The 288,358-nt window shown below is 38.4% G+C and overlaps 2 protein-coding genes across 5 annotated transcripts in view; one reads left to right on the forward strand and one right to left on the reverse strand.

Annotated features, from left to right (window-relative positions):
• The window catches only part of LOXHD1 (lipoxygenase homology PLAT domains 1), a 271,094-nt gene extending 226,017 nt beyond the window's left edge, over positions 1-45,077 (forward strand). For both annotated transcript variants that reach the window (XM_051969666.1, XM_051969665.1), the window contains 7 exons: positions 618-735; positions 6,046-6,223; positions 7,800-7,985; positions 30,273-30,443; positions 33,413-33,542; positions 34,642-34,800; positions 43,361-45,077. In XM_051969666.1, the coding sequence (XP_051825626.1) occupies positions 618-735; positions 6,046-6,223; positions 7,800-7,985; positions 30,273-30,443; positions 33,413-33,542; positions 34,642-34,800; positions 43,361-43,841 (1,423 nt within the window). In that variant the 3' untranslated portion in view covers positions 43,842-45,077. The remainder of the gene's footprint in view (positions 1-617; positions 736-6,045; positions 6,224-7,799; positions 7,986-30,272; positions 30,444-33,412; positions 33,543-34,641; positions 34,801-43,360) is intronic.
• Positions 45,078-66,499: 21,422 nt separating this feature from the next.
• On the reverse strand, positions 66,500-227,506 carry ARK2C (arkadia (RNF111) C-terminal like ring finger ubiquitin ligase 2C). 3 transcript variants are annotated; one of them, XM_051969667.1, is made up of 8 exons: positions 227,416-227,506; positions 95,056-95,371; positions 93,721-93,831; positions 80,945-81,074; positions 79,574-79,678; positions 78,373-78,468; positions 71,738-71,844; positions 66,500-71,207 (listed from the first exon to the last, which is right to left on the reverse strand). In XM_051969667.1, exons 1-8 carry the CDS (start codon positions 227,474-227,476, stop codon positions 71,090-71,092), a joined length of 1,044 nt encoding a protein of 347 aa, XP_051825627.1. In that variant the 5' UTR covers positions 227,477-227,506; the 3' UTR covers positions 66,500-71,089. The 3 variants fall into 3 exon arrangements, with proteins under 3 accessions (XP_051825627.1, XP_051825629.1, XP_051825628.1); XM_051969669.1 differs by lacking the exon at positions 227,416-227,506 and adding an exon at positions 151,088-151,279; XM_051969668.1 differs by lacking the exon at positions 93,721-93,831.
• Positions 227,507-288,358: the final 60,852 nt, after the last annotated feature.

Here is a 288,358-nt window from a genome sequence, read left to right on the forward strand (position 1 = left end):
TCCCCCCTCTCCTCCCCCTGCTTCTTTGCTGGATGTGTCTGTGTATATGATGCTGTCTTAATGAGAAAATGGCTAAATGAAAAGTGTGAATAATTGAAGGAAAATAAAGACTAAAAATCTCCAGGACTGTATGACCCTGTGTTTTCTGAGTGGCGGATTCATTTATGGAAACTATCAAGGGGGACAATATCTACCTTAAGCCATATGAAAGGAAACTAGATGGGGGATTAATGAGCAGTACTTGGCTCCACTATACTGAACTGTTCCTTGTGGTTTCTTGCCTCATAGAAAGAAACTGAGTTAGGGTAAAGAAAATACAAATACATGAGAAGTTAGATAATAATACCTCAAAATAATAATGACTTCATTGGTAAAGTTATTCTATCCACAGATAGAGTAAAACATTCCTATAACTATTTCCTAGACAGTCTTTGTGAGATGCTATAACCACAATCCAGCCTAGGAACCTCAGTTTCCTCATCTGTAAAATGGGGATAAGAATATACACATGGCCAGAGTTTTTGTGAGGATCAAATGTGCTAATGTATAAAAATCCCTCTGTAATTAGGAAGTACCCTAGAAATACTGTCTGGTTATTATTACCCCCATTTTCACAGATTTGAGCGAGGACAGAACGACACTTTCATTATGGAGATTGATGATATTGCTCCATTCACAAAGATGCGGATGCGACTGGATGGGCTGGGCAACCGTCCAGAGTGGTTCCTGGAGAAGGTAAGAGATGAGCAGGACTCCACCTCTCCATCTCATCCCTTTCTGCTCCCTCTCCTTGCTCACTCCCTCTCATTGGGCTCCTCAGCAGTAGCATCTCCTCATATAATTCTGTATTGCCCCCACACTGAAACCCTATCCTGACTGACTTGACCCTGCTCTCAAAATTGTATTTTCTCTTCCCATCCCTTGCCAATAGCTGTATTATCTATTATGCTTCTTGGAATATTGCTTTCCACATTGTTCTCACGATAAGGGAAAAAAGAATATATACACATATATATCATCACCAAGAGGTTGTTCACCAAGTGATACAGTTTTTCAGTAACATAAATTGTGAAATAAGCTATCCATCCAGACAAGAAGGAGCTACAGTCTTTATCAGCAAAGGAAATATTCATACCAATAAAGAAAGAATGTGTGTGTGTAAAGATAGCATATTACATTATATTATGTTATGTTGCGTTATATTATAGGACAGCTAGGTGATAATGGATAGAGAACTGGGTTTAGAATCAGAAAGACTAATCTCTCTGAGTTTAAATCTGTCCTCACACACTTCCTAGGTGTGTGACCCTGGGCAGTAACCCCTGTTTGCCTTAGTTCCTCATCTGTAAAATGGACTGAAGAAGAAAATGGGAATCCACTCTAGTATTTCTGCTAAGAAAATGCCAAATGGCTTCACAAGGACTTGGACAAAATTGCAATGACTCAATAACAGCATATTATATTATATTACATTATATTGATATCCATATCAAAAAGTAGGTGGTGTAGTAGATAGATCACCAGTCAGTCCTGGAGTCAGAAATACCTTAGACCTTTACAAGTTGTCTGACACTGGGCAAGGGTTTCACTCAAACCCTATTTGCTTCAATTTCCTCATCTATAAATAGCATTTACCTCCCATTGTTTTTGTGAGAATCAAATGAAACAATATACAAAGTGCTTAGCACAGGCCCAGCACATAGTAGATCCCATATAAATGCTAGATATTATTATTCTATCCTATCATACTGTCTTATGTCATTATATCATAGATCACAACATATCTTCTAACACTATACTATCTCATATAGTATCATGTAATATCATACATACAATATCATACCTGAACTATATGAACTAATATACCATGTCTTTTTGACACCTCATAACATATCATACTTTATAATTTATATTTATATAAATTGTGTATATGTGTACATGTGTACATAAATTATATGTACACAAATACCTTTTCCCCTTGCACTGAGATTCTCTTCTGGTGCCATATTATGACCAAGAAGTGAATCTGGAGTCCAAAAGGATCTCAGTGTGACACAGGTCCTTGTAGGTCCAATCAAATTGAAAAGTTTCATGTATGGACCTGGTAATGGACTCTGTATCATTGGTGATTCAAATACCATCTAACAAAATTTAGGGAAATACACCACAGAGCTGGACATGGGAGAATAGGATTTGTAGCCTTGGCAGTTTTCAAAGATGTTCTGCAAGGTTATAGGATTGAGATAAGCTTTGCTGTAAAGACTGCCCATACCAAAAAGCTGTCAGATTCTTGAAGGATATATATGTGTAGATAGGATACGCGTTTGTGTGTGTGTATGTGTGTGTGTGTAGGATATATGGGTCACCCAGCTAGAATGGGGGAGAGATGCTATTTATCCTGGTCCTTCTGCTGCCCATATTAGTTCTCTATCCTTGGGTTACTGTTAGATAGCTTATGTAAGATGTGCGTGTGTGTGTATGTGTGTGTATTAATCAATCTATCAACAAGTGTTTGATATGATAGGTACTATGCTAGGTTCTAAAAATACAAAGACAATCCTGAAATAGTTGCCACCTAAAGGAGCATAAATACACATGCAATTTATACTAAGATACCAAATTGATTTTCATATATGTGTATATTAAGAAGATATAGATATCGATAATATAATATACAAAGATGAAAATATATTTTTCCATATACACAAAAATAATGTCCCAAAAGTCTTAGCGCAGTTTGGGGATACCTGATATATTTCATATTAAGATGTTAATGCTTTATAAGAATAGATTGCCATTCCTGAACAGTATTTATGTTTTAGGAGGGGTTATTGCTTTGATATAAAAGAGTAGTAAAATTTTGGGGTATATCAGCAGGTAGGTGAGGGAAAATATTTTATTACTATGTCCATTTTCAGACTTAAGGAGACTCCTAAGGTTGCTTTGTGAAATGAGTGTGGGAGAGAATTCAAATAATAGTAGAAGTATCTATAAAGGTAGACTGGAGCCAAGAAGACAAATTTCACTTTTTCCTGGAACTGACCCTCAGGGAGATAGTTTTAACACACTCTATCAAAAATATTATTTGGAAAATGAAAAATCCAGTGAACAAGCTAGTTTTTTCTAATAATCTCTGACATTTGTACACTGCTCACTGTTTTACTAAAGCACTTGCTCAATCATTTTTTTCATTTAATGCTCATAACAGGAAGTATATAGGACAGATGTTAAAATCCTTGTTTTCCTCATCCTCAAGTCAAGAAGCTAAGGTCCAGAGACAAGCAGTGGCTTGCCCAGTGTCTCGCAGCTGGCTAGTGGCAAAGCCAGAATGAACATTTGGATCTTATGAACATCCTGTCCATTGCTCTTCTGTCTCTACTATTCAGTCTCCTTAGTGTCTAATTGTTGGGTTCATTTCCCCTTACTCTTCACTGTCCAGTTGACTTAGTCTTTAAGTAGCCACAGCTTAAACTCTTTTAAGTGAGCCAACAATAAAGTGAGAAATCCAAGCAACATCATTGCTTATCTTTCAGTAGTCTGATTAGAAAAGCATCAGTGTTAGAAGTGGGAGGCTGGCTGATTGATGGGGAACCAGCAGGGCTTGGGGGTGGAGAGTGAGCCACTCAGTGAAGATCCTTTGGATTTGATAGTGTGTTGCCAGGTTCCTTTAGGAGAACCTGGCTTACTTGCTGTCTGATTGTTAACAAAGGGACTTTCTCACTGGCATGACATCCCTAGAGTTGGGGTCCCATGACATCACCCATTCCTCTCTTTGATTCATATTAGGCTGGAAATGAGTCAATGTATTGGCAAATAAGAGGTCTTGGTGATCTCAGAATTCCCCTGAAATGGTAGGAATATGAGATAATGAATATGAGATAAATCTCATAGGGCTAACATGATGAGAAAATTGAAGGAATGGGTAAATGTCATATGTTAGAGACATAGCTGGGCCAATGGAAACTTTGCACATGAAAGTGTATGCATGCATGTGTACACATGTGTGTGTATTTGTAGGGCAGCAAGGTGTGGATTTTTGAAGGTTAAGGAGATGAGGGCAGATCGAATGTGCCCCTGTTGAATCACTGTTAGTCCCAGATGGGTAAATGGATGGCCACTTGTATTAGGATTAGAAAGAGGAGCCCAGGGGCAAGAACAGCCATCACATTAGTTCATAATCCTAAGATTCCATCAACTAATTGCCAACCATGTACTAAGTCTCAAACCCTATGAGAAATACAAATGTTGTTTGAATGGATGAGAAGTCACCATTGTCCGCAGACAGTCTAGAATATGAGTGGTGATTAAAATATATGATGATAAAGTAAAAGGTAAATAACAATATTTCCTTAATCTTTCAAAAGATCTATACTCTAATCTATCATTGCATTATAGATTCAAAATCCAATCCTTCATTTTACAGACGAGGAAACTGAGACTTAGAGGTTAAATATTGCAGAGGCAAAAGATGGCTTGATCCAGCATGTACCAGCTCTATTCAATTCAACAAACATTTACTAAATGTTCAAGGTTTTCTGCTAGGTGCTAGAGATACAAAGACAAAAACTGAACAATTTCAACCCATCAGAAGCTTCCATTCACCTAAAGTTGTAGATAATGATTAATATGGAGAGGCCAGTGTTTGGTTCCTTGAGGCAGTGATATAATGACCAGATACCAACAGGGATGTATTCTCTCCTCATTCCTGCCTTCTCAGGAGACATGCCTCATATCAAGCCTGAACTATAAGTATTATTATTTCTAGTTAAGGTTTATTCTAACACTATCTAGGCTCCTTGAGTTCAGGAAATATATTTTATTCTTTTTTTCAGTCTCCAGAATATTGTGAATATAATAAACAGTAAGTCAATTCTTGTTTAAAGAACAGAATGTTCACTTCGATCATCAGAAATCCCAGGAAAGATTCTATCTTCCATGGCTAAGGCAGGTCTGGCCCTGAGCAAAATTGATAAGTTTGTCATCAGTGTCTCTCCATCATCATTTCTTTCCCCCTAGTCTTCATCTTGATTTCCCCTACAACCAGGATCTCAGGGTTCTCTTATAAATCAGAGTCCCCTCTATGGCTTCCCCCTCCAAAGAATTCTCTGAATCTTTTATAACATACTCTCCTTTGTTCCTTCTCACTGTCTCTTATATCACAGTTTTATTTGTTTCACCAATTATTTCAACAATTATTTGCTCAATAAACATATACTAAGTACCTACTTTGTGCCGGGTAGTATAAACTCCTTGAGAGCAGGGCCTGTGTCTTATCTTTTTGTATCCTTAAAATTTAACACATAGTAGATGTTTAGTAGTTGCTTGTTGAAAGAATGGATGACTTTTGTATCAAAGATTCCCTCCACTAACAGCCTATGATTTGAAGATCTTTCACTTCTCTGGCTTGATTTCCATTTCCCAAATATTAATAGTAAAATATTAATAAGATTAGTTCTCCTTATAAACTCTCAGGTTTTACTTGCCCAATAAATGACTTACACTTTAGTCCACTGAGAAGACTTTGGAGACTTGTGTAATCTCTGTGACTCCCTCATGTTCAAGTGAGACTCAAGGGTGAAGGTTATGGTTATTCCTCCCCATTCCTAAGCTGCTGTATAGGCAATCACTGCTCCAAACCCGTGGCACTTTTCCATTGGTCCTTACTCATTCAGGGATTCATAAAACCATTTAGAGTTGCTTTCCATTTCAATTTGTTTCCCACCTTTCTTTGGGATAGCTGGCAGAGCTTAAAGAGTGCATCCTTGTCTCTTTAGAGAAAATTCACATCCCTGAAGTGTTCATATATACCTTTCCCAATTAGCACCTTAACTATCTTTAATGAGTAAGTAAATGTAGAAACTTTTGACCATGTGACAGGACAGTGAGAGAAGTTTTTATGGTTGAGAGCAGGGATGGAGACCTCAGATTGACTTGGGGCCAGCCCTGCCTCACATCCCTTGGAAGTTTAATTGGTTTTGCTGAAGGAATTTAGGATAATGGCTGGGATTTATGAAGGGCCCATCCCTGGCCATTTCTTTTCCTCAGGTTCTCCTGAAGAACATGGATAATGGAGACCTGACAATGTTCTACTACGATGAGTGGTTATCTGAGAGGAAGGGTGAAAAGAAGACCCTGGTCTGTGAGATGTGTGCAGTGATTGATGAGGAAGAGATGATGGAGTGGACATCCTATACAGTTACGGTCAAGACCAGCAACGTTTTTGGTGAGTGTTGGTCCTCTGGGGGAAAGGCTTCTTTATACTCTGCTAAATCCCTGTCCCCTTGTACTCTTCAAATTGAGAATAATGTCTTAGTTTCCTATTCCTACTCAAATCACCTGGGATGGGGGGAATGACTTTTAAGAAGTTTACTTATTTAGAATCATAGAATTTTTGATCTAGAATGGATCTTATATTCTTTTTGCCCAACCTCTTCCTTTTATAGACTGAGGAACTAAGGTTCAGAGGTATGATATTATTTATCCATGATAGAATAATAGACCTGGGGCTGGGGCCTTATTATGCTGACCCCAAACCTCAGACTCTTTCCATTATACTTAAGGCCCCAAAACCCACAAAATAAATAAATGAATAAAACCCTCGGTCCCCATATCTCATCAACAACAATAATCTAGCTTTCCTATTGTTTTTCATTTTCATTTATCTAATAATTTGTACTATTTAGATATTTTATTAAATATTAAGATGTTATTTAAATATTAGATATTTTAGATATTGGCATCAATTTCTCTTACATCATGGTTGGTCTTTAATAAAATTGTGAATAAAGTAGACTTTGCCTCCTGTAATCATCACCCCACTCATTGCCTCTCTTAAGCTATCTGATACAGTTTAACTACCTCATGGTGCCCCCTCGATGCCTAGGATCCCAACCTAGATCTGCCTTTTCTGGAGGGTGATGGTATTCAAAACCCACCTCATTGTTTTCTCTTCTATCCAAACAAGACACATTAACCTTCCCATTCAAAAGCCCCAGGTCAAAAAATTCAATAAGGACTTAATGTGTTGTACTATCTTCTCAAGATAGTTGTATTTTAATAGTAGTTAATGCCTTAACCCAGAAATTCTAAGGTTGGAATTCTGTGACAGATAAGCAGGAAAGCTATTTGGGAGAGAAAAGCCTTTCTAAACCCCCAAATCCCACTATTACATAGTTTCTAATTGTACCTATTTGTAGGGCTAACCATGTCTGGCAGTGGTCTAACCATGACAAATTTTGGCCATGATCTAGCAAATCTAATCACCGTGGATCAATAATTTAACTACTACCATTAACTAGGGAACAGCTAAACAATCCATTTTAAGGGGAGGCAAAGTGCTACTTTTATTATAGTCAATGGACTGAAGATCTGATAGTGGAATTTTAGACATCAGAAATATTTAGCTAATTTCCTGATAGATGCTTTCTTGATTTTTGGTACTCACATGATGTAGACAGCTGTCAATCTAGGCTGTACATAAAATCCACCATGAGATGAATTGCACGTTGGGCAGTTATTTAAGAATTGATCATAGATTTCCATTGAATCATCCACACTCCTTTCTCTTTTGGAACCGTTAGTAATTGCATGGAGATTGGTTAGGGTCTGAGACCAGGGGGTATAATGAACTAAAGTGATCATTTGGGATTCGCTCATTTGACTTGGACCTTATAAACTTTTAGCCCTGACTAGTTGGGCCACAAGCCAGTTTAGATATAACTCCAGATATAACCCCAATTTTCACATCAGAGACCTAATTTCAAAGTCATTTATGTGGGCTCTTTGCCATGTCTCTTCAGGAGCCGGCACTGATGCCAATGTGTTCATCATCATCTTTGGAGAGAATGGAGACAGTGGAACCCTACCCCTGAAGCGATCCAAAAATTTTAACAAGTTTGAGCGCAATGGGACAGACACATTCACCTTCACAGACATGCTGAGCCTTGGTCATCTTTGCAAGTTGAGGGTCTGGCATGACAACAAAGGTAATTCCTGATCAGACCCAGGGATGTAGGGGAAGCCATCCCAGGATAACTCAGTGCTCTGCTCCACAAGGTGGACATGGGTCCATGGTTAGGCATCTATGGCAGTGACCACCAGCATGGCTATGTTGTGGATTGGCGGTAGAACTGACTAGCTGAATAAAGCCAGGTAAGCTTAAAAGCTGGAGATAAACTGAGAGGCTGTCTAGGTGCCAACTCATACATATCATAACCAGAATTCTTGATGTCCTCTGGGAGTGATTATTCCCCAGGATCAAAAGGAAAGAATTAGAAATATCGAGGGGGTCATAGCAAACCCATTTCTTCAGATTGCGTCTCATAGCAGTCTGAAGTCGCTGAGACACAGCAAATTCCTTCCATGGCTTCCCCTAGGCAAGGTCAATCATAAGGACTCATTTCTGGTCTTCATCATATAACAAGAATAGAACTTTAAAAATCTCACTCCAAAATCATCCACTCACTTCTTTCCTTTGTGGTATTAGGCTAATAATCTAAAGGTCAGGTTCAAATGATTAGAAGTCTTGGTTACTTCCTTTTAGGAAATAGGAAGCAGAGGCACAGTGATAGATCTGCATACTTAAATAATTCAAAAACTCAGTGATTTCATCAGGGTGGGCAGTCTCTCCACTGAAACTGATAGTAACCTCTCCATGTCTCACTCAGTAGATAACTTTTTGTTTTGCTTTGTTTTGTTCTGTGGACAAAAGAATTCAATACCCCTAGGTCTAGAGATGATAAAACTTTCCAAACTTAATTAGGCTGTTTTCCAGGATGACAGATACAGTCTATCAGTGAAACCTTCCCAGTTTATGTATGAAGTGACAGGGCTTACATTCCATTGGTATAATAATCTATGAAAATCCATAATTTCCACAGTGAAGAGACAGAATCAGACTTTCTTGGTGATTTTTCTTACTTCCACTTCTTGTATTTTATAGAACTTCAAACATAGAAAAGACACAAACTTTCTTCCTCATAAATAATGTAAGTCTAGAAAATACAAAGCTCAAGTCTTCAGGCCAAAGTATTAATCAAATGCCTAATATTTTAGGGTTATCCAATGCTGCTTCCTTCCTCCTCACTGTCCTTAGTTGCTTCTTTCTTTGCCTGCCTTGCTACTTGAATACTTTAGTGTCCTGTTCTATACTTACAATTTCTGTGTTTCTGACCTCAGTCCTTTGATCTAAATTTGATTTTTGGACTTGAATTTCTGTGTTCCTAATCTTGGTCTATTGACTTGATCTAGTCTTGCTCCTTGGTGTTTAGATATGACATCTGCTATTTAGTCAACCAACATTTCATTATTTATTTATTATATTATTTATTAAATACCCACTATATATTTATGCCTACTAGTGATATCAAAGGATATGAATGAATTTATAGCCTTTGGGCATAGATCATATCTTTTAATCATTTTCTAAGCACTAGGGACACAAAAACAGAAATGATGCTTGACTACAAGGAGCTTATAATCTACTAGGAGATATACACAGATAAGAAAATACAAATCTTAGGGGCAGCAAGGTGGCACAATGGATAGAGCACTAGTCCTGAAGTCAGAAGGACCTGAGTTCAAATCTGGCCTCAGACACTTAACATTTCCTAGCAGTGTAACCCTGGACAAGTCATTTAATCCCAATTGCCTCAGCCAGAGAAAGAGAGAGAGAGAGAGAGAGAGAGAGAGAGAGAGAGAGAGAGAGAGAGAGAGAGAGAGAGAGAGAGAGAGAGAGAGAGAGAGAGAAAGAGAAATCTTTGCCGTGAAAAACCAAAAGAAAATGGAAAAAGAAGATGATCAAGGCCTTATGGAAGAGGGAACATTTAAACACAACCCTGAAAGAGCTTCTAAGAGGAACAGATGAGGAAAGGCTTCTAGGTGTGGGAGACAGCTTGTGCTCTCAGAAGCACAGAGGAAGGAGATGGGATGTCTTAGGCAGGACAAAGTAGCAACTAGGTCACTATACCTGGAACATTAATCTACAAACCCTGACCCTCATTAACATCACTACAAATCATCAGCATATATAGTATGTATACAGCAATGCATATTTAATAACAACATACTAATTTATCAGAAATGACTCCCAAATAATAAAAGATAATCTTTTGCTATAATCTTAAGCATATAAATCCCACAATAGTTTCTGTAAAGAGGATTACAATGGATTCCCACTCTTAAGCCTGATGGGGCATATATCAACACTCAGTCACATGGATGTCCAACAAGGGAGACCAGGGAGAGAGCAGAATAGAGAGGGAGAGGAGAGAAAAGAGAGGAAAGATTCAGAAGAAGAATGCTATGAGAAGAGGGAAAGAGAGAAGACGAGAAGAAGAAAGAAGAAAGGGTGAAAACAAGAGAGAATTGTGGCAAAGCTAGTTCTCCATTGCTCAGCTTAACTCCAAGTTAGAAAAAATTAACAGATTCAAGATAGCATGCAAAATTTAGAGGGATAAAGAAAGTATTCATTAATGCCTTTAATATGTAAGACAATGTGCTAGGACCTGTGGATATTAAAAAAGAAAAAAAAAGAAAAATAATTTGGTCTTCACAATGAATACATTCTACTTGGGGAAATAGCAACATACTTTGAAGAGGGAAAGACTGACAAATAGAATATTTTGGAAAGTCTTTGTAAAGTTTGTTAGAAGGAAACTCTTTAAAGTTACTGATCATTTTCTAATTGTAAAATCTGATGGTCTTTTCTCAGTGTTCCTACTTGGAGTAACTGCTAATGCCGACTGTTCTCTCCTTTGGGATATATTCTCTTCTGTGGGATCTCATGATATTACTGTCTCCTGTTTTGCCTTCTATCTATCTGACCATTCCTTCTCCATTCCTTTTGCTGGGAATCACACCCCAACCTGTGAATGTTCTTCAAGATTCTACTCTAGGCCTTCTTCTCTTTTCCCTCCATTTTTTCTCTGTGTATATCTTTCTGTCTCTGTCTCTGTCTCTGTCTCTGTCTCTATCTCTTTACCTCTCTTCCTCCCACTCTCTCTGTCACTTTCTCTCATCTTTTTCTTTCTTTCTTTGTCTCTGTTTCTGTTTCTCTGTGTCTATCTCTCTCTTTTTTCTCTCTTTCCCCTTTTTATACCCTGCACTCCTACCAAATTGATCTTTTCTCTGTTCTTCATACACCATACTCTATCTCCCATCCTGTATCTTTGCCCCATCCATGCTACATACCTGAAATGTACTCCATCTCATAAATTCCCTCTCTTCTTTTAGACATCATTTTCTATATGAAATCTTCCCTAATCTTATACCTATGACTACCCTCCCTCACAAAATAACTTGTCTTTAACTGCTTTGGATAATTTTGTATTTTTTCATATTTATTCTATACATACATATATATATATATATATATATATATATATATATATATATATATATATATATACTTTTAGTCTCCCCCATTAGATTATAAGCTTCTTGTGAGTAGGAATTGTTTCAATCTTTCTTTTTATGTGCCTAGCATGATATCTCACATACAATCTGTGCTTAATAAATGTTTATTGATTGCTTGATTGAACTGAGTCTTAAAGGAAGTTAAAGATTCTAAGAGATGGCAAGGAGGAAAAAAACATTCCAAGTAGTGGGGTAGTAATCAGGGGCAAAAGTAGAAATGGGAGATTGAATGTCAAGGACAAGAAATTGGGACACAAAAAATACAAGAAAATGAGTAATGTGAAATAACTCTGAGAAGGTAAATTGCAGCTACTCTGTGAAGGACATTCAATGCCAGACTCAGATGTTTGTATTTTATCTTAGTGATAAGGATCCCTTAAAGATGCTTGAGCAGGGGAGTAACATGACTGGATGTCTCTTTTAGGCATATTCATTTGGAACAGGAAACAGAAAACATATAATGGAACTACTCCAATAAGTCCAGGCAAGAAGCTGAGATCCTGAACTAGAGTACTGGTTGTATGAGGACAAAGATGAAAAATATCAGACATATTTTGAATTTGGGCCTTAAGGAGTCCTGACACTTTCTATAGCTTGTAAATCTGTCTCTGACCTCTGCTCCATGGTTCCATATTTACTGGCCTTGTTTTCCATATATCCTGGACAAATCACGTCACTTCTGTTTGCCTGTTTCCTCTGTAAAATGAGGATAATAAAAGCACCAACCTTCTTAGTGTTGTTGTAAGAATCAAATAAGATAATTGTAAAGTACATGTACATTTATAGCATTTATATGACACATATAGTAAGAACTATATAAATTAGTGTCTCTTAGGAATCGCATCCAATAACAAATTACACTCAAAACTGCCAGTCTTCTCATTCCTGGCATTTATCTTCCTATCTCCCCTATTTGTCTGGGTCTTTGTCAAAAGGCTGGATAAATTATAAGTCTGAGTTTTGTTCAAATTAATCTTGTCCTTCTCTTTCCCTTCTGAGATGAAAATCTCAGAGAAAGGAGTACAGCTTATGACTTAATCATAAAACATATTTTCATTTCTGTTTTTGCATCAGAAAATCATCAAATATGAGATTTGTAAGGAGATTTAGCAGTTCTTGGGTCCAACCTCCTCACTTAACAAAGAAAGACAAAAACCCAGAGAAAGAGAAGTGATTTGCTTTCTATGGTCATCCAGCTAGTTAGTGACTGAGTTACAAATAGAACTTAGTTTTCTTAAATTCCCCAGTTTCTCTCTTATTTTCAATATAAGATGGGGATGATGGGGAAAAAGTTTATGGAGTGCTTTGAGGCTTTCAAAATGTTTTCATTACAATAACTCTGAGGAAGATAGTACAAATATTCTCATGTTTCTTTTATAGACAAGGAAACAAGATCTGAGAAACACCTTATGTGGTAGGTAACCCGTATTATCTGCATTTTATACACAAGAACATTGATGTGTAGGAAAGCTAAGTGGCTTACTTAGGATCATACAATGAGCATAGCTAGAACTAGTTGAAATGTCATTGGAGGCAAATTTAACTGACCCCTCCAAACAGGTAGAGGACATTAGAATAGGGGAGGGAATAGTGATCCAAAGGACATTGTTGCCACAGGTACAGTTGAACTGGAATGGGCTGATCATTCATCCAGAGAGCTTTCTTGCCCATATGAGGTCTGGGACTGATAATGGATAGGTATGCCCCATGTGACAAAATCTTGAAGGGGACCACTAGAGCTAGAGTCATTCAGTCAATGAACATTAAGTGCCTCTATGTGCTGGGTACCATGCTACTGAGGCTACAAAGAAAGGTAAAAGACAATCTCTGCCCTCAAATGGCTCACAATCTAATCTAATCTGTTTCAGGAACGTGGAAGTCTAGGGAGAAATGCTTTCTCCCTTATATGAGGCAAAGATTAATAAAGATGTTAATTACAGCTTTGACAAGAGATGTGAGTTGTGATCTTGGTGCGGATTAAAATCTCCTGATTTCAGAATGAATGATATTTCCCTCATACCATTCTGCCCTTCCAGCCCAGATATATTTGGAGGAAAAGTTTAGACAGAATGGCTTGGGAGAAAGGACCTACCTGAATTTCATCCAAAGCAAGATGTCATTTTATATGCCAAGGACAGATTGAGAGTCAGCAAGGAAAAGGGTTGAGCATCCTCTGGGATTAAAATTGAGTTTGAAGAGAGTAAGACAAAAGACACTAGGTAAAACATGGAGTTGCTGCTGGATACGCAAATAATCTGAATGAAAGTATCTGAGATCGAGATCTTGTTAGTAAGCAAAGCAGAGGATGCTAAGACAAGGTGTGCAAACAGTATCCTAGAGACAGGGAGAGCCTTGTCAAGGAATTAGCAGATAGTGTCCAAGGAGCTAGCTGAGCAAGAGACTCATTCTGGGCTAAAGGCAAAGATTGGTAAACAAATGAGAGTGGAAACAAGCAAATAGGGGTATGGAGCAAATGGGAAACTATTGGCAACACAAATAACATGCCGAAAATTAAATAAGAATACAAGAATGACATTATGTTGCAGGCTAATGATATAATTATTAACACTCAAGAAGATGCATTGCTTTCTGGTTTGCTACAACGTCCTGAGGACAACTGGGCATTTTCAGTTACCTAATGCTGAACCCTGCTATGATCTGTTACCTTTACAAGTCTCCACTTCCATCCAAATACAATTGCTCCCTCTCTCATTAGAATGTAAGTTTCTTGAAAGCAGGGGACTCTATTCTTTCCGTATTATCGGTGCTCAGCAGAGTAATTGGCATAGAAGAAGCATTTAACAAATGCTTTCTCATTCATTCATTCATTTGTTCATTCATTCATTCAACAAGAGATATAAAACATCATATGATTAAGGACCAAATGGGAGGTACAGACAGTAGTTTTTGGACTTCAAGAGAGAAATAGAGACTTGAGTTAATTGCTAAGAATAATTTGTAATTTTTGATAGAGATAGAAGGATACTAAGAGAATCTATTTAGACTACAAATTTTTTGAGGGTAGGACATGCTTTACTTTACCTTCAGTGCCATAGTAAACTCTGAGTAAATTCTTGTTGAGTTGAATTGAATCATCTAATTTAACTCTTTCATTATATAGCTGAGGAAACTAAGATCTAAAAAGAAGTGACTTGCTCAATGTCACATAATTAATTAGCAGCCAAACTAAGATTAGAAGCTAGAACTCTTCCATTTTAAGATCAACTTTTAGTTTATAAACAAGGGAAGATTTTAGCTAGGTTTTATAGGATAAGTAGGACCTCTTTATGACCATAATGCTCATACTTTTTAGTTTCAAGACCCATTACTCTCTTTAAAATTATTGAGGATCCCAAAGAGCTTTTGTGTATATAGATTATAACCAATGATGTTTACTGTTTTAGAAACAAAAACTGATAATTTTTTAAAAGTGTGTATTTAATAAAACAAGATAAAAATATTACATACTTGTTTTTCTTATTCATTTTAATCAGTTCATTACATGTTAATATAATATCATTTTAATGAAAAATAACTATTTTCCAAAACAAAGAAAACTTAGTAAGAAAAGTAGCATTGTCTTAATTTTTTTGCAAATCCCTTTAATTAATTAAACTTAATTAATATCTGGCTTAATAAAGGACAGCTAGATTCTTCTATGTACTTCTGTATTCAATACATTGTGAAATGTTGTTTTGGTTGAAATATATGCAGAAAATCTGTCTTCACACAGATTGGTAGTTGGAAAAGGGAGGAATATTTTAAAGGCAAATACTATCTTAATAATTTTATGAAAATAGATTTGACTTTGAGGACCTCCTAAAAGAATCTCAAGCATACTCTCCAGTCCCCAGCAGTCCTCAAAACATATTTTGAGAATCACTGCTTTTTAGGCAGAGAGAACAGGTAAAAATATTAGTAGAATAAAGACATGACATAAATGACAATTCAGAAAGGAGAATGTTCAAATTGATGAGACTTCATAAAATGACAGATTTGCATAAGACAATCATGAGAGATTAAGTTGGAAAGATCAAAATCAGATTATATCAAGCTCAACTGCCACTTTAAGGAGTATGGATTTTAGCTGTAGATAATAAGGAGCCACTGATAGATTTTTAGCTGTGTAGTAATGTGAAATTCAGAAAGAAGTAGGTTATTCAATAGTGTATTTTGCATGCGTATATATTAAAATTTCATGTCCCTTCTTTTAATGATGAAAGCCAGATAGAAACAATGCACACGATATCACTAGGCTGGACCACTATGCCTAAGGATCCTCAGTCAAAAGCTTTACTCCTTTAATTTTTGTTAGTCTACTTTAATGTCATGGGATTTTCTGTTTGTGGAGGAAATGTGGAGAGCATGGAAATTTCTGACTTACTTTGCCATCTACCCCAAAATCCCCTGTCATTAGAGCATCACCTTCAAGATTTCTTTCCCTTTACTACTTTGCAACTTCAGAAGCAACATCACTGGTCTTTTCTTGGCCATCTTTCCTTTCATTTCTCTTCAAAGCCTAATGGAATATATGACATCTAACTTTTAGTCAAGATAACCCTATTGATCCAGCATATAAGCACAGAATGTATGTTTTTTGTTCCAAGATTGATGATAGATTGAACTGAGCTCATACTCCCTTCTAAGAAGCTCTGTTATGACTAATGACAAACATTTGTAAAGAAGGTCCTTTCTTGTTCCTGCCTCCCATCCTCTCTTTGCCTTTATGCTGTCCTTGGTTTTTCCTTGGATACCCACTAGAGTGCCCCACTGAGACATGCCTTCTTCAAAAAGTTTTCTTCCTTTTCTACCTCTTCTTATTCCATCAAAATCTCAGTCCATCCTTGCAGCTGCACTCAGAGGAAAGCAATATAATTAAATCATTTCACCCTAAGAGTATAAGTGACTAATTATTCTCTGAGGGACATTTGCATCTTAAGAGATTCAGAAATCCAAATGAATCTATGATGATAGAATTTCTGGATAGAGTGATCTAAGTAAATAGAGAATTCCAGACATTGTAGAGGAGATGTTTTAGCTTGGAATCTTCTCAGTACCTCCAAAGGAAGACTATATAGATCTCATTTTACCCAAAGTCAGCTCTGTAGCTTGCAGCCATGGAATGGAAGGATGAATGAAAAAGTATTTATTAAGTGCTTATTATATGCTTAGAGCTAGGGATCAAATAGATCTTTAAATATTTGTTTAAGTGCTTCCAGAAATTCTTGTTGGTTTTGTGGCCAATTCACCATTTTCTTTGAAGACTTGCTTATAGCTGTTTTGACACTGTTGACTTCTGAGTTTGCGTCTTGATCTTCTCTGTCATCATAGTAGCCTTTTGTAGTTAGGTTGATCTTATTGTTTGCTCATTTTCCCCAACTATTTCTTGATTTTTAAATTCATAAAGTTGGGCTCTGTTTCCAGATTGGTGACAAGGATGAAGGAGAGACTGTCTTAAGCTTCAGGATTCTTGTGCTACCGTTTTCAGATCTAGTTCTGGGTCTGTGAATTTTGGGGGCTTCTAAGATGGTGTGATCTGGAGTATGGTCACTCTCTCCTGGTCCATGCCCTGGTCTGTTTCTCCCCTCCAAATTCTTTTGTCCCTAGAATTGCTAACAGATTCCCTGCTCTCCTCTAGCCACAAGTGCTAGTATTCCTTCTCTCTTTGGAACTGAGGCAAGGGTCCCCTACCCTCTTGTAAATGACCACAAGCACTCTTTTCCACATGGAATTATGACCAGAGCAACTGCTGTCCTGTGGTCATAAGCATTAGTTCTCTTTGCCCCCAAACTGCAACCTGTATGGGCAATGCACCAGGATCCTGTACCCCATGAAAAAAAAGGGCTCCCTATGGTATCTTTCTGACCTCCTCCCTGACCTTGTCCCCTTACCATCTCTGGACCGAGAGCTCCCAAAGCTGCTGCTGCCGCTGTCACAACCACTTCCAAGGCCCGCTGCTGCTGCTGCATGGGCTCCAGTCTGGTCCCTATACCCAATCTTCTAAGTTGTCTCAGGCCCAGAAAAATGTTTCCCCCTCACCTTTTGTTGTCTCTGACTCCTCCAAGGTTTGATTTGAGGCATTATTTTAAAGATGCTTGGAAGAGCATATTGGGAGAACTCAGCAGGATGACTGCCTCTCCTTTGCCATCTTGACTCTGCCTAAGGGTACAAATAGAAAAGCAATCAGTCTATATTATCAAGAAGCTCACATTCTAATGAGGAAGACCATAAGCAAGAAAAGTCAGCTGCAAATTAAATAGAAAGGCATTTGGGTGTAGCAACAAAACACAAGCAAAACATCTTCTTTATGTAATTTCCACTGGTAACTTTACATTTGGTTTTCTGAAATCTGGCTTTTAACTTCCTCACCTAACTGAAATTGTTCTCTCCAAAGTTACTAATGATTTCTTAATATCCATACCTACTGTCCTTTTCTCATGAGGTCTTTTCTATCCCTTTGCTGTCTCAGACAGGGTAGAACATCCTCTTCTCAATTTCCTCTTCTCTACATTTTCCTAACACTGTTTTCTCCAACTTCTCCAACCACTTCTCTGTCTCCTTTGTTGCTTCTTTGCTGCTTTCATGCCTGCTAGCCATGGGGTCCCCCAAGGCTCTCTCCTAGACTTTCTTCTCTTCTCCTATAAATTTTCATTTGGTCATCTCATCAACTCCCATGGATTCAGTTATCATCTCTATTCAGCTGACTCTTGGATCTATTTCTCCAGTTCTAAAGTCTTTAAGGACCTTCAGCTTCACATCGCTAAGTGCCTGTTAGATATCTCCAAATGGATATCCTATAGCTATCTTAAACTCAACATGTCCAAAACTGAACTCATTATTTCTCCCCCACCCCCAAAACCACCCTTCTTCCATAACTTCTCTGTTACTATTGAAGGTACCATCATCCTCCCACTCACCCAGGCTTAATAGATATCACTCTCAGCTCCTCACTTTCTTTGATCTCATATCTAAACAGTTATGAAGTCCTATTATTTTTACTTTCATAACATCTCTACCTCATCACCTTCTCCAGGTCACATCTAAAGTTCCTACCTTTCAGTGAGAGGGATTGCTTTCTTACTCTTAGGACCTTCGTTCTGAGATTTTCTCCAATTTAACCAATAAGTAATTTGTTTGATATATTGCATCCTGCTTCTCTCATAAGTCTTTTTGAGCTCCAAAGACTTTTTATTTACTTTTTACCTTTTTTGTATTTTCAGTACTTAGCACAGGCCTGGCATGTAGTAGGCACTTAAATGGTAATTGACTGATTGCTGAACCATTTGACAGAATAGAAAATTTTGATGAGAACTTTCTTCTCTATGTCATCAATAGTTGTGGCTGTAGCCCCTGCAGAAACAGTTGCTAGACTACATCTCCATAGGGACTACTACACAGAGGATGATAGCTAGAAGATCCGCATTAGAAGCTGAACTGGAGTTTGGATGGAAAATTGAGGGCCTCTGGAGCTTCCATGCCCATTTATGACAGTTGGTCAGATACTGGTGTTAGCTGGAGTGAGGAAGCAATGATTGCTCCCCTTAGTGATAGCTTTGGGGCCCAAGCTAAAAGCAGGGCTGGTGATCTGTGAGACCCTGCTGTTCCTAAGGTTTAGCATCTTAATCCATCTCCACTGGGGCCTGAGGGAAGATGGCAGTAAAGTAATGGTGGTGATTTGACTCCATAGTAGCTGCTGCCTCCTGCCTCTTCCTTTCCGTGCTTTGATGCTCCAGCTGGGCTGATTTGCCGGCTTGTAGCTGACATTTATATGATACTTTAAAAATCAACAAAAAATTTGCTTGTATTACATCATTTGACCTTCAAAACAGTCCTATGATATAAATGGATGCATCATTCAGTCATTTTCAGTTATATCTAACTCTTTGTGGGTTTTCTTGGAAAAGATACTGGAGTACTTTGCCATTTCTTCCTCCAGTTCATTTCACAGATAAGGAAGCTGAGGCAGACAGGGTTAAGTGATTTTCCCAAGGTCTCACAATTAGTAAGTATCTGAGGCCCTATTGGACTCATGAAAATGTCTTCCTGATTCCAAGCTTGGTGCTCTATTCACTGTGCTATGTAGTTACCCTTTGTGTTTATTAATTTTATATCACCCTTTCTAATAAAAATAGTCTCCTCTTCAGAATGATGGTTTTGTTTCAGGATTCAGCCCTTATCTCTACAAAGAGAAGGCAGCATTTTTTCTCACTGTGATAACAAGATAAGATAAACCACTTGCTTAACTAGAGAGAAACTTTGTAATGAGATTTCCACACCTGGGTAAGGCTCCTTCACTTGGGGTCAAGGGCTCACAGGCTGTAGAACAGTAAAGGAACTTTAGTGGTTATTGGTGATTTGCACAGTGCTATCATCATCATCTGAGGTCTGCAGCTCTTTTACCAGGAAAGGCATAAATTATGTTATTCTGTGAGTTATTGCTGAGTTTTGGCTCTCTAAGCAATGGGGCAGTAAGCAATGGCCCATGAGCTCAGTGGTTAGAACATGGTGATTAGTAAGCCAGAGTGGGTTGGATATTGTAGAAAGTGAAATGACTTGGTGGGAAAAGACCAAAGGTTGAGTTCCTATTTTACTACATATTTACTAGAGGATGCAGGGCAAGTCAAATGAGTTCTAGTCTGCCCTCAGGCATTTATTAGCTTACATGACCTAGTCACTTAACCCTGTCCACCCCAGTTTCCTCATCCATAAAATGAGCTGGAGAAAGAAATGGCAAACCCCTCCAGTATCTTTGCCAAGAAAATCCTAAATGGGGTTACAAAGAATCAGACATGACTGAAAAAGGATTGAACAACCAAAAAAATGCAAATATAGACAAAGAAGTTAAATATAAAGTAGTATGGGAAGGAGTTGAGGGGTGGAGATCAGAAGGAGTTTTTGATTATCAATTAAAGGAAGAGAGGGATTCCCTGATGCTGAAGTCAGAAGGGAGGGCATTCTAGTCATGGAGCACAGCCAGGGCAAAGGCCTGGAGAAAGGAGATTAAACAGCAAGAAGGTTAAGTTGTCTGGATCACAGACTACAAGAGGGAGAGAGTAAGTCAAGGCCATACAATGCAGGGCTTTAAAAACTAAAGAGAGAAAATGTGTCCTAGAATCCTACAAGCAACAGAAAGCCACTGGGGTTAAGGAAACAGATGAGTCCAAAGGCCAAATCTGCCTTAGACTGGAAACATAGTAAGTATTCAATAAATACTTGTTGATTAAAATGAGTGATCAGTCAGTCTTCTCCAAAATAATGAAAGCTCCTCGAGGTCAAGAAGTTTATTGCTTTGTCTTTGTAATCCCATCTTTCAATTGTCTATCGGGCACAGGTTTTTCTTAGCATCCCCTCTTCCTGGGACCTGAGTCTCAGAAGTCAGCTAATGCAACTCTTTTTTGTCTTGCAAATATTGAAACTGAGGCTTGGGGAGGTTCAATTATACAACCCACATTACAAAAGTATTAAGTTCCAGAAGGAGATTTGAACACAAGTCTTCTCATTCCAGAAGCTATATTCTTCCCATCAAACTCCATTGCACTCCAGTTCTCTGTTCTAAGAATGTTATTTTTTCATTCCTTTTTGGAATACCTCCAGTTTTTACATCTCTTGTACCATTTCAGTAAGAAATTTCAAAGGTTACTCCCTAATTATTAAGTTTTAGCATTATTTTGGAAAATATGGAGCTAAGTACCTTTTTTGTCCTCTGTTCCTGATATATATGTACATATATATGTATACATGTGTATATTATATTACACGGTATGTGTCTATTATATTACCCTGTAGCATATATGTTGTATACATATTAAAAATATGCAGTATGTATGTGAAATATTACTGGAACATAAATACATGTGTGTACGTATAGATGTATACATGCATAGATGTATGTATATGGATTTTGCAAGAAAGTTTATGAATGGCATGGTCCAAAACCAATGCTATGGCTGTTGATCATGGTCTCCAGATATCCTTTTGCCAAAGGGACCCCACAGCATCATCAGCTTTCTCTGACAATCTGTAGGATCTGCTTCTGAGAAAATCAAAGAGCAAAGAGGGATTAGTTATCAGATCAAGTCAACAGAAGTTTATTAAGCATGGGCTCTGACTGGACACTATGCTAAGCACAAAAAACTCTCTGTTCTCAAGGAGCTTACTTTCAAATGAGAAAAGATATCACATAAAAGGGACCTGAAAAGGGAGGGAGGAAGGTACCCACTCAAGAATATGGTATCAAAGTCCAGAGAATAAAAGATGGTTTTTCTGAGTTCTTCAAAATGGAGGTTTGGGGAGAAGGGCAACACACATTTACTATCTCTTCCAAATGACAAACCCTCAGATACTTGAACAGACCTGATAGTTCCCCATACATACACACCCCATCTTTTCTTTTTTTAATTTGTTTTTTGATTTTTAAAACAAAATAAGAATTTCCATAACTGTAGAGAAAAAACTGAAATTGCAAATCTATCATATGCAACTTGCTATTCCTTTAAAATATACAATAAAGTTATCATGTAAATTTTTTTTCCTTTTTTTTCTCCTCCATCCTAAAGTTGACTACCATTAAACACAAAAATGAAAGCAGTCATATTTACTTTAACAGCTGAAACTAGTCAGTATATCTTTTTGTATCACATAGACTAGTGACTTCACCATCCTTATGAACTCAGATTATCAGTACCTCCCCTCAGATAAGGTGGTCATAGGGGAACACAGGATTTTAGATTGTAATCAGAGTTTATTGGGACTGTGACCTCTTCCAGTAACACTTTATTTCCTTTAAAACCATCTAAGACATTATAAGCCATGGGTCACATTGACTTATACTGGACTTCAGTTCATCTTCAGATCATCTTTGAACAAACTGCTTGTCAGCTCTGAATTTCTCATCATATACTTGTGAAGATGCTTGAAAAAACCCCACAACTAAATTACAAATATGTATATTAAATAAATTAAATAAATATATAGGTTTACAAGTTAAAATTTTATTTTATTTTGAGCTTTTTGAGAACTTGTATCTTGATTTTTTCATAAAATATAGTAATAATATCTTTTAGCTCTGTGCCTTATTTAAATCTGATTAGCAAACCTTCATTGCATACATCTAAGTCATTGTTAAGAGTGTTAAACGCCGAGCCAAGGACAGACCACCAACCTGAGATTTGCCATTAACAGACATCAGACCATTGATGGATATTCCTGAGTTCAAACAACTCTGAAACCAAATTACTGTATCATCCTCTGGACCTTATCACTCCATCTCGTCAGTAAAAACTGACATATTTTCATATGTCAAAGGTAGAACAAAAGACTGGATGAAAAACTTTGCTATGTCATATCATTTCCCTGATCTGCTATTCTAGGAACTGCCCAAAAGCAAAATGAGGCTGGTCTGGCATGGCTTTTCATGACACAGCCATACTAACTCTTAGTAATCACTGATTCCTTTTCTAAATGCTCGGATACCACCCCTATAATAATACATTCCAGAAATTTGCCAGATATCAATGTCAACCTCATGGGCCTATAATTTGTAGGCTCCACCCTCTTCCCTTTCTTGAAAATTAGACCTTTGCCCATCTCTAGTCCTGTACCACCTCTCTCATTCTTCACAATTTTTCAAAGATGATTGAGAGTGGTTCTACAATCATTATATGTATACGTATATGTACGTATATAATATATGCATATTGTATGCATATAATATGCACATGTATGTATATATTATATTGTGTGCCATATATCATATTATAATAGATCACATATTGCTATAAATTATATATTCTATGTTATAATATATATTATATAGCATCTATAATATATAATAAGTTACATTGCTATGTATATCCTCTATATTTTCATAATATATATCATATAGCACCTATAACAATATATAACATGTTATATAATATGATATATTGCATATTATAGTATGCATTATATATTATCTATATTGTATATATGTATATGTATATATTATCTATATGTATATATGTATACATATTATCTATATTCCAATATGTCACATATCTATATATAACATATATCTATATAACATATCATAATGTATATCATATTATAATGTATTAGATATAAATATATCAAATATATAGCTATATATATATGATATATAATATATACACACACCTCACCAAAAGCACCTAGATTTTTCTTTTGTTTTTTAAATACCTCCTCATTCATCTTGGTTTTCAACTCCTTGTTCACCAATTTTGGTATATTTTCCATAATCTGAATACCATTCTCTTGGTGGAAGAAATAGAAACAAAGTAAGATTTCAATAGTTCTGACTTCTCTTCATCATCCATTATCCTGATGCCATTCATCCTGAGCAGCTGCCCTATTCTTTCTTTGATCTTTCTCTTTCTATCAACATAGCAAAAACCAAAACCAAAACCAAAACCCAAAAAAGCCCTTTTTGTTGTCCTTTGCATTCATCACCAGCCCCAGCTTATTTTGAGTTTTAGTTCTGTAGATTTTTTTATAGGGCCATGCAATGCTTTTATATTTGTTATCCTTTTATATAGAAAGATATATATATTTACACACACATAATCTGTGCTTATATACACAGAAATAAATGTGTGTGTATGTGTATATATATATATATGTCCTTCTTATGTTCCTATTAGTTTATTATTTACCTCTTGGGGTTACACCATGCCTCCATATATATGAAGTCACGCCCCTTGGGGAGGCTAGCCACCACTGTGAAGACTTTTACTCTACAAAAATCCATTGATAGCACTTATTGGATGATGTCTCTTTGCACAAAACCTGGTACCAGGCACAGTGTGTGGTTAAAAAAAAAACAGATAATAAGCAAATAGAAATCACAATTTCTGTACTCAGAGACTCTCACAGCCAATGTATGGGAGGTAATACCAGTATGGTACATTTGGAAGGCTGCAATCTAAGAAAATAAATCCAACTAGAAAGACAGTCAGTGATCAAGGGCTCCTAAAAGAAAGAGGGGTTTTTTATTTTGTTTTGTTTTTTAAGGATGAAAGGTTTATTTTCTGTTTGCCTGGAAGCAAAGCTGATGAAATTTAAGCACAAAAATAAATATAATTTAAATCAATAAACATTCCACTCAAATTAAAAAAAAAAAACAATAAAAAGTATACATAAATTAAAATCCATCTGGCACTTTTAAAGAGAAAAATCTATAGAAAATGAAGAGAGAAGTTTCGAACTCAATTTGGAAAAAGGTGGGAGATTTGGATTTGTCTGACATAGGATCTAAACGGAAAAGGAAAAGGAAGAACTTTATGCCAAGTGCTAGAGTAATCTCCATCCATGCAGATCTAGGAAGCTAGACCAGAAATGTTTGATTTGTATGACCTCTTTACAGGAATAGAAAGTGGAACTTCCTAGTCACTTAGCTGACACCATATGGAACCTTGGAGGGCCCACTTGGGACTGATTAATAGCATGGTACAATCAATTCTCTTTTTATAGGAATTGAAAAGGAGATGAGCTTTCCCTTCTTGAAGAAGTAATATTGATCAATATTTCTCAGAGTATTTTTATTTTAATTGGCATCTTTTAAAAACCATAGAAAAACTTTAAGGGGTAGTTTAAGAATGAGACAAATTCAGGGGGGGATTCCAAAGAAATATTTTTGAAAATAAGGGCTTTTCTGATTAAAACAAAAAACCTCATAGGCAATTCTTTACTTGGTCTGTTTTCTGCTGGCTCTGTTCTTGAATATGAACTACTATCTTGTTTACTCAATGTCCCTGAAACCCCCCAAAATCCAAATTTTGTTGACGAATCTCTTTTTCTTTTTTGCCTGAGGCAATTGGAGTTAAGTGAGTTGCCCAGAGTCACACAGCTAGGAAGTGCTAAGTATCTGAGGTTAGATTTGAACTCAGGTCCTCCTAACTTCAGGGCTGGTGTTATATCCACTGTACCACTGGCTGCTCTGTTGAAGAATTTTTTTCTCGAGGTATCCTTGATTATCTCTTACTGTCCAAAATTGAGACTTACAGGACCTAAAGTTCAGTCCCTGCTCTGCTGCTGACTTCCCTGAGCATGATTACTCCTCACTTTAGGTTTATAATTTCTCTATCCATGAAACAGACTCATTTAAATTATACTATGCATCAGATTCCCAGGAAATCAAAGAAGAGACCATCATAAGATTGACCTCACTTGGAGGCAAAATGGACATCATCCTACCTGGAAAGATTTGGAGATACTTGGGAAGTGAAATGTCAAAAATGCTGACAAGGGTTAACACGTTAGGCTCTTTGTGTCTCTCCTCTGTGAGATCCCTGAGTGCCTATCTAGGTCTTCCTTAAAGGCCCTAAACCTTTGGATCCATAGAAACTTCAAAAGTGTCTTAGTGGGGTCAACTTAAAATCCTGGGGTAAAAGGCAAGAAAGGCAAATACAGAAAAAGGGTTGCAGTTCCTGAAGGGGGAACTGGAAGACACAAATGAATGTTTTAGCCCTTTTCATTCTTTGCTCTGAATGATTACAAACCCCCCAGCAATGTTCCTCATTGCATATTCTCTCCTGTGTTAGTGTGAGCTCGAGAACTGGATGTGTTTCATCCTTTGTGTCACTAGTGTCTACCGCAGTCCCTGGCACAGGGTAGGTGCTGGTTGATTGACACCAAGAGTCAGCCCTGTTCCTTGGTGTTTGCTGTATAGTGTTTAATCTTGTCAGTGAAATCATCCCTCCCTGTTTAGGACAGTGGAGGTGGGAAATATCTAAAAGTGTCCTGCCTTTTCGGGTAAGAGAATCTTTTCTCAAAAATAAGAAAATCAAGTAAAAGCCACCCAGAAAGACCTCATTAAGGAACCTCAAGCTCAGCTGACCCTGGGGAGTTGGGTGCTACAATTTCAGTTCTTTTCCAAAAGGTAGATTTTTTTTGTTTGAAAAGTGAGCAAATTTACTGTCAACTCAGTGTCAAAATAACTTTGCCCAAAGTACTCTTCCTTCCTTCTTCCAAACTCTCTGTCTCTGCCTCTGTGTCTGTCTGGCTTTGTTTCTCTAGCTGAGAGTGTGTGTATGTCTTCCTCCCTCCCTATCTGTGTCTATGTCTTTCTGTCTCTCTCTTTCACTCTCTCTGTCTTCCCCTCCCCCCTCATCTTTCCTCCTCCCCGCCATCTCTCTCTCCCCTCCCCTCTTCTTTCCTACCTCCCTTCCCCTCACCCTTAGTGGTATGATTCCTGGAAACTTCCTTAAGTTTGTCTTCTCTCTTGCCTTTATACCTCCTCTTTGAAATTTAAATTTTCTATTTAAGCTTTTTGGGGATGCAAGTGTATGATTTATGTTCATCCCCCAACATCTGTTTAGAGGAGGGATACGTCACTTTTTTTGCCCTGAATCCCTTTGGTCTTGTGAAACCATGGACCCCTTCTCACAATCATGTTTTTAAATGTATAAAATAAAGTACATAGGATTGCAAAAGAAAAAGCAATTGTAATTGTTAAGGACTAGGCCTAGGTGAAGAGGCAGGTCAGTTTTCCAAGAGTCTCCACATCTGTGAATCATAAACTTGAAGGAGTTGCAAAGCAGCCTTCTCTGATGTTCCTTGTGGATTGGGAATGAAATAAATTGGAGTCAAGAGGGAAGAGGAGAGAAATTAGACAATGCAACTGCCTCTCCATCTCCTTGTATCATCATCATCCTCTCACATGAGGAGATCCATTCCACATGTCTGAGTTAGACCTCTAGCAGCCACTGGCAGGGGGCTTCCATATCACAACATATGGTGCCCGAATAGGGACACGAAAACATAAGAAAAAGCAGTGCTTGAGAGCTGTTCGTGAGCAGGATCCTCCTACAGTTCCTTCAGTAATCCACAGGATACTGGCAGGTGGCTCCTGCATCACAACATGTAATGAAATAGTTATCAAAATATTTTTTAAGTTCATATACCCTAGGTAAGTACCCTTGTTCTAGAGTATAAACTTCAGGAGGACAGAAATTAATACCTTGTCTATTAGTCTCTAGAATCTAGCAGTCAGAGACACATACTTAATAGAGATTTGTCAGAATGAATGGACTAGGATTGTCTTCATCCTTCTAGGAAAGTCCATCAATCAGCCCATTTTCAGATTAAGCAAAGCAACGATATAAAGAACCCAACTAACAATATTCTCAAATTCAAAAACACAAAATTAAAAAACAAGTTAATAAAATTATTTGTAAATTTAGTAAAAATTCAGAAAAATGAACAATTTTTTTTGGTCTCCATCCCTTTTTTACTCAATATAAATGTGTTTTGTTTAGCCTAAACTTTCAATCAAATTATCTTCTTAAGCAGGACCTCTCTTGTCCCACAAGCTTTCTCTGTAAGAGAACTAACATTTCTTTCTTGCTACCTGACTCCCAAGTCCATGAATCTCTGGGAAGGTTTCACAGGTAGCAGAATCTAGGTCTGCTGATTCCAAATCCACACTCTTTTCATTAAATCGTGCTACTGGTCATTAATTCTTTAAGTTCCTGTTTTCTCCTATGTCCCTGCCTATGAATACATTATGTTCTATATTCCAAATGATTTCTCCTCATATCTTCACCTGTTGAAAGCTTTTTCTTTCTTCAAGGTAGCACTTGAGTAACCTCTTCCATGGAGTCTTCTATGATTTCTATCTTACCCAGTGACCCTTTCTGCCTTGAATTTGACATAAGAATCTTGTTCTGACCTCTCCTTGGCATTTGTGTTATAACTTGTATATTATTATAACACAGTATTACATTATAATTTCTTCCATTTCTGTCCTATTCATCATGGTATGGAAGTTACTTTGGGTTCAGTCTTTTTTTTTTTAATAACTTATTGACAGAACCCATACCAGAGTAATTTTTTACATTATCCCTTGTACTCACTTCTGCTCCGATTTTTCCTCTTCCTCCCTCCACCCCCTCCCCCAGATGACAAGCAGTCCTATATATGTTGAATAGGTTACAGTATATCCTAGATACAATATATGTGTGCAGAACCGAACAGTTCTCTCGTTGCACAGGGAGAATTGGATTCAGAAGATATAAATAACCCAGGAAGAAAAACAAAAATGCAAACGGTTTACATTCATTTCCCAGTGTTCTTTCTTTGGGTGTAGCTACTTCTCTTTCCTTGGTCAATTGAAACTGAATTAGCTCTCTTTATCGAAGAGATCCACTTCCATCAGAATACATCCTCAAATAGTATCGTTGTTGAAATATATAATGATCTCCTGGTCCTGCTCATTTCGCTCAGCATCAGTTCATGTAAGTCTCACCAGTCCTCTCTGTATTCATCCTGCTCGTCATTTCTAACAGAATAATATTCCATAACGTTCATATACCACAATTTACTTAACCATTCTCCAATTGATGGGCATCCGTTCATTTTCCAGTTTCTGGCCACTACAAACAGGGCTGCCACAAACATTTTTTCACTTTCAGGTCCCTTTCCCTTCGTTAGTATCTCTTTGGGGTATAAGCCCAGTAGTGACACTGCTGGGTCAAAGGGCAGGTACAGTTTGATAACTTTTTGAGCATAGTTCCAAATTGCTCTCCAGAATGGCTGGGGATTCAGTCTTGAAAGGAAAGCCATCACAGTACATGTCTTACCAAGCTAGAATGGCTTTGAGTAGAGACCTAGTGATGGACTGTGTGGTCCTCCAAGGTTTGGAAAAAAGACATCATTGGAAGGTTGGCTGCAGGCTGATGAACTCTTTGGCCATGACTCTCAAAGACCATCTTCAAAATTCAAAGAGTCTGTAGGATCTGTATTGGCAGAGGGAGTATTCACACCAGTGACATCACCCATCCTTGGTCTTTGCCCTTTTTTTTCCCTTTTCAACAAAAGTATTCCGGTGTTTCACTACTGAATAATAAACTCCTTGAAGGTAGAGACTTCACATCATTTATTATTTTCTACCTTCCAATGCCTGGAACATTATAGTGCACCTAGTAGGTACTTTAAAATTTTTTGTTAAATAAACGAATGAGGGAGTGAATAGCACCAATCCTGGAGTCAGGAGGATCTGAGTTCAAATCTGGCCTCAGACACAACACTTCCTAGCTTTGTGACTCTGGGCAAGTCATTAACCCCAACTGCCTCAGCAAAAAAAAAAAAAAAAAAAAAAAAAAAAAAATGAAGAAATGAAAGTAAAGAAGAGGTATATATAATATGTAAAAAAAGGTAAAGCAATTACTTTCATCTTCCAAGGTTTTCAGGAACTGAGAAACAACTAGACAGACCAACTCCTATTGCAGTTCAATGAAATGTTCCTCATATACTGTGCAATGCAAATTACAACACTATTGACAGCCACACACCCAGGGGTCTGCCTGCAACCTTAGAGCTGTGAAAAATTGGTCTGTTTTCCCAACCATGCTCGACAAATAGCAGCTGTATTTCAGATTCTCCACAATGACTTGCAAAGTTCAACAATGCCGCCTTTATGGCTCTTCCTGAGGGGCCAGCCACTGCAGGCTCTCTGTGCTATCTGGTAGCTTCAGCTAGTTTACTCCAACAGACAAAGGTTACAACAGCTGCCTCTGGTCACAGTCTCTTTACCAAGATCAACGTAGGCCTTAGATCTCAGCTCAACTTGCTTTAGGCCAGACAGATGTCCTACTTTTGATGATTCTTAGAGATTCTCTCCCCAAAGGGAGCCAGGAACACTTAGAGCTGGAAGGAGTTTTAAAGTTCATTCAGTCTTCCTCCCCCGACACCCATTCTATAGATGAACAACTTGAGATTAAGAGAGAGAAATGAGCTTGCCCGAAGTCACACAGCTAGATGGACCTCTGTGGAAGAGAGGAGGGTGTACAAGGGGAAGAGGAGGAGGGTAAGTTTGACTCCCTGTCTCATCCTTGTCCCTACAGGCTTATTTTCTGGCTGGCATCTGAACTACGTAGATGTGAGGGATAACTCCCGGGATGAGACATTTCGCTTCCCATGTGAACGCTGGCTATCAAAAAGCGAGGACGACAGACAGACAGTCCGAGACTTGCGCTGTGCCAACAATGAGATCTTGGAGGAGATGGAGGAAACCAGTAAGTCTAGAAGCTGAAGAAGCTTTAAAAAGATCTGGAAAGTAGGGAGGGTTCTCTGCTTTCCAGTATACTTCCATGTCTCAGAGCTTCCAGTCGTTCTTCCTGGCCCCCCAAACACACCTAGCACCCTAAGCAATTGGTGCTATTACACTGTCCCCTTGATACCTAAAAACTCCAAATATCACACCTTTTCTCTACTGTCATTAGAACTAACTTATCCTTTCTCTGAAATTCCAGCTGATTCATTATTTAAATTAGCCCCTAAAAAAGGTAACTTCTCAGGTAATATGGTTGCATTATCATAGGAGCCAACAATGCCTTAACTCAAAGGCATTAATTCATAATAGAAGATTCAGAGAGATTGGGAGATTGACAAGGAAAAAAAGATTTCTGCAGGTGCCTCTGAAATCATATTAATGTCGAAACCATGTTAATGTGGGCCCTGAGTTAACATTTGAGAGAGATGCTAAGAGACTTTGACAAAGTCAGGAGGAATGTCACAAATGGTAGAAATTTTAGGAGGTCTTTATAGACCAGTAGTATTCTTCCAGTCCCACCCTGCTCTACCTAGAGCCCTATCCAGGTACTCTCTCCCTATCCTGTCTAGAGCAGGAAACAACAGTGCTCAAGTCTGTTATGTAGACTTTGGAGGTGTCAGGTAAAGAGGCTTAAAGCTCTTTGGCTTAAGAGTAGGAAAAGAAAACATTGTTAAGACTTCCATTCTCATATTCTTTAGCTTACCTTGGTACCCCTTAGGATGGGTGGGTACATTGAGATTTACAAGTCCGAAGGCAGAGATCATATTTTTAAGACAGAAAAATCACTCGAGTCACACCAACAAAATCCCATTGATTGCTCATGGTCATGAATCATGGAAATTAAACAAATGGCAAGAAAACATCATATATCAGACTAGTCGTCTCTCCAGGGAGTGAGCTGGGTTGTGTGTCATGAGACTACCTCTGCTTTGTTTTCATGTCAGAGAGCTTAGTGGCAGGCTGCTGCTTCATAGCCTAGAATAATAGAACTGAAAGGAATCTTAGAGATCATCTTATTCAATCCCTTCACTAAGGAATGAGTGATGAGGAAACTAAGGCATTGAAAGGGGGGAAAAAAAACCTTACTTTAGGTCACATAGCTAATGGTCCCAATCAACCACTTCCCTTGCCAAGAAGAAAAAAAATTTTTTTTAGAAATTTTCTTCTTCCTTGGGCAGTATAACATAAGGGAAAGAGTTTGGGATTTGAGTCAGGAGGCCTACATTCCAGGCCTGGAACTCACTAGTTATATAACACGAGTCAGTTTACTCTCTAGATCAGCTTCTTCATCTATAAAATGGGGATAAAAATCCAATCTCACAAAATTATTGTGAGAATCAAAAGTAATATTATTTGTAGCTATGCACTTAAATGTAGTTAAATAGTTTAAAACTGCACTCACTCCTTAATGAATATTGACAGAAAAATTTTAAATAAAATACTAGCAAGGAGATTATAGCAATTGATCACAAAGGTCATATACTTTGACCAGGTGGGATTTATACCAGGAATTCAGGGCAGGTTAATATTAAGAAAAAAATTGGTATACTTGACCATATCAACAATAACAACAGAAATCATATATGATCATCTCAATAGATGTAGAAAAAGCTTTTTGACAAAATACCATGCTCATTCCTATTTAAAAAAAACACTAGAAAACCTAGAAATAAATGAGATTTCCCTTAAATTAATAAGCTGTATCTATCTAAAACTATCAGCAAGTATTGTTGGTGTTGGGGACTGATCATCTTTCCAATAAGGTCAGGGGTAAAACAAGGATACCCATTATCACCACTGTTATTCAATATTATACTATAAATCTTAGCTATAGAAATAACAAAAATAAATTGACAAAATTAGAATAGGCACTAAGGAAACAAAACTATCTCTCAGAGAGAAGGAGGGAATGAGAAAGGAAGGAAGGAAGGGAAAGAAGATAAAGAAAGAGAAAGGAATGAAGGAGGGAAGGAGGGAAGGGAAGGAGGAAAAGAGGAAAGGAGGGAAAGAGGGAAGGGAAGGAGGGAAGGAATAAAGACAGAAAGGAAGAAAAAGAAAAAATGAAGAAAGAAAGAAAAGAGAGGAAGGAAGGAGGGAAGGAGGGAGGGAGAGAGGAAGGAAAGAAGAAAGGAAAGGAAGGAGGGAAGAGAGAGAGAGAGGAAGGAAAGGAATGAAAACAGAAAGGAAGGAAGGAAGGAAGGAAGGAAAAAAATGAAGAAAGAAAAGAGAGGAAGGAAGGAGGGAAGGAGGGAGGGAGGAAGGAAAGAAGAAAGGAAAGGAAGGAGGGAAGAGAGAGAAAGGAAGGAAAGGAATGAAAACAGGAAGGAAGGAAGGAAGGAAGGAAGGAAGGAAGGAAGGAAGGAAGGAAGGAAGGAAGGAAGGAAGGAAGGAAGGAAGGAAGGAAAATAATTTTTTAAAAAAGATGATTCAGAACCCTTTTTGCATATTTCTGTAGGAACCTTCCATGGTCCACCTTCCTACCCACCCCTTTTGTACCCACCCCTGCTTACCCAATTACTTTTCACATGGCTTCTGTCAGTGAGGCTCTGAAAGCCAGGCCCCTAGAAACAGCTTTCCCACTCCCCCATGCCCCACCCTCCAGTGCTTCCTCCCACCTCCTCCGGGCAGTCCTCCATACTGCAGTTGATTTCAGATTGCCTCACTGCTTACATGGTGAAGAAATCATTACAATAAACAGAACGGGAATATTGCTTAATTAGCTCCTGAATCTTTGGGGAAAACCGGTTCCTTCCATCATGGGTTCTATTTATAGCCTTTCAGCCCAGTAATTAACCTCAGCTCCCCCCACCCCCATGTCCCCGCTCCTCGGAGGTGAAGAGGGGGCCGGGGAGACGCGGGCTGTTCTGCCAGATCCCCACTTATAGGCAGCTGCCTCCTCTCTTAATGTGCGGCTTTTGTCCTCTATTGCAGCTTATGAGATCGTCATAGAAACCGGCGATTCAGATACCAGGGAGAATGCCTGGATAGTTCTGGAAGGAAGAAAGGACCGATCCAAAGAATTCCTCATAGAAAACAGCCCTAGGCACAGAGTGTTTAGAAAGTAGGGGGGGGCGCTGCGGGAGTTGGGGGAAGTCTGGAAGGGGAGATGGAAAAGGGAGAGAAGAAGGGGGTGGATAAGAGAGGGGGACGAGGGGTGGGGGAAGGAGCTTCCAACATCTGCTTCTGGGACGTAGATTAGCAGAGTGTTTACTGATCTGCACACTAGGCACTTTGGGAGATAAAAGAGCATAAAAAGGCGTGATTTCTCCCCTCCGGGAGGTAAGGTAAGAAGTAAGGTGGGGTAGGAGAGTGTTAGATTTAGAACTTTAGAAAGAGTTCTAAATCCTGAGCTTAAATCCTGCCTCTCAACACTCACCAGCTACCTCACTACTCAGAGCCTCAACATCTTCATCTATAAAATGGGTATGAGAATATTTGGATTAATTAAATCACAGGGCTCTGGAGAGACTCAGGATGAAACAGTACAAGTAAAATGCTTTGCAGTCTTGAAAGCACTAATATCAGCATCCGTTAATATTATTTTTATTTCATAAAGATTTATTCAAAAAAGATTCTTTAATTGTATCTCCTGGCATGGTCCCTTATGCCTGAGGAATCATACCATCTTTAAGTCTAGGTTCTCCCTTGTTCAACTCCAATCCTCAAGTTATATTTTTGATCTTTCCAATCTTCAGTCTTCCTATTCTCCAGTAAGGATAGACTCCTTTCCAAACCTGTGGTCCATATGCCTACCCATTTCCATAACTTGACTTACCTTGGCTCTTCCTGATCCCTCCCTGACATCCAAGTCTTACCAAGAATAGCCAAGGATATAGTCCCACCTTCCTTTTAAAGGTTTCCCTGAGCAGCCCCTTACCATTCTTTCATCCGACAGCACTGTGTAGTTATTGCCTTGTTTCCTGTGTATTAGCTTTGCCTGCCCAACTAAAATGTAACCCAAATGAATACAGAGATTGTGTTTTACTCTTTGCATCCCCAAGTGCCCAGTTTTAGTGCTTCACATATGATAGATGCTCTGTAAATATTCTTTAAATGAATGGATTAATAAAATAGGCAAGAAAATGGATGGATGGATGGATGGATAAATGAATGAACTAGGTGTGGAAAGATTCATTGAAAATATCCTTTGTTTCTTACAGAGGCACCACTGACAAATTTGAATTTGACAGCATCTATGTGGGTGACATAGCAGCCCTCTGTTTGTGGCATATGCCCAGAGAAGGACAGAGGATGCCTCCCAGGGAGATACTCTGGCATGTAAAGACCATCACCATCACAGAGCTGGAGTTCAACAATGTGTATGTAACTCCCTGGAACCCAGGAAGGGTTTAAGTGGGACTTCCCTCTGGATATGTGTAGACTACTGAAGTGGCTTGAAATCTTCTGCCTCATTTGGCTGTGGGCAAAGCAGGGTTGGTCTCATGGGCACAACCTTGAGTAGTTGGATGGAGGAAGAATCAGATCATCTGGGGAGCATTCAGTGAGGGCACTGAGGAATAAGGAAGGCACTGAAGGGAAATTTCAAGGAAATATTCCAAAAGTCATCACAGAGTCAGACAATATCAGACTTGGAAAGAGGTTATTTTGTCCAACCTTCTATCTAGTTGTAGAAATCTGATAGAATGTCAAGTCCTGCTTGAGCATGTCCAATTAACAGGATGCTCTCAGCCTCCAGAGGCAATCTGTACCATTTTACTGACTGTTGTGGTTGTTAGAAATTCTTCCTTTTAACTGGATCATCCTGTCTGTGTAATTTCCACCCTTTCTTCCTGGTTTACCCTCTGGAATTATTAGAAAAAAGCTCGTCCCTTTTGCCACATGAAACAGCCCTTCAGATAGTTGAAGAGAGTTTTATGTCCACACCTTCAGTTTTCTCTTGTCCGTCCTAAACATCTTTCAAATATTCTCCTCATTAAAGAGTTTCTGGTCCCATTATTATCCTTGTCACTCTCCTCTTGATTCATATTCCATCTAGTTATTTTTCTTACTGAAATGTAGTATCCAGAAGTGTTATCCTAATTCAAATATGGACTAAGTAGCATTCTCATTCTATACCTTTGCTAATATAACTTTCTGGTTAGATGATAAACTCCTTGAGAGCAGAGAACCGAGCTAACTAGCACTTAGCATGATGCTTAGCACCAAATGGGTACTTCATAAATGTTTATTGATTGAATCACTGAGTAATTTACATGGAAAGAGTGAGTTTCCTTTCTCTGGAGTTCCTGATGTCAATAAAATCACAGATCTAGTACCCATCCTAATTTTCTATTCTACATAAATGGATTTAAGCAGTTTTAGTTGCATGTTTGTTGTTAGTTTTAGCCCATTATTCTAAGTTGTTGAGATCTTTAAACCTTGAGTTCTGGTTGTCAGCATATTAGTTATCCCTCCTAACAATGTGTCATTCCATTAAGTCAACAGGAATGCCATTTATGCTTTCATCCAAATTGATGATAAAAACAAAAGTAGGACAGCACCCTTTTACAAGCCACTGGAATCCTTTCTACAGATTGACATTCATCCACTAATAATACACAGTTCACTCTTTAAGTGGTTCAAACCAACTCTGACTGCCCCTAACCCTACTCTCACATAACTCACACCTCTCAATCTCATCCACAAAGCTATCATGTGAGACTGTTACATGCCTCACTGAAATCAAGAACACTGGATTTAGAATCAGGAGAGCCCTGGTTTCAAATCTTGCATCGGACATTTACAAAACCCTGTGATACTGGACAACTCATTAATCATTCTGAGCTTTGGCTTCCTCATCTATAAAATGGAAGAAATAGTCCCTACCTCACAGGAATGATGTGAAGATTAAATAAGAGAATAGCTGTAAAATGATTTCAAAAACTTGAATCTAAATAAATGTCAGCTTCCATTATTTTTACATTCTATAATAATATTTTCTATCAATTTAATTCAATTCAATTCAGTTAACACTGTTGCTACTACATAAAATCCACTGTCTTAGGCACAATATAGGATTTCAATTAAAAAGTCAAGGGAACTTATTTAGCAGTGGGAGTTTTTTCTTTTTTGGGAACTAAGCTGCCTCCTGATTATTTTTCGATTTAATAATCTTTCTAAAATTTTACACAGAATCAAATTGAAGTTCACTGGTCCAGTTTCCCAAAATTGACTTTCCTCACCTTTTTAAAAGTTGATTTGGCACTTAAACCATTCCCATTCCCCTAAAATATCCCTCCTGTTTTTGACAGTTCCTCAAAACTCATCCAGACTACTCCTGTGATTGTACCTGCAAATTCTTCCTGTATTCTGGGACATAATTCATCTAAATTAGTTAACCTCATTGAGATTTGAACTCATTTATGAGGTACTCTCTTAATAGATCTTTATCTATCTTAATAATGATGATGTTAGACATTTATAGTGCTTTAAAGTTTACAAAGTCCTTTGCAGAAGCAATATAATTTAGTGGATTACAGAAGTCCAATCCATTTGGGTTCAAGACCCTGCCAGAGGATACTGCCTATGTGACCTTAAGCCAGTCATTTAACCTCTTCACACCCAGATAATCTTTTAATGACTGTTTGTTGTAAATCTACATTGGTAAAGGACATTTTTCTCACTGAGGAGCTCTCTTTAACCAATGTAAGTCACAAGTCTGGACTCCCCTCCCCACCAAAAAAAGCACCTTAAATCCACTGCCTTAGAAAAACATTTCTTATATGGCAAGAACTATACTAATTCAAACAAAAAGAAAGATAGTCTCTTGTTCTCAAAGAACTTATATTCTAATAGAAAAAATAGTCCATAAAAGGGAGTTAGAAGCTAAGACAGGGAGGCACTCATTAATTAAGGTGGGGGAAAAATTCAAGGGCTGAGCCCAATAAGAAGCAAGTAGGGCTGGCATGGGTAATGCCTCCAATGGAGAGTCCAGGTACAAACTCAAGCTGCCAAAAAACATTATCTCATTTGAGCCTCACAACAATCCTATGAAATATTGTTAAATCCATTTTACAGATGAAGAAACTGAGGGTCAGAAAATTTAACTCATGGCCATACAACAAATAAATATTAAGGGAGGGTCTGAACCCCAAACTTCCAAATTCAAAGTCTAAAACTCTTACCACAACTGTGCATTGCTTTTCAAATAAAGAATTAACACCACCTCATTCTTATACCTTGAGCTTCAATTCATGGGAATGACAGATTTAGATATTTAAGGGACCTGAAAAATCATCTAGTCTGACTCCATTATTTTAGAGGGGAGAAACCTTGGGTTGAGAGTGGTTGTGACCTATTCAAACCCACACAGTTAGTTCTTTCTACCATCTTATATCATATTGCCTCCCAACTTCCTCTTTACCAAAACAATAGTTCTAGTGTTTTCTACTTTAGTCAGACTTCATTTGGAGGATTAAGTCCAGGTCTGAGAGTCTCCTTTTAAGAACAATATTATATTGATACACTGTAAGGTATCCAGACAAAGATAACCAGGCTAGTGAGAGGTCTGGAATATAAGGGATAGTTGTACTGCTGTTTAAGAACCGTATTTTACTTTGGTAAGAACAACTGCTCACTTCTATGTTCAAAAGATAAGTACTACACTATGTCAGGCCAGAACCTGCCTAAAACATTTGGCATAATGGCCTTGTGGTCCAAGAAGACCTCCACTCCCATCTCCCAAAGCCAGGATATCTCACAGGGATGTATGATATACATTGACCAAGAACAATGAGCTCTGAGAGTCAAATCCTAGGGGTGAGATGGGGAAGGAAGTCCCATCAAGCCCAAATCCATAGCTCTATTGATCTATGAGGAGAAGAACTAGAAAAAGCAGGACATCAAAAGGAAGATTATTCCCTGGTTATTCCTTTTTTTTAAAAAAATAGCTTTTTATTTTCAAAATCTATGCAAAGATAGTTTTCAACATTCACCCTTGCAAAATCTTATGTTCCAAATTTTTCTCCCTCCCTTCACTCTACCCTCTTCCCCTTAACAGCAAGTAATCCAATATAGATTAAATATCTGGTTATTCCTAATTCATGGCTTTGGAAGCAAATATTTTAACTTTGCCAGAAGGGATAAGATAATAGAGGTACCTCCCCATCTGTGTATAGATCAGAAGAATCAACTTTTAATTTCCATGAAGTTAGAGCCATGAGTTAGTATATAGTGGATAGACATTTCAATTACAGAAGAAAGACTCTGGAGATATCCTCTCCTACTCCAAATTTCATGGGTGGGGGGACTGGATAGTCCAGGTTTGGAAACTTGAATTTGCCTGTCTTGATTAGAGGAACAAAAGTCTACTCAATAAAAACCATCAAGCTTACCTGAGAGTCAGAGCAGGTACCAATCCAGGTGTTAAAAAGAGCCTAATATCTGAAAGTGAAGTGAATCAATTGCAATCCAGATTCTAACATCATTGCTCCTAACCCTACCTTCTGGACCAAAGATGAGTCTTCTACATAGTTGCTCTATAGATAGATGGATAGATGGATGAAAGGATATGTACATAGAAAAAATGTTTATATACATAGATGGATAGAGAAAAGAAAGAGAGAAAAAAGAAAGTGTATTACACATTTATTAGGCACTGGTAGTTAAAGGAACTGAAGAAGAGAAGACTTAGTGGGTAAGTAACATGTGGACAGCTAAATGGAGTAGTTAATAAAGTGTTGGGATATAGATTCAAGAATATCTGAATTCAAGTCATTCTTCAGTAACATATTGGCTGTGTGGCTTAACCTCTAAACCTCAGTTTCTTTCTCTGCAAAAAAAGGATAATAATAGTTGATGTGAATTTAACATCAAGTGCTTTGCCAGACCATATAAATGCTGGCTGTTATTGTTATTAGCTATCATGGAAGGGAGGGATCAGTGAGGATCTATTAAGACATCAAAGAGATTGAATTCTGTTTTCAGACTTGTTACCTTAAAACAGAGGAGATACAGCACCAAGGCAAATGTAAGCAATAGAAAGGCTCTTTTGCAGCTGCTTTGACACCTGAAACTAAGAGCTCCTAGTCTGGGTGGCTAGGAAAGGATTTAAAAACTCAGAAAGGAAAATGGGGAAGTAACATTTATGCCACGAGTTGGATTTTCCATTGTCCTAGAGATTCACTCTAGAGTACATTTCATAGCTCTGTTGGAGAGTCAAGGAATCCTAGAATATTAGCGCTAAAAGGAACACTACAGACTGGGGAAGGGAAGGTAGTGGTAGAGTGAAAGGTTACATTGTTTACTTTGCTATAAACATTTTAGAACTTATAAGTTCTTTTCCTTTTTCTCCATTTTTCTTTGGAAACAGACCAAATAGTGGTATTGCTGGGTCAAAAGGTATATAGGTGGTTTAATAATTTGGGGGGCATAATTCCATATTGCTCTCCAAAATGTTTAGATTAGTTCACAATTCTACCAATAGTGAATTAGTGACCCTCCCTTTCAACATTTGTCCCTTTTCCTTTCTACCATCCTAGCCAATCTGTGCATGCACCTGTATGGCTAACTTTCTGTGACCCCCATCCCAAGAATATTGCATTAGGTATTCCTACCCTGATACAAGTCTGGAAGTCAGGAATCCTGGGTCCTAGTCTCATCTCTGCCATTGAATGTCACCAACCTTAAGAAATTCGCTTCTGCTTCCCAGTTCTGTTTCTTTTTCAGTAAAATGAAGGTGTTGGATTTTGAAGATCTCTCCTAGCTCTAATATTCTGTGATTTTCATGTTCTGTTCTGGGGTGGGGGGGGGGGGGGAAGGAAGAGAACAAGAGTACTTGCCATGGCTGGGAGGGTGAGAGGAGAGGATCATTTGGAAGTCATTTACATGATTAGAAATGAAATGCATCATTGAGAGCCCCACAGCATTCAAACTTCACTAGATGGTTGCCATTTCTAATTCCAGACGTGCTGTTGGCAGGTTCCATGTGAATTACTATGGGCCACGGCAGTAACTGAAGGCATGCATCTCTTAGCATCTGCTCCAAATATTTGCGGCAGCTTACTGCTGGGAATGGAGGAGGAGGGCTCCCTGCTTGGGCACGCCCCCTTTTCTCCTGCTTACCCAGCCAAATCTGGCATGGTTTTGTCTCTTCTCACTGCTCTTTCTGCTCAGACCTCTACTCCCTATAGAGCAGGCTTGACCTCACTCACTACCCAGGAATGATCTCATTTCCGCACTTGCCTAAAGCTCTTAGAACCAAATGCTGGCCAATCAGCAGAGTCTGAGGTTGACCTTGAAAGGTCATCTCATCCATCCCCCCAATTTTAGGCAAGACCCAATGTAAGCTATTCCAAAAAGACAATAACCTCTCATATTCATAAGAACTTCCAAAAGGGAGATTTCACCAGTTAGGTTTTTTTTATTAGAAAAGATTTTTACATGTTATGATTATGAGATATTTACATAGCATTAAAGGCTTTATAGTTTGCCATTATGCAATGTATTTATATAGGGATAGGGATTAGATTTGTGATTTCATTGATCCAGGAACCTCCTGGAAGAGGAAACTCTCTCTAGCAATACAGATCTGCACTTTCTTTGAAGCTTAAAGTCTTAAAGTTCTCTAAAACAGAGAGGCTGTGATTTGCACACTGACAATAAGTGTCAGGCAAAGGGTGTGCATCCAGACCTCCCTGATTCTGAGGCTGATTATCTGCTCTGCCATCCTTTGCATACCAAACAAACTCATGATTTTTGTCTCCAGATCAACAAACCAAAGCAAAAACTTCCACACATTTTAAGTGACCTAGTTCATACTTGTTTAAAGATGCAGTTTGCAGGAGATCTGGGTTTCAAACCTTCCTCTGCCACTGACTATTTTGCGACCCTGAACAAATCACTTTACTTCATCTGTATACTTCTCCTTTCTGTCTCTTCTATGACCTGTTTCCAATAGACTTTTCCTGGTTCTCTTGGGTGCACTTTCCATTACTCTGCTAGACTCCTCATCATCACTGAATGAGGTAACCCGAGTTCTAGGCACGTGTTGGTAGCTCACTAAAGCCCATCTTAAATTTTCAGCATGAACATTTACATCTAAGAAATCAGCAACTCTAAAATTCAAGACTTAATTTATTGTTCTGTTGGTTGTCTCGACTTAAGAAAGTTATAATAATGAAGATTAAACTTAAAAGTGTGGGTGCTCACATCTCCTTTCCCCCACCCCCATTATCCTGGTTGTTAAATATTTATCAGCACACTCCTGTATTCTTCTATTAACATTACTTACCACCACTGCTTAGCACTCCATATGGCTGAGTGCAAAGAAGCTTATCACCTGAAGGTTGGGATCCAGTACATGAATAGTTTTTTGTTTTGTTTTATTTTGTTTTTGCCAAAACAGATCATGAAAACAACTTCCCTAAGACTTAAGAGACAATGTTCTATCTTAGTGAAGGAATCACACTTATAGATGAAATCACAGGGTTTTTGAGATATTGGAAAACATTTTCCATTATCTCACTTAAGAGAGTATGTACTAGAAAACAGTCTCTGATTACTAGAGAATTGTAAAATATCAGAGCTGTAAAGAATCTTAGCAGTCATCTAGACATACACAGGATCATGAAGAAGTTTCAGAGATCAATGAGACATGGGGAGATAGATCTAGAAATGGAAGAGACCTTGGAAATCATCCAGACCAGGGATTCTAATCCTTTTAAAATGTCATAAAATCTTTCTCTCATTCTGGTGAAACCACTATCAGAATCAGATAAATGCATAAAGTAAAATATACAAGATTACAACAGAAATCAACTATTATGAAAATATGTATTTTTTTCCTTTTCAAATTCCCATGCTTTCTCAAATCTGTCCATTGATCTATTCAGATACATAAATTCCAGATTAATAATCTCTGATCTAGAGAAAATCATAAATTGAGAAACAGAAGAAATCTTAGGATCTTCAAATACAGAGGCTTATAACTCTAATAGAGTTGGAACTATCTAGTCCACTATCTTCATTTTGCAGAGGAGAGAACTAAGGATCAGATATAAAGTGATTTGTCCAGGGTCATTAAATAATCAGTGGCAAAGTACGGGCTGAACCTAGATCACCTGACTGCTAGACCCATGTACTTTCTACTACACCACACTGTCCATTCTGTCTGCCCTTAGTCTTCTCTTTTTGTTAGTGGTGTTCTGCTTTTTCAGTAGCCCCACATCTTTATACCTCTTATTTTAATAGCATCTACTCACATGAGGTCTGCAAGGACCTCGTATCCTCTAGGCTATGAAATATCGCTGTACAATCTCCTTCATTCAGAAATTCATATCTTCCTGTAAGTTAAAAGCAGTGATTCTCACAGACTTTTATTATAACTTTTAAAAGCTATTGGACTACAACAACTAGATGATGTGGTAGATAGAGCACCTGCCCTGGAGTCAGGAGTTCTTAAGTTCAAATTTGGCCTCAGACACTTCACACTTACTAACTGTGTGACCCTGGGCAAGTCACTTAACCCCAATTGCCTCAGCAAAAAAATAAATAAATAAAATCCTTTGGATCCCACATTTATATCTAGACTTCTGCCTGGTTGGTAGTACTAGTCACTCAATTCACAGTCACCTATGGGAAGAAAGAGGTGTTTTTTTCTATTGCCAGTAAATAAGGGTAATATACCAATCAGAGTCAGAAGGATCATCAGCTTCACAGGGGTGATAATCTTTAAAATTATCTAGTCTAATTTTCCAATTTCTCCAAAAGACAAAACTAAAACTTAAAGGCTACCCATAGAATTGGAGGTAAATCTTATTTTGAACATGAATGCTGGGATTTTAAATTTTGGGGTTCATCCCACTATACCCATGAAAGGTCTTGGATAATTTCCCTCGAGTTTTCAATCTCTTTCCTTTCTTTTCCACCTCGTTTCTCCAGGTATTTTTTTAATTGTGACTACAAAATTCCCCTAAAGAAAAAGAAAAAATACTTCAAGGTGTTTGAGGTCACAAAGGTAACTGAGAGCTTCGCCAGCAAGATCCAGAGCTTGGTGCCAGTCAAGTATGAAATCATAATCACAACAGGTTATGAACCCGGAGCCGGCACAGATGCCAATGTCATGATCACCATCTTTGGGGCCAATGGTGACACAGGGAAACGGGAGCTCACTAGGCGTTTGCGCAACCTCTTTGAGAGGGGCCGGACTGATCGCTTCTTTTTAGAGACTCTGGACTTGGGGGAGCTGCGCAAGGTGAGGCTGGAGCACGATGGCAAAGGTCCCAGCTCGGGCTGGCTGGTGGAGAGGGTGGAGGTCACCAACACTAGCAATGGAGTAGCTACAATCTTTGCCTGTGGGAAATGGCTAGACCCAAAGAAGGGCGATGGGCTGACATGGAGAGATCTCTTCCCTTCAGTCTGAGGAGTAGTGAAGATGCCCTTCTATTTGCCATGGGAGGCATCCAGAACTCACCAGGTCATTCCAAAACCTCTCTTTTCTGTATCAATGGTGCCATTTGGCATGGTGTTCCATGAACACAAAGACAACAAAATAAGCCCTGAGTTGTCTTCTAGGATTCAGTCCTGACTTGCAGTGCAAACTAGGACAACTTGTTTGCCTATTTAACAAAAACAATTGTTTTTGTCACTCAACAAGCATTTATTTAGCACTCATTCTGCCTCCAGATACTATACTAAGCTTCTGTGGATACAAAGAAAGGTTAAAAAAAATGGTGCTTTTCCTCATGAAACTCATTCTAATAAGGGAGATGTACCTAATAAAGTACGTACCAGTTATATCAGAATAGATAGAAGGTTGTTATATGGGCTATGGCTTTAGCAGGGAAAGGCATTGGGTCACATGGTTGAATGGTTTCTATTTTTCAATGTTACATTTTATACAGAGGATTTTTTAGCCAAGGGATAGATGAAGGAAGGGAGAGGAAGACATGTTGTCCAGTTTATTTTATTCACTTGGCCTTAAAAATGTCAATCCCTAGTAAAGTTAAAAGCAAAACACCCTCACGTCATTAGGAGACAAAGGAAACCTGAGTTTAAATCCAAGTTCTACTACTGACTGGCTTCATGATCTTGAATAAGTATTCTCTGGGTCTTATTTTCTCATAGATAAAATATAGTTGGGCAAGATAATCCATCTCTAAGGTCCCTAGTGGATCTAAAAGCCCTCACCTAGGCCCTCTTCTCTTAATCTTACCTGGGTTTAATTATCATTTCTTTGTAGATGACTCCCAGTTCTATCTATCCTTCCTAATCCTATGATCCTTTGGTAGATAGTGGTATGGTGGAAGGCTCATCTGCCCATCTTCTGCCCTCCAATGCTCCACGTTCCCAACACCCTAGTTTATTCCCCTTTTCTAAGACAGAGGTCATGTGTTGGGAGGGTTAGGCTAGGACATGCCATAGGGTATGAATGGGGATTGGGGCTTTACCCGAAGGAGGCACGAAGAGCTAAGGGAAAGTTGAGGTGGTCAAATTTTAAGCCATAATTAATTAACACTTTAAAAAGGAAAGTTGGAACCTGAAACATTAAATGTGACCAGCCCTCACAATGAGCCATACTCTTGGCAAGTATTGAGGATGCTAAGAAACTGTCTTTTTTTTTTCTGTTCCAATAAATCCAGTGTCAAGCAGAGGAAAATGGTTGTGGAGAGTGTTGTGTTTTTTTTTTGTTGTTGTTGTTGTTGTTATTGTTGTTCAGTGATTTACAATCCAATGGAAAAGAGATTATACTGTTAACCACTTCATTCAGCAAACATTTAAAGCATTCTCCCTCTGCATCCAGCTCTATGGAGTAGCAGCAAGGCACAGAATGGGATTAGGGATGGGATGGGATGCAAAGCTCAGACCCTGAGTGACTCACCCATCTCCTGATGATCACCCTTGGCTAATTTGCAGAGTGAATGTACAGGGCAAGAAGCTGTCCAGCAAGCAGCCCCAAGGCCCCATCGTGCCCAGAAACTGTTTCCAAAAAAAAATCTGGAAGGCTTGGTCTCTGCCTTCAAGGAGTTTATGAATTAAGCAGGGAAGACAGGGCCCACAGGCATGAGCTAATTTTGAGAATTGCCACAAAGCAAGAAGGTATAAGGAAGTGAGAAGAGCATAAGATTCAAATCCTGAGAAGTTCCAATCTCAGCTCTGCCATTTAAGTCTTGGGACTCCATTTCTTAACTTGTAAAAAAAGGCTGGACTAGATTAGCTTTCAAGCCTATGATCCTATATCAACTTGGAAAGTTGACTCTGAAGTTAAAAGGACTGAATTCAAATCCCCTCTCTTACTAGCACTTGCTGCCTCTGTAATCTTATATAAGTCCTTTCAAATCTGAGCCTTTTCTTTCATTGGTAAAACAAAGGGGTTGGTCTAGATCAGTGGTGTCAAACTCAAAAGTAGCAACTAATGTGTACATAAAGATTCTTGTGGGCCACCTATTGATTAAGTTTTTAAATGTTAATTACCTATGTTTTGTTGTATTTTTGTTAAATATTCTCAATTACATTTTTTATCTGTTTCCGGTCATGTTTGGGAATGCTGGGTTCTAAATTCTACTGAGCATACAGTTATCCCTGACACATTGTGACTTTCCCCATCTCTGTTTCAATGTATCATAAGTTAGCATCAAGTTAGCATACAAAATTAAATGGAAATTTTGTAGAAGGCAAGCATAACATGCAAAGGCCAGCAGCTAACTCAGAAGTTACAACACAGAAAAAGTTTAGAAACTCAGAAATGCTTAAAATATATTTATGGTATTGTATAATATCAAGGAAAAAAGAAAAAGAAATCCATGAAGCCAGAAGACTTCTTCTCTAATACAATGGAAGAACCAAACATTTTGTGTGGATTTTCTAGGATTTGGGGGTGCCTGACCCGTTATTCCCACCTCCACCTCAGTGATGTGAAAGGAATAGCTGCAGTACAAACAGAATGGATCAAGTAGAAAGTGGTAACACACAAAGGGCTGATCCCCAAGGAAGACAGGCTAACCAGGGAAGGTTTTCTAAAGGAATGCAGTTTAGAAGAGCAAGGGTTTATAGGAGATAATGGATAGATAAACTGGATTGAGAGTTATAGAATAAAGGAATGTTGGGATCTTAAAGGCAAAGAGTGATGGTTTTCAAGTACCTAAGTTTGAATCTGAGCTCTAATATATGATGAGACAAGTCACTTAACTTCTCAAAGGCTCAGTTACCTTATCTATAAAATCAGGTTATAAATATGTGTACTACTATTTACTCTCTCAGGGCTATTACAAAGAAATATCAAAATTTCAAAATACAATATAAATGAGTTATTGATAATTAATTCATGATGATCAAAAATAGAAAGTGACCTACAACATACACAACTATTACCTTCTCAAATAAATAAAAAAATTTTTAAATTTTTTTTAATCAAACTAAAGTTCTTATCTGGGGAGAGGAGAAATGATTTAAAATTAATTAATGTATTATTTGGAACTTCATTAATCTAATAATAAATCATTTGGGGAAGAATCAAAGGATTGCCTTGCTGCAGGGAGGGCCCAGTTGAAGTTTGAGGAAATAAATGTAGAGTCTACCAGTCAGTACAGTTACATTACTTTGTCTAGTTCATATGAGTAGAAGCAGATGAGCATAAGATAGAAGTGTTCCAGTATTAGGGTTAGCAAGACATGAGCTTTGATGGGAAAAATGGCTGAGAAATTTGAAAACAGCTCAGGTTTTAAGCCCAGATTCCCCTTCCACCACAAGCAAATCATTCTAAAAGAATTGTCAAATAATTCTGCCTGTGTAGATAAATGGTATGTGACTGTGCATGTATCTGAAGAAGATGTCCCCAGGGGATTGAAAGCTGAGCCAGAGTCAGTGATCTTTGAAAGACTGGCAATAGGAGAAGTGTCACAAGACAGGAGAATGGCAAATGTTCCAATTTTGAAGAAAAAAACAAAAAAGGAAAAGAAAGTAAAGTCCGCAAACTGTAGGTCAGTGAGCTTGACTTTGATTCCTTGCAAAATTCAAGAATATACTATTTAAAGGACCATTGGTGAACATCCCAAAATAAGATATAGAACGGATACAGCTTCATCAAAAAGCAGGTCATGCCAGACTAATCTCTTTGGACAAGATTAATAAACTACAGTTATAACTAGAAATTTTTGCACCCAGGGCAAGTAGGACAAAACACGCCCTTAGAAGCTGCTATGAAATCTCCTCAAATTAACTTTTTAAAACAAATTCAGTTGCTGAGGTGGGGGAAGAAACATTGGTACACTGCCAAAGCTGCCATGGAATAGGAAGGAGACAGTGAAGCAGGTCCAGGGAGCTTACCTGGGAGGAGTTGGGATGTAGTTGCCAGGGAAGAAGGGAGAAGCAAGCACTTTATAGGGAAGGGATAAGACCAATGAATACAAATTAAAAAGAGGAAGATTTTTTTGGCTCCATATAAGAAAAATGTTCCTAACAATGAGAGCTCTTTAGAAATGGAATGGCTGCCTCAGGAGTAGTGGGCTGCCTTCATTGGAGGCTTTCCAGCAAAAACTGGATGTCTATTTGTTGGGTGTGTTGTCGAGAGGATTCTTGTCCAGGGACCAGTCAGACCAGATGGCCTCTCAGGCCCTTTCCAACTCAAAGAATCTGACATCATGTTCCCAAGCCATTGGGTGGCTCACAAATCTATAAACTGATGGACTGAGAAACTGGAATTGAAATTTAAAATGAAAAATGGACTAAATTGAGTAGCTGAAAAATGGTTCCTCCTTATCCCAATGCCAAACTCCTGATTAACCATAAGAAAATATTTCAGGCATTAATTATGGGAAGGTAAATGTCTCTTAACAGGTAACCTCCTGTCTTTGCCAGAGACTATGGATCCTCTATACCTATTTGCAGCCCTAGTCATTAGGCAATAAATTAACAAGCATTTATTAGGTGGCTACTACATGCCAGGCATTGTCCTGGTTCTGGGAACTAGAATTGTGGCTAGTCCTGCCAAAACTGATATATCTTGATGTCTAGGACAACTGATGGGTGGGTGGAATAGAAGGGGAATGCTTTGGGCTTCTTAATTCCTTACATAAATTATTGAACTCAGGCTTCTTATCATCATCTAAAAAACTGTAAAAATAATGCCTATGGTGTTTGTCTCACAGAATCATTGGGTGAGGGTCAAATAAAAAGTTACATGTAAGCTAATGAAACTCAGTGAACAAGAAGCCTGAAATGCTTGATGGAGAAGTGCCTTCCTTCCGACTGGAAATATATGGTTTGATCTGAAAATGACCCTGGTGCTCTGGAAAACCATGAGCTGTCCGGTTTTCTCAGGGTGCTCCATGCTGTTGTCAAGACAACTAAAAGATTAAACAAGACCAGGCCTGGACAAAATGGTGAAGGAGGAAAAGTCTGTCTTTAGGACATTCTGCCCACCATGTGGTGGTTTTTCTCTGTCCTGCAGGTTTCTTGGCCCTTAGAGAGCCTCTTCTCCCCCTCAGGCCTACTCCTATGCGTTTTGTGTCCCTCCCTACTATGGGGCCTGCTCTTAACTCCTGGTCACAAAGATTGGATAGTTTATCTCTTCCTAAGATGCTAATCACAGCCAAAGGCTTATCTTTTCTAGGGTATTTCCATTTTAATAGGCACAATGGGTGAAGTTCAAAACAGAATTTCAGGAGAAAGGCATAATCTGCAAAGGAAGAGATTTGGAGTGTGGGAAGCTTCTGGAGTCCCTCAAATCATTGATTAATGGATTCTACCTGAATCTGGATTTGGGTCCCATTTCCAAATCACTTAAACTCTCTGGGCCTCAGTTTCCTTATCTGTAAAATGAAAGGAGTTGGGATAGCTAATCTCTACAATTCCCATCACCTCTAAATCAACACTTTTGAACAGGACTTAAGAAACTTAGGTTCATAAGTCTTTCCTGGTTGTATGACTGTGGCAAAGTCAATTAAGTGATGAGGTCAGAAGTTATACTGCAAAGAATTGATGATTGAGAGAAGATGACATGGAGGTACAAGTATAACCAAACTAGGAGTTTGGCTGAGAAAGGGGAAAAAGACATAAGATGGTAGTCTGAGGGGCATGTAGAGTCCAGTGGAGGTTTTTTTAAGTCTGGGGGACACATGAGTATAGTTGTGGATGGCAGAGTTTGAACCAGTAGATAGCAATAAATTAAAGATTAAAGGATTGAGGTGGAAGACAGCAAGTTGCTAGAGAAATGGGAAGAGATGGGATCAAGAACACATGTAAAGAGGATGAACTGGGCAAGAAACAGGCTAACTTTCAGAGAGACCAGAGAGAAAAAAGAGAGAGCTTGGGAATCTTCCTGTTATAACAAAGTTTTGAAAAGGGGATAAAATAAAATCCTTGAATAGTCTTAATTTTTTTTTAATCAAACTAAAGTTCTTATCTGGGGAGAGGAGAAATGATTTAAAATTAATTAATGTATTATTTGGAACTTCATTAATCTAATAATAAATCATTTGGGGAAGAATCAAAGGATTGCCTTGCTGCAGGGAAGGCCCAGTTGAAGTTTGAGGAAATAAATGTAGAGTCTACCAGTCAGTATAGTTACATTACTTTGTCTAGTTCATATGAGTAGAAGCAGATGAGCATAAGATAGAAGTGTTCCAGTATTAGGGTTAGCAAGACATGAGCTTTGATGGGAAAAATGGCTGAGAAATTTGAAAATAGCTCAGGTTTTAAGCCCAGATTCCCCTTCCACCACAAGCAAATCATTCTAAAAGAATTGTCAAATAATTCTGCCTGTGTAGATAAATGGTATGTGACTGTGCATGTATCTGAAGAAGATGTCCCCAGGGGATTGAAAGCTGAGCCAGAGTCAGTGATCTTTGAAAGACTGGCAATAGGAGAAGTGTCACAAGACAGGAGAATGGCAAATGTTCCAATTTTGAAGAAAAAAACAAAAAAGGAAAAGAAAGTAAAGTCCGCAAACTGTAGGTCAGTGAGCTTGACTTTGATTCCTTGCAAAATTCAAGAATATACTATTTAAAGGACCATTGGTGAACATCCCAAAATAAGATATAGAACGGATACAGCTTCATCAAAAAACAGGTCATGCCAGACTAATCTCTTTGGACAAGATTAATAAACTACAGTTATAACTAGAAATTTTTGCACCCAGGGCAAGTAGGACAAAACACGCCCTTAGAAGCTGCTATGAAATCTCCTCAAATTAACTTTTTAAAACAAATTCAGTTGCTGAGGTGGGGGAAGAAACATTGGTACATTGCCAAAGCTGCCATGGAATAGGAAGGAGAAGGTGAAGCAGGTCCAGGGAGCTTACCTGGGAGGAGTTGGGATGTAGTTGCCAGGGAAGAAGGAAGAAGCAAGCACTTTATAGGGAAGGGATAAGACCAATGAATACAAATTAAAAAGAGGAAGATTTTTTTGGCTCCATATAAGAAAAATGTTCCTAACAATGAGAGCTCTTTAGAAATGGAATGGCTGCCTCAGGAGTAGTGGGCTGCCTTCATTGGAGGCTTTCCAGCAAAAACTGGATGTCTATTTGTTGGGTGTGTTGTCGAGAGGATTCTTGTCCAGGGACCAGTCAGACCAGATGGCCTCTCAGGCCCTTTCCAACTCAAAGAATCTGACATCATGTTCCCAAGACATTGGGTGGCTCACAAATCTATAAACTGATGGACTGAGAAATTGGAATTGAAATTTAAAATGAAAAATGGACTAAATTGAGTAGCTGAAAAATGGTTCCTCCTTATCCCAATGCCAAACTCCTGATTAACCATAAGAAAATATTTCAGGCATTAATTATGGGAAGGTAAAGGTCTCTTAACAGGTAACCTCCTGTCCTTGCCAGAGACTATGGATCCTCTATCTATACCTATTTGCAGCCCTAGTCATTAGGCAATAAATTAACAAGCATTTATTAGGTGGCTACTACATGCCAGGCATTGTCCTGGTTCTGGGAACTAGAATTGTGGCTAGTCCTGCCATAACTGATATATCTTGATGTCTAGGACAACTGATGGGTAGGTGGAATAGAAGGGGAATGCTTTGGGCTTCTTAATTCCTTACATAAATTATTGAACTCAGGCTTCTTATCATCATCTAAAAAACTGTAAAAATAATGCCTATGGTGTTTGTCTCACAGAATCATTGGGTGAGGGTCAAATAAAAAGTTACATGTAAGCTAATGAAACTCAGTGAACAAGAAGCCTGAAATGCCTGATGGAGAAGTGCCTTCCTTCCGACTGGAAATATATGGTTTGATCTGAAAATGACCCTGGTGCTCTGGAAAACCATGAGCTGTCCGGTTTTCTCAGGGTGCTCCATGCTGTTGTCAAGACAACTAAAAGATTAAACAAGACCAGGCCTGGACAAAATGGTGAAGGAGGAAAAGTCTGTCTTTAGGACATTCTGCCCACCATGTGGTGTTTTTTTCTCTGTCCTGCAGATTTCTTGGCCCTTAGAGAGCCTCTTCTCCCCCTCAGGCCTACTCCTATGCGCTTTGTGTCCCTCCCTACTATGGGGCCTGCTCTTAACTCCTGGTCACAAAGATTGGATAGTTTATCTCTTCCTAAGATGCTAATCACAGCCAAAGGCTTATCTTTTCTAGGGTATTTCCATTTTAATAGGCACAATGGGTAAGTTCAAAACAGAATTTCAGGAGAAAGGCATAATCTTCAAAGGAAGAGATTTGGAGTGTGGGAAGCTTCTGGAGTCCCTCAAATCATTGATTAATGGATTCTACCTGAATCTGGATTTGGGTCCCATTTCCAAATCACTTAAACTCTCTGGGCCTCAGTTTCCTTATCTGTAAAATGAAAGGAGTTGGGATAGCTAATCTCTACAATTCCCATCACCTCTAAATCAACACTTTTGAACAGGACTTAAGAAACTTAGGTTCATAAGTCTTTCCCGGTTGTATGACTGTGGCAAAGTCACTTTGCCTCTCTGAGAGTTGGTTTTTTCCTCTGTTGAACAAACATACTAATAATACTATGTCACCTACATCACAAGGTTTTTCTGAAGAAATTGCTTTGTAAACTGAAAAACATTCTAAAAGCATGATTTATTTTTTATTGGATCCGTACAATGGCCTGAAATAACACCTACCATGGTTTTAAAATGTTGTGAAGGTCCTTCCATGTTTTATAGCACCCTACTTGCCATCTTCTATGAGGCAGAAATGTCAATTATATCTCTGGGTATGGGACAAGATACAGGGAGATGCAATGTACTGCTTATAATTGTGTCCCTGCTTGTATCCTCACTCCCCACCTGCAAAGAGCTCCCAAATAAGGAAGAACTTTCAAAAAATTAAAACTGCCTTGCCATGGAATGGAACTATCTCCTGAGGTAGTGAGCTCCCCATCATCGGAGCTGTTGAAGCAGAGGCTGAATGATATCTGTTGGGGAAATTGTAATAATAATATCTATATAATGCTTATTATGAGCCAGGCACTGCACTAAGTTCTTTACAATTATTATTCTATGGGAAGATTCTGGGAAGATGATGAAGTAAGTCAGTAAATTTCAAAATCCCCAGATTTCCCCCACAATCAGAACAAATTTGTGTCTCAGGGCTAACATAGACTGGTGAAAAATCCTGAAGACTTGGGCAGAACAGGGGTCTTCCTGATACAACCCAAGAAAACCCAAAGAAAGACCCCAATTAAGGATTAACCAGTGTGAAGTACAAGCACCACTTGACTAGCTCTGCAGAAATAATCAAGTAGGAACCCTGGGACTAACTGGGTTTGGTTGGAATTTCAACAGGAACCACAGAAATTTTCACCCCCCTGTATTGGATTGAGTGTAGTCAGGGTCTGACTCCAGGAAGACTGAGGGAATCTTGTCTAATTAGCAACTCCAGGCCCAGCTGTGCTGTGGAGACACAGCCCTAGGTGAGAAGGAAACAGCACCCAGTGAATGCAGAAGCAGTGGGGCAAGGACACCTCGGGCTGTGGGCATCGTCCCAAGGGTGGAGCTCGTGGTTTAGGGTTCTAGGTCAGAGGGGAGAACTGAAATGAAGCTAGAGGCAACTTCCCACTAGCACAATTGGAGGTGCTTACACTAATATATTTTTTTTAATGAATTGGCAAAGAAGAAAAAAAAAACATAGAAACTTACTATGGAAACAGAGAAGACTGGGGTTCACCTTCAGAGGAGGACACTGAAGTAAGAAAAACAAACAAAAAAAAAAGCTTCTTCTACCCCAAAAAGGGACATTAAGTGACTCCTTCCCCAGAAAGAATTTATTTATTGTTTGTGGGGTTTTTTTTTCCCCTGAGGCAATTGGGGTTAAGTGACTTGCACAGGGTCACATAGCTAAGAAGTGTTAAATGTCTGAGGTCACATTTGAACTCAGGTCCTCCTGACTTCAAAGCTGGTGCTCTATCCACTGTACCACCTAGCTGTCCCTCTAGAGAAAATTTATAGAAAAAGTCAAAAAAGAATTTAAGCATCAAATGAGAGACATTGAAGAAAAATTAAAAAACAAACAAACAACAACAAAACCCAGTAAACAAGAAAGATAATATTTTTAAAAATTAACCAACTAGAAAAGAAAATAGTCTTAAAGTTAAAAATAACTCTTTGAAAATTAGAATTAGGGAAGGGGAAGCCAGTGAAATTATAAGAGACCAAAAAATAACAAAACAATATAAAAAATGAAAAAATAGAACAGAATGTGGAACATATAATCAATAGAACAACAGATCTGGAGAACAGATCAAGAAGAGAAAATATAAGAATAATTGGACTATTGGAAAGTTGTAAGCAAAATTAGAACCTTGACACAATAATGCAAGAAACAATCCAAGGAAATTGTCCTGGAGTGATAGAACATGAAAAGAAAGTAGAAATAGAAAAAATCCACTGATCACCACTTCAGATAGATCCTTTGTGGAAAACACATAGGAATATTATTGCCAAATTTCAAAACCTCTGCATCAAAGACAAAATTTTGCAAGAAACAAGAAAAAAAAAACAAATCAAATATGCTGGAACTACAGTTATAATTGTACAGGATGTATCAGTAGCCACAATAAAAGACTTCAGATCCTGGAGTCATATCTACCGACAATCAAAACTAGGCCTAAGGAAAAAAAAATCATATCCAGCAAAATTATCCATAATATTGAATGAAAAACAAATAGACATTCAATGAACTTGTAGAGTTTCAGGACTTTATTTCAACCAAACCCGAACTTAATAGAAAATTTAACATATAAGAGCCAATATCAAAGATGAATTTCTCATGCCCCTAATTGGATCCCATCTTCCCCAACCCTCATATAGAAGTTTACCTGATTTCCTACCTTACCAAGATGATCAAGGACATTCACAGAGTCATAGAATTGAAAAGGATCTCCAAGGCCATCTCATTCAGGCCATACATGGCAAGAATCCCCAAGATCACATACCTGATCATGTCACCATCTGACATCCGTGGGAACACTTCAAAGGAAAGGAAGCCATCAGCTTTCAAGACAGCCCATTCCATTTTGGGACATCTCTAATTGTTAGGAATTCTGTTTTTCCAGCTATAAAACCTAAATTGATTTCTTTGCAACTTCCTCTTAGTTCCTAGTTCTGACCCTGGAGCCAAAGAAAACAAATTCAATCTGTCTCTCTCTCCTCTCCCCGTTCCCCCCTCCCCCCTTTCAATACTACCTCTTCTACTGAGAACTCTTAAAATATTTGAATACAATAAAATGTCCTCCCTGAATTTTCTCTTTTCCAAGGCTAACCATGATCTTTCCATCGTTATGGACTTTTATATTATGACCCCCAAGGCTCTTGATATTATGGGCCTTTCTCTGGACTCTGCAGCTTAACAGTGTCTTTTTTAAATCATGGTGCCAGACCTGAGCATGAACCTCTACTAACATAAGTGCAGATTAGGTAGTAACCATCACCTCCTTTTTGCGCTTCAGCAACTCACTTCCTTAATAGTTCAAAAACCTCTCCATCCTCATCTCCTTTCCTCTCAGAGTAAGAGGTGAAACTTTTTGTTAAAGTTAGCCCCTTCACCTGGGTTCTAGATCCTAATCTGTCTTGTTTTCTCTAAGATTTTGCTTCATTAATAACCATTGATCACTCATTCATTTTGAGTCTCTCCTTCACTCTACTACTGGGCCTTTCTCATTTGCCATAGGTATATTCCTCTCTCCTCCCCCCCTTCTCTCTCCCTTTCTTCCTTTTTCCCTCTCCTCCTCTCTCTCCCTATCCCCTCTCTACTTCTCTCCTCTTTAAATAAATCAATAAACAAATGAAAGAGTGACTTTTTTTTTAACAATGCTACCCTCTTGAGCCATGGGTCCATTTTTTAACTCCCTATCACTACCAATGTTCTGGAAATAGTAATCTATGCTTCCTATTTTCTCCCCACCAAGTGAATAACTGAATGACTGACTTAATTATTTAAGGAAAGTGCTGCCATTACCACTAGTCCAATGGTAATACTGCTTTTTCCAAGATGACCTGATTATCACCCACTCTAGTAATATTTTTCCAGGCTCATCCTCCACGATGTCTCTGCAGCTAGAAAGAAAGCCCTTTCTTCTTTATACACCTCTCTCTTGGCTTCTGTACCATTGAATTCTCATGGGTTTCCTCCTATAACTAATTTCTCCTTCACTCTGTCTCTGGCTCTTTATCATTCACCAAGAATCTGTCTGCAATTCTCTTTTTTCATCTATATTTTTTCATTTGACAATCTCATTAGCTCCAGTGCCTTTAGTCAAACCTTCTATTCCGATAATTTCTACATCTACTTCTTCTATGAATTCCATTCCTACAAGTCTAATTATTCTCTTACCTTGATGTCCTTCTTGGACATCAAACAATGCACCAAACAGAATTTATCTTCTCTCCCCAAACTTGTGCTTACTTCAAGTTTTTCTTTCTCATTCACCCAGGTTCATAACCTCAGAGTCATCCTTGACTCTTCCTTCTTCCTTATCTACTTCCAGGTCCCACTTCACAAATATTTCTTGCTATTCTCAATTCATCTCCTTGGCAAAGGGCTAGAGGTTGATATGGTGATTCAACATGCTAAGCCCACACATAAGGAAGAGAAAAAGCATGGCTATTCATAAAGTTCCTAGTCTGCTTCATTTCTTCCTTTCTGAATTTCTTTATTAAAAAAAAGTTTCCTTCTTGATAGCATCTTTCCTTTCTCTCAAGTTACAAAACCACCCCCTGTTTTGGACTCTGAAAAAACATTTTACTCAACTTCATACTTCTGGGAACTTGGCCTGAGACAGAGAAAAAAGAGAGAAAGAGAAGATAAAAATAGAAAGAAAATAGAGGAGAGAGAGAAAGAGAGAGAGAGAGAGAGAAAGAGAGAGAGAGAGAGAGAGAGAGAGAGAGAGAGAGAGAGAGAGAGAGAGAGAGAGAGAAAGAGACACACAGAGAAACAGAGACAGAGAGAGAAAGAGAAAAAAAAGAAAGACACAGAGAGAGAAACAGAGACAGAAAGAGAAAGAGAGAGGGGAGGGAAACTGAGGCAGGTGAGTTTGCCCAGTCCTCCCTCACTTAAATCCAACTCACCTGCTTATCATGGCATCACCTCCCTAATGTCATGGTCCTCTTTCAGAAAAAAAGGACAAACAGCAATGACTTCTGGGAAGTACTGAATACAACCCTGTCTGTTTCCAGGAGTCCTCAAACTTTTAAAATAGGAGGCCAGTTCACTGTCTCTCAGACTGTTGGAAGGCAGGACTATAGTAAAAACAAAAACTTTGTTTTGTGGGCCTTTAAATAAAGAAACTTCATAGCCCTGGGTGAGGGGGATAAACGTCCTCAGCTGCTGCATCTGGCCCACGGGCTGTAGTTTGAGGATCCCTGATTTAAACTATCCTTCCTCAATTCTCTAATAGTTTCTCCTCCACCACCCTCTCAGCTAAGAACCTTCTTGCATTTTAATTAAAAAATGGAGGTCATTCACTTCTTCTCTCTTCTCCTTATCTCACATTACCTGGATGCCTTCTGCCACTATCTCTTCAAACCCATTTCAGTATGTCTCATTTCACCTCCAGCAGATTGCCCCTGCTATCATCCCCATTCTCTCATTTATCTTCAGCCTTTTCTACTTTTCTACTGCTTGTAAACATGGCCATGTTGCTCTCATTCTCAAAAAACAAATATCTACTTGATCCAGACATTTCTGCTCTCTCACCATACCACTTTCCTTTTTGTAGCTAAACTCCTTGAGAAGACCATCTTTACAATAGAGTCTATCACTTCCTCTCTTTTCACTCTCTTCTTATCTCTCCACAGTCTTAACTATCAACCTCATCATTCAACCCAAACTGTTCTCTCCAAAGTTATCAGTGACAGATTAGTTGCCAAATCTCAATCCTCATTCTCTTTGATCTCTCTGCAGTCCCTGATTCTGCTGATCACCCTCTTCTTATTGCTCTCTTCTCTCTAGATTTTGGGGCATTACTCTTTTTTGTTTCTCCACTATTTATCTGACTTCTTTTTCAGTCTTTTTGCTAGTTCTTCATACAGTTCATGACTAATTACCATGGAGAGAAGTATGGAGAAATTCAGAGGAGCAAGGTTCTTAGAGGAGCTCTTCACCCTCCAATTCAAGGGAGGGTCCCAAGAATTAATACTATGATAAACTTGGCTCTTCTCAAAAATGGAGTAATTTAGGACAATTTTTATATTATGACCCCCAAGGCTCTTGATATTATGGGCCTTTCTCTGGACTCTGCAGCTTAACAGTGTCTTTTTTAAATCATGGTGCCAGACCTGAGCATGAACCTCTACTAACATAAGTGCTTTTTCTTTCTTATGGGTTTTTTTTAAACTTTTGTTTTGATGGTGTCTCATACAACCTGACAAATATGGAAATATTTTTTAAAATTGTATATGTCAAACCTATATCAGATTGCTTGCTGTCTTGGGGAAGGGGGAGATAAGAAAAAGAGGTAGAAAAAAATTTGGAACACAAAATCTTACAAAGATGAATATTGGAAACTATCTTTTCAAGTGTTTGGAAAAAATAAAATACTCAAGAAAAAAAAATGAGGAAAAAAAAAATCTTGGTATTCAAAGTCTCTCATAACCTTGTCCTCTCATTCCTCACCAGTCTTCTTATTCCCCACACTCACACCCCATCCTATACTTCTTGATTCATGACACTGGCTTCCTTGCTATCCCTTAAACAAGATGCTCCCTCTTGCACTTCTGGGCATTTTCCCATGCTGACCTCTCATGAAGGCAATACTCTCCCTCCGTCTCGTTTTTCTAACTTTCTTCAAGACCCAGCTAAAATTTTGCCTTTTTACAGAAAGCTTTTCCTATTCTCTTTGAATACTTGCGATTTCCCTCTGTTGATTATTTTCAGTTTAATCCTGTATATGACTTATTTTATACATAATTATTTTCATGCTTTCTCTCCCATCAGATTATGAGTTCCTTAAGGTAAAAAACTGTCTTTTACCATTTTTGTATGCCCAGCACCTAGCTCAGTGTCTGGCACATAATAAGCACTTAATGTTTATTGATTGACTTACTGATTCCAGGAAGGAGACTCCAAATCCCACCCCATTGTAATTCTTCTCTTTTTAAGGGAAATTTGTCCCTGTATTTCACTCATGCTGCTGACAATCTATTTGGTATTTTGGTATCATGGAGATGAATTGACCTTATGCTAGTGAAGATTAGTTTTCATAGAATCATGGAATATCAGAACTGGAGGGACTTTAAGCATCATCTTATTCAACCTCCTACCCAGGAAAGGAATACATTTTACCAGTCATCCAACCTCTCCTTAAACATCTCAAGTGATGAGGTACTTATTGCCTCAAAAGGCTCAGGGAACGAAGTAATTCACCCAATGTCACACAGTTAATTAGTAGTGGAGTCAAGAACAGAATCCATATTAGATAGATGACAGATTGATAGGTGAATATCTAGAGGCACTAAAAATAGCTATAAATATTAAGAAGTTTTTCTTTCTTTCTTCTTGAGGCCAAATCTACTTTCCTAGGATTTCCACTCTTTTTGCCCTCTGAAGTCAAGCAGAATAAGTCTAATCCTTCCTTCACCACTGAAACGCACTGAACTGGATGCCCTGAGTTCTGACATAGAACTTTCTGTCAACATAGCCTCAGCTACATCATTTCACTGCTCAAAGATTCCTTATTTGTAAAATGGGAGAATAATATTTGTATTATTTACTTTACGGAATTTGGGCGAGGAAAGTACTTTGTAAACCTAAAAGAATACTGTCTGTATGTATTACTTATTTGAAGAATAACCATAACTCCCTAGATCTTTTTTCTCCTGATTAAACAACACATTATTCCCAAGATTACTTCTCATGGCATATGGAGGGAGAGAACAGAGATGAGAAAATAAACATTTACAAAACACTTACTATGTCCTAAAAATAGCACTTTACAAGTATTATCTCATTTAATACTTACAATAATCTTGAGACAGTGCAGTTCTGCTCCTTATTTTACAGTTGATAAAACTGGGGCACCAGAGAGTTAGGTGTTTGGCTCAGGGTCACACAGTGTCTGAGGTCAGATTTGAACTTGGTTTTGTTTTTGAAGATGCTATCTACTGTACCTCCTAGCTGCCATATTGCTCCAGTTTTATTTTATCCTCTGGAGTATTTACAATTCAATTGGGACTATAACTACACTAATGCACTTGAAAAACCTTAAATAAGGTAATAACTTAAATAAGGTAAAGTGTCCAAACTCAGTAAAAATTATCTATGCTAAAGACTTACTTTTTTTGGTGCCTTATAATGCAAAATTCCTACATATATAACCTGCTGATCTCACTCTATAGTCTAATTCAATGTGGGGGTGGGGGGGGAGAGCGGGGAAGCGGGGTAAAGATGATGGCCAATAGTCTGACTTAGGGAAAAGTGTGTATTCAAGAATGTTTTTAGAGAAAATGTTATGTTTCCTTGGAATGTACAGGCCAACAAAGCATTTCTAAGTAAAGTTCCTTAGTATGCTGCCTTAATAAATAAATGAGATTTGTTTGTAATTTGCAACAGATACTACTAACCTGCAAACTATTCATCATACTAAAGTCCCCCAAAAAGCCACTGGTTCTCTTAGCTCAAATATAAGCCCTACCAATCATGTTAACAGCATTAACTTACCAAATAAATCCTAGAAATTTGTAAGATCAAGTTCAGTCCAGCCCTTGTAGAAATCTTGCAAATTCTTAAAGAGTAGGGTATGATTTTTCTCAGGAAATTAATGGAAAGGGGAGCTGTATGTATCACAGAGAATTTGGAGCATAAAAAAGGAACTAAAGACAGAGAAAAAGGCCAAAGGAAGGGAAGAACGGACCAGAATAAATATATCTTAAGAGAGAGCTCCAAATGGTTCTTAGGAATTACATAGGGCTCTAGAGATTCTTTAAGCTATGTTCTTCATTTTACTAATGAGGAAACTGGGACCCTGGAAGTTAAGTGACTCATCTATTGTTACATAAAATCAAGAACAGAATCCAGTTTAGATAGATAATTGACAGGTAGATATCTAGAGAGAACATGGTGCAGTGGACAGAGTTTTAGACTTGGAAATCAAGAAAAGATGTAGATATGAATCCAATCTCTAACACTTGGCCCTGATATATTATGAGCGAATCACTGCTCTATCTGAATCTCAGTTTCCTTATCTGCAAACTGGGAATAACAACACCCATAGGAGCTACATACAGTTTTAGAAGAATCACCTATGATCCTGTCTATAAAGTTAACTTTAAAGTGCTATGTAACTGTCAGGGTTTTTTATTAGATTAATGAGCAGAGTGAGACAGATATAGATAATAAAAGCAGATAAATACTATAGAGAGCTAAATTAAATCTAAAGACAAGACATTAGCAAATCTCATTTAAACAGGAAAGAGCTACTAGAAAATTCAGTCATTTGGGCCTCATTGGTGAGTCTATTGTGAGGGGTAACCATCTCTTAGCTAAAGTCATACTCTGTGACTTCCTAAGAACTGATTTCTGTGAAAACATTGCTTAAAGTTGCTGGAGAATATAAAATTGACTTCTTCTTATGAAGTTCACATATGTTCTAGCTTCCTGACATGGACAGGAAGGAATATTGCTATCATCTAAAGCTCTGATCACAGCTTTTACAGTGGCAGGAAGGCCTTCAACTGTTCCTCATAGGAATAATAATTATTATTAGGAATAATAATAACTTTTGAAAATAATTACTTTCATTGTGTCAAATAAGAAAAGATTGATTTTTTTTAACAAAATCGCACCTTCAGAACAATTTTTCAAATCTAATAATACTAAATTAGATATGATGAGAATGTTATGTCAGATGTTTCACAATTTTCATTTCCCCTTTATAGAAACTGAGAGAAATTTTCAGTTCATTACATTTTCATTTTGATAATTACAATTTTGTTTTAAATTTCTTTAAATTTGTAAGTTCTCTTACGGTTTTGCTGGATTTACAGAACTATTTTAATTGGGTAATAATTGCATTTTTTTCCTCTTTTTTGGGATTCAGTACTCAAATTAGATTGTGAATGTTCATTTAACCATCAGACTTAATTATTTATATTGTGCCTTTCTTGTCTCTTTAAATCTTTAAATTTGGGGCATTTAAATTTAAATTAAAAATCTTCAAATCTTTAAATTTGGGGAAGGAAAGAGGGTAAGAAGGAAGGAAGGAAGGAGGAAAGGAAGGAAGCAAACAAGTAAATATTCATTAAGTACCTACTTTAACTCTGCCTCAATTTCCTGGAGTTGGAGAAGGAAATGGCGAACCATTCCAGTACCTTTGCCAAGAAATCCTAAATTGGGTCACAGAGGCAGACACAATTGAAAATGACTGAACAATAATTTATCATAAGTTAGATTTAGCCCCAGAAAGAACCTTCAAGGTCAATCCAACTCTCATTTTACAGATGAGGAACCTATAGCTCAGAGAGCTCTGATGACTGTAAATAACCAGGTTCTCTGATCCAGATCCTTTGATCTATGTTGCCTAACATGTTAGTTGAAGTTTTTAGGCAAATAGAAAAAGATAATCATAAATAGACAAATAGACAATATAGAGGGTGGGAAGAAAGAGGCAGGAGCCATTCCTGCAATTTCAAATTTATTGATGATTCCCTGTTGTGGAAAATTCTTTCTCTGATGCAACTGTTCTGTAACTTACTCATCTTAGAGAGTTTTCCAGGAGCACCTGAGACTTAACTTCCTCATAATAATACAGCTAACATTGGTATAGAACATGATTTCTTGCCTTCCTGTCTCAGAGGCCAGCTCACCATCTACTCTGCCTTGCCATCTTTTAGAAGATATATATGATAGAAATAAATGAGTAAGTGATATATAGCCAAAAATAATCAATCATTATTGTTCAATTATTTCAGTTGTGACCCCATTTGGGATTTTCTTGGCAGAGACACTGGAATGGTGTACCATTTCTTTCTCCAGCTCATTTTACGGATGAAAGAACTGAGGCATCTAGGATTAAGTGACAACTAAGAAGTGTCTGAAGCCAAATTTGAACTCAGGTCTTTCTGACTCCAGTCCAGTGTTCTATCAACTGCATCACCCAGTAGCCAATCATCAATAGATATAAATGGTAGCCTAAAATAGATATAGGTAATTAATACTGATGGTGTAGACTTCCATAGAAAGTAAATATTGAAAAAGAGAGAAAGAAGAGGAGGAAGAGGAAGAAGAAAAGGAGGGGAAGGAGAGAGGGAAAGAGAGAGAGAAAGAAAAAGAGAGAGAGAAAAAGTGTGTGAGGAAAGAAGGGAGGACATATGTGATAAAAGAGACCAAAAAGGCAGGAGACAGAAAGAAAACCTGATTGACTTGATGAACCAAATGCAACTCCCAAGAAAAGGGAGGAGACAAATTGGATTCTTTCTGAGTATTTGACTTCGGTAAGCATGCTTAGGAATAAACACCCAAGACAAGTGGAATGTAGTTAGCAATGCAGTTCGTTTTTATTAGTTATAAATAAAGTACAAAAAATCCACCAAAAGTGAATCTAAGCATTTACACAATTCCTAATGTCTCCGTCTCTTGATGCACTATTGCTTTAATATTCATAATAAATATTCTTCTAGCTTTCTGCTATAAAATAGTCTATGTAGCAAAATGTCACACAGCACAACAGAACAGAACAGCAGTAGGGTTACCAAAAAAACCAATCAAAACCAATGATAATCCTTTCACTCGCCTGGGCCCCCCATGAGGCTAGTTACAGCCTTAGAAATAAATGGTTTCCAAGGCTAGAAATTGAAACCAGAAGGGGAAATGGGAACAAATAAAGATGGCTGTAACTGGAGTGTGGGGGAACAATGAAAACCAGAGCAGGCAAGGGTGAGTGGTGTTGGCTTGGGTTCCAGGTATCAACTTCAAAAGAAGTACAAGAGGTATCTCACTTTAATACCTTCTGCTAAGAAAACAGAGCTTGAAATAAGATGAATCCATCTGGGACCTATCAAAGGAGTTTTGGCTGACAGAATTTGTTATAATGTCTGCCAGTTTACCTAGAAGAGACCCCCAGAGGCTGGACCCCAGGTATGGCACAATAGTGATGGTATTTCAAAGGGAAAGGTGGAGCTAGAGTCATGGGAGATATAAGAAGCTGGTGAGGGTGGAGGCAGAGGGAGGCATAGCACATAGGCTCCATCACCCCTCACTAGCTGGTTGAAAGGCCCCTTGGCTTGGCTGCTCCATGGACTATAGGTAGTAAGGTGATGTTATCAACCCCACACATCCCAATCCCTATCATCCTCCTTCCACGATGACCTTGAGTTGGAGTTGTTAGTTATTGGAAAGAGGCATAGATGGGGAAAAGGAAGAAGGGGAGAGAAAAGAAAGGAGAAAATGATGAGGAAAAACTGGAGAGGAAGGAAGGAAATAGGAAAAGGGTAAGGGGAGTCAAATATAAGAAGGTCTCAAAGATGTCACCCTGAATTCTTGCCAAGGTCCCTGAAGGATCTAAATCAGGACTGAAAATAGATGCTTCTTTTCAGGATTATTAACAACTCCCCATATGTCCTATCAATTGAGGGGCACCGGGGGCAGGTCAATGTGCTAGTTTATATCAAAGATCTGACCCAGATTCCTTCCTCTACAACCAATGGCTTTACCATCAATAGCTCACCCAAAGTCATATAATTCACCTTCCCATCTACCCCAACACTAACTACAACCCTTCCCCATGACTTCTCTGTCCTTCCTCCACAACGGAGGGAGGGACAAGAAGCCTGCCCAGCCAAGTCACCAGGAAAAGGGAGATTTAGGGTAACACAATGCCATATTTCAACTTATAATTTGCCAACAAATGATGCTGAATTTATAGGGTCACAGGATCATAGACTCTAGAGCTAGGGTGCCCCCCTCACCCAGCTCATCAATTCCCCTAACTTTCTAGAAATAAAGCTTCAAGCTGGAAGGAGGCCCAATCATCCAAGATTTCAAGAGCTTCCATGATCAGGACAAAAACATCAAGCTACAACATTCGGGGTCCAATATTTCAACCCCAGTATTCTATGGCATGCACTTTAGCCCAACCTGCCAACATCTTCCAAATCCACTGAAAACATACAAGCCAGCATGCAAGAGGCAAGTCCACTAAACAGGTGGAATCCCACCCACCCAACCCCCCACCCACCCTGCCCAGCCCCAAGCATTGTGGACAGCAGTGTTTCCCAAACTCATTGGCCACATAAATGTTGGCATAACCTCTGGAAAAAAGAGGGTTCAAAGACAATTTAGAGCCACCATATTAAACCAATTAACTCTACTTTTATGCTGAAAATTGCTTTATGTAATTTTAATGCATAAATAATTTAACATTTTTAGAGGTAAAACATTTCTTTAAAACTTTCTCACAGATTTTGAATTTTTTAACCCCATTCAAAGAACCACACAGGGTCCTGTAAAACATAGTTTGGGAAACTCTGGTCTACAGGGTCAAAGAGACGGACACTATTGAAGCAATTATCAGCACAAAGAAATAGCCTAACCTTCTATTATAGCAATGGAGGGGTTGGAGGCCCCAGAGACCTATATTGAAAGCCTACACTGAGCAAATTCACTGGAAAAATGATTGGCCAATGATATTCTCTTTACCAGGCCCAAAGCAGCCCAACACAAGCAAACTAGGTACAAAATGGTAGGTGCCCCATTAGCTCCAACAGCTCTGTAAGTTGGGATCTCCAAGAAGGAGTCCAAGAAGAGGAGGACACAGCCTTATAAACATAGAACGTTAGAACTGGAAGAGACCTCAGAAATCATCTAGTTCGACTCTCTTTACAATGGAGAGATCATATGACTTGCCCAAAGTCCCACTGCGAGTGAGTGCCAAGAGTAGCTAGACTCCAGGTCCCCCAACTTGTTCCACGATACTACACTGCTTGGGTACCCTTACAATCGGTACCCCCCATCTTTTGTCCTTCACACTGGTGGCAAACTCATGCGGCCATAAAATTTCCACCCCACACTGCCCAATCCTGAAAAGGAATTCTCTCTTCTATTGAATTTCCCAAGAAAGAAGAAACTTCTGTTGGAAGCTAGAGATTGCTGAAGGGACAGGACGCCTAGAGTCGGGGCCTGTATTTCCCAAAGCACCCTCTTTTTTCTTTTTCCCAAGCATGGCCTCCTCTATGATTTGCCTCCCAAACCCTCCCTAACAGGATCCTTTGGGGTTGCTTTTGGGGTGGAGGAAGCTGGAGGTGGGGGAGAACAGAGGTCCATATTCAAAGGGACCCGGAGGGAAGCGAGTGAAAGGATTACCTCAGTTTGATGCTGAGTGCAAATCATATTTATATATGTGCTAAATACGGTTACTCTATTGCAGTTTTCCACTAAATCACAGCATACAGAATCAAAGGTTTGCATTTTGTATGGAATGTATCCAAAGAGGCCAGCACCACAGTAAGACAGTTTGCAATCACACACCCTGATTTGGGACGAGATAAAGTTCAGCGAAATTTTGTGGGTTTTTGTTTTTTTTTTTGTGGTCAAAGTCGGTTTTCATCGTACCAATGCATGCAAAGCATTCCACTCCCAGAAACGATGCCAAAATGAGGTAATAGGAGTAATAAAAAAAATTAGTATCCTTTCTAAATAAATAAATTATAATTAAAAATGCAAAACAACTATAAAAATAATTAAATAAGAACCCACAATATCTACAAGTTAGTCATAAATTATGATTGTTAAATATAAGGCATTTAAACTCACAAAACCCTGTAAACTAGCAACGTGCCATGTGTTTTTTTTATTTGTTTTTTGTTGTTTGTTTTTTTCATTTTTGTTTTTGTTTTTGTTTTTTTTTTTCTATCAGCTGAAATCGCTCTAGCATTCGCTCTATGCGAGGACAGGAGATGGAACGCGGGCAAGGGGGGACCTGACAGACGTTGCTACGGCGCCGCGGGGGGGACAGGGGAAGGTTTCCCCACCAAAGGGTGGAGAGGGAGCGAGTGGGATTTCTTCAGGAAAGAGTCTGGTGGTGTTTTCATCACCACTGGAAAAAAACTGTGCTTGTTCATTAGGCATAAAGAGTTAGTAACACCTGCATGGAATTGGGGTGCTGGGAGCGGAGGAGCTGATGCCCTGCCTTGGGGGGCAGCAGGACTGGGCGCTGGGCTCTGGAGAGGACGAAGAGAGGGTCCTGGCGAAGGGGAGGTGTACTGTGGACCCTGGGCCCTTCGGCCTCGTCTGCCCTGCCCTGCTGGGCTCGTTGGCATTGGATTGACCAGAGTCCCAGAGGGGCCTGCTGCTGTGGCTGCGGCTGCTGTTGGAAAGGGGCCCCAGTTTCATTCCCAGGGCAGCTTCCAGCCACAGAAGGCACTCATGCTTCTCAGTCGAGGGTCTGAGGCCCTTGAGTTGAGCAGAAGGACTGAAGATGGTCTCCTCTCCTTAAGATGTTGGCGTTGGAGCAGTCTCTGTGCCTGTTTCCCCCTGACCTCCAACTCCCCTCAAAAGTCCCTGGGGAGGGGAGGGAAAGGAAACATGGGCCCCTCTCCACTCTTCCTTCTCAAATGACCACTGGTGAACAACTCCAAAGACCTCCCAAGTTAGGGGTGGAGAGTCTTGAGCCCAAATCGACTCTCACCATTCTCCCCATATCATGGAAGGGACCCAGGGTGCTAGGGTGGGGGGACAGGTGTGAAGGAGAGCAGGCCCCTCACCTGCCTCATCTGGCCCCCCAGACAGTACCTGGGGTCTCTTGGGGAGAAGTCTGGTAATTACAGCTCAACTGGGATTCCACGAGTGGCAGATGATAAATTCTTCCAAGACAAGGGATGCCCTCTGGGTAGTCCCCACCTTGGTACCTAGAGCAGAGCTTTCTGCACCTAGGAATATATAAATGGGACTGGAGAAAATGTGGGGAGGAAGGAAGAAAGGGAAAGGATGAGAGGAAAGGCAGAAAATATTATGTTCCACTCTGAAATTTTTTTTAGCCTCTTAAGCAGATGTTCCTGCCCACCCCCCCAAAAAAGTCATCTTCAACAGCTTCCTGGTATGAAGCACCTTACTAGCTTGGAAAAAACATGCCCTGGCCTTGGGGAAATCACAGAAAGTAAGAGCTGGACCAGACCTTAAAGATCAATTAATCCAACCCCCTCATTTTGCAGATGAGGAAACTGAGGCACAGAGCAAGGAAGTAGTTACCCAAGGTCATCCAGTCAGTGTTATAACTCAAGACTTAAAGCCAGATATTTTAGCTCATGAACTAGTGTTCTTTCCATTCTAAACCCACTGCCTCCCTTTAACCTTCCTGATTCACTCAGGAGGATGGAGCAAGGAACCAAAACAAGGAGAGAACTCTCCACTTAAAGTTAGGGAAAGGAAACTCTCATTCTGATGGCCCCTTTGGTATGAGTCCCTGCAATGGGACTGGTTTGTCCTTCCTTAAGGTCCTTGCTTCTGACAAGGCAGCTGCTTATCTTGTGATGGAAGTCTTACCTCATCACTGAAAGTACTGATAGCCTCCTGGCAGTTTTATGAATTTTGTTTTGTTGTTAAATACTGGCTTCAGTGTAGTTTTGCAGTGCGGCATTTCCTTTAACACTATCTTGTATTGTAATATTGTAATATTCCTAATGTGTGTATTGCCTTCTTCCCTAGACCATAAGATCCTTAGGGGCAGGACCTGTTTTTTGTCTTCTTCTTATATCCCCCCTTAGCGCTTAGCACAACAGTGGACTCACAGTGAGCACTAATAATAGCTTGCATTTATATAGCATTTTAAGGTTTGCGAAGCATTTTACATACATTATCTCACTTTAAAAAAAACAAACAAACAAACTCCACAGAATCATGGACTTTTTAGAGGGACTTTTAGGTTATCCAGTCCAATCTCTCATCCAATGCAAAAATCTCCTCTAGGAAAATCTCCAGCAGATAGTAATCTGTTTGGACACTTCCAATGATGGGAAGTCAATGCCTCTTGAAACAAGCCCCTTCTGTGGTGGAATAATCAGAGAACTGTTACAAAGTTCTTGGATGGAACCGAAATCTCTCCCTATAACTTCTACCCATTAGTCTTAGTCTTCTGCTCTAAAGGGACAGAAAACAATCCTACTCCCTCCTCCACCCAATGGTCCTTCAATGTATTTAAACACTGAGACCAGGTTCTCCCCATGTCCTCTCTTGGTTATTGAGGGGCAGGGGGAGAAAGGGGGTGGAAGAGAGGTAGTAATTGGGTGGGAGGAAAGGAAATAGGAAAGGCCAAAGGAAGGTAGTAGAATTCCATGTGAGCTGTAATCACTCCCCCACACTCCTTTTGGTATGTCCTAATTCCTGGTGTTTCTCACCCATGAAAAAGAAAGCATGAACCAACTAATAATGATAATAATATTAATGCTAATAAGAGTAATAGTAATAAAAGCAGTTTGGTGCAAGATGGAACTTCATGGGCTCCCACCTATCTCCCCCTCTTTCTTTTTCTCTGCTCCCTCTGGGCTTCAGAAAAGCTGTGGCTTTGTGCAGGGTGGGGATGAGGGGGGAGAATCATTTGATGGAATTGTTTGGAACTTCCAAGATTTTCCCCACCCTAAGAAAAGACCCAGGAGAGAGCAGAAATGCTATTAATCCTCACAACATCCTGTGGAGGTAGAGGGAGTGGGGGCTGGGATAAAGATTAGTTTCTCCCCCACTTTACAGATGGGGAAACTGAGGCACAGAAAAGGGACGCAACCTGCTCAGAGCAGGTCAAGGGAGGAGGCAGGGGCTGGGGGCCTCTTACCCCCAGTTTCCCAGTGAAGACTCTCTCTGGGGCAGAGCCCAGTCTCTGTCTCTCCAGGTGGGACCGGAGGAAGTTCAAGTACCATCTCGTGGCCTGTGATGCTCCACCCTGGCTGGCACCATAGAGAACAGGCTGCATGCAAGCTTTGGCCTTCTCCCAGCCTCCTGGGGCATGTGAGCCTCCTCGTTTCTCGAGTGCCAGCCAGAGCTCTCAGAGGAGCAGCTGAGAACACTTTGGCCAAGACCAGCTACTAATTATCTATGCTATTTAGTTTATTTTATGTTTTACTTACTTTTATTTATTTATTTATTTTTGCATAGGGAGGCAGCGGTTAAATTGCCTCTTTGCCATGAGGCAAGGAGCAGCAGAGGGGAGAACACAGAGCAATAGCAGTTGGGCTCTGGGGAATGCAGCAAGCTATGATAGCTGAAGGCCAGCCTCTCTCTAGCCTATGGGGAAACGGGGGAGGGAGCCCTGAAGCCAAGCCTTGGCCTCTCTGAGGGCCACCAGGAGCTCGGGATCTTTCCCTCAGACGGGATCTCCCTCTCTCCTCCCTTCCCGCACCAGCCGCCCACCTAGAACCCCAGCACAACTGGTGGGAGGCTCAGGTAGGGATCCTGAGGGATCCTGTCTGTTCCCATTGGATCCTTTCCTGTCCCCATCTCTTTCCCAGATGCCCCTCCTCCTTCCACCGCTCCGTACACTGTAAACATGATCAAAGCAAAAATAAAAAACAAAGCAACAACACCAACACAAAGAACGAGAAGCCCCTCCCACCCACCCCCAGACCTGGGTGAAGAAATCATCCTTTTCACTGTAAACAGGATTTGGCTTTTTTTTTTTTTTTCTTAACCTTTGTACCTTTTTTTTTTCCTTCTCTCCTAAAGATGGGAAGATTCGGGCTGTCGTTGGTCAGTTTTGTCAGGCACCAAAACAAGGGACTTGATGAGAAATATTTGGTGCAAATTCGGTAATAGCAACATGTCCACCACAAGATGACTAGAGCACCACACACAACATTTTTTTCTTAAGCTAACATGCTCCGGTTGCCATCCACAGAAATAGCTAGAGACCCCTACATGGTTTCTACGTAGTCGAGAGGTATATATACAATCCTTCGAAGGACAGGATTGAGGGGCCAGACTATCCAACTAGTACCTTCGAGATCACTTCTAAATCCTCAGCAGCGTGGGCCCCCCCTTCCCGCCCCCCTGGCTGGGCAATGGCCCCTCCCCCCCACGCATGGCACGTGGGGCGGTGACCATTCGGGCTGGGTGGGACCTCCTTCCTATCCCTTTGACGCTGATACCACCGATTCCTCTTTCCGCAAAATGTGCTTGCAGGCTTTTCCTTTAAATCAAATGGCTCAGAAGGCAAAGTTTGGCTGCAAGGGCTATGGCCGTCGGGGGACCTGGTGAAGGAAAGTGGGGCATCTGCCAGGCGGACTGTCACCTCAGCTGTCGGCACCCAGTTGTGTTTCAATGTCCACTCGGCAGATGGGGCATTTCTTGCTCATGGCGAGCCACTGGTCGACACATAGTTGGTGGAAGAGATGCATACAGGGTAAACGCCTGGAAGAGACGGGCATGAGTTAGCTTTGGGTCTTAACCAGAGGATGGGGGCACACGGGGCTAGCCTGGAGCCAAGAGCAAGATGTTCTATTGTAAGAAACCCTCTTGCGAACAAACGGAAGTTCATCCAAAGACAGTGGACATTTCTCCGTGGAAGCTAAGGAGGCTCATTGTGGGTAACCTCTTTCAATTTTATCCTCTTCCCAGAGCTTAGAACAGTACCTTGCACATAAAAAGTTACTCAACAATTGCTTATTGAATTGAACAAAAGGCAGAAAGATCCTTCAGTCCTGAAATCCATCTCCTCCAGGATGGCTCTTCCAAGACCCACTGAATGAGAGAGGAAGTCCTTGTGCCAAGTTCACCAAATATCAAATAGCTCTCCTACCTTATAACTCCCTGTCAGTGGACGGCATGTCTCTCCCCACCCTCCCCCCCACATACACACAAGGAGAAGATTTCTCCTACTGACATGGACCAACCAGCATCCCTAAAGTGGAGAACAGGGACCAAAGTGATTCCCATCATACCTCACATCTTCTCCATCTTCAAGCATAGACAGACAAATCGTGCATTTTTCATCCGTGTCTGATTCTTCCCCATCTTCCTTCTTGCCTTTGCCTTCTTGGGGTCTTCGCTGTTAGAAGAAGATAGACAAGACTTAATCACCCACTCATTGGCTCTTGCATTTTTAAATGAATCCTTTTCCTTCCCACCTTGTACTCCCAGAAGATTCCTACTCCATTCCCCTGGTTTCATATAGCCTTACTTTTCCTCCATCAGTGCTACAGGAAGGGCTAGAAGAGTCTCCTCTAGTGAACCAGAAACCCCCTTTAAGCCCTTCCTCAAAATGTGCTTCTTTCTCCCAAAGTCTTCACTAGACCAATCACTGGCCTGGAAGAAATCGAAGCCAAATTCCCTCTGTGCTGTCCTGTTCTCTGCCCCACTTTTCTTTCAGCTAAATTACATGATTCCAAACTAGCAGTTATTAGCACAGTGTCTGGTACATAGTAGGTCTTCACTGATTAAACAAAACAGGAAACCCTTATTGCTACCCAGAGAAGACACAAATCAGACTAGGTGAGTGAGAGAAGAGGATAACTTCATTTATTGTGGTCCCTGAGCAGTTTTGGGGGGACAGAGATTAGGAAATTAGGAGATTTGGTGAATCATTTCTAGAGTTGTAGTTTAGACACCATTATAAACCTTTTTCAGTTCACCTTTTTTTTCTTCCATTTTCACTGTCATAGACTCTCACTACTTCATAAATGAATTACCCCAACAACTTCTACACTTGTTAATCAATTAATAAGTAATCCTTGTTTGTCAATCATGGATGTGGATCTCAAATTGAGACTTGGGAAAGACTTTAATTTAGAAAGGAACCCACTGCATCAGGGGCCATTGCCAGTAGTCTTGACTTATCTTGTCACTGAACTCTGGAAGAATGAAGGATGAATAACACAGGATCCTAGGCCTGGAGCTAGAAGGGACCTTAGAGATCATCTAATCCAAATTTATAAGAAAATCAGAGCCCGGCAAGCAGTTGTGTAATTTATCCAAAATCCCAGGGGTGATAATAAGCACTAGAGTCAGGATTTGAACCCAGGGCTTCTGACTTCAGAGCCAGGGCTCTATCACTGCCTCATTTTAATCTTTCCTCCCAAATTTCACCATGTCTATTTCCTAGTCAAGAGCTTTCTTATTTTCTGACTACTTAATGCTTTATTCATTCATAAGATCATAGGAATCTCAGATGTGGGAAAGACCTCAGAAATCACTTATTCATTTATTCAACATTTATTCAGCACTTTTACATCAATAATTTGCCTCAACTAACTGATTTTTTTCTCCATTAGGTTGTAAGCTCTTTGTGAAAACCTGTCTTTTGCTTCTTTTTGTATCCCCAGCACTTAGCATAGTGCCTGGAATATAACAGGTGCTTGATAAATGTTTATTCAATGAATTAATCAATTTTTCTTTGATAATAATCCAACATATATTTTTGGCTTCAGCTAGGCTGATTTCTTCACCATTTCCCAAACATAATATATTCACTCCTATTTTTGACCCTTGATTATGCTGCTCTCCCAATTTATATAACCCTGTTTCTCCATCTGTGCCCCAAACTTCCCTGTTATTTCTAAATTCTGTCCATCCTTCAAAGCCCACTTAAAGACAACCTTGATTTTTGTGAACATTCCACACTTGATTGATATTCCCTTCTCTGAATTCCTTGGGCACATATAGTCCACAGCCCACTGTCTGGCACTTGATTATATGTTGCTCTATATAATTCTCTCATTTTTTTCACTTGTGTTAACCTTGCTTTCCTGCTATCAGGGGCTGACAGCAGGGATTATCATAACCTTCCAGGATCTGGAACTGAAAGGGACATTCTAGTCTAATCTTTTATTACATAGATGAGGGAACTGAGATTAAGATATGTTAAGTGACTTGACTAAGAGCACAAGAAGCATTTAGAATTTGTGAGTTTGTCCCCAGGTCCTCTGACTCCGAAGCAGACATTTTTTTTCTTTCTACTTTTCTATGGGTCATCTCCATTTTGAATGTAAGCATTTTGTGAGCAGGCCCTACCTAATCTTTCCTTTTCTATTCCTTGTCTTTAGCACAGTCTTTGACATGTAATAAGGGCTTAATGAATGTTTTTCATTCCATTTTCCCTATTTCTCATTATATTTTTCCTATCTCCAGTCATCCTAAGCACAAAATTGAATATTAAATATATTTTGTTGGATATTTATTATTTGCAAATTAGCAATCTTTGAAAGGGTTAAATCTGAGATCTTAGAACATTTTAGGATGTCTTATTTATTTTAGGATCCCCCATTGTGCAGAGTACTGGGTTGAAACATGCATCAATCTTAAACAAATATTTAATGATTGAATGAATGATAGTACACTTCTATGGCACTTTGAGATCTAGAAATTCCCCCCCCAAAACAAGCCTTAAACTCAAGTTTCACAACATCATAGATTTGATCAGAAAGAAACCTAAGAATCTTTTTAGTCTAAATCTCTCATTTATTAGATGAGGATTAAATATTAAGAGGTTAAATGTCTGAAATGAATCATATTGAAGTTCCAGAAGGTTTGGCCATATTGGAGAGGGGAGGGGAGGAGAGAGAAAGGGGGAGAAGAGGGGAAAGAAGAAGGGGAGAGGGTGGAGGGGAGAGCTGCAATGGAGTAAGCTGATTGTGTGTTTGCACTAAGTTCAGCATTAATATATTGAATTCCAAAGAACAGGAGCTACCAGATTGCCTAAGAAAGGACAAATAAACTTAGGTGGAAATAAAGGACAAAATTTCCATGCTAATCAGTAAAGGGATTGGGCCCTAGAGCAGCATCTGCACTTTCAGAACGAGCAAGATGGAAAGATCCAGTATCAAAAACAACAAAAAATAAACAAACCCAGAAGATAGCTAGGTAGATGGGGAAATAAATAGATGAAAAGTGAGAGATAAATGGATGATAGAAAGGTAGAATAGGTGATAGGTAGATAGAGAGGGAGGTAAATAGGTAAGTAGAAGGGAGAGATAGGTGATTGATAGATGACAGGTAGATAAGTAGGAAGGTAGACAGATGGATGGGTGGATGGATGGATCTTTATATAAGACTTACTATAAAAGTCTAATATACAGGACAAAGAAGATTCTATTTCCACTGTACTTGGTACTGGTCAAACTATGCCTAGAATGTTGTATTCAGTTTGGGGAGTCATATTTTAGGAAGAATATTGACACATTTCCAGAGAAGATCAGGGTGGATTGTGACTAGAGACCATAACATATGAGAATTGATTAAAGGAGTTGGGGCCATTTTAGGTTAGAGAAAATAGAGAAAATCCCAGATAAAGGAGGGATTGTACTTATTTTTCTTGATTTTAGAGGACAGAACTAAGAACAAATAGTAGAAGTTTCAGAAAAGCAGATTTCTGGTCTACAAAAGGGAAAACTTTCTAAAACTTTCCAAAAGCAGAATTGGTTGTCTCAAAATGTAGTGAGCTCCCCTCACTGGAAGTCATTAAGTGTAGACTGATTAGCCATTTCCTGGGGATACTGCAGAGAAGATTCTTTCTTCAGACCCAAGCTTGTCTTAATCACCTCAGAGTCCCCCTCTGACTCCAAGATTCTATAAATTGAGTTGTCCTTTCCCCACCTCCACACGGATGCTGCTCAGGGTAGAAAACATTCCAATTTTCTGTCTTATTTGGAGACATTGAGGCTTTGACAGGAAGCTGCTAATTGCCAATCAAGGGCAATTAAGCAAGCTAGACTCATCTCTGGGAAGACCGCCATAATAAAGTCTCCCTCAAGAACCCCCCCCTCCTCCCAACCCTCTGTCCCCCCGAACTGAACACTCAGCAAGGTGAATAGAAGTGGCCAATAGGCAGTTTATCCCAGCATTTCTTCAGAAAAAGTAGCCATAAGAACTACCAATAAGGATGAGGAGAAGTTGAGGCAAAAGGAAATGCTGACCTGTGTTAGGAGATTGAAGGACAGAAGAATGTGACACAAAAGAAGAAAAGGATGCCTGAACCTCAGCAATAGGTGCTTACTGAAAATGGGGGATATATGGAGTTATCCTCTAAAGCATATAGAAGAAGTAAGGGGGGATGCATGTGCATATGTGAGAGAGACAGAGACACACACACAGACATATACACACACAGAGATACATAGAGAGAGATACACAGACACATAAAGAGAGAGAGATACACAGACACATAAAGAGAGACACACACACAGACACACAGAGAGACACATACACAGACACACATACACACACACACAGAGACAGGGACACTCACACAGACACAGAGAGTCAGGCAGAGGCAGAGAGACAGGCACACTGGAGATGGCGGGGAGAGAAGTGGATGGGGAGGGAGGAGGGAGGAAGAAAGAGAGTTTAAAACTGAACAGAAATTAGTAAGAAAATTGCTTATGTATCTCTAGAAGGTAAGATATAGTTAAGCAGGATATCTTAATTTAGGGTTCACAGATGAGAAGATGAAAGGGGAGGGAATTCAGAAAAAAAAAGCAAGAGAAGAGAATGGAGAGAGAGGGAGAAAGAGAAGAAGAGGAAAGGATAGGTAATGAGAGGATTTAGTAAGGATCAGAAGTAATGATAGTTGGTGATTCCCTGTGGAAAAGCATTTGTGGAGGTTATCTTCTAAATAAAAAGGTCTGTTGACTTCCCAGGCCATGGATATAGGACTTGAGGGGGAGCCTCTCAAAACCTGATGGCTACTACCCTACTTCTGATGATTCTTGTTGGAACAAATGATATTGGCAGAAGAAATCTATGGATTATGAAGTTTGGACCAGAGAAGAAGAGCTTAGAGATATAAATATTGTTTTGGTTTTTAATCATTGTTTCTAGTTGTAAAAAGGAGTTTCGGGGGGGGGGGGAAGATATGTAGGAAGAACCAATTTCATGTTAAGATGTCTGACAATAGGGTTTGGTTTCTAAACCATGGTATAAAATGCTGGCAGGTTAGAATGCTATCCAGGGATAGAGTATACCTAACAAGGGCTTGCAAAAATATATTTTCCTGTCATCTTAAACATCAACCAAAATAACTTTAAACTGAATAGAAAGGAGTAAAAAAAATTGCTTATGTATCTCTGCAAAGTTAGATACAGTAAGCAGGGCCTCTTAACTCAGAGTTTACAGATTCCTAAAGGCTGCACAAAATGGATTTTGGAGGTTCCATGAAATTGGATAGAAAAAAAATGTATCTTTATTTCTATATAAGTTGTTTCTTGTATAATCTTGTGCCTTTTATCTTTTGTAGTTAAAAACCCTCTTCTGAGAAGAGGTCTATTGGCTTCACCAAATTGTGAAAAGGATCCAGGGCACAAAAAAGGTTAAGAGAAATTGAAGAGTGTAGCAGCTATGATGTAAGAAGAAAATAGTTACAGAGATGCTGAATAATTCAGAAAGCCCAAAACGTACAATAGGATCCAAAAGTAAAAACTCATGTTCTTAAGATGTCTATACATAAATGCACAAAGCATGGGCATTAAACAAGGAGAACTAGACTTCCTAATGCAAGGAGGCATAGTATCCAAAAAATGGGATACAATACCTCTGCCCCAGTCATCTACAGTACTCAACTGTTGGTACATTTGGCAGAGGATATTAATAATTGGAGACTATCTTACTGTAAAGAATTAGTTGAAGAAATTGGAGACATAATTTTATCAAGTTGTTTCAACTGGGTCCAACTCCTCATGACCCCCATTTGGGGTTTTCTTGGCAAACATACTAGAATGATTTGCTATATCCTTCTCCAGTTCATTTTACAGATTTCACTGAAGCAAAGAAGTCAATGTGGCTTTCTGAGCTTTAATCTCTCCAAATTAAACTAAGAATGAGAAATGTGAAGTATTGTTATACACATTTGTACACTCACACATATCCATCTTCATATGGACACACACATACATTTATATATTCTTACTTCCCAAGTCAAATTCTACCATCTTAGATGTTTGTGCCTTCCCCTCAAAAGTATAATTAGTGCACTTGAGTGTATCTTATATACACATTTATTTTCATGTCAAAGGTAGGCTGTAAGCTCCTTGAGGGCAGGGACTGTTTGCTTTTCTTTTGTTTCCTCAGCATTTAGCATGGGGCCTTAAATAGGCACTTCATAAATATTTGTTAGTTGATTTATTGTTTATTATGGTTATTATTTGATGTAATACTGAAGTCAAAAATTTTGTCACCAAACAGCCAATCTTCAGATAATGAGTTTCTTGCTTCTGATCCTCAGACAATAGACATAATCTGTAATCAGACCCACACCTGAAGGCTTTTCAGCTTATTGAATTTTGCCAAGATCTGAGCTTTTCTGTCATAGCCATCAAGAACCCAGAAATATCCAGGCAAATACACCTTTGCCCTCATGTTTCTACAAAAGTCACCACCCTCTCTATCATCTCCATCAGACATTGAATAAGGGCAATAAAGGGACCCTATGCTCCTAGCTGATGAGTATGGTCCCAGACTTTTGTTGTCTCTATTACGTCTTTCTAAAACGTGAGCTGTGTTTATGTATTACCACAGCCACTGCCATGGTAAACAGTCTTAAGAACCATTCTGCTCAGTTGATATAGAGCGGAAAAAAATCACTCACCTTCTTGTACTTGTGGGGGAAGGTGAACCTCTCAATGGTGTTCTGTACAGCTCCTCGGCTCACACTGCCCAGTCTGTCCTCCAACTGAAGTAGCTCCTACAACAGAAACACACACACACACACACACACACACACACACACACACACACTCAGTGAGCTGCTTAGTGGGACTATAATAAATATGCAGAAGAGACAAAATAAGGGACTTTTCTGAATTGGATAAAATGCAATAAAAAGGTTCTCTTTCCTATATATCCCCCTCCCTGCTTTTTATCCTCAATTAATCAATACAATTTTATTATGAATCTGCTACATGTTAAGTCCTATGCTAGATGCCAAAGATACAGATACAGAAAAAGAAAACAAATCCTACTCAGAAGAAACATTCAAATAGAGGTGGTAACATGTACATATAATAAGCATGTACAGAAAGAAAATAAATACAAAGTAGCTTTAAGAAGAGAAGGAATTCCTAGTTGGAAAAATCCAAAAGGTTTGTTGTAAAAAATGGCAGCTGATGCCTCAGCTGCATCTTAAGGGAAAGGAGGGACTCTGTGAAGCAGAAGTAAAGAGGAGGAAAGAGAAAGCCATGGAGGACAGCCAGTTCATAAGGCACAAAGATAAGAGATGGAGTGTTATGCTTGACAGACAGAGAGAAGGTCAGTTTGGCCAGGATTGTACAAGATGGAAAACAGTGTCTAGAGAGGCTGGAAAGGAAGATTAGGGTCAATTGGGGTATATATATTTTTCAAAAGCAAAACAGGAATATGTTTAAAATATATTTATTATAAAATGGATAGATTTTATATACAAAATGGATAATTTTATAAAAATATATAAATGTTACAATAAATATAAAATAATAGATTTTATATATTTTATTCTAAAATACATAGATTTTATATATAATATATTGTGAAGCATATGTTATATAATATATTAAAATTAAAATATAAAGGCAAAATAGAGAATTTATATAGTATATGTAATTATATATAATATTATATTATATTTATGTAGTACATAATATAACATACTATTATATATAACATGAAATACATACATTTAAAGGCAAAATAGAGCATAATAATTTGATTTTTGAGGTGATAGTAAGCCTCCATAGCCTTTAGATCCAGCAAGCTTCCAGGCTCTAGCCTGGTCTCAGAGTTCCTAGGTGGATCACCAGCTGCAGAGAACGTACCTCGTAGCTTTCCCTCACTGCCGATGTATGTCTGTTTGGATTCAGTCCCTGAAGAGCAAGGAAGTGAAGCTGGGGATAAGGGTAATTTCTGATTTCATGGACGACCTGTGACAGGCAGAGAAAACGCCAAGAATACAAAAAAGAAATTTATAATGGACCTAATTTCTGTAGCTTCTCCCTCCCTATAGCCCCTGGCTCATCACTCCCATCCATTACTAGCTTTATGTGACTCCTCTTTCAAGAATCTATAGTACTTACTTCCTAACAGGTCAAACCCCAGACTCTTCTGCCAAACCTCCAAAGCCCTCCAAAACCTTGCCTCAATCTTCTTAGCCTTATGTCTCCATTCATAACATAATGTAGTTGGATCATCTCATTGTCCCACTACTCCCCAATGAGCAGAATCTTCTTCTCTTCGTCTGGTATTCAAAAATCCTACTCTTCCTTGCCCCCAAACTTAAGCTTCACCTGGTTCATGATTCTTCCCCTACATACTCCATCATATACTGCTACCCACCTCCAAACTACAAGAATCCTTAATGTCTACATCATAGAATCCAGATTTTGATTCTATACTATCTTATTTAGTCCTCCAGATGTTTTATGTGTGCATATCTTGTCCCCTCAACAGATTACAGACTCCTTGGAATTGCTAGAGATCTCTCTTCTCTTTTTCCTATGTAATAGCAATAACTCACATTTACATACTCTTTAAGGCTTACTAAGATTTAACACAACATAGAAAGCACAACAAAATGTTGTCCTTATAACATCTCAGAGGGATGCAATCATCTACTGGGGTTCATATTGATGGTATCAGAGCCAGTCTTTGAATTCAGGTCATCACACACCAAGACTAGTGTTCCTTCCACAACATTACACTCCCCTTTCCCCACTCACCAAGGGCCAGCCCCAGAGACATGAATAAGTGAATTCCTTTCCAAATACTGCCAAAGTATTCACATGCTCACCCTATTTATCTATCTATCTAATTGGGGAAGTTACCAAAATCCCATTTTAGAGATGGTGAAAACAGACCTAGAAAGATCTTGGGAAAATCATATAGTAAATTAGCCTAGAAAATCAGTACTAGAATTCAGTTTGCCTGTTTGTCTCTCTAACTAGAGCCCTTTCCAACAGACCATAGTACAACATCTGCTCTTCCTCCTGCTACTTCCTCTTCCAAACTATCTTGTTTTGTCCAATGTTGCCTCCTTGTTAGATTGGTTCCCTTTCCTGACTGGAGCTAGGGAGGTGGGGAAGCACCTCTAGGAGGTGCTCTTAGAGGGTCAAGTGGTTGACTTGGGATTTTGATGAGCTCCTGGAAGGCACCACAGGAAAGCATTTTCCCAGCAGAGCCCTTTCACTTACCATCTGCGTGGAGGAAGAGTTTCTGGGAAAGTGGTGCATTCGAGGCGTCGCTAGGTAATGCTGATAGTGCTGAGGGATGGGCCGAACCTGGAACTGAGCGTGGCTCAAACCAGCATCCACACTGAGATCCCTGCAGGGGTAGCAACAGGGAATGATGACACATCCAAAATGAACAGCTTCACTTTCTGGGACTCAGAGACACATCCCTGTGGAAGCATCCACACACCCGATTCCCACAGTCCTTGCAAACCCACAAAATTGTTTCACTCTATTTACTGAGTTACACTCTAACTTGATGCCCTAAAGGGGACAATCAATCAACAAGCATTTATTAAGCACCTAGTGTGTGTCATGTGCTGTGCTAGGTGCTGGAGATATGGATACAAAGAATGAAACAATCTCTACATGTGTACATTCTAATTGGGAAAGCAACAAATATACACACATATATACATACATATAGCATAATTATAAAGTTAAAAAATACAAAATATGTCAAGTAATTAAACACAAAGTAGTTTGAGAGAGAAGGGACTTGAAACTTGTAAAGTTTCAAGAAGATGGTGCTTCGGTTATATAACATAGGAAGGAAGTGACTCTTAAGTAGAGATAAGAAGAAAGTCACAATGGTCAATGACTATAGTAATCTAATGTTTGATAAACCCAAAGATCCCAGCTTGGGTTTATCAAATATTAGATTACTATAGTCATTGACAATAATAATCCCAGCTTCTGGGATAAGAACCCACTATTTGACAAAAATTATTGAGATAAGAGAAAGCATTTTAGGCATGGAAAACCACCAACATAAAGGTCCAGAGGTGGACATGGTATTGTATGTGAAGAACAGAGAGAAAGCCAGTTAGATTAAATCACAGAATATGGGAGGGGTTATAATGCTCCAAAAGGCTTGAAAGATAGGTTGGGGCAAGGTGGTGTAGGGCATTAAAAGCTAAAAAGAGATGGAGAACATTCTTCCAACAAGTGTTGTTTTATTTTTTGCTTAGGGACAGGAGGCTAAATGGGATAAAGACTGACTTCTACAGGTATTAGGGGAGATCTAAGATTTATCTTTCTTTTTCCTATATAATGCTATCATTATAATAACTCATCTTTTTATAACTCTTTAAGGCTTACAAAACAAATATTATTACTCTCATTTTAAAGATGAGGGAACAGAGTCTGAGAAAAATGAAATCACCTGTTTGGATCCACACAGATAATATCAGTCAGATATTACCTTGAATCTGAATACTACTTTGTATTCAGATTATCAGATTCTAAGATCAATGCTCTTTCCACATTCCCCTTTGCCCACTCATCAAGAACCAGACTAGTTTCTAGCCCCAGAAACATGAATGAATTAATTCCTTCCATTCTTAAAGAGTGCTTACAAATGCTTCCAAAACACCCACATCTTCACCCTATCTTCCCTGGGCAAGAGGGCAGATACAATTATTCTCACTTTAAAGATGGAGAAAACAGATCTAGAGAAGGTTAACAATAAGTTAACCAGGGAATCAGGGCTAGAACTTTTCCTTGCCTTTGTCTCAAACTGGTGCTCTTTCCAATAGACCACAGCACATCATGTGCTCTCCTTTATGTATTGGACTGGTATACCTCCTTTGAAGTTAGACACATGCTTTGGTCTCTTGCTGATGGTTGTTACATGCCTTTCTAGAAGTCTATAGGAGAGGGAACACTAGAAAAGGTTTCCAAAGCTTATCAATGGAGCCTTACTCTTATAGGGTTTAGAGGAGAAAGGCTCCCCTGGGCCTCAATCAACCAATCATTGAAAGACAATGTCATTCCCACTCAGATGGGTTTGCCATGTCACTCAGTGTCAAGAAAAGACCAGTGCAAACCCAATGCCATTGGAGATACCCTAAGTCCAGCAAATCAAGAGGTTTCCTGCTGATGCATAAGTGCCTGGTCCCCTCTTCCACCTTTACTTCTATCTTTATAACTCATATTGATTTGACAATCACAATAGCAGCCTTAGTGATCATCTATTAGAAATCTTCTTAACTTATGGTTCATAAACTCCATATGTGGATCACAAAACCGAATGTGAGGATCATGAAATTATGATTTATTATCAATAAATGATTTGTACACCTATTTTATATACCTATTTATGTAGGAGCTCATAATTTCTCAGGCAAAAAGGGGTCATGAGTGGATAAAGTTTAAGAAGCCCTGATCTAGGGGCAGCTAGGTGGCACAGTGGATAGAGCACCAGCCCTAAAGTCCTTCTGACTTGAGTTCAGACATTTAACACTTCCTGGCTGTGTGACCCTGGGCAAGTCACTTAACCCCAATTGTCCTAACCAAAAAAAAAAAAAAAAAAAGACAAAGAAGAAGAAGCCCTGATCTAGTCCAATCTCTTCATTCTGCAGAAGCAAAAACAGGGCTGAGAAGTAAGTAGCTCAGGGTCCTGTATCTCACACATGATGCAGCCAGGTTTCTTGGCTCACAATACAGTCTACATTTCATTGCATTCAGCTACCTTCCAGCATAGGTGACTCTTTGTAACAATGATGAGAAATGAGCTATGTCTGCAGTTGAATGGTATATTTGGAATGAGATACCTACAGCCTCCTCCTGCTTGGTCTTTTTTGTTAAGCAAAGCTACTCCTTCTAGACATGGTTGATTGGAGCTTATCTGTTGCTATTACACTGTAATTAGACCTCCAAAATGTGGTGACATTGACACCTCTTTTTACAGAAGCCAAAAGAATACTATAGAGAAGAAGAAAGTCCAGTGGCTGGCTCAGCATCAGAACTGGCCCTTAGTCTCCACAGTCACTCTTCTCTCCGTTGACTTCTAGTTGGTCCCATTTCAGTTCTGATGATCTTATCAATCATGATCTCATATTAATCAATGATTTAACTATTCTTCCAGTCCTACCTCCACTACAGGGCTTATTTTGAAGAGAAATAGAGAAATTGTCTGACAAAGACACTGAGATAAGTCTTCCCTTCTATTCTCATGCCTTTCTTGGCCCTTTCCCAGACTCCAGTCCTGGAAGATGTGTCTGCCCAAGACCCAGGGACATTTATCCAGCACAGTAAAATAAAACAAAACCCAGGGTCAAAACTTAGTTCTGCTTCCAGCATGATTTCAGAGAAGTCACTTAACCTCTCTGGGCCTCAGTTTCCTGAGGTAAAAACATGGAACTGATGATTCTATTAGCCTATAGGTTCATAAGAAAATCTTTTCTTTCTAACTGGCATAGTAATATCATCATAAAATGAACCCCAGGAAGATTAGCTGGCTTACTTGGAGTATACATAGCTAGTAAATATCTAATGTAGAATTTGAATCCAAGTATTCCTTTGTTCTTTCAAATACTACTCTCAGAAAGATAATTCTGGTATCTTTTCATTGTTGTCAGAAAATTCAAGGATAGAAGAAACCTTAGAAATAATCTAGTCTAATTTCCCCATGTGTCAGATGAGGAAACTGAACCCCACATAGTAAATGAGAAGGCTGGGATTTGAACTCAAGTTTTCTAACTCCATATTCACTATTCTTTCTAGTATACCACAGTGCTTTCCTCCTTATTGTGAATGAAAATGTAGTCTCCTCCTTCCCCTCCCCCTAGCTCCAGTCCCAATACTATGTACACCCCATCCTATCCCATCCTGTCCTCTCCACTGAGAGACACATCCAATACTCTCAACTCATTAGGAAATAAAGAAGGTTTACTTTTTAAGTCTAATCTCTAATAAGGATGGAAAGCAATATCCCCTGGCAAATCTACCATGAAGTATTGGAAGTGAGGAGGGGTCAGTGGTGAGAGTTTTCTTATCCCCACTCCCACTGAAATCACACAGAACATGATACCTACAAGATCCAACAAAGACCCAAAGCATCTGCTTCTTGCAATACACCCTAGGTCCCACATCCTAACCCCAGCCTTACAAAAACAAAGCATCAAAGCTGGGATTAGGAATTGGAGGCATACCACAACTAATCAGTCAGACATTCAACGCATATATGTTAAGGACCTACTCTGCACCAGGTTTTGAGCAAGGTAATAAAGATGCCAAAATTGAAGCAGAATAAGCTCTATTCTCAAGGGGTTTCTGGTTTTTTTGGGGGGTTGCTTTTTTTAAATAATTTCCTTGAACTACATGTTAAAACAATTTTTAACATTTGATTTTTAAGTATTAAGTTCAAAATTCTATCTCTCCCGCCTTCTCTCCCCTGTCTCTAAGACAGTAAAGCAATCCAATATGGATTCATACATAATATGCAGTCATGTAAAACATTTCCATATTAGCCATTTTCTACAAGAAAACTTGAACAAAAAAAAAAGAAATAAAGGAAGGGAGGCAGGCAAAGAAGGGAGAGAGAGAAACAGAGAAGGGAGAGGGAGACAGACAGACACATAGAGAGAAAAAGAGACAGACACAGAGATACACACACAGAGACAGACAGATACACACACAGAGAGACAGACAGATAGAGAGAGAGAGAGAGAGAGAGAGAGAGAGAGAGAGAGGAGAGAGAGAGAGAGAAACAGATAGAGGAGACAGAGAAAGATAAAGAGAGAGACAGACAGACACAGAGAGAGACAGACAGACACAGAGAGAGACAGACAGACACAGAGAGAGATAGACACAGAGAGAGACAGAAAGGCAGACACAGAGAGAGATAGACAGACACAGAGAGAGACAGACAGATACAGAGAGAGACAGAGAGCAATTCTAATGAAGAAAATCAGCATGAAGGCATGTCCTGACTTGAGATGGAAAAAGGATCCCACTTAAGAGGGGACAGAAAGAGCCTAAGACAATGATGGGAGGCCTGTGCTTAGTCGGCAAAAAATGCAGAGAAGGAAGACAGCTAAGAGATGGTCACTTCCTCCTTAAAATAAATATTCCTGCTAACCAGGTACTCATTTATTTTGTGTCTTTGTTCCTAAAGCATTCCAAGAGCCTCTCCAACTCTATAAATTCAGCATTCCCCACCTCTGACCCAGACAATGTGGTGGAGCGCAATAAGCAGTGGATAGAGTACTGAGCTTAGAATCAAGAAGACTCATCTTCTTGAGTTCAAATCTGATGTGTGACTTTGGGCAAATCACTTATAACCCTGTTTGCCATAGTTTCTCATCTGTAAAAATGGGCTATAAAAGGAACCTTCAAAATGGGAGTCCCGAAGAGTTGGACATGACTGAATAACCAGCACCTCCTATCCAAATTATAGAATCACAGATCATAAATTTAGATCTTGAAAATAATTTAGAGATTATTTCATCTGAATCTTCTCATTTCACAGATGAGGAAACTGAGGTCCACATAAAAACAACTTATTCAAAGTTTAACCAGGTAGTAAAGGGCAGAACTGGGATTTGAAGTCAGGTCCTCTCACTCAAAATGCTCTTTCCCCTGTACCATGCTGCTTCTATCCCTGTCAAATCCCTAATTACCTTAACCTTGTTATAATTTCTGTATAAATTTCTGTAAACATATACTTAGACACACACACACACACACACACACACACACACACACACACACACAAATGGTTTCTCTGGTTTTTTCAACTCTTAAGTCCCATGACCTAAATATAAAGTTCTACAGAGCAGGGAACATAGTATCATAGGATTATAAATTTAGAGACATTACAGATCTTAGTCCCATTATAATGAGGAAACTGAGACCCAAAAAAGTTAAGTAAGTTATTTCAGAGTCACACAGTGTTACATCAAGGAATTCAAACTCAGATGTCCCTGACTTAGATCCCCATATTCTAACCACTATGCCACATATAGTAAGACATAAATCACTGCCCAAAAGAACTTTTCCTGAAGACAGGCTCTGATGAGGAAGAATATGAGGGCCCTAGATGCCTGAAGCTTCTCATGCTGCACAAATTTTTTTCCCCCAGGAGCCAGCCCCATTTATTAGAGCTTACTTTGTCATTATTCTTATCACTACAGAAGAACATGGTTATAATGCAGCTCATTACTGCAAGAATTCGATTGCACTCCATCAGATCTTGTCATTTAAATATCACAATCAGTTAGCCTATAATTAGGTGCTAGGACTGGTCCCTGACACTTAGAACAGGCACTGTTCACTTGCTAACACCTATAATGATCTTGGAATGCCTCCCTTGGGTCAGTCCCATGGTGCCCCCAGCCCATGATTCTGTCTCCAAGAGATTGGCTGTGGGAGTGTAACTCCCCTCCCCAGTGTCACCTTCAGAGGTATGGCTGTGCCCCCAAAGGTGCTGGATTCTTAATTACGCATTCATTCCAAAATTCAGCTCAATCCTTAAAATTCTTTTACAAACATTTGAAATGGATGTTTAAAGATCACTTAAGTCAATCCCTTCGATTTCCATACAGAGAAACTGAGTCCCACTGGTAAAATAACTTGCCTTTGATCACACAGATTGTTTAAAAAAACAAAGCAAAATTGGGTCTCTCTACCAGGGCCCCTGACTCTATTATTCTTTGATGATTAATTTGGGGAAAGGATGAGAATAATGTTAGGTTTCTATGATTATAAATTTAAAGGACAAAGCAATCTCAGAAGCTTAGTCCCACCTCCTCTTTTTGGAGAAGACCCTGGGACATGTATCAGGGACAGGATTTGATCTTAGATCCTCAGATTGCAAAATTAGTTCACTTTTCCCTAGATCAGCCTACTTCTCAATCTCATTGAACCTAGATATTAACCAAGGTGTTAAGTATTCGTTTGGGAAAAGAAGAGAAATCCAAGGGGAAACTTCTGTTTTGTGTGTTTTTTTTACTAGCATTAACTCCTAAACCATGAGGCCCCCAAATTTACCGAGGGGTCCTTGAGAACGCCTAGAACTAATGTAAGCTTTCCCCAAATAAAGAAGAAAAACTAGACACACTCAGACTCAAACTCAGAGGCTGTGGCTCCAACCACTAGGGGCTGGCAACAGGTAAGATCCGGAGCTCTCCACTTGGTCTCTGAAGACCACACACTTCAGATGTCTACTGAGAAATAATCCAAACCTCCTGATACATCTTTCTCCTTCCTCCTGCCTCCTTCTATCCCAGGGCTCCTTGTGGAATGGGGAGATGGCCCCTCCAGCAGCATCTCCTTCTCTAATCCAATTAGCAGCTTCAAGGTCTCCTGGCAGAAGAAATCTCTCAGAAGGAAGAAGAGGGCCTTGCAACATCGTTAGCTTTATCATAATTACAAAACCCCCTCATCACCACTGTGCTAGACTTGCTGGAGCAGAGATAATTACTCAGGAGGAGGGATAGCTGTTTTCTTCTGAAAACTTCTGAGGCTGACTGAAAATCCGGGCCAGCCTTGGCAAAAGAAGCAAAACAGTAGGGAGCAAACACAGGAAAGGAAATGCAGAACAGGGAGGTCTTCCTCAAGATCTGTGCTGAGAAGCACTGGTCAGATCTCTGGGGCTACATGCAGATAAGATTATTCATGGCCCTATTTGAGGTTTTCTTGGCAGAGATACTGAACTGCTTTGCCATTTCCTTCTCTAGCTCATTTTATAGATGAGGAAACTGAGGTAGTTAATTGACTTGCTTAGGGTTACACAGGAAATGTCTGAGGCTAGATTGAAATCGGGATGATAAAACCAAGCCCAGCACTCTAAGCTACTAGCTGCCACAACATTCAATACAACTTTATATTTGGGTCATTTGACTTAAAAATTGGAAAAACTATAGAAATCTGTACTATAGGACCCTCATTTTACAAAAGAAAAAGCCAAGACCCAGAGAGATTAAGTAAATTTTCTAGAGTCACACAAGTGACATGTACTAAGTGGAAGAATATGGATTCAAATCCAGATCTTCCATGCCTTTAGCGAAAAAACATCCTGGGAACAGGAAAAACACTGACCTACAGTTTAACAGCATTATTTCAGAGTTATGTCTCAGGGGGAAAGGATTTTATCTGTAATAAAACCTCATTAATTCAGACAATTACTAACTAGGAAAATGTTAGGATGATGTTGACCTTTTCTTTATCTACTTAAAAAAAAAAAAAAGACCAGCTTGGTTAATAAATATGGGAATAAGATAGTAAGAAGCATGTCTAACCTAGTTTAAAAGAAAATCAACTGTTTTCAACATTCCATTTTCTTTTTGGTCCAGACCTGTGATTTTAACTGTATGGGGAGCCACTATGGAGTAATCTCCCCTACTAATGCAGTTCCTCAGTTTGGGGCAATTTAGATATCAGTTGAGTTGCCTGGGCAACTCAGGTTCATATTCCCAATCCAACTGTCAGAAGCAAAACTTAAAAGCATATCTTCAGAGTCCAAAACAGCTTTTTTTTTCCTACTATGGCACAATCTTCTGTAAATGTAAATATTACACTTAGATATAGATAATTAGAATTTTACATATAAATCACTTCTCTATTGTTAAATGATATCCCCAAAGGACCCTTTCCTTGACAACATCTAGTTAAGCCAGTTCAAATAAGTAACCCAACTGTTGTCTTGGTTAAATATTTAATTCAGACTTGTCTCCAAGTTAAACTGACCTCCCTTACAAACTAAAGCAAATTAATGAAGTGTGATTATATTTCCAAAAGCATGAAATGATAGGACTCCTGTACAAACTAGGCTATTGGAAATTTCAACACTATTATCTCACACAGAATAAAATAACAAAACCTGGCTTTCGAGGTCTCAGTCTCTTTTTCCAGTCTGATTTCACACCAGCTACCTAGATGAATTCTTTACTCTAACCAGATTAGTCTTATCTCCAGAAAATGCCTCATGCATTCTTATCTCCAAATCTCTGCCTTCACTTAGAATGTGAGTTTATTTAAATCCCATTTATTCTCTGAGGTCCACTTTGAGTTTTAATTCTTCCATTGTATATTCCCTGACCTTCCCAGGTCCCTCCTTTCTTGAAGACCCTATAACTAACAACAACAGTAAGTCACATTCATAAAGCACTTGAAAGCTTCATGCATGCCTCCCAACAATCTGTTTAACAGTCAAAGCCCTTAAAGGTTTGCATAGTGCTCCACATACATTATACCATATGGACTTTACAACATCCCTCTGAGTTAGGTGTACAAATATCATTATTCCCATTTCACAAATAAGGAAACTGAGGCGAAGGAGGTTTGAGTAACTTATTCAGTCTTCCACAGTAATAAATGCAATTCAACAAACACTAATTGAGTACCCACCATGTGCCAGGCACTATACTAGACATTATTCAGTTTCAGAGGCAAGATCAGAACTCAGACTTTCTTGATTTAATAAAACTATGAATCATCAAGTTCTATCAAGGGATTGTATGCCAGGAAAAGAGGCTAAAAGTGACCCACTCCCTTCCTTCAAGGAACTTATATTCTTTTGAAGAAAACAATATTAATATATATAAACAAATATGTGCAGAACAATTAAAAGGGCTCTCTTTCTATCTATAAATTATTACTTTTAAACTGTATTATTAACATTTTATCCTTCACTTAAATCTAGACAATCAGAGTTAGGGGGAGGGACACCAAAATCCTTTGTAGACTTTGCCAATTTCTGAGATAAACATTCACACTGAAAATTTAACAATAGGTGCTTCAAGTCAGAACTATCACACGTCTGTATATAAATATAAACTACATACAAAGTAAAGAATTAGGGAGAGAGAGAGGCAAACAGCAAGAAGGATCAGAGAAGTCTTCTTGTAGGAGGTGGCACCTGAATTGAATATTAAAGAAAGTTAAGTATTCCAAGAGGCAAGGATGAGAAGGTAGCAGATTCCAGACTTGAAGCTCAGCCTATGCAAAAGCATAGGGTCAGACAATTGTCATGGATAAGGAAAGACAACTGAAATAATTTGACTTAAAATATAGAACACATTATTGTTCAGTTTTTTTTTTTTGTTTTGTTTTGTTTTGTTTTGTTTTTTTTACAATCTAGTAAGGAGAGAACCCTGACTGGAAAAACAATTAGGAAGTGATTGCCTTAGTCCAAGCAAGAGATGCTGAGGTCCTAAACTAGGATAGTATTAGTGGCCCTCTAAGTTGAGAAAAAGAGATGGATACAAAAGATACTACAGCAGGAGAAAGGACAAGACTTGAGAACTGATTTGGACATTGAAAGTAAGGAAGCGTGAAAGATTGAGGAAGACTCGATTTCAAACCGAGGGCAACTGAAAGGGTGATATTGTTTTCTACCAAATCAGAAAAGTTAGAAAGAGGGGCAGATTCAGAGTGAAAGATAGAGTACTGTTTTAGATAATATTAAATCTGAGATCTATGAAACATAAATTTGGAAATGTTCAAAAGGCCATTGGTGATGCAAGGCTCTAGGACTCAATATACAGATCAGGAACTACTTGCCTGGAGATGATAACTGAACCCTTGGGGGCTCAAGAAATCATTGTTACCAAGTCATAGAGAGAGAAAAGGAGTCTCTGGATTGAATCTTAAAGTCCAGCCAGTTAGGAGATGGAAACAGATGGTTAAGACCGAGAAGACACTGGACAAATATGAAAGGAAAGGAGAAAACATTGAAGATAAGTGATCAACAGGACAAAATACTTCAGAGAAGTCAAGAAGGATGAAGACAAACAAGACTAGAAGACAACAATTAAGAAATCACTGAGACTCCAAAATAAAATGGAAAAAAGAAAAAAATGAAGCTGAACACCATGTAATTATAATGACCACGTTTGGCTCTAGAGAAGAGATGAGAAAATGTTCCTCTTTTCTTTCAAGAATTTGGCAGCTAGGGGCTAGGAAAACAGAATACATTGTCAGATTCTGCTGTGTGATTTTGCCAAACTTTTTTTCTTTCTGTTTATTCTTTGTTATAAAGATGCATCATTGAGTAAGTGAAAAGAGAGGAGTATATTAGAACATGAAGGTTATATAGAAACAAAAGACATCAACAAATTCTTTTTTAAAGAAAGCTCATTAGTAATTATGGAGCAAGTAGTTTAGTGTCATTATTTGTGAATGAATGAATGAAATAGTATTTATTAAGCACTTACTATGTACCAGGCTCTGTGTTAAGTGATGGGATTACAAATGCAGAAATATAGATAGTGTCTGAGGTCAAGGAGTTTACATTCTAATAAGGGAAAACAATACATATAAGAGGGTGTTGGCGAGGAAGGAGCAGCTTGGCAGGAGAAATCACTGAGATGGTGAATGTATCACAGGAGGCAAGATTAGCATGTCTTTTCTAGGAGAAGTAGTACTGATTTGATTATTGTTACAAAAGGTAACTGGATTGGAAGAGTGAGAAATAAATAAGAGGAGAGGAAGTGGAGGTTGGGAGGATAAGTATTTTTTATTTGGGATTTGTTTGTGAAAGAAGAGTTAGAAGATCAATTTAAGACTTTTTGAGAATGGGTGAGATTTAATTTTATATGCCCACAGAGAAGAGGGCAGTAGATGAGCAGAGATTAAAAATTAGAGCAAGAGAGAGGAGATAACTGGAAGCAATCTGCCAGAAGAGAACAGAGAATGGGGAAAGGATGGATCAAAACTACAAGTAGGACTAGGCTTGGAGGAGATGAAGTGAAGATAATCTTGGGTTAAGATTTGGCAAGATAGGAGCAGTGATAGGGAGAAGAAGCAAGAAATTAGAAAATAGCAGCATACAGCTGAATGGACTGATAGATCAAATGTTGGGGAGGAAAAAAAGTAAAATCTGATGTAATGGGCTTGTAGAACCTTGAAGTATGGAACTGGAGGTCACAGTGTGCACAAAGGATAGATTTGGGAGGAGTATAGCTTAGGGAATGATAGAATAACAAGAGATTATGGTAAAATAAAGGGATTTCAGAATGCTTAATTCTGGAAGAATCTGAGTGGAGCTGACAGCAAGAACTTTGGTTTGAATTCTACTCCTCATGGGTGATGGAAAGGTCCAGGATGTAATCATTTTTGTGCATGGCTATGGAGTAGTCAGAAGGCAAATGTTAAGAGAGTTGAGAGGACTTGTAATATGAAAGATCAGGATGTTTGAGGGACTATCATGAATGTTGACACATAAAAGTGTACCTTTTCTTTTATTTTGTTGGTTTTGGGGAGGAGTTTGGAAATTTATTTGTCCTTTGTACAAAGGACAAAAGTTGGTCTGGAAAGGAAGACTGAACAAAGTATTAAACTCCTTGAGAAAGGAAGAAGAACCAACTTGGTGGCCCAAGACCTGGATAGGGTGTCATATACCCGAGTAAAATAAGACTTGAAGGAAAACTACAAGTCCAGGCCTCCCATTATTCCATAAGAATTATTGTCACCATTTTTACTAATAATGATAATTCCTATTTCCATAGAGTTTTCAAAGTGTCTTCTTTCACAACAACAGATTCAGAAAGTGGCTTGTATAGATTAGAGCTAGAAATTCAAACCAAAGTTCCACTCTGGGCAATAACCACACAGCACTTTGTATTGTGGTCCTTTTTGTTCTTTATGTATTTCCTGCTCCCTTTGCCACAAGACTATAAACTCTGTAGGAGCTAACCAGGTCCAGCTCACCTTTGCTAGCACAGACCCAGACGTTAAATGGACAGCAAACAGTCGAATCAATAAGCAATTATTGTCTTGCTCTCTAACCTTTGGGGAATTAGACAGGGGGCAGAAGGGACTCTTGGGGTGGGTATATAAGATGAGGAAGTAGGCCTTATTTCTTACTCAAATGAAAGGGAAGAGGATGGAATCAGTATAGGCAAGAAATGTTTCCCACCTCCCCGACTCACTCGCATAGTCCCAGCTGCCCATACCCCATCTGTGCTCCCCGGACAGTGAGGGGAGGTAGACACAGGATTGCCCAGGAGACTCACCAGTCGGTGCCCTCAGCCAAATACCTGGGCTGAGGCGTCTGTAGTTGATGGCTGAAGTCAAAGCCTGGATGCAGCCGGTGAGGGTGAACGGACACACGTTCCTGAGTCCGCCTGTGGCATAGACGCACTTGATTTAGGGCAAAGCTGCACATGCCGGGACCCACCCCTGCTATTCTCTCCAGGAATCAACATCAGGGCTCCTGGTGCGGAACTGGGTCCCTGTCCATCCCTTTCCAAGACCTCATCTCTTCCAAAACGCCTTACGAAGCCTTGTTCCAAGAACCTCAAGTGTCCCTAGCTGATCCTAGCCCATTACTTAGACATTTCTCATAGATGTCATCTAGTGTCCCTTCTGCTTTTCCAATTTAGAATCACGGATTTGGAGCTCACCAGACACCCTCAGTATGCTGTTTGGTTAGGTTAAACTGGCAGTTTTTCCCAATTTATTTTTTAATCTGTTACTAGGAAAGGTTCTCTGGATAGGGGGATAGGAAGGGATATATTCATTCAGAAATGAATGTGATATGAAAACCAAAGGCACCGAATTAAAAAAACAAAAAAAATTACAGCAAGGAGGGACTTTGGAGGGTATCTCATCTAATCCCCTCATTTTATAGATGCCTGGCACATAGTAGGTGTTTAATAAATGCTTGTTGGATGATAACAGATAAGGATTTGAAGCCCAGAGGGTGACTTGTCCAAGTTCACACAGGTTGCAGGATTGACAGCTGAACACAGATTCCTTGATTTCAAATGCAGCTTTCTTTTCACAGCACCCTGCAGTCTCTGGTTACCTCGCCTCCTGTTCTTCCCCAACAGCAGCCCTCCAATCCAGTCAGGTCCATTTCCCTCTTACTCTCTTGCTAGCATGCTATATTTATGTTATGTTTTCCCACCAGTTCAAATGCTACTTATCCTTCAAAATACCAGTTTCTCCAGGACATTTTCTCTGTCCCCCTCTGCACTCTCTCTCCCTCTCCCTCCTCCCCTTCTGCGTCTTCCCTCTCTCACTCTCCCTCCTCTCTCCCCCTCTGCATCTTCCCCCTCTCCCTCTCTCTTTTTCTCTCTCTCCCATGAATCAGAACCTTCTTTATTTGGCAGACCTTGCTATTAGGAAGTCATTTCATTTATCGAGGCAAAATCTCCTTCTATAAACAACAGTGAGTGCCCTGACAATTCTTGTAGACTGATGACCAGCAAGTCTAAGGCCCAACTTCCCATCCACTCCTAAAGAATGACCAGCCTCTCAGGTGACGATGGCTTCGACACTCAGACAGGGAAGAGTCTCCCCATTCCCCAGAATCCCTCAGCCTGACCCTCATCCTAGTCACTCACCTGGGGTGTGAGACCAGCCTGCGATGTTGGGCCTCAAGGAGCTGCTGCTGGAGGAGGTATTGCTGGTGCAGGGCCTGAGGTAGGAAGGAGGGACCTGTGACGTCCTGGAACGGGAGGGTGGGCAGCGGGGTCAGGGGCTGGTGGAGGGTGCCGCTGTGCTGGTGGGCCGGGGCCATGTGGGGACTGAGGCCCGGCTGGGACTGCACAGGATGCGCAATGGGGAAGTCCGTAGTGAGCTGCTGTGGCTGGGGGGGACCCAAGTGGAAGTGGCGGCAGGAGGTAGCGTGAGGATGCTGAGACCTTTGAAAAGGGGCACCTGGGAAAACAAGAACAAGAAAGACTAAGTTAGAACCAGTAGAGAGCACCTGGTCAACAGCTTTAACATGATCAGAGTTAGAAACTATCTTGTAAAAGTATTAGAATCAACTGTTGCATGATTCTGTCTTAAGGAATAGACAACCAATCACAATTTGTATTTCATTTTTCTTGTCCAGTTATTTTTCAGTAACATCCAAGACTTTGTGACCCCATCCAGAGCTTTCTTGGCAAAAATACTGGAATGGTTTTTCATTTCCTTCTCCAACTCGCTTTGCCCAGGCGTCACCCAGCTAGTAAGTGTCTGAGGCTGGATCTGAATGCAAGTCCTTCTGGCTCCAAGCCCAGAGCTTTATCCCCTGTGCCAACTAGCTGCCCTTTATATTTCATTATTGGCAAGCAAATAAAATGATTTCAAAGATCCTTGAACATAGTTTCTTCCCCTTTGAATATGCTAACTCTTTCCAATGCAATTTAGTTGACCTTATTCATTTAATGAGTAAGTTCTTCCTTCTAAAATATAAAGCTCTTCAGCCTAATCCCTTTTAGATGGATATAGACAGATATAGACATAGAATTTTAAGCCTTATGTACCATTACAATATGTGAAGCTCTATGCTAAGTCCAAACAAAAAAAAGTCTTTGTCCCCAAAGAGCTTACATTCTAATGGGAGAAGTCCATACAAGTTCACTACAAGTTGTGGTAGAAGAGGTGGTGAGTTTAGGAGGCAGCATGGTTTGGATGGAAAGGGTGACCAATAAGTGACATGGAGATCTGGTTCCAAGCAAAATAGAGCAAAAAATCACCTATCAAAGCCCAAAATCCTAAGAGGAAACTGGAAGTGGGAAGGAAGGATCAAAGAAGGAGAGAAAGATCAAAGACAAAGAGTTTGAAGGAAGAAAGTAAACACTTCAGCTCTTAACTGTTGTCCATAAATTATTAGCAGTTCCCTACTGCTTATAGCACAATACCCAAACTCTTAAGACCAGCATTAAAGACCTCTGTAATCTACTTCTAATCTACCTTCCCAACCTTCTCCTCCCCTACATATACTGCCCATTTGGCCAAGATACATAGTCATTGTGTACTGAAAATGTCCTTGTTCATCTCTTCCTCTTCACCATATATCTTCCTCTATATTCGGATCTTGCTTTTCCTTCAAGGACAATCACATCTTACCTCTTCTATAAATCTTTCTCTGCCCATATAATGCCCTCTTCTTTTTCTGGCCAACAGAACTCATTATCTAGACAAAGAGCCATAATCGAGAAGAAGACCAAGACTTTGCCCCAAATATGGAGGATCCTGACAACACTTTTACTTCCAGATGTATAAACAAATAGGCTTAGCACCTAGTTAACAAGAACACATAGTGAGCATGCGCGTGCTCGCTCTCGCGCGCGCGCGCGCTCTCTCTCTCTCTCTCTCTCTCTCTCTCTCTCTCTCTCTCTCTCTCTCTCCATAGCAGCCACTCTCCAGGTGAGCTCCATCCTAGCTCAGTCTTGGACAAGAGATGGGAAAGCTTTTGTCTGCTAAGAGCAATTTGGATATTTATAACATTATTCACAAACCATACAAAATTATCAACTTATAGAAGTCAAACAGTGGGAGGTTGTGGTACCCAGTGTTGAGCTCATCATTGCCTGCTGTTGCCTTAGCCAATGATTCTGAAGCCCTTATTACAGCCCGAATACTGAGTGTTCCCTTCCCCTGCCTTAGACAGAAGGGCTCTTCCCAATACAGTCTTCATGATGGCCATAAGGCTATGTATCCCACACCACCCCTCTCCAAAGGACAATGTACCAAAGTCTCTTTCATCATAGAACATTGTTACAGGGATGTGATGATAAATGTTTAACAAGTGACTGGGGAAAAAGTATTCAAAACACACTTAATTTTCACCACCATTATTGATATTGTCTCCATCACTTTCCTAAATCTAATCAACAAAACAAGAAACCAAGCCCTGATTTGTGTCATTTCTGATTTCCTAGATGTAAAAACTCATATGACAATTTAACAATAGGCTGTTTCCTAGTAGGAGCTGGCTGAAGCATACCATTGCTTGTGTCTATAGGTCCCAGATCTTTCCTTTTTTTTCCTAATTACAACTTGGTCTCATCTGGCAATGAATTATGTATTTCATGTCTTACTAGTAACTGAGTCTTCTCTACCTGATTAAACTTGCAAGTTTTCTCACCCTCCTTTTTTTGTCCCATTCAAAGCTAGTTACATCTTCATAAATTTTCCAGCTCTTAGGGCTGGAGGCAGGAATATGCTAGAGTCAGTTCATTCCAGCTCTCTGGATGGTTAAATTTTTCACTATGAGCATTTAACAACAGCAGATGCTACAAATCAGGCTTGTTTTATTGTTTTGTTGATCATTTGGATTTTAAAAAAGCAATAAAGAAAATGTTAATTCAAATTAAACTTAGAAGTGTACCTTTTTTTTATTTTGTTGGTTTTAGGGAGGAGTTTGGAAATTTATTTGTCAAATATTTACCTTCATGTCCCTGGCCAGAGGAAATCTTTAGTTTATTTAGTTTGTTTAGTCCAAACTTTTCATGTTACAAGTGAGCAAACAGAAGTTCAGATATTGTGATTTGCCTGCAAAGACTAGAGAATGGCACCACTAAGATCCAAATGCAGGTATTCTGACATCAAATCCAGTGAATTTACTACTATTTTTTGATTAACAATTGGGTCAGTTAGCAAACTCATCTATTCCTTCATGATGGATCAATTGATGGATTGATTGATTGATCTTAAAGACAAAAGGATCCTACCTGGGTGTTTTGGTTTTTCAACTCAAAATCACAAACTTATCAGAGAACCATCTGTCTTCTTCAGCATCAGTAGGACTTTTCCTATTTGGAAGAAGTAACCCTTATTCTTCTGAAATCCTCCTGCCTGGATAGGGGCAAAACCTTCAATGACTGAGCTTTAGGGTTTCTATCAGAGGCCATCATTGCTTATTAGTAATAATGAAATCTGCCCAGGCAGATGTCTGCTCCACTCTTCTAAAGTTCGCAGCATTCAAATCAATGTATTTGGAATTAAAGCTGACAGGATGGACAGTGAGAGACAGGAAGAGGGAAAGCTTTGATTTTGACTGCCAATATTTTGGGTACTTTCCAACTGCAAAGCACTTTCCCCTACATCTTAGTTCTCTTCTGCCATCACCATTTGAGGAAGGAGGAATCAGGGTGGGCAACCCTTCTCATGAGAGAATAATAAGGTCCTGGAAAGAACCTTAAAGGTCATCAAACCCACGCCATTCATTTTGCTGATGAGGAAATGCAGTCCTTGTGGCCCCTTCCCTAAACACACACACACACACACACACACACACACACACACACACACACACACACGAAAGGTAGGGAGATGAGGGTATTTGTGACAGTGACAGCTTTCTTGGATTCCCTCCCACTTGCAGCTTTCAGATATCTCCTCTATCCTCTGCTGGACCTCCTCCCATCAGATTCAGGCCTTTAGCTTCAGTTCCATTCCTCTGGAGCTATATTCTATATAGAGATTAACCAGTGTTTATTGAAGTGTTACCTAAGAACAGCTTAAAGTGGTACCTCTTTGCAATGCTATTTGGGCACTTCAGAATCCTAAGAGAGAGAAAGGGAGAGGAGGAGAGAGGAGGATAGAGAAGGGGAGGGAAGAAAAGAAAAGAGAAGGAGGGATAGGAGAAGAGAGAAAGAGAGAGGGAGGGATAGGAGAAGAGAGAGAGAGGGAGGGAGGGATAGGAGAAAAGAGAGGGAGGGAGGGAAGGAGGGAAGGAAAGACATTTTTGTTTTGAGAATAAAAGTGAGCAGATTAGCCTAAAAGTTATCCAAAGGGCCTGCACTAGAATAGGAAGAAAGGGGACAGATGTAAAAATTCTTTATGACCCAAAGGAATGAACCTCTAAAAACAGGCTTGTAGGAGTTGGGTATGATACAAATAGTGCTTTGCGAAAAGCACCCCCCCCTTATTAAAAAGTCTGTCTTAATGGCCTAGAGCATTACCTGAAATTACATTTCAAATTCAAAACAGTCTCCTAATTAATCTGTCCACTTTTGTTGTCTCTATCTCTCTTTTCTCCTCCTCTCTTCTTCCCTCCCTCCCTCTCTCTCTTTTTCCCCTCCCCTTCTCTCCCTTTGTTAGGGTTCTGAAGGGCCCACTTTGGCAAGATCTCTAAGGCATTATCTCTAGAATACTACTGCTAAAGTACCCATATACATACTCTGGATGGTGTAATGAATTAATATGCTATAGTGGATCAAGACCTTTCTGAGGGGTCGACACACAAATAAATTCATTTTGATGGCAAAGATGACGAGACAGGGGAGCAGTCTGGGGTGGGGAAGATAGGGATACCCTAGGGATCTAGGGTAAAAAAAAAAGCCATCAAAAGCAGAACGGAAGTGAAAGATAATTACATCATATTTCTTAGACTCTTAAATAGGGAGCAAATATCAAAGCCATCAATGAACCATGAAGACTGAGCATACATAAACTGAGTTTAATGTTTCAATCAAATAAAACTGATAGTCAATCTGATGCCAATTTATAGATCTTCACATAGTGACCTCACATTGCACCATAGTGACCTCTGGTAAGTAGATCAAATTAATGCATGAAATATGTACTATTTTCATAAGTCAAATGAAGCATTTTGTGATCAGCTAGGAGAACTGCAGCAACTGTTTCAATCCCCTGAGGTTATGAAACTGAGGAGTTTTCAGAAAGGTTTTTAAAGGGCTAAGCCCCTTCCTTTATGTCTCATTCCCCCATTCCCCCAACATCAGTGATAATATTTGTGATTCTTCTGCTGCTTCTCTGGCTTCAACTTCTCTTTCTCTTTTATTGTCTGTGAATGTTGGACCAAGTGACCACTATGGCCCTTTCTGGACCTAAAACAACCTTCTTAATCTGTTCCTTCAAATGGAATATCTCCAGTATCCTGTTCTTGACTCCATTCTTCCTCTGAACTCTCTTCCTTAGCAATCTCAATTACCTCTGTCTCCCCATTGTTCAGATACATTTCAAATTTCTATATTCAGACCCATATTTCCAATCTTTGCTGGACAAGGTCCAACTTCAACAGACTCAAAGCTTAGTATTCCCCCCCACCCTTAAAATGAGTTCTACCTCTTGGTTCTTTATTTGGGTCAATGGCACCAGCATTCATTCAGTCATCCAGGCCCAATATCTCAATGTTATCTCCTCTCTCATATTTTCCATTTAATAATTTCTCAGGATTTACCCAGATTCTACCTCAATCAAAATTTCTCCCCTCTTTTCTCTTCACATCTTCACCCTAAGATGGGCCCTCATTACAAGGTTTGTCAGAACAACCTCATAACAAATCTCTTCCCACTCTCTCTCAGCCCTCTATACTCCATCCTTCACATCCTGGCTCCAGATTAATTGTAGATTAATTTTCCTGTGGCATAGATCTAATAATACCACTCTGTCTTGTTCTCTGCCCACTCCTTACCACCTATTTGCTAGCACTCTGCTAGGCACTGGGGAAACAGACTAAAGAAACAACAACTAAATAAATGAACAAAAAGGTAGATAAATAAGTAAATGGATAAATAAATGAGTAAGTAAATAAATAAATAAGGGGGGGGAGGGGTCCCTGCTCTCCCCATCAAGATTTTTCCATTTTAATCAGACTGACCTCACACTGAGAGTCTATCTTGTATACACTGCAACCACTTTGAATTATTTACTCTCTCCTATCTGTGTAAGGCCTTCTCTTCTTTCTATCTAAACCAGTAGGGTTTTTAAAGCCTATTACAGCTATTAGTATCCCCATTTTATAGATGAGGAAACTAAGGCAGAGAGTAGTTAAATGACTTGTCCAGGGTCACAGAGCTAGTAAACATCAGAGGCAGTATTTCAACTCAGGTCTTACTGACTCCAACCTAGCCTTCCAACCACTGTGCTATTTACATTACTGATTTGTAGCTTTGCAAAGGGCCTTGCCTCTTTTTCTTCCAAAGGCTAAATCTAACTGTCACTTACATACTGTCTAATCTACCTCATTTCCCTATTAAGACAAGGCTGGTAAGGAATCACAGGATATTAGAATTAGAAAGAATTTTAGAGATCATCTATTCAATCTTTTTTGCTGTATAAATAGGAAAACTAAGTAGCCTAAGAGACCTCAGAGGCCTTCCAGTCCAATCATTTCATATCACTGATGGGGAAATTCAGGCCCAGGAAAGAAAAATCATTTGCCCAAGATCCCATAAGTAATAAGCATCAGAAGCATGATCTGATATCAGAAGCATTCCTCCCACTATACCCTCCACAATCCTAATTCAGCCTCTTTGTTTTGTATATGAGGAAACAAAGCCATTGAGAATCACTTGGTTAACTAGTGACAAAGCCTGAACTAAAGCCAGAATCTTCTATCTGGAGGAGGGAGAAAGAAAAGCAAAAGGAGAAAGATGAGGAGGAAGACAAGGAAGACAAGGAGGAAGAAGAAAAGGAAGAGAAAAAATGAGGAGGAAGAGGAGAAAGAAGAGGAAGAAAATGAAGAGGAGGAAAAGAAAGAAGAAAAGAAAGAAGAGGAAGAGGAGAAAAAAGAAAAGGAGAGGGGAAAAGGTGAGGAGAAAGAAGAAAGAAGGAAAAGTAAAAAGAGAAAGGAGAAAAGAGGAAGAGAAAGGGGAGGATGAAAAAGAGGAAGAAGAGGATGAAAAAAGAGGAAGCGGAGGATGAAAAAGAGGAAGAAGAAGATAAAAAAGGAAGAGAAAGATGAAAAAGAGGAAGAAGATAAAAAGCAGAAGAGGAGGAAGAAAAAGAAGAAGAGAAGAAAGGGGAAAAGAGGGGAGGAATTAAGGAGGAGAAGAAAGGAGAGAAGGAGGAAAAAGAAGAGGAAGAAGAGGAAAAAGAAAATGAGAAGGAAAAGAAAATAGAGATTTTTAAGATTCATGATTTCACTGGTCTTTACAAAATCCCTGAGAGTTATTGACTGATAACCCAATGCCATATCTTTAAAGTGGATGCAAAAGGTAGGGATGGAAGCAATACTACAAAGAGGTAGACATTTGTATTCAGAGACACCCCCCCCCCACTTCCCTCAGTTCATGATGTAAGATGGGATCTCAGAAAAGAGATTTAGGGTGGATATAAAAATCTTAATTTGAGTAATGAGAATGGTGGAGATACAGATTATTTACAAATTAGGCAATCAGAAATCCTTACGAAATTTTGTGCAACTTTGAAGACAACTCTTACAGGTTTCTTTACACAACTGGGAAAAAACAGTAGTTTACTTTCCCCACATCTCCACTCACCTGACTTTTACTATAATTTCCCAAAGTCCAGTTAGTCAAATTTGTCTGACTTCCCCAACCTCCTCCCTTTTCTATATCTATTTTTTACCACACTTCATAGGACCTTTCCCAACCTTTTTAATTCTAGAGTCTTCCCTGTGCCAACTATTTCATATTTAACCTGTAAATAATTTGCTTTGTATATACTATTTATATGTTATCTCCCATATTAGTTTATAAGCTCCTGGAGGGCAGACACTGCTTTTTGCCTACTGATTAGCACAGTGCCTGGCACAAAGTACTATTAACACTATTAATAATGTAGCATTAATCTTAATACCATTAATAAATGTTTATTGATTAATTGATCTCTATTCAATTTCATCTTGTTAGATTCATTATTTCTCTTAATGAATCATGGATCAGTGTTGTAATAGGTCAGAACTTTTTGAGTCCTGACTCCTCTTAGTCACCCTCCTATGTTAGTTTATGCCTCCAGGTTTAATTTCATTTGGGACTTGATGAATATGCTCTCCATGCCTTTATCTAAATCACTGATATAAAGAAGTAAAGTAATGCAGAGAGTTAAGACAGTCCCCTATAGACTGAGCACTCATCAAATCGACACAGAACCTCCGGCACCCCTTCTGCCATCATAGAAAAATCTTTCACAAGTGCTGCCCTTAGAGGTGGGTCCAGGTGCATAGCATGTGATTTGGGAAGCATTGGGTTAGATTTCCCCCATTAATGCCTGGAAGGCTGTAATTCTTTGGATTAAGCTCTCAATTTCCTGCACATCTTTTCTGATATAGATGTCTTTGGGAGAAAGAAATATATTAAGTCTTTAAAATCTTAATCTGAGTGAGTTTTCTTGCCTGGCTAGACAGAGAGGGAAGCTCAGAAAATAATGCATATGGGGCAGGGAGGATGGAAGAGAAAAAAAAGGGAGCAGAAAGAGTATATTTGCTGCCAAAGGCACATTTCATAGACTTCACGATCTTGCCAATGGAAGGAGGATGGGGTTATTTACCAAATCTGAGTCTCCTGGAAGTAACAGCCAGGGGGCAGAATTTCAGGTTGTATTCCTAAACAGATGGGGGAAGCCACAAGTGGAAAATCTCAAAGCAGACCCAAAAGGAGATGCTAAAAATGGGACCCTGTGTCCCATACAAATGTGATATCGTTGGCACAGCTGGCCTATTCAAACATTGTGGCAGGCACAGCTGGCAGCTGCAGGCAACAGATGGGGAAAGGGAAAGAAGAGTAAAGGGGTGACCTAGATTCTTCTTGTATGTCCAGATACAAAGTTCGTCTGGTCATTTAACAAGTATGAGATACAGCCCGAGTGTGAGTATGGTGGGAAGGGCATAGTGTTTAGAATCAAAAATCCTGAGTTCAAATCCCAGCTCTACCATTTACTACCCATGTAACCTTGAATGAATGGATTGGCTTTACTTTCTCCAGATCTCAGTTTCAACATCTGTAAAATGAGACAATCAGACATGTTCTCTAAAACCCTTTCCAACTTTAAATCTATTCTAGAGAAAGAAACCAGGTGCTGTAGGATTTAAAATGGCTCAAGTTCTAATCCTAGCTATCCCTCCTGTTTTCTGTCATTTACACATTTCATGTACATACTATTCATGTATTGTTATCCAAATCACAGCTGGAAGTGTCAAACAGAAAAAGACAGAACTTGGGAAGGAGAGACCTCAAGAGAACCCTCCCAAAGTAGAAATTCATCTATTAGTCTCTTCCCTTTGAATATAGCAATTTGTCATTAAATCAGCCACAAGTCCATGTTTCTCCATTTTATTTACAAGAATGTCCTGGAAAACTTTGCCAAATAACTCAATGAATCCCAAGCAAACTATGTACACAGCATATTCTGATCTACCTATCTAATAACACTTTTAAAATAGAATGTGAGGCTAGTCAGACATGACTTTTTAATATATCAAATTTGGCTCCCAATGATCACCTCTTCTAAGTGTTGACAAATCATTCCATAAATATTCCACTTCAGAATTTTACTAGGAAGCTTATAGAATTCACTTGCCTTTTTTCTTTTTGAAAATTAGGACCATTTCCTAATCTATAGTATCTATTCCCTTCTACATGATCATTTACAGATGATTGAAAATAATCAGTAATTATATGAACAACAATAGTGAGCAGCATGGCACATCTCTGGAATCAGGTCACTTCACTTTTCTAGACCTCAGTTTCCACAATTGTGAAATGAGGGAATTGGATTCAGTGATCTCTGCCCTAAAATTGTGATTTAATCATCTTGAGTTGTTTGTTGTGGTGGTAGTGGTTTTCTAGCACCCTCAAATTAATTCATCTGAATCTAGTGATTTTACTTCACTAAGGGTAGTGAGGTGCTCTATGCTCTATTCATAATAGCTCATTTACAGTTTCAGTCTTTGTTTTGTTCTTTTTACTCTGATAGAGAAAACAGTTGCAAAATGTCTTTTCTCTCTTGTCTATTAATAGAGAACCATAATTTAAGTCTACCTTGAATAATCAAGCAATTTTTTGCATCAACTGATCCTGTGCTCCACCTTCTTAACATTATTCTACTGTTAGATGATAGGATTTAGATCTGGAAGGAACCTCAGGGACCATCTAATTCATTTTTCCACACTTCAAGTTCCCAGTCTATCCCTTCTTTTCTCTCCTTAGTGCTCTCTCACACATGTTTTTTAAAAAGCCCTTTTTTAATTATTAGCATTTTTTCACTTCTCAGTCTCTTCTGAGTTTTAGCCTTCCTAATGGTATTTTAAGGATTTGCATTATTGCTTTTGCACTATCCTTTTGGTATACATTTCCATTTCTATCTTTTTCTGTCTATACTACAAAAATTGAATTCCTTGGGGATCTCTTATGCAGGTGTATCAACTGAAGAAGAAATATCAAGTTATTGCCTATCATTAAAAAAGAAAAGGAAACGGGAATGGGGTTGTCCATCTTAATCATTGCTTACAGGATTCTTAGAAAATCCTCCCCAAACCACTGATCCTTCCCCCAAAAGATGGTCATTTGCCAAAGAGCCAGTGTGGCTTCAGAAAGGACTGAGGAATGGTCAATATGGTCTCTGCTGGATGACAATTCCAGGAGAAATACCAGGAAAAGAACAGAGCTTTGTACATTTGTCAAACTGACCAAGACCTTTGATCAGTTTTAAGAGCTTATGAAAAATCATGGCAGCATTTGGTTGCCAGAGGAATATCTTGGAATAGTATGCTATTTTATGATGGCATGATCATATTGGATATTGGAGAATGCTATCACTCTTCCAGTCACCAATGGAGTGAAACAAGGATGTGTGCTTGCTCCTGTGCTGTTTAGCATGTTTTCTCTGATGTTGTCAACATCTTCATCAAGAATGGAAACTACATCAAGGTCAGCTATCACTCTGATGGTAAACTATTTAACTTGAAAAGGCTAAAAGCCAAGAACAAAGTGGAGGGAAGGCTGGTATGTGACTTTTTGTTTGTAGATAATTGTGCATTCAATGCAGCCTCTGAGGCTGAGATGCAAGAGAGTATGGATTGATTGATTGATTCTCTGCCACTTGTGCTGTTTTTGTCCTGGCAATCAATACCAAGAAAACACAGGTTCTCCACTAGCCAGCACCACACTATCCATATGTGAAGTCACTGGTTAAATGGAGAAATTTTAAATGCCACTTCTTTTGTCAGTAGACTTTCCAGGAATGTACACATTGATAATGAGATCGATGTACCCATTGCTAGAGCTAGTTCAGTTTTGGGGAGGCTCTGAAGGAAAGTGTGGGAGAGACGTATAAGACCAACTATCAAACTGAAGATCTACAGAGCCACGGTGCTGAATTCATTGCTGCATGCCTGTGGAGTCTGGACAATCTTTCAGAAGCATATCAAAAAACTGAATCATTTCCATTTGAATCACGTTAGGAAGATTTAGAAGATCATGACATGATAAGGTTCCAGACACTGAGGTCCTCTCTTGAGCTGAAATGCTAACCATTCAAACTCTGCTGCAGAGAGCACAACTCTGGTGGGCTGGCCACGTAGTCTGAATGCCAAATGAACACTTACCTAAAAGATTATTTTATAGAGAACTTGCACAAGGCAAACATTTATACATGTAGGTCAGAAAAAGCATTGTAATATATATATATAATATAAATTTTTATATATAATATGTACTATATTGTGTTATATGTTATATATAGTACAATATATAACATATATAATAGTACTGTCTTTATATATAATATATATTCTTATGATCTCTCTAAAGAACTTTAGTATTCATTGTGAGACAAGGGAAATGCTGGCACAGGACCACCCAGTAAGGTGTGCCCACATCAAAGCAGATGCTATACTCCATGAGCAAAGTAGAATTACAATAGTACAAAGGAAGCATAAACTGTGCAAATCCAGAGACATCTCCATCCCAAATGTTCTAATGAACTACTTGTGTTCAAGCCTCCCAACTCATAATGGACTGATCAGCCACAGATGAACACAACATATCCTAACCTTAGTATGTGACATCATTGATCCTCTTCAAAAACAAAAGATGAAGAAACAACATGCTGGTACATCAGTCTTTTTAGATGTTATTCCCCCTTTCTTCTCCATTCTCCCCAGAATCATTTAAGATGATAGCAAGAATTTTGCTCTTGAGATTTCTCATATCTCCTGAACCGTCATTCATTTTAGAATCATAAGCTATAGGATTTTTTACATGAGTTATTTGAAACCTGATCCTTTCAAGTCCAGGATACATTCATTGAACTATGTCTAATATGCTCTCTATCACAAACTCTAAGATGACAGGGTCAATGTCCCCAAAGATTCATATCATTTCTACTTCAAACTTAGTTGTTCTCAATCAGGTCCAGAGAAGAGGATGCTCTTATAATTTCCTCCACTTTCTGAGAGATGCAATTATCAGCAAGGCAAGTACAGAATTTGTCAGATGCTCCACTTCTAATGAAAAGTACACCCTTCAGCCAATGTCTGAATAATTAAAGTTTCCCAAGACAGGTATAGCTTTCACCCATTTTCACTTTTACTATCTATATCAGGAATTTGTCATCTATTTCTTTCAACTAATCAGATGTAGTAAAAAAAAAAAAAATAACCAACCAATATCCAACTAATCAGCTGTAGTAAAAATAACCAACCAATATCACTTCTAATTTCCCCTTTTTTATCTTCCTTTGAATGCTCTCCATCCTCAAATTTGTGGGTTTTTAATATTTTCAAGATTATATTTATCCCCAAGTTTAAAATCTCACATTTATTTTATTACTTCAAAATTTAACATCTTATTTTATATTTTGTTTTCTGATTGCATGGGATGCATTACTCTAGTCTCTCCAGTAACACTCTAAGTTCCTGTGGGGCAGGGACCACATTTCTCCCTTTTTTGTTTTCCCAAAGTACCTAGTACAGGCTAAACATGTAATAGATTCTTAATGTCTCTTTATTCTTTCAAAAAGTGTTCATTAATTTACTACCCAAAGCAAGGACTAATTGTCAAGGTCCTCCTGTCCCAACTAGATATACAACCATCCCAAATCCTCATCTGCTTTCACCTTGCATGGAGAGACCTCAGCATCTTGCTTTGGAAAAGGGGCAGCATCTTTTCCTAGAGTTAGAGTCTGGAAGATTCTTATTAGCTGTATGCTCCTAAATAGCTCAATAAATCCTTTTGAATGTCAATATCCTCATCTATGAAATTAGGATAGAAATAGCACTAATCTTAAAAATCAGACTATAATATAAATAAAAGTCTTTGCCTACTAACATAATTTATTCTTTATTTCTTATGTTTAAGGTAAGGTCATCAGCAGGACTGAGCTTAGGTATAGACAAAGAAGTCAATTACACAGGGCACACCATGAAATATTGTTCAATATTGCTTTTTATAAATGCACACAACTTTAATGCCAGAAAATTATGCTTTCCATGTTATAAAAGCATCTATGTTTGAGATGCCAAGTATGAGGTTATAGTGAAAGTTCAAAGCCTCTGGAAGGGGTGCCATTTTCAAACTTTACCAGGGGTCAGCCAAAGCCTAAGATGGCTCTTCTCATCTCTATGAGGAATGTATCATTATAATCCACAGATAAGACAAAATCTTTAATGGGGTTTACTGCCCACCTTCAAACTTTTTTTCTAGATGTGCTGATAATCAGCTAATTCTTGACTTTGTATCCTCACAGTAGCTGAATATATTAGGTGCTTACCAAAAATTTGTTGAAGGATTTATTAAATAGCTTTTTCATTTTTGTCACTTTAATAATAATGATAATTACTTGACATTTAGATAGCATTTTAATGTTTATAAAGTATTTTCTATTATTTCATGTAAGTCTCAACAACCCTGTAAAAGCAAGAATTATAAGTATCATTCTCCCCATTTTAAAGTTGGATAAAGTAAAAATCATCAAGTTTAAATGACTAGTTCAGGGTGACAAAATTAAGTAAATGTCAGAGACCAGATCTGAACTCTGATCTTCCTGACACCAGCTGAAGTAATATGCCCCATTTGAACTCTGGTCCTCTCACCCAAGAGCCATTAGTTGTTCTCCCATGCCTTCTCCTTGACCATGTCAAAATAATATGTAGGAGAAAAATTTATACATTAAAAACCCTGTAATAACAAACAACTTTAAAAGCTATAAGAACTACAATCAATAAAATGATTATACATGACCATAGCACCAAAGGTGACACATGCTATCCATGACGGAGAGATGATGGATTTAGAGTACAAAATGAGGCATTGTTTTGTTCATGGTCACTGAGAGAATTAACAATGTATATGTTAGAAGAAATTTCTTTTTTTTTCCTTTTTGTTAGATTTCTATTTTCTTTTTTGTGGGATAGGGTCCTACAAATAAAGGATGTTCCAAGTACTTTCAGATCAGATCATTGTCTTTTTTAATTCTACTGAATTCTTTTACTTTATTAAGTAGGATAATCTGTAAATATTTATAATGTAAAAAAAATTGTAAAAATAAATAAATAAATAAAATTAATAAGCATAGTCAAAATGCCAGCCACAGAAAGCAGAAAGGAGCCTAGCCCTAGCTATCCAACATCTACAATAGTTGGAACTCCTATAAATTACATTATAAATCAAAATTCCTGAATTTTGCCCATTCAGATTTAGCCTTCAGAAACATTAAAAAGCAACAAATTTGAATGCTGCTCTTTCCAATCTTCTTTATTTCTCTCCTACCTTCCCCTTCTCCTCCAGTTGTTCAGAAAACAATTTAATTCACACAATATATCTTGAATGCCTATTTTGGCATTGCCCTGGGCTCCTGATTGGTGAAAGTTCTCCACATCTAGCCCAATTCAGATCTATGTCAGCTCTCCAGTCATCATTAGGCCACAAGTATCTTTCATACAAATATATATCCCTCTTCTCCTTCCCATCTCTAGCTCTGAGAACAGCAATAAAGTTAATATCACTACTCCTGAAGTAAGCATGTCTATCAATGATCCCGTGACTGTAGTCATTATCCCTATGATTTTCAGAATTCATAAATTCATTCTACCTATGTGATCTTATATTCTCTGGGCTTTATTTTTTCCATTCTTTAAATAAAGGAAACTGGTTAGATGAACACTAAAGGTTAATTCCAACTCTACATCTATGCTTATGGTTATCAGTTTTCTCTTTTGTTCAATGAGAACAAGAAGAGTTTTCTGGGATAGTGGGCGAGATACAACTTAAACATAAGTAAATACCTAGTAGATATAATAAATATATGAGAGGTATAAACAAAGTGTTGGTTCTGTACCTAGGAATTAGAGAACATTTGCAATAGAGGAACCAAAGGAAGGCTTTATGGAAGGGATAACATCTGAGCTGGGCCTTGTAAAATAGGTAGGATTTTAGAAAGAAGAATTTGGAAATTGGGATGGGAAGGAGAAGGCATTCTGGACTTAAGAGGAAAAATCAGAGCAAAGATAAGAGAAAAGTGAGAAGAACTGTTACTCCAGTCTGACTGAAGTATAAGATGCAGAGAGGTAAGTCGTATGAGGGAACCAAAACTCAATTTCAAGAAAGGAGCTGATAAACGCGTCTTCATTGGAATATCGATGACTAATAAAATCAAGTATGATGTACTCTATCAGAGATATGGGAGTTTAACAAGAATTGTGTTCTTCAAATCAGTTCCAATAGAGCAGTAATGAATTGAACCAGCTACCCTCAGCGAAAGAACTCTGGGAGATGACGATGAACCACTACATAGAATTCCCAATTCCTCTACATTTTTTATTTTCTCACAGGCTAATTGTATACTATTTCAAAGTCTGATTCTTTTTGTATAGCAAAATAACTGTATGGACATGTATACATATATTGTATTTAACTTATACTTTAACATATTTAACATGTATTGGTCAACCTGCCATCTGGGGAAGGGGTGGGAGGAAGGAGGGGAAAAGTTAGAACAAAAGGTTTTGCAATTGTCAATGCTGAAAAATTACCCATGCATATATCTTGTAAATAAAAAGCTATAATAAAAGTAAATTTAAAAAAGAATCGTGTTCTTTAGTTAACTGAAAAGGAGTTTGTGTAGATACTCAGCAGAAGTGGAGAATATTTAGAAAGAGATGGAGAAGGCACACTGGCATATTCCTAGCGCCTCTGAAAAAAAAATTTTTAGAGCTTCATCTACTTTCCATTTTTCTCTCCCTTTTTTCACCTTTTATACATCTATTCCAACACTGTCTGGAGCCTCTTCCCTTTCATATTCAATACTCTGGCAGTGGTGTTTTCCAAGCGGTAATTATTCAGCCCACAACCCATGAATAAGAAAGAAACCACACTAAGATTTCTTTGGGCCCCAGCAGGGTTTCTCGATTAGATTAGGACCCCAGGTCTCACACAGGTTTTCCTGCTGCCTTCCTGAGGCTGGGATATAAGCTGATGATTTCCATTTAAAATGCTGTGGTAGCATAAAAGGGAAATGTTTAGTAGGGGAAATTGGCCCCCAACCAAATAAACTATCCCTCATTCTCATATATCAGACTTTCCACCCTCTATACTTTCCCTACTTTACTAAGCTAGGGTAGGAGCCACTGAGTATCATAAGAAATTTGCTTGATAGGTTCTGAGCGAACTGTCTCCCCTTTCTACCAATGATGGGAGAAAAAAAAAAGAGAGAGGAAATAGCCCATGTAATAGAATCAAAACTGCAAGGACTCTTAGAGGTGATCAGATCAAATCCCTCTCTTTACAGATAAGGAAAAAGAGGCACAGAGAGACTCGATCAGCATGACATAGCTAGTTAGAAGTGCAGGTGAGATTTGAGTCAAGGTCTCAACTACCTGTCCAATGGTATATCCATTATGCCATGCTGCCTATCAACCCATTTCCCTCTAATTCAGCCCTAAGTTTCCTGCAGATTGACCTGGCTTTGTCAGATAGAACTGCCCATCTCTTTTTCTGGTTTACCTGGCCAACAAATCAAATTGATTAGCCTTTGTACACAGCCCAGTGAAGGACACAAGAGAAAAATACTTAGTCCTTTTCTTCCAGGTCTAATGGGGAGGTGGAAGAAATACAGAATATATCCACATGAATCATTGATATCATACATGCTGTAACACAGATCTATGGCCAGTGGATAGAGCACCAAGCCTATCTCAGATACTTACTAGCTGTGTGATCTTAGGCAAGTTACTTAACCCTATTTGTCTCAGTTTTCTCATCTGTAACATGGGTTGGAAATGGAAATAGCAAAACTTCAGTATCTTTGCCAAGAAATCCCCAAATAAATCATGAAGGATCAGTCAAGTAAAATGACTCAACAATAACATCCTGAAATGCAGGTCACAACCCATCTGGGTCTTTGGCTGTATAAGATTCTTTTGCTTTCCATTCAAGTCCTCAGATAAATCCTCTATTGGTGTTCTACCTAATTTTTCTATACCTCCTGACATTGTGGGGATACCAGTGGAGCTAAGCTGTTCATTCATTATTCCTATCTCATACTACACAACCAGCCCCCCCCCCTTTATTTCATTTATAGTTGCTTTCTTGTACAGTTCTTAGGAGATTATCATCCTTTTCTTATTCCTCATGTCTCTATTCTCTATTACCCTCTAATCCACAGACATCAAATATGCTGCCACAATACTCCCAAATGCCAGATAAAATGTAATTGAGAAATATTTAACAACATAAATAATAATACAATGTACATAATGTACATTTGTGACTTGTTCAGATTCACATAAACAAGGGAAATGTTTAACAATGGCTTCTCCGAAAAGGCACAACATCTTAATATTTAATGAATTAACATTTTTCCCCATCACTTCTTTTTGCTAGACAACCAACAAAATAATAAACCAAGCCCTGTTTTGTAGCATTTGTTGATTTCTAAGGTGTAAATGTTCACATTTAAAATTTAACAATCTGCTCCATCCAGCTCCAGCACTCTACTGAAAGCTACTAACTATCCGAAGTGAGATTTGAATCCAAGTCTTCAACATATCTGCTACCTATCTCACAGGTTTCTTGTGGAATAGTTGTCTTCTGTGGCTTCTTCTAGCTCTAGTAAGTTATAAATGAGATCAAATATGTGAAAGCATTTTGGAAACTGTAAACAATCATAAAGACCATAGGAGGAGAAGATCTAGCAGAAAGAGCAGATTTAGAGGCAAAAAGCCTGGGATTGAACCCCAGACTCTGCACCTTGTTAATTCAGTGACCTTGCAACAGCAACAATAACACTGGGCAAGTCACTCAACCTTTGTACATTTGTTTCCCTATCTTAAAATGGACTACTGTGAGGTCTAAATGACATAATATCACATAAAGCAAGCCTTAAAACATTATTCAAGTGTCCATTATTATCATTAGTATTACCTTTTGGACCATTTTTCTTTTCTGAGTCAAATTTTCCTCAACAATGAAATGAAAGAATTGGACTAGACGATGTTCTACTTCTATATCCTATGGTCCTATAAGTAAGGTATTATTTTTATCATCATCAGTATTGCTGTTATTATTTCCTCTCCCAGAATACTTGTTAGTCCAAAGGAATGACCTTTTAATGATGTAATTACAGAAATCTCATTACAGGTCAGTGACCAATACATTTTGAAGTGGGAATGCCTTCCCAATGCCCTCCAAATCCTACCACCTCTTCCTATACTAATAAAGGTTGCCCAGGTGGCAATGGATTGAAATAAAGATTTTTTTTTACACTCTTTAGCTTCTTGGTCCCCTTGGAAAGATTCCAGAGCATGTTCCCTTCCACTTTAAACAGAAGCACATCAGGGCAGGGCTCCAGCTTGGCATTGTTTGGGCTGAAAGATTTTTAAAAAGTATTTGCCTGGCTGCATTCAAGAGCTGGTGCCTTCTGACAATAAACCTAACTTAAACCAAATGCTGGAGGATTTTATTCCTTGTCCCAATGACTCACACTTGGCCTCTACAAGATTGATAAAGGAGATTACATAAGGAAGCATTTTTGAGCTCTTTGGTTAGGAGGGAGTGTGTGGGGGTAAGGGTGTATAGGAAATAACTATTCTAAATGGCAAGGAACCATAGGATTTAGAGCTAGAAATGACTAGGAAACAGACCCAGAGAAAAGTGATTCCCTGAGGTTACTCAGGTTAAGTGTGGAGGCTGAACCCAACAAAGCTGTAAATGGGAATTTTTTGTAACTGGGGCAAAGCATCATAAACAGGAAAATGACACAAAATATGTTGTCAGCCCCCTCTACACAGCCCCAGCTGTTCTCACCTCCCCCCTCCCCAATTACCTTATATTTATTTTACATATATTTTATACAGTTACATGAGAATATGTTGTCTACCCAAAAGGATGTAAGGTTTTGTTTGCGGTTTTTTTTTTGAGAGCAAGGACATATCATTTTTGTCTTTTTATCCCCTATTCCTAGCTCAGCACCTGGCACATAGAAGGTACTTCATAAACATTTGGTGATTAGTTAATTGTAAGTGAGGGTCTGGAGAAAGACTTCAGAATATTTATGGAGAAAGGGGAGAAAGAGAAGCAGGGTGAGAAGGAAAGAGGGCTGAGGAGAACTTTATTCCTACAAACTAAATGACTACAAACACTGCTAAGAGCTAGCATTCATGAAGCATTTTTAATAATGTAGCTAACATTTTTATAGAGAAGGTTTGTGATGTTCTTTACAAGTACTATTAGTTCTGGTTACCCTGACCAAGTAAAGGATTTAGAAGCTAGGCCATCTAATACTAAATCTAGGTGACAGAATTGAACTACTTGGCATTTTAGGCATGATCTTAGTTTATATTGAGTTTATCAACCCATCTCTTTACCTTCATTTTGCGAGCTCTAAAAGTACAGAAAATTTGGAATAATAACAACAGTAACAATAATAACAACAACAATAACAACATAGCTAACATTTATAAGGCCATTTTAATCATTTATTTATGCTGGTTATTAGCAATATTATAATAACCCATTTTATAATGCTATAATTATTATAGTTAAAAAAATTTAATAATCACATGTTATTATAGTTAAAATATTGTTATAACAGTCAGGAATAATACTCATAAGATTGTATTTCTAATTTATCAATACTAATTAACAATAGCATAGCAATAAATTGGTTTGTGTTATAATTATTAGTTGTAATTAATGACATAATAAATTCTATAATAATTTAATAATTATGATTTATAATAATACATAGCCAAACTATACAATATTATACATAATATGTATATGACTACAATATCATATTTATAATTTATTAATAATAATTGTTCATAATATAATCAATTGGATCATATAATATATAATATAATAATAATATATTACATAGCTAATCATAATATAGCTAGCATTCATAAGATTCTATTTGTAATATATTACTATTAATTGTTAATAATGCTATTATAATAATTATATATTTTTAATTATGATTAAGATTATATAGTGAAGCATAATAACAATGTATCTTGCACTTACACAACACTTTAAGATTTTGTAAAGCTCTTCACGAATATTATCTCATTTTATCCTGGGGTATAGAGGTAGCAAGGCTGAAGAATTCTTAATTAAATTAAAGGTTCATTCATACAGATATTAGGTCCAAGCTCCAGTCTCTTAATTCCCAGCCCAGAATGTGTAATACAAACAGCAGTCACCCCTTAATTCATCAGGAGTTTATTCTCAGGATGTTCCCAACAAAGAATTCCATCTTCTAAAAACCTTGACCCAAGAAGTCAGTGTGGAGAAATAAGCAGATCCTTAGACTTGGAGTCATTGAACTTGAGTTTGAATTCCAACTCAGCCACTTCCTGCCTATGTGACCTTAGCCAAGTTATTTGATTTTTTTAGGGTTTGGGTTTTCTCATCTGTAAAATGGGTAGGGGAGGAAGAGAAGGAGTAGACTAGAAAGCCTCTGAGGTCCCTTCCAACACCAAGTCTATGATCCTAAGCAACTGATGGCATACGAGCTAAAAAATAAAAAATAAAATAAAAGATTTAGTGCTGGGAGTTCATTTGCCACTGGGGGAAAACTAGTTAGCTGTGGGAAACTGCTGCCTCTAATGAAGCTGCTGCCTAAGACATCCCTGGCAGGAGCACACATAATGGGGCTCCACACAGTGACATTTGACAGGAATGCTTTTCTCTGCTGCAGCCCAGGGATTTGAAAATGTGCTGACTTGGCCATGTCTTAAGAGTTTGACAGGCAGCCATAAGCTGCTACCAGTTGTCTAAGGCAAGGGGTGAAATATGGTCCTGGGGCTCCCTTGGGAACCTCTGAAGTCCTCCAGAGACTAGGTCAGGGCTGATGAGAGGCTGTGTCTAGCTGCCTGGCTGGAACTGCAACAAACTTAAAGCTTTGGTAGAAGAGAATGGAGGAGAGTAGAGAAGGAGAAGAAGGGAGAGAGGGAACAGGGGAAGAAGGGAGAGGAGAGCAGAGGAAGAAGGGAGAGGGGAACAAGAGGGGGGAGCAAGAGGGGGAAGGAAGGAAAGGGAAGAAAGGAGGGGGAAGGAGGGAGGGGGAAGGAGGGAGGGGGAAGGAGGGAGGGGGAAGGAGGGAGGGGGAAGGAGGGAGGGGGAAGGAGGGAAGAGAGTAGATCCCCATTTTGAAAGGTGTTAGAAAAACGGGGTGGGGGTAATTGATTATGAGAGGCCAATGCTGAGCTTCTACTCACAAACCTCAGATCTGAGCCCATTTCTCCCGCTCTGTTTAGAGTGAGATGGCACTTGGGGAGAGAGGGCGTTTAAAAATAGCACCAACTGACTTTAATATATCTCTGCTCCCTACGCTGGCTGCAAGTCAGATCCGATTACTGCGACAAGAAGCTCTTAGCTCTGGGAGCCTGACACTGGCAAGCCAGCCCTTAGGGACCCAGCTCCGTGTTCTGCACCTTCCTTCTTTTAACATTCCATCAGGAACATAGGAGCAAAAAAAGTACTAAGCACATCTGGGTGAGGGAGAAGCCACGGGGTGTCAGGTCTTGACATTAGTGCCCTGGAAAAAGATACTCATCTGTCCCTCAGTTGCTGCCTGCCAAGGGGTATACTAAATGAATCTGGCATTCCGGGAACCCAGGGCTAGCCTCGCATAGGATGACTGACGCAGAGCTGGGTAAAAAAAAAAAAAAAAAAAAAAAAAAAAAAACCTTCAGAGGTCATCTAGTCCAACCTCTTGTTTTACTGAGGGAGAGACCAACACCTAGAAGAGGTTTGTTGACTTGCCCCCAAATCACCTAAGTAGTAAAGCTGGAATTCAATATTAGTTTGTCTAATTCTAAATCCAGCACACTTCACTTTGTGTCTTTTTAGGGAATATGCTTAGTTACACTATCTAGTTCAGATACTGAGTTGCTGAGTAAGGGAAACAGACAATGGTCCGCCTTTGGGGTGGGAGCAAGCAGAAAGCCCCTTTTTCACACACCACACACACACACACACACACACACACACACACACACACACACCAAATTAAGCACCCTTCATCTATACCATTCTAGAGTTAGTATAAGTAGCAGAAATGAAAGAGAAGTAAAATTTCCCATAATGCTCTCTATTTGCCATTTTGAAATAAGTTTGTCTGGGAGCCCAGCAAGATGCCTTCAGAAAAAGACTTGCTACTACAATGAGAAAAAATGAGAACTACCTCCACAAAGACAATGCTGTAGCTGACCCATTCCATAGGTTTAGAGTTGCTCTGTCCCCTACCTATTGGATCTGGACACATGGGGAGATTAATTTGGGAGCAAAGGTGGTCTCATGAGAAATTTGCTGAGAAGAGTATGTGGTTTTAGTATGTAGAAATGCCTGACTTAAAAAAAAAAAAAAGAACATTCAATCTGTTTGGTGTGTTTAGCTTAATCCAAGAGGGCATGTGATTTTTCTATAAACAAATTTGTTTGTTCAATTGCCCTAACTTTCATCATTATTTTATATAGTTTTTGAGTTACTTTGTTATAAAGTCTACTTCATTTGACCAAGGATATATTTTTGCAATACTCATTCTATTTTTTATCTGTTTTCGTCCTTTATATATTATAAAAGGAATCTTATGATAGCAGCTTTTAAAATATATATGCATAAAAAGTGACTACATAATTAAGCATCCTGGATTTACTTTACTATTCTATTTAAATTAAATTCCTTTTATTCATTATTCTATAGTTCATAAGTGTAGAACTCTTAGGGACCTTAAAGGCCATCTCTTCCAATCCTCCATTTTTAATGGGTAGGGAGGCAAATGACTTTTCTAAAATCACACAGGTAGAAAGCAGCACAGCTGAAGAATATCAAACAAATCATGTGTCATCTCTGATTTAATCTGTAAAAGAACATCCTAGGCTCAAATCTGATGTTTGAATACCTGCTGACCCAAAACAACCAATATAGGAGGTAACAAGAGGCCTCCAAATATATGGGACCATGCTATCAATATATTCTTCGATTATAAAGGATGATCATTTATTTGGTCATCCAGCTTTCTTAAACCTTTTATTGATTATCAACCATTCATTCATTCCAAACATTCATTGAATATGAACTATATTCAAAGTGCTACTTTGCACTAGGTACTGTAAAGGAATACAAATAGTCAAAGATAATATGCTTGGATTTTCTTAAGTATGTTTGCACTTCACAGCAGAAGCCTGTAATCTGTCAACACTTTGCCACAATAACACCTGTAATAAAGGTATGAGTCTTACTTAAGCTAACAAATCACTATCCTTCGTGGTAGAAGTACAAAATTGTAGCTTCCTCCTTGTCCTTCCCTGCCAAAAGGGCTCTGTCTCTAACCACAACACACACAGCTGGTTGCTTCCCTCTCTTGCCTCTCACAGGATACGCTGACTATAGGAAGCCAGATGTGTGTACACAGAGTTGGAACAACAGTGACTGGCATGTAGCATAGCCCCGGAGAGACAGCCAACACCTGGAACCCCTACTGTGTCAATTCTATTCCATAACAGATACCTTATGGGAACAGCAAAGGTGGATTCAGGGATAAGGCATGATTGATCATAGAGTAGGAAAAAGAGTTATGTTGGCAGGCATGGCTAAAATAACTAGAAATACAATGAATGGAACAGAGCAAGTAATCCATGTCACAAAATCTTAAGAAGTAAAGGGACTTGACAGGGGTTACTTTAACCTTCTTCTTGATCTTGAATGTGGCAACATTCATAAACAAATTAATAAATGAAAGAAACCGAGAAGCCATTTCATCTAATCCCTGCATTTTACAAATGAGGAAACTGAGTCCTAGAAAAGTGAAGAAGTAAGCCCATGGCCAAACAGCAGCTTATTTGAGATTTAGCCTAAATCTAGCACTTTTTTCTACCTTTCCTAGAAGTCACAAATAAAGTTCTTCTCCTTCCATATGACTGTCTGACTATCCTACCATTTTCCTCTGACCTCCTGTAGTAAACCATCCAGTGTCTGTGTATTTGGCCATTAATCAGGTACAGGCTTGTGGTGTGCTGGCATTTTTTTTTATTTATGGTTTGTTAACTTCTCATATTTATCTTGTTCATCCAACTAGATTGTAAGGTCCTTAAGGGCAGAGACTATACTTTTCACAGTGCCTAGCACCTTACCTATTGCCAGCACTAAGAAAATGATTGTCTTTTTATCCTCTCTGCTTGGAATAAAGAAGTTCAGGCTATGATTAGAATCAGCTATATTACTGACATCACAATCACTCATGGACCTGTCAGGAACTGCCTGCCTCAGGATCACACAATCTCAGAATCTCAAGGGACCTTAAAGACAAGTCTAAACCTATCTGAATAGAAACACCTTCTACAAAACATCCAACAAATGGCTGCCGGGTCTGTATTTTGAAGCAGTCCATTCTTTTTCATTAATTCTAATTATTATACATTGTGGGTGGGGAAAGTCTCTGCTACACTTATATTGAACCTAAACATTCCTCTCTACAATCTATATCCATTATGCAGCATTGGGCCTGCAGAAAATCTAATTCAAATGTGATCTCAAGCACTTATGGTGGTCCTAAGCAAGTCACTAATTTGCCTCAGTTTCCTCATTTGTAAGGAATAATAATAAAACCTATTTCACAAAGTTGTTGTGAGTATCCCACAAGATAATAATTGTAAAGCATTTAGCACTATTTCTGGGAAATAGTGCTATATAAATGTTGATATCATTATTGTTGTTATTACTGCTACTTACTTCTATTCTTCCTTCTGGTGCCAAGCAGAATAAATCTAAGCATTCTTCTATATGACAATTTTTCATATTTTTTGCAAGCAAAGCATTCCCAGTTCCTTCAATCAACCTTCCTATGATATGATTTTCCTTCCCCTTACCATCCTGATCCTCCTCCACTGATCCAGATGAATGTCTGGTTGAAGATTATACTCAAAATGAATGGTGAGTTCCAAAAGAAGGACCGAAAATATTGGCTCCCAATATAATTTTGTCTCTAACCAGACTTAACCAGGAAAGAGCAAATATAAAAATAAAAATAAAAAATCTTCTGCAGCTAAGTGAGTAAGTAAACAGGACAGAAAGTAAACCCACAAAAATAATCAACATTTCTATGTCTTACTAACAAAACCAGTAGAAGGATATAGAAAAACAAATATCATTCAAAATAAATACAAAACACAAAAAGGAACTGCAAGTGACCTTACCAAGACACTCAGGCCTTTTATTTGAATGCAATTCCAAAAGACTTTGTAGAAAAGGCAAAAAAATTATAGAACTTTTTATTGTTCATGATTGGGTGATGTAATCAAGTAAAATTGAGGATATTATCTAAACTAATTTAAGGATTTTGTGCTAAACCTATCAAATTGCCAAGTGGTTACTTATGGAATCAAACAAAACGATTATAAAATTTATATGGAAGAATAAAAAGTAAAGATTCTGAAGGTAAGAAATGGGGGAGAAAAGAAAATAAATAAAGATGACCATGCAAGTTATGTTATTCATCAGTAAATATCAACCCTATTTAGTATTGATTAAACAAAATACAAGTTAATCAATTGTATAGGTATGGTAAGGAAGATCAGGAAAAAAATAAAATATCATCATCACCTAAATTTTGAAAAATCCAAGAATTTGACCAAACTACTGAGTCAAGGACTAGCTATCTATATATATATAATATTGGAGAGCAACTTAGCAAAAATTATGTTTAGACTAGCATCTTATACTAGATCACATCAAGCTTCAAATGAAATAAGTAACCTAAAAATAAAGGTCACATCATTTTTAAAAATTACAGGAAAATGAAAGAAGGCATATTTTACAATTATAAATTCTTAAATAAACCAGGGATAGAAGTGACCACAGAAGAGGAAACAACAAATTTTGATTACATAAAATTTAACTCTATTATATAAAAATATTGATGCAGACAGAAGATGAAACAGAAGCTATCAAGTAGGGAGGGAGAACATTTATATCAAATATCTCTGATAAAAGTATGATGGTCCTAACATAAATAGAAAACTGATACAAACATATAAGAATAAAAGTTATTCCTCAAAACACAAGAGGTCAAAAGATATGAGCATGTAATTTCTGGAAAAAGAAATGCAAACTGTTCATAACCATAGAAAAGAATGCTCCAAATTACTAATAATAGTGAATCACTAATGAGATATGTATTTTTATATATGATCTATCTATTGTTCATTTTGCTAACCTGTAGTTCTTTGTTAAAAAGGAAAATTCTATTGGAAGAAAAATTTCCATATAGATATATAAATATAAGTAGATTAGATGCATATGTCTAATATAGACATACATGTGTCTATATTACATATATATAGATATATTTAATTAAGGGGGCAAAATTTTCCCTAACAACTGTCACTAAAATGAATTGTATCTATATTTACTTCTTGTGTTTTTCAGATAAGAAAATATTCCCATTTATCACAATGCCTTTTCATGGATAAATGATCCAGGGACAAAGATTAGAAATTTCAGGGCTGAAAATGCCTCTGTCATTTAGATGATGTCCAAAGGCCATATAAGTAAAATAGATAAATATGTTCTACTACAAGAATAAATATATCTGTTATCTTCCAACATTTTGTTATAATTTTGTGGTGATTATAATAATCCGTTACTATTTTATAGTTATCTTTCATACCCATTATTTTCTTACAACATTGGAGTGCAACATAAAAATAGTGAAAGTAAAGGATTACTGACCAAAACAGTACTAAAATTTATGCCTCCTGATTCTCAGGTCTAGGTTTCACTGCAGCCCACTATGTAAAACCAACTTTCTAATATAGGGATTTTTTTTTTACCATTTTACTCTGATTGCTGATAAAAACCAAACCTGGCAATGTTTTCAAAACTATAATCAGGAGATCTAAATTTGGAAAGGATCAATTCATCCATTTTATAGATGAAAAAAATGAGGTTCCTCCTACCTCTAAGAGTGATTCAATCAAGAACTCACAGATAGTAAGTAATGGAGTTGGGTTTCAAATACATATCCAATGATTCCAATCCAGCAGTTTTATTTGTTTTCAGAGCATCTGGCATGGCCAGGAAACTTTCTGTTATGTGATAATCAACTTTAAATCTGTAGATGATGCAAAATCTAGATAGATGGTTAATATGTAGAATGTATAAATCATGATTTAATAGGATCCTGAAGAACTAGAAAAACTTTTATGAAACTTAAAAGAAATCACGGTAGGTTACAAAAGTCACTTGTGGGATTGGTTTGACAACAATTGGCATGAAAGAGATTTTTTTATACTTCTCAATGGGAGCCAATACTAGATACCATAAGAAAAGCTTAGATTTCAGAACAAGGCTGATAGTCATTTTACAGCATTCAGGAGTGTCATGCTTGGGTGTGGGGCTCTCCTTTTAGCACTGACAAACAAGTACACATGCAGAGAACATCTGGGATTGTGAGGAGTCTAGAAATCCCAAGGAACTATGGATAGTCAAAGATGAAAGAATTCTCAAGGGCAAATGGGGGTTTACTCCCAATAGCTGAAATGTTGCCATATGATCAAGGGAATGAATACAATAGTTATTGTCCTTCTTTCTTGAAGAGAACCAAAATGATATCACATCACTATGTCAACATCAAGGGACAGTGAATCTGACTGTAGCTAATTAGACCAATGCAAACTCAAAAGTTTCTACCACAAGTTGGGCACAAATGTGAACATTTGGAGTGGAGATGTCTCTAAATTTGTACTGGTTAGAATTTACAATGAGGTCAATTTTAATTTAATTTAAGAAGTTTTCTAAGAGTTAAAAATACTTAACTTAGGTTGTCTTAAAAAGTACTGAGTTCCACTTCAAAAGAAATGTTTAAGTAGCAGGCTGGATGAACATCTACAGGGATGTGGTAGAAAGAGTTGCCTCACTTCCTAATAACAAGTGGGTTGGAAGTTAGACTAGATGACCCCCAAGTCTTCATTTTAAGATTATATGACTCCCTAATCAGGTGCTTCACATAGAAAACATGATGCATTCTTTTTGTTATTATTTATTCACTTAGAAGACATTTCTAAAGGGAATCTGAATGCCATTTGGGAGATACCTTGGAATTATAGAAGAAACACATCTAGAAATCAAGAGGCAAAAGATTCTATTTTTATCTTTTTATCCAACTAATATATATTGTATTCCTACAATGCACAAAAACTACAGTGTTTTATTCCCAGTTCTATAATTAACTCATTGAGTGATCTTGAGTAAGTCCCTTTCCTTAACTTGCTCTCTGTTTTCTCACCACTGCAATAAGGGGATTAGACTAGATGCTCTCTTAAGTTCTCCAGTTCTAATGAGTTGAGAACAGTTTTAAAATACAAGGATCCTTCATTAAAATTTGAATGACACTAGGAAAAGGTTTGAGAAATTCTACTTAAGGGAAAATTCCCTTTGACTGACACAGGTGATGGAAGTATTAAAAAATATATATTTGAAATGTGATAAGTGATTGTCTCTGACTGGCTGAAACCTGAGCTAAATATTCATGTGATTTTGCTTCGGTTTGCAATGAAGATTTCTATGGTAATCAGAGGGTCTCACTTGGATATGGTAGCTTCCCTTATGTCTCATATCTTTTGCACAATTGAGATCTTTTTCCCCAAGCTTAGTCCAGGCTATTATAGTTCTTCCCTTTAGGCATATTTTATCCCTGTAAAATGTGACCTCCTTGAGAAGAGACTTTCATTTTTGTGCCTACAATGGTTGCCAAATGGTGGGCATTTAATAAATGCTTATTTGTTGTTTGACTACCTAAAATCAGAGGACAAGCTTCTGAGGTGGTCCTAGTGGTCAACATCATCACCCTCTCTGCCTAGAAATCTAAAGCCAAATGGGAGAAGAAAAGAGTCTGAGAATGTGGCTTAGGGGGAAGAAGAGGAGAGACTCTTTGGGAATGGAAGGAAGAAATGTAAAGAAGTAGAAATAATAAGATGTAGATCATGTATTCAAATGGTTTGTATGGAACGGGAAGAAAGATCATTTGGTGGCTTGAGGGAAGAGTAGGGTCAAGGAAAGATCATTTAGGATGGAGGAAAAGGAGAAATTTGGTATGATAAAAACAGAAAGAACACTAGCCTTGACATGAGCAAAACTTAATTTTAAATCACTGCTACAATACTATAGGAGGAATTGTAACCTTCTTAGACAAGTCAAGTTACCTCTCTCAGTTTCCTCATCTGTAAAATGTGGATAAGAATACTACCTCTAGCTATTTCACAAAGTGATTGGGTGGAAAGCGTTCTGAAAATTACAAAAGCGGTGGTATGTTATAGATATTTAACAAGTGGCTCTCCAAAATATGCTCTATGCATATTTTTAATTATTAATATTAACATCTTCTCCATCACTTACTTAAATCTAGAAATCAACAAAATAATAAATCAAGCCCATATTTGTAGCATTTGCCTATTTCTCACACTGAAAATTCAATAATTGTATCTTGCAAGTTGGTTTGAACTGGTTCCAGCATATCCCTGCAGAAGGTCTATATTTGTAAGTTGTTAGGTAGAAGCAAAGAAGTTCATGGAGAGCAAATGAAGACTTTGGAGATGGGAAAAGGGAAGATAAATATGACAAGATCTATCACTATTTACTACCTGCACATATTCAAAAGTCATTATAGTACAGTGGAAAGAAGGCTGTACCTTGTGTCAGGGGCCCTGGGTTTAAAACTCTACTCTGCTAATTACTACCAAGATGATCTGGTGTCATCCTTAAGAAGCTCTGTCATCCAAGTCTTGACTGCCTCATTGATAACAAAATAAAGGAGTTAGACATGATAACCTCTAAGTTCTGGTTCTAAATATATATCTATTATAGCTTTCTTTGTGAAGTTTACACCTGGAGATCCAGTAGCAGTCTATAGGATCAGACACTCAATATTCTCTCATTTAACTGAAATGTAGTGAGATCTTGCTTGTCTTGTCTGAGGTATAAGTATAGGTGTTACTGCATATAAACTTTTAAACTAGAGACCTGTAGAAGGTAAGAACTTACAGATTCTTAGAACTGGAAGGGGTGTAGAACCCATGATTTGTCCTAATAGAAACCCAAATACAGCCACCTGTTAAGGGTAAGACTGCCTACTCCCATGAGTGAAATTTCTCCCCCCATCCCCTCACATTTGATAATGGAATTTATGTCCAGAGGCTGGAATTATTGAGGCAGAGATGTTGGGAAACAGATGTTGAGGGGTAGCTATTGGAAGCTGTTATTTGTTGAGGCAGATTTTGAGTAACATGGAATTGTCATTCATGAAGAAGTCAACTGTACAAAGTTCACATTCTCAGATATAAGATCGATCTTATTTGTGAATCCATGATCCCCAAGTAGAATGTCAGCTACATATAAGATCTTCACAGTCATAGATATAAGGTCACTAATAGAGTGAGTCTTGAGGGTCAACCCAAAGTCATTCCTGGTTCTCAACAACCTCTCCTGGCAACTCCCCAACTTGGCAACATCCTTTCCTCCCTCCTGACTTTTTACTATGAGAATCCCTAAAGGTTTAGAAAAAGGCTGAGCCCAGAAGACCTTGTTAAAATGTATATATCCTGCCTAGGCAGCCTTCTGACAACCCTCTTCCATTACCAGAGTAGCCCTGTGAGTGTGTCAGAAGAGCTAATTGATATCCTGAGGAGATGGAGGGTAGGGGTAGGGACAGGGACTGTGCAGGGAATTTCTTTGTGTGTGCAGTGTGAGGGCTCTGAGCCAAGAACATATCTGAGATGATAAAATGCCAGGTGTCTTGTAGAAGCAGGTGGAGTAGGGAAGAATGCCAAAGAGAAAGCTCGCCTGCTTCAGGGCTGCTGAGAGGGCACTTGTCCTGCCCTGGGTTGGCTGGAGAAGGAAAGGCAAGGGAAGAAAAGCATAAGCAAGATTTTTCCCAACCTACTATTACCCAAATGGGGAAATAAAACTTGACTTCCTCCTGAGGCAAAGTATGTGTCCCTGAAAGGGAACTAAATAAGGGTGAAGGAAAGAGCTTTAGACTTTCTACCAATAGTGCTTTTGACCTTGGAAGTCACTTTCCTCTCTGAGATGCATTTTCTTCAACTGTCAAATGAAGGAGTTGCATTAGGAAATCTCTAAGATGCCTTCCAACCTAGCAGTACTATGGAAAGAGCACTGTTTTTTGATTCAAAGAACTTGGATTCAAATATTGCCTCTGTTTCTTACTACTACGTAATATTGGACAAGTCACATAACCTCTCAGTCCCTCAGTTTACTCATCTGTAATAAAAGCAGACTGGCCAATATGTCTCTCTAGCCTTATGATTCTATTATTTTTTTGGAGTTTCTTAGATTTGTTCCAACTGCAAGTAGAAAAGGAATCCCTTCTCCTAATATGTAAAACCCACTCTGACTTGCCAAAATCCAGGTAAATTTGGAAGGTTGTTCAAGCTTTCCCCCAATTCTTCCATTCAGAGCCCCTAGCCCTATGCTCCATACTTATCCCCATCCGTAGTCAGAGCTCTCCTCTTTCCCAAATTCCCCATTTCATTTCTACTAATGTGCCCGTATTCTGATGTCAGCAACAACCCAGCTTTCCTCTATAAAACATATCTGCCCATCCTGGGACTTGTTTTCCAGATAGTAGATTAACCAGATACAGTAATTTCTGCTAATGGAACCATTGGAAGACTGACTATATTGTATTATAGTGAGAATTTCCTCTACTTATCAATATATTTACATTCTTAGACAGTTGTCCCAGACCCTAACAGTGAAGACATATGGTCCACTCAGCTAGAATGTATCAAAAGCAGAAATGGAATCCAGTTCCTCCCTTATCCAAGTACCCATAGGATTCCCTCTACCAATAACTTGCAGCCTCCCCAGAGCATTTAACACAATGCACAGGAGCAAAAGGTCTTCATGAAGCTGGCAAGTCATTGAGACAGGGCACTTTCATGCACACATCTCATTTCTGTGTTCACACTACTCCATTCACTATACTCACACATCCATCCACAAAGAATCCCCTGGAATACACCTCAGTGGTTATGCTCCTTGAGTTCAGGAACAGAAGAAAAGACAGATGCTTGAGACAAAAGAAAACCTGAGCTCCGCCTCAAGCTCAGAGATCAATCTCTTCTGAAGCATTGCCCAGGACACAGACCCAGGAGATTCAGAGATTTTTGGATTTTCCAGGTACCAGTGACAGAGGTCTTTGGTGTCTGGCCGTTGTGGAGAACTGTGGGGCAGCTGGACCTCTAGGGGCCAAACTCTATGTCTGTTCCAATTAAACAATCAGCTTCTATTGTAGCCCAGGCAGCCTGATTTCATTAGCTGACCTGTTGTGGATATTGCAGATTCAGAAAAGCCTTTGATTGCTGAAGGGAGAAAATGTCAGGGAGTGAGGGATCAGCTTTGAGAGTAGCTGAGGGGCAGGACTACCAACTCCCCTTCTCCATCCCCCACTTTCACAGGGAGACAATTTTCCAAGCCCAGGCCCTGTATCTATGCTCATCGCAATTTCTGATGCTTTGAAGCTTTTCCACTCTGCTGAGCCATAATGTCTTTATGCCTTATGGCCAGTAAAATATCCCTTCCTCCATGAAGTCTTTCAGGACAGCTCCAGCCCTCTGTGACCTTCCCCTATCCTTGACCTCCCACAACTTTAATAATTTTTGCCACATATTATAGCATTTAATCATACATTGATTCACGATCTCATTACTGCTTCTTGTGTTAATCTTAGTCTTTGAAGACAAGGATACGTCCTTTATACTTCAGCACCTAGAACAGGACGGGGCCACATAACCCATACACAGATGAGTGCTCCATTCATTTTCCTAGGACCTGACCATGTTGCATTTAGTAAATGCTTCTTTAACTGACTAACCTTGACTTTTCTACACTTACAATGAAAATCATCCCCTGCCCCTACATTAATCCCCCTAGCTTCCAATATCTAAACTACACAATTCTTGCTTACCCTAGCTCCTTGTTGCATTAGGTTAGAACTTTCTCACATCATATTTCCTGAGAAATCGTTGTCTCTCATTTCTGCTGAACTGGGAAGAACTCACTTAGTTTTCCATTGGAAAGGGTCATATTTCGAGAAAGAACCTTCTTGCCCCAGATGGAAGCCAACAGGAGAACAGGGGAGAAGGGTTTCTCCGTGGTCTTTGAGGGCCATTCCCAGCTCCCAGAGCCCATGGGAAGCTAGACTTATTGACTCTTGGCCAAAGTCAGCTTCCTGTTTCTAAGAATCCAGGGTTTTAAAAGACGTCTTGGCCTTCCAGCTGCTCTTACACAAACAGCATTGTGGTGAAGCCAAAACATGTGGCTCAGATTTCCCTTCCAGAGCCCTTGGGCTCTCAAAGGAAGAGGAAAGTAGGCAGACTGCCCAAGATGCCCGCTGGATTTGACTGAACAGAAGCAGTAGGAAAATTATGACATTGGACAAGAAGGAAGAACATAGCGACAATACAATGGAAAGAGCTCTGGTGGGAGCATCCAATGATCCAGGTTCAAATGCCAACTCTGATACTCACTGCCCATGTGACCGTAGGGAAGTCCATTAACATGTTTAATTTTCAGTTTAATAAAAATGAGGAGGATGGATTTGATGACCTCCAGTCTCTTCCAGATCTAGAGCAATCATGCTCTGGATTAGTTTGCAAATCAGCAGTCCAATCTCACAATAGTCAGTCAACAATAGTCAAACATTTATTAAATACCTCCTGTAAACCAGGCACTATGCTAAGTTCTGGGGATATAAAAAAGGTACAATGTAGTCCCTGTTCTCAAGGAGCCCTAGATCCAGAGCAGTTTGGACTCTGCTGTCCTTTCCCCTGGAATAATGGAGGCAATCCTTTATAGCAAGGTTCTTAACCTTTCTTAACCTGGTCATGAAACCCCTTGGCAGTCTGCTAAATCCTATGGACCCCATTTCAAAATAAGGAATTGCTCAATTTCAGCTAGAGGTTAGTAAAAACAAAAATGTAATTTTTTTTCCATCTAAGTTCATGAACCTTGATCTCTAAGTTCCAAAAAAAGAGAGATTGGTTGGAGAAGCTTCACAAAAAAAGAGAGGCCTTGAACTTGACCTGGAAGAAATCAGTAGACAGAAATATCTTGTGCTTTGCCCACACAATTACACTTTTCCAAACACATTTAAATAAATATGCACATTTTAGAAAATACAGTGATGTCTTCACACTTATCCTTACTCTGAAAGTGTAAATGAGGGTTCAGCTTCAAGTCTAGCAGTCAGGAGGTTTGGGTTGCAGCCTATGCTCTAACACTGACTTGGAAGATTCCCCAAATAAAGGCAGTTAGCCATTGATGATTGCCTTGATTAGCCATCCATAAAATAGACCCTGCAGCCATGAACTTAAGAAACTCGTGTGATTTTCTCAATATTTCCAGGTCCATGGAAATAATCATAACAAAAACTGACACTGATGTGATTATCTCAGGTTTGAAATCTTCCATAATCCTTTATGATAGGTCTGTAGATGTGGTGAAACCCCATTTTACAGATGAAGAACCTGAATTCAGAGATGTTAAGTGGCTTGCCTGTGTTTACACAAATAGTGTCAAAGGCAGGATTCATCCCCAGGATTTCCTGAGACCACATACACTAATCCCAGGCTGCCCTTCTTCACTTACAAGCCTAAGTCCTATTGTATCAAGTCAACATGTACAAGTGGCTAAGAGTCATTGACCCAAGAAGCCCAAATCTCTTAGCCACCGATTGCTGCTTTTCCCCCTCCTTTTGCCACAGCCGCAGTCTGGCAGTCCAGGTTCTCTTTCACTGAAGTCATCAGCTATAATAATAGTAATTCACACTTATGCAGCATTTTATAGTTTAAAAGCACTTTATTTACAATACTTCATTAAGATTTGAAAGATAATTATGTAGAGTGATTTTGAAGTAAAAATGCTTACTATGATTATCATCATTATCTGAGCTCATAACAATCTCTTGAGGTAGGCAGAGCAAATATTATGATTCCCATCTCACAGATAAGAAGACTGAGTCTCAGAGGAGTAAGCTGACTTCATCAAGGAGATAGCAGGATGCGATGGGAGAAGAGCAGGATTGGAGTTAGAGGATATTGGTTTGAATCTTCAGTCCCAGAAACTAAGTGGCACAATGAAGGGAGCAGTGAGACTAGAGTCAGACAAACTCAAATTTGGCTTCAAACACTTCCTAGACTATGATTCTGGGAAGGTCACAATCTCTGTGTCTATTTCCTCAACTGTAAAATGGGGATAATGACAGCATTGATCTCACAGGGCACAGTACTTAAAACAGTGCCAAGTATATAGTAGAAACATATATAAATGCTTATTTCCTTCCTCTTTATCCCCCCTCTCCACTTGCTATGACCTTGACAAATCACTTAACCTCTTATTTTCTCATCTATAAGATGAGGGAATTGTAATAAGTGGCCTTGGATAGAACCCTTCTAAATCTATAATCGTATGATGAAAACTATAGCTAATGAGTGGTAAAACCAGAATTTAAATGTAGGTCTTTGGATTCTCCATCCAAACTGTTTTTCTATAACATTATTCCAACTTCATTTCCCACAAGAGCCCTAAACATGCCATCTACTATGTAGCTAGTCCAGTTAACTGTTAACCATTCTCCAATGCCTCACTTTCTCTTCTGGGCTTGTGTTGCTGTCCATCTCTCCTTAGATACACGCTTGGAATACACACCTTTCTCCCAGTCTTTATTCCTCTCTGAACCCACAGCCTCCAGTTCCTTCAAAGCCTAGCTCAAGGATATTTTCTGAAGAAAATCCTCCTTTGGATAACATCACCCAACAGTGACTCATTTGTAAAGTCATTATCAGAGTGTCTTGAGAATTAGAGGATGTATATAGGTATAGCTATTGATTAGAGAATTTTCTCTAGAGAATCTCTCTAATTGTTTGTGATATATGATTCTTATAAACTTAACAGGATTATAAGCACCTGGAGGGGAAGAAGCAAATGATATTCAAATTCAGTAAATGTTGGTTGAACTCAAGGAATTGGATAGAGAGAGGGAGGCTGCATTCTTCCCTGCAGCACCTGACCTGAAGGTAAAGCTTCCATCCCTTCTCTGCCTGCTTGTGTGGATTTTGAAGGGTTAAGTGGAAAAGCAATCTAAACCTAACACCCATCTGACCTATTATCTTTATTGTCAACCTGGAGAGAGTAACCTGAACCATTGCTTGCTGACTTGAGTTATAACAAATATGCCATCTGGCCTTTGGTTAATGAGCTTGTTTGGGGTTGTTGTTTTTTTAAGGAGATGAGTGTTTACATGAATTGAGATGCCGGATGGAAATGGAGATAAATGCGAAAGGGAATAGAAGTCAGAAAGGAAGGAGGATGGTAGCATATCTACTCTCAACCAGCCCTAATCCCAGTATTGTGCTGATCCAATTAATAAATCAACAAGCTTTAATTAGGTATCTACTATATACCAGGCATTTTGCTAGGCTCTTGCCCTCAAGGAGTTTGTATTCTACCAATGGAGACATATGTATACATATAAATTATTACAAAATAAATTCTACTTAATTGTGAAGACATCAGCAGCTAGAGAGAGCTACTGAACAATATTGAACATTTCATGAAAAAAGTCTTTGCTGTCTCTAAATCAGGATTTGAGTCCCTTTGCAAGTGAATCCCAGCAGATTTTCATATCCACAGAGAGCCAAGAAGTGATTGTGGCTATTACAGAGAGTTTCATAAAGTGCTGAGTCAATAGAACTAGGTCCTAAGGTTCTCCCTCCACCACCAACTAGGTTTGTGATCTTGGATAAGTAATTTCACATCTTTATACCTCATTTACCCCATTTGTATAATGAAGAAATGGAACTCCAAGGCCTCTTTCCAGTTCTAAGATACAATGTTCCTATGGAGAGCAATTCATTGTCTCCAGAGATCCTTTAATCATTTTACCTCTGGAGGCTGCAACAATGAGGAGGGGCTTTCTCATGTTAATCTAAAATCCATCTCCCTGTAATTTTCTTTTCCACTGATTCTATTTTTCTCTTCCTGGGAAAAATCACAATTTAAAAATTCTAATCAATCTGTGAAGTCAGTGAGGTAGGTATTCCTACCAATAATTCCTACCCATGAAGTGAAATCCAACTAGGTCTGCTCATTCTGTGTGACTCTTGTCATAATTCTCCCAGAAGTTTGCCACATAAGGATGTGGGAGTCCATCCAACATCCTGGGGTCTCTACTCATTTTCTCTTGACATGAAGAAGATATTCTGTTCACTGATTGTCTCCCACATTCCCCATGTAACCAGCTCATAGTCTCAGTTTATTAATTTCTTTAGGGACAGCCTGACACCTGGACAAAACACTGAAGTGGAGTGAAGAAGAACTGAATTTAAATCTAGTCCCCAACATCCACTAGTTGTGTGACCTGGAGTAAGTCCTTCAGATTCTTGAAGCCTCAATTTACTCATCTGCAAAATGGGGTAATAGCATCAATCTTACAAGATTTTTTTCCTCTCTCATGGTCTTTTCCCTTTTGCTCTGATTTTTCTCTCCCAACATGATTCATAAAGCATGTGTGTTAAAAAATAAATTAAAAATTCATTAATTAAAAAATAAAAATTTAAAAACCTACTAAATGATTAAGTTCCTCCCAAGCTTTTTCTTTTTCAGGCTAAGAACCTTTCATACAACCTTTCTGTCTGGAAGAACTCTCCTAGCTTCTTCAGTCTTTTCTGTACCCTCTCATTTATCAGCTGCCCTTTTAATCATTCTGGTTTCTGTCAATTAACCTTTTCCCAAGGTGGGCAGGCTTATAGGCTCCATCTATAGGTGAATTAATGATTCAGGGGAAAGACCCATGCAAGTGGGCATCTACTTGCCTCCTCCACATAACACAGCTCAGATTAGAGCTTTCCACTTCTGATCTATGTGCCTCTTTCCCTTTCTGTACCCTGTATTCCCCTTGCATATGACCTTTTACACTAAGGCACTTAGTGCTCTCCAGAAGAATCTTCCAATGAGCCACTTCCTACTGTCCTAATCAAATCCTGTACCTAGGAAAGACTTTGATATCTGCCAGTTATACTTGATTCGAAATGTCAATGACTTCATTGCCCTCACTTGGGGAGACTTGCATTTCTAGCCTGATGGTAACATGGAAAGTTGTGTCTCTTGATAAAAGAATCTTGGGCTGATCAGCCTGCAGTATTATTTTAGATGTTTTTGCTTTGTTTGAGAGAAAGTGGGGGATGTAGAGGAAGGCTTCCTATTTCCCAGGTCTCCATGTACAGAGCATGGAACTGACTCCTTTCTATGTTGGAGATACTGTGGAGTACAAATACAAAATCCTCCCCTGTCAGGTGGCAGATGCTTGATATTCTCTACATGAGAGCTTTATTCTTTTAGTTTAAGATACTGAATCCTTTTTAAATGCATATACTCCTAGGAGAGATGCTAATTTAAAGTTATCCATCACATGAATGAAGGCTCTGGGATTCTTGTTGAGGCAGGGGAGAAAGGGCCTGAGGACTCTCCTTGTGGTGATAAAGGAAGCAGGTCCAGCTGGGTAAAGGGAAGGACCTTGGAGGTGGGGCAAGGGAAGCAAAGGAGGATTCAAAGTCAGATTTGGCAGATTTCACAATCTTGCCATGGGCCAACCCCAGAGTTGTAACTAGCAATTTCTGGTAACTAGCAATTTTTGCTCCTAAGAGAATTAGCATTAAAACGGGAGGGGGAAGGGAGGTAAAGGGTAATGGGATCTTAGACACCACTAGAGTATTACTCAAGCTATGTTTAGAAGAGCTTGCCTGGGGATAGGAGAAGAAACAAAACCAACTCCCAACTAACTGTTCTTATTACCTAGGTATTAAAACTCAAGTAGTTTCCACAAGATTATAATACCCTTCAATAACAGCTACATCAAGTCCAGGCTTGATTGCAGTCATCCTATTCTAGCTATGGTTCTGACCAGTCCAGCTAGTAACCAGATTATAGAATCAGAACACAAAATTGGACAAAGCCTTAGAAACTCCTTAAGAAACTGAGGTGAAGGGAAATGGTTTACCTGGGGTCACACAGCTGATGAGTGAAACAGTCAGGACCAAAATTTAAGCGTTATTTTCTTCATAAAACAAGTTATTCTGGATAGGAAAATGAAATAATCAACTTTTTTTCTCTTCTTGTCCAGAATTTATCCCAATTTACAGATTAGGAAATGGAGGCTTGTGGGTGAGAAGGAGTAAATTATTTATCCAAATTTATATAGGTATAAAGTATAACAGAGGTGGTATTTGAAGTTGTGGCCTCTAACCCAATGTTTTGTTTTGTTCTTTTTTTTTTCCCCTTCAACTGAGAGAGAAGCCAGTTTTTTTTTTATTTACAAGGCTGAGCAAATGTCTCTTATTCACTTCTTTACCATCAGTGAATTAGGGGGAATGTTTGCCTCTGATCTCAGGCGGCAGATTTCTAGGGAGCAATCCATGAGATCTCCTCTGGGAATCTTTCCTAAGGTCTGAAGTTTTCTGACAAATTCTAGCTCCCACACAATATGGCAGAAGTCTGGCCCTAGTTAGTAGAAAAGGGAACTCATCATGAACAGGTCGGAGGCAATGGGCTCTGGGTGGGTTAGGCTCAGTGCTCAGAGAGCCTTGGAAAATCTTGGCCAGGGGCGATTCTGCGGCTTGGCCAGGAGCCCTATATCCTGTCAGTTTCTGGAGCCATTGAACTGGGTGGGTCTGTTCTGGATGAAGGCCAGGCTTTCTCCAGAGAGTTCTTATTAAGAAGCAGCCGAAGACTCAAGCCAGCCCTTCTAAAAAAATTGTGGTCAGCTAAGCTTGTGTTCTGTAGCTGCAACGAGACTGGTCTTTATCTTCCACAGCCTCCCACCACCCATTCATTAAGGGAACCCTCCTACTCCCAATTGTATTCTTCTCTCCATACACCCCTCTCCTAATCAAACTCTCAGACAAAACTCTGAAGCCTAGATATAAATAATTGATTAAGGCTTAATCAAAGGGTTACTCTAGAGATATTTGCATTTTCACGAGGATTTAATAAATCTTCATCTAAAGGAATTTATTTCCAATAGGAAGATTTTAGGCAGCTACAAGCTAGCTGGGAAGGTTAGAGATTCATAATACTAGAAAGTCGAGTATCTCAGATGCCACCTAGTCTGTGGTTCTCAAAGTATGGTCAGAGAATCCTGGGGTCTCTGAAACCCTTTCAGAAGGACTACAAATTCAGAATTGGACAAATTAACAATAATTAGAAGTATTTCTAATCTGGTAAATATCTATAAATATAACCCACAAAAAAAAAAAAAAACTCTTTGGACAAATCCTCAGTTTTTAGTAGTATAAAAGGATACTGAGAGCAAAAATTTGAGAACCACTGATCTAGTCTACATACCTCCCATTACAGATTAGGAAACTGAGGCTGGTGGGTGAGAAGGGATAAATTATTTATCCAAGTTCATATAGGGACAAAGTGTAAAAGAGGTGGTATTTGAAGCCCTGGCCTCTAACCCAATGGTTTTTCCCAAGCTTGATATTTTTTGCTTTCTTGAAGTAATAGTACAAGACCCACTGGAGACCCCTCCCACCGAACAACTCCAAGGAATGATTATTATGGGTCTTTGACTTCTATCAATATATAACTATCTGAAAGTACATAGGATACAGGGGGTGGGAAGGGAGATCAGAAAACTGAGCTCCTTCTTGGGTTGAACCTTGGGTCAGAATAAGAGAGCAGCAACTAGCTGTTTTCTGGTCCTCTGATGGAGGGGGCTAATGCTAACATATGTGCTCCTGAGACCCCTGGGGAGAAGGGAAAACATTTGACTTTCCAGGTGTCTACTCACAGAAAGGTCATGTTTATGTAGCCTGCTGGCTTAAGGGAACAGGGCAAAAGGGATTTGGGGGTCAGAAAATAAAATGTCCCTGACTTCGACTGCTTCTGGCTATCTGCCAGCAGCCTTGCTCAAGACTTCTTACATCAAGGACTGCCTCCCACTGACCCTGAAACAGCAATTGTGAATGTCAGAGCAGCCGCCAGGAGAAACATCGTCTTTGTGTGTATTTACTAGAATTCAGAACAGAATATCCTTTGTTGCTGCTGCTTTTAAAGATAGTCAAGCCTCACTGTAAGGAAATCTAATAGATGAAAATCAGCACTTAGAAAAATAGATAAACAGTGGCCAATGTTGAACTTGGAACTGAAAAATTTGAGTTCAAATCCCAACTCTGTGCCCTATGAGCTCTCATATTGCGAATTCTCTTTCGATTTTATTTTCCTTCTCTTTAAAATTGGGAGAATGAGAAATCAATAAGAATTCATCAAGGGCAGGAAAAGAAAAGCAAAATAGTGCCCGGATTCAATGAGCTGACATTCAAGTTCTATAAGGATGTATTAAGTGATACTATATGCTATGCACTGTACTAAGCACTGGGGATATAAAAAGAAGAGGCACAAAGCTTCTGCCCTCAAGGAGCTTACAATCTGATAGAGGAGAAAGCATACCAATAGCTACAAACCAAACTATGTACAAGATAACTAGGATATAATTAAAAGATGGAATGCCCTGGAATAATGAAAGAAGGCTTCAAATCTATGACTTAAGAATTATTCACTTTAAAAAAAAATCATCATTGAATTCCTCTAGTTGATAATCTCCAATTTACCCTGTAAATATCTTGTACATCCACTGTTGTTTACATATTGTCTTCTCTCTTAAATTACAGTTTCCTTTGGATCAGGGAATTTTTTCCCCTTTTTCTTTTTCTTTTTCTTTTTTTTTCTTTTGCTGTTTCCCTATTACTTAACATTGACATGACTCATAGTAGATGCTTAGTTCTTGATTGACTAATTTTAGTTAACTTCAAATTGTTTTGGTATGATTGGTTAGTTTGAGAGTTTGATCTGCATCTATGTTTTCATTTGGTACAAGGCATTCTCTCTCCTGATACAGATCAACAATTGTTCTGAAAGCTCTAGTCTCAGAAACTAGAATACTGAGAGCTACAGTGACTCAGTGCCACTGCCAACCAGGTAACAAAGGCAGCACTTGAACACAGTTCTTCCAGAGTCTTATCACTTCCTTAAATGACTATTCCACCCTGCCCCTCTAGTTTCAAGCACATAGGAAAATAAGAGGATCATGGATTGATTTACAGATGATTTAGAGTTTGGTCCCTAGTCCAACCAACTCCCTAATTTTACAGATAAGAAAAATGATATACAGACAAGTGATGATGAAGTGACCTTGTTTGCCCAAGGTCACACAAGTAATAAGTCTTAAAGGCAGGATCCAAATCTGGGTCCTTGGATTCTAAACTTTCCCACTGCATCAGGATTATTTGATTTTCTGAAATATGACTTAGACACAACCTTTTCGCTAAATTGCTTCTGAATCTCACAAATAGGAAAAAAGATTGCAGAATCTGGCTACCCCCGTTCAGGGATATGAAGAGGTCCTAAGACCCTGGGCTTAGAGAATCATAGCTCTATAACTCAAGGGACCTCAGAGGCATTCTACTACAACCTTTTAATATTACTGATGAGGAAACTGAGGCTCAGAAAGTCAAAGATCCACTTTGAAGAAATCAGGACAGAGAGAAGCAAATCCTAGACCTATGAACCTGTTTGTCTGTAATTTTCCAAGAACTTGTAAGATTTGTCATTGTTCTGCTTTTTTATCTTTTTGCTTACAGAAACTTTTGGATGAAACTCAAGATAAAATATATATATATATATATATATTTTCTAGACTAGGTTTATTCTTCTTGCTTAAAGAGCCACAAGCAAGTTCAGATGTAATCCAAGAGATATTTATTCGATAAAATATTCTGTGAGGTGTCTTTGCAGGAAAAAAAAAGAATCTCATATGATTATTTCTAATCTCAAGTAGTTTATGATCAATGGAAAACCAATATATGCATTAGAAACATGTAACTAACCATATAGGGATCACTATATGGCTAGATTTGGAGTAAGAAGATCTGGATTCAAATCCTGACTCTGCTTCTAACCAAGTAGCAGCATCGCTCAGGACCTCAGTTTCTCCATCTGTGATGAGAGGGATTAGAGCAGATGATGTCTAAATTTCCTTATAGTTTTAAATCTTATGATAGCATGACATATAAAGTCAGGTATACTTCAATTCCAAATCATAAGTCATTTATAGGCTGCTGTGTGACTGCTAGGACAGGTTCATGTTAAAAATCAAGAGAAACGAAAATTTGTCTTTGGTCCTCAACCTTCCCCTTTTCTATACTATCAAAAACTCCTTTGGGACAGAGACTATGTCCTATTTAAACTTTATATCTTCTCACAGGGTCTAGTAAACAGGTTCATTATTGTACTTAAGTCATTTCAGTCATGCCCAACATTTCACGACCCCATTTGTGGTTTTCTTGGCAAAAATACTGGAATGGTTTGCCATTTCCTTATCCAGTTTATTTTACAAACGAGGAAACTAAGAATAATAAGGTTAAGGAATTTATCCAGAGTAGCATAGTTGTTAAGTATCTGAGGCTGGATTTGAACTCAGGAAGATGAGTTTTCTTGACTTCAGGTCAGGTGTTCTTATCCACTATACCACCTACTTGCCCTAGTACATAGGCAGTGCCATATAAATGAATGGGGATTGGGAAAGATGATTGTTAAATGAGTTTAATCCTCCCGGTTACATGTTTGCTAAATTGAAGTAATTTCCCTTTCCTCTTAACCACAGGAAGTGCTATATCCTCCATACTTCCCCAGGTACCCAGTATCCTTTGCCTTCAATTTCCCTCGTTTCCATCATGTCGAGCTGTACTGCTAGGCTCATTCAGACTGAAATGTAGATGATTGACAACTCTCATGCTGCCCCCAGGCATGCATTGGAGCCAGTTTAAACCAGCCACATCATGGTTAAATTTTCAGTATGAGCATTTACACTTCAAAAAGCAGTAAAGGCAACACATAAATCAAGGCTTAATTTCTTGTTTAGTTGATTGTCTAAACTTAAGAAAAAAGATGAAGAAAATATTAGTAATACAGATTAAACTTAAATGTATCATGGCCAATTAAAAACAAACACCAGAGATCCAGTTATTAAACATTTACTAGCATTCTCCCTCTAGTATGTTTGTCTTTTAGCAGGAGATGGTACCTTAATACCAAAAAGTAAATGTGAAATTTCAGTCATTATCAAGCTATTTAGGGAAATCTTTTGTGGTATAAAAGCATCCCCTTCCCAGACTCCTGAAATCATAAAATATTGAGTTATGTTGTTCTGAAGCTGACAGAGATTTTAGAGATCTTCTTTAGTACAACCCAACCCACTCCCATTTTGCAGATAAGGCAATAGAGGCTCTAAATGGGGAAGTGATTTCCCCAAAGTGTAGCTGCATATGTATTCTCTCTGCAAAAGTGTTCCTCTGTTGCTTTCTGCATGCATATTTTTCTGACTAAACTATGAGATCCTCTAGAGAATAGACCATATCTCCTATTTTATACCCTCCTCACAATCCTATGCTTCATCTAATGCTTTTTAATTCGGTTTGGTGCAATATTTCAATTCAACAAATAAATAAATACTATATTTTGTGTTATAAAGAAAATTGTGGTCATTAGGTGCTCAGTCAGTGGCTTTGACATCTTCTTCTCACCTCTTGGTGGTGTGTTGAAAAAAGCTCCCACCATCTCCACCTACTGAAATTCTAAACAACTTTCAAGTCTCAGTTAAAATATAAGATCTTTGAAACTTTCTAATGATCTTCTCAGGAAGAAATGATTTTTTTTCTTTCTGAGAACTCATTTCAATTCAGCAAACATTTATGAATTGCCAACTGTATACTAGACCCTATAGGGCTATTCAAAGTTTAAATAAAATACAGTCTTTGCCTTCATGGGATTAATTAAAAATCTAGTAATAAGACCAGTAGATAGCTAGATGGTACAGTGGGAAAAGATCCTGGCCTGGAGTCAGGAAGAGATTTTTGTGAGTTCAAAGGTGGCCTTAGGCATTACTAGCTGTGTAACCTTGGGTAAATTTGCCTCAGTTTCCTCATCTACAAAATTAATTGAAAAAGGAAATAATAACCCTCTTTGGTATTTCTGCAAAGAAAAATCTAAATAGGAGTCAAGAAGAATCAGACAGGACTGAATAACAGCAAATATGTTAAGACACCAAAGTCAATAATTAAAATGTATCCCAAGTTTATTCGTGGATCTCTCAGAATATTTTTTTCTCCTTTGATACATTAAAGCAGATATTATTCTATCGTACTGTTGTTTGTGCTTCTATTTGACCTTGCTTGCTAGAATGTAGCTCTTAAAGAGAATGAAATATATCTTATTTTTCTCAGTATATCTTACCACCACCAATATACTATTCCTTCTTCTCTACAGAGCTCACCTAGCACAGTGCTTTTATCTAATAGGTGTTTACAGGTATATTTAGAGTTATCAAATCCCTCTTTTACATGGCGTTCCTTCAAATACTTGACAACTGCCATTCTCTCCTTCCTGAATCTACTCTTCCCAGGTTGGATATCTCCAGGTCCTTTATATGCCATGATTTCAAGTCTCTCTGCCACCTAGACATGTAGGATGGATATTGTGCCCCCCTCCAAAAAAAAAAAAAAAAACTAAACACAATACTCAGACCACTGGCTAGATGTGGCCAGTGTAGGCACAGTAGCATGGGATTGTTATTTGTCTCATTCAGGACAGATACCTCCTTAATACAATCAAAAATCACATTAGGCTTTTCTTTTGGTTGAGTGGGGAGAATTGCTGTGTCACAATAAAATTACTAAAATATGAATTTTTCAGATGAATAGTTATCCAACTAAGTTTCCTTTATTCTATCTCTGAGCAATTGATTTTTGGAACCCAAATGTATGACTTTACATTTATTCCTATTTAATTTCATCTTTTACAAATTGGCTTCTTGTGTATGTTCTGATTTTTGACTTCTCAGAATTTGCAGATGAGTTGAAGAGATGGAGGAACATTTCAGGAAATAAAGGATATAGTACAAAATACAATGGGACAATGCCAAAATGGAGCAGCACTATGACTAGTCAGGAAGGAGAAAGGTTAGTGTGGGTTTATGGATTGATTAGGAAGATTTCATGGAGGAGATAGAATGTTCAATGGAAGGGTTCCCTTGAAGGATAGCTAACATTTAGACTGGTGAAGAGGAAAAAGGAAAGGATGCTGAGATGAAGAAATAACATGAAGAATAGAAAAGGGGCAGAAAAGAGCATGACAACTCCAGGGAGCATAGAAAAGAGGAAACTTGCTTCAGTAGAAGATTCATCCTGGGGAAAAAACAGGAAATGTTTAGATACCTGTGATGAAGAGATAGATAATCAAAGTCTAAAGTCCCTTTTGGTCTTTCAAGTATTTCAAAAGTCATCAAATCATAGAATTTTGGATCTGAAAGGAAACTCTATGATCATCTGCCCAATCTCCTGGTTAATAAAGGAAGAAACTGAAGTCTACATATGAGTCCTCCAAAACCATCCACTATGAGTCAGTGCTAGAAACAAACTGGAATCTATATCTCCCAAAGAAAAAAGAGGAGACTGACCCTTTAAAAAAAAACACTTATCCACAAGACCACTAAAGGAATTATAGCATATTTGGGATATTACTCTTAGGTATCCTACAAATTCAGGTGATTCCAGGGAAGTCACTTTTCTGCTCTAAACTTCAGTTCCTTCATAAATAAAATGAAAAGTAAGACCAGATAATCTTTAAGATCATTAATAATTCTAAAAGTTTATGCAGTTATGAACCTAGAGATGCTAATCTAATTCATCAAAAATCAGAAACCCATGAAGATTTGAATTCTAGCTCCATAGAAAATAGAGACAAATATGCCAAAGCTACAATGACATACTCCCAGGCTACTAGTGGATATGAAGTAAATGACCCATCTCCAGTTTTTTTTTTTTTTTATTAATATACTGTCCTCCTAGCCAATCAAAAAAAAAAAGCCGATTGGTTCTGGCTGCCTTGTTGCCTTGGCAACACTGAGACTTGAGTGAAGGAGGAATGGAGACCAAGGGAGGGGGAAGGGGAAGAACCTTGGCAATAGAACTTAGTATTCTTTGACTTTAAATTGTCCACCTCACAGCTAGTTCTATCCTTAAATGGAATAGGCATTGACTTACTCTCACTCACACACACACACACACACACACACACACACACACATACAATGTGACATGAGGGGCCAAAAAGGTTCACCAGTTTTCCCACTAATACCTCCCTTTTAAAAAAAAACCTCCTCCACTGTTCCCATTACAATGCTTTAAATTCCTAATGGTAACCAACCCCTTGGATCATTTTTTGAGCATCCATAGTGTATAGAAAACTGTGCTAGAGGACAAGGAAGATAATAGGATTCACTAAATATTCATTGTTAGGATATTTTGTTTCTTGACAACCCTTATTAAGAGGCAAATGTGACTTAGTAATTGCTGGTACTCAGTATCTGTTATCAAAAACGCAGAGAACAGGGCTCTGAGGGGAATGTTTGGGACCCGAGAATGGGTGTGTTCTAATGGGAAATGGTTCTATAGGAAGGGGTAGAGCCCCAAGTGCCATATTCCAGTGGAGAGGCCTAGGTGGTCAAGAAACCACCAGGAAAATATTGTATATCTTGGAATGAAGCAGAGAAGTCCCCAAGACAAACTTAGAGGATCTTCAATTTTACAAAGGCCCGATTCAACTCAATCAAATCTCTTTATCTTTCCCGCCCCCATTTTCTCATCTGCCAAAAGAACAAGGGAAAACTCTACTTAGTTCAGGTCTCAAGAAGTAGAAGATGAAATCTGGGAAATGGTGCTTGATTCATCAGCCTTAAACTATTAGGCTTTCAACAAATGACTTCAGCTCAATGGGCCTCAGTTTCCCTATTTGTAAAACAGAGGATTAGACTAGATAGTCTCCAGGGTTCTGACTTATCCTGAAATCCCAAACTGTGTGACCTTCCCCTCTCTGGGTCACAGTACCTTCATCTGTAAAATGAGGGAGTTAGGTTAATTGATTTCTAAGTTGCCATTCAGTTCTAATATCCTATGGTTCTCGTTTATCTTTTTCTGAGGCTTTGAATGTTGGCAGGGGGTGTTAATTTTGGAGGGTACTGAGGTGGGAAGAATATATGGTCATCTGTATCCATGACAAGCACTTGAAAATCAAACATAAAACCCCATCTGAAACACCCAAGGCAGCCAGAGAAACAGTTTAATGATACATCATCTCCATTGCCCAGAGCTGCCAGAAATAGTGAGCTTTTTTTTTTTTGTATGAGATGAACTATAATTTACCCCAGCCATTTCCTGATTCCTGTCCTTCTCTCCCAGAATTCTCACTTCAGAAAACACATTGGTTGCAAGAATAGCTCAAGTTCTTGACCCATTACTAAAAGAGGGGATTCACAAGCAGGTAGCCCAGGTAGATGACCTTAAAGGTATTTTCTAATGCTGAGGTTTAATGAATCTGGAAGATATCATTCCTTAAGAATGGAGCCCCTGAATCATCCTCAGGGTTCCCTGACTCCTAGAATTCTATCTCTGATAAGACGCCAGGGGAATAATTGTGGGAGGGCAAGGCCAAGGTTGACCTTCCAGTATCACTTATTTCCCTGGGCAGTATGGTATAACATTAAGAACACTGCACTAGGAGGCAGGAGACTCGTCCTTGTTCTGCTGAGATTTGACTTTAAGGAAGCTACTTTCTCTCTTTAAGGCCACATTTTCCTCACTTATAATGAGGAAAATATTTTGTGCTGTCAAAGTGTTAAAGCACTACACAACTGTTAGTCATGAATTATTCTGTATACTATGAAACTAGCTCATGGTAGATTAGAAGCAGAGAGTTAAAGGGAAGGGCAGCTAGAGGCTCTGTTAACTTGTGGTATAACCCAAACTCAAACTGAAGTCTCCCCAGTCCAAATCGAGGATTCTTTTCACTGGGATCCAGGATCTCCAGGATCACTTTTTCAAAAGGCTGTTTTGGGGAATGCCACCAGTCTTAGATGAGCACTTAGAAGTACTTGTGAATTGAAAAAATCAATAAACTCTGAATGAGTTGAGAGCTTCTTCCCAATAAATAAATCTACATGAATTTTGGAACATGAACTTCCTGACATCTTTTTTCTTCAACTCAGGGCCTTTAAAAACAACAACTTATTTCTAACTTCCAAACCATTTGCTGGATGGTTGGGTTTGCCAGTGATTTCCAAATAAGTGGTATATAATTTTTACACTGATTACCTTCTCTCAGAATTCCCTAAATGTACTCCTATCAGAGAAAAGAAAGTTTTCTATGAATTGTCCTAACACTAACTTTCATTTGTCACAAGCACTATATGGGTGAATTGACTACATTCCTGTTTCCCCTTTCAAGGATTATAGAAAAAAGAAGGGATCATAAAGATAAACTAATGTAACTTCATTTCTTTTGTTTTTGGGAAAATTTCTCCTAAAATTTTAAAGTAGGATCACAGACTATAAGATGCAGAAGAGACCTTGAAAATTAACTGTCCTTCTCCCTGTCTTCGTTGTATAATGAATAAAATGAGATCTGAAAAATTAAGTGACTTGACCAATTTCAAAAATCAAATAAAGTTGGAAACAAAACTCAGTTTTCTTGCCTCTTAGCCATCAATTTTTGCCTCACTTTCTGCTTCCCTGAGTATGTGAAATACTTCCCAAAGACTTAACCTGCCCTTTTTTCTTGCTTTTCTCCCTTCAATTCCTCTCTTATGACCTGGTCTTTTCTAATATTCCCCAGTACCATTCCCTTACTTGTTCTTAAGAAAAATTCTGATTTAAAATATAGGACAATATAGTTGATGGATTATGAGATGGACTTAGGGAACCTGAATTCCAATCCAGACTTTGTTTTTTATCTCTTGGGAGAACTTAATAAGTCACTTTATTCCTCTGGGCCTTAGATTCCACATTCATAAAATGTTAAGTCAGGGTAAGTGATCTGTAAGGTTATTTCCAACTCAATGTGTTTTACAAGATTTTTACTTATCTGTACATAGCTCCTGCCCTAGGAGAACATTTCGTTTAAACCAGAGTTGAGAAGTTATTTGGTAGAAATGAACCTTCTTTGAAATTATACCCACCAGTAGAATACAGCTTCACCCACACGGAAGGCTTCACCAATAATCCCACTTTAAGGGACTGCAGGTGCAAAGACTATAATAAGACAAACATAGTGACTGGCACATAAGTAACATTTATCAACAAGCATTTGCTTGTTGATTGATCCCTCATGTCTAAGGGCAAAAAAAAATTTACTGCTGCAGCCTCTCCCTCCCTCCCACAAGCCAGTCTGTTTCCCTGGCAGTGGTGATTTGCTGTCACTTTGAGAAATGTCCACATAGTAGGCATTTAGTAAACATTTATTTGGACTTCACAGTTTTAGAGGAAGCCCTAACTCTCTTTTAAGAGGTGGTCAGTTCTATTAAAAGGGCTCTAGCTGTAGGCTTTCAGTGAAAAATTCCTGAGTTTTAACTTTTCCAGGAATGCTCTCTCTGAGTTCTGGAATCCGGGCTTGCTAGAATGAAGCTGTCTTGGGGGATGTCACCAACCTTCGTCATGCCCTGGAACAATAGCCAGCCAAGAGCTTCAGAATGGGCCCTAATTTGAGTTGAGGTAGGGATGGGGAAGGCAGCAAAAGGAAAGAAGGAAGAGCATAGAAGGCCAATGAGATAGTAAAACATCGGAGTGAGAGGACTCTGGGAAAGAAACAGAGACTGATTACTTTCAGGTTTCTAAATGGAGGCTGTTGATGGGGCCAGGAATGGGGGAGCTTAGCTATATATCTCAGAGAATCTCATAAGTGCCGTAATCAAAGAGCAAAGAATCATTTATATAAGTAATTAGCAGGTTCATAATGTGAAAGCAAATGCTGCTGAAGTGGCATTTAAGAAGAATAGTGGCCCTAACTAGGAAGCAAGGTACACGTCGCCCATCTTTATGGCAAGCAGGAACAGCTGAAGTTTACAAAGCACTACACATACATTATCTGAAGGGATCCTCCCAGTGAGCAGCCAGCACAGCTAGCACTGTCTATAGTGATCAGGGAAGGAAACAAAGCTCAGACAAAACCCACCACTGATCTGGGAGAGACTTCAGGGATCTTGATATCCATCCAGAGATCTTCCCATGAGGCAATAGGTTATAATAGAAAGAGCCCTGGCAGTTTGGTTATTTTACAGATGACAAAGGGAGGGGTGGAGGGAAATTGCCTTATCCAAGGGCACCAAGGTAAGAAGGAATATATTGGAGTGGGGTGTTCTACCTCATACTCTTCCCTTGTACTTTGGTTACCTTTTGGGGGAAAAAAAATCACAGACTCAGAGCTTGAAGACAAACTAGACACCATCTAGTCTTTCATTTTACAGAAAAGGAAATACAGTGATTTCATGGGAGAACCAAAGTATCTTGATATCCATCCAGAGATCTTCCCACGAGGTAATAGGTTATAATAGAAAGAGCCCTGGATTTGACATCTGAAGTATTGAGTATTACTCTTGATTCAAACACTTATTACCCATATGGCTTTGAATTCATTTTTTTAAATAGCCTTAAATCAGATTGTTTTTCTGATAATATATCTCCCCAAATAAAACTGTGTCCTATAAATTTGATTCAAATTTGACATTTTTTGAGCACCACTATGTCTAAACGTATTTGTTCTAGACACTGGGAAGTTTTAAGTATCTATTTTTTAAATAATATTTTATTTTCCCCCCAATTACATGTAAAAACAATTTTTACAGATTTTTTTAAAGTCTTGAAATCTAGATTCTATTCTTCCTTCTGCTATCTGACATAGGTTATACATATGTAATCATACAAAATATCTCCATATGAGTCATCTTTTTTTTCCTAAGGCAAGTGGGATTAAGGGGGGGGGGGGTCATACAGCTAAGAAGTGTAATGTGTCTGAGGTCATAGTTGAACTCAGGTCCTTCTGACTTCAGGGCTGGTGCTCTATCCACTGCACCACCTACCTGCCCCTTATCTATTTTTTAAAAGCATTATTTGCTATGAACACATTTATACTAAATTGCTTCAGTCTCCTCACCTGTAAAATAAGATGGGATAAATTCTAAGGTTTTTATGCATCTAACATTCTTTTTTTTAAATGATAGCTTTTTATTTTCAAAATACATGCAAAGATAGTTTTCAATATTCACCCTTGCAAAATTTTGTGTTCCAAATTTTTCTCCCCCCCTTCCCCTAGACACCAAGTTATTCAATATAAGTTAAATGTGTAATTCTTCTAAATATTTCCACCTTTATCACTGCATGTTGAAATTCTCATATAACAAGCTTGATGAGGAATTATTATACATTAAGTTTGAAAGAGGAAGCTTGGGGCTCTTTTAGTACATGTTCTTTGTTTTCTGATGAGGAAAGGAAGTCCCAGAAAAGCGAAATATCTAGCCCAAGGTCATATTGACAATAAGTGGTGAGACCAAGAATTGAACTTAGTTTTCTTCGCTGAAAATCTGGCACTTTCCCTACCACACCATGTGGGTAAATTCTCCTTTACAAAGAGTTTGCTTTATTGCTAATGGAAAATGAGGCATTTTAGTGCAGGACAGATACTACCACAGAAAGCAAACACTGCTCCCATATGTTGACTTGACAATAGCAAAATGTTTGGAAATGGAGCTCCCAAGTTGTGAGTTTGCATTCCCCTCCCCCATCCCCCTTTAAGCCATCAGATTTTTGAGAATTAGAAAGCATCTGAATGAAGCAAGGGAAATATCCTAAAAGGAGACCTATCTTATTACAGCCCTGGAAATTCTCACTTAGCTCCAATTATATGGGAGAAAGAAACATAAATAAAGGGTAAATGGGAGGAATCTTCTGGCCTGGAATTTTACACTTACTAAGATTACTGAATTTCTTCAAAAAATAACTGGGGGAAAAGGGAGAGAAGATAGAATTGATATAGAAGTATTGTCAGGTTGTGTGGTCTAGGGGGGATAAACACAAGGCTAGGAGACAAGAGATCTTGCTTCTAATTCTGGTCCTGCTATTAATTAGCTGTGTGATTTTAGGCAAATTACTTGGCTCTCTGGGCTTTAGTTTCTTCTGCTTTTTAATATAGATAAAATGACTACTTTGTTCATCTTACAAGAGGATCGAGAGGATGTAGGTATCTAAAAGTTGAAGTACTTTGGAAATGTCATAATAGCTACCCAAAAGTAAAATATTTTTTGAATAGGGTTGAGGGACTAGTTGCAGAAATAAAATGTCAAGGACTAAACTGGATTTGTGACTGGATTATGGCTCTAAATCAAGGATTCTTAACATGAGAATCATGGCCCCCAAAGGTTAAATCCTTGGGGTCTGTCAACTTGTACACAAAAAATAGTCTTAATTTTCATTACTTTCTCACTGAAATTTAACATTCCTTTCAATTACTTTTGTCATTTGTTCAGAGGTGTTAAGATTTACTGCTCTAAAAAGTCAGAGTGAGGAAAATTACACATTTAATATGTATGATGTATCGAGGTGTAAACATACAAGGCTTTATTTTAGCATTAAAATATCTAAATTCCTTTACCTGGTGTTCCAAAGTCTTGTAACTCACTTTCCCATGATTTTCTGAAGTCCATTGATTGATACTCATGTTTGTTGCTTTAGTGAGACTGGCTTTCTACCTAGAGCTTTCTATCCTCTACCTTCCCTACTACCACCACCGCTCCTCTTGCCTATAATGCCATTTTTTCATCAAAATCCTACTCATCCTTCAAGGTCACACTGTGGGAGATAGCAGGGGACTACATGAGAAAAATGTATACTTTCTACATAGTCATACTTAATTATATCTGTTTGGCAATAGCTCCTAAAAGCAGAAACTGTTTACATTTCTGTTTTCATATCTATAATGCCTGGGCACATAGTAGGCACTTATGAAATGCTTAGTGTTTGGTTGATTGAATTTTGGACAGGGATCCAAGACGCTTGGGTTCCAAGTCTCATCTCTGCTATTTTCTTGCCCTGTTATATCAGTTAAGCCACTCCAAATCTTTGACTTCCAAGAAATTAATCTGAGTGAAGCAAAGTAGATTATCTGTAAAGTTTTCCCTATTGTAGCAACCTAAGAATTCTCTGGAATTCAGCCTAAATTTCACCTTCTCCATGAAGTCTTCCCTTAACTACTTAACTTCCCTAGCTACCAGTATTTTTTATCAGACACAGACTTATTTCATGAATTATTATTACAGTATGTGTAACATACTTTCCTTTGAGTCTGGAAATTTGAGCCTAGGATATCACACCACCATGATACTTAACATAATGTACTGAGCCCACAGTAGGTGTTCCCAGTGAGGGAACACCTTCTTCCTATGAAAGTCGGCACCTTCTTAGTACAGTCTTAGTAAGTCACTTAGTACTGAGGGAAGTTATATGAATTGCCCAGAATCACTCAGTCAGAATGTGTCAGAGGTAGGAGGTCTAATCCAAGTCTTCCTACTCTGAAACCTAGGTCCCTGTTCACACTGTACTGCCTCTCAATAAACACTACTCAATAAATACTAAATTTTAAAAATGAAAACAAAAGAGAAAATGAGAAGGAAAAGTATGTTCTTTCTCAGGCAGCAGTCTCTTCCATAAAGCTGCCCTGTGATAGATGTTCTCAGAAGGCTGACGAGAATGGAAAATATTTCATGGGCTTTCAGAAGACAGACTGACTCCATATGAAAGTAAACCAAGCCCCCAAACTTGGAAGGAGAATTCTCCATCTGGGAGTGTATAATGCTCTGGCTTTTATAGCAGGATTATGGCCTGGAAAATGCCTTCACCCACACTGATGCTTTCTAGAGCTCTTCAAATCACAGCTGCTGCCCAGGGCAGGGGGTTGACGCCCCTACAGGGTATAATTTCAGGGACTCTGGGAATATCTCTCTACCCCTCCCCAAAATATCATCTCTTCACAGCTGGCTGATTCCTGAAATTCCATAGCTGGACTTTACAGTGTTAATTAAATCAAGTCTGGGTCAGTTGAAGAAAATGAAAATGCAGAAAGGAAAACCACTTTAAGCCAAAAGTCCACAGTCTGCAGCTATGTATTCAAAGTGGCATTCAATCCCTTTTTCATGAGCATTTCTTCCCTATTTCCATCTGTACTCTCTCCCTACCCCAGCCTCTTTTAGAGTTATTCCCCATTACATTATCAAAAGTGATAGGATTCTATGCAAAAATCACAATCATAGATTCATACAACTAGAAAGAGTCCTTGAAGATCTTCCAATTCAAAGCTTCTACTTTACTAGTGAGGAAACAGATCTAGAATTTGTGATTAGTTTGTGTACTACACACACACACACCTATCTCATCCCTCAAATCATATCCCTCCCTTTCTGTATGAACTTTGGCTAATAATTCTTCAGTGTTTGGGGACCTACCTTTCCAGCTTTATCCCGTTCTATTCTCTCTTTGCAGAAGACAGTAACTCACATATCTGTTGAAGTCCTTTCCAAATTCCCACAAATTGTGGGTAATACTGGTTCTGCTTCCTAAAGAAAACCTACACAAATTCTCAGATCTCCTTTCTTCCACTCTCAGTTGGACAAGATTTTCCCTTCCCAGAATCTTTTTAGTTTGTACCTCACCTATCTCAGTCTGATTTGCAATTTTGTTATTGGTGTCTCCCTTACTAAACACTCTTGAAATCAATAATCACATCCCATTTCCCTTTACCCTCAGCACCTGAGTCACTAAGTCAATTTTAGCAAATGCTTGTCAAATTATCGATACCTGCTGTAAGCTGTTATCAGCTACTGATACATCAGTGTGAATGAGTTTCAGTTGTCTCTCTGAGAGTTGGTTTTGATTGGGAGGAAAAAGAAAAGGATTCTCATTCCCCAGTGAAAACAGCAGAGTGTAGGGAATCATCAAGAAAGAGAGAGAGAGAGAAGTGCTGGGGAAAGAGAGGCTGAGGTACCTGAGGACAAACACTGCCAACTTCACAGTTTCCAACCCTGCTTCTGTTGCCTTGACAAAACTGCTCCAAAAAAGGAACAAAGTATAGCCAAGACCTCAAATGGCTTTATGCATGGATCTATGAAATCACAGGCGAAACTCTTCAAGGAAGACCGAAAAAGGACCCCAGGCATTTCCTGATGCCCTTGTAAAATTACACTGAAGATTTTTCACTATAGTATTGAAAAATTGGGGATGGGGGTGGGCAACTAGATAGCACAGTGGATAGAAGACAGATCCTGGAGTCCAGATAGACCCAAGTTCAAATACATCTTCGGACACTTAACACTTTCCAGCCTGAGCAAGTCACTAAACCTCAATTACCTTGCCAAAAAATAAATAAATAAATAAGAAATTGGAACTGCTTGATCCTGGATGGCTCTAGAAGCCTCAAGGACACCTAGAACCCTTTTTGTTCACTTGAGCAACTAGAAAAGATCTAGAACTCACAGAATCATCAGATTCAAAGCTGGAAAGGGCATGAGAGGTAAATAGTCCAATCCTTTGATCTAATAGCAGGAGGAATCCTAAACCCAGAATGGGTAAGTGTCACACCCAAGGTCACATAGCCAGAGTGTCATCCTTATAATGTTGAGACCCTTCCATTAAGAGCTCATTTACAACCTTTTCATTTCATAGAGAACTTTTTTTTTTCTTTGTCACACTGTTTGGTTAAAAAGTTCTCAAGTCTCAGACTTCTCACAGCTCTGGAGATTTAGCTTATCGCTTATTAGCAAAAAAGAAAAATCACTCCCAAAGAGGAAGATAAAAATAAATAAATAACTTTGAGATAGGTTGGCCCCAAATGCAGGGGAGAAGGGTGAGGGAAGAATGGAAAGAGGGGACAATGAAAGGGAGACAACATGGCGCTCAACACTCATGCTGGAGCAGAGCCTGAGAAAATTCATGCTCTAGGGGAAAAAATTCTCAAAGGGCTTCACTTTTTGTTTTTGTTTTTCTTGCTATGCATTTTAAATTGTAGGGTTTTTCCGCTCTACCACTGCCAACACCCTATCTCTATCCCCAACAATAACAAAGAAGTGGTTGTAACCAAGAATATGCAGCCCATGGCAAAACTGATGTAATGCCATAAGCCCTGGATTTGAAATGAAACGGCATCAGTTCAAATCCTCCCTTGGCCTCCTAGCTTTGTAGCTTAAGACAAATCACTATCATTCTCTGAACCTCAGTTTCCTTCTCTATAAAATGTGGAGTTAGGCTAGGCAACTTTTAGAACCCGAGATCCTAAATAGTGATGACTCTTCTTCAGCATCTTGTGTCTTCTGGACTCCTCTTCCATCCCCTGGTCAAATTCTGCTCTAGGGAATGAATCTGTATTTATGCTTCAGCTGAGCTCCCCTGAAGTGAGGGGTGAGGTGAGGTTTACTTCAGATATCTTGCATCTGCTGCCTGAAGTGGTCTGCCATTCAACATTTAAAGGAATCTCGGGCATCAGTGAGCCAGTGGCTGATGCATAGGAGATGGATAGGAAGTTTTCTTCAAAGACTGAGGAATATAAAGGGTTGGTTGGTAAAGCAACAGTTCAGGTGCCCTGTAGTTTAGGCTATGTTGGTCTCAATTGGAAGGAAAAGAAACTGAAGAAAGTTCCAGGATGGGAAGCTGGAAGCACAGCATAGGGGAAGTTAATAGTATTTTCAAGACCTTTAAGGTTATACCAAATACTTTCTTTATGGACATTATCTGTTTCAAATAAACCTTCCAAAATGGCCAGGAGAAGCCCTTTGCCCTAGGGTTAAGTATTTATGGAACTCTGGGATTCTCAAAATGCAGAAGACAATGGGAAATGTACATGGAGAAGAAAAGACAAGTCAGAGGGACCCTTCTTTGCTACATCCTCTGTCTTTTTAGGAAGTATGGAAGGAAACAGGCATTTAAAAATATTATATAACATTGATATAATACCTACTCTGTGCCAGGCACTGTGCTAAGCACTTTATAATCATTTGATTTCATTTGGTCTTGATTTTCATTTGATCTTCATAGCAAACCTGGAAGCTAAGTGCCATTCTTATGCCTATCTTACAGCTAGGGAAAATGGAGCAGATAGAGGTAATGACTTTCCCAGAGTCATATAGCTAGTAAGTTTTTGAGGCTGGATTTGAACTTTGATTTTCCTGACTCCAGGCCTAGTTCTCTGCCCAATATACCACTTAAATGCATATATTTCCAGTATAGAAAAGCCTAATTTTCTGAAATTTTCCTTGGGGGACTCTACAAACTTTTTATTCCCTTGATTTTCAAAGTTCAATTTTCAGAGGACCATTTTGTATTTTTTCCGTAGCCGAGGCATTTTGCCTCTGGGAGATCAACCTAAGAAGAGCTATAAGAGTAGGATCATAGGATTGGAAATGGAAAGGATCTGAGAAATTATTTCATGATAAATCTGCCATTTTGCAAAGGAGAAAAAGATTGAGATAGGCGAAGTGAGTTGTACAGGGCAGAGAGGAGGCAAGGAATAAGGTAACACACTGGAGCAGGAAGAATGGAAGAGCAGCTAATGATAATTAATCACATTTACATAGTGCAGTGGGGTTTACAAATCACATTTCTTGGCTCTTTGCAACAAGGAGGTGATTCAAGGGAATTTCAATTGACTTGGAATGGAAAGTGCCATCTGCTTCCAGAGAATATGAATTGTGGAGACTGAATGTGGATCAAAGCATAGTATTTTCACTTTTTTTGTTGTTGTTTTGTTTGCTTGGGTTTTTTTTTTCCTTTCTTGAGTTTTTAGTTTTCCCTTTTGATCTGATTTTTCTTGTGCAGCATGACAAATATAGAAATAGTTTAGAAGAATAACACACTAGTTTAACCCATATCAAATTGCTTGCTGCCTTGCCGGGGGAGGGGGAGAAAAATTTGGAACACAAGGTTTTGCAAAGGTGAATATTGAAAATTCTGCATATATTTGGAAAAATACCATTAAAATGTGAAAAAATAACAAACAACAATAAAAACCATTTTTAAAAAAATCACCTCACAGCAACTCTATAAAGATTGCAAATGTTATTGTCCCTTTTTCAAAGATGAGGAAACAGAGGGAGAGGGATAAACAACAAATGCTCATGGTCACACAGTTAAAGGTCAGAACTGGGAGTACTGACCACAAACCCAGAACCATTAAATCTTGGCCTTAATGACTGGCCTAACCAAAAAAGATTCATTTCCCAGGAAGATATAGAAAGCGAGAGCGGGGAATAGTGGCCGTAGAGTTAAAATCAGAAAGACATCCTTCCTCAGACACATAATATTTGTGTAGCCTGACCTTAAAACCTCACTTTTCTCATGCATAAAATGGGGGTAATAGCATCTACCTCATAGGGTTGTTATGAGGATCATAATACTATTTGCCAAACCTTAAAGAGTGATATAAATTCCAGTTATTAAAAAGTCAGAGAGGAAACTAGGTTAATAGATCCATATTATAATTATCATTCCACCATTAGTTTGCTATCTGATCATGGATAAGTTAATTTTTTCCCTCCCCTCTCTCCATAGATACATACATACATAGACACACACACACACACACATATATGTATATATATGTCTATATATGTATACATTTTGTTGTTAGTCCATTTTCTCACTCTCTTTCCCCCCTACCCCAAGGCAGTTGGGGTTAAGTGACTTGCCCAGGGTCACACAGCTAGGAAATGTTGTGTCTGAGGTCAGATTTGAACTCAGGTCCTCCTGACTTCAGGGTTGATGCTCTATCCTAGCTGCCCCTGTCCTTCATTTTCAAATAAGACCATGTGATGCCATAACATTGCAAATAAAATGGACTTAAGTGAGGAAGGGCTGTGCAAAGTCCCCTGCCTCATTTTCCCCTCCAGAGCTACTCGGGTCCAGAATGACTGCAGATGGGCCTGGATGCAATGGGAGACCTTGGTCTTTTTAAGTTAACATCTTCAACAGATCTCAGTTTCACTCAGGCCATATCCTTTCAATGATTAAAGCTAGATAGCAATTGAGACGAAGAATTTCTTCTTTCACTTAGTCCAAATATATATATAAATAATAAGTAAATATGGGAAGGAAAATAAGTGTTCTTGTATGATTATTTGTATATTTGTAATGTGTGTGTAAATATATACACATATGTCGATAACTATTTCAATACAGTTCATTTTCTTTGTAGTTTAATGTATTTTATTGCATATATTTTAAAACAAAGTCCATAGGCTTCACCTTACTGCCAAAAAGAGAATTTCTGATTTAAATTAATTACCTCATTTTTACAGATGTGGAAACTGAGTCCCCAAGAGGTCACATGAATTGCCACATGAGGACAATAATTATTGCTCTACCTCTCTCACAGATGGATGAAATGGCAAAGCAATTTGGAAGAGCTGAAGGTTAGAAGTGCGGTTGGTAAAGAAATAGTCTAGGCCCAGACTAACCAGAGGGCTGTTCATTCAGAGAGCCCTCTGAGTCACAACAGAAGGCCACACAGAGTTGACCCAGCATGGTATACTGGGCAGAAGCCCTAGGGATTTCATGTTGCACACAGCCATTCTTCAGGAGAAGGCCCTGGGGCTGAAACAATTCAAGCCTGCCATGGGTTGGCAAGCTGAAATACAGGGCAGTCTTTCTGGCCTTCAGGGAGGGTTGGAGAGGTCACCATTTCTCTTCAGGAGGAAGCCCGACACTCAAAAGATCGGGCAGATCAAAGATCACAACTCTTCATGTTTGAAATGCTCTTAACCTCTGAAAACACAGGCGGAACATACATCCACATATGCACTCGCCAGTTGGTCTCCTAGCAGGGATTTTGGAATAACAAAAACAGCCAAGCTCTAGGGAGGTAATTGCTCATATCTTTCCCTGCCACAGTTTCCCAGTTCCATTAGGGGTGTCAAAGTCGGTGTCACTTTGAAGCTTGGAGCTGACAGAGCTCATGGTGAGCACCTCACCTCTGTCTTGGGAAGCAGACATGGCAGCTGCCGAGAGAAACCCTGGAATTTCCTACCCAGCGCAGGAGCGGCCCTATAACCCAGAGGCTGAGGGAATAGAATATCTTACCAGGGAAATCTGAAGGACCCTGGAAAATGGACCTTTAGTGCTTCACATGCTTGCCTCGGTGTATAGTAAGTGTTCTTAAACCAATTCTTACTTCTACTATTTTGATAACTATTTCAAAGCAATTGGTTCTCTATCCAATGATTTTTTTTATTATTATTTAATAAGTTGATGTAACTTCTTTGCCAATATTTTATTCAATATTTAATGTCAATATTCATTATAGGTTTTGGTCTATAGCAGCCTTTTTGCATTCATCTTTTCTTTCTTTCTTTTTTTTATTGCTAATCATAAACATTTACACATAGAAAGCAAAATAAACATATGCATAGAAGTGTGCCCATAAACCTAGGTCATGAGCACATGCTTATAGGAATTCATCATATCTTATTCTTTAAAAAGAGTTGTTTTGAGAAGGGTCCCTACGCTTCACCTGTTACCAAAAAAAATGTTAAGAACTTCTGTCTTTGAAAGTTTTCTCCTCTGTGGAAATCCCTTTGAGAATACAAATAGTTCTGAAAGAGGTCTGGCCTTCTTATCAGCTGACACCTAAAGTGGAATACAGCTATCCCAGGCCCTGGGGGAATGAGATACAAAAATTGGCCCTGAGGGAGGTGAGGGACCAGGTCAGGAGATTGCCAAAATGGAAATAAAGAATTTACTATTTGGGGAAGGCAATTGGGCTGTAGTGGGCCAGCTGGAGACACCTGCTAGTTTTTTTTTTTTTTTTTTTTTTTTTTTTAAGACTAAAGAAGGAAACCCAGCAAAGGAATGAGGGAGCAGTGAGGGAAAGAAGGCACCCTTTGGCCAGAGTTTTCTGTTTAGCTCTTTCCCTTGAAGCATTCTGTTCCCAGTGAGTGGTCCCAATTTCAGTGGAATGATGACAACAATCTGGTCCCTCAAAGTCAGATTGGCTTATTCAGTACGGACCAAGATATGTTGCTGAAGGACTAACCAAGTTCAATAGGTATACACTGAGAAGCCCTAAAACACATAAATTGTGTAATGCTGAGTAAGTCACTTAATGTCTTAACCACTTAAGCTTATCTACCTCAGTTTCCTCGTCCTTATTTCTAAACTCAAAGATTCTTTTTTTTAAAATTTTAATTTTATTTTATTTAATAATAACTTTGTATTGACAGAACCCATGCCAGGGTAATTTTTTACAACATTACCCCTTATACTTGCTTATTAAACTCAAAGATTCTAATTCAGATTTTCTGAATTTCAGTCTAAGGTCCATTCACCTTCACCACCCCACTACAAATTGCTTTTCTGAGTTATCCAAGGCCCATATTTATATCCAGGAGTTAGTCAAAGAATGTTTGTTTTAGATCATTTCAAAGAAAGAAAGAAATGAGATATCCTAAAAGTGTTTGCTAAGTGATGGTCTTCTCTCATACTCTCTCCAGATTAAGTATAATAGTTTTCTCAAGATTTGACTGAGAGAAAATGGTAAAGCTGGACAAAGTGGACAAAGCTACCCTATCCTGAGACCAGGAGAGGGAGCTCTATCCTCAGATTGATTTTTTCCCCCCAGGATCATAACCTGGCCTCTGAGAACTGGACTAAATAAATCCCTTTTTTTGTCTCTTCTTCCAAGACTGAAACTTATAGGATTATAGATCTAGAACCATAAGAAACTTCAGAAACCATCAAGTCCACACTATTTCTATTTTACACAAGAAAGGAAGACCCAGAGTTCTTAAGAGACTTAACTTGAACAGATATTAAGCATCAAAGGAAGGATTTAAATTCAGCTTCTACAACTCCAGTCAGTGGTTCCTAATCTCTTCGCAGAGTGCACCATCATCCAACAGTGCAGCCCATTCATGGTCTTTACAGGACTCCATTCCTCCTCCACTTCGCCCATCTTGGACACAGCTACAATATTGGAATCTCAGGAATAGATGAGACCATAATTTAGAGGATATCTGGTCCAACTTCCACCTGGGACTGGGATATTCCCGATAACAACTCTGCCAGGTTGTTGAGAAGTCAACTAGAGACATAATTTCAGAAGGAATAAAACATAGGGTGGAGGACAAGGCAACTCAACCTGAAATGGGATTATTTTCTTTTTTATCACATTCAAGTAGTTTCCTCACCTTAGAAAGTCATAATATATCAGGCTTCTCTGGGTATCTATAAAGAAGTGGACTCTTTACCCCACCCCAATCCATTCCAAGTAGTATCAAAGGGAGAGGAGAAATTAATCTTTGATTTAACATTCAGCCTCAACTCTAGTCTCTACTTCACTTCCCATCCCTTCAAACCCTTAGTTTTAATCTCCCTTCTTCCCTTTGTCTTCTCACTTGTCTCAGCCCTCGGCCTCCTTTTCCTAGATTCCAGACTTTCTATTGCTAAGCGTCCCCAATGTGGGTAGTTTCAGCAAACTGGCAGATCAAGTCTAATGGGGAGGTGGGAAATCATGGTGATTGCAGCTAGGCAAAAAGTGATTTGTTATGAAAGGAGTAATTATTCTGTATATATTGCATATATAAAGTACCTAGTACAATATCTGCCACATTATAGTAGGTACTTAATATTACATGAACTGAGGAACCTCCATGATTTTGAAAGCACCTCTAGGTACAATTTTTACACAGAATCCTTACCCAATCCAACAAACACATGCATCCACAACTACAAAACTATGAAGTCTTGGAAGTTTGATTTTAGAGACCTCCAAGTTCTGCTAAAAAAAAAAAAAAAAAAAGTCTTGCTGCTCTGCCATCACCACCAGCATCAATGTTTCCTTTCCTCGTCTTCCTTCTAGCTCCTCTCTCTGTTTATTCCCACTAACAATGGAGAACAATTTGTGTTATTCTGGATTCTGAACCCAGGAGAGGAGTTCTCTCTTCAAAGGCTTCTTGTACTTCATAAATGATGGTAAGACAACCTGACCCCATAAGGCAGAACTCAATCCATTAGTACTAGAAACTTCACAATGGGGAGAGCGAAATCAGACTACATTTTGAACCTTAGAATCATCAGATTGTTAAAGAGATTGTTGGGAAAACAGTACCTATCCCAAAGAAATGAATGTCTGATGGGTAAATTTCAGGCTTCATTGGGAGAGGTAGCAAGGATTGGGTGGGCCTGTGGGCTCAGGACACTGCTCGATTTCTTACTTCATTTTCTAGATGCAGATGGACCAGCCGTTAAGGAACAGAGGATATTAGCAATAAAAGAAATGGCAGCAGCAGTGCTGACAATTATTGGCCCAGATATCAGGAAAACCCCAGATATATAATGAAAGCAGTGTTGATGAGTATGGAGGACATCTCCTTGGAAAATGAAACCTACCTATCAAAATTAAAAATGGAACAAATTCCAGGATATAAGTTCTATCCACATGCACTTGATTTCTGGTCTCTTATAAGGAGACCCACTTTATATGTAGAAAAAATAGGCAGTTATCTAAATGGTGAAACAAACATCAACCACCTGCTCCAAAATATGTCATTTTTATCATCTATCACAGTGCTCAAAATGCTTTCCTTTAAATATTAAAAGATTTTTCAGTCATCTACTATCTCCTAATTTACTATACATAGACGTAGAAGGGAGTGATATCTAAGCTCCTCTCAAATGAAACTTTAACCTGCTATTATTTGAGAACCGAGAGCAAGAATTTGATTTAACCACAATTATTAAGTGCTTAGTGCATGTTAAGGTATCTTTCTAGACTTTCAGGATACAAAAAAACAACAACTAGATTTTGTATTCTCTCAAAGAACTTACTTTCTTTTAGGGAATACTGAGAGGAGACTCTCTTGGTTCTAGTGAGTAGAGTAGAGGGGAAAGGAGACAGAATATTGCCAAAAATAACAGTATAAAATTTGGCCACTTCCCAACTTTGCCAGAGAATAACCCTTTGTAAAATTTCATCCTTATCAAGTGAAAAGAGTAGTTACCTGACATAAAGGAGTCCTAGATTCTAGGCCTGGCCCTCAATTTTCCCATCTGAAACATGGGTATCTTAATAACTTCTCTATCTACTATTCAAGAATCCTCTGAAGAAACAATTTCGTTAATTGTTATATAAATTGCCAGCTTTTTACTTTGATTCAGTAAACATTTATAAAAAGTTTTTATGTGCAAAATTCTGTTACGATGATTAAACTCAACATGAGACCTAAGTCAGATCATCTGAGGAACATTTATAGTTGACCCTGAAAGGACAACAAATAGACAAAAAATGAAATAGATTTGCCAGCATTTCTATAATGATCTATTTTCATTGCTGATGACAGTAGAAACATCTCATTTGTACTCTGAAACTTCAATTCCTTATATACTATAAAAGTAAGTGGAAATGGGACTCCAGAAGATTGTTATAATAGATGCTGGACCAGTTCAAGAATACCCAGAAGAAATTCATACTAGAAATGGCACAATTTTGAAAGCTTTGAAATATCAATTCTTAAGATATATGAAAAAGGGAATGATACCAAATGGTTGGAGGAGGGGGAAAATGACAGACATTAAAGGATTAAGAAGATATCTGCAACAATAAACCCATATATCTTCTGTTTCATCTCTATAGAATGTTTATAAGAATGACTGAAAATATTCTATATGTGTGGAAGGAAAGGATATGAATTCTATCTTCATCCCTCTTCTCCACTCAGTTGTTATGGTCACAGGATTTAGTCACAAAGGTTTTAATGTGGTAGCAAGGTGTTAATCTATAAAAAATTTCAGCTACACCCATGAGCCTTTATAATATGTAAACACCCTTCTGGATAGATTTAAAGGGAGCAGACTCATTGGATGAGTAAAAATTGAGCATGCCTTTGCAATGGTTTAAATAACTGGGTCCCAAATGAGTAAGTATGGGCTTGAAAGAGATCCCTGCATGAGGGGAGGAAGGATGTCTTTCTCTTCTCTTCCTTATTACATATTTTGCTTTGAAGCAGGACTATTTGATCTGTAAGAGACACATCCATGAAGGAACAATGGCATTCATTCCAGAAAGACACAATTGCTGACAAACAGTCCCTTAAGGGACAAATTAGCTTCCATGTACAAGACCTCTTGCAGCAGAAAAGAGAAATAACTATGGACTTCAAAATAGCTATTTCTGGCAATCAAGAATTTATCAAGGGAGGAGCTAAGTAACCCACCCATCAGAGAAGCTATGCACAAAAGAAAGCTTTGTAAGGACTCTTTGAGAAGAGAAAGGATTTCTAACTCCTAAAGTACCAAAGTTGTGAGTTGCCTATACATATGTTCCCTAAGTTTGTTTTCACTATTGATACTGTATTTGTGGGAAAGTATGCCCCAGATTGCAGTTACTATTTTTCCCTCAATAGCATTTTATTTTTCCAAATACATGTTCCAAACACATTTTCAACCCTCATTTTTGTAAGATTTTGTGTTCCCAAATTTTTCTGCCTCCTTTCCTTACCTCTTCCTTCCCCCAATACAGTAAACAATTTGATATAGATTATACGTGTATAATGTTTTTAAACATATTTCCATATTTGTCATGTTGTGCAAGAAAAGTCAGACTAAAAGAGAAAAAAAATGAGAAAGAAAAAGCAAACAAACAAAACCCCTCCCTCCAAAAAAGATGAAAATACTATGTTTCAGTCCACAATCTTTATAATTCTCTTTTTGGAGAGAATATTTTCCATCCCAAGTCTATTGAAATTGTCTTGGATCAACATTGTTGAGAAGAGGTAAGTTTATCATAGTTGTTCATTACATAATCTTGCTCCTATGGTGTATAATGTTTTCTAGTGCTGTTCACTTCACTCAGTATTTATTCATGTCCATCAGTTCAGACCTCTCTGAAATCAGTCTGCTCATCATTTCTTATAGCAGAATAATATTCTATTACATTCATATGCTATAACTTATTCAATCATTCTCCGAGTATCTACTCAATTTCCAATTCCTCACCACCACCAAAAGGGCTGCTACAAACATTTTTGCACATGTGAGTCCTTTACCCTCCTTTCTGATTTCTTTGAGATACAGACCTAAAAGTGATACTGTAGCTATGAAAAATCATGTCATTTTCACAAAAGTCTTTGCTAAGAGCTAAGCCTACTGACCGACTATTAATGGGAAACCAACCAGTAGAGGCTTATGAGCTATAGGTTTAGAAACAAAGCTCTACAGGCTTATCCTTAGTACCTGAGGTAGCAGCTTCTCTGTGGAGAACCAACCTACTAATTAGAGTGCAAGTCTAGGTTACTCCAAGGGAAGTGTTAAATATGTATCAAGAGTGCAAGTGAAAGTTTTCCATTTTGGAAAATATGAGAAAGGAACAAGCAAATGTTCACAAAGGATTTTCTACAGAAGACCCAAATACTGAAATATGTAAAGAATACAAAGTTCCAATGTTTATTTGACTCAATAGGGCAAAAGACAATCCTGAAGATTCCTCTGCAACAAAGTGACTCTCATTATGTGCAAAGATCAAGGAAAATTCTTTGACGTGTTTCCACTTGGATAGCTTTGTTCAATTGTCCTCTGATTATCAATATTCATCAAGATACAAAAGAGGGAGTTGTATCCATGCCAAAGGTATTTGCTGTTGTCTTAGAGAATGTCCTGCACAGAATCCAAATGAAATCCAAAGGGATTCCCCCTTGATGGTGAAGTCCTCCAGATATTTCTATTGTCAAATAATTCATTTTTGAGAGTGCCGATGGAAGCAACCCCCAGAGTCCCACGGTACCTTCTTTTTGAAATCTGTGACTACCCAGAAGGGCACTCCCTTACAATCCACACAGAAAAAAACAAAATGAACAAAGAACACCTCTTATCCAGAAATCTTAGATCAATCCATCATGAACAGGAACAAGAAACTAGACCCAGAACTGAATAGCAGAATGTAAGCAGGATGCATTGAATCTGGAAAATTGTGCAGAGCTTTCAACCATAGCAAGCTGCTCCCTGATTTAAATAAACAAACAACCACCCAAACACACACACACACACACACACACACACACACACACACACACACACACACTTTCTTAAATACCAGCATTCTCCAGGTGATATTGTATGGCTATGAATCATAGAACACCATGTTCTCAGAAGAATCAAAATTGTGGGCAGAACCAAAGGGCAAATGAAGAGGCCAATGGTGGGTGTAAGTAGGCTCCAGCATATTATCAGCAAAAAAAAAGAAAGAAAGAAAAAAAGAAAAAGGTATGAGATGTCATTCAGGAAAGATACAATAAGGAAACATGGTGTGCTGGTCCTATAATGACAGTGAAGGGTTCGATGGACAGACAGAGATCTGTACTGGTACTCAAGAAGATGGTCCTTTGAGCAAATTTTCTATTCATTTAGATTCAAGAAGCATTTCTTGTGTCCAATACTGAGTCAGCTAGGTGGAATAGTGGAGAGTGTGCTGGACTTGGGGGAGTTCTAATCCCATCTCAGATGTTTCCTAGTTGTAAACTGGGCCAGATTACTTAAACTCAGCCTTAGTTTCCCAATGAATAAAATAGACATGATAATATCACAACACTCAGTATTGTAAAGTCCTAGTGAGAATATTTATAAAGTGCTTTGCCAATCTTATATAAATGGTAGCTATTATTATTATTATTACTACGTGATAGGTCCTGGAGTTCAAAGAGTAAAAAATTTAAAATTATCCCAGACTTCAAAGAACTTGTTTCCTCTATGATGAGTTATTGAAAGCAAGGATAAGCATTACACAGCAGCTATCATTATTATTACTACATGGTAGGCCCTGGAACTAAAAGAGTAAAAAATTTTAAAAGTCATCCCAGACTTCAAAGAGCTTATTTCCTCTATGATGGGGTATTGAAAGCAAGAATAAGCATTACACAGGAGGGGAAGGAATAAATTGTATTGTGGATGGAGAGAATAAGTATACAAGAGATGAGATGATGGATGCTTTGGAGTTTGCAGATGATGATGATGCTGTAGGGAAAAGGACCCAACTCCTTGCCCTCTCCTGTGCCTCTGGTAAATTCTTTTGTTTTCCACACTGTTTCCTCCTCTGTCCAAAGAGAGGGTTGAAATATATGGTCTTCGATGCTCCAACATTCTCTAATTCTATGTTAGCAGGGTTTTCCTGAACTGAATAGGCTATAACACAAGTTACTGCCTCTCAGTGTTTCGTAATCATAGATAAGGGGGGGAATGGGGGGAATTGAGCTTCCATCCTGGTGAATGCAGCAATTAGCATGCCTTCCTCTCACATCCCTCCCCCCACTTCCCAGATTCTGGGAGAGGCTGATTCCAGCTGCCCTTCAGTTCCCCCTTCCTAATTAGTAACAGGTGAACCTTAGGCTGGGTTCCGGGGTTTGCCTCAGATAAGCATATGGTTAGTTTCAGCTGCTTATTCAAATGAGCAATACCTCTGAAAGGGGCCGGGGAGGGGGGTTAGGGAAGGAAAGAGAGGACTGGGAGAAAGGGGCTGAAAAAGGAGGTTAGAAATGCAGCCAGGACTGACTGAGTTCAAAGCTGCATTGCCGGATCCCTAAACCCTTCAGAGCGGCTTTGCAGTGTCTGGTGAAGTAACACTGTAAAGAGTCGAAATAGGCAAAATTCACGGCTTGTGGATCGACGCGCCCTCCCCAACCCCTAACACGCGCAGATTACAGTCTTGGAGCAGCGCTGCCGGAAGTCCTCACGGAGAGTCAAGGCCAGAAAACGAAGGTTCTGGTCCAGGCTGTACCGTTAACCAGTTTTGTTGGGAACTTCACTGGGCGAGTCCCGGCAGCTCTGTTTGCTTGCCGATAAAATGAGGGGGCTGAACTATAGAGCATCTCTACAATCTCCTCCAGCAAGCGAGAGTCTATGATAATGGAGAGGGGAACGGCTGCTGGTCTGGAGAGTCAGCCTGGCTGATGGATAATGTTGAGCTTCACTAGCATTCCTTTTCATACCTAATTATTCAGGTCACAGCTGTAGCAGATGACACAATTCACAGGGTTGAGGGGAACAAATGCAAGCCCTTGGCTCCATGGCCATTGTCTGCTATTCACTTACCAGGTGGCCGGTAATTGTCTCAGTGTTAGTGGAGGCCAGATCTGAATTGTAGCTAGATCTTAAAAGTCTAAAAACTAACCCCTTTTAAAACAGATAATTGCCTACACCTACAATGCCTAACTAGGGATACTTGATGTATCCCCTTAGTCAGATCCCTTGGGATGGAGGGGCAGGGCTGGGAAAGGCCACAAGAGAAACCCTTTCTTGTTTGAGGCTTTTTTCTCCATTGACCAAAGCCAAAAGAATCCCGCTCAAGGGGTCATACTCATCCTCACTGCCTATCCCAGTGCCTTTTCTGAGAACCAGTGTGAGACAAACTTCTTACATTCACTGTAACTTATTTATTTGTTATAGAATCTAGACATTTAATGGTGATTTAATCTGGAGATTTAAAAGCTTCCCAAAAGGTAGCAAATCCCACCCTTGCCAGCCCAATTATCCCCATATTCATTGGTCTAACAATTTCCATCGTAACTGTCACTCCTTTGAATTTGTGAACTGTTAACATGAAGCTATGATACCTCAAAGGGTCTATCTATGACTAGTCAACAATCAGTTTGTTGTTCTAATTTCTAAGTAGTGAGGAAGTAGCCAAGAAGACAATTTTTAGGGGTGACATTTCAATATGACCTAGGCCTTGAAAAATTGGTACGATTCCATTGGAGTATGAGGGAGGTTGGGGAAAACAGATATTTCATGCCAGGGGAAGAGCACAATGAGTTTATACTTGTATATGTGTGGGGCAATGAGGAGCCTGGTCTACTAGAGTAAGTGGTACATATCATGGAGTAATTGCATGATAAGGGGGAGGACACATTGTTGAGAAATCTTAAACCTGAACAAAATGGTAAAATGTCAGAACTAGAAGAGTTCTGGAGATCAGACTTGATTCCTTAAGTAGGCAACATGAGTGACAGTGACTCAAATATCCCAGCAAAGCCGTGAGGGAATAGGAGTAAGGACAGATCTATTTGGATGAGGTTAAAGAAAAGGTCTGGCTCTTGGCAAGCTGCCTAGAGAGGTCAGGCCTGAGTGAGGACCTGCAGTATGGAGCCAGGAGCAGTAAAGAGGCCACAAAAAGGCCCAGGAAACTTAGGGCAGGGAAGGGGTTGTAAGGCTTGAGCCAAAGGAGAATGGAGGGAGAGGCACAGAGGAACCTAGGGACAGCTAAAGGCCAAATTAGTTGGCTTCCCATTTGTACAAACTGGGTAATTACATGAATTTGAAATGATTCTTGTCTTTCTGTCCAAGATCTTGGCTGCTACCTCCAAAATCCCTTTCTTTAAAGTAGCCATGTAGATAAGCATCAGCTCAGACAATAAGCAAAATTAGCTGGACTTTAAAAAGAAATCATGCTGTAATCATGGACAAATTTCATCCAAGCTGAGGCATCAAGTCCCAGAGCTCTGTCTCTTTAAAGATCCTTATTTACATAATAATGTATGCAGGTACTAGGAGAGAAAAAGAGCTCAGATAAGAGTCTTTACCCTAATGGAATATACAATCTAGTAGGACAATAAGGCAAAAACATAATTTGGAAAGTACTTTCACATATGTGAACTGACTTGTTCCGCAACACAACACTATTGACTGAGTAAAGCAAATAGTATCGTCCCCATTTGACACACAGAGAAACTGAGGCTCAGCGATGCAAAATGACTTGCCAAAACAACAAATTAGTTGGCAGAACCAGAACTAGATCCCTATTAGCTTAACTCTTTATAGGTGATGCTTTTGACTATTACTAGGCATTCACTATTGATATTTTTTGCTAAATGGTCATTATTTGGGGGGAAGTAGGGTATGCATTTTGGCACAAGCCGGTCCTATCTTCTTTCATTAAAAACAGTAGGAGTTCTTTATTCTATTTTTTTTTTTTTTTTTTTTTGCATCTAATCCACCCCATTCTGACTAGCACATCAGCTAGGGCTGGGCATGAGTGGGTATTCAATGTTGCTTCTGGCCAACCTCCATGAACAGTCAGCAGCAGCTTCTCTTTGATGAACTAACTTTTCTAATAAGCACAGAAAAAGATGTTGCAAGACTTTTTTTTTTTCAACCTGGGTACCTTATTATGGCATAAAGCATGATTTCCGCTGCCCAGCCACTGGTGAGAAAAAAAGTGAGTGCTGATGAAAAGAATGTGGGTGATGGGTGGTGAGTCAGCCTACAGCTGCTCAAGTTGCCAGAAAAGAGGGACACAGCAATTTCGATGGAGTTGCCAATAGCAACTTTGTGCTCAATCCTTGTGACCCTCGTGGGCAGCCATTTGGGGGATAGATGGAATAGGTTAGTATAGTTACCTACACAGGGCAGAGACACTGAAGCACTCTCCAATCAAAAATATCCCCCTCCATCTGCCCCACATTCCACCATTAGAAATCCATCCCTTCCAAGTTAAGGCATTGCTATTATCTGGTTCACTGTTAAAGATACCAGTATTTCAGGGGAGGGGTTATGTTAAACTATTAACAATTCAGTGTAAGTGAGGAGGTTATTAAAGATAACTTCAAAGGTTGGGACCCAGGACCAGTAAATACTGATATAACGGAAGGGAAGAAGATTGTTCCAATTCTTGGGGTGCTCCCCAAGAAAAGCAGATGTGGGTAGACTACCACAGCAGACTATCCTGAACAGTCACAAATTGGAATGAGAGAATGTCTAAGTACTTCAGTGTAAGATTGGAGGGCTGGTAGAAGGGAGTTGGAAGCACTGAAAGGAAAGAAAGGAAAATGAGAGGGGAAAGAAGGAAGGGCTCTAATTTTGCCTGAAATAGCAGAACCATTGGATTTTAGATCTAGAAGGACTTTAAAGATCATCTCCTCCACCTTCTCATTTTTACAGATAAAGAAAATGAGTCCCGGAGATCACACAGCTCATCAGTGGCAAAATCAAGATTTCAACCCAGATTTTCTCACTCCCACTTCAGAGTTCACCTTTTCATCCCATTGCCGGTTTCTCAAGGTTCCCTACAGCTGTCCTTGTTTGTGAATGTGGGTGTGAGTAAAATAGAAAGGTTTAGGTAAAAGAGACTGGAGAGATGAGTTTATTTTTTCCAGAGTGACTGGGGAAAAGAATGGTTCTGCCTCATTCTCTATTTCTCTGTGTCTCTGAATGGTATTCAAAGAGGTTATGACTCACTGGGATTAGGAGGATTGCTAGGTGAGCCCTGAAGAGGGAATATAACAACAGGGCAGTGGTATCAGAAACTGAATATAACAATAGCCCACCTTTATTTAAGAGCTTTAAGATTTACAAAGCTCTTTCTTCACAACAATCTGTGAGGAAATTAATTCAAGTACCATTATCCCCATTTCCTAGATGATCAAACTGAGGCTTAAAGATGAAATGAATCTATACTCATACAGTCAAATCAGCACCCAAGATGGGTTCAATCCCAGATGTCTTGAGTTCTAGTTCAAGATTCTTTCCATTGTGCTTCAGAGATCAGTCATACTGGAGAGCCACATTTTGGAAGGCCACCAGATTCTATAGGCTTCCATAGGTGCTGCTTTCTACAAATTCATGCTATGCCCTCAGCTGTCATAATTTCTATTATGTCATGTTGTAGAAACAGAGAGACTTACTAAGATTTCTAGTTGTGACACATAGGGATTCAAAATTTAATGCTTCTCCTCTCTTGGAATCTCTAGTCTGCTTACTCTCTGAACAAAAGAATAAAAGTCAGCGAACCTAGTTTCTCTCTAGTCCATCAATAATCCCACAAAGACATCTGTGTCTCAGTTTTCTGATCTGTAAAAAAAGATTTAATATCAGGGCACTTTAGACGTTTGTGAGAGACTAGAGATTGAAAGGATGGCTAAATTAGGTTTGGTACCATGCTTCAGTCTATCCATGACTTCATCAATATGAATTGTCCCTGCAGATGTACAGATCAAATCCACCTGCACTTGAGGGCTAGATTTAGTAAGGTGTGTTTGGGACCTGCAATCACTATTTTATCAGGCCAGTTCCAACATAATCTCCTACACGTGTACACAAGCACAGGAACTAATCCACAAGCATTTATTTGACTCCTATTATATTCTAGACATCATAAAAAGTGTTGATGATACCAAGACAAAAATGAAAACAGTCTTCATGGCCTTCACAAGGCTTATGTACTATAGTACTACATTCACATTCTTCTTTTGAATTCAATTTCATAAGAATTTATGAAATTTCTAGAATGTGCGAGGTACCCTCTTAAGCTATAGAAATTCAAAGACAAAATAAAATAGTCCTTGCCTCAAAAAGGTTATTTCTACATGTATATATATACAACATATATACATATACAAGGTTATTTGAAGAAGAAGCATGGACCATTCTCTTCCATCTTTTCCCTTCCTTCTTGGTATTTATTAAATAGGTCTATTGGATTCCCAGTATACCTTTATATTCTTCTGACATACAAATGACAATTGTTTCTAATCCATGGGAAAAAAAGAGCAGCAATATATACAATGGTTATAGGAAATAACCTGTTTACTGTGAAACTTCATTAGGTCAATAACTCAATTAATGCTGTGCTTGGTTCTGAGAGTTGGGAGATCTGTGTTTGAATCTTGACTCTTCTAATAACTAGATATTAAAGCCTTCTTAGCTTCCTCACTTGTGAAATGAGAATGAAAATATGTGTACTTATCTATCTCACAGAGCTATTTAGGAGAATTAAATGATACAATGGATATGAAGGTGGTTGAAATTTCTTTACAATCAGAATCTCAGAATTGGAAAGGACCTAAAATTGACCATCTAGTCCAAGCCACACTTAAACAGGAATCAAGAACCCAGAGAAATTGTTTTCCAACTTCTGCTTATGGACCTCTACTCACTACCTTGCAAGACAATTCATGCTACTTTTTGACAGAAAATTTGTCCTAACATGGAATCAAAATCTGCCAAGAGCTGCCATTTCTTATGTCATCTTTTTTTCCTCCAGTCTTCACACTCCCAGTTTCTTAAGTCCATCTTCATTCCACATGGTTCTACATTTGTTCACCATCCTAATTACCCTCCTAGAGTTCTACTCTTCTCAAATGACCAATGACCTCCACAAAATAGAGAGCCTTGAACTAAAGTTAGAATCACACAGTGGTGGAGCTGGAAGGAGGCTTACAGATTCTTTCCAATTCACTAGTCCAATGCTCTCCTTTTATGAAAGAGGAAAATGGAATCTCAGAAGGAGACTTAAGGACAACACCAGCATCAATTGTCTGAGTGGGACAGAATGCAAAGTGAATATCACTCCCCTTGCTCTGAACACCATACTTCTGATAATGGTTCTTAAGATGATAGTAGTTTCTTTGGTGAGGAGGTAGCTGGGTGGTGAAATGGATAGAGTGCTGGGCCAGGAGCCAGGGGCACCTGAGTTCAAATCTGGCTTCATACAGTTAATAACTGTTATGCAAGTTACTTAACCTCTGTTTATCTTGATTTACTAAAGTAGGAAATGACCAACCACTCCGTCGCCTTTGCCAAGAAAACTTCAGGGACAATATGATTGCCAACATCACAGAGAGTCAAACACAACTATACAATAGCTTTTTTGATTGCCATATTATCCTTCTGGTTTTAATTGAACTTTAAGTACACTTAAACCCTTAAGTTTTCATGTGAAATGAATGAATGATAAGTTATTTACTAAGACTTGTTATGTTTCTGGCACTGTGAAATGTTATCTAGAATTACTTTTTAGATGTGTCTCCTACAGTTCTGCAATTTTTTCAACCCAAATGTAGGACTTTACATTTATGCCTCTTAAATTTCATTTTATTAGCTCTAGCCTTTGTAGATAATAATAATTACATATAGTACTTTAAAATTTGCAAAACATTTTTATTCATTGTCATTTGAACCTCACAACAACCTTGTGAAGAAGTTTCTAAGGTATTATTTTCCCCATTTTACAGATGATGATAGAGAGGTTAATGTGACCTACCTGTAGGCTTAGTAAGTTTCAGAAGCAGCATTTGAATCTGGGTCTCCTGATTTCAACTACAGCATTCTATCCATGATCTCCATCTCAAAGTTTAGATCTTAATTCTGTTCTTTATTTTATTTCTCAAAAGCATCCAAATTTATCCCATCTGCAAAGCCATCCATACATTCATCCAAATCAAGGAAAAAATTTTGAAGGAATAGGATCACACAAAGTTCCTCCACTCTAAACTTCCCTCCCAATTGACCTCAATCTATTAATAAGCACTCAAAATTTGACTACTAAAAATTCAACCAATCTGAAGACATCTAACCATACTGTCATCCAGTTTACATCTCTTCTTATTACAAAATAATACAATTGTAAGGAATGAATTGCTGAAAGCCACATCTACTCTTTCCATTTTATTCCCTTGATCTAACAGACTAGGAAATCTATTTTTAAAAAGAAAGTGAAGTTCTCCATAAAGTTGTATGAATCTCAATTCATTGTTCCACTTTACCAGGTCTTTGTGGTCGTTGTTAATGCTACTATTTGCCAGAATTTGGACATTAACTGGAACTTCTACATGATGCAGCCAAAAGTGCCAAAGTTCATTAGGATTACTAAGAATTATTTTATCATATCCATGAATTATGTTTAAAACTCTTCATATAAAAGGAGGTGAATTCTTTTCCAAGTTACTTGTTATCAGTGCTGCTGTGATTTCTCTACTATGGGCACTAGTCTAACAAGCAGGCAATTTGCCTATTTGTTGGAAGCTAAACTCTCTGAGGGTGCTGTTGTATGTCTAGAGTTGGAGATGGAGAGGAATTAAATTATTCCATGAGGCCCTCTCAAAGTCAGTTCTGTGGAACTCTTGGGATCAGTCAGGAAGATAAGGAAAAAGTTCCTTTTGGTTTTTTCCCCATTCTCCATTTCAAGGCTAAAACAAACCTTTGGGATTTGAGATCTGTTTGTTCTTGATAGACACAGGCATGAGCACACACACACACACACACACACACACACACACACACACACACAAAACATTCTGTTTCAGAGAGAGATTAAGGGCTACATGGGAAAAGGAGGGAGAGAATGAGAGGACCTAGAAAAAGGAAAAAGCAAGAGGTTCTTGGGGAATTTCATTTTTCTTAACTCCTCAGGAAGTTTCTTGGACATCAAACAGCCCTTATATAACAGCACTACCCTGACTTAAGTGTAAACCAATAGGAAACATATGGATTTTGTCTTTCTCAAAATGCATAGGGGCTTAAAAATTATGGGTATAACATCATGGCCAGTGGGAGGGTAGCCTCCCCTTCCCTTTCTTTTTTTTCTTGGACCCAGAACAGAAAGCCCAGCCCAGTCTTTACTCTCTCTCCACAGCTCTGGAGAAAGAGAGTGAAATGGCTCACCTCCCACTATGAGCCTTGAAGCCCCTGAGGCCTTGGGTCTGCCCCTTACTGCCCCTTTCAGAGGCCCTGACCAGGTGGCCAGTTGCCATGGTGACAAAGGCTTCTAAAGGATTTATGGCCTCCCCTCAATCTCTGCCCTCACACTGGAAAACAAGCTAAAATTTGGGTGAGCTTGAGGACTTAAGGGGGCATGGAACATTCTCCTCCTTCCTTCCTTTCTGATTCAGTTCAAGCAAGGAGTGGTCCCAGGAGATAATAACATAATAAGACAGTAACCTTACCCCTTGTAAAGAACTTTTGACTTTTCAAAGCACTCTCACATCCATTATCTCATTTGATCTTCACATTGTCCCTGGTGAGGTAGACAAAGCCTGAGTAATCATCCACATTTCAGAAATGATGGAACTGATGAGCAGAGAGTTTCAGTGAGTTGCATGAGGTCACACAGCAAATGAATGGCAGAGCCACGACTAAAAACACAAACCTCAATTCTAAACCATAGATTCTTTCCTATAAGCTGCTTGCTTAGCTCCAGATTACCTTCCTCAGGACAAACCCCTAGAGCACCAGACTGGATTTGGAACTGCCCTAGAATAGGAAGTGTTTTCTGGAAAGGACAGAGAACTTCCTCCAGAAAGTCTTCCTTGATGAACTAAATCATCTTTCTGCCAGTCTGCTCAGTTCACCCCATCCTGATGCACCTTTCCCCATCAATGTACAATTGTTATAATCACGAGTAACTTCACTCGTGCTTAGGAGTCCTTGGGACACTACAAGCTTTTTAAAGTTCTGGGATGTCTTTTTCCCCTGGATTTATTCTTTCAAATGGTTTATAAAATCCTTGGTTCATCTTAGTTTCAATCTCTTGGCCCTCAGATCCATAAGAACAGAAAGGAAGGGAGAAAATAATTAATATTACAACCCAGAATCATAAAATTTTGGAATTAAAAAAATTTTTTTAACTTAAAAAAATATATTTTTAAAATTCCAAAAAAATTGGAAGGGATCCAGAAAGAAGCCATCTTGACCAATCCTTCTACAATTCTCTCTACACCATTCTTGCCTCTTTACAATACAAGAGTATCTGGAGTCAAGTCCAAATAGCCCTGACCTCGTGACCAATATTATAGCAACCTTTAGACTTCTTTTCTTAAGACTAGATGTTTCCAATACCTTTCCCCAATGCCCTTATGATGTGACTTCAAGTTCCTTTGCTTACTGTTCTGATCAGTCTCATCTAGAGACAAAGCTTTGTCTTCACCAAACTGTGGTGCCCTGATCTGAACAGAGTACACCAGGACAGTACAATGGGACAATCACCTCCCTCCTTGATAGACACCATGCTTCAATTAATGCAACTGAAGACACCATTACTTTGATAACTCTCTTAATGCCGGGGTCAATAGAATTTAGGGCAGGAGATATTTATGGTTTTGTCTTTTTATTTTGGTGTCTGGAACCCAGTGAATGTTTAATAAATTCTTACTGAGACAGAAGCATTGATCAAAGGAGTACCTGATGAATTAGATAAGATCATAGGACAATGTTTGGTCACAAGTAGGGTTCTCTTCCCATGGATTGTGGGGATACCATTAGTAACTTGTAGAACAAAATCTCTAAACTGATTGCTTTCTAATGATGGGAGGGGGACAGGACTCAGGAAGATAAGACTTGAAGAAGAATTGCCTCTCTGCATGGTCTATGAAAGCTAACAGACCAGCTTGTCCACTTTGGGAAAGAATGTCCAGTGCATGGTAAAACTGGCTTAGTTTGAGAGAAGGGGAAGTCTGTGTCATCATAATCTTTCCCTCTACCAGAACCAGAAATGTCTGCTTTGAAGCAAAGGCACAAAGGACCTGAGAGGAGACTTTTCCAACCAAAACACTGTGATTATTTACAGTAGAAGCATATAGCAAATGCAGGCAATGTTCAAGAATGCTAAACTCCTATGTAGAAGGGATGGTATTTTAATTCTTTTAGCAGCATGATGGTGAAAAACTAGCCTTCTAGTTAGAGAAAGAAAATTTCCTGGGAAATAACTTTGGGGATTGCCTGCTTAATAACCCAAAATTCAAGAATTTGGAAATCAGATTAGTTATAAAGGGAAAATAAATTTCCTGATGAGATCTATCACAGCCTTGAGGATTACCAAATAGAAGAGATCTTGAATTCAAGAGTTTGATAATGAGATGGGGGAATGGGGAGGCATTCTCTTGATCTAGTTCATTCCTTGGATAAAAAAGTGAATCACCCACATAGTTCTTAAGCAGCATCCTACTGGAGAAAAAAGGAAGAGAATGATTCAGGTGGTGCAGATCCCATTCTAAGCAAATTGCCTGCTCAGCAGTTCCAAAGTGTGTTTGCCTTTTGGGAAAATCCAAATAACTAATATATCACTATGAATCTGGGAGAGATAGCAGAAGATCCTGGCAGTTAGTTGGTATTGTGGATATAGAGTGCTGGACCTTAAATCAGAAAGCCCTGAACCCAGATACTTAACTAGTGTGACCCAGGCTACCATTTGCCCTATCTATGAAATGGGAAGAATAAGAATAATATTTACCTCTCAAAATTGTTGTGAGGGTCAAATGAGATAATATTTGAAAAGTACTTAGAATAGTGCTTGACATATAGTAGATATAAAATAATGCTTATTTTCTTCTCTTTTTCTTTCCCCTGTAAATTAATCAATTAATAAACATGTATTAAATATTTATTATGTACCAGGCTGTGCTAAGCACTATCAGAGAGCTATGGATCCACCAGAATGTCAAAGGATTGCCCTAATGGTGATGCCCTCCAAGTTTAATTCCTTTCCAAGGGGAGCTGATAGAAGTGCTTCATGTGTTTCTGTGTCTCATTTATCTTCCAAATTTTCTGGGGGATTCAAGAAAATGTTGTTCTCTCTAAGGTACCACTCAGATTGACTAAAATGACAGGAAAAGGTAATGATAAATGTTGGAGGGGATGTGGAAAAACTGGGCCACTAATACATTGTTGGTGGAGTTGTAAAATTGTTCAAACATTCTGAAGAGCAATTTGGAACTATGCCCAAAAGGCTATCAAACTCTGCATACCCTTTGATCCAGCAGTATGTCTACTGGACATGTATCACAAAGAGATCATACAATAGAGGAAAGGACCCTCGTAAAAAAAATTAAATAAAAATTTTATTTTTATTTTATAATTTATATATAAATTTTGTAATTTATAATTTATTTTATAAATTTAAAAAAACAAAAATAGCAGTCCTTTTGGTAGTGTCAAGAAACTGGAAATGAATGCTCATCATATACCATGCTATGGATTGGAAATTGTTCTGTAAGAAATGATGAATGGGCTGATTTCAGAAAAGCCCGGAAAGACCTATATGAATTAATGCTAAGTGAAGTGAGAAGAACCAAGAGAATATTGTGCACAGAAACAACAAAATTATGTGATGACCAACTATGATGATCTTGGCTCTTCTCACCCGTGAGATGATTCAAAGCAATTACAATAGACTTGGGAGGGAAAGTGCCATCTCCATCCAGAGAGAACTATGAAGCCTGAATATGGATAGTATTTTAACTTTTGTATTGTGATTGTTGTTTGCTTGCTTCCCCCCCCTCATGCTTTTTCCCATTTGATCTGATTTTTCTCATGTAGAATGATGAATATAGAAATATGTTTAGAAGAATTGCACATGTTTAACCTATATCAGATTGCTACTGTCTTGAGAATGGAAGGAGAGAGAGAGAGAAAAAAAAATTTGAAACACATGGTTTTGCAAAAGTGAATTTTGAAAACTATCTTTACATGTATTTGGAAAAATAAAGTACTATAAAATATAACAATAAAAAAGAAAGATTGTCCTACTTATCTACATGGTTTCTCTGAGAGCCTATTCCCGGTTCCCAAAAACCCAAACACGAGTCAAATGTTAGCTTAAATTAGAAATTTTCCTGAAGTAACTAACTCTAGGTGGAAGCAATGAGTCAGAGAGAACATGACCCTCTTGGGGTCAGCAACTAGGGTTGGTCCATGTGTGTCTAGGGTTGGGAGGGAGGGGATGGCGGTGTGTGGCAAGGGAGAGAGCAGCTGTGTGTTGGTTACAAAGGAATGAATACATTTCATGCTGCATTTGAAGTTCACTAAAACCCTTAGTTAATTTCATATTAAATAATGTTAGCTTCACTACATATACAGTTGATGTTTTAAATTCAAACAAAAGATTATATTTTTCCCAATTAAATTTTATCTTATGGATAACTAAGTGCTGGGCCTGAAATCAGGAAGACCTGACTTCAAATGTGACCTCAGATGCTTACTAGCTGTGAGATCCTGGGCAACTCACTTAATTACGTTTGCCTCAGTTTCCTCATTTGTAAAATGAGTTAGAGAAGAAAATGGCAAATCACTACAGTATCTCTGCCAAGAAAATGTCAAATAGAGTCACAAAGAGTTAGACAAGCCTGAAAATGACTGAATAATAAACCTGGAACTCTTTTTTCTTTCTTCTCTCATTTTGGGGAATTTTTCTAAACTGTTTATGCTATTCTACTTTAGTCTAGTTTAAAAAACACAACTAAATTCTTGTATGGAAAGCCTGGAGCTAATCATTCAGAACACCAGCACTCATCATCAAATCTACATTCCCTGTCCAACTTCCAGAGCTTTTAGCAATCTGCTCCACCCAGCCTCTCCTAACTCATCCCCACATGGAAACATGGTTTTGTTGCTGAAAGGGATCTGAGAAAGTTTTGTGTTTCAATTCCTTCATTCTAAGAAAAGGAAACTGAGACCCAGCAAAGACAGATTATACATACAATCATACAATGGGTTAGTGACCCAAGAGAACCTAAGTCTTTTGACCCCCTCAGTCCAATAAACAATCAAAAAAGCCCAATACTCTTTCCCCTATAGCATATCACTTACTTTCTTATCTTTTATCTTTCTTCTGTAAATTAGCCCACCCTCCCACCTCCCCACCCTACCCCCCCACACACAGTTCCAGTTAATTGAAGGTTCTTCTTCACTGGGCCCAAGCTCATGGAGGTCATTGCAAGCCTATAACTGTTAATAACAATAGTAGTGGTAAAATAATTTTCCATCTAGCACCATTCAGCCAATTGGCCTCCCTGAGAACTGGGTCAGCATTATTACTTTACTCCTCCTTTCTGACAGATGAGGAAACAGAAACACAGAGGTTAAGTATCTTGGACAACCAAGCAGAGGGATGCTGGGAGGGGGGAGCTTAGAGGCCTTCAGGAGGCCACTTATTTCATCAAATTGCATACCACAGCAAGCTCCTCCAGCCAATGGGCCAGCAGCCTTTCTCTGCAGAGGTTCTTCCAGGAGAGCCTGGGGAGAAAGCTCCCGCTGCAAGGGAGAGGGCTGGGCTGCCTCAGCTCTCTCTCCCAGCTCCAGTTTCCCAACTGAGCTCTCAGCCAAGGTGCCTTCTCAAACTCTGCTCTCTCCGAGATGGGATTTCAGTGTTAATTTGCTAGGAGAGGAGGGGGAGCGTGTCTAAAGGCCAGAGTCTTCTGGGGATTTTAGCCATTGGATCAAAATGTATACCTAACCAGAGATTGAGCCCCATTTGGGATGGCGTCTCCAGAGAACAGGGGAAAGAAGGCCGTACTCTCCCTCTCTCTAAAATACACATGAGCTCGTGATGGTGAATGGAGAGTTGTTGGACCAAAGCCCAAACAAGGCAAAGTAACTCCTGATCAAGGAACAGGAAAGTTGGGGGAGAGCTGCCAAAGAACCCCATTATACTAGGTCACAGAGTTGTATCCAATACAGGAAGCCTTTAATGGACCATTATTTTAGTTTCGAGGACTAGGGTTGAAATGTTCCTAATTTTGCCACCTTGGACAAGTCAATCACTCTGAGCCTTAGGCTCTCATCTGTAAAAATGAAAGGAATGGATTTACTGTCCTCTAAGGTCTCGTCCAGCTTTAAATCTATAATCCTCAACACCAGCACCATAAGGGAGCTCTGCTGGATTTCAGATGCTGAGTCTAAACTTGGAGCTGGGCATTCTAGCCTGCCCAGGATCCAGCCTCACTTCACCTCCTGCTCCTCCCCAGTGCATCTTCTGCTCTAGCCAGGCTCATCTTTCCACTATGCCCCTGATATTCCATGCTCACTCCCACTTCTGAGCCTTTGTTCATGAGGGTCCTCCTCCTTGACATGCCTTCCTCCCAATCTCCCAATTCACCTTTCAAGCTTTCAAGGCACCAGTTCAAGACCCACCACCTTTGATGCCCAAACTCCTATGACATTTAGAGGCTGTATCACCCTGTGTGAATCCCAGAAGGGTTTTTGAAAAACTCAAAGCATCTTGACGAAGCAAGATGATTTCCAATATAACATAGCAGATGGACATGAGAAGACCACCAGACACTATGTGATACAGACCATTAATGATTAGATTTTTATGTTGTTCTCTAAATATTTCCTGTGTGTCTGTGCCTTCTCTAACCTCCTAGGAGACAGAATTTAAACTTCTCTTATTTTCTATAGTTCCTTCCAGCACACATTAGGCACTCAGTGAATACTCCCTGTACAAAACTGAAATTAAACTATCTAAAACAACTCCAGAATGATCAGTTGGCTCCAATAAATGCAATCTAACTAGCATTTATTTAGTAGCTACTAGGAAATCAGGTATAAAATGAGAGCTCTGTTTAGGCCCCCAAGGCATGGGTCAAGTCCAGTCTATAAAAATGGACCCAGAAATTACATTTCTAGCTAAAGCTTCCTGAGAAAAGTTGGAGGGTGGGTAGGAGAGAGGATGTGAAAAGCTAATGGAATTCCCTATGACTGCCACAAAGTATTAGGGAAATAACATCAATCTAGGAGTCAGAAGACCTAAATTCTAGCCTTCACTAAAATACTAAATCAACTGCATAACTTTGGACAAGTCATTTATATGCCTGATACCTCAGTTTTTCCCTCTCTAAAATGGTAGTAATAATTCTTGTCCTGTTTCTGTCTCAGGGAGGATGAAAGATAAAGAGGATAAAAGGGTAAGAAATAGAAGCATTTTACACACCATCATTATGATGCTGCCTTTGCAGTTGGAATTGCCTTATAAATGAGACTACCTTGCTGTGAAGTAATCCAATAACTAACCTTCTGGAATTGGGGTCATGTCCTAGTTCTGACATTTGCTAAGCTGTGTGGCCTTAGGCAAATCATTTAACTGTTCTGATACTAACCTATAAAATATTGTGGATAGCAGTTGTCATGCTACTCATGAAGAAGAAAGTGTTTTATGAACCACCCATCACATGCTATACAAATGTAAATAGCTACTGTTGCAACCAAATGCCACCATGTAATGAAAGGAACTTAAGTACATCCTCCAGAAATTGTTGCCATTTCCCTCTCTTCATAGAAAAATTCAAAGAGGTTGTTAGGATGATGGGTACTCAGCCCTTGTCCCCAGAATTTCCTCTCCCCAGAAGACAAAAAGGGGGGAGATGATGGGTCAGAGTCCAGGGTCTATTCAAAATTGCATATCTAGCTGATGCATGTGGAGCAATAAAAACTACATATTTAACTAAAGAATGTAGAGCAATTAAAACCTCTTATCTGTGGCTCCTTATTTGTCTTCTATAAAACCCTCATCCTTACTTATTTGTCTTTCTGTAAAACCTCTTGTCTCCTTCCCTAAATTGTGATCTTCCCTATCTTTTTTTAATAATTCCCAACCTTGTAGGCTGTTAGACTGCTAGCTAAGCCCCCAAATTTCAGTAGATAAGACTCTCCCCAAACAATTTCTAATTTTCCAGACTCCTTTAGAGACTAGCTCATCAACTATGGCATAAATAAATTCTTATGACTTAAAGAGAATCTCTTTGAATTCTTTCAAGCTATGAACAAGCTATTCTCTTCTATGCCAATGATTCAATGGAAAGACCACTAGTACCTGGGAAACAGGAAAACTGAGTTCTCTACTGGGCTCTAAAATTTCGTAACTCCATGATCTTGGGATATATAAATAACCTCTCTCAGCCTCAGTTTCCTCATTGATAAAATGCCAAAAAATACTTGCTCCACTTATACCTCCCAAGCTTTTGTGAAAAAAGCATTTCACAAACCTTAAAATGTTACATTCACTGTTAGATGTCTGGGTTAATAAGAATAATAGCTTTCCTTTTCCATGGTATAGTTAAATCATTTCCCAACCAATAGAGGTTATTAAGGTATTTGCCTAGTCAAAGTTCTGATCAGAATAGATTCTCCAGGTTCTACTTGAAATCATAGATTGTGGAAATTGCAAGAAACACCAAACCCACCCAATCTCTTAAAAGGCAAGTCTGGAACACCAGTCCTGGCCAAGGGATTCTGGGCTGGGTCAGCAGAGGAAAAATTGAATACCGGAAAACACTTGGAAAACTTCAAGTACTCTAAGGAGTCAAGATGATGTCCTGTGTCCTATAGCAACGTGTTTGTCTCTGTTCATTTTTTTTCCCTTGGTTTGGCTTTCTAAATCCCAGTGCATAGTTTTGGTAATGAGTCATCTCTTTTCTTAGAAATTTCTATACATATACATGTGTGTTTCTCTATGTGTTTGTTCTGTGTGCATGTGTATGGATATGTATATATATATAGATTATATAAATGTGTTATATATACATTGTATATGTATATAGCAAGATATATACACACACCAGTTTTGCTACTGATTTCTTTCTCTTTTCTTGGAAATTTTATATGTGTATGCACATATACACATATACATATATACACACATTAATGTGATTATATATATATATGAAAATTACATTTATATACCAGTATGTATGTATATATATTATATGTGTGTATATTCTAATTTTGCTAGTGATTTATTTCTCTTTTCTCGAAAATGTATATATATGGAGAGAAAGGGAGATGGAGAGAAAGAGAGAGCAACTTTCTAAAGCTCGGTTGCTGTTGATTTATTTTGCTTTTCTTGGAAATGAAAAGAGAAATAAATCAACAGTAAAACTATGCACCGAGCTTTAGAAAGCCTACACACACACACACACACACACACACACACACACACACACACTCCAAGAAAAGAAAAATAAACCAACAGAAAAATTGATGTGTGTGTATACACACACATACACATACATGCATGTATGTAAACATACATATGTATGTATGTCTTTCTTCTTGCTGTAAATCCCAGAGAATCCATGGAAAGGAGAGATGATAATAGAAGAATCCCGCCAATTTTATTAAGCTCGGTTTTTCTAGGAAACATAGAAAACCTTTCACTTGAGATATTCCTATCTAGAATTTCATAGACTTTTAACACTGGGTAGGTTTTGTAGTTATCTCTTTATATTTTTTCATTCCATATACATACACACACATATTGTGTGTGTGTGTGTGTGTGTGTGTGTGTGTGTGGATATGTGTGTATATGGATATGTATTTTTCTTCTTGAGAATAGGGATTGTTTCTTTCTTTGTGTCCCTGTTGTATTACCTAGGCTTATATTACAAATACTTAATAAAAAAAAATGTTTGTTGATTGAATGGCTGATTGTTTATTTCCCTGCCTGTTGAACAATACCATCCCATTCCATCCCATCCCAGAAGAAAAGAAGCCTTCTCTCCTTTTCCTAACACTTTTAGAGAAAGGGATCCTCCATCTCTAACAATCACTACATGCAATATTTGAATTACTTTCCCTCCCATAATTACTGAGAAATTTGCCCTTTCCTCTAACTTGAAACTAGCTTACTTCACAGAGAACCATTTCTTTTTGTTCTGTCCTTCAGATGAGGAAAAACAACTAGTGTCCTTTTATCAACTGTTTCAAGATTTTTGCTCAAATACCTTTCAGCTCTGATTTCTTCAGGCTGAAAACTGAGTTTCTCTAATTCTAATACATATTTTTAATGTGGATCAGATTTAATAAAGTTTTGATTCAATGCCTTAGCTTCCTTCTTCTGTATCTTTCCATTCTTGGCACCTGCAACTTTCAGGTGCTCAGTACATTTTTTATCTCATCCTCTCTCCTTTTCTCACATGAAAGGTTCTTATAACAATCATTTACACTGTAGTATGAATGTTATGATAATTCCCCCTTTCAAGGGAATTTATCTTCTGAGCTTGTTTTCTCATTGAGGAATTAAAGATTTTGTCCCCTTAGGGGACAAAGGGGTTTCTCTCAGATCATCTGTCTAGTGGAGAAGGTATTTTGGGTATGAGCAGCAATTTTCTTCTGTATAGCTAGCCCTGTTCCCAACTCTCCAGTCATTTCTATAGAGTTCCACTAATCTCTATTCAAATTCTCTTAAACCCATCACAATTTAACATGCCTAGTAAATAGAATGTCATTTAGTCTATAGCTTTTAATAATAATAACTAAGTTTGACAGATAGCTTTAGAAAAGGATCTACAAAGTCAGAAAAAATAATAACCAAATTCATTTGGAGGAACAGAAGGTCAAGAATCTCAGTAGAAATAATGAAGGAAAAAGTGGGAAGGAAGGGAGTCTAGCTGTTTCAGCTATCACACTGTATTCTAAAACATTAAAAATAATTTGGTGCTGATTTAAAAACAGAGAGATCAATCAGTGGAACAAATTACATACACAAAATCCAGAAGCAAATGAACTTAACAGTTTACTATTAAATAAACCCAAAGACCTCAGATACTGGTAAGGATTCACTATTCAATAAAAAACAGGAAAGCAGACTGGCATAAATTAAACTTTCACCAATATACCAAGCTATTTGAACATGGTTTCAACTGGATGCATAACAGATTTAAAAGGTCACACGATAAATAAATTAAAGGAAAATATTCTATAGGAACTGAAAATCCCAAAAGGATAGTCTCTCTATTTTATAACCTTCTAACTTCCTAGTCATTTATTCCAGAATTTATTGACTCATGTCTACCTTGTGATCCACTAGACCCTAAACTTTTTTCTACTCTATTTGTCTATAGCTAGATCTTTCTTAACCGGTGTTTTGGATGTTTGCATTTCTCTCCAGGGAGATTACCATATACTTTATTTTCTAAAAAACCAAGCACATATAATCGTCATATTAATAGCTTTTGTATAATTTGTATAATACTTTATTGTTTAGAAAATATTTTAACAACCTTGTAAGGTAGGTAATGCAAATATTTTTATACTTATTTTACAGATCAACATACTGAAGCTCAGAAAGGTGATTTGCCCAAGGTCTCTCAGATAATCAAAGATAGACCTGGGATTAGATGCAGGACTCTTGATTTCTAGTTCAAGGTTTTTCCTACCACTTCTCCTTCTTTTCAAGTAGACTAAGGGAGTGTCCCCTTTGTCTTTGGCATGGCTATGTCTCATAAAACCTAGGGACCTCTTCTTGAATCAATTTTTTTTAATTGATCAATTTTGGCCAATTGATCCATTAAATCAATTTTTAAATAATTAAAGGAACTGCTAAAATTCAGTTAGAATTGGAAGAGGGAGAGATGAATTTTTTCCCATCCAATTTCCCTTTAAATCTACCCCATGGACTCCAAATTAAGAACTTCTGAACTAGACCAATAAAGGCAATCCTGTATAGGATTGTAGGCAAAATAGATAGTTACTTACCTGCCATGATTTTAGAGACCAAGATCTCCTAAACATAAGTATCTGAAGCTCAAATTCTCATTATAAACTCCTTTCATTCTTCAAGGACCTTGTGGAGAAGAAGCCATTCTTACTTTTATCACAATGAAATATTTTATTTATTTTATTTGCTTATTTATATTTAAAATAAAATAAAAATATTTTATAAGCAAAGTCCTTGTTCTCTGAGATAGGTAACATATCAATGCTACCATTTATAAGGATTTGTCATCTTATAGCCTACTACCATCCATGGAGCAGAGATGGGAAAAGGAAGAAAAGAATGTTATAAAAAAATGACATCTGTCCCAATAAACAGACAGGATACTGAATGGAGGACTCTGGATATCATGAAAACATTGCCTAATTGGAGGTTGGGACGACAGCCCAAAGAGGGTGGTGACAATCTCAAAGACAAGCTTTGCCTAATTTAAAGTTTCACTAAGGGCTCTTCCTTTATGATATGCTGAGAGACTTCCTTCTCTAACATTACCTAAGTCTCTGAAAACCTATCATTTACACACTAATATGAATCTAAGTTAAAAAGCTCCTTTGCCTAGGACTAATCCTGGTAAATCTCCATTTATTGTGCTTTATTCTTCTAGAATGATAATCACTCTCAAACTCCTAAGCCTGGCATTCAATGTTTCCTTATTTATCTACTGCTATTCCCTAACTGTTGCAATAAGGCCAGTCTCTTCATCTCCTCTCCATCCTTTACTCACTCCATCCTTTATATCCATCATTTCACTCACCTGGAATACCTTCCCCCTTCCTGTCCATCAATCCAAATCTTCCTTCAAATTCCAGCTCATATTCTACCTCTTCCAGGAAGCCTTCCATGATCACTCCAGATACAATGATGTCATTCCTCTAAACTCCTATAAATGGTAGTGATTGTCTATTCAAGAACTTAGTTTAGACTATTTTATATCTCTTCTATAATATAACTTCTTTATAAGTTTTTATAGCTTAGCTTTATCTAAATCTATTGGAAGTTCATTGAGGACAAGAGCCTGTTACATTTTTTCTGGACCTCCCACAGAACCAGCAACTGAAACTTGTTATATTTACCAAATGAATGAACATCTGAATGAATGGGTGCATAAGATGTAACAGCCCAATTGTTAGGTAGTTCCAGGATCACATTTTTTCTTGTTTCAATGAGAATGTTGTTGGAAAAGATTCAAAAAGTTGGCTAAAGACAGGATAAACTGCATAGCTATCACTCCCTAAATCTCCCAGGTCTGCTACTCTGTCACTGGAGATTAGAGCAGTCTGACAGGTCTTGTCATTTACTCCGTCATGTTGGTTGTTAACCACAATTCTGTACTTTTTAAAGTGTCTGCAAATTTCTCGTGCAAGATTTATTTTTGCACTTTTTTAAATCTAATTTTTAGGGGACTCTCAAAGCTGAATATTGGTTCTGTTACATATAAGTCCAATCTTTGCCTCTTTTCAAAAGAGGTGAGCTGCATGGTTTAATGGACATAGCATTGAGTCGATAATGAGAGGTATAGGTATTTAAATCCCAATTATTTCACATACTACTTGTATGATTCTGAATAAGTCATTTTTCTTCTGGATGCCTTCATTTCCTCCCCTGTAAAATGAGTGGTTGGATTCCATGACTTCTAAGATTTCTTCAGGCACTAAATCTGTGCTTTCATGAACTATAAGTCAGAAGATGTCTCTTATAAGCAAAGATAATTTATATTTTATTACAATGAAATATTTTATTTATTTTTATTTGCTTATTTATATTTAAAATAAAATAAAAATATTTTATAAGTAAATTCCTCTAAAAGCTTAGAACAGTGGAAAGAGTTCTGGCCTGAAGTAAAGAAGACCTCTTCACATTTATTGGTTGTATGACCTTTTGCCAGTCAACTAACTTTTATATGACTCAGTTTCCTCAACTATGAAATGAGTTCTGTCACTTGCTACCTGAGTGGTCTTGGGCCAGTCACCTTACTACTTTCCATGACCTATTTCTTCATCAATAATAGCATCTATCTCCCAAGGTTGTTGTGAGATAACATTTATAAACTCCCTGGCACAGAACAGGTACTTAACTAATGCTTTCTCCCTTCAATCATCCAAATAGGTCTATCTAATGTGAATGATCTTTCCTCTGAAGTGCTTGCATGCATTTGATGTCATGCTATTTGAACTTATAATTTTGTAAATGTGAACTACAATGAGGATTTACTATGTGAGCTCAGCACAAGATGATAAGAAAAGTTAGAAACACAATCCTTACCTCACTCCCCTACCCACCCCTTGCCAGGGAATTTACAGAATTGACACACAGAAAAGAAGAGGAAAATATAAATCCATTATTTATGTAAGTGGCCATGTAAGCCATGTAAGTGGTAATGTTGCAACAATTCAGATGATGTATAGAACCATGGGCTATTTTGGAAGCTATTCTCTCCAAATGGAATATCCTTTCACCGACCATCCTTTCCATATTCCAGCTGAATACCTTCTATTCATAATCTAGCCAGGACCAATTCAAATACCTCAAGCTTCCCCTAGTCCCCTCCCCTCAAGTAGAATGTAGCCTATGAGGGTAAGGATTGTTTTATTGATGTCTTTGTACTCTAAGTACCCAGTACAACTCAAACACTAGAAATAAATAGGCACTCAATAGTCACCAAATTGAGCAGAACTCTTATAGTTCTTTATTTATGTCTCTCTTACTCTACTTTTTCATTCTATCCTGTATTGTAATTATTGATTTATTCTTCTCACCTTACTTATTAAAGCAGGAGTTCCACCTTATTTATCTTTGAAATAGAAATTTGGATCTGGAGCAATATAATAGACCTAGAGTAAAGGATGAATGGATGGATGGATAGATGGATGGATGGATGGATGAACTAGTTCCATCATTTACAAATCCTAACACTTTAGAATTCCTGTGATCTCCTGGGGAAAAGCTGTCTTAGGAATGAGGAACAGACATGGAAAGTAGGGTTAAGTATGGTGGCAGCCATCTCCAGTGTAGTGAATAGTGAAGGTCCAGTGAGGATCACTTGTTTATATTACTTTTTACAAACTTGATCATTTTTAGCACCACAAATTTGTGTTCTTCATGATACTTATTTTGTGAGAAGTCATGACCCATTAGAAGCAAAGTAGTACAATAAAAATAATTGTGGCATTTGGAGCCAAACTATCAGAGTACCAGAATTTGGACCCCAGGTTCTGCCACTTGTCACCTGAGTGATCTTGGACCAGTCATCTTACATTCCTTGACCTATTTCTTCATCTAAAAATACTACATTTAGATCAGATAACTTGCAAGTTTCCTTTGAGCTCTAAATCTATCCATTAGCTAGATGATAGGGGAATTATTTCATGGTAACATGGACAAATTTTCAAAATTGTTGAGGGATCACAAATGACTTATCCTTGTTTGATGACAAGACCTGTTTTCTTTAAACTGTCTAGTTATATGGTTTGGGGCAAGTCATTTAAACCCCTTTTGTACCTCCATTTCCCCAGTTGTCAAATCAGAATAATAATGTCTTTGGCAGATGAACTAAAGATTAATTAGTGGTTTGGTTTGTTTTAAATTGCTAAAGTTCCTGGAAATCCTTAGAGGGCATAAATGAATTATTATCACCATTGTTGCTATTTTTCTTCATTTTAGAACTAGGGAAACATGGGCCCTGAACAGATAATAGAATCACAGCTTATGAGAACAAGAAAGGCCCTGAAGATATCATCTATTCCAATTTATTAATTTTATAGATGAGAAACTGAGGCCTGAAAATTAGAAGTAATATGTTCCTACAGCTAGTTAGTGGCTAAGCCAGCACTGGAATGAAGCAACTCAGCTCAGTACAATGCTCTTTCCTTACTAAAAAAAATCTTCTCAACCTTAAATAAGTGGTTATGATACATAGTCATATTTTATCATTATTATTAATAGTAACAATTAAAAGTAAGCATAGTAGAGAGGGCTAATTAAGAATTAGATCTGATTTCTAGGGCTAAATCTATCACTAAATAGCTGTATAATCTGATCAAGCTATCATTCCCTTTTCAGACCTCAGTTTCTTTTGTAAATTGAGGGAACTAGACCAGAGGCTCTACACATTCAATATTAGTATTGCATTTGGAGTTTCTCAGCTGCTCTGAAATTCTCCTTGCAAACAGCCCCCCATTGTGGAAATCATTCATTAAAGGTGACAGATGACTCCTGGAGCCTTCCTTGTGAGGTATCCGAAAGCAAGAGGCGGTGGGTTTATAGTTAACTCTTGTCTCTAGTTCAGTTTGTTCATTTGTTTGGTGAAGTTTCATTAGGAGGTCTGTTCCTTCTTTCCTCCAATGTGAACCTCAGCCTTGGGATTTCACAGTATCTTTCATGGCTATTTTGTATAATGGAACTAGCAGCAGTGGCCTTCCATGGCATTACTCTGAGATTCATCATAAGACATTTTCAGCCACCCCTTAGTAATTGTGTAATTATTAAGATGCTTATTTTAGTAACTTTGAGTTTTAAGAGGTGTTAAGACTGTGTTCTACTCCTCCATAGCAATAACTTTGTGTTTATTGAATACCTCCCTTCTCAAAATTTGAAAATCTGGATTATACCACGGTGTAAAGGAAAGAGCCCCAAATTTGAACTCAGAGGTTTGAATTCATCCCACCTCTGCTATTTATCATCAATGTAATGTTGCTAAGTCAGTTTCAGTGTGGAAGGATCTAAATGGCCTCTAAGGCTTCTTCCAGCTCTACAGTTATTATCCTAAGAAAACTCCATTTTAACCACCACCACCAAGGAGCTCTGCATCCAGCCTGTGGCTGAAGCCTTTCTATGGCTGAGGTAAAAATCTACCTCACTGCCATGTGGCCCACTGATTGTTTGCCGAAGGCAGGTCCTGGAGTATATGCCATGTGATTCCCCATAGCTTCATTCAGAAACTCACTAGGCCTCCCTGGATAAGTTGGAAGAGAAGAGTAGCTTTTCTCAGCATAATTCTCCCCATCCTTCGAATATTTTCACCAGATCCTCAAGTTATTATTCTGTATCTCTCCCTCTTTTTCAGCCAAAGTCCTAGAAAAATCTATCTATAATCATTTCCTCTACCTTTTCTCTTCCTGTTCCCTTCTCACTCCTTTGTTAATCTAATTTCTGACCTCATCATCAACTAAAACTACTCCATCCAAAGTCATGTATCTCTTAATTGCCACATTTAAGGATTTTCCTTTTTAGTCCTCATCTTTTTTGATTTCTCTGTAGAGTGTGACTCTGTCAACTTTTCCTCCTATCCTGGTTCTCCTCCTGCCCATCTGGCCACTATTTCTGCCTCCTTTCTGCGGTTTGATCATCCATAAGACCTTCCCTTAAAGTGATTTTGACCTGGCTGCTCCTCTCTCTTATTTGGTGAACTCTTCAGATCTAGCAAGTTTAATTGTCACCTCTAATCTGATGATTCTCAGATTTCCACATTTAGCCCCAACTCTCTCCTGAGTTCCAGTCCCACGTCATCCAATGAGATGTTTCAAATTTAATATCCTGAAGACTGGATCTTCAAATTGGAGCTGTCTAAATCAGAACTCATCTTTTGCCGAAACCACTTCCTTAATTCTGTGGATGGCATCACTTTATATTCCCAGGTTCACAAAATAAATATTATCCTTGATTTTTCCTTCTCCATCTCCCCACATATCTACTATGTTGCCAAATCTTACTGTTTCTATATCCAAAACATTTCTTATGTCTGCTCCTTTTCCACTAATTGTACAGCTACTGCCTTAGATCAAAGTCTCATCATGTAGAGACCATTGCAACAATCTCTTGATTGGTCTCTCTGCCTCAGATTTCTCCCCGCTCTGATCCATTCTCCACACAGCTGCCAAAGTGATTTTTCTCAAACACAGTACTGACTATATCCCCCACTCAATAAACTCTAGTGGCTCCATATTGATTCTAAGATGAAATGTATACTGTTCTGTTAAGACTTTTAAAACCCTTTGCAATCTAGCCCCTTCCTGCCTTTCTATCCTCATTGTATATTATACCCCTTCTATTCTACAGTTCAAACAAACCAGTCTCCTTGCTGTGCCCCACACATGATATCCCATCTCTATATCTTTGTCCAGGAATGCACTTCCTCTTCACCTTTGCCTCCAGGATTCCCTCTCCTTCTTCAAGACTCAAACATAATTTTCTACATGAAGTCCTTTCCCCAAATGCTAGTGCCCTCTATCCCTAAATTTTTTTATTTTGTTTTTATCCGAAGTATGTGTATCTGTATGCATGTATATATGAGTGTGTGTGTATTTTTATATATATACACACACAACTTCACTGATAAGATGTAAAACTCCTTAAAGGCAGAGATTTTTGTTTCTGTCTTTAAATAATCAGTAACTAGCTCATAGTGGCTACCTAATGCATCTACCTTGTTATTAGTATATTCTTATAATAAGTTGAAATCTGCCTTTCTATCACTTTCATCCATTGTTCTTGGTTCCATTTTCTGGTTTCCAGCAGAACAAATCTAATTTCTCTTTCACAAGACAACCCTTCAAACATTTGAACATGGCTATCATAACAGATCACATTTATAAAGCACTTTAATGCTTATGAAGCACTTGACATGCATTATTTCAATTTATCCTTACAATAAATTGATGAGGTAGTTGCTATAATTATTCTCATTTGACAGATGAGGAAACTGAGGTTCTTTAGTTAAGGATGGTAAATGACATAGAGGGTCACACATCTAGTAAGTGTCAAAGGTGTATTTTAAACTTGTGTATTTCAAGTCCAATACTCAACTCCAGAGGCTATCTAGCATTGGATCATAAACCAGAGGCCAAAAACAACTTTAGAAGCCCTGTAGTCTAACTCCCTCCTTTTTGTAGTTGATGAAAAAATTCCTGGTGGGGTCAAATCACTTGCCCAGAGTCACACAGGAAATTCAAAATTGAGCTTTTTAAGTTCAAATTTAACAGTTTCCATTATTACATAATATTATAGCGAAATATATTGAGATAGGACTCAGTGTTTGTATGTGTTTATCAAAGGGGGAGGAAATGGTGTGGAAGCATAGGTATTCTCTACTGCCTTAAGGAAGGAAAGAGCAGGGACTTGTATCTGGATCTTCTCTATATATTCGCATGTAGGAGTCATTAACAATGCCTCCTCAGATTCTCTAACTCAGAAAGGATCTTTCCAACTTCTTTTAGGACTTTGTACCCTTGTTATTGGTCTATTCTACATTTTAGTTGATTAATATCACATGTTTACATGTTAAATGATGAGCTACCTGTTAGACTGTGAGTTTCATGAGGGTAGAGAATGTTATTTTAATGATCCTGGCATCTCCTTGAATATCTAGCACAATTATACACATATAGGGAATTTAATAAATGGTTGATAAATAAATGAACAAAACTCATAAGTTAGGCATTGCCTATACAGAAAATAGTTTCATGATTCAAAATAGTCTTGTCCAAGGTGGATGAGTTCTCAACAATAAAAATATTATAGTCACTTTATTTAATGCTTCAAAGCATTTTCACGTTTATTATCCTAATTGAGTCTTAGAGCATATTCCCACTGAACTAATAAGTTTGTAAGAGTTTAAATGACTTGCCTAGTATTACACAGTTAGCCAGGTGGCCTGACTCTCTGACTAGAGCTCTTTTCATCATAATATTATACATCACCAGTCCATGAAGGACTAGTATTGAGGGTATCCGTATAAAGGCCAAAGAGAAGGAAGTTGTTTTTCCCTACCCTTCTGTTAACATTAATGATATGAATATGGACTTTTTCATTACATCATGTTCTACTAGAAATGGAGGAGGCATTGAAGTTGAGATAAGGAAGTAGAAAGATTGCAGTCAATAATATTAGAACAAATCAAAGAGAGAACTAATTTATTGAATAGTAAGCATATCTCTGTGTACTCTCGGAAAAGTCACTTCCCTGTTCTGGATTTCAGTTCTTAATCTACAAAATATGCTAGTTTGAATAGACTTTATATAAGACTTTAAGGTTTACTAAGGACAAATAATATGTAAGAATGTGTTTTTCAGATATCTTACAAACTTAATCTAAAGGAATTTGAAGTAAAAAAGATGGAGGGAGGTGAAAACTAACAACCTAGATATTGTGAAAAGTAGTAAAAAGATGAATAAATAGCAGCTGAGATGCTCCAAAATTTAAAGGACATATAATCCAAAGAAAGAACTAGTAGCAAAAGCCATAGATTTCATATACAAATGCCCAAAGTTAAGGCAATAAACAAGAAGTAGAGGCTCTGTCAGAAGAATGCAAATATGACTTCATAGACATCACTGAGATTTAATGGGATAAAATCCATAAATGGACTTTGTCTCTGAATGGATATAACTTAGTTAAAAGAAAAATAACAGGTAAAAGAGAGAATAGAAAGCATTGTCTATTAGGCGGGTATATTCATATGACAAAATCCATGAATCATAGTAGGTAGTCATGATAGAAAGATTTGGTTAAGGGGCAACAGATAAGAAAATATAAGTGATTTTGTTAATGGAGTATCCTACAGACCACCAGGACAGAAAGAAAAAACAAATAATGAATGTAGGAAACAGAGCTGAAATCTGCCCAGAAGCACTAATAATAGGGGACTTCAAATTTCAGAAAGTTGCTGCACCTCTTACTCCCTTTTCTCTCTCTCTCTTTTTCTCTCTTTCTCTCTCTCTCGATCACTAGAGATTATTTCAAGATTCAAAAGGCTGAAGAATCAACAAGGGAAAAATTCTATTCTGAACCTGATTTTTACTAACAAGAAAGAACTAATCACTTGACTGAAAATGATTGAAATTGAAGGAAAGTGACTATTACATTCTGGAGTTTGTAATAGAAAAAAGGAAATTTGAGCATAGTCTGACATACACCCTAGATTAAAGAAAACTAATTTCAAAGGGTTCAGAGGAAAGATAGATAGGATCTGATAGGCCAAAATGCTTCAGGAAAAGTTAATCCAGGAGGGATGGGAGATAATGAAGATTGAAATTCTAAAGACTTAAAAGTAAATCATTTTAATGAAAAGAAAAGCTAGAGATTATAAATGAAAATATGGAATTATGGAAGAAAAATATGGATCTACAGAGAACTTGCTAACAAATTTAGATTTCAAGGAAAAAAATTTCAAGGAAGCAAGATCACATAACAGTAAATGAATATAAGAACATGAAACAATTGAGTTGAGGCTGGTGAGGAAGATAAGAATAATACAACGGTGGCTGAAGTTCTCCTTGTTTTTAGCTATGATACAAGAAAAAGGAAGATTGAAGAATGACCTTTGCTTAGAATAGATAGGATGATGACAGTAGAAAGAGGGCAGATGTGCTCAATTATTTTTCTTTTCTCCGAAAGGGAGAGTGACCCTTAAACTGGAAACAACAGAACAAAAATGACTAACAGGGAGCTGATGGCCAAGATAAGTAAGGAAATAAGAAGAGAGCAAATAGTTGCCCTCGATGAATTTAAGTCATTGGGCCCAGCTGAACTACATCCTTAGATCCTGAAAGAAATAGCTGATGGGATTGCTGAGCCACTGGCAGTGACATTTGAAAGATTATGAAAATGGAAGAGGTGTTATAAGAGGGGAGAAGGGCAAATGCTATCGCAGTTAAAAGGGAATCAAACAGAATATGCAAACAGTAGACCAGTGAATTTGACTTAAATTCCTGAGAAAAATAATAGAATAGATTAAAGATTTCACTGGCAAATATCCAAAAAGGGAAATGGTCATTACAAAGAATCACCAACATGGCTTTGTCAAAAACAGGTCATACCAGACTAACTTCATTTCCTTCCTAGATAGGATTACAATATCAATAGAGGCTGGGGGGTACTGTGTAAATAGTTTATCTAGATTGTATCAAAGTTTTTATAAAACACATCATACTATTCTTGTGGAGAAGATAAGTGGCACAGTGGATATAATACTGGGACTGGGGTTAGGAAGACTTAAGTTCACTTATCAGCTTTCATTCACTTTCCAGCTGTGTGAAACTAGATAAATCACCTAATCTATGTCTGCCTCATTTTCCTCAATTGTAAAATGGAAATAATAGCATCTATCTCCAAAAGTTGCTGTGAGGACCAAATTAGATAACATTTATAACGCACTTAACATGGATATGACACATAGGAACCACTTTAATGTTAGCTATTATTATTATTATTCAGTGGATTAGACAATACTATAACCAGCTGGATTCCTAAATGCTTGGCTGCTCTGAAAGAAAAGTTGTTAATTGGCTCAATGTCACCATGATATGAGGTCTTCAGTGGAATACCCAGTGCTAGGCCCTATACTGTTTCACATTTTTATCAATGACTTGGAAAAGGCATAGATGGTAAGCTCATCAGATTTGCAGATGGCACACAGCTGTGAAGGAAAGCAGACATAGAGTCCAAGAGCTGGCTAGAACATTGGGCTGCATCTGATTAAATGAAATTCAATAGGAATAAATGCTCGATGTTGCATTTTGGTATAAAAAATTTCAGAAGAATAAAATGAAGGGAGACATGGATAACAGCAGTTGTTCTGAAAAACATGTGGTGGTTTTAGTGGACTGTAGGATTAACAGGAGCCAGTAGAGTGATGCAAGAACCAAAAAAATCTTATATGAACTTAGACTATAATAAAAGGACACTAGTTTCCAGGAATAGGAAGATGGTAATCCCATTGTACCCTACACTGGAAGATTTTATCTGGGGAATTTGGTTCTTGGGAATATGGGCTAAATAGGACACTGATGAAGTATCCAGAGAAGGCCAGTGTTGCACTGATAGGTCATTGCATTGGACAGGTCAAAGAACAGTCTTCATCCACATTTTTGCTCACTCATCTGTTTGGTTTTTTTGATTGATTTCATCCATTTTAGGAGTTTGCTGAATAGAAACCTCCTCCACCACTAGAAACAGGCATCTGTAGAATCAAAGAATTGTCTGGAAGTACTGAAACAAGTGACTCAGTATTATCTAGTATGTGGTTGAAGCAAGACCTGAACCCAGTTCTCTGGGCTTTGTATTTCCCACAGCATGATGTCTCTTTCACTTGAGTTCCTTAAAAAAACTTATTTAACTCTTACCACTGTGGAACTCCTGAATCTAAAAGCCAACAGTTCCAGACAGATCTGAGATGAGGGATTAGGAAAGCCAATACTCCTACTGACTCTATAGAACACCTGCCTCTCTTTATCCAGGCTAGGATTTAATGGATTAGCTTTGAAATGTGCTGTGTGCTTCATGAGTGTTATGGTCTCATTGCTAGATTTGTTCACAAATAAGGCAGATGGCATCATTCCTTGTCCCCCTACCTCTCCCTCTCTTTGTTTTCTCTCATTCTCTGACTAGAATGTTTCCCATCCCAAGCTAGATCCTAACATCCTTCAAGGATGTCAAGTTTCATTTCTTCCATGAAATCTTCTCATATCATTCCAACTCTATGGTTTCTCCTTATCTCACAAAACTTATTATAGCATTTCCTATACACAATTAAGTAGTATTATTTACATTTTCAATATCAGACAGATCATTAGTTTTCTAAGAACTAAAACTGTGTCTTATACAAGTTTGTCATTGTTGCAGGAAGAGCATTCAGGGGTGGTTCAGTAAAAGTTGGTGGGGGACACTTGAAACGAACACTCACAGAAGCCTGGGACAAACTGAATCTTTAATAATCTATGCTGCTTGGCTTAAGGAATTGTAAGCCACAAGGAATTCCCACTCTTCTTGTTTGATCCTTAATTTCAAGTTCTTCCATAGAAGAGGATCATCTTAGCAGAGCTGCTCATAGGTAAAGAGTGGACTAGTTTGGGGAAGCTTCCATCCTAGAACCCCTTGCCAAAACTGCCACATATGTAAGAAACAGTAAACCCAGAACAGGAGAAAGAAGGAAAAGGGGGAGGAAAAAAAAGCTAAGAGTGCAGAAGAATAGGGTTCTAGTCCTAAACTGCTTGTGTTGAGTGACCTTGAACAAATCCCTTTTCTGGGACTTAATTTTCTCATCTGTGAAGTAAAAACAGATTCCTATTTCACCCCAAGGGATTCTTATGGATGAGCACATGAGACAATGTGTTAAAAACTACTTCTAAAAATAGAAGGGGATAGTCAAATGAAAAATGGGAATTGTGACCCCAACCCCACTCCACCTTCTCCTTACTCACAGGGAAGTGAATAGTCATAGATAGCTCTCTCCTGAGCACATTGGTCATTGAAGATAATACCAGAAACAAGGAGTGGTATGGTTGAGAAAATATCCTGGCTCACTGCAGAATATCTGAGATACTAGCTATGATACCACTGAAGAGCAGGTATCCCTAAGTGATAGATTCGCACTGAACTATCCCCATCTCCTATAGGTACTAATCCATTGTGACCTACACTTGCTTTACCTTGCAGAATGATTGACTGAAGTGAGTGAGTGAAAAGTACAAAGAGAACAATGGAACCATTGGATCCACATATAACAATTAAACTTAGTTGGCACCCTATGCTTACCACTCAACCTGATCAGCCACAGATTGTTCCTTCTGCATTATTAATAGTAAGAAAGATTTATTTGGTACCTCCAAAGTATAGAACCCTTTTGTCTTTTCATGTGAGCATAAGAAAAATTCTGACCTCAAAAAAAGTAAACTCTTAGGGTAGAGTTAGGGGATGGCTTCCCAAAGAGTAAATAACCATTTTAGATAATAGATGATAACTGCAATATGAGAAGTATAGATGCTAAAAGTGACATGTTATAAGCTGCTTGAGTACAGGGCCTATATATTATTCATCTCTGTGTCCTCTAGAGCCCACCTTCTCAAACTGTGGTCGTGATTCCAGATGGAGTCTTATAACTGAATTGGGGGGTCACAAAATTATGATTTATTATCAGTAAATTTTGATTTGTATACTTATTTTATATACTTATATAAATTAATATTTATAGGATAAATGGATGAACAAACCAATGAATGAATGAATACATATTTAAAAGTGGTTGTTTTCACTAGGAACTTGGACAGCACTCCTCACATCTCAGCCTCTGAGAATTCCTAATTCCTTTCTAAACTCAGAAACAGAACCATTTTCTTTCTACCTGAGATCTTGCCCAATACTCAATTGCTAGTGTTCTTTATTTACATTTTAGATAATATATGTACATGTAATATACAAAATAATACACATATAGTACAATATATGTCTATATTACATATATGTCATATATTATATATCATAAATATATTTTATATTTTCTCTCCTGCAGATTTTTCTTTTTGATCCTGTGAATTCAGGTATGGAATTCTCTACAGAAATGCATTTTTTTTTTGGTAATTTATAATCTTAGATAATAGTACTGAAAATTGAAGTGACTTGTCCAGGGTCATGGAGTCAGTATGAGACAAAGATAAGAGCTGAAATCCAGCTTCCTACCCCTTATGCTTCTTACCTTTTCCATCATGGGCACTTAATAAATATTTGTTGGATGACTGATTGATTAATACTACACACGACCTGGGGTTTGAAAGATATATTGAACTTTCATGGACAGAGAGGAGAAAGAAGGACGTTGCGCAAGTGTAGAACACCACCAATAAAGGTCTTGAGATAGGAATAAACATGACAGTACTTAGGTGAGAAAGAATAGAGCAATCTGGCTAGAGTATAGATTTCCAACAGAGTAGAAGATAAGGTTTAAGGGGAAGAGATCAGACAAACTGAAAATGTGGACTTTGTCCCTCAGAGTTGGGGAACTAGGTTTGGTAATTGGAACCTATTCTGATCAAAGGACTGTTTTTAAGGAAATTTAGTTGTGATAATTAGCATTAGGGAACTGGAAAATGAGAGCCTGGAGGCAGGAGATCAGTTAGGAACCTATTAGGAGTGTTAAAGGTAAATTCTACCTCACCCTGATCAGTGAGAATTCACCAGAATGCTTTACTGCAGGTTATAAAATATTTGGGAAATGGAGAAAATGTCAGAATGGAAAACATATACCTTCCCTAAACCTCTAGGGACAGGATAAGATAAGAAGGTGCATTCTCTTGGGATTTTTTTTAAACAAAAGGCCAGAAATGAACAGAGGAATGACTAATCTGAAAATTAACTACTGGGGAATAATATAATGGGAAGCATATAAAGCTAGAAACACTAGGGATAACTATGACCCTACACAAGAGGGCTGTGCTGTTATTCAAACAGGAGTAATGCAAAAGATCTCCCAATTTTTTATTTCTCTTGAGATTTAATGAACTCCATAGGAAAACCACCTATAAAAAAACCTAGCAAGATTCTGTGAAAAGAACACTAGATCTTATATCAAAAGACCCAAGTTCAAATTTAGGGCTGCCAATATCTATTCATAAATCACCTTCCTTCTCCAGGCTTGTTTCATCTGTAAAATGAGGAGGCTGGACTAGAACATCCTGAGGTTTCTTCCAGCTCTAGTTCTACCTATGGTCCTATGAAAAAGTGAGGAGAGGAGAGGGTGGACAAGTGTACCAGGAATGGCAAGGATGGAAGGAAATGGAACAAAACATTATTCCAAAGGAAAATTTGACAGGATGTAGTAATTGATGGGCTATGGAGTATGAGAGAGACTGAAGTTTTGAATATAAGTGGAGCAGAATGTCATAACTTTAGAGTATACCAGAGACAAAGAGGTTTGGGAGATCAGGGTACTGGCAGGGAATGGGAGGAGAGGGAATTGAAGAAAGCCTTGTGTGGATCTGAAGTTAAGAGACTTGGATTCAAATCCTAACTCATATGAATATGAGGAAATAATTCACTTGAACCTCAGTGATAAAATGATAAAATGAATTGTATCGATAGAATTGATTGATTCAGGTTTATTTCTTAAACTGGTGTCTATGAATGTGTTTTGGAAACATAGTTTGATAACCATATTTCAATATCATTGGTTTCTTTTATAATGTTTTGTATTTTAATAGATACATTTAATAAAAACATGATTCTGAGAAGGAAGCTAGACTGTCAGAAGGATCCAGGACACAATAAAGAGTAGATGGGGACAAATCACTATCTATGAGAGCTGTGTTCTCTCAGGAAGGGTTGTTGCTCAACTGGTTTTGTTTTTAATGTTTATTGTTCAGACTTTCATTTCCTAGGCATAAGCAATTCCACAGATGAAACTTCTACTGAGGTAGGTTGATACATTCTTCAGTTCACAATCTCCTGGAACATCAAGCAAGGATTTGAGGTCCCACAATCAGCAAGTGTCAGCAGTGGGAACTTGAACCTGGGATCTTCCTAACCTGAAGCTGACTTTTAGTTATCCTAAATCCTAAATTCCTAAAACCTGTTGAATATGTTCTTTTTCCCCAAGTCTTCTCACACATATCATTTATTTGATCATCATAACTACTCTGGGAGTTAGTGAGGAAAAGTTTTGTTATTTCTATTTTATAAAGAGAAACTGAGATTAAAGACCAATCCAAGGTCTTAGGGTTCTTGGGGACAGAACTTGGGAATAGATCTCATATTGATTGTTGTTAATAATTCAAAGATGCCCCAATTACCATATATTTTCTTTTATTGTTATCTCCTGCTTTCCAATTGCAAGGGCAGTGTTTTATATCAACAGTTCTAGCTAAGAATCTATTTGTTGCTTGTATGATTGTCAACTGATTTTTTTCTCCAGGGCTTGCTTTTCACTTAATGAGTTTCTCAGTTTTGGGAAGGCCCTGAATATGAGAAGTTGGCATTATGCAAAACCCAGAGTTGAAGTCAGGATCTCTCACTCCTGAAATTTTGGGGTCTTTGAGTGTCTTCGTATTGCCAGGATCTCCTCTGGCAAGGCACTGGAGGAGGTATAGTTGCCCTTCAGAATAATGCTTATCTCAGAGACATTCTCCAAATGCATCCATGTATCTCTTTAGGGTAAGAATCAAAGAATCTTGTAAGGGAGCAGATGGGCTGTTTAGTCTGACCTATACCTAAGTAAGAATCCCCTCCACACTGTGTCTAACAAATAGTCATCTTTGGATAACTCCAAATGTTTGGAATTTTTTCTTTTACAAAACAGAAATCTGATTTTCATATCTTCCACCCCATTGTTCCTGGTTTTGTCTTCTAGGGCCCAGCAAAATATGTCTAAACTCTCTTCCATAGACATGTCTTCATATACTTAAATAGAGCTATCATATTATCATTAAGTTTTTTTTTCCTAGGCCAAATATTCCCAATTCCTTCCACCAAGCCTCATGAGTTTAAGGCTCTTCACTCTAGGGTCTGAATTTTCTATCTGCCCTTTTCAAGATAATGCTCGGTGTACCCATGTCCTTCCTAAAATCTACTCCCCAAGAGATAACATTCTGGTTTAACAGAGTTTGTAGGTGATGTGGAATGCCTTTTTGGGTCCTATTTTTACCCAGAATAATGAAAGGAAAATAGTTCCTTGTTCTGGTGATAGAAGATTTGGTGATCACCTTGTCCAAATCCTTCATGCTTCTATAGATCATGGGTAGTCAATCTATGACCCAAAGATCAAATTTGGTTTCATGAAACAAGTATGGTATTTCCATATGAACTGGATTGGAATGGAAAATTACATTATTTTTTAGATTAATATTGGGATTAGAATATAATGTCCCTTGAAAGACTAGAAATATTATAGTATAGAAACACATGAGGATGTTTTAATTAAACAGCGATGAAGGAAAGACCTAACTATGCTGTACTATGGCCCTTCCTTGATGACAATCACATTTCTCTTCTTATCCTTAATCATGTTGGTTCCCTTTATTATAGACTTGGATTAGAGTAACCTAAGAAGGGCTGAAACTCAAACTCTCACTCCATCACTGAGTGTGATACCACATACAATTCTAATTTGATCTAGATTTGGAAAGAATCTATTCTATACTATCTGTTTTTCCCTTCCTGTTCTCTTTCCCTTTCTGTTCTATTCTATTCTGCATTGTTTTATTCTTTCCTTTCCTAATCCTATTCCATTCTATTCCCTTCTATTATGTGCTCTATTTTTCTGTTCTATTCTATTCTGTACTTTATTGTTCTGTTCTGCATTGGTCTGTTCTGTACTTTTATTCTATTTTGAATTGTTATATTCTGTACTCTATTTTTCTGTTCTGTTCTGTTCTGTTCTATTCTGTTATTCTGTTCTATTCTGTTCTGTTGTTCTGTTCTATTTTTCTATTCTTGTTTAGTACTTTTTTGTCCACTCTATTCTATTGTTCTGATCTGTTCTATTCTGTCATTCCATTCAGTACTCCTGTTCTGTATTACTCTGTTCTGCACTCTATTATTCTGTTCTGTTCTATGCTATTATTCTGTTCTGTTCTACTCTATTCTATCTTTTGTTTCTGCTCTATTCTGTTGTTCTGTTCTATTCTATACTCGTTCTGTTCTATCTTGTTATTCTGTTCTATCCTGTTCTCTTCTCTTCTGGTCTATTTTGTTTTATTCTGTTCTATTCTTTCCCTTTCTATTCTATCCCATTCCATCCTGTCTTGTACTGTTCTATTCTTTCCCTTTCTAATACCATTTTGTTCTGTTCTTTTTCTTCTTATTTCCTTTCCTTTTCTATTCTATTCCATTATATTCTATTTTAGATTTATGATCTTATAATTAACTCTAGTCTACAAAGTCATGAAAGATGAGGATAAGGTAACTACACATTTATTTATAAATATCTACAAGGCTGAGCTCTGTTTTGCCCCTAAAAAAGTTAGAGATAAGGGTAATGAAAGCAAGTAAACAAAAAAAGTCTTTCCTGATCCCAGCAAGGAAAATGTTTTTTCCCTGCTTAGGTATCCTTAAAACTTTGTTTCAGTGATGAATATTCCCCTTTATTGCCTAAGTTATATTAAACTTACCTTTTTAAATGTTTTGTTTTGCTGCTGCCACCACCCAAAGAGAACAGAAGGTAAGCTCCTTGAAGTCAGGAATTGTGTCATTTTTGTCCTTTTTTTAAAAGTTGTCTGCTTGCACAGTGCTTTATATGAGGTAGGTACTAAATATGTGTGTGTTAAATTTAGTAGCATGGAATCCAAATCCAACAGGTATCAGACCAAGCGCAGGGCATCCCTTATCTGTTTGAGACAAGTTTTCATAACCTTGGAGGTTACTTCAGATAGGCTTAGAAAACAGAGACTTTGTTGGCCGGACTAATAGGGCAAGCTAAGGTTCAAATCAATGCCAGCTCATATTCCAGGGCCCACAGTGATCTCTCCATTCTCTTACTATCTATATCAGTCACAGGATCACCCATGTAGAATAGAAAGGCCTTCAGTGATCAACTAATCCAACCATTTCATTTTGCATCTATAAAGATGCAGAGAAACTGAAGCCTGAAGAGGTGAATGATATCTATTTATATTAATAAATACTATATTTATCATATAATAAATAAGTAGCAGATCCAAGATTTGAACCCAGATCCTCTGACTCCATTTTCCACTGCATCACAGCTTGAGACTTTTTCCTTTGTGCTAACTATATTTCTTCCCAAGGAAACTTTGTGTTCCTTGCCGGTAGGGGTCATGTCTCATACTTTTATTATAATCCCACAATACCTATTAGAGTGGTCTGATTACAGTATTAGGCCCTCAACAGATATGTCTTGATTGATTTATTGCTCTTTTAAAAATTAAAACATTAAAGAAAAGTTAACTTTACCATCCCTTGGGTACTTCCTTTCATGATTCAGAAAAAGCAGAAAAGATCAGCAGAGGTATTTCTTTGACATCTGTGGGTGGAGAGTCCCTTTTCATGGTTCTTATTATAAGCTTGAAGTGCCAGTGAGTAGAAGGACATGGACCCAGGGAATAAAGTGCTTATAGCTGCTAACTTATGGGGAACTCTCCAAATGTCTGGGGGGAAATGCAAAAAGAAAGAAAGAAAGAAAGAAAGAAAGAAAGAAAGAAAGAAAGAAAGAAAGAAAGAAAGAAAGAAAGAAAGAAAGAAAGAAAGAAAGAAAGAAAGAAAGAAAAGAGACAAGATTGCACTATAGGCATATGGTCTATTGTATTTATCTTTGTCAGGGCCCATTCAGTAAGTGGACAGCTGTCTACTGGGTGTGTTTTGAGGAGTTTCAGGTCTTAACCCCAAATAATATCCCCTACCAGCCTGTCACATGACCTTCTGAAATCCCATCATTTGAGATTCTTTCCACTCAGTCTTGAAGGCTTTCCCATTTTCCAGAGTCATCTATGAAACTACATTACCCTTAGGAGGGGTAACAGCTTAAGCTGTTATCATCCATTAGCAGCTCTGTGGGGGAAAAAGGAAACAGGATATGTTCCTGGGGAGTTGATGCTGTTGAAAGAGGCTGATCTGAAAGTCAAAAGATCCAAGTTTTTATCCCCTCTCTGTCACTAGATAATAATCAAATTATTTCACTGTTCCTCATCTTCCTCTTCTGAAAAATGGGGAGGGCTTAGAAAGGTGATCTATAAAACTTCATTCTACCCTTAATGCTATAGTTCTACAGATAGGACAATGAAAGGAAAGAGAAGGACTCCAAAGGGGAGGTGGGAATAGCAACAAATTGCTGACTTAACATTGTACAATGGAGCAGCCCTATACATCCTGCTTGGAGATTTTATAATATGGAATGGGATGAAGTACTTCACATAGTATAGGAAATACTCTCCTCATACTACTTTTTAAAAATCTCAATTAAATGAATCTTTGCTCCCCAAACTACACTGGTGGCTTTCCCCCACTAAACAAAATGCTCCACTATATAACTGAGCATTGTCTTCTCTGAGTTAATGGTCCACAAAGAAAATCCTCATGGGTCACCGTACAGGGCACATACACTCAACAGGGCCTTCCATGAGAAAATGTTGACCTATTTCCTGGGTGTGTGTTTTGGGTCTTCAAAGGCCAAAGAATTTGAATTGGAAATAACCAAATGCCATGTAACCAGGTCAGGTGGGAGAATTCCCTGGTCTTATTGGAGATGACCTTTCCCTAAAGTCCTCTGATAATTCTTTATGGAATAGAAGTGATTTGGAGTTCTCGGATGGTGTGTTAGCAAATCATCAAGTCAGTCAGAGCCTAGCTACCAACCTGGAAAAACTGAAGTTATGTTTGTTTGCCTGGGAGGCAGCCTAACTAGATTTGGAGAGGCTAATTATAAGATTGGTCTCAAGACCATGACTTTTTTGCCCTCTTTATTCAGTGATGTAGAATAACAAAACTGAAGATCTTGGAAATATTGAACTGTGCTTTTAACTTTTTGGAATACTTTTTCCTTTCATCTCTCATTTCATTTTTCATTTAGCCTAAGAGGCAGTGGATTCAGGGCCGGTACTGACACTTTGCATAACAGTCCAGAGAAAGGAGGCCCAAGCATCTTCCATCCCATCATAAAAGTTGAAAGGAATCTCAGAAACCAGCAATCTAACCATCTAATTTTTTTGCAGATAAGGGGAAAAAATAGAAAGGTTCAGTGGCTTGAACTTAATCACATAGTGAATAAATATCTGGGGTGGGATTTGAATCAAGGTTACTTTGACTCTTAAATCCAGTGCCCTATCCACTTCATCATATTAGCTACTCTGTTAGGCTGTTCTTTACCAAAAGTAGAAGCTTTTCTTTTCCCTAGGTTCAGTGTTAGAGGAATTCATTCCTTACCTCCATTCCTATGTGACTTTGGAAAAAAATCACAATCCTCTCAGGTCTTACTTTCCTCATCTTTAAATCAAACTATATGATCCCTACAACCTCTAACATAGTATGATAACTGTATTTCCAAATGTTTCCTCTTCAGTAAATTTAGAATTGGTCCTGTGCAGTATTATGGAACAAGGTCTGGGCAGGGATCCAGGTTACTTGGATGTTTAATAGTGCTGTAACCATGTATAAGTCATTTGAATTCTCTGTGCCTCAATTTCTTCAACTTGAAAATGGAGATAGTACTTTATGGGCTGCCTCACCACGTTCTTATAAAGGAACAGCTGTATAAGTTGATCTATTATTGCCCTACTATTTGCCATGAAAGGCAGCCTGACACAGAGGGAGGAAACTGGCCTCAAAGGAAAAAAAAATCTGGTTTTGAGCCATACTTCTGACACATCCTGGCTGTATGATCCTGAATAAGTCACTAACTTTAGACAACTCTCTAAGTCTTCAATCTGCAGAGTGGGTGGGTATCTTCATTGTAATAATAATGTTCCTCACCAGGAGTTTCCTAAAGCATTGAAATCATAGAGCTTTTCCCTTCTTCCCCAGTTCCCAATTAAAATTCATCAAATGCTTATGCTCACCCTAATCAGTAAATAGAACCCTCTGGAGATCTATTGAAAACTTAAGGTCTTATTTTATTTACTTGTTTTCTTCCAGAGATAGCAAAGCACCTCGCCCCTGCTATCCAAGCCTGTTAAATAGTTCTTAACATTATCCAACCTTCTGGCTTCCTTCTCATTTCAAAGCTAGGCATATACAGGCTGGTGCAAAGAGTATATGGTAATAAAATGGCAGCATTGAAAACCACTTTCTGGTCTAACTCATTTTACAGATGAGAAAACTGCAAAGAGAGGCAGGAATTTGCTCTCAGTTGCCTAGAAAGTTAAACCAGAACTCAGCTCTTTGTTTTCCTTGTCTACTATTCTTTTCATTCTACTCCATTTCTCATCTGTCACTAGTAACCTAAGAAGAAAGAAACTAGTACAAGCTAATGGATGGTATTTCCAATTTATATTACAATCCCAGTTAATTCATGGTTTCATTTATCTTGGGCTTGGTCCCTGTTGTTCAGACTCTGGGCTGTGAGCCCATGCTAATGCAACTGACTCTTTAACCCCTCCAAGGATGCATTCAGGAAAAGCCCAAGTTATCATTCTCATTTTGCAGATGGAGATTAACTAAGGCTTCTGTCCAGAAGGTGTTGGTAACCAAGTTAGTTCCCATTTTTTCTTCCAGAAATATTCATTAATCAAGAAGGCCAAGAGCAAAATCCTGGCAGAGATCTTGGCCAGAACAATTCTCTAGCTTCTGCTTCCCAAGTCAGCAGTGTCACTGAGTGGAAAGGGGATTTGAACAAGTTGCCCAAGCTGCCTGATGATAATCTGAAAGGCTAGACTTTTCCCTAAGAATATGAAATAGGCAATCCCTTATAAAGTATTATTTGAGGAATGCCAGGAACTTCACACCCACCCCCCAAATCTCTCTCCAACAGACAATCACAGAGTCTGAAATGCTACCACTAAAGATCTGTGGCTTTGAGTTCCTCTCTTTGAGAGTCTTGTGTTTGGCACAAGAGCATGAGTGCTAGCTTATAGATTCAGAACATCAAGGTTCCAGTCTACCTGTAACATTTACTTCTGTGACTTCTGAGCAAGTCACCTGGAAAATGAATCTTAACTAGAAGTTGGATTAGTTGACCACTGAGATCCCTTCCAGCCCTAGATTTCTGATTCCACCTAAGCTTGAGATCTTGGAGTCTTGGGGTCATAAACCTAGAACTAGGAGGGACCCTGTATGTCAGAGGTCATATTGCCCTTAAGCAATCTTATAAAGACTATAGAATCCTTATCAGAAAACTCTGTGAAATTCATAATTGAAGAAAATGCTAAATTTCAGATAGAGGTTCCTGTACAATTTACAAATCCCCTGAACTCTATTGGTGGATCCCAGTTTAAGAACTTCTCTTGTTGACTATCTGGTCCAGCTTTCTCATTTTACTGCCATATAAGTAGTTCACGATAGGAATGGGATTTGAATCCAGGTTCATTGACTCCAAAACCAGTGTTCTCTCCATTGTAATAAGCTGCTTTGCCCAACTTTTCCTCCTCCCTCACACCCTACATTTAATTAATTCCTAAGTCTTTTTGAATCCCCCTCCTCTAAATCCTCTCCATTCATTCCTTTCTGCCCACTCACCATATCACCTTTGTTCAGAGTTTATATGAGAAAGACATTTAGTCAAATCCTATATAAACATGAGTTGATGAAGGTGAGGGGAAGGTATGGGAATGAATGAGAGATTTAGAGTTGGGTGTTTAGCTGTAATATAGTCTCATTCCCAACCCAAATCAAGGGACACAGTGGAAAAATTACTGGATTTGGAGGCAGATGATGTTGTTGTTCATTCTTCATTCTTGAAGAGGACCAGTAACATGGGTTCAAATCAGATCTCTGTCACTTTTTACCTGTGTGAGCTTTAGTAAATCACCTAAACTCTCAGGGCTTCAGTTTTCTCATCTATAGAATGTCATTGAAAATCTCTTCCAGTTCAAAAATCTCTGATTTTATGTCCAAAATGGGGATAAGAGTTCCCATTATGTACTCCTCCATCTCAGATATGTGGGGTCACTCCACTGACTTGAGACTGTGGCTAGCAGGCAGAGCTTTGTCTCACGGACATCTAGGCAAAGGTGAGTGGTTCTCACCCAGAGAGAAAGTATCTTTTCACCTGGGGGGAGAAAGGAGGAGGGGAGTTTAAGGTTATCCACCTCCACAGACAACCAAATATGGAATACTAGAGAACAGGTCCCATTGTTTACAAATTAAAATCAAGCTCTTCTGTCCTCCCAGGTAATGGGCTGATGCAGTGACAGAAGAGCTTATAAACAGCTATCTCCAAATTAATCTAGATGTCAGGAAATAATAGTGGCAGTAAATAAGGCCGAATATGCTCGACTGACTTGCTTGTTAGGAAGCTCTACATCACCCGTGCAGTAATAATAATATCTTAATGTTTATTTAATGCCTCTCTGCCTTCTCTGATGCACTTAGTGAGCACTGCCTAAGGATTATCTCACCCAGGCTGCGAGTTTAGTCTGGGGCAGGAGGCAATGCCAGAGAGGTAAAGAAGCCAATTTGCCCTTTCTGGCCGGCTTCTTCACCCTCTTGCTGAAGTTCTCAGGACCTTTGCTCATAGTGTTTCCGACCCCTACCCTCTTCTCCCAGTCTCATAATCATCTCATGTCTCTCCTGCCCAGCCCTGCCCAGCCCAGCCCAGCCCAGCCCAGCCCTAACAAAGTATAGAAACTTAATATGTTAGTACCTTTAAATTATCTTGTATTAGCTTAATGTGTATATGTATGTATGTATGAAAGACTAGATTTTTCCCTAAGAATATGAAATAGATAATCCCTTATAAAGCATTATTTGAGGAATGCCAGGAACTTCACATACATGTGGGTATGTGTGTATCTCTAAACATATAAAATAAACATATCTATAAACATATCTATATAAACATATATAGATAGTGAAAGAAAGAAAGAGAAGAAAAAAAAGTAAAAAGAGAGAGGGGAGAGGAGAGGAGAAGGAGGAGGAGGAGGAGGAGGAGGAGGAGGAGAAAGAGAGAGAGAGAGAGAGAGAGAGAGAGAGAGAGAGAGAGAGAGAGAGAGAGAGAGAGAGATTACAAAAAGGTTAGAAAATTAGCTTCAAATTGAAAAAGAAGTAGCTTCAAGTAAGCCTCTTATCTAGATACACACGCACATCCATATCTATTGTCTAATGATCCTGGTCAAGTCCCCTCACATCTCAGTGTTCTATGCTAATAATCTCTAAAACTAAGTTACAGAGAAGGTACTGACCTGCAATAGTAGCCAGACTTTTGTCATTTGGAAGTTTCCTAACCTCAAGGTCTTTATATTTTGTATAGACTTATTTGGGTACATGCTGTTTCCCAGTGCCTACCAGTGGGCCCTTAATAAGTGAATGTTGATTGTTGAATTGGGATGTTTCTCAATCTCAACACAATTCCTATGCATTCTATGAAATCTCCCATTTTTTTTCCCATTGGTTTGGTACAGTGTCTTTCTAATACACTCACTAGATTACAAAGCAGGTATCCTCACTAACTAAAGCCACATAGTTGCCTTTACCCATCCCACACAGGGTCCTCTGTGGCATTGGATTACTAGAATCAGTGGAATGGATTTCATCTGAGTGACTTGAGCTGATGAGCTAAATGGGCTAAATTTCTATGGTCTATGGCAGTTATTCGAAAGAGGAAGAGTGGTAGAAGGAAGGAGCCCTGTTCCTGGCTTCAGAAGGACCTTTATTCAAATCCTGCTTCTGATATTTCAGAGTTGTATGACCCCTTACCATCTCTGACACTCAACTTCTTCCTCTGTAAAAATAAATAAAAATAGTAGCATGTATCTTGTATACTTGTTAAGAGTTTCAAAATAAATTATATATGTAAAGAATTTTTTAAAAAAGAAAATTATCCTGGTTCATGTTGAGGACCTCACCCTCTAGGTGAACACCTGAATTTCTTCAGCCCTTTTACAATAAATATGTGTGATGGGGAGAGTGGGTGACAAGTATAATCTGGACCCTAGACCTATCCCAAAATTCAGATTAAGTCCTACTTCCTCTATGAAGAATTACCTGTATTATCTACCCTCATTCAACCCACACTTATAGCCACTACCATTGATCATACATCTGCTATTTTCCTCTTGTTTCTCATGTTAGTTTCTCAACAATACGATTCGACAAGCATTTATTAAGTTCCTATTATATGCCTACCACTATTCTAGGCACAGAGAACACAAAGGAAAAAAAGAGTAGAAAAAAAAAAGCAGTTCCTCCCTCAGAACTTTCATCCCACAGGGGAAAACATGTACAAAATGAATAAATACAAAATACATACAATGAATACAAAGTAGCTTTTCTTTCCATCCAACCTAAAAAAAGTCTTTAGAAGAGAAACTATGTTACAGAAGCAATGGATGATAAATATGGAACTGGAAGAGACCTTTGAAATTTAGCTTCTCATTTTTGTTTTGTTTTTTTTAAATGAGTAAAACTGAGGCTCAAAGACAGTAAATGCCTGCTTAGGATCATTCAGATAGCAGAATATCCTGTCCTCTTCAGAGATATATCACCCATTCTATTTCTGGTATTCCATTTCTGAATTGTTCTACTTGTTTAAAATGTTGTATTTATAGTGAGTTCTGTCTTCTCTAGTAGACCATGCCTTTGGGATGCTTATCCATTGAACCAAGGAGAAAAAAAAAACTTTCTATCTTCTTCCTGGAACACGTTTGGGACATCCAATCACAACATGACCCAGCTATGACCAAGGAGAAAGGGCCATTCAGGAACTGGATGAGAGTGAGAAAGAATCCTACTTCAGATCTAATCAACATTTACTCTTACTTCCCTCCTTTCTTCCTCCCTTCCCTCTTTCCTGTCTTCCCTCCTTCCTTCCTTCCCTATTTCTTTCCTTTCCCTTCTTCCCTACTTCCTTCCTCCTCTCCTCCCTTACCTCCTTTTTTTACTTCCTTCCTTCTTTTCTTCCTTCTTTCTTCTTTTCTTTCTTTTTTATGATTACCTGTGATGATTCGGGAGTGAGAGACAGAACTATCATGCTAGGAAAGGCAACTGACCAAGGTATGTAGGGCCATAGAATCATAGCTTCATTACTCAAAGAGACCTTAGAGGGCCTTAAATCCAGTTTCTTCCTTTGATAGAAGAGAAAACTGAGCTCCAGAAAAGTTGACTAATTTGCCTAAAGTCACACAGTTAGTAAATATCTAAGGGGGAATTTGAATTCAGGTCTTTTGATTCCAAGTCCATCACTCTACCCACTGAATCACACTGCCTCATATCTGAGGTTCTAAGAGTCTAGTAATGATAGGATTTCTAATTCCTTCTATTCAAGGTTTTAGGGGTTCTGAGGGTTTTCACAGGTAATATCTCTACCACCAGAAGAAAAGAAAGGTAGGAAAGGACCATTATTTGCCTACATTTCACAGATGGATAAACTGAAAGACCCCAACTACTAAGAGCTAAATTTGGATTCTTGATTTCCTGCTATGTTTGCTCGATGGTCTTACTCAGCTCCAGGGATTGGCTATAGAAGTCTCAGATAAAATGTGAATCAAACTGTGGCTTGGGGGGGTGGGGAGGAGCGGGAAGCACTGACCTAAAAGTCAGGCAAACTGCATTTTGGTTCTTGCCACTAACATGTTACGTGTTCTTGGCCAAGTAATTTTCTCTCTCTAAACCACTTTGGACAAGTAATTTTTCCTCTCTGAGCTTTAGTTTCCTCATCTATAAAACAAATATAAATATAAGGGTTGGTCTATCTAGTTTCTGAAGTCTAATAAATGTTTCAAATGACACCCTTTCATCTCTCTCTTTAACCTTACCATCCTTCAAGGCTCAGTTTGTGCCCCAACTTTTCCATGGACTTTTCCCTGATTCTTCTAGGTTTCACATTGACATCTCTTTTCTTGAAACTGCCATAATACATATCGTGAGCTTCAGTCATTTTGGCATGCCCTTGTAAGTAGTAGCAGAAAGAGTCCTGAACCCAAAGTCAAGGGATCTGGGTCCTAGTCCTGGTTTTACCAATAACTTGCTGAATGACCTCAGACAAATCATTTCATCTTTCAGTGTCTTAATTTCTTCATCTGTAAAATGAGAGAATTAAAGTGGATGATTTTAGAAATCCCTCCTAATTCTACCTAAGATTCTGTTTTATATTAGTTATCTCCCTAATTAGATAGGGATGCTGCTTTGCCTGTAGTTGACATGGGATTTGAACCCTGGTCTCCCTTTCAGGCCAGATCTTTATCCATCACACTGTGATATCTCTCACACAGAAGTTTGTGGTTGTCAAGGTATTTCCTTAACAAAAAATCATGTGAGGTAGGTAATATCCCCATTTTATAGGTGAGGAAAATGAGGATGACAGAGCAAACCTTTACTCATGGTAATTCATCTAGAAAATAGAGGGGCTTGGAATTGAACCCTGATACTTCTGCTTGTTTACAGACACACATAAACATACACACATACTCCTATACATATATATGGCATATATGCACATACATATTCATATATGTATATATGAAAATATCAGAACAGGAAGACTTCGGGGAGCAGTCATTTATTAGGTAAGTTTTTCTACTTAAAGTTATTGAAGACTCCAAAAGTTCATAGTTTTCTTTTTCTTCCTTTTCTTTCTCCCTTTCCTTCTCCCCCTCCTTTAATTACTTGCTTCCTCCTCCTCTTCTCTCCTCTGACAATCTCCATCTCTCTTTCTTTCTCTGTAGTTACAACCAGACTTTAAAATGACAGATAGATGCATCATGGACATCACTGCCCCACCTTTCCCCCCATTCCTTTCTCCGAACCAATCAGCAATGGCAGTACAGCCTCTTTTAAGTTAGGTTAGAGAAGTCAGAGAAAGAAAGTGAAAATGCAAAGTACTCTGCATCCAGGGCCCAAATGTGCTCTGGGCAACTGTCCCAGTTGCTTCTCTGTTGTTAGATTACTGAATACCCACTGTGCACAGGGATGGGTCTCTCCTCCTAGTAGAAAGGAATCTCATCTCCCAAGGCTATCAGGGGATTAAAACCTGAATGAAGCTGAGAAATGGGATTTCTGGAACACTTCAGGGTGAAGATGCACTTTTGTCCTGAAGCATCCTGGTGATACAGAGCATAGCAAGCCATCCTCCAGAAACACCAAATAAGTGCCTTGGTGTCTCAAACTTGTCTCTTATTCATTTCCCCAACATATAACATGTTCCTTAGGAAAAGTCAGTCTCCTGATCCACCTCCTTCCCTGGGTCTCTGTGCAGTCCCCTCATCCTTTCCCATTCTTTTTGTCCATCCCAAACTTATCTTTCCTCCAAGGTCCAACTCATGTGCCACCTGCTCTGTGCAGCCTTTCCTTGCCACTCTTTCTCTGATATTCAACAGCCTTTCTAGGCACTCATTACAGATCTTTTACAATCCAGGACAAACAGCATTGTTCTCTAGAATGCTTCACACGTGCACATCCCCAGTTTGCCTGTGAGCTTCTTCAAAACAGGAACTGTGCCTTCTTTGTTGCTTGCCTCCTCCACATCACCCAGCATGGGGCTGGGCACACAGTTGGCACCTAATACCTGTCATCTGGCTGAGCAGAATCTTGGGAGATTATCTACTCCAACTCATACAATAACTCATATTTATAAAGGCACTTAAAGGATAGAGTGGTAGATTTAGACTCAGAAAGAACTGGGTTCAAAGCCTACCGCAGATAACTACTAACTATGTGATCCTGGGCAAGTCACTTTACCTCAGCTTCAATATCCTCATCAGAAAATTAGAGTAATAAATAGTTCCTAATGTGCAAATTTGTTAAGGTACCATTTAAATGTTATCTATTACTTAAAGTTTACAAGGCATTTTCCTCCCAATAGAATCATAGATTTTTGAGCTAGAATGGATTTTTAAGATAGTTTGATCCAAACCCCGAATTTTGCAACTGAGGAAACTAAGGTCTTGAATGCTTAGATGACTGATCCAGAGTCATCCAAGCAATAAATAGTGGAGTCAGATTGTGAACTCAGATCTTCAAATTCCAAAACTGACACTTTCCATTGCAGTCAAACGAGAAAGTTATTCCCCAGACACTTTGAGCAGTGGTCTTTTCTGGAGACCACAATAATCTCCTTGAATTCTTGTTTGGAGAAGGGAAAAATAATCTCTTGCATGTACATTGGAACCTAATTATACATCTTTCATTATATGGTGGAAATTGGAAGCAGCAGTAACAGCAGCTCACATTTCCCATAGCTTATAATTAAACATTTACACATTATCACCCCTTTTCACAAAAGAGGCAAAACTGAGGCCCAGAGTAATGATGTGGCTTGCCCTCCTCAGTCACACAAGTGTCAGGGCTCAAACTTACTGAGACTTTTATCAATTCTAACCCAGTGTTTTTTCCCCTCCAGCATAGGAGGGATAGAGGAGAAGCTCTTGCAGCTTTTCTCTAGAAGGAGGCAGGGGGGAAAAAAAAGGCTTTTCTCCAAGTTCTTTCTTTTCTTCTTCTTCCATGCTTCACCTTCTCCAACATTCTGATTTCTCTAACTCTCAACAAGAGAACCCTCCCAAGGAAGAGAGAAACTCTGTGTGTTATTATGGAAGTGCTATGACAGCACCTCTTTCCCCCTTTAAAAATATTTATGCCTCTCAACTTTCAGCAGTCTAGGAACTGAAATTCCCACCATATGAATCTTTTATTTAAGGTAAAGTATAGTATTTTGAGGAGACCTCTGTAACTATGATTAACACCCATATCAGAATCACCTAATCATAGTGTTCAGAAATCATCTCAGAGATGATCTTCATGTCCAACTAATATCTGAATGGGAAATCTCTTTATAGCAGTCCAAACAAGTGGTCATCTCCCCAGGAAGTTCACTAGTTCTGAAGGTAGTCCATTCCATTTTAGGAGAATTCTTATTATCAGGAAGTTTTTTCTGTTTCATTGACAAAACACTACTTTCTATAGTTGTCACCCATTGCTCTTGATGCACTCCCTGAGGATAAATAGAACAAGTCGGGTCCCTTTTCTACATACCAGCCCTTTAAATATTTGAAGACTATCATAGTCTCTTGGGAGGAGAGGTGCTAAATCTATTCTTTTCCAGGTTTAATAATTCCAATTCCCTTAACCAATACTCTTTTATGAATAAAAAGCAACTCTTAGAGCAGTGGTTCTTGACTAAGGGTCCTTAAAGCAAGAGTTTTAATTCCTTAGAGAGCCATGGATAGATTTCAAGAGGGTCCATGACCCTAGATTTGAAAAAAAATGACATCATAATCTGTAGCTGAAATTTAGTATTTCCCTCAGTTAGTTAAAAACACTATTTCAAGAAAGGGACCCATAGGTTTCACTGGACTGCCAAAGGGATCCATGACAGAAAAAAAAAGGATAAGAAATCCTACCTTAAAGAGATGTGACATAAAAAATTAGGCAGGCTTCCATAAGAGTCATAGTGAGATTGAGAGACCTAGGCAGGTAGAAGCAGCAAAACAGTACCAAGGCAGGTTATTAAAAATGGGAAGAGGGCAAGGATTGTGAGGTAGAAGAAAATTTTCTATATCCTTAAGACTTACCTAAAGTTGACTCACATCTAACAGCCTTTTGCTCCAACTGTGATCCTTGATAATGTTGGGATGAGAGACATGGTCAAATAGGGGAAGGAGAGAAGAAAGCTTTAAAAAATATGTTTCCTTCTCCTTTCCCCTTCACTAGGAACTGAGAAAGAACTATGGGCATTGGGGTTTTCTGTCCTTTCCTCAAACAGGTGTTAACTGAATTTTCACCTCCTCTGAATTCCTAAAAGCTTCACTGAATACTCAACCATTCAGTTCTATACTCCTTTCTCCCAAACCCTTAGCAGACATGTGCCAAGGCTGCAGTTACCCATATCCTTACTCCACCTCTCTATCCCAGACTCCACCAGGCCAATTCATCAAGGAAACCATCACAATGCCTACTCCCTCACGTGCATGAGGTGGGTGACGTTTCTGTCATTGTTCCTAAAGCTGGGTAGGGAACGGCTGGATCTGAAAGAGCGATTCCCCATTTCTGCCCTGCTGCTCCCCACCCCACCCCCATTCATTCCCTCACTAGGTTCTGTTTTGTAACAGCTCAGCTCAGTGAGACAGTTCAATAAAAATGAATTTATAAAGAGTCAATGCCAGAGGGAACCTTATTTGCTTAAAGGCTACAGTGAGCAAGGCTTTGGGGTGTGTTAGTAAAAATAACCCTAGGCTCAGAGTTAGGATGTTGAAAGTTTAGTCATGGCTGGGATACTTACAGCCTCTAAGGTGGGTCACTTGAGCTTTCTAGACCTCAGTTCCCTTACCTGCCAAGTGGGTCACTAATGTTGTCTTCTTCACAGAAAGAAATGAAATCACGGAAGAAAAGTACATTGAATAAATGAGAGGAAATTCTAGAATATTAGAGCTCGAAAGGACCTGGGAGATCTTCTAGTTCTATTCCCTCATGTTAGATAAGATCAAGTTAGATTGATTTAGAGATAAGTGAATGGCTTAGAATCACACAGCCAATAAATGGCACATTTGGTACTAGAACCTTGAATCAAAGGTTTCTGATGCCCAGTTTAGGGCTCTTTTTATTATTCCCTATCATCATTGTTATTAAAATGATAATAATGCTTTATATTTGCTTTCCAAAATGTTTCTGCAAATATGATTTCACTTAATCTTAGAATGTGGTAAGTACATTTTTAAAAATAGCTCCCTTTAGCTATTTTTGATGAAAATGATTCAAATCACTTTCAGACTTTCAAAGCACTTTACTCATAGCAGTTCTATGAATTAAGAAGTGCAACCCATTTTACAAATGAAGAAACCAAGGTCCAGAGGCCCCCATCACAGACAACAGTGCTCCTGATTTTGGAGCCATATCTCATTTTCTCCCAACCCTAACCATTTCCCTCTATTTACTCCACTAATAGCACAGTGCCCAATAGAATACCACGGACAGGGATGAACCTAGTTAGGAATGATATTTCTTCTATGCTCTCTCACTCTGTCTTTCTCTCTCTCTCTCTGTCTCTCTCTCCTCTCTCTTTCTCTCTCTCTCTCTCTGTTTCTCTCTCTCTGTCTCTGTCTCCCCTCTCCCTTCTTTCCCTCTCTCTGTCTCTCTCTGTGTGTCTCTGCCTCTCTTTCCCTCTCTCTGTCTCTGTCTCTCTCCTTCCCTCTCTCCCTCCCTCAGCTCCCTGCTATTTCTCCTACAAACATGCACAGAAGTGTGCAAATGCATGTGCTCACAAATAGATAGCCAACATCAACTGTGGCAATGGAGCAGTTAAATTAGGACTGGGTAAACTTGTGACCCATGGCATTTCAATTCCATCAAAAGACATTAACATCAAGGCTTTCTAGTTAAGACTTGGTAACAAGAAACCCATATGTTTATGGCCATGATTGAGAGACCAGAGCCTGAAGAAAAGGGCCTCAGGCTTAGTTCTGTTAAGAATCAAAGCAGATCTATTCAAGGTTTGGGCAGCTCTAAAAAAGAAAAATGGGGGAAAGGGGGCACATACTTCTTTCAAGCTAGTGCCTAGGGGTTGTCAAGGCACTGAAGGAGTCCACAGATGGAACTCTGGACTAGCAATCACCATCAAGGCTGAATTTGGTTTATTCTCTCCCCACTCTCCCCTCACCATCCCCCACCTCTAACTTGCTTGCTGTGTGACTTCTGGCAAACCAGTCACCTTTTCTGTTTTCAGTTTCCTCCTCCATCAAGTGTGGAATTGAAATGTATTCATAGTGGTCAGGTATTTTGAATTTAAGCAATCATAACTACTCTCCAATAAATTCTTTTTCTCATTGGAAGAACATTCCTGAGGCAGTGAACTAAAAATAATAATAATAGTAGTAGTAAGTAGTAAGCCTTCTTTGCAAAGTTTTCCTTAGGGAACCAGAATTCCAACTTGGACCACTGGCTTTGGATCTAAGATAATTAAGATTTTCCAGAGAGAAAATAAGCAATCCCTCCAGTTAGATTTGCATTTTAAAGAACTAGAGAGAAAAGGGCAATGCTTTATTCTGAGATAGATTAGCTATAAAAATAGCTAACATAGCATTTGAAAAGCCCTTTCTTCACAATGACACTTTGAAATAGATATTACAGCTATTATTATACCCATTTTACTGATGAGAAAACTGAGACTCAAAGAGCCTGAGTGGCTGACGCATGGTCATAGGGTTAATAAGTAGTAGAATCACCAAATCTTCTGACTCCAGGTCTGAAAGGACTCTTTCCTCTGATACCACAACTATCTGAGATCATATCCAGCTTTAAAAAACAATCAATGGTCTCCTGAATAGTTCACTAATGAGTGAATTCCACGCACCAGGGTACAGCAATTTCCCAGTGGGAGAGGACTTTCTTTCAACTCGGGTCACCAAAGAGGCTGTTCTTTGTTTAAAATGTAAAAATTTACTCACCTGTTTTTCCACACAAAGGTAAGACTGAATAATGCCTCTGAAGCCCATTTCTCCTTCCTCTTCTCTCTGATTCATCTCCCATTTCTACTTTGTCCTTTTTCAGTCTCCCACTTCAACTCTGGCACTCTCCCCTCTAGTCTAAATCAAGAATCTTCCTCTTCTAACTGTTCTAGCCATTTCCTTACTCTTCTTTTGATCAAGTCTCCCATCTGAAATCAAACTCTCCTGGCCTCTTTCCTTTTCTGTTTCTTCACTTTGCTTTCCTTAGTCCTTTACCCATTTCCTCCTTTCCTTTCATTCACTAGAATTTGCCTATACTAACACTCCTTTAAAAATAGTATGAGATAATTATTTTAAAATGCTTATTAGTACAGTGCCTTGCAAAGACTAAGAACTATAGAAATGTTATCAATTTATTATTGATTATTATTACTAACTGGACTAAGTATCTTCTGTAGGGTGAATAAGATAATTTATAATAGAAATCATATAAAATGTTCCTTATTTTCCTGGTACCCTTTTCTAAGTTATTTACTAACCCTGTGTCTCAATTTTCATATTTACTGGTAAAAATGAGGATACCAGCACCTCTACCTCCTATTATCGCCCCCACATTTACAGGGGTATGTCCTAGATGTCCTGGATTACAGCATCACAGGTTTAGAGCAAGAAGGTCATCTTGTGTAACTATCTGACTTTGCAAATGAGGAAAATGAGGTTCAGAAAAATTAAATTATTTATTCAAGGTCATATGTATAGTAAGTTACAGAATTGGGATTTGAACTCATGTCCCATTACTGTGAACCTCAATATCATGTCTGTGAAAATGCTTTGAAAAGTTAAAAGCATGATCATTATTTTAAGTGTATTTCTTACCATCTATGTTTCAAAACATCAAAGTTAATCTTTTTTCATTTTTTTTTAGGGACCAGCCATAGCTTCCCATATTTCTGCATGGATATTCTACTTATATCTCAACCTCCATTTGTCTAAAACTGAAGGTATCTTCCCTCCACAAAGCCAATTTCTCCATACAACTGTCTCATCTCTGTTGATAGAACTTCCACCTCCAGACTCAAAATTTATCATCTTTGACTTTTCTCTCTCCTTCAGTCTCTGATTGATTCATCAGTTGCCAAGTCCCATATATTCCTTTCTTACCATGTTTCTGTCACCTGTCCCCGTCTTAATACTCCCAATGCCACCACTATAATTCATAAGATTTAGATTTAGATAAATTTAGAGTTGAACATACCCCATAAAATCATAGAGTTAGAGTTGAATTACCTTAAAGGACATGGAAACCTACTCTCTCATGGAAACGGAAGCACAGAGAGGTTAAAGAACTTGACCAGGATCATACAGTGCTCCAACATGCACTGTGAACTCCCATCTTCCTGACTCAGACCAATCTATCTACTGCTCCATACAGACTTATCATTTCAAGCTTGGCTTACTAGAGTCTCTTCCATTCCATATTAGTGCTTTTCCTCTGAGAACATCTCCAGGTTATTTTGTATATGTTATATTTGGGCACAATGGTTCACATCTTGTTTCTTCCATTAGATTGTAAAATCCTTGAGAATAAGGGACTATTCTTGCCTTTCTTTGCAACCTCAGCATTTAGCATAGTAACTGGCATATAGAGCTTTAAAAAGTCTCATTAACCTGATTTCACCCACTTGATCAAAGACCTCCAGTGTCACCCCACTTTTTATAGATTAAATATCAAATCCCTTTGACTGATATTAAAGGATTTACATTGCTTACCTGTCTTTCTAACTTTTTCTTCAGCCACCTTAGTCTTGGAAAACAATCCTACCTTTGTTCATTTTGTTCTTCTGCTTGGAATATTCTCCCTTGTATTCTCCTCAGATCCAAATCCTCTCCATCTACTACCTTTCACTGCTCACTCCTGCTCATATGTGACCTTTGTCTCCTCTTATCTTTCAAAGAATATCAGAACTATAAGGGAGCCCAAAAGTCAGATCTCCACCTCATACCATGTGTAAATGAAATACATACGTATACGTGTATGTGTGTGCATGTATACATATATATATACACAATATATATAGATATGTCTTGCTTCTTTCCAAGATTATAGAATAGAGGACTGAGATGGAGTCTCAGATTTTTTAATATGTCTCCACTGTTTAACACTGGCTATATACAGATCATAGGATAATAAATTTAATGTTGAAAATGAATTAAGGACCTCAGAAGTCATCTAATCTAACTATTTACAGATTAGGAAACTGATACCTAAAGAAATTAAGTCAGCTATCTAAAGATCACCTAGACAGTGAGGTCTGGAATTCAAATCCTGGGCCTCTAGCACTCTTTCCACTAAAACAGGTGCTCACCAAATAATGCTTCATCGGCTGGGTGGATGGATAGATAGAAAGATGCACAGATAGTTGTGGATGATTGGATGGTTGAATGGATGGATGGTTGGATGGATGGACGGATGAATAGAAAGATGGAGGTAGATCCAGGCATTGCAATTGGCTTAACTTCATTTTTTTTCTTTAAAAAAGAAAAGTCCTTGGGTTGTGAATATTGACATTTTGTGAATCTGACATTTTGAGTCTTGCAAATGTACCATTTCTCCATTTGTTTGGAGGCATAGAGATTAATCTTTTGATGAACCTCACCTGAAAAGCCCTTTACCCATACTAAGAAGATACTAAAATCCTAATTTTATTCATTAATACCCCCACTAAGTAAATGAAATGAGGTCTTCAAAGACTTTCATGGCCCTGGAGAAACTGAGACTTACATCAAATTATATTTGTCTTGTGGTCAGCTTGAGAAAGTAGGGCCAATTCCCTTCAAGGATTATTAGCATTCCCTTCACTTGAAATTTTATGCTCCAGGAAACAGACCAGGCCAATATATCTGGAGAACAGAATAGTCCTCTCTGAATTGTCTTCTCCCCTTTGACTTAGTAAACCACAGGTTTCCAAATGTGACACTCCAGAATGATTATTTCAAGGTCAGGGGACAGAGTAGAGGGAGGAGAAGGGGGAGGGGGCACTGCAGATAAGAGAAAATATTGCCAGTGTTTGTAAGCTGCATATAAGGTATAAAGCCAGTCAATTTTTTTTCATCTTGCATGTTAATAATATTTGCCAGTTTATGGAAAACTGTTATTTAAGGAAACTCATTAATTAAGTCAAGTTGGCTTCATCCCACACTAGTTTAGGGAGAGAAAGTCCCTCTCTCAGAACCTGGAGCTGTCATAGTAACTTACCAGTCTTCCTTTTTTTTTTTTTTTCAAAGCCTGCAGTATGAAGAATCAACTTAATAGATGACTTTTCCAAAACCCCAGGGTCAAACTTATTAAACCAGAGATGTGTTAGATGGATTAGAAAGTGAAAATGAACTATGAAAGCTTTTTGGTTGCCAAAGTGGTGGAATAAGGAAGGGGAATGTGCTCTCCTTGATATGAATGTGCCTCTAACAAGCCAGGTCAAAGTATAGTATGCATATGATAAATTGCTCAGTGTGAGTTCCCATTAATCCAATAGGTTTTTTTGGTATTATTAGATTACTAAATGAACCCCCAAATGAATTAACCGAACAATTTTGACATGCTTTATCACTAATTTACAAAAACAAAATTTGGGGTTGGTTAACCTTGCTAGAATGAAGCTGCTCTCTAAGAATGACACAGCCCTGGGGTACCTGATATTAACAGGACTAGGACCTGTCTAGGAAGGTTTTTTTGTGTTTGGTATTTATTTTATTTTTTATGGTTTGGGGACATTTATTGGTATTGTTGGGGTTGGGTTGGGGGAAAGGGTTGATTTGGTTTGGTTTGGTCGGACCACAAACACAATTGAAAGTTGCCTCATGTAAAAAGAAAACAAAACCAAAAAATAAAAACAAAAACAATAACAAAAACAAACAAAATCAGTCACGTCATCAAATGATCAGCCCCGTAGGCATGCATGTTTCCTCTCATGCAAACTACAGCACAAGCCTCTCTCTGTTACATGTATGTGTGTATGTGTGTCACAGCAAGTCAGCTAAGCTTCCCAATCTGGAATGGGGTAGGCTAGCGAGAGAACAAAGGGCCAGAGCAGAGATTACACCAAGAGGGAGAGAGAAAGTGTTGTGTGTGATCACATAGGAGGGACATGATGGCCAGATACATGGAAAAGGAATATGGAAGAGGAAAACTCAGGATACGGCTTGGAGGAAGCGAGGAGGCACTGCCTTGCAAAATGATACGGCTCTCCAAAATGATGACCATTTGAAAGAACCATGAATTTCTTTAATCAACTGATGTCACTGGTGTCTAACATGCCTCATTTAACAAGGCTTGTTCGGGGTTAGGAATTGAATAGGTGTAATTGATAAATGCTTGAATTTGGTTTCCACCTTAGAAGAGAGAGGGGGGGAAAAAGCATTTCACTACTTTCCTTCCAAATGCCTATACAATACATGTGCATTTTTTAAAGGGGGATCTCTTTTTGGAGGAGAAGAGACCTGATTTCCTCCCCTCTCTCCTCCCCCAGAAAAATCCACTTAATATAATGACAGAGGTCAGAAGTCATTTTTCTTAACCAGGTTGCAAGTGCCACAGTTTAACCAATTTTCATTGTGGTATGGAATGGTTTTGGCCACTGGGGATCTGGGAAATAGGCTGCAGCAGCACCTCTGGCACATCCCTGTCAAACAAAGACAGCCCAGAAAAGCCGTGCTCTTATTCCCACCATCCCTGGTCCTGCTGTTTAACTTGATGAATCAAAACAGGGCTGTTTTGAAGAGCTTCCTGACCAGGAATTCTAAGGCAATGTTTCAATCTCAGAGTTCAACTATTTTTAATATTCATCTATCCACACACACACACACACACACATATATATGTATATGTGACTGTGGTGAATTTCTGTTTCACAGAAAGTGGTGCTAACCTCGGGTATATTAGAGCATCTCACCTCTCCTCTTCCAGTTTAGACTAGGACAAAAAATCTCTATTTTGGGTACCATTGTAAATTCGGAGGAGGAAGTAAAGTTTTAAACAAATATTCGGTCTCTCAGTACTGTATTCCTTTTCTTACACTTGATGTTGGCTCCTAGATTACCGGTATCCTAATCCTGAACCCCACTTGACTCGGGAATTAAGAGGCAAGGAGGAGTAATGATTAGGTACTCCCCAGCAGCTAAGGATAAGGTGTGTACCCAAGTGAGCCATTCGTGGTAGGAGAGGGCTGGAACCCAGTGGATGTGGACCACCCCCAACCCCCTTTGTGGGATGCAGGATTTTTATCCTTGTGCCCCAAACTGCTAATGGAAAGAGATATGGGGTATGAGATTAAAGTCACCATATCTATTACAACCAAAAAAAAAAAAAAAAAAAAAAGGCATTCACTCAAACCTTACAATGGGGGAGGGGTGGAAGTAGGTGAGGGTGGGGATAGAAAAGCAAGGGAAAAAAATCTAAACAGCAGGATACGACAATAAATGGGGAAACAGCAAGAGAAAAAGCACACTAGGTTAATATAGGAAAACTAGTTTCTTTATTGAGAGATTCGTATATTAGTATTAGTGGATTCTGTGTGTAACAATGTTGTCATGCACACAATACAAAAAAAAGGCCGGGCCCACCATGCTTCGGAAGGGCAACAGAACAAAAGCAGCGTACAATGAGCAGATGGTCCAGGCTACACGACCACATTACATTTCAGCAGGGTAACGTCTCTAACCGAGCGATTTACATTGTCAACTGGGGAATGTAAAAAAATACAGATCATGCTTTAGTTTTAGTACAAGAAAAGGTGAAAAAGATACACAACCAAAAGGATATTTGATACAGAAAAAATTACCCCACAAAATAAGAACAGGAAGTAATTCAGCACAGCAGAACACGCTATCCCTGTTGAATGGAAACCCATTTTGCCGGGAACTCTTTTCCCCTTTACCTTCCATGAAATGCCAAATTTGCCAGATTGGAAGGTTCTCTGGGTTTGTGATTTCAGAGGGACCCCGAATTAGGGGCTCCATTCTGTGGTAACTGTTTTTGTCTCAGGGGTTTTTAAAGACAGTTCATCCGGCATGCAGTTGGCTTTTGGGAACAGATGGTAGCCAACAGTTAAAGGGGCAGCACTGAGGGCCAGGGCTGCATGACATGTAATGTCCAAAGATGCACTAGTTCTCAATATTTAAGGAACTGTGGCAATCACTCCCCTTGAGCCAGGAACCTCTGTCTACCAAATTTCTAGAGGCTCTGGAATGGTAACAAATGACATTAAATTGAAGAATTTAATTTTTTTTTTTTTTGGCCTCTGACCAAATGTAATTTGTTCAGTTATGCCTGGGTGCTGCAAGGCAAGCCGATGTTTACCCAGATAACTGGAAAAATAAGATACCGCAGCCTCCAAACCTAAAGCAAAATGAATCCACTTAACAGGAATTTACAGTGCAATGTACTTAGCTAAACAAGATGAAGATACAAAAATGGTTGTTATTTCTCTACAGCTATTCTGAAATGGCCTGTTTCCTACACTACTACAATGAAACTAAAGAGAACAGGTTTAAGCTAACAGTCTCTCTAATAGTTTTACAAGAAGATTGTGGTTTAGGACTTCGTTGGTTTAAGCATTAGTATCCTCTATCGGAAGGTCATGAGTTCCTAGCATATCATGCTAAATTTTGCCCACACTTTCACACACCCCTTTGCTGCTTACAGCTCCTCTGGGGGGAGGTGTGTACACCAGGAAAGTAGAACTTTGAGTGGCTTGTAAATGTTTTTTGGGGGGATTGGGGAAGGGAGAGGACCAAAAAAGAGGGAAGTAAAAAATATATTTTTAAGAGCAGCTAAAGCAATTTGAATTTCAAGCCATGAAATTGTATCTTGTCTTCTGAAATGATATTTAGAAATCTGGTGGTATTAATGAGTATGATAATGATTTAATCAGGATAATTATAATTATACTTTTAGGCTCAACATCCTTCTTAATCATGTTTGAATTTCTGCCTAGTGTACAGTCCCACACCCCTAAAAGAGGAAATGGCAAGTAATAGGGAGATAATCGCTTAAACAAAGGTGGGGGGGATTAACATTTCAGAAAAATCTCCTTCTCTACCCCCCCAACCCTACCCCGCCCTTTTTTTTTTCTCCTTCTAATTGACAGGCAGGCCTGAGATAGGGGATACTGCAGCTTAAATAGCAATGCCTTCCTCAGATGGAAACAGGAAATGGTTAAGAGGGGTGTCACAATACAGCTAAATGCGGAGGCAGAAGGGTCACAGCGCACACAGCAGCAAGTTGACCATTCACTGTGCTACACAATGAAGAAAAAAAAAGATTTGATAAATGCAGAATGTCATCATTCTATCATCACACAAGAAACTGCGGTTCAAACAGGCCTACGGTCCAACCTAGTCGTTCTGGGCACACCAGGAGTTGAGGGGTGGGGGTGGGGGACAAGGGGCAGGGGATGAGGGTGAGGGTGAGTGGACTGGCGGCTGGGCTGGCTATGTCAGGGCTGGGTCTCCATTTTAACGCTCACTTAAGCCTCTAGGGCAGCCAATCTTCAAGGGGGAACCCACTGCACTAGCGTATGGCCACCCCCACCTGGAATGCTGACTGAGAGAAGAGCGAGTCTGCATGGGTAGACATCATTCTGTTTTAGTGTGATATTATCCAGTGGGGATTTCAGGCAAATGTGGAGTGGAGAAGGGAGAAGAAACATTTCCAAGAGGAGAAATGTGTATCCAAAGGCAGAATACCCAAAAGAAAAAAAAAGAAAAAAGAATCTAAATGAATACTGGGTGGTGGTTTGGGATTTTTTTGATCTGTTTTGGGTTTTTTTTTTTTTTTTTTTTTTTTTGGTTTGTTTGTTTTTGCTTTTGATTGAAAGAAAATGGAAGAAATGGGGTGGGGGGAAGAAAGGGGAAAAAAAATCAAGCCTATTGTTATAGCAGAATGTGAGGAAAAGGGAATGTGAGGGAAATCCGTGCAAACACATCCCATAGCACATATTTAAAAAACAAAACCCCCACCGCCAGCCTGCTGCTTTGTAACTGTCTCCCGGTGGCAAATGTATGGCGTTGGGGAGGACTCCTGGCCAGAGAGGTGATCTCCAGCCTGAACCTCACACACAGTTGCAATCCCCAAAGGACCAAATATACAGATCAAGTCTGGCACAGGGAAAAACAGAAATACATGTCTAGCTCTCTCCAAGTCAAACGGACACACACACGAGCGCGCGCGCACGCACACACACACGCACACGCACACGCACACATACACACACATACTGCAACCACACCACACCACGCCAAGAATCTTTAACCCGTCTTCACAGCAAAAGCGGTTTCAGACAATTGCGGGGGGGAGGGGATAGCACAACACAGAGGCAATAAACAAACAACAACAACAACAAAAAAAAAAGGTTAAAAAGGAGAAGGGGGAGGGGGAGGAGAAAGAAAGAAAGAAAGAGAAAGAAAGAGATCATGCTACTGCCCACAAGAGGTTGGGGGGTGGGGTAGGGGAGTGCAAGGAGAGAGAGCCACAGATCCCAGTTAAACAGCGATCAGCCACTAGTATTAATGACAAAAAAATACAAATTAAACAGGGCACACACCTCAAAATAAAATTTTGTGAAGCCCACACTGCTACATAAAAATCAAACACTCCATACAGACACACACGTACACACACAATCAGATCTCTCTCCCTCTTTTAGAGCATCTAGGCATCTGGGAAGGGGGGGGCGATTTGGGGGAACCAAGTCCGCCGCAAAGGATTAAAAAAATAGGGGGGAGGAAGGAGGGAAAGAAGGGGGAGGGAAAGATCCGTGTCAGCCAAACCCCAACTTCCTTACAATAGATCTCAGGGGAGCAGGTTCCCCACACTCAGGGGGTCCCCAAAAAAAGAAAGGGCTAGACATAGCTTTCTTGCAAAAGCCCTCCCTCCCCACCAGCTGCAGCACCCAGGTCTCTCCCCCAATACCCCGTTTCCCATGCCCACGGCGATCCGAGCTCCAAAGCAGACCCCGAAATGAAAAAGCGATACCTCTGTTTCGCACAGAGCCAAATACTGGAAGAACGAGATAGCCTACGTGGACTAGGACCATCCTGGAAGCTGGGGCGGCGGCGGCGGCGGCTGCTCTCGCGGCTGCTGCGCGGGGTCCCTTTGTTGCGCTGCTCCCGGGCGCTGGTGGAGGCGGAGGCGGAGGAGGAGGAGGCGGAGGAGGTGGTAGAGGAGGAGGTGGGGATGGAGGGGATGGAGGGGATGGAGGGGATGGAGGGGATGGAGGGGATGGAGGGGATGGTGGCGGAGGCAGCAGCGGGGCGGAGGCTGCGGAGGCTGAGGCGGCGGCAGCGCTGGCTGGCGAAGAGACAGATGGCCCATGGAAATGTTCCCTTCCAATCCCCCTCTATACATTCAAATGCGGGGCTGGGGCCGCAGCTGCCCGGCACACAAAGGCGAGGGCAGCCAATGGGAGCCGAGCGCGGCGCAGGCTCCGCCGGGGACCCGCCGCCGGCTCCACCGGTGACAGGGATGGAGCGGGAGGGGAGGGGATGAGGAGGGAGGGAGAGAGAGAATAGGGGAGAGGTGGAGAGGCCCGAAGGGGTGGCCAATCAGGGCGGCCAGAGAGAAGCGGGGAGGGGGCAGCCCCACGGGGCGGGAGAGGAGCGCCTCGGGTCGTAGCTAACGGGCAGTGGGCGGAGTGCACACTCAAATCGCACACAAACGTGCCCTCGGGGTGCACATATACACGTACACACAACGGGTTCAGGCACATGGAGTACAATACACATATGGCCATGCTGTGAATACAGAATACAAGCATGAGTGGCCCCTGAGCACACAGGTGCATATACACCCTTGCACATGGAGTGTGAATGAATGTAGTGGGAATACATACATTCTTGAATATGTAAAGCATATCGTTTCCACGGACACATACACAGAGGATGCTTGACATCCCGTATGCATAAGAGTAAAGGGATGGGGACCACTGTATTCATTGGGCAGCAGCTCCCAGAAAATTTACCCCGGTATGCAGGGCAGACACCCAGTCTTCCCCCTTACCACCATCACCGCCACACTGGCATGTGGGACAGGCAAAAAGTACACCTACATACAAGTAACAGCAAGCAGTAATTCCCGAGACCCACATAGGGCACACAGCACCGACTATAAGAACAGGTGCAGATCTCCCAGGGCAAACAAGTATACTCACATACAACATATTTCCCATCATGCACACCCTGGTGTTTACAGGATCAGAGAATCCTATTCTCCTTGGAGACCATCTAGTCCTTCTCCTACAGATGAAGAAAGGGAGGCCTACAAAGGAGAAGTGACTTCTGCAGAGTCACAAAGCCAGTGGGTGTCAAAAGCAGAATTAGAACCCATGTGCTTGGATAGCCCTGGATAGCCCTCTGTCCACCTTACTGTGCCTCCTAAGGACAGGGACACATATATCTCATTCAGCTACATAGAACATACACCCATACCCAGAACACAGGGCATATCCCTTCCCACAGCACCCTCAAAGCGATATATACACAGGCTTTCTATGGATAGGCAGAAAGAGAGCACATAGGGTGTATTCACCCTGATTCCAGGTGAAGCTACGAAATCAATGTGCCCAGATATGTGTGCACATGTTTATGACAGATTCAAGAGTGTGAAATTTAACACTGTATTTCAGAGGACACAGATACAGACCACACATGAACAAAGAGATATGTCAAACCTTAGTACAGGTGTGCACATGCACATGTTCACACACATGAATGTGAAGCTTCCACAGAAATAACAAGCCAAACTTGCACATTACAGTAGGTACACCATCAGCAGCGTGAGTCACATGACACCAATAGACAACACATGTATCTATCTACTATACCTACAATGGACACTGAATGGAAGAGCCCCTACATTTACTTAATGGAAAACTCTGAAAGACACAATTGTGACTAATGCCAGAAAATCAACAGGATGCTGATGATCTTCATACATTCCCACCGATATGGAAAATTCTGTTTTCAATCACTTATTTAACTGATGGCTGCTATCCTCATTACAGGATGCTAACTCACTGGCATCATGAATCCTGGCGATAACTTAAGATTCAGATAATGTTAGTGCTGTAAGGACTGTTACAAACCAGTAACAGGACAAACTGCTGGTCCAAGGTCATATAGCTACTTAGCTTTTTTCCCTTTTTTTCCTTTTTTGATCTCAAGGCTAATTACTGATGGTCTTTCCCTCCCCCCCTTTTTTTCCCTCTTCTCAGCCTCTCTTGTTTTTAATTATCTATTGAACTCTGATTGGAAGATGAATGGAGAATCAAAGAACATTATGAAAGGAAGATGTGGAAAATACTTTGTTCTCTTGACATTATTTACAAAGTAAGGTTCATACATAACATTTGAAGTCATTTAGGAGGATAGATGAGATCCTACTCAGGTGTAAGCTACAAGATCCATTGACCTGTCTGCAGCCTTTTCAATGTTCATGGCATTCATGAGTTAATCTCATTCTGGAGTTGGAAGATACCACAGAAGTCATCACATCCAAAGCATAAGTCTGCTACATTATTTCTAACAATTGGTCATCCAACCTTTCCTTGAAAGCTTTCAGAATTAGGATATTCATTACTTCTCAAGCTAGCCCTGCACATTTTTTTTTATATTTTCCAGTTATTGAAAGAGTTTTTCCTTATACTGAACTAAAATCTGCTGTTTTATATTTTTGCCTCCTTCTCCCAACTCCATAACTTTTTCCTTCCAATAAATCTAGTTCTAATCTCTAGAGTTAAGCAATCTATTCCTTCAATTTATGACAATCCTTCAAATATGCAAGACAGTTATTAAATCCCTAGTTCCAAATCTTCAATTTGCCAAATTAAGCATTGTCAGTTACTTCAGCTCATTCTCAGATGATATAGTTTTGGGTCCACTCCATCTTATCACCCTTCTTTGAGTTCTTTGGAATTTGTCCATTTTCTTCTCAACTCAGTTCCCTAAACCCAAAACTATTTTACATATGGTCTTCTTCAGCCAGAGAACAGCAGAACAATCAATTGTACATTTTGAATACTTTTATTAAAACCTAGGATTGCATTAGAAGTTTAGGGACACACATTGCACAACTGATTCAAAGTACCTTGCAATTCATTAAATCCCCTAGATCTTTCTCATACCTGCTATATAGCCAGAGTTCCCCTATCTGGTCCTAGTACTATTTATTTTTTAAACTAAATATGGAAATTTACATTTATCCCTGTCAAATAGCTTGTTAGATTTGATTTATAATTCTAGCTTAGGCAGGTGCCAACACCACACCTTGAACAGATTCTGTGGAGGTCTATGAGACACATAGTCTAGTCTTTATAATTTAATGGAGGAAAGAAGAGAAATCACTGCCAACATTTATTGGAATTGTAATCTTGTCACATGTCACAGTTCCTGCCATTCAAATGGAACAAATAGAATAAGATCTCTCTGTTTCTGTCTCTGTCTCTTTTTTTCTCTGTCTCTGTCTCTGTCTCTCTCTCTCTCTTTCTCTCTCTCTCTCTGACACACACACACACACACACACACACACACACTTAAAAAATAGATACAAGCACTCTCTATATTACAGACTCGATATCCTTCTATCTATGTACCATCCTGAAGTACTAAGTGATCTACAATAGCAGACCTTGGGAAAACCAATGGATAACTCCAGTTTTCATGTTAGTCAATTATGTTAGCCCTCTTCTAGATTGTCTACCAAAGGACCCCCAGCCAATTTAACCTTCATCATATCTTATTCATTTGTCCAGACTTCAGGAGGTCCAGTGAGAGATCTGGTGATAAAAATCAGATCTCATTTTCAGTCTAGGGCACATTGTCCTGCATCAACCATATTGCCTCCTCAAAACATGCCATTTCTCTAGTGCTAGGATACTATTTTTTGTCTTTCTCTATCATTCAATGAAGCATCTAAAAATACATTGAAGCAAATTCCTTGGAATTGATGGATTTGCCATTACAATATTTTTCTTTTCAAAATCAATATGCAATGAATGTTGGTGGACTTAATATTCATTGTCTCTGTGATCTTGAACAGGTCACTTCCCTTTGGAAAACTTGAGTGTCCTCATCTGTGAAATGAGGGAATTAGACTAAATGATCTCCAGGGTCCCTTCCAGTTCTAATTTTCTCTATCTATAAAGTGGAGAGAGAGTAGAATGTCCACCCTACCCCTTTTCACAATCCTATCTCTAGAAGGAAAGAAAAATGGTCAGTTTAGCTCCAGTGCCTATCAGAATCACAGACCTGAGCTTTAAGTACCTTCTTTATTTAGGATCCAGCTGAAACCCCATTCCCAGATAGCTCAGCTTGTGGTTGCAGCAGATCTAGATTCCAGGACATTTAGTCAAGGAAGAATCTGCTTCATAGACTCTTCTCTAAAATCATATTTTTGGTATGTCTTCTCCCCCCTCCCCAAATACTTTTGTGATTCAGTAGGAAAACAAAAATCACAAAAATCTTAAAAGGGGGGAAAAACAAGATGACAGAATTGTTCACTTTTCAACAAGTTGTCTTGGCATCAGTTAGACACAGCCTTGAAAATCCATACAGCAACATCTGTCCTTCAATCAAAGCATCATCCAGTGTTTATCAAGCACCACAGTACTGTGTTAACGGAAAGGAAGACAGAAGAAAGACAAAGATGATCTCTGCCCTCGGGGAGCTTACTGTCTAGTAGGAAGAAAGACCATAAATACTGATATGAAATGAGTAAACAGTACATTGTAGTTTATAATCAAAGTCAGATAACAAATCACAGAGATTACGGTCAAAGAGATCAGAGAAGGGAGGGAGATCAGGGAAGGCTTCAGGAAGGAGGTGAGACAAGCTTACTGCTGTAAGATGAGCAGAATTTGAAGAAATGTGGGAATGGGTGTGGGGAGAGATAGAGGATATAATCTCTCAAAAATGTCAAGCGGGATATGATAAAGTACAAAGCTTTCCCATGCCATACTCATGTCTTCACATTGATCTATATCAATGGTATCAAGTTCTATTAGAAATGAAAGCTACCAAATTGTATATATGGCAACTAGGTGGTACAATGGATAGAGCTAGACCTCAGTTCAAATTCAGCCTCAAACACTTACTAGCTGTGTGATCCAAGGCAAGTCACTTAACCTCTATTTGCCTCTGAGGTTTCTTCATCTGTGAAATGAGCTAGAGAAGGAAACGGCAAAGCACTTCAATATCTTTGCCAAGAAAGTCTAAATGGGGTTTTGAAGAGTTAGATATCACTGATAACAACAAGAACTTGTGCATATGAACTACATATGGACTTAGAAGATCACATATGTATATATGTGTGTATTTATACACATATGTAAAAATATATCTGTATTGTTCAAGCCACATGCAACCCCACAGGCCATGTTTGATACCTCTGGATTCAATCATCAAGCAAACATCACTTTCTGCATGAAGCTTTTCCCCTTCCCCTATCTTCCAGGGCATCCCATTCCAAGACTATCTTGTATTCATTTCACATGTGTAAACAGGTTGTTTTTCCCCAACTCTATAGAAGGTAAACTCCTTGAAGTCAGGGAGAAGGACTATTTTACTTTTGTTTTTGTAACTCCAGAATCTAAAACAGTGCCTCAAAATAAAAGCATTTATTAAGTACTTGTTGGATCTAATTGTTTAGCCAATTAAAAATCCACTTAAGTATTCTATCATACAGCCCATATATCTCTATCTTTCCCACAAGAATATTTTGAGCAACTTTATCTGAAATGCAGATATACTACATTTACAGGATTTCCTTGATCCAGCAGCCTATTAACCAATCAACATAGTTCCAATGTGGCTGAGCTTTAAACATCAACTGTGTGGATGTGACAGGTGTGCTAATAGAGGATAAGATCTCAAAAGAAATGTGAAGGGGGCTCAAAGGAGAACCCTGAAATTGGTTACATTTAGCATGAATACGCTTGCAGCAGTCAGAGAGGAAAGAGAAAGATCAAGAGAGTGACTTCACTAAAGAAACCAAAAGGAAATACGGTGGAATGGTGAAAGGAAATCTAGAATTATGAGTAGTAATAATAGAATAATGACTAGTAATAAGAGATCGTTGAGTTTGGCAATTCTCAAACCATCCATAACCTTTGAGAGAATAAGTTGGAAGTGAAGGGAGAAAGGAACAAACATTTATTAAGCACCTACATGTCCTAGGGATTATTCTAAACAATTTACAACCCTGGGAGCTCAATGCTGTTATCTCCATTTTATAGTGGAGAAAACTGAAGCAGATATAGGTTAAGTGACTCATCTAGAGTCATATAGCTAGAAAGTATCAGAGGTCAAATTTGAACACAGGTCTCCCTGACTCCAGATCCAGTGTACCATCTAGTGGTAGAATGGTAGGCATAAAAGATGGAATGAAGTTGGTGAGAAACTGGAGGTGATAAATGAAGATTATTCTTTTAATAAGTCTGGCACTGAAGAGATGGGCCAACTCCAACAACTATACCCTCTTTCTGTCCATCCTTTCCTCTCTCTGCTTCCTAGATACAACTTTGTCTCTGTTTGTCTCTGTCTCTCTCTCTCTCTCTCTCTCTCTCTCTCTCTCTCTCTCTCTCTCTCTCTTTCTCTCTCTCTCTCTTCTTTGTCTCCCTTCTCTCTGTCTCTCTGTGCCTGTGTGTGTGTGTGTGTGTGTATCTGGCTGTCTCTCTTTGTCTCTGTCTCTGTCTCTCAGTCTCTCTCTGTCTCTGTCTCAGTCTCTGTCTCTATGTCTCTGACTCTGTCTCTATCTCTATCTCACTGACTCTGTTTCTCTCTTTCTCTGTGTCTTCCCCTCTTTCTTTCTCTGTGTCTGTGAATGTCTGTCTCTCTTTTCCTCTCCCTCTGTTTTTCTGTCTCTGTCTGTCTCTTTCTGTCCCTGTATCTTTCTCTGTGTGTGTGTATGTGTATGTGGCTGTCTGACTGTCTCTCTGTGTCTATCTTTTTTCCCCAATTGTCTCTATCTTTGTTTCTCTCGCTCTTTCTCTGTTTCTCTCTCAGTTCTTCTTCCTCATAGCAGCTCTTCTGGCTCTTCACCCTCTTTCCAGACCTTTGAGGCAGAAGTTTCCTTTGCAGATCACTCTGTCTCTAATCTGGAGCTCTGACTCTTAAGATCCAGGATTTCTTTGGAATGTGTCTACCTGGCTTTTCACCAGCCCCTTCTATTAGAGATATCCTAAACTCAAATTATTATAATTTCCCCAAAACATTTTTTTTCTGTCAATGGCACCACCATTCAAAGAGTCTTATATGTTTCAATCACCATATCTCTGACCCCTCTTTTGCCTCTTCTCACACTAGTGCCTTCTCTTCAAGAATGAGTCTCATTTACACCAAATATATCTTGAATGTACATGGTTATGTGCATATTGTACTTTGCACTCCTTAAGAACAAGAACCATGTTTTTGCCCTTTTTTTTGTATCCCTATCACTTAATACAATGCCTGACACATAGTAAGTGCTTAATAAACAGTTGTTGAATCTTATACTCCTGAGCTTGAAAATCTAAAATGGTTATTCAGATTTGTAAGTAAGTAAGTAAGGTTAAAAGTTCTTTGCTTGACAAGGCACTCCACAGACACCATCCTATCTCTCCATCTTAATAATATATCTCCCCCTATCTCCATTTTTTTTCTTTTGCTGAGGCAATGGCGGTTAAGCGACTTGTCCACTTGTCAAGTGTCTGAGGTCACCTTTGAACTCAAGTCCTCCTGACTTCAGGGCTAGTGTTCCATCCGCTGCACCACCTAACTGCCTCCCTATCTCCCCATTTGTCATACTATTCTAGTACACATGGCAGCATCAACTGTCGAAAACAAAGTACATATCCTGACTGGGCAAGTCCAAATCTCAGTGGAGAACTGCTTTTTCTGTATTTGTGTAGATTTCTGTTCACTTCCAAGTGACCAAAATTTAACACTGAAACAAACAGATTCAGGTTTTTGAAAGGGATGGTATGATTTTGATTAATCTAGAGGTTCTAAATCAATGGGGTTGAACTGACTAGTGACAAGGAAAATTTCTGCCACTAATAAGAGGAGGCCAAGCCCTGGTCTAGATGACCAGTAGTTTTGAATTTTGAGGCAGCTACACAGAGCCAAAACATAAATTTAACAATGTTTATTTTGCAGTTCTAAGAACATTTTTGTTCAGATGAGGTTTAAGTATCAACCTCCTAGGAGAATTTAACTAGAAGTTGTTATTGAATTCTATTTTAGGTTTTTCTATCAATGTATATTTGTGAGTATTTTGTGTTAAACATTTCTTTTGTGTATGAGAAGTAAATACCAGTCTCATACCTAGTTCATATTATACATGAGGGCTTTTCTATAGATTTTTTTGGAGGAGATGATAGGACATGAGCCAAAACTGAAGATTTCACTAAGTTGCCTTCAAATGCCAAGATAGAAAGTAACAAGCTAAAGTGTGTACTTTTTTTTTTTTTAAGTTTAACTCATCATTCTGGACTGAATCTACTCTGGACTGAGTGTGAGTTAATACAAAGGCCCATTAGCAGCAACTGTTTCGATGAAGTGTCTATCCTTTCATTATCCCTTGGACAATGGGTTTTTAATCTGTGGAATATTCTGCTCTCTCTCTTTAAATTCATATTCATTGTTTAAAATAACTATAATCCTGTTTTCCCTAATTAGGAAGTTCTTCCTCCTTAGGAATGACTTGTCCCCTTAGATTACACCCAGGATTTTGTTTGTACTTTTCTTACAAGTTGATCATGTATCATTGGGCATTATAGGTATTTGTGTATGTACTGAACTTTCTATATCAACTGTAACATTAACTTAATAAGGAAAGGATCTGTGTGTTAGCTGAATCTCCCCCCCCCCAAGACATAAACCCCATCTAGTACAGTAATCTGAAGAGAGCTGTCCCCTGATAGGTTGGATCTAATTTATTTGAACAGGTAGCTTAAAGGGATAGCAAGATGATGAAATGTTTGTTTTTCTTTTTGTTTGTTTTTTATCTTTAGTTTCTTGGGAGGTCTTGTTGTTTTGTGTTGTTTTATTTTAGAATGAGTCAGAGCATTTTTTAGGCAGAGGGAAAGGATCTAGGAGAAGATTAAGAAGGAGAGATTAAAGATACAAAAAAGAAAAGGTATAATTGGTGGAATAAGGTCCTAATGAAAAGCATGTCTCAAAGGGCAGCCTCTTCCTCTGAAGCAAGAAGAAAGGAGAGTAGGGTGGTGAAGATATGAAGAAATGTCTATGCTTACAATTGAAGGATTCTAAGAGCTATTATAGATGGTTTAAATTATTTACTAAGGGGAGGGGAAAAAAGATGGCAAGACTAAGTCTGGGGGCTTGTAAAAGGATGAATCTGTAAGTGTTAGGACTGGATTATGGATAACAGTAGATAACAATCAGAAAGATTTCAACATTACTTTGTGGGCAAAGGTAATCTGGAAAATGACACTGTTTCCCCAAATCCCTATCTCTCCCCAACATCTAAGGAGAAACTAAATTAGGTTAGTGTTATGGACTGGTTATGGACTAGTCCATAATTATTATATTTTATTATTTATTTTGGGGAACATTTTATTATAAGGAACATCATCTTTTATTTATTATAGAGAACATCTTCTTTGCCACCTCTAGTGTTAGGGAGTGATCTAGAGTAGTGGAGTCAAAGTCAAATAGAAACAGGGTTACTAAAGCTATATATATTGCTTTTTTTAAAAAAAGATATTAATCTATGTTCTGTTGTAATTTATTTGTTTTGTAAGTATTTCCTGTTATGGGACAGAACTCTGAACTTGAAATAAAGGAAGTCAGTGGAATTGATAGAGAAAATAGATATCTAATTTGGCATGGTTCAGTATGGTTGATTTAATCCTACAAGGAGATGTTATAGGCCAGGACTTGAAACAAAGTACTAAGTGGAATTGAGAAGACAATGGTTAAATCTAGTTTAGCATTGATTTAATCCTCCAACAAATAATGGTTTCCTAGTGATATAATGATTGGTGTGTACTTAATGTGGAGTTTATTAACTAGAAGCCTCAGCCAGGGAGATTCAGGGACATTCAGAGACAAGAGGACAGAAGGCTGGAGCACAAACCCTTGGACTCAGACGGATCCATCCCATCTCACACCACCTTGGTGGCAGGCTCTCCACTTCTCTACTGAAACCAAGACTCCGGAAGGCCCCCAGAAAACTAGCTGAGCCCCAAGTGAAGGAGACAGGACTTTGAAAGAGACAATAAAGGATCTGGATTTTAACATCTGACTGTATTCGTGTGGTGATTACTGAATTGAAACGAAGGCTGTCTCCAGAAACCCCAAGAAAACCTGAACAGAGAACATTACAATTTCCCAATTTTATTTTAATTTGGTTCTGTCACATTCGGGAGTATTGTGCTAGCTGGCCTTGTATTTAACAATTCTGGCCCAGAGCACTGAGATTTGTGATATGATTTGCCTAGGGTCATATAGCCAAGAGGTGCCACAACAGTAGGTTTTTAATCCAGGTCTTTCTTGATAAGTAACCAGATCTCTATCTGTCATGTTATGCTGCCTTTCAGAAGCTCTGATTGTCCAGGAAACAAAATAACAATGATTACAGGTTAAGGGTACCCTGGAAGGAAAAGAGAAAGGGAAGAGATATCACAAAAAGATTTTTGAACTCAAATCAAGAGAGGCCAAAATAAAGCTGGTAGAATCAGCAAAACAATAGACACAAAGACTTTAGTAATATAAATTGGAAAAAAGCAACAAAATAGAAACTAAATAGTTTGTAATTATTACTAAGCTTGGCACAAAAGATATGACACAGTAGCTTCTTTGCAGAGGGGAGGGGAGGGGTTGGGTGAGGATATTGAATATGCTGTCAGACTAGGTTGAGAAGATGGTTAGTTTCACTAAATTTCCTTCCTTCCTTCCTTCCTCCCTTCCTTCCTTCTTTCTTTTCTTCCTTCCTTCCTTCTTTCCTTTTTTCCTTCCTACTTTCTTTCCTTCTTCCTTTTTTCCTTCCTACCTTCTTTCCTCCCTCCCTCCCTCCCCCTATGGTTTTTGTTGTTGTTGTTGTTGTTGTTGCTATTTTTACCTTTTGTTATAAGGGCCATTCTCTGAGTGGAGGAGGAAGAGAGATATTAGAAAATTAATGTGACAAAAACAAAAGATATCAATAAAATCTTACAAAAATAAATATTTAAAGTCAAGGGCAATTAGAGAAGATGACAGTTGCCTCAGTTTGGCTGGCAGGGAAGGGATACTTTATGGGCTCATTATATATATATATATATATATATATATATAGAGAGAGAGAGAGAGAGAGAGAGAGAGAGAGAGAGAGAGAGAGAGAGAGAGTTACAGATTCATCTTAGCCTCAATTCAGAGAATACTTTCTTTCCCATCTGCCTTTCTGAATCACTGTGCAGCCTCTGGCTACCTGCTTCCAGCCATTGCAAGGGCCCTCAAAAATGATGGAAGGGATTATTTTAAAATCTGTCCCCTTGGGAAAACTAGGCCCTGGATAATGGAGAGCTTTCTTTAGTTCTCAGTGTTTTAGATTGCAAGTTCCCTGAGGGCAGGAACTATGTACTTTTCTATCCATCTATATATCTCCAGAATCTAACACGGTATCTTCTCAACAAATGTTTATTGATTTTTGCCAAGTAACATGATCAACATCAGTGTTAGGGGAGGATTCATCTGACAGTATTGTGCAAGATATATTAGTAGGAATATGGAGGAGGGGAGAGGGAAAAAGAATTCTGAAAGGCATAGTAAAAGAAGATAACCTATACATAACAACCAGGTCTTTTTTCTAAATCTGGTAGGGTCCCAAAGCAGACCTTTCTAATCTATCGGGAATTGATGTTTTCCTTTAATTCAACAACTGATTTTTGCCAGACAATTATGACCCCATTGTGGGGTGACCTACTTTCTGGTGTTTCATTAGACTGAAGTGACCTCTCTTTGTTTGTGACTCATCAGTTGTAAACTGTGTTTATGGGGGGTGGGAGAGGAGTGAAGGAGTTTTGATGTCCACAGAACAACAATCCCTCCCATTTATTAATCAATTTTCATTTTCTAACTTGTTTTTTCATACCCATTATCTCAACTGATTTTCAACAAGGCTATGAGAAAGGAAAAACAGGTAGTATCCCCATTTTATGAATGAAGAAAATCAGGTTCAGACAGATTTAAATAGACAGCCCAAGACCACACAGCTAGATAAGTAGCAGGACAGCCAGAGCTAAGAGCCCAATTCTTATTTCCCTTTTCACCATGCCATTCTAATTGACAGAGCTGACACGTGTTCAAGAAAAACGATTGTCTTTCTTCTTTTAGTTCCAAACTGGAGTGTTTTGATGTCACAGCACATGAGCTATTTTTCTTGTAACTAGTCATTCTGTTCAGGGTCAGGGTTGGCATCTGGGTCTAACACTGCCTTAATCCAGCCCTCATTCCAAGTGACATCACTAATCATCAGAATCAGGGTCATCTGCACTAGTAACCATGGAATCCTCAGATCTGGAAAGGACTTTAATCTAGATCAGTCCCCTCATTTTACAAATGAGGAGAATGTGGCTAAGTGATTGCCCTAAACCACTCTGCCTCTGATGAACAATTGGGAACACTCTTTCTCTCTGACAAAACAGCATTTTTCCTCTTAGAAAAAGAAATGGATAAATCATTCATTATTTTTCTTAGGGAGCAGTTAAGTGGTAGCAAGCCTAGAGTAAGGAAGACTCACCTTCTTGAGTTCAAATCTGACCTCAGATATTACTAGCTGGGCAAGTCACTTAAGCTTCTTTGCCTCAGTTTCCTCATCTGTAAAATATGCTAGAGAATTAAGTAGCAAACCACTTTTCTTTGCCAAGAAAACCCCAAATGGGGTCACAGAAAGTTGGACAAGCCTGAACCACAACAACAAAGCTATTTTTGCTTCTTCACATGCCTTCCTTATTACATTTTAAAATGGAATATTTGCTTTATGTCCACTATATGAAACATAGTGATAAGCCTGAGGTTTTTTTGTCCCATACATTTGGGCATCTTTCAAGAGTAACCATCTTGGGCAGCTAGATAGTGCAGTGGATAGAGCACCAGTCCTGAAGTTAGGAGGACCTGAATTCAAATCTAGCCTTGGACACTTAACACTTCCTAGCTATGTGATCCTAGGCAAGTCACTTAACCCCAATTGCCTCAGCAAAAAAAGAGAGAGAGAGTAATCATCTTGATCAACCATGATGGACTTGATTCAGAGAGATGTGGATCAAAATATAGTATTTTCACATATTTTTGTTGCTGTTATTTGTTTACTTTCTTTTTTTCCTTTCTCATGTTTTTCCCCTTTTGATGTGATTTTTCTTGCACAGCATGGCAAATATGGAAATATGTTTAGAAGAATTGCACATCTTTAACTTATATCGGATTGCTTGCTGTCTGGGGCGAGGGTGAGAGCGAGAAAGGAAGAAAATTTTGGAGCACAAGGTTTTATAAAGATGAATGTTAAAAACTGTCTTTGCCATGTATTTGGAAAAATAAAAAGTTATGCAAAAAAAAAAAAGAAAGAAATCTCTATTTTGATAAGACCAGTAAAGACAGAAGGTTTCCCTACAGGCAGAATCATTGCCAGGATTTCTCCCTGCCACTGGAAATAACCTATTCCCATTCAATAAAATAAATAAAATTTTTATTATTTGCTTTTAAAAAAGTGACTATGGGACAGCTGATTGGTGTAGTGGATAGAGCATCATCCCTGAAGTCAGGAGGACATGAATTCAAATCTGACCTCAGATACTTAACACTTCCTGGCTGGGTGACCCTGGGCAGGTCACTTAACCCAACTGCCTCAGCACAAAAAAGTGACTATATTCCTCAGGGAATGGAATCATCAGAGATAACAGTTAGCTCAAAGATGCTAAGGAACAGGAAGAAATCAAAAAGTACAAAAGCAAGCTCAGGCATTAGGTTTAAAAGGAAGTAAGTAAGCCCAAAGAAAACCAAACTTTTGTAGGGAAGAAAAAAGCATTTAAGCACCTACTCAGTGTCAGGCACTATACCAAGCATTTTGCAAATATTATCTTATTTGCTCCTCACAACAAACCTGCACAAATTAAGTGCTATTATTATTGATGTTTTACAATTGAGGAAACTGAGGCAGACAGAAGTTAAGTGACTTGCTAAGCATTACACAAGTAGGAAATCTCTGAGGGGAGATTTGAACCCAGGTCTCCTTGCCTTCAAATACTGTGCCACTTGGGTGTGCTTTGGTCAAGAAAAGATTTGAGTTAAAGACAGAAAGGTAAATGCTACCATTAGCCCTTTATTAAACTATGAGCTTTTTGAGAGTAAGGACTGGGAAATTTTTTGCTTTTCTTTGTAGTCTCAGCACTTAATACAGTACCTGGTACATACGAGTACTTAATGAATACTTGTTGACTTGACCAGACTTGGTTTTCTCTTCAACCAGTTCATCTTGCCATTTAAACCTTAGTGTTGTCAAGTGGGTTTCAAAGCAAGTGGAACACTCCAAAGTGCAATGGGTTTCTTGTCCATTATATATGCCAGACTAGGTTCTATTTTGCCAGCTGGAATTGAACTGGAACATTCCCTCAAATATTTGATGAAAGAAAGAGTTGTAAAACTTGTCCTGGTGTTTTATCTTGAACAGCCCTAATACCTGGGAAGAAATAATTTTCCTCTTTATTTTTTAATAATAGCTTTTTGTTTTCAAAAAATATGCAAAAATAGTTTTCAACATTCATCTTTGCAAAACCTTATGTTCCAAATTTTTCTCCCTCCCTTCCCTAGATAGCAGGTAATCCCATCTATGTTAAACATGTACAATTCTATACATAATTCCACAAATATCATGCTGCACAAGAAAAATCAGATCAAAAAGGGAAAAAAATGAAAAAGAAAATAAAAAGCAAGTAAACAACAACAAAAAGGTGAAAATACTATGTTGTGATTCACATTCAGTTCCTACTGTCCTTTCTCTGGATGCAGATGGCTCTTTCCATCACAAGTCTATTGACATTGACCTGAATCACCTCATTGTTGAAAAGCCACGTTCATCAGAATTGATCATCCCATAATCTTGCTGTTGCTGTGTATGGTGTTCTCTTGGTTCTACTAACTCCATTTAGCATCAGTTCAAGTAAGTCACTCCAGGCTTTTCTGATAATTTTCCTCTTTCTAGTTATAACAGGACTAAGAAATTGACTGAGCTGGTAGAGAATACAAGATCATCAGTACTAGAGTGGACTTTATTATTGTTGTTGTTGTTGAGTCATTTCAATCAATTCAGTCATTTTATAATCTCAGTCGGAGTTTTCTTGGCAAAGACACTGGGATGGTTTTCCATTTCCTTCTCCTTCATTTTACAGATGAAGAACAGAGGCAAACAAGCTCACACAGTCAGCAAGTGTCTGAGGCTGGATTTGAATTGCCAGAACTTTATCCGCTGGACACCTAACTACTCACAGGACTTTATCATTAAGCTAAATAAAATAGTTACTCTCCATATACTGTGGCTTAGAAATTGAGACATTTTTTTAAAAAATTATTGTGCTTTATTTTGTATAAACAATTTAATTTAATTTTTGTATATTTTTGTATTTGTATAATTTGTATAAACAATTTAAATAAACAATTTAATTTAAAAATAATTTAATAAACAAAAAATTTAATATTTTAGAGACAAAAGTCTGCTTTTGGTTCTTATTGCTTATGATTCTCACTTTTTCTCTGGAAAACGCCTAAACTAACTGTTGGTGGATCTTTGCTCTGTGCATTCTCCTCTGTAAAATGAAGGGAAGACTAGAGGGCTTTCAAAGAGCCTTTGCCTACTCTAAATATGATTCCTTAATATGTACATGGAGGTTGAGGGAATCCCCTTCACATTCGAAGGCAGGCATTCTGGTGTTTGTGGACATATGTGTTTTGTGGGAGATGAGCCATAGCCCAAAGCCTCTGGTTGTTAAGTGCTTTTCACAGCCTTGTTCACTGCCCCTGAGGAAGCAGGGAGGGGCTGGACAGCCTGCCTGGCCCACAGTTGTTGGACACCTGTCCTTCTGCATCACGTGGCTCCAGGGGATTGTTGCTGTAGCAGCCTGGGTCCCTCCAGGCCTTTCTTCAGCCCCTCCTGGCCAACAGCTGCTGACTTAGTCAGCTGTCATCTGCTCTTCCCCTCCTTGGGAGGAGGGAAGAAGAGAAAGAGCCTGACTTGGAAGGGGTGGTTGTTTTTAGTGCCTTTTAAGGGGCAGGAGAACATTATAATGGTGGGGAGGGAGAAAGACAAAGGCTCCTTGTGCCTTCTTTCTATACCAGGATCGGAAAATGCCAGCCCTTCCTTTTCTCTCCTCCATTCCATTCCCAAATCTGATCCAAGTCCCAGCTTTTATGTTTCAGTGGTATGGAAAAGTTCAGAAGAAGGGAGACAAGGTATGAGAGAAAATTCCCAAGAGGAGAAAGTCTCCCTGTTTGTAACCATTTGTGCCACAAACTCACCAAGTTCCAACTTGGAGACCCCAGGACAAAAGAAAAACTTATTGAGCCTGAGGCCATGCGGTTACATGGAAAGAGCCCTGGCCTGAGAGTCAGGAGACTGGCTTCTTATTCTACGTCAACTACCAGTTAACTAGATGACTTGGGTCACAGGAAACGATGCAAAACTATGGAATCAATGGGAAGATTTGGTTTCAAATCCCATAGGTGTTAACCTGGGAAAGTAATTCCTCAGTTTCCTTATCTGCAAAATGAAAGGGTAGGACTTAATGATCTCCCAGGTTGTTTATTAGCTCTAAATCTATGAAATCAGGCAATAGGGCTTCAAAAAAACTGACTTCTTGGGTCTTTTTTTCCTCTTTCATATGAATAATTTTTCCAAGTGTGTTTGCTTCAAAAAGAGGCTTTTTTAGTTCTTTTAGACAGGGGAGAGGAAAGTAGAAGAGCTACAGGATGAGAAGGAGGTTTCAGGCATCAAAGTTTAGACCTGAGAGGCCTCGCATTTCAAAGTTTATACCCAAAAGGGACCTCAGAGATGTCTATTTCAGTTACCTCATTTTTAAGAGGAAGGAACCAACATCTAGATAGACTGAGTGACTTGCCTAAAAATCACATATTTAGTAAACAGCAGAATCAGGATTTGAATTGAGGGCCCCTGACTTTTTTATGAGGCAATTGAAGTTATTGTTGTTTTCCTTCATTCCTTAAAAAACCCATGACATCAGGGAAGTGATGCCATGACTTGCAAATGAATTGATTTAAGGGAGGGAGGATTGTGCAAAGTCACTTGCCTCACTTTCCCCTTTAGAGCTATCTGGGTCCAATGGCAAGACATCAATCAGGATGACTAGAGATGCCCCTGGACACAGTGGGAGACCTTGGTCTTTTTAAGCTAAAATCTTCCACAATTTGACTGAAGCTGAACCCATTCAATGATTAAAGCTAGATAGCAACTGAGGCAAAAAATTTCCTGTTTCACCTACTCAAAAAAAATCTAATTAACTAATTAATCAATCTGGGAGGGGAAGACATTCAGGATTTCTAGCCAAAGCAGAAATGACTGTTATTTACATTCAATCTGAGTCAATCAATGACTTGCCCAGGTTCACACAGCTAGGAAGTGTTAAGTGTCTGAGGCCAGATCCATGTCCTGACTCCGCGGCCAGTGCTCTAGCCAGTGTGATCTAGCTGCCCTGGACCTCTGACTTTAAATATACAAAGGGTAGAGATCTAAGGGGTTCCCAGTGTTGGACCTGTTGCCTAATGATTTGGGAACCCATTGTGGGGGTGCTCTAGGCCCTTCCATTTGGGAATGTTGGTTTTCTGAATTGAGCCAGTATTTATTTTAGCTGCTACTGTGTTGCCCCTACAGTGCCAGGCCTATAGGAAAATACTAAGAAGGAGATGACATAAGATGAAGCAGATATAAACATTAGCAAGGCCAGGCTACATAAGCAAAATAGAAGGCTACTTGGACAGGAGAGCTCATATATCCCAGAGTCAAATAGGAAGGGACCGAGGACATTGCAGTTCAAGGGCAGAGCAAACAGATCTTCCAATTTCAAAATACAAACATTTGCTCATATTTATCTCATAGAGCAAAGATTTGAAGCTGAAAAGACTCTTAGAACTCATCTGGTCCTTCCTTCTCATTTTACTGAAATCCAGAGGGTACCTTACCCGAGAAGGTAATAAGTGAAAGAGCCAACATTTGGACCCGAGTCTTCTGATGGATGGTCCTGTTCTCTTGACACACACCATACTGCCTCATTATGGTACTCTATGGTTTAGAAAGCACTTTACATTGTTGTTACATTTTTATACCCACTCTGACTCTGTCCAGGTAGTGGCAACCATAAGTCTCACAGGATTTAGAATTGGAACTAAATTTAGTGATCCTGTAACCCACTGCCCACCCCCATCACTTTATAAAGGAGGAAAGAGATGGAAAGTGATTAGTCAAGATGACAGAGATAGAAAGGGATAGAGGCAAACTTTGAAGAAAGATTCTCTAAGTCCACATCTGGGGCTATTTCCACTATACCACAACTAGTTCTTATCTCCATTATACAAGGGAGAAAACTGAGGGAGGTCCAATGAGATTAAGTGATTTATAGAACATCACATAGATAAATGACCATGTTTCTCCAAATTCAGAGCCTATTCCAAGGTCTGGTATTCTATCTATTCTTATATTTTCATTCCTTTCTTCCATTTTGAAAACTTTTTAGTTGTCAAAGTCAGGTGTGAAAATGTACATTCCCCTGGGAAGTGTCAAATATTCTCAACCAAGGTCTCATCAGTAGGTTAAGCCTATTCTAGGTGTTGTCTTGAGACTGTTGCCCTTTTCTAATTTTCTCCCTGTAGCCTGATTTCATAGATATAAAGCTAGTAAGAACCCTGGAAGTCAGTAAGTCCAACCTCTTCATTTTACAGATAAGGAAACAGTTCTAGAAAAGTGAGATTACTTGCCCAAGTTAATACCCATGCGATTTGAAACCAAGCCTTCTGATTTCATTGTCTTATACCTTTTCCTTTGATTCAAGGTCACCTAGTTAACTGATAGCTGACCTGGGACAAAAAGCCAGTCTCCTGACTCTCAGATCAGGGCTTTTTCCATGTAATCTTGGGGCCTCAGGTTCAATAAATTTCTCTTTTGTTCTGGGGTCTCTGGTGGGAACTTGGTGAATTTGTTACACAAATGGGGAGATTTAAGTAAACTGTTGGAAGTTATTTGGGGCCATATTCCTTCTGTCTTTATTCCTTTCCCTCCTTCAAAGGAAGAAAGTCAAGCTGGGTTTTAAACTCAAGGCAGACCCAGATTCCTAGAATGTCAGCCCCAGATGAGATCCCAGAGTTCATTGTATTCTGTCATCTTTCACAGAGGGGAATGTTGAAAACAAGAGAGGGGAAGTGATTCTTTCAAATGATATACACATAAAAAGGTAGCATATACAATCTACAGGAATTAAGTGTCAAATGAGTGGTGCCAACAAGTAGTACCATGAAGATATAAAGGCAGCTCTAACTAACTAGGCCATATCCCTTGCATTCAAAAAGTGGTTTACAATTAAGAAAAGCTTTTCACATACATAATACTTAATTAGAGATCTTTCACTAGGGAAGTGAGTGAACATATTGTCCACATTTTTAAGATGTGAAAAAAATTGAGATTCAGAAAAGCATAGGCCCTTGCCCATGATTGCATGGGGCTTGCAGACTTCAGAGTTAAAACTCAAACCCAAAGGTGATTCATGGCAATTCCAATAGACCTGACATGAAAAATGCCATCTACATTCAGAGAGAGAACTATGGAGACTGAATGTGTATCAAAGCATAGTATTTTCATCCTTTTTTTTTGCTTGGTTTTTTTTTTCCACTTTTGATCTATTTTTCTTGTGCAGCATGATGAATATAGAAATATGTTTAGAAGAATAGCACATGTTTAACCTATTTCAGATTGCTTGCTGTCTTAGGGAGGAAAAAAATTTGGAACACAAGGTTTTGCCAAGGTGAATATCGAAAACTATCTTTGCATGTATTTGGAAAAATAAAATACTATTAAGATTCAAACCCAGATCTTCTTACTCTAACTTCAGCTCCATATAGGACAGGGTCAAGATCACACCTTGGAGAAATGTTCCCCAAGATGCAATTTTGCCAAGAACTAATTCTGCCTAAACAAAACAACCAAAGAATATGATAAGGCACAAACCAGTAAATAGCCATGTTACTATAAAGCCAGTTAGGTGGTATAGTGGCCAGACTTAGAATCAGGAAGAGCAGAGTTTGAATCCAGTTGTGTGGGCCTGGTCAAGTCATTTTACTCATCTATAAAATTAAAATAATAATAGCATCACGTACCTCACAGGGTTATCATGAGAATAAAATGAGATAATATTTATAAAGTGCTCTGAAAATCTTAAAGTACATTCATATTGTACTTTAACATATTGAAAATCTTAAAGTACAATATGAATGCTGATTATTTTCCTTGAGGAAATTCCATTTGGTGTGAGATGTGACACATGGCATTGAGCTGTCATTAAGGTAACAGTGGGGTGAAGGACAAGGATACAGATATTTAAGAATAACAACTGGCACTGCAATAAATTTCTATAAACAATACCTTGTTCAGTCTTCACAACCAGGTTGGCAGGGAATGTATTATTATCCCCATTTTACAGATGAAGAAAATGGAACACAGGAGAGAGTAGTTTGCTCAAAGTCTCAAAGAGAATGACTTGGTAAAGCCAGCATTTGAACCCAAATCTTCTCACTTCAGACACAATGCTCTTTCCCTTAAGGCTTGGCTGCCTCTGAGTCATTAGAAGATTTTTGACCTTGGAGAGCTGAAGTCATTTGATAGCCGATTGGATGACTTGATCCCTATTGATCACTTAATCTTTTGTCATGGGGAGATATAGATTCTGAGGTCCCTGGTCTCCAAAAAGACACAGATTAAGTAACTGGCTGGCTTTTCTTGAGTGACTAGAGGTAGAAAATGTTATAGCTCCTCTTCTGAGCTACCGGACACGAACAAGTACTGGTCATTTGCCAGGGTCTGAGAGATGGCCAGAAAAAGCAGATATTCTTGCCTCAACTATGGGAGTTCCAAACACAGATGAGTCAAAGGATATCAAAGATAAACTAATAGGCAAGAATGAATTCCAAATTATGAGATGGGTTGAAATAGTATAAGATTGAGAGAATCAAGTGACACTTAAATGCAGAAAGAAAAACAAAAACCTAGAACCCAAATGTTTGGTGAGTACCCCCAGAAAAGATCTTGAGCCATGGCAATAAAGAAAAAAAACTCTAAAAATATTTTTAAAAGAAAGGGGAAAAGTGATTCTTTTTTATAGCAACAAGAAGACAATATTCAACTGATGATAAAAGGCAGACTCTCCTATGACAAGAAACCTCTATTAGAGTCATGGTTTGTGAACTGACACATTCTGCCCATCTCCACTTCTGCATCTTCAAGCCTCATTCTCTGAGAACCCTGATATAGACACCAGTATGCAAAGGGTTTTTTAAATTTTTATTTATTTTATTTTGGGGTTTTTGTTTATATATATTTTTTGCATTGGATTTTTTCCTCCAAATTCTTCCTATATACACACATCCCCAGTCTTCTGAAAAGTGAAATCATAACTTGTTGCCATGTTGGGACACTACTCCCTGAGGAATCATTAGAAGGTCTCTGTGTTCCAAAGCACCTCCCTGACTTGCCTGTCCCAGGTAACTGAAATTCTATCATTAGAGAGTCATTCAGATTAAAATTGTATCTCTAAATATCAATCTCCACTACACCATCCCCCCCAAAAAAACCTGACAATATCAAAAACTATCAGTAAACATCTTAAAGTGAATTCATCTAGTAGTCATTTCCAAAAGGACTTCTAGAAGAAAGCAAGTTTTGACAAAATACAGTAGCAAGCCCAGATAAGATGCTATAGTGGACAATCCTGAGCTGCCAGAAACCAGCATAAAGATCCAAAGTATAATGGAGATTGGTGGAGGAACTGGCTTTTTTAGGGCAAAATACACAGAAAGAAGAGAGAGCCTACTGGAATGTGCTAGAACCATCTCCAGTGAACTCTGAGAACCAATTTTCAGCATTTATACCTCAGGAAATAAGCAACTAATATAAAGCAGAGCTTGATTTATTGTTTTGTTGATTGTTTAAACTTAAGAAAGTGATTGAAAAAATATTAGTAATTAAAGTTTGATCAATTCTGATGGATGTGGCTCTCTTCAACAATGAGATGATTCAAACCAGTTCCAGTTGTTCAGTAATGAAGAGAGCCATCTACACCCAAGAAGAGGACTGTGGAAAATGAGCGCGGAGCATAACATAACATTCTCACTTTTTCTTTTGTTGTTTGCTTGCATTTTTGTTTTCCTTCTCAGGTTCTTTTTCTTTCTGGATCTGATTTTTCTTATGCAGCAAGATAACTGTATAAATATGTATACATATATTGGATTTAACATATATTTTTAACATATTTAACATGTATTGAACTACCTGCCTTCTAGGGGAGGGTATGAGGAGGAGAAGAAAACTTGGAATAGAGGGTTTTGCAAGGGTCAATACTGAAAAATTACCCATGTATATATTTTGTAAATAAAAAGCTATAATAAAATTTTTAAAGTAATTAAACTTAAAGGTGTATCTTATGTACATTTTCCCCCTATAGAGCCAGTTGTTAAATATTTACCAGCAGATTTCCTGAGATAGAAGACTACTAAAGGCTATGTTGAAGAGACATTCCCTGCCTTTCAGGAGCTTATAGTCTACTTTAGGAAATAAGACCAGTCACATGAAAAAAAAATCTAATGGTACAGGTGTCCAATTGGTTATAGTCAAAGGATCTAAATAAACAGTTCTCAAAAAATGAAATACAAACTCTTAATAAATCATATGAAAGAATGTTCCAGAATACTGAGAGAAATGAAAATCAAAATAATCCTGGAGTTTTACTTCAGCAAATAGTAATAGCTAGTGTTTTTACAGCACTTCAAGATTGGCAAAGAACTTTACAGATGTTATCTCATTTGATCAAACTGGCAAAGATGACAAAACAGGGAACAGTCAATATTGGAAGGATTATAGAAAGGCAGGAATCCTAAAACATTGTTAGTGGAGCCGCTCATTGTTCTAACAATTATAGAAAGCAATTTGGAAGTGTGACTAAACATCTATATATTTTGACCTGAAAATTTCATTGATAGGCATATATCCCAAGGAGGCTAATAACAAAAAGATAGGCTTCCTCCATAAACCAAAAAATTCATAACAGTCCTTTCTGTGTTAACAGAGAACTGGAAGATAAGCAGATGCCTATCAGCTGATGAATGCCTCAACAAATTGTGATGTATAAAGGCAAATGAGATATTATTGTGCTGAAAGAAAAGATGCATACAATTAGTAAAGAAAAGCATAGGAAAACATGTGAACTGATGAAAAATAAAATAACCAGATCCAGGGAAACAATAGACATTACTCTAACAATGGAAATAGAACAAACAACAAGCAAACAATCAAAATGGAAGGTGCAAAGTTTGGGCACAAAGGGGAAATATGAGGGCATCGCTAATGTTTTATAAAGATAGGGAATTATGAGCTTGGAACCTTGCATAAAACATCAGACTTTCTCCCCAACTTAACAGTATTTAATTTTTTCCAATTACAATTAGTTTTCAACATTCATTTCGAATTTCAAATTTTTCTCTCTGCCTTCCCTTCCCAAGATAGCAAGCAATCTGATACAGGTTATAAACATACAATCATGTTAAAATATATTTCCACATTAGTTATTTTGTGAAAGAAGAATCAGAACAAAAGGGAAAAACTATAAGAAAGAAAAAAATGAGTGAAAATAGTATGCTTTGATCTTCATTCAGTCCCCTAATTCTTTCTCTAGGTGTGGATAGTATTTTTATTGAATCTTTTGGAACTATCTTGGATCACTTAATGCTAAGAAGAATTAAGTTTATCCTAGTTGATCATCATACCTTGTTGTTACTATGTACAATATTCTGGTTCTGCTCACTTCACTCAGCATTAGTTCAGGTAAGTTTTTCTAGGTTTTTCTAAAATCTGCCTACTCATAGTTTCTTATAGAACAAGTTTTTTATTACATTCATATACCACAACTTGGTCAGCCATTCTCCAATTAATGGGCCTCTCCTCAATTTCCAATTCTTTGCCACCACAAAAAGAGCTGCTATAAATACTTTTGAACATGTAGATTCTTTTCCCTTTTATGCACAGTTTTGTAGCCTTTGGGGCATAGGACTTTTAGATTTTTTTCAACATGATGGTTAGTTTTACTAACCCTTTTTTCTTTCTTTTAAAAAAAAAATCCTAATTAAAAGCATGGCTCTCTGGGGAGGGTAAGGACATGATTTCCCCTTCAATGGAAAATGTAATGATATTAAATCTTAAGGTATCCATAAAATTTATTTTAAAAAGAGAAAAACAAGGCAGAATGCTATATGGTATGTGAAAAGGATGGCTTGAATTTTAAGTTTTGTTAAAAGAGGTTACTCACTATTTATTGTCCAATAGGATTAATCCATCAACCAATAGGCAGCTACTATCTTTGAACTACTATGCTATGCATTGGAGATAGAAATACAAAGAATGAAACAATTCAGGAAGGTAAGTTAGGAAAGGTTGTATGTACTGAGATACCTAAATGTCATATTGCTTGATGAATAGGTCATCTTACCTATTTCTAGAAAGTCTAGAAAGACAACATCATGTAAGAGAAGCAACAAAATTTGTGGTCAGGAATTCCCCCTAACTAGCTACATGACCACAGGAAAGCTGCTTACCTTCTCTGTTTGCCTTTATTTCCTCATCTATAAAATGGGGCTAATCATACTGGATAGTTATAGGGTTTTACAAACCTTAAAGAATTATATAAATGCCAGCTATTGTTAGTAGCAGAAATAAGGAAAAGAATGATGTGTCAGGAGAATTGGGTTCAAATTCATTTAGGTATGTGTTCTTGGGCAAATCACTTAATCTGGCTGGGTGCATTTTCCCCACATGAAAAAGAAAGGGTTGAACTAGACAACTTTAAGGTCTCTTTCAATTCTCAATCTATGAATCCATGAGCTGTCACCCTCAGTTTCCTTATCTATAAAATGGGGATGATAATAATACTGGTACTATTTTACAGGATTCTCTGAGGGAAATAAATTTTAAAGTGCTTACATAAATGTGACTTTTCAGAAGTATTTGCCCTACTGGCTGAAAAAATATAAACTTTTCCTTTCTCCTCCTGCTTAGGCTGCTAAGTGATCAAGTTCAAAGAGTTAGAGTAAGAAAAACATGAGTTTAGAGCCTTCTTAAGCCCTTAGAATTTGTAGGATCCTTGGCAAATCTGTGCCTCGGTTTCCCCATCGATTAGATGGAAGAATAGGCAGGTTGAGCTTGATAGCTTCTGAGATCACTTCTAATGCTAAATCTGTGATTTGTTTCCTTTTGCTTCAGGTCTACTCCACCATGCCAGGCTCAAACCTCCCTCACCCTCTGCCCGACTTTGGCTCAGAAGGCACCTCGTGGTTTTATCTTGTCACAAAGTTGACCAGGCTTGTCACAAGCTCCACCAGTCCTGTTATTGCGCGCCTTTGAAGGCTGGTTGTTATTTAATTTTACATCTGCTTACAGCAAAGATTCACCAACTGGGCCTTTGCTATTTGGGAGCTGATGGCCTCTCTGTACAAAAAGACAGAGTTTTCTTGTCAGCTGTCCCAAGGCTGACTCACAGCAATGGTGAGAAGTCGGAAGTTTTTGCTTGGGATCTCCCTGTCCTCTTCACTCCTACTCTTTCTTCTGACTTGCTTGGTCTCCTTTCAGACAGCCTGCTACCCTCCTCTTCTCTCTCCCATTGTAGGCTGCTCCCAGGAAGAGACTGATAACCCATAATCTAAGCATTGGTGTGAATGTAGGTCACTGGGTTCCCTCTCTCAGGAGGATTTGCATTTTAAGCCTTATCTATACTGGTGGATAGGCTTTGTTTTCTGCTAAAGGGATTTCCCGAATCAACCAGCCAAGGAGGACAGATCATTTTGAGAGAAGGAGCCCCTCAAATCAAAACCAGACAGTGCCTATGGACAAAGATAGACCCTCCCTGGCTGCTCTCTGTGCACTCCCCCCATCCCATCACATACCACATGCACTCACAGACACACACATCTGACTGTATTCAACCCGAGGAAGCTTGTACTGTACCATCAGGTTTTCTTTTGAATTTATTTTTGGCTTTTAAGCCTAAGTCTTTTTTAAATTCTCCAGTATGTTTATTATTTTTCATGTGGATTCTGTTTCAGGACAGAAATCCAACTTTTCTTTATTCTTCTCTCCTGCTTGACTCAATTCTCCTAAAAATGTTAAGATCAGCACCTCCCCCATGCTACCCCAGTATATCTATATTTAAGCTAATACTGAGCCTCAAAGTGATAACAGTCCACTTTTAAATATCACTTTATGTTAACAAAGTATTTTCTTCACAGAAATCCCATCAGACAGTTAGACCAATTTTTTGGTGCCCATTTTTTAGAGGAAAAAACTAAGGGATTTTTGATAGGGAAGTGACTTATTTAAGGTGTAAAGTTATCTAAAATCACAATCATATCCCTCCCACTTTTATTACTGCCTAAAGGAAAAAGTTCAGCTCTTTAGACTGGCATCCAAAGGTGAATTTCAATGTAGGAACTTGAGAACGATGTGCTAAGACTTATAGGAATGCAGATCTCCAACAAATACTCCAGCAATGCTTTAAAAATGAACCCTAAACAATGGTGAAGACAATCAAAAACAAATATTCGATACATGATAGCACAAAAAATGTGGGTAGAATCCTGAAGAACCTCTAAGCAGAGAAAAGCCAGGGTAAGTGGAAGGCAAAGCATGTTGTAAGCAGCCAGGTCCCAGAGCATGAGACAGGGTCAGACTACGACCAGTGCCCCAGAACTACAGCAAACAATGCCAACAATGCCCAGCATCAGGCAGGCTACGCCCAGTTTCTTTAGGAGATAGAGCCAGGTTGGTACTCAAGACAGGTATACCCCTTCCCCCAGACTCTCAGGAGATAGGGTTTGATTGGCATCCAGGCAAAGGTGATCTGGCATTCAGACAACCCATATTTTATCCAGGGCACAGACAGCTCTACCTGAATCACATCAGGAGCAAGATCTACCTGGGGAGATCAATGTCCAGACAATCTATATCCAAGCAACAGGCAGGTAAAGACAGCACTTGGGAAACAAAGCACCTGAGATATTGCACTTAGTCTGCTATCAGCATAATCAACATTTGTTTGGGAATTCTTAGGATCACAAGGGATGCAGCCAACTTTAGGTTTGGGACTGATGTTGAGAAGGAAACATAGAAAGGCAAAAACTTGAGTCAAGCCATGAGAAGATCAAGCCAAAATGCAGGAATTCCTGCAAGAAGCAAGACCTAATTTTACCCACTACATCCAGAGTCCAACCCAAATATAAAAGCAGTAATGGAGAAAATGAGACTAAAGTTATGAGGAAATGGAAGAGAATGCTGAACACAATAAAGGAATACTTTGAACCAAGAGAAAAATCAAGATAAAAAGAATAATCCCACAAGTTGAAATAGAACCTCAAATAAAAGAATATCCTGATCACAAGGACTATAAGAATACTTGGAAGAAATTAAATAAGAGATACAAAATGTAACATTTAAGGAAATGACAACTGGAAAGGAAAGAATAACAAGAAATAATAGTTTAAAACAAATGATGATTAAACGTTACCCAAGAAGTGAACTTCCAAAAATAAAAATGGGTCAAACATAAAGCAACAACTCCATGAGACAATAATAAATATTAAAATATATATGTGATTAAAATAATACAAAACAAGTGACCTATAAAACAGGTCAGGGAAAGACAGTCTAAAAATCATCAGATTACCTAAAAGTCATTACCAAAAGTAAAGTCTGGACACCTTGTTTCAAGGTATCATAATTTTGCAACCTAAAAGAAAGTATAAAGGACCCATATTTGATCAAGATTACTCAAAACTTGGCAGCTAACTCTAATAAGAAGATGGAAGATTGGAACATACTATTAAAAGCAAAAGATGAAGTCTTACAGACAAAAATAACCTAGCTGGTAAAATAGAAATAATTCTATAGTAGAATAAATGAATCCTTAATAAAATACAATACTTCCAAGAATTCTTGATTAAAAGGCAACATCTAAGTAGAAACTTTGAAATATAAGCACATAAGTCAAGAGAAACATAAAAAAGGCAAAGATAGCTGATCGATTGGAAGGGATTATAAGGTACTAAATTGTTTATATTCTAGTAGAATATATTAGAAAGAAGTGTCTTCTCAGAATTAATGTCTTCATTCATCTAATGTCTTCAAAAGTCATAGAGAAAATTAAATAAGATAGGAAGAAAATAGGAAGAAAGCCTGCAGAAAGTAATTCTCTGTTTAATGGTACTGGAAGGAAAAAGAAATAAGAGGGGAAAAATAATAATAAAAATAACTAACATTTATATAATGCTTACTATGTGTCAGATGCTGTGCTAAGTGCTTTACAATTATTATTTCCTTTGGTTCTCATAACAATACTGTGAGGTAAATGCTAATCTTACCCCTATTTTACAGATGAGGAAACTGAGACAAAAAAGAAGTTAAATTACTTGCCCAGGGTTATACAGCTAGTAAGTGTCTGAAACCAAATTTGAACTAAGGTTTTCCTGACTCCAAGCCCAGTATTCTATCCACTACATTACCTAGTGAATATATTGGATGATCTCACACTATAGTGGATATATATAATATAATAAACTGAGTTGAAGTGCACAAAAAAATGGAAGAGAAGAAGAGGTGAACTGGACAAGGAAAAGTTAAATATGTTCACACAAACACACACACATACACACAATGAAAGAGAAAAATGAAGTAGAAAATATAACCCAACAATAGAAAAACATATTTGAAACACGCAAATTCACATGTCATTTAAATAAGGGACTGGAGCAAAATCTTACTATACTTTAAGTGAACTCAAAAAAGCAAGGTAGTAATCACGATTTCAAACACAGAAATTTGTGTGCGTGTGTGTGTATGTACGCGCATATGTGTGGGCATACAAATGTGTGTGATAAAAAGAGATAAGTAAGAGAACTCCCTATACTGAAGAGTATCATAGATAATGAATTGATATCAGTATTTAACATATAACTGTTGAATGGTATAGCATGTATGCTTCAGTACAAAGTACAATGAAAAAGGTTCAGCAAAATTATAATAATGGAGAAACTAAATGTATATTTTTCTGGCTTAGGAAAAAAATCTTTAAAAAAAGAAAAAATAAAGACTTGAATAGAATTTTTGAAAAACTGTATGACATTGGTGACTCCATGCTGGGCATGATTTTTACAAAAATTAAACATGATTTCTGTCATTAAAAGCTTCACAATCAAATTCAAAGAGCATAAATATTAAGCAACATTATCACAGACCAAAATATAATAAAAATTATGTTCAATAAGGAGACTTTGTTGAAAGGACAAAAAAAATAAATAGAGCAAAATAGTTTAGTAGTGATGAATTGGAAGATCAAAAAAAAAAGAAATCATAGACTCAGAAAAAGCATAAGAATAAGTGGAATTTTCTTTAGTATTTAAAACCATTAGTTAACACTATATATTATGGGAAAAGGGTGGAAACATTTTCAGTAATATCAAGAATAAGGTAAAAAATGTTGATAGATTCCTAAAAATGGTAGTTATAGTAATATGATAAGGAAAAAAATTCCAGAGGATAAACAGAAAAAGAGGAAACAGAACTAACACTTTTTGCTGAGGATATAACAATCTAGAGAACTCAAAAGAATCAGTTAAAAATAATTGAAACAATAATTTTAGCAACTTTTCAAGATATAGAATAAATCTACATCAATCAATAGCATATCTATCTTTTTATCTATAAACCACCAAAAAACTCATTAACAAGAGATAGATAGAGAATTTCATTTAAAATAACAACAGAATTTATAAAATATTTGGGAAGCTATCTACCAAGACACACATGGGAAAGATATATGTTATATGTGACAACAACTACAAAACTTTTTTTTTTTCACATAAAGACAGACCTAAAGATCTAGAAATCCATTAATTGCTCATGAGTAAATTGAACTAGTAGGATAAAAATAATATGACTTAATTAATTTACTTATTCAATGCCACAGTTATCAAACTACCAATGCCTCTCAAAATAAAGAGGTTGATCAATAGAAAATGTGAGTTACATATCACACAGAAGCAAACAAACCTAATAGCATAAGATTTGATAAAGATTTCAATGCCAAGGAGTTACTTGAATAGAATAGTTACTAGACTAGTTATAAAAAAAACTCCTGGGAAAAGAAAAAGGCAATATGTCATAAAATAAATAGAAACTTCCATCTCACACCATATAACATGATAAATTTCAAATACATGAATTAAATACAAAGGTCACATCATAACCAAATTCAATGAACAAGAAAGAAAAAAAATTTCGCAACTATAGATAGACCAAGAAGAATCCATGACCAAACAAGGACAAGATAGGAGCACAGAAGCATATTTTTTTAATTGCACAAACAAAAGCAATGCAATTGAAATTATAAGGGAAATAGCTCACTGGAAAACAAAATCTTTGTAGCAAATTTATATGTTAAAGGTTTGATATCCAAGATAGATAGGAAACATTTAAATTTACAAGAGCCATTCACTGATTTACGGGTAAGTGGTTTAGAATATGAACAGAAAGTTTTCTCTTTTTTCTTCCTTTTTCTTTCTTCTTTCTTTTTGTCTTTATTTTTGTGGACTGAATTTTTCTCTCTCTCCCATGCTGGTGACTCCTGTTGCCAATCCCAATACTCATTGGAAGTTTAAATGTGCTTCATTTTCCCAACCTGAGCCAGTTTACTCCTCTTTAGGAACCTTGGTAGCTCCCCATTCCTAGAGGCTTAAAATATCAGCCCCAGATTTAGCACAGGCACCTAATTGGCTTTGGTCCTACTACTTCGCAGTATCCCCAAACTCAATCAATCCAAAAGCCTCAGTCTTCTCCAGTAGTAAGGAACACAGGGGTGTACCACCACCATTGATACACAGGAAATTTTCAACAAACAACCATATGGAAAAAAATGGCCCCAATCATTAATAATGAGAAAAATTTTAAACTAAAGCAAATCTAAAGTTGAGAGAGAGAGAGACAGAGAGACAGAGAGAAAGAGAGAGAGAGAGAGAGAGAGAGAGAGAGAGAGAGAGAGAGAGAGAGAGAGAAAGGGAGGGGAGGAAGAGAGGAAAGGAGGAAAGGAAGGGAGGAGGAAGGAAAAGAGAGAATCAGAGACAGAGAAAGAGAAAGAGACAGACGGACAAAGAGAGAGACAGATAGGCCAACAGACAGTCAGATAGAGACACAGAAAGAGAGAGAAATGACAATTTTTTGGAGGGGCTGCAAGAAAAGAAGCACACTTGAAGCACTATTAGTGAAGCACTTAATTGGTTCAGCCTCTCTGGAGAGAGATTTTGAACTATATCAAAAAAAAAAGTCACTAAAAACATTAAGAAGGTCTATACCCCAAAGAAATCAAAGAAGAAAAGGAACCATATGTACAAAAATACTTATAGCAACTATCTTTGTTATAGTAAAGAGGGTGCCCATCAACTGAAGAATGACTGAGTAATGTGGTATGAATGGAATGGAATATTATTGCATTATAAGAAAGGAAAAATGAAATTGTTTCTGACAAATTTGAGAAGATTTGCATGAACAGATGCAGAGTGAAATGAATCAAATCAGAAGAATAATTTATACAAAAACAGTATTGTAAAGACAAACAACCTTGGAAATACTTAAGAACTCTGATTAATTTAATGACCAATTATGATTTCAGTGAAGCATGATGATAAAAGATGTTCCCCATTTTCTGATAGAGGTAATGGATTCAAGTTTCAGAATAAAACATACCTTCTTGGCCACAGACCATATGGAAATTTGTTTTGCTTCACTCTGCACATTTGTTACAAAGGTTTACATTTGCTTTTTTCTCAATCTGAGAAGGATTAGAGTGGGAAGGGAGAGAGAAACTAGAAATTAAATTGCTCCCACAAAAAGAGAGGAAAAAGAAGAGAAAGAACAGAGGGCCATCAAAACATTTTTGAAATGCAAAGAGCAGGAAAAAAAAAAACAGAAAAATCACAGACAAGTAAGACAGTTTTGGAAGCATCATGTTGAATTTATTATATACTTACAAAGAAAAGCAAGCTGTGCATTATACAAATTCACAGTTCCATGTATAATCCTACTGAGTGTATGAATGTGTTCATTTTAGTTTATGTTTGTTAGTTAAGAATAAAAAATACGGGGGCAGCTAGGTAACGCAATGGATAGAGCACCAGCCCTGAAGTCAGGAGAACCTGAGTTCAAATGTGATCTCAGACACTTAACACTTTCTGGCTGTGTGAGTCTGGGCAAGTCACTTAACCCCAATTGCTCCAGCAAAAAAGAAAAAGAAAAAATATGAGGAGAAAAAAAAACACAAGATCCCCAATATTCTTTATCTTAACTTTGCTTCCCAATCTTATCTCTAATTCTTTTTCTACACAAATTGTTTGTTCTAGTTAAACTGAACTACTCACGGTCTCCTGATTACAGTTTCTCCTAGTACTATGCCTTTCTCAGAATGACCTAACCTCATGCCTGTCCAAAGCATCTCCTTTCAAATCCCATTTCTTCTTTAAACTTGCTCTTATTCTTCTCGATAGTGATCTCTTTTCTGTTTTTACTACTCATTATAGTCATGAGCTATTAAATCAATTTTATATTTTTACTTGAGTGGAAAGAGCTGATCAGGAATAATTAATCAACTTGATAAGTTTATAGGTAAATAAGCCTCTTATGACCCTAAAGCTAGAGAAAGGAGCAGGAAAGTACTGACTTTTTTTTTTGCTGAGGCAATTGAGGTTAAATGACTTGCCCAGGGTCATACAGCCAGGAAGTGTTAAGTGTCTGAGACCAGATTTGAACTCAGATCCTCCTGACTTCAGGGCTGGTGCTCTATCTACTATGCTACCGGGCTGTCCCTTAATTTTTTTATAAAGCATCAAAAGCCCCAAATTATTACAGAGGCTTATTTTGATAGTATATAATTTGAATGGAAAAGTGAACATCTCTGTCAAAATCCCAAGGTTGCTTTCTTTTAGGATGGAGTCTAAACCTTTAAGGTAGCAAGAACCATAAAGCTAAAGGCCTGTTACTGGTTCCTTAAATAAAGGTAGGATTTACCATAAAGGAAAGAGATTGGAGTTAAATGTTTATGGGTTACAGTGAGTCTTTTACATTATTTGAATTTTCTATGAGGTAAAATAAAAGCTGTCCTGTACCTGAGAAACATTACTATCATAAGTGCTTGCATGGGAATGGGAAATGTTTTTACTCTGTACATCAATAGAGAATTCATATCTAGGTCTCTATATTCTGAAGTTCCTAGAAGAATCTGACAAGCAACAAAATGAACCAAAAAATTCTATTCTGGGAACCATCCCTGAGACTGAGCCATATCTGTATAGGCCCAGATCTTAGGATATGTTGGTATGGGAGTTATATAACTTTTCATATGTTCATGCCTTGTTTTTCCAATTAAACTGGTTCATCAAGGACCGAGATACCATGCAAAATTTTTGTACCCCACCACAGGCAAACCTAGAAATAATCATCTTCCCAAATCAGAGGAAGAATTTAGTAGTCACTCTAAAATATGTGTGATTTTATCAGGATGAAACTGAGAATATAACAGCAGCATGTACTACAGTCAAGTTATCTGAACCTCAGTTTTCTCATCTGTAAAATGGGGATAATCATACTTGATACACTAAATAAGCTCATAATACTGTCATGAGAAAAGTACTATATAAACTTCAGTATTTCAAAGAGGATCTGAGATTTTCTAGGCTGGGTCCTCCTTTCACTCATTTATAGATTTCACTTTATAGCTTGCATTTGTGAGTTTCTACAGCCTATAGAACCTCTCTGAACTTTTTTTGGAATCCTGGATCTAAGGCTGGAAAGAACCCCAAAAGCCATCTAGTCTAAACCCTTCAGGTTAAAAGATGAAGAAAAGTCCAGGAAGGAAAGTGACTTGCCTCAAATGACAAAGTGATCCACTATCAGAATCAGCCTTTGAATCTGGATCCTTTGACTTATTAGCCAACCTGTTCCTCAGATGGCACACAGTCATTCCAAACCCATACTCGAAACCTTCCCAACTCTCTGAGATCTACTGGACTTGTCCTCTCCTGTACAACCTTTGAAAACCTATGCTTCAATAAAGCACCCAAGGAGGACTTCAGAAGGATTAAGTAGATTTGGAAGGCTTCCAGTGCTTTAGAATAAAATATGACCTATTATCATTGGAGCCATAGAATGTAAGCTCCTTGAAGGCAGGCACTATTTCACTTTAGTCTTGAATTTCCAGTGCCTTAAAAATACCAGTCACTTAATAGATATTATTGATTAATTATATAATTTAATTTCAAAATGACAAAAAAATATACTTTTCATAATTATAAAACAAAAGGTTGGTCTTTCTTGGCTCTTTTCAACAATAAGGTGAATCAGGCCAGCTTCAATCCTGGTGCAATGGATTCATCTGCATCCAAAGGGAGGACTGTGAGGACTGAATATGGATCATAACATAGTAATTTTCACCTTTTTTGTTGTTATTTGCTTGTTTTTTCTCTCATTTTTCTCCCTGTTTGATGTGATCTTTCTTGTGCAGCATGATAAGTGTGGAAATACGTATAGAAGAATTGTACAAGTTTAACATACATTGGATTGCTTGCTATCTAGGGAAGCAGGAAGGCAAAAGAAGGAGAAAAATTTGGAATATGGGTTTTTACAAGAATGAATGTTGAAAACTGTCTTTGCATGTATTTTGAAAATAGAAAGCTATTTTTTTTTCAAAATAAGTTGGTCCTTTAGGCTTGCTTAAAAATTGACAGAACTAAGAAAACTCAACAATTTTTTAAAAACTGCAATAAAAAAACTTATGCATAAAATGTTATGCCCATTTTCTTTCTCATAGTTGTGTGTGTGGTGTGTGTATCTGTATGTGTGTGTGTTATGGGCAGCTAATCACATGGCTTCATCAAGCATCTGTTGAGCATTAACAAGGTTTCCAAGATCTTTGAGGCTCAGATTTTTCTCAAATCAAATGGCAGTATCATCTGCACCTTCTTTGAATCAAGCCCCAGTCATTTCACAGATTCCCCTATCCCATGGAAAGGCAGAAGGCAAACCTAGAAACAATCATCTTCCCAAACAGAGGGAGAATTTAGTAATCACTCTAAAATATGTGTGAGTTCATCAGGATGCATAGTCCCTCCATGCCTTAGTAGAGATAGTTTCATGAGTTGTTAGGGCCAGTACTATTCAAATTTGGCAGATGGCCATCTGGTGGAAAGCCTCTCTGAACTTAACTGGAACAATCCCTATCTGGTCCCAGAGTCTGATAATGGGAAGCAATATGGCATAACAGGAACAGGGCTTAGATTGGGAATCAGAAGAGCTAGTCATTTAAACTCCCTGAGCCTATTTTCTCATTTATAAAATGAGAGGATTGGACTAGATGGTGTATGAGGTTCCTTCTACCTCTAAAAAGATCTGTGTTCCTATAAAATCTTCTACAATCTCCCCATTAGGATCCTCTTGAGACTTAAGTCCCCTTTCTCCAAACCCTGAATCTCATGAGTGCTTTTAATCTCTTTTTCTCAATCGTGGGGTTCTCTCAAGGATTCTAATCCATTTGATGGAGAGGCTAAGAGCTTTCTGCTGATTTCAAAAACACAAGTGGGTATGAGAGAGGTGTCAGAACAGGACTAAGAAATACATTCATAATTGTTTACTGAGATCCTTAGAGGAAATATCAAGGAAGGAAGAGAAGAAAGGTAACTTCCCTGAAACTCAAATGCAACCATGTCCCTGAAAACATCTCTAACAATGCAAGCTGATCTATAAAGGTGTTCTCCTCCATAAAATGAAAGGGGTAGAAAAGAGAATGAATAAATTCATTTTTAAATTAATTAAAAATAAAATTGAGATTAAATTTAGATGATTTTCTCAAGTCCTTTCCAGCTCTAACTTTTTTTTTATTAAATAATTCTTCTGGGCTATCATAGGATACGATAAAGCCTTTCATGGTATTCTTGGTCCTAAGTTTCCTCATTTATAAAGTAAAGGGATTGCACCACAAAGCCTTGACTCAGCTCTAGAGGTATAACCCTATCTGTCTTTCTAGCTGCCCCTTGGGCTTCTCTCTTGTGGTAGTATTTTTTTCCCCAATTCTGATCTTATGGCAAAGGCAACATATGGTCTAAGTGATTGTGTGATTTGATGGAGTCAGATTGGTATGACCCAAAGAATAATCATTAATGGCCCTGATGTCAGCTTCTTTGGAGATTTACAAACAGGGATCTGTGTTTGGTCTTGTGCCAGGAAAAGAACAAATTGACAGCAGATGTTCTGAAAAGGATGCAGGGGTCTTTGAAGATTGCAAGCTTCATAAGAGTCAGCAGGGTGATGTCACAATCTCCAGAACCAAATGAAACCTTGGGCTGTATTAGGAAAGGCCTGGTTTCCAATAACAGCAAAATAATCATCCCTCTGTACACTTCCCTTTTCAGATCTTATCTGGAGTTCAGTTCTGGACACCATAATTCATGATAAACTGGAGGGTATCCATAAAGGGGCAAACAAAGGTCTTGAGTTCATTACTTATAAAGGTCAATTAAAATAACTGGGGATGATTAACCTGGAGAAGAAAAGACTTGGGAAGACATGTTAATTGTATAAAATGTATATTAAAAGGCTGTCCTGTGAAGATTCAATAAACTTACAGTGTTTGTCTAGAGAGGGCAGAACTTGAGAGCCATGGGTAGAAGTAGAAAAGAGTTCAGGTTAAGCTTGATGTCAGCTGCCAAAAGGGATAAAGGGCCCACTCAGAAGGTGATAGGTTTACTTTCTTTGGAGATCTTCAAGAGGACATGAGATAATCTCTTGTCAGGGATGTTACAATGAAGATTTCTTTGTGTAGGATTGGATGGCTTCTAAGATCTAATTCTCAGAATCCACGAATCATTTTTACCAATGCCTTTTTCATTACATTTGCAAGTGACACAAAGCTGAGAGGGAATGACTGATATACTAGTTGGAGACCAAAAAAGATTTTTGACAAATTGAAACATTTTTAAGAAAGTCACTTACCTCTCCAGCCTCAGTTTCTTCATCTGTAAAAGGAAAGGGTCTAGATACTCTAAAAAGTCAGTTAGTGCCTCCTGTGTGTCAGTCTGTGTACTGTAGACTTCTAAGTCTATAAAACATGAGATGAATCCACTAAAATATAGGGAAATGTGAAAATATGAAAAACAACTTCTTCAGTAATAAGATGTGAAATTAGACTGCAATTGGTCTTTTAAAAATGAGAATTTTAATGGACCTCAAAGTTCAAAATAATGGCAAACAAAACAAAAAATAAAAACTAATAGAATCTTAAACTACATTAAGAAAGGTCTAGCTTTTAACTAGGCACTTAAATAGCATTTATTAGTTACCTACTTTGTGCCAGGTACTGTATGCAATACTGGAATAGGAGGAAATAGTACTACCCTACCTGTTCAGACCATATCTAGAGCATTCTGCTCTACTCTGAGGATGTTATTTTAAGAAGAAAATTGATAAGCTAGAGAGCATCCAAAGGAAAGTTACCAAGATAACAAAGGAAAATAAGTCCGTGTAATATGAGAATTGGTTGAAGGAACTAAGAATGTTAAACTGGAGAGATCCTGGAATGATGGGATGGGGGAAAATGATAGTGGTCATCAAATATTTAGAGTGTCATGTGGGAAAGAAATTTGATTTATTCTTTCTGGTCCCAGAAAAACCAGAAGCAAGGGATGAAAGTTGCAAAGAGGTCAACTCAAATTTGATGTCAGGAAAAGCTTTGTAGTAATTATAGCTGTCCATAAATGAAATGGGCTGCTCCAGGTGGTCAATGATCTTATCCCATCATGTCCCCTCACCCCAGTGTCTTCCCCTACATCTCCCTCCTTAACCTCTCTGTATCTCCCCATCTTCTTCCTTTCTCCATACCAAGTTTCTACATTTGCCCTTGCATTGGAGGTTTTAAAGCAAATTCTGCCTAACTGCTTGTCACATTCTCCACATTTTGGAAAAGATTATTTTTCGAACACAGGTTGGATGGATGTCCCTGAGGTCTAATCTGACTCCAAAATTCTGTGATTTCATATTATTACATCTGCTATCCCTTAAAATAATCCTGTTTAATCCTTCTATGTACTAGCAATCTATTTCTCCATGACTAGCAGCTTTCCCTCTAGGAAAAGACCTTCTGCCTAGTTTGATTTGTTTTGTTCATTCATTCATTGCCTAGCTTTCTAAATTCCTAGCAGGACATTAGGACTGGAGTCAGGAAACCAGGGTTCTCTTTCTGATCCTGCCACTAACTTGCCAAACTTCAGGCAACTCATTTCAGCTTTCTGGGCTTCCACTTTCTGAGTTGGGAAATTGAGACGGATAACCTTGAATGTTCCTTTCAGCTCCAACATTCCCTGGCTATAGCTCTCTTTACTAGCTTGGTTCCTCAAAGAGGAGAAAATCTGGAGCCTGTAAACCTCGCCTTGCAGGCCTCTAGGCTTATGCCAGATGCTAGATCTGAATAGGGAGGATTAGGACCCTCTGGCCATTACACAGGAGGACCCTGTTTTCAAATCCTCAGCTGCTTTGACATCTGCTAGACTCCCATTACAGATGACAAAGGGCAGGGAATAGTGAGGAATGTTAGGAGATTAGGGAACAGTTAGCTCTGGTATCCCCCATCCCACCCTATGCCTCTTATATGTATGCAGGACAGACAGCTATATTACTTAAATTTGAAGTTAATCTACAAGTTTGAATAGACTATATTTGGAACAATGCAATTCCTCCCTCTACCTTAGGCTGTCCCTAAAGAGATAGTCTTAAACTAATCCTCTCCTTCCAGAAGTGTCAGCATCTCAAAGCCTCTTTGCCATCTTCATTCTCCTCTCTCTCTCTCTCTCTCTCTCTCTCTCTCTCTCTCTCTCTCTCTCTCTCTCTCTCTCTCTCTCTCTCTTTCTCGCTCTCTCTCTGTCTCTCTTCTCTTGCTTTGTTTTCTTCAAAATTTTTGTTAGTACATTTTATTTTAATAGCAATCATTTCTTAATAAACACCAACTTCCCACTGAGCTTTCCCATAAAATAATTAAGCAGAATCTTAAAATAATTTAATTTGTTTAAAGACTAAAACTGCTTAAATTTATTTAAAATAATTAACCGAAATTAAATAGTAAAAGTAATTGCTATTAAGCACATATGTAACTTTCTTTTCTACAAATTACTATTTCTTAACAGAAAGAAAAAAAAGTGTATTTTTTTAAAAAAATTCAATAGTATTTTATTTTTCCAAATACATGTACAGATAGTTTTTAATATACATTTCTTTAAAGCTTTGTGTTTCAAAATTTTCTCTCTTCCTCTCTTACTTCCTTCTCCCAAGGGGAAAAAAGTATGAATAAGAAAACAGACAAAAAAAAAAGAGGTGAAAATACTATATTTTAATCCATATTCAGTCTTCAGTGAGACTAATTTTCTTTTTTTGGACTCTCTTTTTGGATGTGATTGGAATTTTTCCATCCCAAATCCACTGGAATTTTCTTTAATCACCACATTATTGACAAGAGTCAAGTCCATGACAGTGATTATCATATCATCTTATATCAACTATGTACAATATTGTCCTGATTCTACTTACTTCACTCAGCATCTGTTCATGTAAGTCTTTGCAGATGGTTTTTTAAATTATCCTGGCTCATCATTTCTTATAGAACAATAATATTGCATTATGTTCAAATAACATAACTTATTCAGCCAACTAATGAGCATCCATTCAATTTCCAGTTCCTTGCCACTACAAAAAGAGCTGCTACAAAAATTTTTGCACATATGAGTTCTTTTCTCTTTTTTATTATTTCTTTTGGATACAGACTCACTAATGAGGCTGCTGGATCAAAGGGTATGCACAGTTTTATAGCCTTTTCGGCATAGTTCCAACATGCTCTACAGAATGATTGGATCAGTTCACAACTCCAACAATGTATTAATGTTCCAGTTTTCCCACATTCCCTCCAACATTTGTCATTATGAAAGAGGTACATTTTAACATCAGGAATTTGCAATCAACATGGGCTGATTTAGCCAGAACTCTGTTAGGTTTATGTGTTACTTTCATTAATTTATTGTCTTCCTTAATTTCTGATTGACTTTCAGAGGACTTCTCTTTAATATTATAAATTGCAGAGAAGCTACCAACAAGCATTCTTAGAGTTTCCTCACCTGGAAGTCCCTAATTGTAAAAACTGTAACACTAATCTCTAAGTGTCTTCAAAGGATCATCATTTAACAAGTATTTTATTAATTCCTAATAGTATGAGGCCATATCAATCACTGTACCTTAGAGATGGCTCTGAATAAAGTCATTCTTCATCCTCCTAGCCACTGTAAGTGAGAATTCAGAATCTATTTGTTCTTCCCATAAGATTGGGTGCTGTACCAAGATTACCATGATGGGGCCCTTGCTTTTTTCATTTGTTCATGGAATATAGCCCAGAGGGATACTGACAGAACAAGGTTAGAAAGCAAATACATAAAATTGGGAGATAGAAAATAAAGAATACAGCTTTTATTCTTGAAGGGTCCCTTCTAGACATTATTACTATTTATCTGATCCATGATATTGAATTGTTACCCTAAATTTGGCTGTTTAAAACAATTACAAACATAGTCCTTATCTTCAGTAGGGTTTACTTCCTGGTCCAGCTGCGTATTCTTAGTCCAGATTTTGAGTTCTGGAATACTCAAAGAGCTCTGACTTGTGAAGATTGGTCAGAATAAGCTAATTATGAAGGCAGAGAACGTCAAAGAAGGCAACCAGGCCTCATTTTTATTTTTATTTTTAAAATTTTTATTAAAGCTGAATGTGATCTCCTACCTCCAACTTGGTGAACCCCTCTATAACCCTTTAATCCTAATTTGAAAAAAGGACACATTTGTTTTGGCTTTGGTTTTCTTAAATGGAGTTGTAGTTCTTTCTTCTTTCTCCTCCTCCTCTTCTTCTTCTTCCTTTTCTCCTTCTTCTTTTTCTCCTTTTCCTCCTTCTTTTTTCTTTGTTTTTCTTCTCTTTTTTTTCTTTTTTGGAGGCAATCAGAATTAAGTGACTCAAATGGAGATCTTGTGGCTAGGGCACAGAGAACAAATAGACTGTGCTCTGTTCCACTGGAAAAATCTGAGTTGATGCAATCAAGTACTTTTAGTATTTAGAGGCAGTATGAAAGGAATCAATGATCAATCTACTATCAGTGAAGTCATCATGTATTTTTACTGAAAGTACAGGAAAAAAACCTACTGATTTGGGATTCGGGATTCTTGGTTTCCAATAGTCACTATTATCTGTTCCTTGATGCCAACAAAAGAACACATGCTCCTTGAAAAAAAAGTGAGATTAACAGCCATAATGATTTAACTGAGTAAATAGAGTAATTAGAAGAGCATTTTAAAGGTAATAATATGGACGTTTCAAAGTGGATGTCCTGGAGGCTCTCAAACTCAAAATATCCAGAACAGAATTGTCTTTCTCTCAAAAATGCTCCCATTTGCTGATTTTCTGATTTCTGTTCAAGGCAATACCATCATTCCAGTTTCCCAGGTCGTAACCTCCATGCTGTCCTCAAATCCTCACTGTCCCTTACCCCATAAAACAAATTAATCATCATAGCATGTCATTTCTTTATTCATAACTTCTTTTAACCTAATCTCTTCTATCCACTCACTACTACCTTAGTGGTGGTCATTTTTTCACCTGCACTATTGAAGTGGTCTCTTAATTGGCCTCCCTCATTCCACTCTCCTTTCTCCAACCCACCCTTCATAAGCTACAAGTGATTTTCCTTAAGCATCGATCTGACCATGTTATTTCCCTACTCAATAAACTCCAATGGCTCTCCATTACCTTTAGGATAAAATAAAAACTTCTTTGTTTGATTTTTAAAGCTTTTCATGACTGGGTCCTAGCCTAAGTTTCCATTTTCATTATAATTACTGTTTTTCTAACACTCTCTGATTTCACCAAACTCTCCCTTCTTTGTTCCTCATTCCATGTCTTCATTGGCTATCTCCCATAACTAGGGAATACTTTCTTCTCACCTCTATCTCAGAGAATCCCTCAATTCCTTCAAAATGTAGTTTAAATACCACCTTCTATAAGAAACCTTTACTGATTCCCTCCAATTTCTAGTTCCTTCCTTTGTCTTTAACTACTTTTTGTTTAGCTTGTAGTTATTCCACATATATTTATTTATATTCTATTTATTGTTATATATGTATATATTTGTATGGAAATATATTTATATATATTTATATAAATTTATGTGTATTTATATAAATTATCCATAGAGTTCATTGACAGCAGGAATTGTTTCATATTTTCTTCATTTCTCAACCCAGTTCCTGACACATCATAGGCACCTAATAAATTTTCATCAATTAGATTGAAAGACTGAAAGATATCACTAAAATCTGCTAATTGTGAAAGGGGAGGTTCTTCTATATATAATCAACTAAAAGATTGCATGGAAACAAAAATAGAATTTCCATCATGAGCTAGAAGGAAGGAAATATGCATTTATTAAATTCCTACTGAGGAAATTGAGGGAAATGAGCATACCATACTGACTCCATTTTGTGACTCAAGTCTAGAGCTAGCTCAGGGCCCTTTCTGTTCAATTATGTATCCAATTTCTGTCTTGTGAGAAAGATTTATTCAATTGTGGGATTTGGAAGAAAATTTTCATTGTTTGAACCTAGCTCAGCATGACTGGGAAGCTGGACCCCCTCTATCTACTGTTTAGAAATCCTTAACAAAAGACCTAGGTTATGCTGACCAGAAACTTGGTCAGATCCAAAGACTGATGCAAGAAGTTTTCTCACAATTGTATAACTGAAGCAACCTATATATCTTATCTGAAAACTGGCCCCATACTGATCAATCAGTAATTATTACCATGTTCCTTTGATTCCCAGACATCTGGGGAGAGTGGGACACCTCTTTTTCTGATTTCAGGGAATTGCATCTGTTCACCCTCCTCCTCCCAACTTGGAAAGTCTTTAATCTTTCTTCCAATTAAAAATCAAATTACCCAATTTTTTATCCTGGTTAATTGTTTTCTTTTAATTAATTGGTCTTATTTGATTAATTATTTTAATGAATGAAAGTCTGTCTCCCCTTGTATTTGGGATCCAGACTTAAACTGAGGAATCCTTATTCCCATTTGTTGGGCAATCACCCTGCATTGTTTAGTAAAATGATATGCTTGGAAAATAGAACCTTTGTTTACTCAGTCATTTCATCTTTCACCCACCACACTACTACGGGGCAGGCACTGTGCTAAGCAATTTTCAAATGTTATTTCACTTGATACAACAATGCAGGGAAGTAGAAGCTATAATTATCTCTATTTTATAGTTGAGGAAACTAAGATAGATAAAAGTTAAGTGACTTGGCCAAGATCACACAGGTAGAAAGGATCCAAGGACCAAGTGGAACTCCAAAATCAGTTCTTTATCCACTGTATGTACCACTAGCAGAGGCAGGATCCAAAAAGATTTTAATAGGTTAGATTACTGGGCTAAATCTAATAAGATAAAATTAAATAGGGATGTAAAGGATTATATTTGTATTTTTTTAATCAACTTCAGAAGTACAAGTATGGTTATAAAACAGTTTGTTTAAAAATGATTGAAGAGTGAGGAGGTTGGGATTAGGGAATAGAAAACTCCATATGAGTAAGTACTGTGATGTGACAGCAGCCAAAAAACTAGCATTTGCTTAGGCTGACCTGAGAATCCTACCTTGGGGATAAAAGCAAGGGATAACCCTGACTGTTCCTTGCTCTTATTAGACCGCATCTGGAATATTGTGTTCAGCTTTTGGGCATGATATTTCAGGGAGGACATTGATAAATTAAAGACTGTATAGAAGAAAGCAACCAAGATGATGAAAGGCCTTGAATCTATGTCACATGAGAATTAGTTGAAGGAAATGAGAATGTTTAGCTTGGAGAAGATTAGATTCAACAAGGACTTAGTAGCTGCCTTCAAATATCTAAAAGATGTGGAAGAATGATTAGTGTAGAAATAGTCTCTGACTTCAAGGAGTTTATATTCTGGTAGGGGAGGTGACTTCCAGCACTTCTCATACAACTCCAACCATGATTTCTCCACTCAATTCTACTCCAGACATCATCTCCACTCCCACCTCAACAGAAAATTGGATTCTGCCTCTGGAACCACTCTGGGCTTTAAAAAAAACATCTTTTGTCTTATCTTACTTCATTTCAGGCTTCAACAGCATTTCCTGGACATCTCCAATTATATTGCCTACACACACACACACACACACACACACACACACACACACACCTTCATGCATTTCCAGGACCCCTTCTCTGTTATGTTAATGTAATCACTTTAGGATAATGATTTGTCTTGATGATTTTTTTATTTGCATTTCCAGCACTTAGGACAGTAGGACAGTACTGGCACATAGTAAGCACTCAATAAATGTTTATTCTATCTATCTATCTATCTGTCTACCTATCTACCTCCCCACCTATTTACCTATTTACTTATCTATCTTGTAGATAGAAATATATACAATATAGAACAGCTGTAAAGTAAATTTAAAAGAGAAGGCTAAGCAGCTAGGGGCTGGGGTGAAGGAACTGGGAAAAGTCCTCTAAAATTCTGTTCTTCTGAACATCGAATTTGGAATCCAAGAATCAGGATTCAAAATCCTATCAGACACTTCTATTTACTAGTTACATGAATTTAAGGAAGTCATTTAATCTCTCTAAGCCTCATATCTTTAATGTGTGAAACAGAGATAGCAATACTACTAATATCTCATGAGGCTTTTGCAAAGAAAAAAGAGTGTTTTACAAAATTTAAGGTATTATAGAAATGGGAATTAGCATCATTACTCAGAGAACACTTCATGAAAAAATAGGATTTAAGCTGACTCGAGAGAAATATTTTTCTGGTTTAATATCCCAACTGCCTACCTATACCAATCTTCGGTGCTTTAAGAAATGTAAGCGAAATGTAGGACCCAATCCCTACTCACAAGGCATTTACATTCAAATTGCAGCCATATAGCTATATGGCAGAGCCTGACACAAATGGCTCTTAATAAATGCTAGCTGATGAAAATTTTGTGGATGCCCCTCACTGGGGAATAACCGAATAAGTTAGGGTATATGACGGTAATGGAATAATATTGTTCTCTAAGAAATAATGATTTCCAAAAAAGCCTGGAAAGACTTACATGAACTGATGCTAAGTGAAATAAGTAGAACCAAGTTAAAACAAGATATTTGATGATCAACTGTGATGGACTTGGCTCTTTTCAATAATGAGATGCTTCAAGGCAATTCTAATAGACTTGTGATGGAAAGTGCCATTCACATCCAAAGAAAATTGTAGAGACTGAATGTGCATCAAAGCACAGTATTTTTATCTTTTTGTTGTTGTTTACTTGCTTAGTTTTTTTCCCTTCCTTGTGTTTTTTTCCCTTTTTGATCTGATTTTTTTGCACAGAATGATATATATATATATGGAAATATGTTTAGAAGAATTGAATGTATTTAACCTATATCAGATTGCTTGCTGTCTTGGGAAGGGGAAAGAGAGGGGAGAGAAAGAAAACTTTGGAATACAAGGTTTTGCAAAGATAAATGTTGAAAATTATCTTTGCATATACTTGGAAAAATAAAATACTATTAAAATAAAAATAAATAAATATAAGTTACAAGTTATAATACAAGATTATATTTAACTATAAGTGAGAATTTCAAAGATGATCGAGCTATCATAATGAGGGAGAGGCCAGACACTTATTTCATATGCTCTGTAGATGTTGAAATAGATTGACCTTCTATCTCATTCCTTTCAATGTCCAGCAGAATCCAGTTCAACTCCACCTCTGACTAAGCAGCCATGAACATTTATTCCTGTGTACTTCCAGGGGTCCTCAAACTTTTTAAAATAGGGGGCCAGTTCACTATTCCTCAGACTGTTGGAGGGCCGGACTATAGTAAAAACAAAAACTTTGTTTTGTGGGTCTTTAAATAAAGAAACTTCATAGCCCTGGGTGAGGGAGATAAATGTCCTCAGCTGCTGCATCTGGCCCACGGGTCATAGTTTGAGAACCCCTTAGAGGGAAAAAAACACCATTATCTGGAGATTCAGTGAGGTGATCCTATGGGCCTTAGAGGAACAGACTTGGAGTCAGAATTCAAATCTGGGTTCAAATCACAGCCCTACTGCTTTGCTACTTAATAATCTTTAGGGAAATCATTTTGTTTCTCTGGATCTTCATTTCTATATTTATAAAATAAGAGCCCCAGATTCAGTGGCCTCCAAGATCCCCTGATCTGCCCTCTTCTCAAATTTTCCAAAAGTACTTAGTGTTTGTTTCAGAGGTCTATTCTCAATCATAATCATGTTTCATGTATCCTACAGTGTGGCCCAAAACAGATGTGGACAGAGAGAGCAAGGTTAGCCAGGGAACAAACACATGGCCTCTATTGGGAAGCCCTTAGGCAGAATCAGTGTTTATCAGATGTAGTCAGATCTTTCCACCAGAGTATTATGGGTATTTCTAATTATCTGCATCAGTGCCGCCTCAACTCAGCATGAATAATCCACTATTTTTCTCTATTTTTTTTTTTTGTTCACAGTGCTGTAGAATAGCTTAAACCTTCCATGAGGTCTTGAATGAAAGAAAGAATAAATATAAATAAATGAAAGAGAGAATAGAAGTAAAAATATTTATTAAGAACTTAATATATTCAAAGCACTATACTAAGAGCTTGAGTTACAAATATAAAAACAGCATAATCCCTACTTTCAAGGAGCTCACTATAGAGACAGCACATAGAATAATCTTTAGTTACAAGTCAGAGGACTTAGAGGACAATAGCATGGGAGATGATGGTGCATCTTTCATGTCATTGTAGCTGATGCTGAATCACTTGATGGTGTCAAGGACTTGAGAGAACACTCCATTTTGGGCAGGAAGAACTTACTCTTCTTGGTCTTCAGTAATTGTGACTACAGAAGTGCGGGCTACATGGCTGCAGAATTACATCTCCATGATCTCCTTTGAATGGTGATGGGAAGCAGGGCTGGTGAGCTGGGAGAGAGCTGCTATTACCAAGGCTTTTTAGCTTACCTGCACATAACTGTCAGTTGTTGGTAATGGTGACAAACATGGAGGTCCCTTTCTCCGTTCCCCTGGACAATGCTGTGTATGTCCAAAGCCTTTTCTCAATGATAACTATCCCTTGCATGTGCATAAGTTTGTCGGAACACTAACACCTACATTATCTCATTATATCCTCAAAATATCCCCATAAGATAGGCAGAGCAGAGTGAGGTATTATTACCTACATTCCTATAGATGGCAACAGAAGCACAGAGAAGCTAAGAGACTTCCTTATAATCACAATCTGCTTCTAGAAGATAAAGCCAATAATTCATCTAAAAGTATGAACAGAAAATCTTCAGACTATAAGTTAACTAAAGCTGGTGGAGCAAAGGGCCTGGGGATGGAGAATCAGATTGAGGGAAAAGAACAACCGAGTCAAATTTCTCCCAGACTCTTTGGCTTGGAAACAAAGTGTGATAGCTTCTTCGCTCCAGCCCTCCTCCTGGAAAGCTTCCCAGACTTCTCTGGGCTGGGTGTCTCCTTCCCCTTCCAGCTAACAGTCAATCTGCAATAGGTCATGGTCAGCCAGATACTTGGGCCTTCTGGAGTGCCTCTTATTTTCCCACTTTGGGTTTAGGGAGGAAAATACAAGGACTGGAATAAATGTTTTCCAGACTGTGGACACATGCTCCCTCCCTTTGATTCCTCTGCCTTCTCCTCATTTGTCATTCTTAGATGCTTTGGCCATGACTGAACTCTTTGATTTTCTTCATAAATTTTAATGTATCTGCTGGGCTGAGGGACCAGAACTAGCTAACACTGTTTCTAATTCCAAACACTGGAGAAGGTACCCAATCTCTTTCCTCATACTCATACTGCTACTTCAGTAGATCCATAAGGTTCCCATCCCTGATCCCACTGTCTCTAATTTGAATGGGCTTCCACAACCTGCACACACACACACACACACACACACACACACACACACACACACACAGTAATGTGAGCCATTACCAAGAGTTCATGTTTCTTCCATATGTCGACAACACGTGGATTTGTGTTTAAAATTAGCCCTTGTCTTCCTGCTGCCACTGTGGTAGCCGGCAGACCTGGGGCTCCTGCCAAATTCAAACTGAAGAGGAATCCACAAGCCCACCTCATCCTCAGGATTCCTAATGGGAGAAGGATTTGGTAGCTAAACCGAGTTTAGCTCTTGAATGCCAGGTCTCTAGAAGTCAAATCTTTATCAAGAAACAATCACATATGTGACTATGTAGGCACTCAACAATTCTTATTGATTTCTTTTCTCCATAATTTTGCTAGCCACTGTATGGATAGAGGTTTCAGGGAAGAGAATTGGAACAGGTTTTAAAGAAGTAAATCATAGACCATTAATGCTGGAAAATGCTTAAAGATTCTCAATGGTTACTCATTTTACAAATAAGGAAACTGAGACCCAGGGAGACTTTTCCAAAAGCTTACCTCATTACTATCTCATCATATTCATGTGGCACTTTAAGGTTTATAAAACATTTTCTTCAAAGCCATTCTGTAGATTAGGCTATGCAAATAATATCCCATTTTACAAATGAGCTCCTATTAAACAGAAAGTCAATAGGGTAAAATAAAATAGGAGTTTTTGAAATTTTAAGATCAAAGTAGGTGTGCAGAAAACTAACTAACTTATCTGCTAGTTTAGATGAAAATATTTTCTAAAATGAATGACATAAGGGGCAGCTACATGGACCATTGGCCCTGAAGATAGGACGACCTGAATTCAAATCCGGCCTCAGATACTTAATACTTCCTAGCTGTGTGACCCTGGGCAAGTCACTTAACCCCAATTGTCTCAGCAAAAAAAAAAAATAAAAATAAAAAATGAATGAGATAAAAGCAATGGCAGGTAGTTAAGAATGAATCCCCAAAGAGTGACACAATCTTCTTTGGTTCCAGAAGTATTGAATCTTAGAATAAACTGAGACTGCTGAAAAAATGCTAAGGACAACAAAAAGTTATGTTCTAGATGAGAGGGAGATCCAAGAAGAAATAACTATTGCTTAGGTTATATAGAGGAGAAGGAAAAACTACTCAATTCTTACCTTTCATCTGTTTCTCTTATCAACCAGAAAAATTTTCAGGCAATGAAGATAGACTAAAAATGATTAACTGGAAGATGAAAGCCTAGATAAATAAGATGTTAAGATAGTATTTAGATGCTCTTAATGGGTTCAATTAACTCAGTTTCAGCAAGATGCTTTGCAGAATACTGAAAGATCTAGTGGTTCACTGAACCATCATCCCTGCTCTTTGAAAAACCATATAGACACATTTTTTTCCTTTTTGATTTGATTTTTTTTTGTGCAACATGACAAATATGGAAAATATATTTAGAAGAATTGCACATGTTTAACCTATATTGGATGACTTGCTATCTAGGGAGGAGAGAGATGGAGAGGGAGAGAGAAAAATATGGAACACAAGCAAGGTTTTACAAAAGTGAAGGTTGAAAACTATCTTGGCATGTATTTTGAAAAATAAAAAAAATTATTATAAAAAATAAAAGAAAAACCATAGAGAAAGGAATATAGGAATGAAGATGGGCAAATATATTCCCAAGGTTTTTTTAAAGGGAAGAAGAGGCATTTTTCAACTAGTGATAATAAATTTGACTTGAATTCCCCCAAAAATATTAGTATGGCATATTTATTTTTTGGTGAAGCAATTGGGATTAAGTGACTTACCCAGGTTCACAAGTAGTAAATGTTAAGTATCTTAAAGCTGGATTTGAACTCAGGTCCTCCTAACTTGAGGGCCAATGCTCTATTCATTGCACCATCTAGATGCTCCTAGTATAACATAATAAACAGATGGTTTGTAAGCATTTAGAAACAGAAATGATGATATTGTTTCATGAAGAACAGGTCATGCCAGACTACTTAAAACATCCTTTCCTTTCTCAACAGGATGATTATAGGAGAAATTACACTAGTAAATCAGGAAAATGCCTAATGTGAACCAAAATGTGAGTAGAATGATTGTGCCATTATGAGATTCAGGAATGGTGATAGAACTAGACCCAAAGGATCTAACAGTATGATCTTAATAGGGGTCCATTGGGGTCTGACCCATAACTCAAAAGACCTTGGTATGATTTAGGGGAAAGGGGAGTTTCTCACAACAATCAGTATGGAAATATTAAGATTCAACTTACTCTGGTTTCCCCAAAATAGCCCTCAGTTCATTTGTAAGAACCCAGATTAATAAGAAATTGAATATAGGACAGATTGCATTAAACCTAACAAAAACACAGAATGAGCTTATGGCAGAGTTTTTCAAACATCAGGAAAACTCTTCCCTTCTTTCAGGGGGTGTAAAACAATCTTTATATTTGATGAGTCTGCTATATAGACCATATAGCAGAGTATATACCAACTAAGGTCTGATTCTCAGCACATGCAATTTCCATTTCTGTCAAAGACAAGGTCCTTGGATTTGCTCCTCCCCGTTGTGATTCTGTCACCATTTTGGTATTTCCATCTGGTATGTGCAAGTGGTCTTTAGTCAGGTCGCTGAGGCTCTCTTCAAGTCGAAGTAAAACTTGGAATCTCCATCTCTTTTCTCACAGCCTTGCCTTCTCTTTTATATCAAGTAAACCACTTCTAGAGACAACTGGGTAGTACAGTGGACACAGTGTTGGGCCTAGTGTCAAGAACACCCGAGTTAAACAAACTCAGACACTGTGTAAGGATCTGTTTTCTCAAATGTAAAATGGAGATATTAACAGCTCCTACCTCCCAAGGTTCTTGTGATCTGTGAAGATCAGATGAGATCCTATTTGTAAGGCACTTCACCTAGCTTCTGGTACATAGTATAAACTTAACAAATGTTAATTTATATCCTTCCTTTCTTCTAATGTATGAGAGAAGAGAAGTCTTCCTGACTGCTATATCACCATGCAGGTCTGAGATCTTTTAGTAGAGCTGTCCGAAATGCTACTATAGTCCTGTGTTATTTCACATATCTACCAGTGACTTGAAGGAAAACATAGAAGGTATGCTTATCAAATTTGGAGAAGATGGGAAGCCAGAAGGGAAATTGAGCATGTTGAATGACAAGTCCATAGGCCAGATCATTGGGCAAAACCATAGAGGGTGAGATTTAATTGGTACTACTTGGTTTCAAACAATCAGTATTACAAATACAGGATGGGAAAGGCATAGTTACATGCAATCTATATATGACATGTGAGTCAACCATGGGACACAGGAGCCAAAAAAGTTAATGTGACCTTAGGCTGCATTGAGAAAGGCATAGTGTCCAGATAATAATAGCTGACATTTTTAAAGTGCTTTGAGCTCATAAAATTACCAGATTCAAAGTCAAATGTTGTAAACCCAAGTTCAAATTGTAGGTATACAACTTAGAGTTTATATGATATTGGTCAAGTCACCTAATTTCTCTGAACTTCAGATTTCTCATCTATAAAAAGGAGGTGTAAGAGATGGAGGACCAAGTAACTTCTTTAACCCTTCCAGACTGATATTTGTCATCTTCATAACAAATCTACAAGGTAAGTATCATCCCTGCTCATCAATTGGAGAATGGTTGAACAAGATGGTATATGATTGTGATGGAATATTATTGTGTAATAAAAAAGACAGGTAGGCTGATTCCAGAAAAACCTGCAAAAACTTACATGAACTGATACAAAGTGAAGTGAGAAGAACTAAGAAAACTGTACAAAGTAACAATGATATTGTATGATGAAGAACTATGAATGATTTAGTTATTCTCAACAACACAATGATCCAAAACAATCCCAAAGAATTCATAATGGAGCACACTATTTACCTCCAGAGAAAGAACTGATATTGTCTGACTACAAACTGCAGCATATTATTTTTATTTTTATTTCTTGTTGTTTGAGTCTTCTTGTATAAAGTTTCTATTATGAAAATGTTTTACATGATTGCACATGTATAATGTATATTAGATTGCTTATTTACTCAGGAAGGAGAGAGTAGAGGAATAGAATTTGGAACTCGAAATTTTTTTAAATGTTAAAAAATTGTTTTAACATGTAATTGTTTAAGACGTAGTAATAATATTTTATTTTATTTTTTAAATTATGCCCATTTTAAAGATGAGAAAACTGAGACTGAATACATATGTGATTTGCTCATAGTTACTCATCAAGTCAATGTCCAGAATATAGGCAGGGATAATCCCCCTGTACTCTGCCTTGGTCACACTGTATCTGAAATGTAATTCTCAGTTCTTGTTGCTATATTTTAGGAAAGGCATTCAAAATCTGAAACACATCATTACTATAATGATGAACAATCTCAAAATTATACTATGTAAAAATCACTGAAGTCAATCAATTAACTAGCATTTAACTACCTACTATGCACCAGGCATTATTCTAACCTCTGAGGATACAAGGAAAAGCACAAAGACAATCCCAGGCCTCAAGGAGACAACATGTAAGCATATCTGCACAGTTTATGTAGGGCATGAGTTGCTCATCAATTCAGAGGGAAAGCACTAAGATTTAGGTAGGAAGCCTGGGAAAAGCTTCCAGTAGGTGAGATTTTTAGTTGAGACTTGAATGAAAACAGACAAGAAGGGAGAGAGTTCCAAATATGAAGGACAACTGGTGAAAATATCCAGAGTTAGAAGGTAGAGTACCATGTGCCAGAAACAGCAAGGAGGCCGGAATCACTTGATCTCAGAGTATGTGCGGGAGAAAGAGTATAAGAAATAAGAAGACTAGAAAAGTTCAAAGGAATCAGATTTGGAAGGCTTAAAAATTCAAACAAAGGATTTTATATTTGATCCTGGAAGCCATTGGAGCTCATTGAATAGGGGGCTAACATGGTCAGACCTGAGTTTTATTCAGGAAGATCAATTGGACAGTTGAAAGTGGAAGAGGGAAAGAAGCAAGAAAGATTTGAAACAGGGAGACAAACAAAGGGTTATTGCAATAGTCTGGAGTGAGGTGAGGAGAGCTTGCATCAAGGTTCTTGCAGTGTCAGAAGAGAGAAGAGATCAAAAAAAAAAAGGATGCTATGGAGGTAGAAATGACCAGGCTTGAAAACTGATTGGATGTGAGCAACATAATAAGGAGTACAGATCAATATCTAGATTTCAAGTCTGGGTAATTGAGAAGAGCAAAGTTAGGAAGTAAGGGGGTGAGGAGTTATAGATAATGAGTTCAGTTTTGGATGTGTTGTGTTTAAGATGTCTATAGGACAACCAGTTCAAGATATCCAATAGGAAAGTGGAGATGTGAAATTAGAGGTCTTGGTTAGACAAACAAATCTAAGAATCCTCTCTATAAGATTGAATGTAAATCAGCACATGCTATGTATGTATTCTTTTTTCTATATTTTTTTCTCTCACATGGTTTTTTTTTCCTTTTGCTCTTATTTTTGTCTCCCAACATGATTCATAAGGCAATATGTATTAAAAGTAAATAAATTTTCAAAAAAAATTTTAAAAAGGAAGCATCTCTAAAGAGAGGATAATTGAAACTACAAGAGCTAATGAGATGACTAAGTGAAATAACCTTGTTGGGCTTGATGGTATCTGAGGCTCTTTTTGACTCTATATGTACCTAACACAAGAACCAGAATTGATTAAAACTGGTATTTTTAACCCAAGAACCCCCTAGGCATCTCTGGATAGATTTCTGGACATCTGTGGATTTATTTTTTTAAGGTTTTTTTTTTCAAAATATATACATGGATAATTTTCAACATTCAGCCTTCCAAAATCTTGTGTTCTAAATTTTTTCTCTCCCTTCTTCCCACTCTCTCCCTTAGACATCAAGTAATTCAATATATGTTAAACATGCAATTCTTCTATACATATTTTGTGGATTTATTTTTAAAATATTTCAATAATTGTATATTAATACAAATGGCTTTCTTTGTAATCCAAAGTATTTTCTTTTATACATTAAAAACATTATTATGAGAAGGATTCACAAATTTTACCATACTGCCTCTTTTGAGAAATAATCAGTAGAAATTTTTCTCATTTTACTTAGATATAGGGAAGTTTTGTGTCTTGCCCATATTCACACATCCACTTAGGGTAGTCAGAAGGATTTGTGAAGGAGGTGAATGCCAGGCCTTGGAAGATGGACAGAATTAAATAGTTGCAGGAGGAAAGGCACTGGAAATTGGGGGAATCATATAAGTAAAGTTGGGAAGGAATATGGGATGTACTGGGAAACCTTTCCAATAGAAAAAGAAGGTTCACACGAAAGAGTAAAAAAGAAGAATATAAAGGTTTTAAGTCAAATAGGACCTGATTTTAGGGAGTCTTGAGTTTTGGGCAGAGGGGCAGGAAGTTATAGGAGAGTCTTGGGAACTGATGATATTCCACCTGATAGAATACTCAGGAGAGAAAAAGGGGTTTGTGTACCATTAACTTTATAGTCAGGATACCATTAGGTGAGCCAAGGCATTCTAAACTCTCAAACTCTCTCCAATGCCTCTTGACCCTGGTCCTCAAGACCTTCCTTATTCTTATGATAACCTGAGCTGCTCCTGACCTTGACTGAGCAAATCTGACCTCAGTACCCTTGTGATACTAATATTAATTGCTGATTGCTATGGCTCCAGACTGGTGATATGACTTTAATCCCTAATTTTGGCATTAACATCCTTTCTCTTCAGTTAATGCCCTGAACATCTCAGCAGGAAGATCCAATGTTCCTTCCCCTATGATCATCACCTGGATGATCTCTCTGAGTGGATCTTGATGGATAGTTTCATTCTTTTCCATACACCATTTCCCTGACTTTAGCTAACCTTCATTAATTACAGAACACCTTGGAAAGAAAGTTTAGATGACCCAGTGAAATATATTCTGACTTCAAGCATAGAGCTTATCTCAGAGATGGTGGGCCAAGGATTTATATAAAACATTTGGCACATTGATGTTAGAAAGACCATCTGTTGGAACTATGAGAATGCTTAGGTATATAGAAACCCAGGGTTAGAAGGGACCTCAAAGGCCTTCTAATCCAACTTGCAAATGAACAGAAACCTTTCTACAACACCCCCCCCCAAAAAAAAAGTAGTCATCCAGCCTCCATTTAAGGTCTTTAGTCATAAGGAACCTTCTGGTGGTGTTGACAACACTTTTGGGGCAGTCCTTCCAGTTCTCAACCTATGTCCTTATGAACACAAAGATATGGAGAGGCTATGACCTGCCCAGGTGGAGGAAGCACGTCATGGACCTCTGAGGAATTACTACATGAGCAGTGATGAATCTGAATGTAAATTAGACTCATAAGTAATAAACTGATGAAGAATAACTGAGTGGACAAGGCCTGATCCAATCAAACTTCCTGGAAGAAGTGGATTTTGAGCAGGAACCTGATTGGCTGATTGGTGATTAAAGCAGCACCAGGGCGGGGCAAGAAAGGGAACTAGCCACAGATATTCTGCAGGAAGGTATGTTCTAGCCACATCACAGAACCATTATAAAGAAAGCACTTTGCAACCTTAAATCATTCTATAAACGTGAGCTGTTCTTAATAATATTGCCCATTCTAGGAATCTCTCTTAAAATGAAAATAGGTTAAGTCCCTAATATCTCAGTGGGAATAAGCTTATCAGATGTTTTCTTCCTCAGCAGGATACCAAAGACAGCTGGAGGGCACTGCATACCTGTCAGGGAGGGGGAGGAGAGGCAAAGTATTATGTACCAAAAGGGGGACATATAAAAGAGAGCCTGGGGCCATGGAAGACCAATCACGGGCGCCATCTCAACTTCCAGGAAGGCTCTTATGAAATCCTCCTCTTTGACTCCAGGCTTCCCACTTGCTCTGCCCTGAAGAGGAAAATTTGGTCCAAGGCTGGCTCCCAGGGGACCCTATGCAGACAAACCCCAGCGTTCAGCCTTTTCTCAAAAGGGTCAGCAGAGACTTCCTGCTCCCTAGGCTAAGGAAGGCCTAAGAAAGCACAAGGAAAGAAAATGACATTTGAGAGCCCCCAGCTCCCCAAACCGGTCTCCCCAGCTTCAGACAAAGGAGCCAATGAAGTCTGCCCACCCCCACCTCCACCCCTTCCCCTTTCAGCCTGAGAGAGACTTCTGAAAAGGCTGTGAAAGCAGATACTAGCCTGGATGGATTTCAAATGGATTCCCTCTTGTCATTTGGTGAGACTTTGTCTCTTTCCTTGTCTTAAGAAGGGAAAGGCGGTGGGTAGCTATGGGGCCTAGTGGGGAGGGGGAAGAGATATTTCCCTGTCTCCCCATCCTCAAGGGGTGGGTAATTGTGCATGACAGATGGCTCATTTCTATGGTAAGCTGCTCCTGGCTTAGAAAGGAACCATAGAACTCAATTACCCACATGAATCATCCAATGCTACCCAGCCATAGGGTCCACCAATGAAAAAGTTCATGTCTGATCTCAGGGGGCTCCAACTTAATTTGATATTCATTACAAGCCCACAATACAGTGACCGCCAAAGGTTCTTTTAGCTCCTTAGAGCAGGAGGTTAATGAAGCAGATTTGGTCCCTATGAGGATCATAGTTTCATAGGTTTGTAGATTCAGGGTGGAACGGGGCCTTAGGGATAATCACTTTAACCACTTCATTTTACAGATAAAGAAACTGAGGTCCCGAGAACTTAAGGGACTTAAGGGTAAGTAGCAGAGCTAGGATTTGAACACAGGTTTATTGACCCCAAATTGAACACTTTTTCCACTATATCTGGATAGGATCATCAGATCATGGCATCATGGGCTTGGGATGGAAGTAATCCATAATCCAATAACCTAATTTTCTATCTTCTGTTCCATAGAACCATTTGTTGACTCCAAACATCTTAGAAGTCTGTTTACTTTGATTACTGTAAGTGAGTCTGGCAAGAGAATATGGACTGCATAAAGAAAACTACATCCCCATTCCTATGGCCACAGAAGAGCTCATCTTAATTATGATGTGATAGGAAGGAGGAATAAAAAACTTGGCGCACTGCTCAGAAATCCCATCCAAAAAAAACAACAGCAGGTTTGGGGAGGGGTAGTATATGGAGGAGAGGAAAGGAGACACTCATAGAAGCCCAGATTTGCAGAGCGGGAAGCAACTTCAAAAACTACCCAGTCCAAACCTGAAATAAGCAGAAATCCCTTCCATAATATCCCCAATAAAGGGACATCTAGCCTCCATTCCAAGACCTCTAACTCCAGAGGCAGCCCATTCAACTTCTAACTAGCTCTAATTGTCAGGAAGGGTTTTTTTTTTTTTTTTTTTTGCATTTTTTCTCCCTAAATTGAGCCAAAATCTACCCATGACCTATATCTCTGCCCTTGGGAGCCAAGTATTGGTTTTTGTTTAGTCTTTTTCAGTCACATCTGTTTTTTGTGATCCATCCCTCTTTCGGCCTTTTCTTAGCAAACAGTTCATTTTACAGATGGAGAAACTGAGGCAAATGACTTGCCCAGTCATACAGCTGATAAGTGTTTGAGATCAGATTTAAACTCAAAAAGATGAGACTTCCTGTCTCTAAGCCCAGCACTCTATCCACTAAACCACCTAATATAAGATATATAAGCATATCTTATATGTATATATATATATATATATAAACATATATATGTATATATAAATGTTTCATAAATTATAATTATTTGAAGCAAACTACCTCATAAGCATAATTCTTAAAATGTGGCATTTAGAACTAAACAGAGCAATCCCAAAGTGGACTGACAAGGGTAAAATTCAGTAGATGTTTCATATTCTTCACCTTGGATACTATGTTTTGGTAAATGCAACCTATTACATTAACATTTTTTACTGTAATATTCTGATATTATTACAATATTACTGTACAATTGATACAATATTACTGTACTAAACTTCTGAGAGTTATATTGCTCTTTTAATCCATTGAGATTCCCAAATCTTTCTGCACATGAATTGCTGTCCAATGATACCTCTGAATTTGTACAATTGATGTCTTGAACCCTGGTATCAGACTTTATATTTATCCTTATTAAGTTTCAGCTAAGTAAATTTGATTAGTCAGTCAAGCATGCAGAAGTCTTTTTGGATCTTGACTCTGTCATTCATTATATTCTCTCTCTTGCTCCAAGTTTCAAATACAAATTTCATAGAAATGCCATCTATACAGCTAAGTGATAATGTGGATAACACACTGGATCTAGAGTTTGGATGACACAAATTTGAATGTCTTTTCAGCCACTTTATTAGCTATATGACTCTGAACAAGTTCCTTAACATGCCTGCTTAAATTTCTTCAACTAAGAAAATAAATAGCACTTATCTCCTAGGGTTGTTGTGAGGATCAAATGAGATACTACTTGTAAAGTGCTTAGCACACGGTAGGTTTTAGATAAATCCTAGCAATTATTATTATGCCTTCAACTAAATCATTTACAAAAATATTAAACAGATCTGGGCTGATACATTCTTGGAGAGCTCTCTTAGGAACCTTTCTCCAACTTGATATTGACCTATTAGTCACCACTCTTTGGATCTTGTCAAACCAAGTTTCAAAGCTTCCTAATTGTACTATCAAACATCCCACATCTCTTCACCTTGTCCACATGGAAATCATAAGAGATCATCAAATTCTGCATTGAAATCCAATGATACAACTCTCTTTATATTCTTCTAGTCTGTGTACCAGTCAAGCGTCACAATAAAGAAAGGAAATGAAATTACTGAAGTGTGGCCTGCTTTTGATAAGCCCATGCTACCTCATAATACTTATCTTGATGAACTTATATTGGATTCATTCCTGCATATCCTAGTACCTCAACTCTTTCATCCTAAGTAAAGCCTTCTCTCTATCAGAGAATCATAGATCTGGAGCTGGAAAGAAACTTTCCAGAGGATTATATGTTGTTTTTGTAATTGTTTGTTATTTATTTTTGAAAAAAGACCAATGGCAGCACAAGGTGATATCTTGATTTTTGAGTGAATTGGATTTAATTAAGGTCTCTCTCTCTCTTTCAGAGTCATCAAAGTCTAATGCCAGGACAAAAGTCAAGCCAACTGGTGATGGACAGCGATGCAATGGATGACCATGGTGTCTTCAATGTCTTACCAAGGTCTAAGTGATCCATAGCACTTGCTTCAGCCACCTTCATGGCTGATGGGACATGTTCTCATTGACCCATTATACCAGAGGAAATCTTCATATGCTTAGGGGTAGACATCCCCCTAAATCACACAAAGGTTTGAGGTCTCGGTTATCCTCAACCAGGTTTAGGCCATCAGACAGTTTTATCGGGGTATGATCACTACACTACATACAGTTTCTCAGAGTCACAAGTGAGAGTTGAGTGCCAGGTAGACACCCAATGTGGACGGTCAACCCTGAAAATGATTACATACTTAGAACTGGAAGGCGTCTTAGAAAGGGGAAGAAAAAAGAAAGGAACAAGTGTTTGTTAATCACTTGCTATGTGCTGGTCACTGGGTTAAGGCTTTACAAATGTTATCTCATTTGATCCTTATAACAACCCTGGGAGATAGATGCTATTATTACTCCTATTTTATAATTGAAGAAACTGAGGGAAACAGAAGTTAAATGGCTATACCAGAGTCAAACACCAAGTGTTTGAAGCTGAATTTGAACTCAGGTCTTCCTCACTCCAGGCCCAGCACACTATTCACTATGTCATCCAGCAAGCTATAAATCAATCATCTTATTTTATAGATGAAGCAACCATAAATGGCCAGGTCAGGATTTGAACTGATATCCCACAACTTAAAGAAACTGAGATCCAGAGAAGTTGGGACTTGCTCACAGTAAAAAATGGCAGAGCGATGATTTAAGCTTGGGTTCTGAGACACCACTGTCACATTTTTTCCTACATTGCCTCCCAGGAAGCTCAATCATCAGAAAAGGCACAAGATGGGCCTGGCAGCCAGTCATGGCAATTTCCAGGAGCGCTAATTTCATGAGAAGGCTTCTTTTTTTTTTAATCTTGGCAAGAAACAAAAGGCTAAAGGACAAAGGCAAGATTTCAATGACAATGACCTTTAAATGGTTCCACATTCCAAGGAAAATTTGGGAACATGAGCTTTGGTGCTGGGCCCATTGGTCCCCCTCTGTTCTCCTTGTCCCAAGTTCTAGAATATTCTTTGCCCACCTGTCCTTGGGAACAGCTGGAATGCCAGATGACCAAAGAGAGATCAAATATGGTTTTAGAAGAAAAAAAAAAATTCTACAAAATGTTCCTGGAAACCTTGGCTACCATTGTCCCCTTAAAGAAAAGAGTTTCCAAGACTATAAGGCATCATTTTCTGTGCTTACTTACTTGCTGTTAAGATTTATTGGTCAAAGAATAATATTCCATCTTTGGGCATTAAATTGGGAATAATTATACTAACCTGCCACAGGCAGTGAGACTAGAATGGAGTTCTGCACATATAGGAATAGGGTGAATGGTTGCACAGAATCAGTTCTTTCTGGTACAGTGCTGTAGCAAGTCATGGGATAAAAACATGTTTTGGACTATAAAACATCCT

The sequence above is a fragment of the Antechinus flavipes genome, chromosome 1 (genome assembly GCF_016432865.1).
Source record: "Antechinus flavipes isolate AdamAnt ecotype Samford, QLD, Australia chromosome 1, AdamAnt_v2, whole genome shotgun sequence".
Taxonomy (NCBI): domain Eukaryota; kingdom Metazoa; phylum Chordata; class Mammalia; order Dasyuromorphia; family Dasyuridae; genus Antechinus; species Antechinus flavipes.

What these genes read in the sequence shown, in the direction of transcription:
- ARK2C (XM_051969667.1), bottom strand. Translation starts at nt 227,476, where the DNA reads ATGGTCCTAGTCCACGTAGGCTATCTCGTTCTTCCAGTATTTGGCTCT. An exon ending in TGGCTCTGTGCGAAACAGAG is followed by an intron (nt 95,372 to 227,415) that starts GTATCGCTTTTT and finishes TTGTTTTCCCAG; the next exon opens with GTGCCCCTTTTCAAAGGTCT. An exon ending in GAAGATGGAGAAGATGTGAG is followed by an intron (nt 71,208 to 71,737) that starts GTATGATGGGAA and finishes CGTCTCTTCCAG; the next exon opens with GCGTTTACCCTGTATGCATC.